The following is a 286,716-nucleotide window of genomic DNA, read 5'->3' as shown; positions in this document are numbered from 1 at the left end:
GCCATGACTCTGCCTTTGGGGTGAAGAGGTGTTTTATATAATTATTGATGCTATTGATTGAGCCCTGCATATATCAGCTTTGAGTTCCTCTGTCTTATCAGTGCTTGCATGAATAACATTTCCCCTAGGAGCAGAGAAAATGTCCGGCATAAAGGGATGAGCTCCTACATGGCGTGAGGGGATCACCCCAATTTGCTGCTGTATCTGTCTACCATGGAGGTTCCCACAAAGCAGTTATTGGTCACAGAGCACACGAGCTAGGACTCTCTACATGAGGACTTGGACTCGTTCTTTGCTACAGCTTTCAGCACCCAAATAAACAAGCAGCACAGATGCCATGTTCCTAATGCCTGAAGACACAAGCACAAGGTCACATTACATTGTCTTGAGATGCTGCTCATCAGCAGCCTGCAGATAATGAGAGGTAATCTAGTTTAGGCTCATCCTCTCCACTCGTGAGCTAAACTGAGACCAGTAATAGTGCTTTTGCCTGGCGATGAGATTACATCCAAGAAATTGCTGTGGCTCAGCTCATTTGCTGTAATCTGCTCACGCAACAAGCACCGACCATTTCCAAGGCTGTGTAACAGCTTGCTCCAAGGACAGCAGTTACAGCCTGGCAGTGAGACCATTTAGCTCTAAAGCAAAGGGTCCTTGAAGAGCACCACTGCCTCTAAGGCTGGAAGCAATAGGCTCTTGACCTCCATTTGGTTCAACAGCTATCCCTGAAAAGAAATAGGACTCTGTAGCAGGGATGTTTACAAAGCAAGGGGTAACACGTGGAAATGTCACCTCTAGTTTAATTCAGACCATAAAACCAGCAGATTCCTACTTGCATTTTCCTGAGCAGGCATTCCTGACTGAAGTGAATTAATGATTTTCATATAGTTCTCCCGCATACTTGATATTCCACTGTCCTAGGGCATTTAAAGGAACTAGGTTGGGTGCTTGGTTTTGTGTAATCCACAATATTTTCTTTATATTTCTTTATCTTAGATTTCACCACAGGTCTCCATTTGTTCAGCCTATTAAATCCACCAAAGGGAGACATTTGAAAGTGCTGTTGTGCCTTGCAGAACTCAGTCGCAATGGATTTCACAGACCACACTGCCCCTATTAAAGAGGAACAGGATTTGGTCTCGCAAGACTTTGCTGAAATACATCTGTTTAATTAGGTAATATTTTGCAAGGTTGGAGGTTGGAAAATAATTATTCTGCATACAAAGTAGAAATGACCAAAACTTGCCTCATTAATGTTGATTCACTGTAGCCAGCACACAGTGAGTAGAGACTGGAACCTCCTAATAAATGGCACTCCCTTCATGCCAACATAGTCTGCATCCATAATGGCTGAACAAAGCTTATTTTATGGGAGCAGTGGTGTGGAGAGGAGGCAGGACCACGGGCACACAACCTGTACATGGACCAACAGCTGTGCAACCCCAGAGGCTGGAGCTTGGGGCATCCCTGAGGGAATGGCACTTCCTACTCACTGCCCCTAAGCCCTTCCTGGAATTTGCTGTGGGAATCAGGCAATAATGGCAAACTAAGGGAAGGGGAAAACTTGGGATTAAGACTGGGAATTGTCTTCAGTGAGCTCTTGGCTGCCCTTTTATTGCCACTGGTCTCAGATAGAGCTTTTCCCTAGATCAGGTGTCTCCCATCACACTGTGAGTCTGGCCTCTGTTTCAGGGATGGCACATGATCCACAGCACCTTTCAGCAGCAGACACAGGGCACACAGGGGAGGGCACAACCCCACCCCACACATGCTTCTCCCAAATGGACAGATCAGTGTGTCCTGGGTACACACCTGCAATGACAGGGAGAACCAACCAGATTCATGGAATCTGAATCCTGAGGAGGATAGGGTTTGCTCTCATCAACTGACTTAGATGCATATGTCAGGACAGCCCAGAATGGGACACCTCTGACAGAGGTGTTCAGCCTGTACTGGACAAATTCCTTCATGGAGCTACTGACTCGTGTACAACAGCTGAGACGGCTAAGCCTGTTGTTTCTGCTCCCCACCAGGTCCCATGGACTCACAAACATCAGTGGACCAGCTGAGTAAATTATTCTCCTTGTATACCACACAGGGGTGTGACACGCAGAGGGAACCAAAACACTGCCCAACACCTCTGGGATTCATTGTTGTGCCAAACTGATTTTTTTTCTACATTCTTAAATACTTGGGAGAAAATCCTCTTGCTGCTTTGGCACATGAGGCTTGGTCAAGTTTTATATATCCTTTATAACTGGCATAGGCAATCCAAGTCAGTGAGGGGTTGACTCATTTTAATTAGAGCCATGATACATCATCTGATTTATCCTACGGCAGGCACCTAAAATGGGTGGGGAAGTTACATCAGCAGTGGCCATTTCTTTTCTGTGACTAAAAATGAGAGCTGAGGATGGGTCAATCAAATGTAGGGGGAATGTTTGCATTTAGATGTGTGAAGGAAAATGAAATTAATCCCACCTAGTGATGGATGTGGCTTGCATATAGTTGCACAAGGATGCAGGGAAAGGAGACTCTTGTATTGTATGTATACATCACAGAAAATGATGGAGATTGTGTCAAGAAAGCAGAGGAAGAAGCAGGAAAGAAAAAAGGAGCAAAGCCCATTCTCTAGGTGACCCAATGAGCCAATGGATCATTTTTGGAGCCCTTTGCCATTCAAATCATTGCATCTGAAATTCAGTCTTAATAACAACCAAGGCACCTTTATGACCCTTAATCAGTGGTTGATCCTTTATTCTGTGAAATAGTGTCACCTTCTGCTGCTGCACAGAAGGAAACATCTCTATTGCAAACTGTTTTGCTGGGTACCATTTTCCTCCCTTCTTTCTCCTGAATTTAATTCAGAAGATACGTCCTGAATAAAGACCTGCACAAGCCTTGAGGACAACTGAAATTAGCAGTGAACTGTATTCTTCTCTCAATTCCAAAGTTCATCATACTCAGAAAAAGCAAAACTGGAGGGTCATTTTTAACCAGGGACTGAGTGTGATCTGAAAGACTGGATCCTTCACAAACCCAAGGGTCAGTAAATGCCAGTCCACTCTAACAAAGAAATATTTAGTAGTAAAATAAATCTTCCCTGAGAAAATGTTCTCTATCCAAGGAAAGAACCACTCATTTTCAGTCTAGTGGTATGGGTTGGGTTTTTGGGGGGGCGGGCATTTTTGGGGAGTTTTTTTGGTTATATGTAATGGCAAAGAAGAGTAAAAATAGGGAGAGTTTGGTGACTGCACTTATAGTGAGAAGTTTCTGATCAGTTCTCTGTCTGATGACCTCTTCAGATGGATATGCCCTTTTGGAAAAAAATACTTTTTCACTTACTCCAAGGAATGAATCAGAACAAAAACTCCACTTTAAATCAAGTTTTTTTCTAACTTCCTTACTCTGGAGAGAAGGAAACCAAATTCTTTGTGTAGGCAGTGATTTATATAGACAGAGACATCCAAAGCAACAAACAATAACCTGAGCATCTTAGTTTTCAGGCTCCACACATCCCAGTCCTGTGTTCAAAGATATCCATAAAAAAGAACAATTTTCCATCTCAGAAAAGAGCTCTCTTTCTGACCTGTTAGGAGTCACGTGGTGCTGGCAGGCCAGCAAGGCCCTTTTCATCTCAAACATCCACGTTTCCATCTCTTTGCACATGTAATTTTGCACCTCATTGCTCCTAATTGAGTGGTTTTGAAAACCCACCCTGTAGAGCTATAATTCTCTGCCATGACCACAGTGTCAGAGAAAATAAGTTCTCAGACACTTCTGTCTATAAATAATTCTGCTGCTGTGAGGTTATCCACGGGGAGTGTTGACAACTATCTCATTACTAGCCTATTTCTCCCTTTTCAATCAAATTGCTTGTTTCTTCCCTCAGGCTCTTCCCAAAAGCAAAGGTGCAGGATTGCAGGGCTTCCTAAACACCATTTTCAGCATCTCATTCCTCCCACGATGGACACCCCAGCTGTCTCGGGAGCTATCATCTCCAGGATGGGACTCAGGAATGAGACTCATATTAACCTGAAATCTTTCACTGCAGTTTTCTGAAGTGAAAGGATATCAGGTTTAGGTCTTGCCACAAAGCCAAACTCCAGCTTGGGTTATTATATCCTGCTAACCCAAAGTCCCTCTTACAGTTTCAGCAGGACATGAGTCTCCTTGCTAATACTCTGCTGTGGTTTATCTCAGAGACAGATGCATTTTGGAAGGGAAGGTGATTTCTGTAGATCTGGCCATCAAAACCAGTTGTGAGTTTTGGAACAAACACCATAATGCCTGTTTTTCTCAGGTGAGCATCATCTGAGGTTTCCAGCAAGGAAGAGTTGTTACTGAAATGGCAGCTTGGAGCAACAAATAATTCAGGTATTCATAGTAACTACTGAAGAGAAGCTGAAAGTGGGTAGATTTGGATTGGATATTAGGAAGAAATTCTTTACTGTGAGGGTAGTGAGGCACTGGCACAGGTTGTCCAGAGGAGTTTGTGGGTGCTCCCTCCCTGGGAGTGCTCAAGGTCCAGTTGGATGGGACCCTAAGGTCTAGTTGGCAGGATGGTGTCCCTGCCCAAGGCAGGGGGTTGAAAATAGACAATATTTAAGGTCCCTTCCAGGCCAAACCACTCGATGAATCTATGATTCTAAGCTTCAAGGTCACAATTATTACTGTCCAACTGAAGCAGCATGCCCCTGGCGCTGCAGGCAAACCTTCACCTCTTGCTGTCACTTCCTCACAAGCCATCACCATGAAGCAAATAGTAGTGCAGCACAGATTTAAAGGTTCTACACTGCTTTTGTGCCAAGTTATCAAGTACTTGCATGCTCTGGTTTCTACCACCTTTATATTTAGTCCATAATTAAACAAGCAAGGGACATAAATAGCTGACAGCTTAAAAGCACCATTTTACACTTTTCCTTGCTTTGTAAACACAGACCTTACTTCTCACATAAACTACAGAGCACAGCTATAACTCACTCTCCCCAGGACTGCTGGTTTTTGCCTGAGTCAAGGGTATATTGTAATCAGCTGAAATGCTTCCATGTTTTTGCCTTGAAATTATTCTTTTTGAGTCAAAGAAAGTGGCTTTGCCCATCCTGAGGATTGCTGGGTACATCTCTGAACTGGAACAGAGTCTCCTCAAAGCACTGTGCTCAGGTCAAGGCAGTACAAGGATTTTTATTCCAATATGATGTGAGCCACAGTTTTTTATGAGTAAGTTAAAGGAAAGAACTAATTGACCTTCCCCAGAACAGATCAGCTCTGATGAAAGAAGTTAATATGTTTGTCTCAGTTTGTATATCCCCCCTGCCAAGGAAAAATTCTCCTTATACAAAAGGCCCTGGAGGATGGAGGGATGGGCAGACTGAGCTGCAAGATGTCAAAGTGAACTTTGAAACTTTGTCTTGGCATTTGGCTCTACAGAAGGTTCAAGGTGCAGTGCCTAGAGTGGGAAATCCCTAACTAGGTGCTTGTGCCAAGGTGCCCCTGCCCTGGGATATAGGGCAGAAAAGCTATATTTAGGGTCTTTGAGCACCATCTGCTGGCACATTCCCCAAGAAGAGCTGGGGCAGGATCGGAGATTCACTGTGGCCAGGTCTGGGAGCAGAAAAAGACTGCTGAAGGAACCCCAACGTCTCCTTTGGGCCTCCATGGGGGAATGGAACAAGGGATTCCAAGATTTAGATATCTAAATTAGGTGTCTTTACGTGCTACGTTTGCCTTTAGGTGCTTCATAGCAGCTCATTCTCCATAGGGCATTCTCAGTTATTACCTCAACCATCTTTTTGCTCCTTTGTTGCCGTTCCATCCATCTTTCACCTGTATCCTATTTTTAAAATCACAACCCCACAGGCCATAGCGGCCTTGAAGAGCAGCTTGGCTCTTAAGTCCTGAAATAGTCTCCTTTGGGGCAGATCAGATAGGAGAGAATTGTATAGGGGATTCTTGGCTGCTGGATCCCATCTTGTCCCCAGTTGTGGATCTCACCTGCTCTACCACACTTCCAGGACAGAGGTCCAGCAACACCTTACAGCTGAGCTGTACAATCAAAATTTGGTTCTCTGTAAAATCACAGAATCATAGACCCATGGAATATCCTGAGTTGAAAGGAAACCACAGGGATTATCAAGTCCAACTCTTGGCCCTATACAGGACAACCCCAAGATCACTGCACATGCCTGAGGGCATTAACCAAGTGTTTCTCAAACTCTGTCAGGCTTGGTGCGGAGACCACTTCCCTGGGGAGCTGTTCCAGTGCCCAAACACCCTCTGGATGAAGAACCTTTTCCTAATATCCAACCTAAGCTTCCCCTGACACGGCTTGATGCCATTCCTTCTGGTCCCATCATTGGTCACCAGAGAGAAGAGGTCTGTGGAACCAGAAAGGATATCTTTGTCCACAGGGACCAGTACTATCTTTTCTTTCATAAATCCTTTCCTTGTACCTATAATTTAGATGGTGTACACAATCTTGGAGCATTTCTCATATTCATGCAGAAAATAAGTGTTTTGCTGGAAGGAGGTAAACTATCTGCATATAATAGCAGAGCAGAAGTGACTGAGATGACAGAGATATGTAAGTGGCATATTGATTTTTATGTGCTGCAAATAGCAAAAGGCAGTTGTCTCTGGATATGCTTGGATTGTCAAAGTGCAGCATTTGGCACTGGAAGTGTTGCTGCCACAAAGCAGAGGATGGGACCATAGTCTCTCAGACTAAGACACAAAGAAGGCTGAAGGAGTTAAATGCCTGCAATCCCATGGAAAGCTGCTGTGAGGCATTCCTCAAATGAGAGTCACCAAATCATCCTCTATTGAGCCTTTCACTGTTTTCAGTAATCTCTGTGCTACCATGAATCTAACACTGTGTCAAGGTTAGGAAGTGGTGCTGGAACTGGGCAAGTCCCAGCTCTTGGGATTGTTCAATACAGGGGATTCTTAGTCTAAAGTTTTAAGCACATTGCTAACTGTCTTAGCTTGGAAAAAGAATTAAGAAATTCAAGAACCTGAAATATCTCTTTCAGAGAAAAGAAAAAGGAGGAAAAGTCTCAAATACTTTATTGGCCCTAAACCAGAAAGGGATAATGAACAGTAGAAGAAACACAGGGTGGAAACCACAGCCTAATCAGAGAATCACAAAATCACCAAAGTGGCTGAGGTTGGAAGGGATGTTTGGAGTCCAGCCTTGCTGCTGAAGCACCCAAGAAAAGAAAGCTCTAGAGATGCAGAAGACATCTCAGGATGTCGAAGATGCCCTGAGATGCAGAAGATGCCAGGATTCAAACCTGATATCTGAGATGAACTGGCCCTACTCTAACATATACATGCTACAGGATACTCCTGCAATATGGATGAGACACTAGGAGTTCCATTGGAACAAAACCTCCATACAATAGGAACCAATTGTCCCAGGTACCAAGCAATAGGACATGAGTAAATGGTCTCAATTTGTGCCAGCAGAGGTTTAGATTTGATATCAGGAATAATTTTTTCAGTGAAAGGATTGTCAAGCATTAGAACAGGCTGCCCTGGGATGTGGTGAAGTTAGCATCCCTGGAGGGATTTAAAAGATGTGTGGATCTGGCACTTGGACACATTGTTTAGTGCTGGCTTAACAGTTGGACTCAATAGAGGTATTTGCCAACCTTAATGATTCTATGGAAATAAGGATTCCCTGTGGCAGCTCCTTGTTAGCAACAGCATGTGCAGCAAAAGGAGGAAATTGCAGGGCATTGTTCTTAATTTTAGACATCCATGTGGCACAGAACAGAAGCTTGTCCAAACCACATTTTCAAGAACTTTATGTAGGAGCTAGCACCCTACAGAAGCACAGAAGCACAAAGACACAGATGAGCAGGTGGAACTGGCAGTGCTGGATTAGCAGCTGGAGTTGATGACCTTAAAGGTCTTTCACAACCTAAATGTTTCTATGATTCTATGATTTGAGACCTCTTTTCAGACAGCTAGCACAGCTTAGAAACTGCTTCAGCCTTGAAGCCAGACCTGTTGAGCACCACTCAGTGCTGCTAAAATGACTGCTATCATAAGACAGGTATGAAATAGGAGGGGGCCAGGTTGGGGTGTGATGCACAATGGTACCACTTTGGTTTGTGCAGCACTGCCTCACCTTTGAAAAAGAAGTAGGTCTCTTCATTTGGGGCTATGAGCTACCTGGTCTAATGGAAGGTGCTCCTGTCCATGGCTATAGGGGTGGAATATGATCTTTAAGGTCAATTCCAACTCAATCCATTCTGCCAGTCTATGATTAAGGAGCACATTATCTTTTTGAAGAGGCCATTGCAAACTGCAAGATAATCTATTTTCTTATGTTCCCAGAACTCCTAGAGAATAAATCTTGCATCCCAGATTGCTGAAACAGGAGGTTTCCTGCCTTCTGGCAGCTATCTCCTTCCTCCCCCCCTCTCATGACCAGTCTCTCTGGGATAATAAGTCAGTCCCACTAAGAAAATCCCTAGACTCTGCTTCCTTGAGTCCTACTTGGTCAGGTAGATGAGTTCTAAGTCTTAACCTCCACCTGCTCAGTTGAGGGCAAATCCTACTGTCCATGAGCTGAGGCAAAAATTAAAACCAGGTTTTACACCACAGTTTCGTCTTTCTACTGCCTCCCTGTACCCGAAGAGCAAGTACTCTGCACTTTCAAATCAGAAGGTATGTCAGGCTTGTGGAACCAAGCCCAAACTTTCTGAGAAAAAACACCAGAGTCAAAGGCATGTTTTGAAAATAAATAGCAAAGCTGACAGGCAAGGGTGATGGAAGACGGAACCAGCATTGTTAGAAGCTGGTAGGAGCAAACTAAGAGGGGCTCTGCATGGCAGTTTCACACAGGACTCAGCTTCCTGCCAACAATATCTGGGGAATATTGCTCAATGACCAAAAGAATGAGCATTGAGTCTTGTGAAGAAATTAGAAGTGTCTGTCCTGGCCACTCCAATAACATGAGGAATAATAATAGAGTGGGAGAAATAAGTGTGGAGTGAGGGTTAAAAAAATACAAGGAGAAACTGGGCAAGAGAAAAGCACATGAGAGTTATAAAAAGAGACAGAGAAGGGAATTTTATTCATGAGCTTTCCAAACACATTTGCCATTATCGCAGGCATGAGAATATTATTCTGCTGCTGTCAGGGGTCATGTGATGGGGCTCCAGCCGTCAGAAAATCACTGCCAGCTGTCAGAGGGCCAAGCCATTAAGGGCCATGGGCCAACACCAATCACACTGTCAAGAAATACACTTGCCTGTCAAGAGATTAGCAGTCTGGCCTCCAAAACCTTCAGAAAGCACATTGCCTTCAAAACTGGAGATGATCATGTGAATAGCACAGTCCCTGACAATCGAAGCAGGGGGTAGAAATGCTCCTTTTAAGTACAGGAGTAAGAAGTACAAGGAGGAAGGTGCTCAGCTGTTTCTGGTTGGCTCTGGTACATAAGGAGCTCTAGATAGTTGAGAGCATCTTTGATTTGAAAGCATTAAAAAAAAAACAAAAAATCAATTAAATTCTTCCAGAAGCACTGCTTAGCCTTTGACCAAAAGGGCTGATGCACAGCAGTGACCTCTGAGTGTCCTGCAGCTTTCTTTGGGAAGACTGGTATGAGAGACCAGCAAATCTGTGCTGGAGTCTCTCTTGATTTTATTCCTCTTTCATTCAAGTATCAGCATTACTCTAACCTATGACAGTTGCACCTCTTTGTGAGCAGGGCACCTGGTTTGGACAGCAAAACTGATGCAGAAAATTCAGTCCCCAACTTTGTTCAGCCACAGTCCCAGAGAAAAGCCAGTCCTAGAAAGAGCAGGGCTTATTCTGTGGGTGCTTTTCTTACTTTACAGGTGATGAGACCAGACTTGGCTTTTGAAGTCTAAAAACTTCAAAGCCTGCAAAAAAAGTCACTGTATCCATTTCTCTGAGACAGTCACACTCAAGGTTCTACCAAAAAGCTACAAAGCTATATTAATATAGATCACAGAAATCACACAATGTTTATGCAGGGTGTCCTACAGTTTGTGTTAAGCATATTGGGTCAAGTTTAAACCATACATAAGCATTGCCTAACATTTAGATCACACCTACTGTGACATTTGAACTTAACCACTGAGTGATTCAGACTGTCCACAGCTGCCATGCTCAGCAGTCAGTGCAAGGAGAAGTTGCCCAAGACAGGAATTCAGTATTATACATAGTGACTTACCATTGTGGTCATCATGCTTTAACACAAGCAGAATTCAGTATATGATTTATGCCCATGATATAAATTCATATGCTATAATCAGGAAATTCATACCACAATGAAATAATTATGTCACGCTTCTGGATGAAACTTTCCAGAAAAGTGTGTCATGATGGACCCGCTCTCACCTGAGGTTTTGATGTGACACACCTATGAATTTCGGTGTGTCATAGAATCAAAAAATCATTTAGGTTGGAAAAGACCTCCAAGATCCTCGAGTCCAACCTTTGACCAAACTTCACCATATCCACTAAACCACAGCACTATGTGCCATATCTTGTGGTTTCTTGAACACTTCCATAGATGGTGACTCAACCACATTACCTGGGCAGCCCATTCCAATGCTTGACCACCCTTTCAGGGAAGAAATTCTTCCTGATGTCCAAAATGAACCTCCTCTGGCACAGCTTAAGGCTATGCCCTCTTGTCCTGTCACTAGTTGCCTGGGAGAAGGGGCTGACCCCCACCTGGCTACAACCTCTTTCAGGTAGTTGTAGAGAGGATAAGGGCTTCCCTGAACCTCCTTTTCTCCACACTCCCAGATCCCTTAGCCACGCCTCACATGACTCACTCTCAAGACCAAAGGTTCATTGTCCTTCCCTGGACACATTCCAGCATCTCAGTGTCTTGTCCTGAGGGCTTCAGGACTGAACACAGGATCTGAGGTGCACACAAGTTCATGGGGACAATCACTGCACTTGTCCTGCCACTGGTCTTCTTGGCCACCCAGGCACATGCTGGCTCATGTTAAGCCAGCTGGTTGTCAAACAGCAGCTGCAAGTCCTTTTTCACTGGGCAGTTTTTCAGCCACTCAACCCCAGCCCGTAGCCCTGCCGGGGGTTGTTGTGATCCAAGGGAGGACTCAGCACTTGGCCTGGACCCATGGATCCAGCTGGTCCAGATCCCTCTTCAGAACCCTCCTGCCTTTCATCAGATCAACACTCCCACTCAGGTTGGTTTCATCTCTGAATTTACTGAAGATGTATCTCCTTGATCCCCTCATCCAGAACATCAATAAAGGTATTAAACAGGACTCTCCCCAGCCCTTTCTCCTGAGTTACTGGGGGTGTCTTCAGCTCCCCATCCCTATCTACCAGGTCAGGGGGCTTGTTGTCCTAAAGATAATTTGCCTTACTGTTAAAGACTGAGGTGAGACCTCAGTCTTATCCTCATTCTTGGTGACAAAGTCCCTCCCTGCCTCTAATAAAGAATGGACATTTTCCTTGGCCCTCCTTTTGTTGTGAATGTGTTTATAAAAACACTTTTTATTATCTTTCACAGCAGTGGCCAGATTGAATTCTAGCTGAGCTTTTGCTTTTCTAATTTTCTTTCTACATGACCTAATGGCATTCTGGTAATCTTCCTGAGTACCCTGCCCCTTCTTCCAAAGGTCATAAACTCTCTTTTCTTCCCAGAGTTCCAGTGAAAGCTTCCTGTTCAGTCAGGCTTGTCTTCTTCCCCAGTTTAGATCAGATATCAGAAAAAATTTTTTCACCAAAACCATTGTCAAGCTTTGGAACACACTTCCCTGTTCCATCACAGGGAAGTGATAGAGTAACCATCCCTGGAAGGATTTAAAAGACATATAGATGTGGCACTTATTGACACAGTTTATTGGTGGGCTTGGAAGTACTGAGTTAGTGGTTGGGCTTGGTGATCTTAACAGGTATCTTTTCTTTCCTAAATCATTCTGGAATAGTATGATTCACTTCTGTGACATCAGCTTCATTTCTTGATAGCTGATGCCGCAATAAAGTAGAGTCCTTGGTAGAAAAGTTCCAGAAAAAGTCCTTCTTTCCCTTTCTAGTAATGAGCTGTCCTACTGAGGCAGCTCATCAACAATTTACTGTGGAAAAGGAGGGACACAAGTCACCCCAGAAGAAAGTGGGAAGTGCAAACGTATTATTGTATTTCTTTGTGTTCCTTTTATCCTCCTTTAGTTCATAGGAGCAGCCTCTTTTATTAATGACTTGGTAAAGAAAAGGGTTTGGCTGAGGTGTAAGTTGATTAGCTCACTGGTAATTAACTGATACCCAGAAAAGTAACAAAGCACTTTGTCAAGTAAATAATGACTTGATCTTTCCTTTCCTCCTCCTTCCTGCAGTAAATGAAAGAAATATAACATTGCATGAGCAGAATGCACTTCATTTCCAGGCTAAATAGAAAAATTTGCATATGCTTGGGGTAAATATGTCATTTTCCTAGAGATCAAGGGAAAGAATAGCAGCTGCCTTCCCCACTGCTGGTGGAGTACAACTGAAGATATTCAAATTTTTAATTTTTTTTTAACATCTGACATTTTAATATATGTGCATCTGCTTACCATCGAGACTTCGTTTGCTCCTAGTGGTTTTCTCCTTTTGTTCTAGGGATTTTTTTTGAGAGTAGCAATATAAGGAAATTGCTTTTGCTGTCCATGAGACCAAGTGACAAGCAGTACACAATTGGGTAGACAGGGTCTATAGAGTATGATAAATCACCTTCCATGTTCAGGCACTAACTAATTCATTATACAAAATAGAGATGATGAATGGTTTATGGGTGCTTTCTTCCTTGAACTGAAAGTTATAAGAGAAGTGGAAACACTGGCAACAGCTAATTATTCCAAATCCATTCCTACGCTGTTTTCAGATTAAAAAAGTTTCAGCCCTTCTCCCTCACACATTAGCCTGTCTTCCAGCCAGTTTCTTGCTTCTTGACAATATTTTTCCTTCAAAATTTGCCTTAAGTAACCCTTATATCATTGGGACTTCCATTCCTGCAGTGGGTGGTCACTGAGCTGTCCTTGACCAATCTCCAATTGATCACAGGACAGCTGGGCAGGGACTTTTTACAGAGGCATGTGGTGATAGGACAATGGGAGATGGTTTCAAACTGGAAGAGGGTAGGCTTAAATGCATAGTAAGAAAAAGTTCTTTAATGTGAGAGTGGTAAGGCACTGAAACAGGTTCCCCAGAGAAGCTGTAGATGCCCCATCCCTGGAAGTGTTCAAAGCCAGTATGGAGGAGGCTTTGAGAAACCTAGTCTAGTAGAAGGTGACCCCGTCTCCCATGGCAGGGATGTTGGAACAAGATGGTAACTTTAAGGTCCTTCCAACCATAACCATTCTATGATTCTGTGATTGTACACTCAATTTGACTGGGAAGGACAGATACATACGAGGAGTTCACACTTGAAATCAGTGATACCAGAAACTTTAGCAGTATGAAAGTAGATGGGAGAAGGCCTCAGCTTGAAGAGCCTTGGTAGGACAGGTTAGCAAACTGAGGCTGACACCCAAAAGCTTGCTGCTGATGGCCACCTGCCTGCACAAGGTAGCCACTATCACCAGGAAATTCCTGCCTAATCCACCCAATGGCTTTGAACACTGTCAAGTCACGTGAAACATGAACATTCCAAAATATTTCCTGCAGGGTTGAAAACATGTTTGTTGGAAAAAAACTCTCTTACCTCTGTGCCACAGCAATATCATGATAGTATGTATTGATTCCTACCTTAACTGCAAGCTGTTGGTGATCTCCCTTCCCTTCCCCTGAAAGGAGCTGATTGCAGAAGAGAACTAATGATGTGTTCTCCTCCACACTCCTTCTTGTCTCCATTCACAGCAAGGGAGCTAGGATAGGAATAAAAAGAGAGGAGTGCTGCTCCTGTTCCTTCCAAAAAGGGCTACTGTCATTTTGTATCCCAAATGGACTCAATGCTGCCTGTTCAAGCACTGTAGAGAGCCCATGTTTCATGGCTCTTGTCCTCCAGGGTATCTCTCCTCCCAGACTTCAAACAGGGAATTTTTAATTTGTTCTGGGGACAGCTGACTCCAATGAATGGTATAATATACCGAAGCAATGGGCTGTCCAGGGAAGTGGTGGAATCACCATCTCTGGAAATGGTCAGAAAACCTGTGGATGTGGCTCTAGGAGACATGGCTTAGTGGTAAGCATGGTAGTGGTCGATGAACAGTTGGACTCAGCAATCTTAGAGGTTTGCTCTAACCTTAATCATTCCATGATTCCATGATTCTAAGTGAGATTGCTTCCCTTAAATGCCTCAGTTCCTGCCAGCTGAGGTCAAAGCAAATCCAAGAGCCAATTAGGTATGCACGTTACATGGATTCTGTGAGTACAGAAAACCTAACAGGAGCTGCATTGATCTCAAACCAAAGCAGTTCTTTTTCAGAAGAGAGTAAGGACCTGAGATTCATTACCTCACCTAACCTCATCCAGCCAAAAAAGCCAGACATGTAAGCTTAATTCAGTTCATAAAATCATAAACATTTAGTGCCCTTGGAGACAAAGAACCTGAACACCATATGGGATATGACACTGGATGTTGAGAAGTTCTAGTGATCCCAGGACATCCTGCTTGGCCTTCAGCTGTTGCTCTGAAAGAATCTCTAATGACAAAAGATGCCAGTATTTACAAAAGGGAACTGAGCCTGCAAAGCAGGATTCAAACTGAAAAAAACACACTTAAATATTGTTACAAACTTTGTGTGAGTCTCTTCATTTTGAGATCTGTATATGTAAATTAGCAGGCAGAAAAAGGCAGCTTGCTATGCTTTTTCCTACAGAGAAAGCTGTTTACAAGTGTAAATAATGAACTGTTATGGCATTTGCTTTTGCTATTTTAAAGCACTAGAAGAATTCCAAAGCACAAAGGCAAACCAATTCCCAGACTCTTTTGAGAATCAATGAGATTGAGGCACATGCCATTTGTGCTCTTGACAGATTTTCATTTGATGTTTCGGTGTAAACCAGTGTACCATAGACATTTTACAGCTGGTAAGGGCTCTGATTCACATACAAGGGTGAATTAAGCTCTGATAAGTGGAGAAGAGCTCTCCTTCCACAATTCTCCCTGTGTCAACTGCTTTTCCCTTGGGAATCAATAGCAGGTTTCTCTCCTCCCTTACCAATTTCAACCCTGAAAATTAGTGCAAAGTGACATGAATTTTACTTCATACTAGTACAATGGGTTGAAAGCTGCAGGTGCTTGGAGACACCTACGCAGGCTGTGTGCTTGCAGAGCAGTAACCACCAGGTGCAGAAAAGCTTCAGCTTAATCCACTGCTACAAGAAATCAAACATCCTCATTTTGGTAAAATAGGGTCTGTTGTGCATGGTATCACCTGCCTCAGCTTTTGGGTTTGGGATATATCTTGATAGACCTCAGCAGACAGGCTTTTGCTGAAAAGGGGGGGAGAGGAGAAAATACCTCCCTAAAATCTGCTTTGAGGATCAGTTCTAGGACTGAACCATCCTCTGCATGAGGGACTGTTCTGTCACTGCCAGTCGCTCCTCCTTCCCTAAATATCTGCACTCAGGAGCCCCTGTTTCCATCAATCCTTTATAACACTCTTGAGATGGCTGTATTAATATCTGAGCCCATCAGTGCTGGGTGCTCACAGCATCCACAGAGCTGCAATCTGTGATCCTGTCATTCACCACCGCAATCAGTTGCCAAAATGCAACAATAGCCTTGAGAATATGACTAAGAACACCATATTACACTGGGGAAATTATGAATATTTATATGGCTCTAGGAAATGAGTCCCCTTGATGATAATTCACAAATGCCTGACTCCATTTAACTGCAGCACAGGCATTTCTGCTTTACCTAGCAATGAGCAGGCAATCAGATCTGTTAAAGTCCATTAGAGTTTCTTGGATCAGATCCTTCTTCATGTCAGGAAACAACTTCTCTTTTTCACTCATTCAGGTGCCAGTAACTTACCATGATATTACTCCAGGTGTAACTATCATCATCTAGGCACCAGTGCTCATAAAGAGCTCTCAAACTTCAGGGTACATTACGAAAAGTCTGATTCAACCTCTTATAATCCTATTTTTAGCACTTTACTCATGATATTTGCATATAAATCAATGGGATAAATTACATGTTACACAGGATTGGGCTTGCAGAATCTAGAGGTGTTGATGCCCTTTTCCTGTAACCAGTATAGACTAGGCAATTCAGAAAGCTGCCAATAATGCAGTATTTAGAAACCAACTTTATCATGGAAAGTAAGACTTTAGAGCTGAGAGTCGTGGGAGGATTCCACACCTAAGATGATGTAAATGCTATGACCTAATTAAAAAAAAGGCCTTAGAAGAGGGACAAGTTCATAAGATGCTTAGAGGGCTGGAGCACCTCTTCTGTGGACACAGGCTGAGAGAGTTGGGATTGTTCAGCTTGGTGAAGGCTCCAGGGAGACTTTATTGCTCCTTCCAGTACCTAGAGGGGCTCCAAGAGAGTTGGAGAGGCATGTCTGACAAGGGCATGGAGTCTTAGGACATAGCGAAATGGTTTTGAACTGACAGAAGGCAGACTCAGATTAGATACTAGGAAGAAATTCTTTTATGTGACGGTGGTGAAGGCACTGGTACAGGTTGTCCAATTAAACTGTGGATGTCTATCCCTGGAACTGTTCGAGGCTTTGAGCAACCTGGTCTTTTAGAAGGTGTCCCTGCATATGGTGGGATAGAAGATATTTAAGATCCCTTCCAGCTCAAACCATTCTGGGATAATGATCTGTGAAATTTGAGCAGGCAGTATGTAGGACAAAATTCAGTTTTATTTTTGTGGCTAATATCTTTATTTTAACATCATGAGAACCAAGCAGTGAAAACATCTTCAATATTTTATATCAATTTTATTTTCCCCTTTGCACACATACACTGATGAGAGGGAATAAGTACAATCTTCCCCAACATATGTCTCCATAATGAGTTCTAAACAATCTGCTTATTAGGTCTCATTTTATGCAGAAATAAAACAACCAGCAGCACAAGCCATGGTAAAGCATTTGCACAGAGCAGAGAGAGATATAAAAGAGTTCCTCAGGTGTCATTCCCTGAATTTACCTGATCTCAAGGAGCTGAACACGTGCCATTCTTGAGCAGCAGTCCTTGCCCATTGCCAAGCAAAATACTATTGCATCCACACACTAAAGTGACATGACGTATCCCTCTAGTGGTGTAAACTGACATGATTCAATTACCCACTGATCAGTTAAGACACAAGGTTTCAGGGCAACATTAAACAGTATGGAAAGAGGATCCTTTGCCACAGGCAACCTGAGGCCACAGGAAACTACTCCATCAGCATATCAAACACATTTTTAGTAATACTGAAAAAAAGCATTTCAGTAGCTCTGTTTGGTTCTTGCTATCTCAGAAACAAGACATTCCCTCCATGGGTTGTACAGATCAGACAAAGAAAACCTAATGCCTGGACAGGAGTAGGTTTGGTCCTTTAATCAGACAAATGACATTTAGATGCAAAGAACTTCAGGCTGTCACATTATATCCAGCGCAGTAATGGACAGAACGAGGCATAGCTCAAGGTTACAGAGGAAAAGTTCTGATTCTAATATGTATTCTTGTAACAGCTGAAGCAGTCAAAGTTGGTTTTGTGGAAGTCAAGTTTACTTCCGCAAAATATTTTCAGGGGGAAAATGCATCTATTATAATAGTTTGGGGTTGCCTCTTCAATACTATCCTTCTGAGAGCAGTGACTGAAATGTTTGTCAGAGTTCAAAAGCAGAGAACCAAGCCACAGAAGTCAGAAGTAAATGCATTTTGCAATGGAGAATACTCCAGAAAAGTGCCAAATAAATAAAACTTCCCTAGTAATTGAAATCAAGGCCTAGCTATGAATTTTCCTTGTGTTTCTGAAGAAATCAGAATGGATGACAACCCACATTATTGATATGTACCACATAAACCCCTTCATTAATTTATCTTGCCCAGTTTTAAAACTAGTTTCATGTCTGACTTCTTTTTCTGGTGTGGTGGCAAATCTTCTCATAGCCAGCATGCATGTGATCAGAAAACAAACAAACCCCAAAATTTTTAATTATTTCTTTAAAGCCAACTGTAATTCAGTGTTATAAAAATTGCCTACATTTTCCCACATTTTTGCCATTATTGCTCCTCGTGAGTAAATATTTATTTTTTAATATTTAACTATTAGTTAATATTTAAAATATTTCATAAATCTCTCAGTTTCTGAGCAACTCCAATTTCAAATTTTTTTACTGTTTTTCTGTCAAGAACTTTTAACTGAATCTTCAAAAGTCTGAAAAGCTAAAGTGTATCAAACAGGTCAGAATCTTCCTTATTGTTTACAGCCAGTTTTATGCATCTTGATCAGTCTGGTACTCTTCCAGACCCCAATCTTGAAAGTCTAAATCTGTGGAAGTAACGTAGATCTGAAAAATATAGGAAGAATAGGTCTGCATATAAAAATCCACAGGGATTTTGACAATTTAGGTGTATTGTCATTGCCATCACTAAAATAAATTTTATTTTAGTGATTTATAGCATGATGAAAAGTAGTGATATATGTTAACTACATCACCTGATGCTGGAAGCAATTATATACAAACTGAACTGTAGAAGGCAAGATGGTCTTCAAGACAGAGTATACATTCTGCCATGTATTTACAGTAGGAAAGGTCTGTGTTTAGACTATTTCTTAGCCTACAGAAGGAAAGGTGAGAAGAAATAAGATCTGGAAAAAGAAGTCTGTGTGTTTACACCCAGGTATAATAAATTCTGCTGGCCTGCAGGGTGTAAGCACTGTGTACAGCCCCCAAGGTCTGCCCAAAGCTTCTCCTCAAGTCTTTGGATCATCTTCTGAAGCAGAAAACACACACAGCATTATCAGACCATTACTGGTACACTTTATTCTTTCCCCTTATGTCTCAAGTCTTTCCATTTTTAGATTGTACTTGCCTCTGGATACCAACTCTGCTTGAGAAGCAGTTTGCATATTATGGGTGTAAGTATAGTATGCGTAGTAAGCACTGAGGAAACTAAATAAGGCATCAGAGGAGAGGAAAACCCCCATTTAGTAGGCAGTGCTATAAAAATACTCCTTCCTTCTCCCAGCCCACGAGTATGAGGAACACTTGCCTCTTCATTGCTTTCAGGAAGAAATTCTTCAATGTAAAAGTGGTGAGACACTGGCACAGGTTGCCTGGTGGATCTTTGCGCGCCCCATCCCTGGGAGTGTTCAAGGCCAGGCTGGATGGGGCTTTGAGCACCCTGGTCTAGTGGAAGGTGACTCTGCCCATGGCAGGGGATTGGAACTGGATGGTCCTTAAGGTCCCCTCCAACCCAAATCATTCTACAATGCTGTGAAGCTGTGTCTCAACATCATGAAGGCAGCACACTGCCCCGCTCGCCTTACAAACCCTCCACGAAATCTATAACGAAAACCGGAGTGGAAAGCTGAGGGAGGAAACCTCTTCACTGCCCTCGGCTTGAAAAGGGGGTGAGGAGAGCGCCGTGATGCTGCACGTCCCGCCTCATCCTCACAGGGGCATCGCGCGGGTTCCCTGAGAGCCAAACACGCCCCGCACCGGTGTTTCCCCACACACCCTCCCCACATCCACGTTTTCCACCACAATGTATTTCTCCGCCCCGGTCTGCCCCGTCCGACAGGCCGCAGCCCGTCCCCATGGCGACCGCGGCTCCGCCCCGCGGGCGGGCCCAGCGCCGGCTCCGCCCGCTCTCCCGCCGCCGCCGCCGCTGCGCTCCGGGCCCGGCGCCCTTCTCCCTACGCTGCCCCGTGCCCTGGCTCCGCTCTAGCCTGGAGCGGGCGCCGCAATGGCTCCGGCCGCCGACCGGGACGGTTACTGGGGTCCGCCGACCTCCACCCTGGAGTGGTGCGAGGAGAACTACGCCGTCTCCCACTACATCGCCGAGTTCTGTGAGTGGCCGCTCCGGCCCCGGGTCCTGCCCCGGCCCCGGGGGCCGCGTCCCACCGCCGCCTCCTTCTCCCTCTCCGTAGCTCTTCGTGCTCTTTCCCCGCGGCGGGGGAATACCTCCTCCTCCTTGGCCCCTCTTTCCTGCGGGGTGACGGTGCCGCTGCCCCTCAGCCAGCCCCGGTGGGTGGAAATGGGTGTTTTTTACCGCCTTCCCGCACAAATCCGTGTCGGAAGCACGGGATGGTGTAGTCCCTCTCTCCCCAGCGTGTCGTTTGGTCTCCCATCCCAAGCGTGTCCTTTCGGCCTGTGTCCATAGGGATGGACAGGCTGTAGCGGGAGTGCCGGGGGCCTGCGGCGGTGGCTGGGATGGGGTGGCCCGTGAGCTGTGTCCTGGGGGTGTCACAGGAGCTGGGCTGGCTGTGCGGCACCGCAGCACGGGTGAAGAGAGGGAAGGACTCTCGCTGGAGTCGTGCTTGGCGTGTCACGCCGCGAAGCCACACGGGTCTGCTGCTCTGCTCCCCTTGAGGTGGAACCATCTACACAGCCTGGACTGTCAAACCAAGTGAAACTGCTCAGGGAGAGAAAAGGTATCGTCCTGTGCAAGATGCGGCTTCATCCAAGGATGACACCTTCCCCCAGGTGGCCTTTGGTGCCTCGTGATGACCGTCGTCAATCAGGTGGCTCCGCTGCAGGTGGTGCGAGTTAAGCGAGGCTTGAAGGGTCGCTCTGTTTCAAGTGATTGTCTTTTAGGATAGCTCAGAGCACTGGCAAGGGAGCAGGCCATTGGTTTGACCTCGAAACTGTTATTCAGAAGCACGCAGGATTTAGCATATTTTAGGGAAAAAAAGAAGGGGCTTCAATTACAGGGCCATTCATCAGGTGCTTGAGAAAGGAGTGTCTTGCCGGTGACAAAAGATCAAGCCCTATGTCACTGAGGTTTTGTTGAAAAACTAAGTATTTTTGTGTCCTGGGCAGCAACTTTAAAGGGTGTAGTAGTTATAATTATGTGCTTCTGCCTGGCACACGCCCTGTGCTGCGAAAAACTTTCACACGCATGAGGTAGGTGGCTGCCTTTGAAGTGTTAGGGCTCTGGGTGCTCAAGTGACCAGGCTCACCTACCCTGAAGTGCTTGAAGTGGGCAATCTGCAGAGGCCTTTCACATAGCTGGGATGCTTCAGCAGTGGCTTGGAAGAGCTTGGCATGCAGAAGATGGAAGGTTCTGGGTTTCCATGCCCAGCCGTGGCTCCTGGTTGCAAGCACTGACATGGGTGCGGATCCAAAGTGAATAATTGTGAAAGAGTGTTCAGAGTGTAGGAATAGGAAGAACAGGATCTGAAATGAACAACAGCAGCATAAGCAGCTTAGAAGCTCAGAGGAAAAAGGAAGTTAGTGTGTAGATTTATGGCTGAGACAGGCTGGCTGAGAAGGAAACAAAATTAAATACTCTTAAAAAGGGACAAACTTAGAAGTCTAAATAGAATGAGACTTTTGCAGAGTATGTATATATGTGTTTTCCTTTTTGCCAAGCATAATTTGTGAGATAATTCTCATAGGGAAGAGGAAGTTCTGTTTCTTCACTAATGTAAAAATGAATTTGACTAGCATGTAAATTTTTAAAATAATTCCTGCATTGTTATACTTGTTAACTGATACTTTTTGTCTACTTTTGGATTATTCAGGAGAAGGAAGATGAGGATGAGAGTAATGGGAGGCAGAAAGGCTTGTGTTCTGAGGAAAAAGACAGTAGCCATACAAGGTCTGATCCCTCCTTATGGTTTTGGTGTTTGGGACCACAGTTTGTTGGTCTGTCAGTTGCACTGAAAAAAACTGTATATAAGGGCTATGCTGTAATGTAAAGCATTTAAATGATCTAAGTTTAAAATGCAAAACAGTAAGTAAGCCTGCTGAGGTGTAGGGTTAGCTTAACAGCAGCTAATTTCAGTCCAGATGCCAAGATGGGTTAGATTTTCTTCAGCAGTGGTTCTCTAACAGTGCTTTCAGGGTCTGAGGCAATAAGTGTTCTGGGGATATTATTTGAAGTTTTACCTTACACAAGAGTCAAAATCCATTTCTGACTTGGTACCACTCAGGTACAGCTGATTGATTGTAAACATTTTTGCATTAAATGTTTGTTATAAGTAGGTTGTTAATAGTTGTTAATAATTTATAAGAAACTTTGGAGGCCCAAAGACTGAAGAATACTGGCAGGTCCAAACCAAATAGGTTGCAGGCTAAAGAACCAAACAGAAAGCTTGTACAAATTACATTTTTGTGCCATTTAGCAATTTGGTTTTGACATGCTACTTTTAGTACAGAATTGCTGCATTGTGTTATAAAAGCCCACATGCAGTTCCTTGCTCTTTACTCCTTATAGAACTAGTGTAAATGGTAGCAGCTTATCAATTGTATGTAGTGAGAGATGTGGCAGTGAGGTAAGGTGGTCGTGTAGTATTTCATACTTGAATTCCCTTGATGTATCCCAAACACAGTGGCATGTATTCAAAAGTTCATTTTTTTAATAATGAGAAATGCTTTTTCTTGCCTTTCTGAATCTGCACCTAGTCAGTTTTTCTCCCCTGTGGAGGTGGATGACTAACTGCTCTACATCCATCTGTAGAATATTAAACCGATTGAAATGGAAAACCAGTTAAAAAGAATTGTTTTGCAAGCTTAACTCTGTTAAGCCTTAAAATGAGTCTTATATCCCCCACTGATCGAACCTATTTTATGGTGTGGTAATTCCTTTTTCAGGGTTTCTCATTGATTGACTCCTGTGTGCTGGAGAGCAAGTAGTAGATGTGGGCTTTTTTTGCCTTCTTTAAACCTTTTGAGGTCTCAGTTCTTAAAAGCTGAATTATCCAAACTTTTGTACATTTGATTAAGAAAAAATAGTAAAGGATAAACCCACCATCCTCCCACACAAGAAAGTAGAAAAAGGGCAAATATAAGTTCTGGGTTTTAGCACTTATCACTCAAATGCTACAGCTTACTCCTTATTTTAGCAGGGTTGATGTTTCAGGCCGGTTTAGCCCACGTAGCATTGAGTTTTGGGGTCTGTTTTGACATGAATGTCTATCACAGGAGCCTTACCCTTCTTGGATTCAGTCATCCCTGTAAGAGCTCCTCTTATAGAATATGGTGAGTGAATATAAGTCTTCACATACTCCTTTTGCTGAGAGCACGTAGAGTAGTACCAATTCAAACAAATATTTTAGATTCAAAGGAAATATTTTAGATTCAAAGGAGCCCTGTGTGGTACATGAGGGCTTAAAATTCTCAGTGAGGAGAATCACGGGGGCGAATTTGTTGTAGTTAACAACAGAATGCTGTGTTCCAGTTTGGATCAAACTTGAGTCATGCTTACAGTTATGTTGCTTTGAGCTATCATTGTCCATGAGTAATATGCATCATCTACAACATGACAGGTTTAGAGATATCCTTATGCTGGCATTTACAGCAGCAAGCATCTAGAACATTGCTTCAGGCTTCTCAAGGAATTAGTGAAATTGTTTCTTTCTTGGCTTCTGGTCTTGTCTATGTTCTGATATCTTTGTATAAGAATTTTTTTTATTATTATTGTTGTTATCATTAGCAGAGTTAAATCCATTAGTTTTTGTTTTCATTAGAGATCTGGTAAGTGACTTCTTGTAACTGGGATTTCCTTATGGGACTCTTATTTAGGAAAAAAACACACCCATGTCATGAGAATCTGCCCATGTTTCTAGCTATTTTTGTTTCACTTCCTTCAAACTTCTGATTTTTGCCTCAGACAAGAGATTGAGACAAGATTATGGTGACTTGTGTTCTTCAGTGTGAGAGATCTCTTTATCTCACATCTTGGATGGTGTAGAGTGCTGTCCCAGCATTCTCGACATTGTGAACAGTGACACAAAAATATTGTTGTTTCCTTTTAGGCATTGCTCAGAGAATACAGCTGCCATAGATGTAGAGATCTCTATTTTCTATGGGGTTCATTACTTTAAAACATAAAAACTTCCAAAATTTACTTAAACGTAGAATAATGTCATTAATGTTGAATTTGTACTGCCACGTATGGATTGTCACTTGTTCCTCGTGGGTGTCCTGTTGCATTTTGCCTTTTTTGCCAGAGGCTTTGGAAAGCAGCCAGAGACTGTTGGGCTAGGTACTCTCCAAGTGAGAGTAAGAAAGCTAAAATAAAGCCAACTGTCTGCCTTCAAGAACCCTTCCTGTTCTCTCAGTGATAAAGTGGCAGATGAAGGAAACACCATCAAGTTTAATTGGGTGTGATGAGCCCAACTGCCTGGCTGAGATGGAGCAATTCAAAGATGACATGACACAGATGAGTTCTAAAGAGTGCTTTAACAGAAGACAGTGTCACAGACCTGTAGACTTTAGGACTGAAAGGGATTTGAGTGTATAAATTTAATGATCTCATTGGAGGAAACCGCATCACAACTTTCCTCTGGAAATTTATTTGGGGAGCTTGGGGGAGCTCCCTGAACTGAGGAGGCACTGCAAGCAAAAAGGTAAAGGAAGCATTAAACTAATTGATGGTGAGTGTAAAGTCAAGTGGAGTGTGCAGAACAGTGCTCAGCTGTGCAGTGAGTTTTTGGATGAACACTTCTAGCTTGATTTTTGTGCTGCAGACAAAAAGAAGTTGAAAGAGGGGTTCCTTTCTCCAAAAAATAATATAGCAGAACCAAAGTCATAAGCCAGATGGTTTCTGCTGTCACTTCTTTGTATTTCTTTCTATTTGGTTTTGAATCAGTAGCAAATACTGTTGTATGAACTTATTTCCTTTCCTAGGCTGTAAAAGTACATTTTTGGCTAAAGCCTAAAGATAGTCTTGTCACAGAGTTTTGATGCATTTTGACATCACTAATGATTTGTATATTATTTTTAATTCTTCCTTGATTTTTATCTTTCTTCATGATGCAACTCTACCTTTGATCTCATGACAGCTTAATTTTCAGTTTTCCCACCAGCCTTCGTTGAAAGATGGGGTCAAAGGCTCTTGGAAAGTTGATTTCCCCAATCATCAGTTCTTATTTATCCATCATGTTATGGATGTGCTTAAAGTCTGTCAGATGCTGTGCTAATGGACCACATGTGTGTTTATCTACTAATGTGTGTAGCTATTAAGCGACAATAAAATTCTTGAATATGGTTTAACAAAGCATTCGATTACTCTATAATTAGTGCTTCATATTCAGTACTTGTACAGCTGGCAGTTGGACATCTGCCACTCCAAATGGTAACACAGCAATGGCATTTTACATTTTAATTTTTCTTATGTGCAAACTGAGGAAGACTGTTTTATGAACTGCACGATACGAATTTGCAGAATATATATTTGTAGCTAGAAATAGGAAGATTAATGTAAAATAAATTGTTGTAAAGGAACATTGCTGATTTTAAAGTTACTTTTTATGAGCTTTTAGTCACAGATCAGAAACTTTTATCATAATTGAAAGAGTCTTCAGTCATAACCTCAGAGTCTTCAGTCTGGGGTTTGCTGTGTCTAGTGTGTGTGAAACTGTTATTTATGTAATGCATTTTCTATATTTGCTGGTGCCTTTCACATATAAGTGGGAAAGATTATTTTTTTTTTCCTTTAAAGAAGAAAGATTTAATTATAGATGCAAAAATCTTCAAAGGAAGTCTGGGAATTGTCTCCAGTCCCAACAGCTCAGCAATATATGGTTGTTTTGTCTTGCAACTTGTGTGAGTGCTCACACATTTGACTTTTTGTCTGACTACCTCAAGAGGATCATGGAAAGGTTTGTCGCTCATGAAAGGTTATAAAATGCGAAAAGTTCTTTTAATTCAAAATGTATGTCTAAACAGGGCATTATAATGCTAGAAGAGAACCCATTTGCAAATGGTTATCAGGGCAAAGCTGCCTACCTTAGATTGCCTTCTCGCTGGGAGGCTCTTTGTACCTGCCTCATTAATTACACTCATTCTTCCGTGCATTAGCAGAGAAGCTGAGCTGCTGCATGAATTAAAGGTGCTTGGTTATTCTGTCTTTGTGGAAGTACTACAAAGAGCAAAAAAATGTGTCAGGAAGAGAGAAATTCTAGAGAACGTTGCAGTAAAAAAAGCCCAGAGCAACACTGCTTTAGTGTCAATCATTTACCATTAATTGATCTGAATATGCTCATATAGGCAAGCTCAGCATAGAGGCTCAGTGGTTTTCCTGGGTACTCTTTAGATTTAAGGTCTCAGGCACAAATCCTTCTTTGTACTTGAAAATGCAATTATAAATTTTTAGAGTTTTTGTGCTAGCTCAAAAAAATGAAGTGTCTAACCATGATATTTTTTTTTCAGTTCCTAAAAATTAATTTCCTTGAAGAAATATGCTGCATGTGCACTGTGACCAGTGACTAAAAAACTGATATTTCTAAACGATTACTGCAGTCAGCATCTCCAGATCATTATCTCCTTTACAGTCAGGTCCGTCATCCTCTGGCAGAGTACGTACTTCAGTGTGTCTGGAGTTCAGGAGGCAGAAGTTGTTCTTTCTGTCAGTCTCGGTGGAGAGATTGCACCCTTTGTGTCCCTTCCTCAGCCTTACAAGATTCCTCTTCAGTTCTTTGCCTCTCCACCAACTGGTGACTCAACCTGCCCTGCACATTGTAACACTTTCCTGAAGGAAATTCCAAACTTTATTTCAAATTTGAGATTAGTGTCCAGCAGCGTGTCTATTTCCCAGCTGTGTCCTGGGGCTTTAGTTTCTTATATTTGGTTTTTCATTGTTCCTTGATTCCTTTGGACATGTTTTCTGAATGCAGCGTCCTTGGAGTGACCCTGAAATGGTATGTGCAGCTTGAGTGTCTCTTCAAGAATCTCTGGCTGGCTTTGTGAACAGGAAGGTATGTTCCCTTTGCCAAGTCTGGTTAATACTGCAATTCTCCTCTATAAACAGAGGAGCTGGAGAAGGGGACAAGAGAGTGGCCTGATTAAGCTGGGCAAGGTTCAGGATGTTAGTTTGAGACTTGACTTTTATATTTGAGACGGCAAGATTTAGACTTCTTCAGGCAGGAAAGCAGACAAGCAGAATTAGGAAAAGATGTGGTGTTAGGGGTGATCTGAACATCTTCATGTTTTGTATGAATTTTGTATGTATTCCAACTAGTAGGATTTCAAGGTATCAACTTAATAGTCATAAGACATGACCCTAGAAGCTCTTGATTTATACAATGCTTTAATGAACTCATTATTTGCAGTAAGCTCATGATGCCACTGCTCTGTAGGCTAGATTTTTAGTTATTGCTAATTCATGTTGGATAAGGATTTTCATTTGAACAAGAATCAGCACCTGGGAAACAGAGTATTAGCTCAAACAAATCCTTTAGAGCACTGAGCATGAAAATTAGTCTGGACACTTTCAGTCTTGGGACAGAGGTATTTCTGTGTTAACCTGATGGACAAATGACATCTCTTTCTTCATCCTGTCTGGTCAACACCATTTGTTTGTTCAATCAAAGACCTGCTTCCTGACTGGAAAGCATGCTATTGTGATCCCTTCTAATGGGTATTTTAAGCTTCATTGAGGAAACCCAGAGAAAACTGAAAAATTACTTGTTTGTCTTTGAGAAAGAGGCTTGAAGATCTGGCTGGCTCTGAAATGAAATGGGTCATCTGCAACAGGAAGCAAAAATGACCAACAGAACTGATGAACTGAATTTGTTGTCACAGAGAGGAGTTTACATTACTTCTAGGTAAAATGGGTGTATTTTTTTTCTACAAGCACTTACCTTTTCTTGCACAGCAAACTTTTTCATGTTTGTGTGAGTCTCATTACAGATTGGATTGTTCTTGGAGGGAGTTTGTAGTGCTGCTCTCCTGCCAGAGACTTCCAGGTCTGGTGCTGACCCCGGATTGCAGCAGCTGAGCTGCTCTGGAGGTTATTGCACACAGGTGCAGGGTGTATTTCTACTGATATTCCTGCATTCCTTATACAGGATGCAGATGTTATTTATTTTTTTAGATTTTCAATCTTATAGACTTAAGAAAAAACTCACAAATATATAAACTCAGAGTTGTTCCAGGTGATATTTTGTTCATGAATGAAAATGGATGTATTTTCTTTTCTTTTTTTCCAAGTCTTTTTCACAGTTTTGAAAACAAGCTGTATAAGCAGAAAGAATAAGCTGTATACGATGTGCTGACCCCAGGGTATGAGTAAACTGCCTGGAAAATCAGAGAAACAAAACTTTTTGCTTTATTTTTTCAATTTAGTAGAAAAAATGTTGGCAATGCACTTCTGTTCATACCAGTTTAATGCTATCTCCCTAAGCTGGTGCTAGCAGTAGCAGTGTGGAAGTTCAGGGCTTTCTTTTGATGTAGCAGAGCAAAAACCAGAGGATCATTGCTGGTTTGTGCTACTGGTGAGCAGTGTCTCTCTAAGAATCAGTTCAATTGATTTGTGTCAGTGCCTTGGAAAGCAGCAGAGAAATGCACTGTGGTAGTGAAATCATACAGCAGATGTTGTTTTCATTCACTTAAACAAACTGCTATGCCTTTGTGATCTGTGATAGCACAGTTGCTTTACACTCAGAGTTTTGGTGGCTGTTAAATCTTTCAAGGCCCAAGTTTTATAATCCTGCAAGGCTTCTCAGATACATTCTTCTGCACAGCGCATAACGTTAGTGCCGTACTGAAATGCTGAAACTGTTGAGTCTATCTCAATTTAATGTTTCATGTCCTTTTGTTCCCCTCTATTCTGGGCTGCAGAGAAATACTGTAAAGCTCTTTCCGTTTCTTAAATGCGTTTCCTTCCAAGCTGTTCCGTGCTGATTTCCACTTGACTTTTGTATTATTTTTTTTTCTACAATTGTCTCAGGCGTTTCCTCTGGAAGATTTCCTATGCCAGCCTTTGGGCCACATTTGTGTTGGGAACACAGTTAATTTGTATATGGTTTTCAACTATTTTGTATCTTATTCAGTAAAACAGATTTCTGCCCAAATTCCTGCCACTCACCTTATGAACTATTATTGTGTAGGTACTATATTAATTTATATTTATAACAAAAAGATAGTGTTTAAAGTTTGAACCTTCAGTGTATTTTATATCTCTTTCTTTATTTGGTTTAGACTGTGAGATACTTAAGATATGGGCTTTGATCTTACTGTCTCTGTGGAAAAGCTTCATTTTCCCTCCAGATGAATAGCTTTTGCCAAGATTTGTGGATGATAGATGATTGCTATTATTTTTCTTTTAATTTTTCAAGCATGAACAAGAATGTTGTCTTGAAATGACAATTGAACAGTGACTAAAGAGTACATTTGGAGTTAGTTGTAGACTAGGAGTGACGACCTTTGATTCTTGCATTATTGAATTAATTGGGTACTGTTGAAAGTTTTTGCTGGAGGTTGTTATATTAACTGGTAAAGGTTATGAAGACTGGAGAAATGAAGTACCTATGTAACAGAGATAAAGTTATATGTTTAGGATTGAAGATGATGGTTCCGGGTCATTTTTGTGATCAGTTGCCTGTCATCACATGTTTCAGTTAGCCTTAGGGTTTTTCATTTGAGGCAGCTCTGCAAAAAAAAAAAAAAAAAAAAAAGAAAAGAAATTATATGGTTATTTGCAGAAGGAATGTTTTGTTACTACTGATGATAAGAGGGTGAATGTCACCAATCAGTATTTGAATGGCTGAATCAGGCTGTGGTTGCTGACCAGTTTCCTTATCCTCATGTGTTCTCCTACAGTTATGTAGTATTATTTTTTTATGTAGTATTGTAGTAACCTTTAATTTCCTGCCATCCAAATAGGGCAAAAGAATGGCATGAGTCATTGGTAGAAGAGGCTTTAATTGTTCTGGAAGCCCAGGGGAAATCTGTATTGATAGTAAGAAAGGGAAGAGAGAGAAGGTGAGAGGATTTGGATTTTGAAGATGGACTACCCAAGCTAAAGCTACAAATACCTGGACAGAAGCACTGGCGCACATTCTCTGCTGCTCAGGGTCCAGTGAGCATGTTGGGCTCCCCTAAGGCTCAGCTCTCCTCTGCCACTGCACAGTGCCTGGGAACAGTCCTGTCAGAGCCTCTAGGCTGATACCCACAGCTTCCGTGCCTTAGTTTTTCCAGTGTAGTGAGGACTGACAGATGCTGGGTTGGAGGTACTTGGTAGCTCAAAGCTGTCAGCTCTGAAATCTGTGCTTTCTCCTCTGGACAGACCCTTAGACTTAAAGGAGTTGGTGCAGACACTGAACAGGAAGCCAGGATGCTGATGCCGCCATAGGAGAAGAATGGCTGGAAGGAGTTAATGATGAAAATTACTTGGATGATGAGTGTAGTATATTGGTCACTGCTTAGTTTTAGCAGGGGCTGAACAGTAATCTCCATGTCTTTTATTTCCTTCCAGTCTGACATCATCAACCTGCCTTAAAATAACATTTAAAATAGGTTTTATTTTGTTTTCCAGTAAAGGATATAAAAGAAGTAAATCTGCCCTTCAGCAACAAGCTTATTGCATGTAATATTCTAACTTTACATCATCTCAGCCTAATCTCTTTAGACTTTGATTGCATTTTCCAGATGTAAGCACTTGCTTTTAGCGAGCTTTCTAGATTGGTATTTCAAATTATCTGCCTATGTCAACTGTTTTTACTTTAAATTTGCTTTCAAAATCCTTCCAGGTGTACTTCAAAGTAATTGGTGTGCTTGCTATCATCTTAGATTCATGTTTATTGGAGAAATTATGCTTTCTTTTCCATGTGGTTTCTCATACCCTAGGAAAGCAATATTAAAATATGACAGGATGGCATAGCAGCTGGCTGTAATGCAAGTTTATTCCTTGCAGTCTGGTTAATTGTGAATTTCCTGGATTAAGAATAAAATGTCCTGTAAAGAAGGTGTGTGCTATCATATTTGTTCAAGCTGCTTCCTGAAGTCTCAAAAAAATGGTCATGAATAGATTCTTGCATCTTTATTATTACATTTCTAAATACTGTTATTTTTCAGGTAATGGTACATTCAAAATGCAAAAACCATTTATTAATGTTCCACAATACCCTGTGCTTGTGACAGGCATTGGTGTGATAAACGCACAACTACAATAAGATAATAGGCTTCAAAAGAGAAGAGACTACTTGGCTTTTTAATTTAGGTGTTGTAGCTATCCTTATTCTGGCCTATCACCTCAGAATATTTTCATTGCAATTGCTTTCATAATTATCTGTTAAACTTCACAGCTGGTCCTCCACATTTTAATCTGCCCTTCTAATGTTCTTCTGGGGAAGAGCAGTTTATGCTGATCTCAGACTTCATTCATGAAAAGTTTTGAGACAGATCCCTCAGAAAAAAATCAGAATCACCCTTCCTCAAAACAAACAAGTTCTGGAGCTTTAGACACTTCTTCACTTGTGATAACCTTTAAAAATTCCAGGAGGAGAAGTTCATTATGCTAAACATGAGAATTGGTAACAAAAACATTGTTTCTGGAAAGTACCCAGCTGTTACTGTGGCTGCATTTTCTACTTTGTAGCTTTACTTACGAGAAGTGGTGTGGTGAACTCATTCATTTTTATTTGGCAGCTAAGGATGGTCAAGTGGCTAGGGGAACACTTTGGTGTTTGAAGGTCTGGACTTCTGTTTTATGCAGGTTTTTTTATGGCTCAGGCGGCTTTATCCAGCCTGTCTTGCAGGGATATTGAGACAGAGGACTGGGGTTGCTTAGACCCTCCAGTAAAAGAGACTAAATAGGTGACCAATGTGTTTTGGATTTGAGGGGAAAGAGCAAAAATTTCTTTGCCCCAACAATGTTTCACTGTCTAAACTTGCACTATAAACACAACTGTTGTATTTCTGGGATTGCAAGGGTATCTTCAAGGGTATTGGTTTCTTATGAGGAAATAAGTGGAGCTTTAAAATATGAATTTAAGTATTAGCTTTCTCTCATTTATTTTTAGTATAACTTACATAAGAAGCAAAGTCAGTGTTAGTATAGTCTTCTGTTAGGTTGTAGTTTTCTAAAGCCTTTACTATACATTAGCAAAGCAGTTTGCAGAGATGAGGGTAAGGAAAGGGATAGCTTAATTGTAACCTAGGGCAATTCAGAAGCAGTTTATAATAAGGGCTTTTGTAGGATGTGCATTCCAAAGAGGCTTGTGCATAAGAAAATACACCCACACTTTACAGGTTTGAACTGAGCTTACTTTGTGTGTGTTTTGTTAGTCAGCAGTGTCGAGAGCTTTCTCTTCCAAAGAGTTTTTGATTGTTTTGAAGAACACAAGTGCAACATGAAATAGTGTAATCAGACTAAACCATCTGAAAATATTTGCTGGACTAGTATGATGAATGTCAAGGGAATGAATTCTGCAGCTGGGATATAAAGTGTGTGAAACCATATATTGGAATGTATCACTTGACACAGCATGTTGGAGCCACTTATAAGTGCGCACTGTAAAGAGAAATCAAATTGTGTTGTTAATAATTAATTTTTTCCCTAAAATTGCCTCTTTACCCCTCCCCAATCCAATCTATCGTTGGAATGGTTTACCTCTTCAGAAGGATATCAACTTGCATATCTGGAGAAATGGAGGCCCAGCAAGGGAGAAAGAGCCTAGAAGGTCTAGAAGTGCTGCCCTGCATTCCGACTTTAAACACTTAAACCTTCCAGCTGGCCACCAGCTCTGCAGCAGCAATGTTGCCTTCAGTTTTTTTGGCCTTGTCCCAGCACTTGGACATACTGGAAGCAGCTCTGCTGCTGCTGGGGCTGAGACACGTGTGACTGGAACGTGGTGTGCTCACTCCACTGCTATGCATTTGAGCTGGTGCTGGCCTTGGGAAGGAGCCTGTGTTCCTACCTTGTTCGCCACCTCTCTTCACCCACAGTGCGCTCTTTCCTCCATGTATCTTGCAGTGTGTTGTCCATTCTGTTTGAAACTCTTCCAGGATTCACGGCTTCTTTTGGGAGATGTTGCTGCTGCCAGATGCTAGATTTCTAGATGTCCTAATTGAAACTTCCCTCTTTTCCTTGTTTCAGCCTGTTAGTGCTCATCAGAATGCTCTTCTTAAGTAATGCAAATAATATTTCTTTTCAATCCTTCCCCCATGTAAACCCTTTGGATTCCACGTTGCTTTCTTGTAGCTTCTGTCAGGCTGAGATTTAGGTAGCTGTTCTTTCCCTTTTCAGGTCTTCCCTAGTTGTAGCTACTCCCTCCCTCTCATTTGTGCCTTACAGTTTTTCTCATAGTAGTATGACAATTTCTATACAGAGCTAGATTAATGCAGCATTCCTTTGTAATGCACTTCATTACATTTTTCTGTGCTGTTTTATCTCTTTTAATTTTATGATTCTTATGATCTATGTGAACTTGCTCCATAGAGTTCTGATATTATTTTAAACGCCATGAAAGATCTAGTAGTCTCAGTAAAGATCCATTGATTGGTGGTGTTATTTATGTGTAGTCATTTTTATAGTTCCTCAGGAAGCTTTCATACACAGCTTATACAGTTCATTAGTTCGTTCAGTATTTGTTTGCTTCAGTATTTTTCCCATTTTGTTTTTAGAAATGTGGTAGCCAGTACAAGTTGCAGCTGAATTGCTGAAGTTGTAACTTCAATTAATGTCCTAGTAAACAAAATCAAGGCTAGTTTAGTATTTGGAAAGGAAAATTATGCAACGTAAGAAATGGATCTTGTAGCTTAAAAACAAATACCCCAAGCTCCCATTTTTTAAAAATTTATTTTATAATTTTTATTTTTAAGTCAGCATTGGTCCTGTGTTCCAGCCTGCAGTAACGCTGTGTTGTATTTCAGTAAGTGACAGGAAGTTTATATTGATCCTTCATGCACATTAGAAAGTAGGCAGTCCAGTAATTACAAATTGGCAAAATTCCTTTTGGGATGACTTGGTTTTCTCCCCTTGAGGTCCTTCTGAAATATCAAATGGAAGCAGGAGTTTTCATTTCCTGACACTCTGAAGTGCAGTTATTGTAGACTTTGAAGTGGAATATATTAAAACTGGCTGTTGGAAGTGAAAATCTAATTGCTGCTCTGCCCTCCTGGTGATAAGCCGTGAGCGAAAAGTTGAAGTTAGTGGCCAAACCAGGTGATTCTGGGTAGTTGGTTCTTCTGAGCAGAGGGCATACCTAATGGTAGATGGTTATGCTCTCAAATGTGCCTGAATTGCATTGCTTTGCAGTTTCTTGAAACTTGGTAAACTCTCTAATAATGAGCTGTAGTTTGCACCAGAAATGAGTGAGGTGATTCCAGAAACAAAACCATGAAATAGAATTCCTTATATCTGAAAGCAGGTAGAAGGATGAATCAAGTTCTACATGATGCATCTGAGAGTCTTTGTTTTTTATAATTATATTTAATTTCTTCCTGTAGTCATGTAAAAAGATAAAGCTACATGATCCAGGAATTGACTCTGCAGAGCACCATCATATCCAAACAATGAAATCGATGTTTTCAGCCGCAAAACTTTGTTTGTTTGCTTGTGTGTTTACTTAAAGGGATTCTTAGACTATTAAAACTTAGGAAAGTGGCTGCTATTTTCTTAAATATATACCTTTCTCCTGTTTCACAGTGGGATGCAAAAACCTTACTATAATGAAAAATCTTACTGTGGTGAATGTTGCATTTGTTAGTCGTGATATTAAATAAGCTCTTTATGCTTTATGTATAGTCAACTTTTTAAACAGCAAATGTTTTCTTCTTTTCTCTCTGAGGGTACCACTTATTTCTCTTGATTTGAGTCTTTTAAAAACCATAAGAGAGTGAAAATCTTAATTTGTTCTTGCTCTCTCTGTCAAACATTTTAAAATCTGAAAAGATCCTTGTGCTTGGTGAATCTTGCTGTCATTCTGTATACAAACGTAGGAGAAAGCATCTCTTAACAGAGGATAAATCACACTGATCACCTTGTCAGTAGTTGAACATGATATTTTTTTCTTCTTTTTTATGATAGCACTTTTCCTTCCTCACCTAAACCAGCATCTTTATTCTAACTCCCAGCATTTTTCCTTATCTTTTTGCATGGTTTATATTACTTTATGACCATGTTCTTTTACAACTTATTTACAGCTTCACATTTTTTTCCTCCAACTTTATTGTAGCACTTACTTTCTAGTGTGGAATTAACTACATATTTGGAAAAATGGAAATTTTATGAAAGATACTTCAAATTTGTGTCTTTGCTAACTGTATTTCCAATGTCTGTGTAACAGTAAGCTGTATATTGTACCTGGGTCTGCCTGTAGAAACTATTTCCCTTTCTAAGTTATTTTTGTTTGTATTTCTGGTTAGTCTTTATACGGATCTTTGAGTGTTAATGATAGCACACATATTTCTTCAGGGCCTGAAGAATGTGAATGTACATGCATTAGAAAAAGACTTACCAGGTTTTGCTGCTGTATTTGTAGAATGGCAAGCAGATGTGGTTTAACACTCATACTGTTCTTCCTACAGACAGAAGCCTGTTGAAAAGATGTTTTGCATAAATTTGATTTTGTTCTGGTACCTTATGGCATTCTCTCAATGAATAAAACATTACTTTGAAACAATGATTTGCATTAAAACAGTCTTGAAAGACTTTTATGGAAATTTGTGCAGTCAGTCACATTATCATGATTAGACCTTAATTTAGCCCTGTGCCTAGTACCATCTATAATCTTTGTGGACATGGTCTGGTTTAGTACTCTGGTAGGGTACTGCATCATGTAATGATTTGGAGCTTCCCGAGCTCCACTCTGAAAGCAGGTTCACTGTGCTGCTCATTTCTATTGGGAGGCAGTTGTAAATATTTCCTCTCTAATGGGAAGCTTTCCTCTTTATTCTAGCCTGCATTTATTTAGGGTTAGTTTATATCTATTTAGTCATTGTCAGTATTATCCTTCAGTTCAAACAGCTCCCTTTTGTCATTGGCGTTGACAAACGATGTCTTTACAGAGCACAGTCTTGTTCCATCCAGCCATTGTTTTGTACAGTGAGCTGAGCAATTCTTGTCCCTTCTGAAATTATAGGCTCCCATTCATCATTCCCATCTGAGTGGAGCTTCTTTGCACCTAAGGAGCTTTCTCTTCTATCAATAACTAGAGAACAGTGTGTTCCACTGTTGACTTGCATGAAGACATAACTATTTTCACTGCCTCTACTGGAAATAAATGTAATAAATAATGTGTTTGTGCATACAGTGATGATTTATGGTCAGTTACCATACTTTTCTGCCTCTTCAAATAGATTAATTCTACATATGGAATAAGGATTCATATGCACATTGAAAGGTGTGTTCATGGCCATCATATTTAATCCTGTTCTTGTCATTTTAGTCTGCAAGTTCATTTATTTCTCTCCCAGATGATGTGCTCTGCCTTTCTTTTGATGGATGTGTTGAAGATAAAATGTTGAAAAGCAGTCTTTGGTCACTAAAGAAAAGTTAGGTCACTCCCTGGACCAGTATTCAAGGAATCCGGTAGTGAAATATAAGAATGCTGTGCAGAGTTAAGCTCAGGTCTATCCATGTGCATTTGTCAAATTTCTGATGTACCCTATTTCATATAGGCACAACCAATAATTTCTTCTTTAGTTATTTTGCATATCTTTTTCCTCATGCCTTAGTTGCAATTTCTCCATTTGCTGGTTTTCCCACAGAGCTCTGCTGCATTATGTTTCCCCTGTTTTAAAAAAAGGAAATTTAGTGAAAAAATATGAATCTTTTTGGCAATTTGAACTGTTTTCCTATTTTCAACCTCCTTGTTTGTTAAATAACTGTTTCACTTCCTTGTTTGTTAAATAACTGTAGAGTTATGGGTCTGCATTGTGTCACTTTTTTCTTCTTTCTTGGTATTCTTTGCTAATCTCTGTGCATATCCCACTGCCATTTTTTGGTGGAATTAGTAAAAATCCCTTTTAATGAATTTATAAGCTATTCTGTGTGAGGATAATCCTGTAAAGACTAGCTAGACTTTTATGAAATATGTATTCCTGGGGATCTGGGTTTGCAAGAGGCCTTAGAGTTTTTGTTCTAGAAAAAAATAATTTTGCTAGCAGCATGCCAGAGGACTTCATTGTTCCCCTGCCCCCATTTCCCCTTTTAAAAAAATGTACACAACTTTCAATAAGTATGTTTGCAGATAGGCTTGCCTAATCCATGCTGCAAATGTTCTGAATAATATGGGCCAAAAAGTGCAGAGAAGGAGTGGCAGGAATGTACAGCTAGATTAGGTCTATGGTATTTCCTCTCTCAGCAAGATGTTCCCAGATTAAATGCTCATAAATTTTCAATAATTTAATGTCATTATAGCTTTACAGGAAGTGTTGAAACCTTCCCTTCCCTTTCCTACACAAGAATCTGTTTTCTGCATTCTTACACCCATCTGAAGTTTGTTATCCTACTGCAACTCTCTTCCACAGTCATGTGCCTTCCCAATTGTGGATAAACATCATGGTATTTCTTTTGTTTGGCATTTTCATATTTGAATTTTTGCCAGGCTTTTGACAGTTTCATAACCAGATGACCTCTGTGAGTGACATTTGTATAATGTCTACTGACTTCTCTTGAAAATGGGCTTAGTTGAGCACTGCTTTAGAAAGCAGAAGTTTCGCTATCCAGACTGTGTAACCTTTATTCCACTTTTCAAGTCTAAATGACATGTTTGCATGATTTACAGGAGGACATGGCAATGGTCAGTGTGTCACACAACAGCATTTTTGAGTGAATTTCTTCCAAACGTGGTCTCTGTTGAAAGTGAATCACTACCCATTGCAACACGTGGGAATGTGGTAAAAAAGTAAAGATTCCACAAAGAATTTAAACACAAAAAAGGCCTTTTATATTGGTATAAACTTGTATATCCTTACAGAAAGTTTTTGTTTTCAGCTGGGCTTCTTTTACATGGAGGAACATAATTCAGAGCTGTCCAGAAGAGTGAGATCTCTGGCACATTTGATTTGACTTGTTATAACTTGGTGAAATTTGTGGTTGGGCAGGATATTATGTTAAATCAGTAAGGAAGTGATTTAAAGAAGTTCTGATAAAAATCAGATGAGATTTTTAACTGGTTGAGAAGGTTGTCTCAAAGTGAGATTTGTATGTACTTTGTGAGAATATGGAAGAGCTACCTTGTTCAAGGGAGCTAGGTACACTTCTGCTACATGTGTTCTGAGATAACCTTTTTTCCATTTGAGTATTTTTTTTTTTTAATTTTGAAGTATGAATTTTTGTTTTTAGAGGTGCTGCTATACCTTAGGGTTATATGAACATATTTTTTATGTTTTCCCTTTCTTTTGGATGGATCTTGGCAGGTAGGACTCCTGAAAAGTAGCTGCTTGAATTAGGGGTGTGATTTAGAAAGGACCTGCTCACTCTTGTTCCTTGTTCTAGAATGTGAAATGCTTTGGGGATTTTCTGCTGAATAAAAAATACAGAAATGGAGGGGGGAGGTCTTCATAACCTCATAAATTGTATATTTCATTGGGATATTGGCAAATTAGATTCCAGTTTTATATATATTTAGCTGATGGTGTGTGAAAATGTGCAGTTATTTTGTATAAGTCTTTTTTTAAATAGATTTGCTCATTTTTCCAAAATGTATGGCATTTAATTCCCATAACATAACCTCTCTTCTCAAAATTATGATTTATGGTTAAGTGGAAAAGCTGAATCTGCATCCCTTCTGTTGAGAGATGCACCATTTCCTTTTGTTTCACTTAAACTTTGCAGGATTTCATTGCACTTTTGCTTAGGTCAGCACCGTTGGGAAAAGAAAAACAAGCCAAATCTAAATCACTGTACAAGAGCTGGGCTCTTGGCTTTTATTGCTTTCTCTGGTCTCTGCAGCACATGTCATTTTTTTGCATTGGGTAGAATGTAGGATAGAGTCCTGAAGGGACCTACAAGACCGTGTAGTTCCAAGCCCCTTGCTGGGGGCAGGGACACCTTCCACTAGACCAGGGATGGAGAGCAGTGGTGTCTTGCTGGGTCACTTTCTGGATGAAAACTGTTGAACCTGTCTCTAATGAGTGAATGTAATTTTGTTAGATTTAGTTAAAGTGCATAGTACCCAATTCTAAATCTCTGCTTTGTGTTTCTGTCCTACAGGGAACACAGTGAGTAACCTGATTTTCATTCTACCTCCAATCTATGGTGCGATTCAGACCTATAAAGATGGCCTTGAAAAACGGTATTTAGCTGCATATTTGTGTCTTACAGGTATGTGTAAAACTTAATTTGCTCTTTGATTATAAAGAGAGCTCAGATATGCAATGGAAAATATATCTATATATTGATAAACCCAGTAGTTAAATCTAAATACTATGTGTGTGAAAAGTAGACCTCAATTTGCTACACTTGTTAATGTTTACAGAAATTTGTATCTGTTAGAGGAAGATGAGATTAGAATTCACTAAATAATTTGAAAAGATTTTAAAGTGATCCCTTTCTGGCTTTGGGTCCTGCTCAGTGCATCTTAGCTCACTCTCTGTACTTTTCTGATGATTTACAGAAGGTGTTTTGTGTATTCTACTTATAAACAGTTTCTCACAATATTAGTATTTTTGTGACATTTGTATGGGAGAGTAATATAAGAAGTGGCCAAGATGTAGAGGGAACTGGAAAGGCATTCTTTCATGACTTCAAATTTGTTTCCAGTTCCTCTTTGGCATTTATCACCCAGCCATTGTGTCTGGGAAGTTTTGCAAGAATGGAAGAACAACATGATATTCACGTTTAGATCAACTCAAGGGAAGTCTGTCCATTCTAAAATAACAAAATTCAGAAAATAACCAACTTCCTTTTAAATGTTAATTGTGTGACTAGAAGTCTTGTTCCTTATGACAAAAGGTCTTTGAAGATGGTTCAGATTTGGCAGTTGGGTCTCAAAACTAGATTTCATAGAATTTCTGTGTTTCACGGGATTTCTGTATTTGCTATAGCTCCTGTCCTTATGGAAATTTTTCCCAATCTTTGGAGTGGTAAGGGATTGATAAAAGTTACTTTTAAAATTGGCCTGTTATGTATTTGGATGGACCTTGTTGAAAAATGCATATCCATGTGCTAAATGTATCCTTCATACCAGTTAAACTATAACATACACAAGGTGCAAATTCACCAGTTTTCAGTTATATTAGCTTTCCTGATCTATGTGAAAAGTAGGCAGCAACAATGCACTGCTTTTCATATTGTCTGAGCACTTTCTAAAAAGCCATTTGTAGGCTTTCTATGGTTTCATGTAATTACTAATTTTTGTCTCAGTATGAAACAGAGAGAATTCTTAAAGGTCAGGGCTTACTTTTAAAAAGAGGTGGTAGAAGTGGTCTGTAAATGTTTGCTGAAGTTGACTTTGGGTGTTCTTGAATCAAAGTGTCCCATACTGCCATTCTATTTAAACTGTGAAAAGGAACTCCTTAAATTAAAATTCAGTTTGAAGCTGTTTTCAGCATGTTTTGTGGCGACCTCTGTCAGTGACAGTTTATGATGGACAGAGTGTGCAGTCACTATCTGACCAGAATGTCAGGCTGTCACAGCAGATGGGCATTTCTCATATCCCATTCAATGTTTAAAATATTTTTTAAAAAACCCAAACAACACAAAAAAAAAACAAGAAAAAAAAAACAACAAAAAACAAACAAACAAAAAGCCAGCAAACCCAACTGTCTTTGATCACAGTAAATACCTTGTATTTCAATTTTTCCTCTCTGTGGTGTTGCTGAAGTGGGAGCTCAGCCTGTATTAAGACAGCAGTGCTGGAAGGCAGTCCTGAGTTCCATCTAGGCTCATCTGTGACTGAGTTGGCTTTGATTCCTGTCTGAAGTGATAAATGGCTTGATTTTTATCTCATGTGTTGGAACCTAACATTAAAGGTCTCTCCCAAAAGTGTTTCCCTTCTGCTTTGTGTCTGCTTCAATATTTGTAACCCTGTTTTACAGCAGTTGAAAGATGTAAAGAGATGTAGAAGACTTTATAGTTTGCAGTGAAAAACAGGAACAAGATGATTTGGAATCACAAACCACTTAACATTTGCTCTACTACAGAATAAAAGCAGTGAATGAAAACATAAAAAGAATTTTAAATATGGTTGAAATATGTCAGGAACATTGCCATTCTCTCTGTGCATGTGACTGAACAAGAGGCATACTGAAGTGGAGATAGAGTAAGTGTACAGCAAATTCTTTTTGTAAGGAGTACCAGTCAGAATTCTTTCCATTGTATGAATTTTATTTATTAACAGGTTTCACTCTATTTATTTAATTTGTAACAAATAAATGTAGACTTAATCTGTGAAAAGATAGCAAATTTAACACACACTTGTGATTTCACTTGAGACAGCATGCTTACCGTGCAGCAGAGCTTCTAAGTGAGCGTTCTTTTGTTAAAGGAGAAATTCTTTAACAGTTCTGCTGTGAAGATGGGGGTGGAAGGGAGGGTACTTTAGTTCGGTTTTAGCAATTTTGAATAGTTACTGAGATTTTACAAGACACTAAAAGACAGCTGTCAAGGCAACGTTAAAATTAAATCTGTTAGCATTTGAGAACATGAGGTGTTGTTTCTAGACATTATTTTGATCCAAATCAGCTGCTTCTTTTGCATGCTTCCAGACATTTAGCTGATTGTCAGTTTCTTAGTGTTTTACCACACTGTGTTCAGTTCTTGCCTTTTATACCCGCAATCTCTTTGGTTGACATTTATTTCCTTTTTGAAGTAAATGCATTTTGCACTATGAAATTTCTGTTTGTTTCATATACATGGTAAGATCTTGGCAGCACAACAAGGGGTATTTCTGAATAATTGTTCAAATAAATTTCTTGTTCATACTGGTGCCAATACTGAGTTACACTTTCCAGCAAGGCCTTTGAGATACAGCACACTGTTCTCAGCCCTTTTTTCTGCTGCCTTTCAATTAACTCAGTAGGACCTGGGTATGATTTTTAAACTCTAGAGAACCATTTAATCAGCATATAAATTATGAAGAATAATCTTAAGCCATTATTTCAGTATGTTGCGCCACCAGAAGTAGGTGGAACAAATCATCAGACCATTCCTACCTCAAGGAATAAGCAGTTGGTTTTGAGTAGTTCCTTATGATTCTGGAGTGTTGTATCAGGTTCTACACTTGCCAGTTCCTCATACATCTTGGGGAACTGTGATTTTGAAGGGTCTCAATTTTTAAAAAACTGTGTGTGTATATAAATACATATATAAAGAAGTGTAACTTGTGGACCTAATGAAATAAGAAAGCACTTGATGAAGTAATGTTTGTTAGATATTTCACTTGAAATTTTGAAGGATTGTTCTCATTTATATTTCTTTGGCCTGTTTAATAAAGGCTGAGTCATTCAAGCAGTGCCAAAGTGGAGGAAAGAAAAAAGGTGTAAAATTTTTTCTATATTAGGAATAGCCATAGGAACTCTTAAACAACTTATTAAATCAAATTTCCAGTGAAACTCTGTGTCTGTGAAAACAGTTGTTAGAACCTCTTCAGTCAGAGTTAATTCGCTTCTTCTTACCTAACACCTGTAGAGAAGCTCCCAGGGCCATGTCAGTGTTGTTAAATCAGCTGTGTTTGGGAACATTCCTGAGTGCTGAGGCCGGGCAGCCTGGACCAGCCCGTGTCTGTTCATCTTAGCCTCCAAAACAGGGTGACCGCGTACAGATCGCTGCTGAGCGCGGGCCCCGGCCTCTGCCGGCTGCTGGACTGTGCCTGGAAGCTGCCTGGGGAAAGTGCTCATTGGAACAGACCACATTCATACCACAGACTGTTCCAACAGCTCACTAGTGCAGACACTTGTACCGCAGTGTCTGGGAATAGTACCAGCCAAGCTGGGGGTTAATTGTAGAGCTGTACCTCTGGAGTAACCAGTGTCTCTCCTGTCTCTTATGCTGTGGAGGGGAAACCATTGCAACACAAAATAATCCATTAAAAGTAGTTAATTTAATTCTACTTTTTCATCTTGTTTCATTCTTTAACTTCTAATAGTGCAGTGTGTTGTTGTTTATCTTTAATTAGGTTCTGTCATTGTAAAAAAATAAAACGGAATTTAGCTGCAAATTTAAACACTTAAATGTATGTGTCTACTTGTTATGTCTGCCAGTGCAGTCAGTAAAGTCAGGAGAATCATTTGACTTGTTATAAAACACCTGTTTGGCCAGCTGCTTTACTCTTAATAATGACATTCTTTTAGTGGAAGCTTTGACAGCTAGTTCATGTGTAGATAGTTAAATAATGGTGTTTGCATCTGGAGCATCCTTCCTTCTGAATATTTTCATATAGTGCCTGTATAGTTACCATTTCTGTGAAATCCTAATAAACTGCTTTTTCTGTAAAGGATTTAGGCTCATAATGAGAATTTTGAGTGCTGGTGGAAAATAGTTACATCAAACTGAAATATCACTGATTATATGGTTCTTGTAATGCTTCCTTGATTGAAAAAATCCCTCTAGGATTCAAATCCTGGAGGTTTATAGGGTTCACATATAGAGCTGGATCTTTTGTATAATATTCAATTATTTCTAGCCATAGGTATTGCCCATAAGGTTTTTGACAGTATTTGTATGAAGTAAAGTTTGTAGGTGCATTGATTTTACATCATCATAGCACCACTACTTTATCTACTGACAGTAACCACACAGGGTGTTTGCTGCAGGACAGAAAAAGACCCTGTTAGTCTGCATAGAGCAGCAGCCCTGACTTTGCATTTCTAGTCTTCTGAAGTGCAATTTTGATCTCATAATATTGTGATTTAATGTGTATTCTGTGCTTAATACATAATTTATATATGTCCCCTGTAACTTGGGAGGTTCATTGATGTAAAAATGCCAAGTGACTTGTAGCATTTATGAAAAATGAGTTACAGTAATTAGAGAGGAAATGGCGCTTACTCCTTCAGATGGTGTTAAAGCTTCCCAACCAATATGCAGCTTTTAGTGAGTTAAGCTCCTTTGCCAAAGGAAACACCTAAAATATGAAAACTGCTTACAAGGTAAGGAGCAAATTTATTGTTCAGTGTTAGTGGCTGTATGCAAGAGTTGCTTCTCTTGAAAACTTGTGTCATTGCAGTGATCATGATCACTCATATTTTGAAAAGTACAAAGCTGGTGAATTAGATATTTCTTAAAAATGTCTCGAGCCTGGAACCATAAGATCTGTCCCTGTAAGCTTTTCTTCTTCCAGGTATCTATTTGATATACATACTATAAATAAAACATTGTTCTATAATGCTTAGTAAATTTCATAATCAGAGAAATTCCAGGTGTGATTATTGCACAGAAGAAAGAGGGGTTCTATGAATTTTAACTGTAAAAACTAACTATAGTCATGGGATTAATGAACTTGAAATACTAATATCTGCAGCATGCTAGATTTCTTTCAAAGACTGAAGAAGAATTAGTCTAGAAATAATTGCTTCTTACTGTATAGGAGGAAGGAGAGTAATTCCTTGATTATTAACACAAATAACATTAACAAAAACGAACAAGAAAACCCCAACCACATATTTCGCTAATTTAAAATCTGTTGAAATTTCTTATGCAATGATTTTGCCCGTACTTGAAAATGACATTTATTATAAATTGTAAGAGTTTGTATTCTGTGACAGACAGGATAATGGATGGCACTATTTTAATGATGATCTTAATGGGTTTTTTCCTCCAGAATGAACAGTTGTTGTCACATAGTCTGTATACATAGAAAAATGGCTATGAGAATTTCTCATCAGAATCTTAATGAAGGTGAAAGCAGTTGTAGCTTGCTGTTTGGAAAGATTTTTCAGAAGCAAACCAATGTAATCAAAATTTACAGAAGTGCGTGTGGTTGTTTGTTTTCTGGTAGGAACTCTGCTTAATTTTCCCAGAGAAATAATGACATTGAAGTGTTTGGTAATACATTTTGAAATGTTGCTGTATTACAGTTTTGTATTTCAGTAAAGCTACATGCTTAGGTATTTAATTTCCTTGAGTAAGTGTAATAATCACAGTTTTAGTTAATAACAGCTAAGGAAGCATCTCCAGACATGTCTCTTGACTGTCTTGGCAATCCTTTACAGAGTGCAGAGAGATAGAATTCTTGTTTATGCATCAGTGAAACTTGACTGGTGTGTGTAGACAAGATGATAGTCTAGCCACAAAATATAGCAGCACTACTCAGTGATCAAGACTTGAGTGCAAATTACTTGGCTTTCTCTAAAACTACAGTCTGAGGTAAAACATCATTTCTTAAAGGAAGACAAGATATCACATTACTGTACTTGTTCTTGCAATATAAAACTGAGCTAGGGTTTAATGAGTGTGCTACTGATAATATTTCAAAGTAATGAATGATGCATTAAATACTGTACCAGCTTTCCTCTAAACAGAGAAATCTAACTTCCAAGAAGCATTATTCATGCCTGACTGAAAAAACTGTATAGGCAAAGTATATGTCTCATAAAGTAATTTCAGAAGTAAATTCAGAATGTGTAAAGAAAGTATTTCAAATAAATAGAAATAATTTCTTAGAAGCTCATCTTTTTATAGAGAAGGCTTGGAAATGGTGTTCTCATATCACAAAACAAATCCACCCTATGTCGGGTTGGTTTGTTTACCTTGAATTTCTAGTTCTGAGTTCTAGTAGCAATTCTCTTCTGCTTTTGAATCACTGAATAGTCTTTATTTGGAAGGGAGCCACAATAATCATTGAGTCTAGCTCTTTAAGGAGCAGCCCCTGTGGGTATCAAACCCCAGACCTTGGTGTTATTAAATCCATGTTTTATGGAGACAACAAAAAGCTTTTGGTAAAATACATGTTTTAAAACTGGACAGTGAGCAGAAATACTGAGAGGCTTTCAGGAGTACTAGTTATTGAATGATGCTTTGCCTTATAGAAGGGTTGGAACAGAGAAATCTTAATTCACTTAAAATTAAAAAAAAAAGGGCAAAAAGATAGATTGATATATAATATTCCATTCATTCTGGATTCCCTCTGCTCCTCTCCTCTTTGAGATTATGCCTAATTCATAGGACACAGTACTGAGAGGAATTAAAGAGGACATTCACACCCAAAGCCCCATAAATTCAGGGATTTCATTGGTGACTAATATATAAAGTAGAAGGCTGTGGAAAAAGGGGGGTTTGTCTCTGCAGTAGAATGCTGATGTTCTAATTTCTTTCTCACTGTTAAGCATGCATTTCATGCATTTAAGTTAATGTACCTGAAAATTTTACATGGATACTATTATGCTGATGATAGTTTTGATTTGTTTTCAGCTGTGGGATTGGGATCTTGGTGCTTTCACATGACCCTGAAGTATGAAATGCAGGTGAGTACTGATAAGTAGCTGTGAATTATTTTCTGTGCATATCTTGCTGTACAGTCATTTTGCCATTTCTTGTCTAGATGAAACTTGCATAAAATGAGTTAATCTACCTTAAGTATCATTGTACATCACTCCTGCTCTCAACAAGGCAGTAATGCAGATCTTGTTTCAGTAAGTATTTTCCACTGATTATATACAGAAATATGTACTTGCATCTAAAATAAGAGCTATCATCAATTGCTTATGGTGGTAAAGGACACTTTATCCTCTGGGAAATCATGTTATCTTTTTACACAAGGTGTTATTTTAAAATTCTCACAGCTTTGGCATAATAGCAAGCAGTATAAACTGGAGTTATTGCTATTTATTGTAACTTTTCTCATCTTTATGTTTCTGTTTATCTAGATGGAGCTGTAGCATTAATACTGAAATCAGTATCTTCTGAGTAGTGGTAATTGAGTCATTTTCCCTCTATTTTCAAGTAGACAGCATTCTGTAACAAGTCACAGGACATAGGGATTGTCCTGGTATTTCCTGTTTTCTAAATGGACACAGGAGGTCTTGTCCTGTTGTCCTCTTTTACGTCTGCAAAGAATAAGGAAATGCATCTTTGAGTTAAAGTCAGGGTGAAGTGGGATGTTGTTCAAGATTAAGAAACCTGCATTTAAAAGTCTGTGCTGGAAGTCTGTGTTCCCACCACAGTCAGTGGAAATACGGTTTAATCAGTGGAGTGGAGAGAGGCAGTTGGCTGGGCTGAATCATTGTCCAGACTCCATTGGCAATCTTTGCTTAAAAAAGATTCATTTGTCTAAACAGAAATGTTTAGTGTTATTTTGACCCTGTGAGTGTTCTCTCAAGCCTCCAGCTTCTCTGTCACAGAGGTGCAGGTTTCTTAGACTCCTGTCACATCTGCCAGTCTTGGATGGGTGTATTGGGAGTGACAGAGCATCTCAGGTGGCATTAGGCAACTATGCTGTGGCAGCTGAATTGAATCCTGCATTTCTGCTGATCACAGTGGGACCTACATATTGCTGATTGTTTGATCTTTGCCTCCATAATGCTTTGGTTTGTATCTCTGGCATGTGGTGGAGACTGTCAGCTTCCACAGAGCATACTGTTGTCACCATGCAAAAATATTTGGTGCTTTTCTTGGCATGAAAATGTGGTTTGTACAGCCATTTCACCACTCTCTCCCAAATCAGGGTGCCATTTACCTGTATTTGGTGGTGAAACTGCCTTGAATTTCCACCTTTTTCATATTACTTCCCTCAGCTGCTTGCTCCTATCATGGCCAGTATTTCAAATCCTCTTTCTCACATTGATGCAGAGGTGAGCAAGGGCACCCTGAAATCAGGATCATTAAAATGATCCAGACTTAAAACCTTTTATGAATGGAGAGATTGTAGGTTTTTGTTTGTTTTGTTTCAGGTGGGGTTTTTGGGGGTGGTTTTTTTTTGTTTGGTTTGGGTTATTTTTCAGTTGTTGTTGGAGACTGTGTGTGTGTAGAGGCTTTATTTTAATCCAAGTCACTTTGCTGCTACTTGCTCAATACTTCTTGTGTTGCATAAGAACAACTAAGGGACCTATGAACTGTGGTGAATAAAGTGGGGCAGAAGCAGATGATGAGGAAACAGGAATGTCTTGCATCATCTTGTCAACGGATGTAAAAGGCTTCGTGTGAGGCAGGGAAAGTACATTTATTTTGGCAGCCAAGTGAAATCCACAAGTGGTCCATAATTATTCCAATTGTTTGCTTACTGATCACCATGGAGGAAACAGTTCAACCAGTAAATAAACCTTCTTCACTCACTTTATCTCTCATTATGTTTAAAAATCAGCATAGTTATTCAAGGAGACTTTTTTTTTTACATTTGTTTTGCAGTCTTAATACTGTAAATGATCGATTCAATTTGCTTAATTAAGAAAAATGTGAACACTTCTGTTCTTGAAAGCAGTTGTTTAGAATACTTCTGAGGAGTTCACCCCTTTTCTGTTTTTTTATGAGGATTTACTTGATTGGATTCTTGAGGAATGCACAAAATACTTATTTAGCCGGTGAAATCAGCTCCCTGAGTTCCCTTCTTTCCATGGTTCTTCATTGTCTGGGCATGCCTTTGACAGTATTCCTAGAAGCATTAATTCCTTTGGATACAGAAGTCATTGTCTTCTGCATGCAAATTTTAGTTAAGATCTTTTGAGAGGCTCTTTGTTGCTACTGTAATATCCCTGAGATGCTGCCAGCATATGAACTTAAGAGTGTAAGCACCTGTCCAAATGTGAAAGATTTTCCTGTATTGTATTTCTCGTTCTTCCCCCACCTTTTTCTTTAATGAGGTGTTAAATGACTCACACTCTTTAATAGCCACATGAATTAATCCTGTAGCTAATGCCTATCAGACTTGGAAAGGCACATCTCTGAATTTATAAAATATATTACTATGAAGCTGAATTCAGCTATTGCTTCTATTTTGTCCCCTCTAAGGCATCACAGCAAAGATAAACTACTGTGATGGCAAGGTGGCACGGAACATGCCTGCTAGCTTCAGCCGCTGCCAGTGTTCCTGATATTTTGTGCTGCCTGTTGTGGTCCCTGACCCTGTAATGCACAGGTCCTGGGATTTTAACCCTGCTCTCTGCAAGGTTGGTTGTGTGCTGGCTCAGCACCTGCAGCTGCTCCCTGTAAGTCAGACCAGTCTGATCCCCCCACTGGAGAGAAGCAGTGGCAGCATGGGGGATGAGGCAGCATCTGCCCTGTCAGTGGCAGCTTGGCAGCAGAGCTGTTTAGCAGTTTTGTGAAACAGTTCCTGAGCTTTATATGACCAAATCACACCAAGCTAATACTTCACACTCAAGGTAATGGATCTCTCTCCTCCTGTAAAGGATTAGATCCACTTTTTTTTTTCTTTTTTTTCTTTCTTTTTTTTCCCCACATTAGGAAATTTCAAAGCTAAGATGAAGTTTTTGACTGTGCAGTTAGAAAATTATCCCAAACCAAGCAGAATCAAGCTGGCTTTATAAAAGAGTTTGAGTAAGCTGCTTACGGCTTTTAACAAGTTTCATTGCTCAGAATAACATGGTTAGGAACTTGTTAAGTACCTTGTAGCAGTGGTAGGAAAACTATTTACAGACACAGCCACCAAGAACTTTGAGTGATGACGGAAAAAGGTCAAAATCTTTTTTGCATCTAGTTCTTGTTTTTCTTAGAAGTCAAGCTCTAAAAGTTCTAAAAGCCCTAACTATTAATGTTTGCTTAACATATTAGAAATCAGAGACTATGGATCTTCATTGATCCATTTCTATCCTTTTTCATTCCCATTTTCATGAAAGAAAGATTTTCAGTCTTTCTTAAGAGGAGGTAAGTTTAATTGTATGTTTATAAGCAGAAATTCCTGAAAGTTCTTTGGTGAGAAATTTTACAAGAAAATGATGCTATGATTCTTTCTTATAATGATAAATGGCAATTTTTAGTTTACCTGCTAATGAGAAATCAACTTTGTTGTGATTACCATTTTAATTCTGTTCATTAAGATGGCAAGTTCCTGGAGAAATAACTGTTTTAGCTGTAACGCATCAGTCTTCTCCCAAAATATAAAAATTATTTAAGATAATAAAACATTGTATGCCATCATAATTTCTGGGAGAAACCCAACAAAACAGCCCAAAAGAACCCCACATCTAACAAACAAAAAGCCCTGTCTCTGAATTAAAGCAATGTAAGAAATTTCTAAAATTAGGAAGTAAACATGTGAGTATATTGCCCATCCTAATAGACTAAAATTGTATTTTATGCTATGGAAATATTACATTACAATTTCTCTGTCAAGTAAGAAGATGCTACTGACGGTAAGGCCATAGATGGGAAGGTCTTCAGCCTGGCTTTACAGAATTAATTCTTACAAGTATTTTAAGAGGTATGAGCAGCAAAAATGTCAAGATTCTTTGAATGTGTGGGCATTTATGAAGCATAATATTCAAAAGATTCAGAGTAATAAGGTTTTAATGCAGCAGCTTCGGTAGCTGAACAGGGTTTGACAGTGCTACGTGTTAGAGTACAACCCAGAAGATTGATATCCAAATGACTTAAAAACTCCTGTTTACTTAAGACTTACTCTCTCCTTAATTAACTTAGACAAGCTTGTGAGTTAAAAGTAGCTTTCATGTTTTGATGTCTTTGCTTTTTATAGCTGTTGGATGAACTGCCTATGATATACAGTTGTTGTGTGTTTGTCTACTGCCTGTAAGTATTTATTAATTTTTTTTCTTGAATATTTATGAAATGTTAACTTTTGAAATGTAGAGTCTCCAAAGCCAAATTTAGCATATATAGAAAGCTTCTACTACTTTCAGTGAGATCTGTTTTTGTACAGCATTATGATATTAGAGAACCAGGCTGGCTTTAGTCCTAGTTTTTGATAATTTAAATATATTTTACCAGTGAGGGTTTTTTTTCAGTCGGGAAAAAAGCCCCACTCATTAAAGAATGTGTTGTGTACAATCAGAACTCATTGCTACTTGTATAAAAACAGCAGATACAATAAAATCAACTTCAGTAATGACTACAAAAGTAGCAACATTATAGTTTATTTGAGCTGGATTTCTATTATGTAGTCTGGCTCGAAATGCAAATTTCAGGTTTCTGGCTAAACCTGCTTTTCCTCCTCTGGAAAATTAAAGGGACAAGATTTTATGAGGAGTTGAATGCATATTTTGGGCAGAGTGTCTTGGAACATGCATGACAGCTTGATACGATGCCAGGATATGTTATCCCATTTAATTTTGGGAGCAATGTAGCATTTGACAACTGTAAAGATACCCTAAGTTGGCTTTTTCTTGCCTGTTGCTGCAAGGTCTGGATTTAATATGATTTGTTCTGTCACTTGGCAAATCCAAATGATAGATCAACTTGTTGCAGACTAAAAGAGAAAAAAATACTTGAGCATATCAAATATTCAGCTGTTGAAAATTGTGATGTCTTGGTGAAGATTACTGGTTGCTTGCAATGGAGATGGGATGCTTTAGGACTAAACCCTTATCTATGGAAGTTGCCCTCAGTTTGTGACTCATACATTAGTATGATTTGTACAAATTCAGGACCAGAATCATAATGCCTCTTTTAGTGGAAATATTTCCATCGTAGCTCCCTATCTCCTTGAAATTGCCTTTGCATTTGTCTGATTTGAATGTGATTGGAAAAAAGCATGAGGAGTGGCTATAAAAATATATCTGAGTTGGTTATTTTTAGTGCAGTAGTTACTTTATTATCTTCAAAAGCACTGAAGTCTGTTACTGCATTTATAACTCCAGTAAGATTCTGTGTATTTATGTCTGGTAGCAATTAAAATGCTCAAAAAAAATGAGCTGATATGTAGTTTAGGAGGCCTTTAATAATTGTTTTGGTTAGCTTGAAGGTAAGTTGCAGGTGGTTGTGCACAGGACATTCCCTTATACATCATTCAGTTCTGCTGATTCTCAAACTGTGTAATTAATTCAGCAAGCCATTTTGCAAAATAGCACATTGTACTGCCTTTAGACTTTTTGTTTCCCATGTGTGTTTTTATTTTATTTCCTTTTATCAATTCACAATGGTGTCTGTTTCTCCAAGTTTATAAAAAAAGGAGCTAGACAGATATAATTTGGAATTATATAGACAGCTTCCTCCAGCTCAGATGATAATGGGCTTCTCAAGTTTCATTTTTGTTGGGGTTTTTTAGACCTTTTTTCTGATGTAGATACAGTCTGGGATGTGTGTGTATTTCCATCACAGCTGAGACTGAGGTGTAGTGTAGAGATTGTGAAGGTAATTTTAATTGTTTGTTTTACATACTGGGAGCAGTCAGGTACTTTTACCTTCCATTTTTACCAGTTCCCAATCTAGCAAATGTACTGCACTGCAACTGTAGTCAAGCCAGAAACAATCTACATTTTTACAAATCTGAGTTCAGTGTTTTGTAAGGCAGTCCTTTTCCTACACTGCTGCTTGCTCAGCAATGTTTTTCACAGCTGTGTTGCATTTTAAACTAATTTCTAATTTGCCATCCATTATCATCCTGTAAGCACCTTCTGAAAACACTTCTGCTTCACAAACTCTTTTCTTAGAGTGGGTTATTTCTTGGCATATGCTTGAGCTTATTGGTGTTAGGGTTTTTTTGCCTTAGATTTTTTTAAAAAACATTTACTGGTAAGAGCATGAATATTTTTCTTACAATAATGTGTCTTTATTTAAGGAGTTAGAATTTCTTGAGGGGCCTAAGACTGATTTGGACCAATTTTCTCACAAAAATTCTAATATTATACCTTGGAAATTGCATCCATTATATGGTAAGTGATGAATGTTGTCTCTATCCTCTCTTCCAGGTATGAATGTTTCAAGTACAAGAATACAGTCAATTATGCACTGCTTTTTTTGTTAATAACATACAGCGTCGTAGTCAGCATAGTAAGTAACTTTTTCTAATATGGTGTTTTCATCCTTGGGTTGGCAGTTTTTCTGGCAGTGGAGAAATGTTATAGAGGCAATACTAAATCTCTGTCACTTCCAGTCAAGAATGACAAATTATTCTTTTGTTGAGAAAATTATGTTGCTGGCCAGAGAAACCTAAAACCTTTCTATCTAAACCACTGTATGGAATAAATAAGGAAGAAAAGCAATAATCCAGTTGCTAGAACAGGAATGTGAGAAAAACAGTTGCCAGTGACTTGGTATGAGACCTTGGATAAGCTATGTTCCTGCTTCTCTCACTTAATTCATCTGTAGAAATAAGAATCATTCTGTTTGCCTGCAAAAAAGTGAACTTTTATATCCAGTCCAGGATGCAGACTGGTGTTCTGAAACCGGCAGAATAAGAGAAGAACTTAGCTGTTAGTTGAAATGCTTCTAATTTTTTTTGTGTCACAGCAAACTTTACTCCCTTTGTCAGTGGAATGTTCTTCCTGTATGAATAAATTCAGTTTCATGCTGATTGTCAACCACAGATGGAATTTCCTACATAATTTTTATTGATAAACATTTCTTTTAAAATTAAAGTATTATTATAAGTCAGCTGCTGAAATACTTGCCTCGTCTCTTCTATTTCTCTTAAAATTTTTTACGCTTGTGGCACATTATGAGGCACATCTAGTGCCCTTCCCTCTTCAAGAACATAAATTAAATTAACTGTATTACAAATAGGAAGAACTACAAGCTTTTTGTAAAATTAATTGAAAATTAAATATTGTCAAAAACAAGAAAAGCAAATTAGAGTTGAGTATGTTTTCTTCTTGCTGTGCATATTGAGAACATCTGGTAACTTCAGCATCTTAATTGGTTTTGGATGTAGTCAACTCTACTAAATTAGAAGCTTTATGTTAGTTGTTAATATTGGTATTTGTGCTTCTTAGTTTAAAATAATTCCACAGTTAAAACCTCAGGTTCTGCCAGAGGAAACTTCAAATATTTGACCAACTTTAATGGTGCATGGACAGGCACTCCTGGCTTGATTCTAACAGAAGACGCCTTGGCAATATTTAGATGAATAATATTATGATGGTTCTGTTGCAAATTATTTCTCTTTTTTAATCTTTCCAGGTTTACCTAGATTTGAAAGAACCTGTATTCCATCAGGTAAATCTTGTTCTGTTGGAGCAGCTAATTTTGGTTTTCAACTTTGCTATATTAGTGGAATATATTACGGTATTTTACTGCTGAAAGAAAGATGGAAGGGAAGCACAATTTGCTGTTTGCTTTTTCTTTAAGCAGTATTGCTGCCTGTCATGTCACCATCCTCTTATTTAGTGACCTGAAAAACTTGAATGCTTCAATGTGTGTTGTGTTTTAGCATGTGACCTAATATTTACCATGGTTTTCATCAGTGCAAATGTAATGAGGTGACCCTAAGGTGTGTGAGAGAGGAACATCTAAATGAGTCTTTCTGCTGTTTTCCATTAGCAGCTGCTTTGAAACTATGACCTCACATCATAAGTTGTCTTGATTGACTTAGCACCACGTTCTCTCAGCTTTAGCACATTCGTTTACTGGGTTTTTTAACTACTCAGTTTTACTTTGTGGAAATTCAATGTGAGCTTAGGCAGAGAATGCCTTCTAGGGTTATGTAGCAGACTGCTTTGTACAGCCTTAATGGAACATTTGATACAGGCTCCTTTTGTAGCAGCCCAGGAGTATTAATATGCATCCCCTGCCTGTGGAGATAGGACTTGCATCGCTTACTTCTTCACAGGAGGTTAGAAATTATGCTCATTTCTGTATGCCATGGGTAGTTTTCCCTCATTTATGATTTTTTGATTAGGGATAACAGCTGAAAAATTGCCAAGCAAAAAGCACAGAGCTCTTTGCAGGACAGAGCTTTAAAGCCTTAATTTTTGAAATTGGTAGTGCCACTGCTTGTCAAAATGTGCCTGCTGCATCAGCAGTTGTAAAAATGATAACTGGCTCCTGTTGGTGGATTAGTGAAGTGCTGATCAAGAGAATAAATCTTCAGCTGCTCCAAATAATCTCCCCTAGAAACATGAATTGTTACCCTACCTGTAGATAAAACAGAAAATTGCAGTGCAGGGTTTTTTGGATGGTATTAATTAAATCCTTTATTTTTTTCCCCTATTTACATTTCCAGCAGAAAGATAATGGCTGGGATGAAGGTGACAATTACTCGTGCTTTTACTGAGCTGGTCATAACCAGTTTTGAATGAGGTGACTTAAAGTAGTTTTGTTAACAACAGTAGCAAAATTTACTATTTATAATGAACTTTTATCTCTTTAATCAATCATTTGCCCAAGGTGCATTTATTGGAATAAATACATCACAGCTTCACTATAGTCCAGTTTGATGCATTGGTATAGGTGTTGCCCCGTGTCACAAAAACTAAAATAACAGATATTACAACTTTTTGGGAAAGGAGGAAATAGAGAAAGTTTAAACTGTTGTCCCAGACCTTTAATTTTCTGCATCTGGTTTCTCTTAGTTTCAGAATATGAATTCCCTGTTTTAATTTATACATGAGGAATCAATGTAGAAAATATTTAGATCCCATAAAATTGTTGGACTTTTTACAACAATTCTTTGCAAATTGATTTTTATGGACAACATAAAGTTATGGCCAAATTCCAAATTTTCAAGTACTCTACCTATTTTTTCACAGTCTTTGTCAAATATGTAGTAAATCCTGAGGAAATAATTTCCCTGACTGCACAGCTAAACAGGGTTATGTTCTTAATACTTGTACATTATTTTAGAGTGCATTAAAAAGAAAAAGCTAAATAATTTCTGTAAGCATTTTCAAACTGCTTTTCAAGTCACTTAGACTTGAAGTAAAATTAAATATGCTCATGCAATCAGTTTAAATCACAATTTTTCTTACTGGGTTAGAAAGTAGCATCAGGAGATAAAGCAGCATTTGGCTCCTCTAGGTGTTTGTCTGTGATCTTTTTGAGTTGTCAGCCTTGCAAAAAGAGAAGAACTACAAGGATAACTTTTTATTGTTCATTGTTTCAGTATGGATTATGGTTTTGGTTTGGTTTTTTTTTCCCTCTGGAAGGAGGCCAGTAAGAATGGAAAAAAGGATCCTATTATATTTAGCAACCAGGATCTGAGCCTTATTTTTCCCCAAATTACTTTCTACTTGTCTTTCCAATTTAGGCTCATAAATTGCCAGCTGCCAGCAGGGCACAAAGGTGATTTCAGTTTGTTATCCACGGCACAGTAGCAATAGAGACCAACTACTTTTTCTGCATCCACATATTAAGGGAGATCTTTAAGGGTTTTAGTGCTTCAACTGTAGGAGGAATGAGATGTGTGTTTTGGGTAGGTGGAGGCAGCACATCATTAGAAGGAAAAAACTAATTCCTGTTTGACAACTGATCTAGTGTTTTTGCCACCTCATCATTTAAATGAAATATATTAATGGCCTTTACAGGCATATATTGTCTTGCTTATGTTCAAATCTCTCAGGCTGGAGCACTGTTAGTCCTAATTTTCAAGGTGTTAAACAACCCTATGTCCCAGCTGCCTGGTTGTTTTTAAGCCAGTATCATTGTCACAGAAAACAGCTGTGCCTCTCCCCTCTTTTCCATCTGGCACACAAATTTATTTTCAGGTCTGAATTTGATTATGGAACTCAACAGGTTGAAACTCTCCTCAGAATTAATTTTAAATCAGATTAGTTTTTCATCCCTGTTTACTACATGTATACAAGGAAAGGGGCAGGGGAAGAATGGCTGCTAGTGTAAAGTGATCCACAGACATACAGAGACAGCTCTGGAAGCAGAAGTAGCTACTCTGGAAGTTAAACTTCCAACTCAAGTCTTACAAGTAGCCTCCTCCTAATGTGATGAGGCCTAGGAAGTTGTTACATACAAAGCAACGTGTTCCATCCTGATTTGTCTGCTTGCAGCATCCATATCTGATCACTTGGAGTGATCAAAAACCTCGTTCAGCTAGTGCAGCAAGTTATAAGAATAGGGACATAGTTCTAAAAACCTGTTTTATTTGTGTAGTCATCTGCTGTGACAGTTTGAGGCAAATTTGAGCAAACAAATAATTAAAAGGTTAACAGAAAATTAGATTAAATAGCTGTTTCTTCTACATTAGGAAATGTGATGTAAAAAAATAGGCATTCTAGAATGTTCTTGTGGTGTCCCATGTGAAACAAAGCCAGCTGGAGGAACAGATGAGTAGGAGAGTTGCAAATAGGGTAAGGTAGTGACTAGTGAAAAATTAGTAAAGGAGATTATGAAAAAGCCTGAATTTTCTTGGAATCAGTAGTGGGACTGATTTGTTTCGTTGGTTTCTTTTTTAACAACCTCTAGCAAGAAAAAGAAGAGTGTACTGCTGGTATTTGTGGTGATACAAAGTTCAGCGTTGTCACTGAGTACTGGGGGTAATGAAGTAACTGGGATAGCTGGAGAATGAGGATGAGGACTGATTCAAAATGGAAGAGATGCACTGATGGACAAATACAAACTATTCTTGTTCTAAACTGTTCACAGATCACCAAAGGAGGGGAGGGAGTGCCTGGATGTGTTCACTGTTTACAGCATAACAACATGACCAGGGATTTTTTTTAACTTTTGATAGAAGTAAAATGCAAGTATTGGATTTACTTCTTCAGGTGACTTTGAGTAAGAGGAAGAAAGTTAGCATGGCAGGAAAAGGCATTTCATTTGCCTTAATAAAAAAATTAATAGATTTTTTTTCTCTAGGCGTATTTTAAATATACAAGTGCAAAGAACAAGGTGAAATCAAGATGAAACATGTAGAAGTATGAAAGTATGTAAGGGAGCCTGAAACTGCATGAAGAATATATTATGTCCAGGCACAACCTGTTCAAAATTGCAGGATTCACCATTTTGGGGAATGTATGTGGACCCACTGGATGTCTTATAGCTCTCCAGAGTCCCTTCTGCTGCTAAGGCAATAATTAATTGTAGGCCTGTGGCTGATACATTGTGCCTTTTGGTGGAATGTGTTCTTACTTTCTGTACATTCAGGTTCCCCAGTAGTCTGTTCAAAATGACCTTTTCAGGTGTGTCTTCAGCACAGAGCTTTTTCTCATCTGTCATTGTCCTGCTGATGAGCATGTATAAAACTAACTTGAGTGACATTTCACTCCTACACAGTTCATTGGGGGATGTCTTCCCAAGCGAGTACAGCTTTCATTCTGGCTGGTGCTTCTACCTGCACAGTATCTTAGGGAATGAGGAAGGATATTCTGACTCTCCTGAGGCTCAGCTCTACAAGTCCTTGGAGGGGAAGCTTGACTTTCTGTGGCAGACAGTGTCCCAGAAGCTCTACAGCGGCAGTGACTTGTGTGTCATTTTGCTATCACATTCATGCATCTAAACAGGACCAACCCCAGGGTGAGTTAGTTCATTCAGAAGCTGTCAAGGCAGCCTGTGGTGCTACACAGCTGTAACTGGGCCGAATTTCTTGGTGTTTCAGTGCCGTCTTGGGGTTGTCCTTCCTTTTTCTCTCAGCTCAGATTTCTTCTCCAGAAATCCAAACCCATGTAGAGCTCAGTTTTCTTTGTTGCAAATTGCAAATATAGCTTCCACATTCAAGTATTGAACTCTCTTTTGATAGCTGGTTGGAGTATTAGATAAGCTAGTTGCCGAGAACCAAAATCTCTCAGTACAGTGCCCAATGTGAATATTAATATTTGAGGCTGATAAATTGACTTTATTAACCAAAGATAGGTAGAAAGCCAGGAGCAGAGGAAACAGAGAAGTGGAAATAGCAGTTTATTGCTGCTTTCTGTACTGGAAGGGTAGATGAAGAACCAGTTTTGTATGCTCTCCCTCTCAACCTTGCCTCTAACTTACATAAGTGAATTTATGTATGATTTGCTTAATTGCCTCCACATTAAAAATGCTTCCAGACATTGAGCCCTTAAGTGCTTACTTCCCATTTGTGAATTAGGAAGTTATTCATATTTCTCCTTCTTATGAGATAATCCACTGTGTCTTCATCAGACTTTGGGTTTTTCCCTCCATTGTAAAGATACCTTCAAAGCTGAAATGTGCAGAGCTTTATTTGCATCTGAAACAGCAAAGAGGGAACTGTCTAGTGGTAACAGAAGATTGAGATTCTGATCTTTCTTTTTGTTTCAATTGCAGTAAAATTATGTTCTTTGGCTTACAGTTTAATGGCAGTGTGAGACAAAATAGCAGAAAACTTGCTTGGGTGTCATCTGTCATTTAAATGATGTCTTAGTTAAAGACAAGAAAGACAAAAGAAGTTAAAGGGATGGAAACATTTGAGCTAATTTGAATAAGGCAGATTTTTCTTTTTTTATATAATATTATACTTTGTCCTTCTCTGGATGGATGGGTAATACCTAACAGAGTTTTACCATGATAAAAATAGTAAAGCCATGGATGGTAAAAGAGATGAAGTAAGCACTGCTGCCTGACATCTGAACTAAGCTGTGCAGTTTGGTGTGTAGCCCTCTGAAGAAACAGCTGGGGGAGGTGAGCAGCTGCAGTCTCTGTATATCACAGCAGCACCTCCTGGGTGCTCACCTTCAGCAGGAGGATTGGAGCATGCAGAGCAGAACCGTTTGTTGTTCCAGTCTTTCACAGGCTTTTAAACACAAAAGTGTTTTACTGCTAACAACCTGTTTGGGTGGGGAAGTGGAAAAGGCAAGAAATTGAAGTGTCAACGATGGGCATATTTTTTTTCAGCCACTGCAAGGTTCTCTTTCTTTTTTTTTTTCCCCCTTCCTTCCTCCATTAATACTGTCCTCTTCTGCAAGCCATTAACTCACTAGGACACATCAAGCCAGAAACTCTGCAAAGAAAGCTTTTCTTAGCTTTTGCTCTTTCCTGCTTTTAGCAACTGCTGAAAAAGGTAACATTTTACCTGGGCTCTGGGCTGCCTGTAAGATCTGTTTCTCTAGGCAGAGTCTGACACTATTGAACTCCCTGTACAAAGAATTCAAAAGCAATTTGGGTACAAGCATAAGGGTGGTCACAACCCCTAATGTGTAAGACAGAAATTGCTCTTAATGGATAGGTTTTTCCCATATCTGTACTGCAAAGGAGTGCTTTAGTGATGGAAATTTTAAGAAGGAGAAAATCAGCAAATCAAACTGTAATTTGGATCCTGGAGGAGCCTCCCTATGAGTATCTTCCTGTGTACCATCCCTCTCTTAGAATAAATTGCTGGATTTGATTAGAAAAAATGAAAAGGGCTGTTTTAAATGAGGCTGATAATATATTTATGTGGTGGGATCTTTTTAGGTAAAATGTTAGTAATGAAGAATTGTACCAGCAGGCAGCACCTAGCACACCTGAGCACTCCTTCCTACCCTTAGCTTGGGACTGATAAGCACTTGATACTCAGGCTGTGTCTAGCAGGTTGTGTTGGTTTTCTTTTTTTCCTGGTTTATGTGCTGTGCTTCAACAAGGGGACTGGAATTAACTAACAGCTCTGTATAAATTACAAGCCAGAACCAATTAGCCTTTCAAATAGTTTTGCTTTGTTTAGCTCTACAGAGCAGAACACACAGTAGTAGTAGTTTATTTACTGAACTTCTTTAATCTTGTTCTGAATGCAAATGAAGAGCTGCTGTGCTGACTGACTTTGAATAGTCAATATTTGGCTTATTTTACCTGTTGTCAAACATAAGGGCTCTGTTGTCTGTCTTGCTCTGTATACATGCACTGATAATACAGTGCACTACTAACCTTATCCTTAAATCTAAAAGGAGTTTGCAGATTTGCCTTTATGGACTTTTGGAAGGAAGGTTTCACTTTGCATTATTACAGTAACCTGTTTTATGTGAGATGACTAGACATGCTTACAGTATAGTAGGATCTGAATGCCCCAGTTACAGCAGATTGAGAGGCAGTCCCTGTCTCAAAGACAGTGGAAAAGAAGAAGGGATATGAGGAGGTCACTAGAACATGGTAAGGACACTGCTTTGTGTGCACACTTTTTCTGTGAGGTTTAGTGGCTTTTAAAAAAAGACAGCAAAGGTTTATAGCTTTTCTATTTCATGTTAAGCAAAGGCAGAATTAGATAGTAGCTAACTAGAAGCAAGATGAGAAAGTTAAGTCAGTGAACAAGGAAGGAAAAATCACTGGAAGGCTTGTGGGCCACTGGAGAGAGGCAAAAAGAGCAAAGCACAGCTGCTTGGAACAAATTCCCTTTTGGCTGAAGGAAACCAGTGTTCAGAATAAAAGATAAAGAAAGTAATTGAATGTCACCAGTGTCTAAAAATCCTCTCTGCTGCAGTGACTTCTGCATCACTCTCAGGCATGACTGGCTACATTTTTTTTCTCTTCTTTAATCTTTATGTCTTGAGGTGCTGTTACATGGATTTTAAGTTTGTGAATTAAAGAGAGTGATTTAAAGATCATGAGGCAAAAAAAAAAATTATTACTTTGACTTTTTATAAGTCAGGTGATTGCATTCAAATTCATCAAACCTACAGTGAGTCAGATTTTGCTCATGGATCTTTTCAGACTGTGCAGCCTTCCCACTATGTAATTAGATTGAATCCAAACAATCTGCAATAGTTGCTTGAAATGCTTCCTGGAAAGTTTTTCCCCATAGTGATGCTCAGTGTGGGAATAGCACATAGTCTATTCAGGTGTTTGCTTTCAGGAAAACATATTAATCAAGTATCAATGAAAGAAGTACAGCTTTCAAAAACAGCTTTAGCTGATGCTTGCACAATCCTGGGCTAAAATGCAGAGAAGAGATAATAGGGGTTGGTTACCAGTTCTGGTTTCATGATGCTTTCTGAGTGCCATCTAGTGTTTGCTTTCTAATTCGGAACAGTGGAACATTGGTTTTACACAACTGACTTTTTCTGTAATTGTATAAAGGACATGCTTTGTAATCACACTTTTATTTGAAACTTTAACAGAAAGCTTTCTGGAGATGAAGTTAGAAGGAATGCTATTTTCCTGAGATGTAAAAATAAAATAACAAACAAACAGAGGCTTCAAAAGTTTTTATTCCTGGAGTATTTTATAAGGTCTCTTGAACCCAACTGCTGAATTTTATCTCTTTTTTTATTTTCAGATCATGTATGGAACACTAGTATCCATCATAGTTCTAAGATCTGTTTATATAGTGTTATGGTAAGTAACCATTTAATTCAGGATTGTAAGTTACAACATGGTATTTGCAGCTTTTTTTTTTTTTTTTTTTTTTTTGTCAGCTTAACACGAGAAATTGGCAATGGGAGAATTTCTTTAACTAGGTACATAATGTTAGCTCCTGGGCTCCCCTGGGTTGAAAGGGTTTGGCTCATCAGTTTGCACTTTTTTGAAGCCACTATGATAACATTAAACTAAACTGAGATTTCTACACTTATGATCAGTGTTTACTGTCAGGTGTTCTGCTGGTGGCTTCAGCTGTTAGACTGGGATTTAAACAGAAATTGAGTTTGTCTTCTTATTGCTGGATAGTGTGAAATCTGTTGCTAATGTCCAAACTCTAATGATCATACTGGGAGAGTGCTAAGACTAAGACTGCAGAGTGGAACCATCACTTAGTAATTTCCTTTCCTCTTCCCTGCTCAAGTATTTAAAAAATAATGACACATGATAGTTTTTCTCACAATTTTTTTTTCTCACAATGGATAAAATCAAGCATAATGCTATGGAAATCAAAATTAAAACTGTAACAAACAAAAGGTATTAAAAGTGCTAGGAGACACTGAGAAGCATTAGAATCATTAGAGCACAGACTCTAAAAATGGTCTGTAAAAGGGAGGTAAATGGAAGGAAAATGGAATTTAGTCAGTATTGAAGTAAACACATACCTTTAGCTCTCAGGGGCTCAGTTGGTTGCCCATTTCTGTCTATCTCCTGTGAATATTTGGTGTTCTCATGCATTTGGGGATTGCTTCTGAAAATTACTTATTTCTGTTGTCATTTTAAATGTGCTTTTTTGTTAAACTTTGTTTCAAGTTCCACATATGTCTGCTCAGGAACACAAGGAAGAATTTAACAAAATGTGAATTTGAAGTATTATAGAATCCTCAAATATTCTGAGTTGGAAGAGACCCACAAGGATCAAGTACATTCATTGAATCACCTTCCAATTGCCATTTCAGTTCATGTGGTTTGGTTTTCCCCAAGAAATTCCTACAGACCAAGTGCAAGTGTTCTCAGACTTTTTTATTAAGCAAGAAGAACTTAAAACTGATAGTGTGTTGCAGCTTCAGAAGCAATCATCAATTTAAAGGCACTTTTTAAACCCATGGACTGGAAATTTTAATCCTCGCCTAGAGATCTTAAGTGACACTATGTTTATTCACCTCCAAGGGGAACTAAATTGAATCAAATTGAAGTAATTTTAATTTTGTCCTTATTCAAGGATTTAACACAGTTCTAGCCTTTTAGATTAAATTTCTTTCTGTCTGTGTAGACAAACTCTCGGGCCTTCTATTTTTCTACATCTGCAAATTCCACACAGTTATGCCTTCTCATTATTTCTGAAACATTTCATGGTCTTCTGTCTTGATCAATAACATCACCACCTTCCCTCTCAAAGTATCACTGATTGTTTTGCTCCAGTCAAGTCTGTGTCTGAAGTCCTACCTACTTTTCACTTCAGTTCTAGGGGCTTGGAGTGTATATTCTTAATTAGCTTGATCACTTCATTGAATCAGCACCCTACGAAGATGTATTTCCCTTGTTGGTTATTATGCAAACTGGGTAGAAAGTTGGGATGGGAAGAGAAGTAGGTTTAAACTACTTCTAAATTTTAACTAAACTACTACTAATTTTAAATTAGTTCTGCTAGAGAAGTTCTGCCAACCTGAAGGTACCCTTTCTTTTCTCTAAAATTCATCCCCAAGCACACTTTTGGATTTACTTTCTCTGCACGGCTAGAACATATTCCTATATTTCCATCAGTAGTGCTAGCACTTGGCAAAGCCTTTTCCAGCTTACATACTGACCCTGATTTCTGCTTGTTTCTTGTATCTTCACTTCCTATCACTCATATTTCTTAGTGTGGGTTTTGAAGTCACTCTGAGATTACAGTAAAAATTCCAAAGAACAGCATGTTATTCCTTCCAGACTGCTATCTCATCCTATCCTCACCAGTTGTTCCTCTTCCTGCCTCTTCCTCCCACACTTTTCATCTCTTTCTTAGGTCTGTTTCCTCCCAAGATTGCAAGTGGGCAAATGTTGTTCTCTGTTCACAAAGCATGTTCCCTGTTAATAAGTGATGCCAGTTGATTCCTTCACAAAACACCACTGTTTATTCCTCAATAATTCCAGCTATAATTACCTAATTGCCAGCATGTCTGATATACTATTTAGGTCTCTGTTGTGTCATGGTCTTGCTTGTCTCTGGAGCTCTGAGGGGGTAATATTACAGTGTAGTCTTGGCCATGTACTGCATGGTGCTCCACACATTTATTAGACTAAACAAATAATAATTTTGCTAGTTTATTTTGGCAGTCAGTTTGTAAATATGTACAGCTTGTGTCTGGTTAGAGCCTCCTCCACAGGGCAAGCTACCTGTTGTGTTTTGCACATTTTGGTTCTCAGTGTTCACGGCTCTGAAATGTGCTATAAGACACACAGTGGAGGAAAAGGCAACTCAAGAATGTGTTTTAACCCAGAATCTCAACTGTGCATTCATAATGCTTAAAAATAACTTGAACAGTATTTCATGGCAGCCTTTCAGGGTTGGATTTGGTTTTGCTTTTGGACTTGTCTTATTAGTGGGAAAGGAGCCTTCCATGTTGGAAGTTTAGAATTTCATGGTCCAACCTGAATGTGGATAGGGAAAGTAAATTTATTAATGATGCACTTTCTTGCATCTGATTCTTCAGTGTGTTTTCCATGTCTTGAAGAGAAATTTTTTCTGCTGAAATTAAATTGACATTTTTCTATTCGCAGTAGCGTTAAACTAAAAGATGAACATAAAAGTACTGAGGTTTAATACCATTAATTTAGTTAGTTGTTGGTCATGGTGGTCTACATTGAAAAAAAGAGGAATTTTGAAAGACCATATATATACAAATTCCCTAGTACAGAGATATCATCTCTTGGCAGAGACCCTTTTCTTTTGGGAAAGAGAGTCCTATTTGGTAAGAGATCTTTTTTTCTTTTTTTTTATTTAATGAAAGAATACACACAGGACTGAAGAATTAGTACCTTTTAGCCAACTTTAGTTTTCCCACTTTTTGGTTTCACTCAGAGAGTGCAGTATATTAGAAAACATAATTACAGAAGTAAAATAACAGTCTCAGAGAATATGAGATCAGGAGAGAGAAGAAGTAAAATACAATATTTAAACAGATGAAATTTGAAGTTGTTATTTTTTTCTTTTGAGGGAAAAACCAAATTGATAAAGAATTTTATTTACATATAATAGCATTTCTGTATTTACACATATTTAGTGTAGTATATATTAATATATTTCTGTATCTTTAACCATTCTGAACTAAACTTTGCATTATTTCTCTCTCTAGGGTATACCCATGGCTTAGAGGTTTAGGATATACATCTTTAACTGTGTTTTTAATGGGATTTTTTCTCTGGAATGTGGACAACATTTTCTGTGGTAAATTGAGGTGAGTTTTTTCACTTGTCTGGATAGCTCTTAATAGCCTTTAAGTACAAAGATTGGATTATTTCTGAGGTGCATATTCAAGTCCATCTCATTGTATGTATGGCATGCTGCCTACAAAACATCCATGAGATTTTATGCAGATTGTTCATTACTAGAGTCAGCACTCAACAGGGGTTTTTAAATTTTTTAACCATTTATAGAATTTTTTGTTTTTAATTTCTCTTTAACTTCAAATTAAACTGAGAGAAATAATGTCACTGAACTAATTTTGGGAGCCTGTGGATGACTAAAGCCTGTTATTCAGACTTGATTTCATCTGAATGGGTTATCCTGCTCATTTGGGTTTTCTTTTCTGCTCTTCCATTTCCTACGAAAATATCAAAGCCAGTAGTTCTGCATGTTAAAGAAGACATGCAGAACTACTTCTGCTGCTACTGCTCAGGAAATGCCTATTTCAATATCCATGTTACCAATAAACAGCACTTAGTTGCAATTCATGTGTTGTTCAGCAAGCTGGAGGAGATGGAAAGGTTAATCCCAGCATCCAGAAAAATACATTTTTGACAATATGAAACACTATTATGCCATGGAATCTGTGTTGTGCAGAATTGTCCTAGTAGGCTGGTTTGGCAGAGCCAAATAACAGTGTGCTGTAAAGAACTCTAAAGTTTTCCATCCCTTCTGGCTCTTCAATCCCTGTGTTGGGTTAAGCCAAATGAAAGTTAATTCCAACAGAGTATTCTTGAAACTTTTTAAAAATTAATATAATACATGATCCTCATCCCTAGAAGCACTTGATACATATGGGATAGAGTAGTTATTTGGCAGCACAAATAACTGTGCTGGATTTGGCCCAATAATTTGGCCTGGGTTTACAGTTACTTTGCAAATATTGGCATGAGGGTTGATTTTTGCAGCTGCCTCACGTCACTGGTGAGATCACAACCCCCAGTTCACCAAACCTGCTGAGCTGCTGTGGGTCCATGGAGGGTTTGAACTGGTTCCTAGGTCCAAAAATGACCCCAGCTGCTGAGGCACTTTCTTCCCTCCTCGTTTCATAAGGGGGAAAAAAGTTAGTATCTTTCCTGTAACACTTGTGTGGTTATGGTGATAGAAAAAAATATGCTTGTTTACTAGCTTTAGTCAGACATCTGCAGAGCCTTGGATTTCTCCAGGAGGTATTATACTCTGAACCTTTGGAGAAAATACATTTAAATCCCTTGAAATTCTTTACTCTCTGGATGTCTAGCTTGTGAATCATCCACCTACCTGCTCTGTTTGGTTTTAAAGTTCAAAACTGGGTTTTGATTCAGGGTTTTTTGTTCCATATTTTAGTAAATCTGCAGCTTATTAAAAAAAAAATCAAAATAGCAAAAAGTCTGTAGCACTCAGTTTCTCTGGTTGGAACCACGCACTTTTGAATTTGAGCTTTGAAATTTCCTGCCATCCAAAGGCTCAAAGGTTGTGCCAGGGTGCATGTTCCACTGTGTCATGGCTGACTCAATTGGAGCTTTGTGCTAGTAATTGTCACTGAGCAGCTTTGGACCAAGCACTGTAATATCAAGCAGTAAGAATGTATTCCAGGAGCTGCAGATTTTTCTTGCTTAACACATGCAATCGTTGTTTTCCACTTTTTACTTTGACAAGTGAAATTAAAGTGGAAAAAAAGACCAGCAGATGTAAACAGTTCCTCCACCATCAACCAAAATAGGCATTATCTGCAGAAGCCTAATGAGCAGGAGAAATAAGAGTAATGTAGTCATTCTCTTTATTTCTTTATCTCCATCCCTTAGCACCTTCTCAAGTAGCTCACACCCCATCACTACAAAATACAAAGCATGTTGGTGGAGTATCTCAGACCCTCTCCTTTAATTGCTTCCTCATTAAACACCCATTTTGTCCCTGTTTTAAGAGTCCAACAGATAAAGGCAAGTTGAGCTTCCATGTACCTGCAGAATAGGTGGTGTGATTGCCCAATTTAAAGTGATGATGTCTAATAAATCTAATTTCTTCTCTTGGACCTTAAACTTAACATTTCATCCTATTAGGTTTTGTGGAGGAGAATGGTAGGATTCATTTGGGACTGTGGGATGCCATAAATATATTCCCTGAAATTTGAGTCCAGGAGTAATTGGTCACTCATCATATGAGGAAATGTCTGTTTTCTTTAAATGTGTAAGAAAGTTGGTTCACTGATATTTCTGTGTACTGGCAGTGTAAACTATAACTGCTGCTCCTCACCTGCTGAAAGCCTGACTCCATAAAGCCTCACCTATCTAGCACATGCCTGAGATATGGAAACAATAATCTGTGATCTGATAATCCAACATTGTGATTTGAGATTGCTTAGCTGGGAAAAACTATTCCATTGCATCGTATTCCTTTCTTTCAGAGCATTACGAGAGAAGATGCCTCCTGTGGTGGGAGCTGTGACACAGTTTCATGCATGGTGGCATATTCTCACAGGCCTGGGTTCTTACCTTCATATCCTTCTAAGGTAGGAAATGTTTTCTAAACTGGAAGTTCACAGAGATCTTACAAGTTTTCTCAGCTTCAGATGGACTTCAGAATGTTGTACCATCCAGAAGAGCAGGAAAATGACTTATTAAACTGGTGTACTGTTTTCTTTCCTCTTTGTAACTGATCTAAAAACTCTCTTAAAACTAATCTATATTTTTCAAAATGTAATCACTAGTCTTTAAATAGTCATGATTCTTCAAGAAAATTTAATTCAGAAATGGGAAGCCTGTGGCAGTTAAACGAAAACTATTTGACAGTATATTAATTTCAGAATGTAAGCCATGCCATTAATACTTGTCTGTTCTTGAGCAGCAATTCTGAAGTACTTAAACATGTTTAAATTTAGGAGCTTAACAAATCTTTTGATAGGCGCTGTCACTCCTGAAAATCAGCAGACATCCTGCTGTAGTGCAGAAGGTGATGGCTAAAGTAGTTTTAGAGGAGCTGTTCTCAAAAGGGCTTAAACAAGAATGTAAGTTAGCAAGTCTGGAAGCAGCAGATTTTTCTCATTTTTGCTCTATACCACCATCTAGTGGAACCAGGGGCAAGAATAGAATGTAAACTGAAATGTGAAGAATTTCTGCTCTTTGTTCATCATCTAATTAAATAAAATTTTACCACTTAACAATAACAAAGAGAATGTCTGTTATATGTTTACATCCTATGTAGTTGAGAACTTGATTATATATCAATTTTTCTACATCTAACATAGAATTCACCTTTTTTGTCAGATGTTAAAATAACCAATAAAAGGAAAATGCAAGGAAAATAAGTACACTTCCATTAGATGACCTGATAGCTCATTGTTACATTTATGTGTATTTATATCTCTATGTATATTTATGTATATATACATAGAGATACTCATAGATATACTGTGTATATATATATAGAGATACTCATAGATATACACATATACTCAGTGTATATATATCTCTATGTATATATACATTTACATATACGTAGGCATATTTGCCTACATATATGTAAATGTATATATACATAGAAATATGTCAAGGTATATGGAAAACAGTTGCTCCGTTTTAGTTTACAGGTTGTCTGCTACTCTAAAGAGCTTGAGGTAATATTTTAGAATATTGCCTCAAAAAAAATTCCTTGCAGGAATCAAGCATAGGCAAGGTTTTTCCAACATGCCACAAAGTGGCATTGCCTTTTAAAAAAATGTGAGGTCATTCACCAGAAAAGATCGACTGAGGGGAGAAAGCATCTAAGAATAAGATGTAGAATCAAGCTATGCTGCTTTTTTCCCCCTTTAACATCTGCTGTATTTTGTGGTACACTGATTTAATTTCATCCTTCTAAAATGACAGACTCCAGTCCCTGGGGGTTTCTTTGTTGTTTTGTAATTTTTTTTTTACCTCTCAGGGTTTCTTTCTTTCTCCGCACATAGGTGATAGGGTAAATTATTTTGTGGATTAGTCTGCTACAGGGCGATTTACTGGAGGTTAACATCTCCTGAATTGACTGAATCTAGGCAGAATGGGTAGCTCTGCAATCACAGAAACAATTCTTTTATAGTTGGAAAATAAAACTGGGATCAGGACATCCTTATTTTATATGCTGTCTTATGCTTGAAATTTTAAGCATGCTTTTTTCCTTCTCCTCAGTTTATATACAAGGACACTTTTCCTGAAACACAGGCCAAAGGTGAAGGTAAGCAAGCTGTATTTTGTATTTATTAGTGTACGTTTGGATATCTTGTGCTTTGAACTGTTGGTGGGGCTCAATAATTACGCCTGTTAGGGTACTGTCTTTGACTTCTGCTTACATCCCAAGAAATGCAGTTGAAATTTTCATAGAATTACAGAATGGTTTGGGGTGGAAGGGACCTCAATGATTATCTAGGTTCAGCCCCCCTGCCATGGGAAGGGACACTTTCCACTAGACCAGGTTACTCAGAGCCCTTAGGGTACTGCAACCTGGCCTTGAACATTTCCAGGGGTGGAACATCCATAGTTTCTATGGGCTGCCCATGCCAGTATTTCACCACCCTCAAAGTAAAGAATTTCTTCTTAATATCCAATCTGAACTTACTCTTTTTCATTTTAAAGCCATTCCCCTTTCATCCTATCATTAGATTATGTTTAATAGTGTTTGGTTTCAGTTCCAAGAAACATAAAGTTCCAAGGACTCTTTCCCCTGTTCCTATTTTTCTTTTGACAGTTTGTTTTTGGAATATGGCCTGTTCTTCTTGTGGAGCCACCCAAGAACCTCTGACTGAGCCCTGGGCAGCCGCACGCGATCACCTGGCCTGGCTGAATAAAGCATTTCAACAGTTGCTCTGGCTGAAGTGTCAAAATTCTGGATCAATCCAAGAACCATTGCTATTAGAGGACTTCTCTGTGCTGCAAGGCCAGTCGGCTGGAACAGAGCAAAGAGCTGGCACACTAGGGAAATAGCACTTAGTGCAGCTTTATTCTAAGTTGTTAAAACAAAGATTAAGACACAAGGGTTTTATGTATATATTGTACAGCTGATGACATTGCGGTAATATTTCGTGCTGGTCACAGAAAACTAACCATTTTTGAAGTGGATTGCATATGTTTTTTCATTCAGTTTTTGTTCTTTCTGTGGTCTGAACTAATATTAGTAACTGAATGACAAAAATGACAAAACTAGGCCATTGATGGCCAAGTTAAGCATCTGTGTGGCCTATAGTGAACTGAATGCTTAACCCAAACTACTTTAACCTTGCACTTTTATACAATTAATGAAGTATGTAATGGTTGATTTAGGCCTTTATTCTATCTTGCTTTTACACAGCCTCCTTTGCAATTTATATTTTAAGCAAAATGGTTTGGATACCTGTGCCATTTAGTTCATTTTCTACCAAGCTTGTTTTCTCTTTAGTCCAACTGAGAGGTTCATCATGGAGGATGTTCCAAAGTGTGACCAGTGGAAGATACTGAAATGGTGAAGCTTTATAGGTGTTCCTGTTTGCATCTGGGAGCTCAGTTCCTAATTTTTTGACCAGTGATTCATTGCAAACATGTGGAGTGACTGTAGAAACATAAGAAACACTCTTTTTTAATTTTTTGTAATTGTTATTTACATACCTAACTTTTCTGTCCCTTTCTTCAACTTCCCATTTCCCATTCATACTACAGATTGACAAACACCTTAAATGTGCTCTAGTTCAGCCTTGAATTCATCATCTTCTTACTTTACAAGTCTTAAATATTGGTGGGACTTTCAGCAGCATCTTATTCAGAAACTTTGAAGGAGGAGTAAAGGACAAGACTGAGGCTGAGGATATCCCCAAATACAAGGGGCAGTGCTTTGCTTGCTTTTAATCTATCACATTCTTAGTCTGTGAGAAAGCTGACCACCTTTTGAAACCAGACTTAGGGGATTAATGAGGGGGACAAACTCTGTTTTCTGCAAATTTTATCTACCCAGCTGATGAAAGTTAGTAAGTAAATGTAAAGAAAACATTAAACTAACACAGTTTTTCAAAATATACCTCATATGAAGGCTGTGATTTTGATGCTCTTAATTTTGGGGCAACAAACAGAGTCTATCTCTGTGCCTACTTGCCGCCATTCTATGCAATTTTTGTCTGCTTTGGATGCTCTGACGGATTTGTCCTTCTTGCCATGAAGAAAAAAAGGGAAACACTCAGACTGATCCAAAATCCCATTTTGTATTGATTTACAATGTGCTCACAGCAGCAAAGCATGGTAATATAGCTGTAAAACTGTTTCCCAGGTCTCAGAGTCTTGACTATTGAACAATCAGTGCTGGCTAAAATGGTCTCTTTTCTCTGTTTGCAGTTTCTCTGCATCTCTCACATCCATCAGTAACTCTTCTACTGATGTGAACCTCCAAATTAAAATGTGGCTTCTGTTATGTGACAACTCTGGACCCTTGAGATCAAATAACCCCAAACTGCATTGGAAAAAGATACTTAACCTTGAGTGAATTCAATGAGGTTTAAGCACATGCTGATAGCAGTGCATTTCAACCTGTGCACCCTCTAAAGACACCTGAAGGGTAATTTCAGAATAGCTTTGATATCAGTAGGCTCCAGTTCCATAGACAAGGTCAGCATCTGTGCTGGGAAATTTGAGTGCTCTTCAGACTGAAAGAAGTTAGCAGAACTAGCACAGAGGTAGGAAAAAGCTGGTATGGATCAGGTGTCTTTATCCAGAAGGTATATTTTTTATAAAGAGATTTGAAAACTGTTTCAAAAATGTAGCTTGAAAATAAGTGCCTGCCTGTTCACCTCCAGGCTTTCTCAAGCATTTTTCCACATACTGTATCGCATTTTCTCATTTAGTATGTTTACATGTGTTCATAAGTTAGGGAAGGAGTCTCGTAAGAGAAGCAGTGCAGCAGCAAGACATATCAACAGTCACTTGTGACATCTGCTTGGTATGATACTATTTTTATCGAAATTGAATAAAGCCTTTATTTTAGTAGCCTTAGTTTTGTTACTGAAGGATCTGGGCGCTCTGTTTAGTTGATTATTTGCAAGAACCAGAGTGTCTTGAAAAGCCACCTTCTTATTGATCAGGCATCTCTGCAATGGTATGGTATATTTATATTTATTGATTCTTCTACACATTTGCAACTAGGAAGTCTGTGAGGGGGGTTCAGATCTTGTTGGATTGAATTGTCAGGATTTTAAAAAAATTGAAAAGTTCATAATTTAATTTTATAGTGCTGTTATTTTTTCATTTATGTATTGTTTTTTGTTGATGTTTTTTTCTTTAAAAAAATGCAAATTGGCTTTCTCCTGCATTCCAAATGAGCAAAAACATTCACACTTCTACCACCTTGCCAGCAGCCTTTCTTTCAGCAGGTTATATTAGACCCTGAGGAATGTAATTTACCTGTGTATCCTTCTTAGCATAAATAATCTAAAATCATGGGTGCTTTGGTTTGACTGCCTTACTGATCTTGTGAGTGATATTGAAAATGACAAGCCAGTTTTAACTGCATGTCATTGAAATTCAGACTGCCTTTTCTAGTGCCTGGAAAGACATACATTCTTACTCCTGTAATGTGTTAAATGTCTGTTAATTGCTTTTTATTTATATTGCTTGTATGACAATGTTGATTTTTTTTTCTACAGACCTTAGAGCAGTATATCACAAACTTTTCCTGCACTACATCTTAGCAAGTCATGTGTGATCCTATTTTTTGAGTAGGATTCAGGCAGCAGCTACTTTAAAGAGAATTATGGAAGTAGCAGGTGTCTGCAGGATGTGTTGTACAGACTTGATAACAATGAACTCTTCTATTCCTTAACATCTATGAAGAACCAGGAAATCTGCCACCGTACGACCATCTATTTGACACAGATGAGCAGTAAACAGCTCTGCAGTCCATGGGCTGAAAAATTCTTTCTTGGAAAGAAGGGGGAAAACTTCAAAATTGCTCACACAGTACAGATCAAACCCATACCTAATTTTGGGAATTTAGATTTTTTTTTAGATACAAGTCAAGATATGCATTCTCCAGTGAGCAGAAATCTCATCCATGTTTCAAAGGCAGTGTTGTTGGCTAGCAGTATTAGTCATCTCCAGACTTCATCTTAATGGTTTTTCTGTTAGCACAGGGCTGCTGTGCTGCCCATGGGTGTTTAAAAACTCCCTCCAGTCAGAGTTGGAATATGCAGTGTTACCACTTGCCAGTCTACCTCTGTCATGTGTTGTACCATACCTGTGCCCTTAATTACATTTGCCTGAATGTGTGCACGTCAGAGCAGCCTGACTTAGCCTGTGCAGCCTCTGGGAGTGGCAGTGGTGTTGTATTGATTCCTGGCTGCCTGTTCACTGCCTGTAAATATCCTCACTTGTTTGGTGTCTGTCACCCACAGCCTGTGCTCAGTCTGCCACTCATCTTTGTGTAAGTCTGGCTGCTTTAGAGAGAGATTCGAGTAGGAGGACTTCAATTCAGGCAGGTGTAGTGAAATTTTCTGGGAGGGATATAGTGGAAAATATTGCTCTTTAATTAGTTTTAGTTCTCTTTTAATCCTGTTCTGTGCTGTCTTGCTTGGCTAAAGCTGAATTGTATGATTTGAAATGCAGTTGATTCTTTTGGTCATCGTGAATTTGCTTCTAGCACCTCATTTCAAGCAGCTGCATGTCTTTCTCATCAAACACTTCCATGTGAATCTCAGCAACAGAAAATCCTCCCGATACTGCCAGTGTTTCTTGCAGTTGTTATCAACTTATTTAATCTGCATTCAAGAATTTTAGTAATACCATTTTTTAAAACCCGTTTCTCTCTGTGGATATATTACAGCATTTTAATAGCAGGTGGTGAAACAATTCAGTACAGAGAAGCTGTAACAGAGCAGCAATGCTGTTTTCTTTAGTAGATGTCAGAATTCAGGAACACACATCCATTTTGGGGGAATGTGTACCCTGTTATTTAGATTAACATATTCAGGTAAAACTTTCAGTTTACTTTAAACCCCATCTGCACTTTATAAGTAGGCAGTGGGAGGCTTTAACTGCAAAGTGCTGTTTGACTGTGAGACTTTACCATGAAGAGGGATAAGTGATGGAGGCTTTATTACACATGAGCAGAGCACAGCCAGAAGGAGATTAAGAAATCTTACATGAAAAGAGAATAACAAAAGATTAAGCACAGAATCCCGTAGTATTACGTCAACCACCCTCCTGGTATCTGCACTTTAGATACTTGAATGTTTTGCTATTTATACATTTAACTTTCCATGTTGACTCTCTTCACCACAGAAGTGATGTAGTTTCTGTTACATTCAGTTCATTGTAGATGACTTAGAGGTGGTTTTATGAAGATGGAACATGGCACATGTTTTGAAATGTTTTGTACATGAATGAATGCATTTCTGACCTATCTGGAATGTCTTCTGCCAGCTTTCTTTGAGAGTCTGAAACTTAAAGACAGAGAACTTTCTATGTAACTATTAAAATTGGGTTTGGGTTTCTTTGTTCAGTTTCTCACGCACAACTGCCTACAGCTGCCAAGTGCCTGATCTCATTGTTACAAGGCTTTTATGAGAGCTGGGGCTGTGTTTCCTCCTGAGGTCTCTAAGACAAAGTCTTTGGTAGGTGGGGGTCAATATTTTTTTTAAGTCCTGCTTCTGCAGGAATCCCAGTGCTATTTTTACTGGCTTTCCTGTTAGTTATCCAATACATGTCTGCCTCTGACTCAAAGTTGAGCCTGGCTACCCACCTTCCTGATGCTGTTGCATCTTTCCAGGCTCTGAAAGCTGGGTGAGGGATTTAGCTGTACAGGAGGTGTTTATTTCGGGTTGCGTAGTTCAGTGACAGGCAGGGTGAGGGCGCAGCAGTCAAGCAAGCACTTTATGTGGAGCTCCCAGCCAGATGCTCTAAACAGGACTGGGGACAGGGGAATTCGTATGTACAGTTTGAGAGGCAGGTATAATGCCTGAACCTCTTGCTTTACTGCAGAATTCTCCCATTTTACTTCTTGAAATTTTTTAGGTTTGACTAAGTATGTAATTGTAGATTTAAGAAGAACTGAGTTCAGAGTTGATGTGAGACCCTAAAACAGTGCCTGCAATTTTGGGGTTTTTTTGCACGTATATCACACAAATTGATAAGAGCAGATTGTTAAGATTTTTAAAAATGCTAAGATAAAGTGTTTTTTGCTTATTTATCCACAGGAATAGCTATAAGCACAATCTTAGATTCCTTCTTCTGTCCCCAAAGCTCTGGAACATATATATGTTTCTCCAAAGACAGTGCTGAATAAAATGGCTCATAGCAAGTTATGTACCAAAATGTTTTCCACATTAAAGGTGTGGAAGAACTTTGTTTGTGTATCCTATTGTTCCCTGGATTTTGGAAGAGGGGGTTTCAAGCAGCATAAGCAGTATTTACTCCTTAGACTGAACAGAAACTAGTTTTTCTCTTGATTTTCCAAACTGATGACTGTGTCATGTTGATTGTTGATCTCAGTGTAATGCATGGATGATGATAGAGTCTGATCAAACACCATCTGTCCACCTGGAGTGGATATGGAATCTCCTGCTCATTACCTGACCAAACTTTCTAACGTTGATGCTATGAGTTCCAACATGTGGGTTTCTCTTCCTGAAATTCAGTACATTGTTGCAGATAGATAATAACACTGTGACAGATGAGTAGCAGTTGACTTGTAGAACACAGCTACACTGAGAAATGCTTATTGACAATTTTGATACACTGAACTGACTCTTCCTACCAAACCAGCTGGTAACCAACATTAGGCTTATATGTATCAGTGTATCTTGTTTTCTAAAGCACAGTAGCTTTGAAATATTTAATGTTTCATTTGTTTTTCATGCTGCAGTCAAGCACTAATTTGTGTCTTTATAGTACAAACTATTAAAGAATTTTGTTTTAAATACAACATTTCACAGGTGGTTCTTGGTGTCTATGTTGCACAGGGCTGGTTGGTTCATCTGTATGCTTTTCAGTAGATGGGTGGTTGTACATCTTGGCCAGTGGTGTGCAAGTACAACAGCAGGGTTTGTGTGTCCTGCATGGATTAAGAAGCTGCCTGCCTGCAGCCAAGAGCCTCCATGGCAGTAGAGTTCCCCAGTCTTTGCCTTGTGCTGGGGCCCTTTGGGCACTGGGCCTTGCTCAGAGTGTAGTGTTGGCTGTAAACACGGCAGCACCATCTTCCCTTCAAAGGCCTTTCCCAGCACACACCAGTTAGAAGGGCCTGCAGGTGGGTGATGTGGGTGGGAGAGGAGAAGGCAGGAGTCAGGTGAACGTGCGGGCAGCCCAGAGTGTGCAATTTGCACAGCCTTTGCTTCAGCCTTTTCACGTTACTTTCAGTGAGAGAGGAGGATAATCACTGCAGGGCAGAACCTTTCCAGGCAGGAATTGTGGACAGCCAGGCACTAATCCATCAAGTCTCGTCACACCCCGGCAGCCAGAGTCTGGTAATGACCATAAGGTTTTTTCTCCTCTTCTGGCTGTTCTCCCAGATGCTCAGAGACCCCTTTTTCTCCTGCTTCTCTCTCTTGAAGCTGTATATCTGCAGGGACAACCTGGAGTAAACTATTCAGGGGCCAAGACCCAGGGCAGCAAACCTCAGAGTCAGTGGTGTAAATGGCTGGGGCAAGCTGTGCCATCTCCCTTCAGTGGTGCTGCTACAGAGGCACATCCAGACTCTGCAGACAAGCATTGCCAGAACTCTGAGGCTGGGTGAAATCCAGCTTTGCATATTGAGCTTGTGGCTGGTCTAGAGCTGAGTAATGCTTTGAAATTTCCCTGGGGATAAAAACACTGTGGTTCTGTCAAAGCCCTCCTCCCAAACAGAAAATTGAATTTTGAGCTTGATGATTCTCTTTCAAGTCTGCCAATTTACTTGCAGCTTTATTAATTTCTCTCCTTCCCCCCTTGGTTTTTGTTTTTTTGGTGCTTGGGGGTTTTTTTCATTGTTGTTGTTGTTTTGGTTTGGTTTTTTTTTTTTTTTTTTAATTCAGCCTGTTCAGAGGCTAAAAGTGAAGGTCTGTACTTGCACCACTGTCATGGTTTGACCCGGAAACAGGATTTCTGGGATGCTGTGTGGATGGGGCCAATGAGCATCCCAGAAATCCAAAACCATGACAACCACTTAAATCCCCGTGGCTCCAATCATAGATTTGGCTGTTCATGGTGCTGTATGGACAGAGTTAGCAGAGGAGCTGACTATCTAGCCTGCATATTTGTTCCTAAATTTGTGGAAATGGACAAGACAATGAAGTCACTAATGAAGCTGTGATGGGCCTGTCTCTTCTGTGGGTCATTTTTGAGGGGTTCTCTGATGGGTCCCTATGGGGACATGGACCATGGTTGTGCTGGCATGAGAGAGGATTAACAGAAGCAGGACAAGGATAAATGTCTTGATGCAAACTTGGTCACCCAAGAGCAGAAAATGTGATGAGCTCAAGAAGAGGTTCCTTGCACCCTCAGCAGGAACAGAGCTGGGATGATGTCCTCATTCACCTTTTGTATGTGAGGGACACATAAAACTCTCTATTTGCCAAGACGGAACTAATGTTGTGTGAAGCACTGTGTGCGATGTATAAAACATCCCAACCTACAAGCAGAAACTTTGTGGATTTACTTTTGACCTATTTTGCAATCACTGTAGTTAATTTAGCATCCTGGCTCGTAAACTCCTTTCCAAGGTAAGTCACCCCCAAGTTGGATATCTCACCTTGCTCACATGCAACACCCAAGGCTCTCAGTGCATGACACTTTCCAGCTGCTACAGCAATACAAATAGCTACTAAAAACATCCAACCTCATTAATCATCTTCACTCAGACTGACTTTATAGTGCATGCAAGAGGCACACACCAACTTAATGAAATTAGCAGTAATTAGTGGCCCTGACACACACGTAGAGCGAACACAGGGACCAGCTGGAGCGTGTGCAGGTCCTGTAGACCACGTGCCCACAGCACAGCACCCAGCAACACCTTGGGACATCGAAGGTGCTGACTCTGATCTCTCATCCTGGAAATCAGGCAGGTGAATGCTAATCAACAGCAGCTCACATGATCCCACAGAAATGGAATTAAGCAAGTTACTCTGCTGATGTAAACTGATGTCAAAGCCCTAGTATTTATAGGCTGGCCGAGTATCAGAGCTGCAGTGATTTATGTGGATGTCTAACCTTAGCACTGCTTTTTCCTCATAGCTGGTGTGTTGACTCAGTGCCGAACAGTGGAACGGAGTACATTTGTTAAAATATTGCAGTATTGTAGAAGCCTGGGGACAAATCCAACTTCTCAGGTAGGAGAAGTGATGAACAGAACAACCAGATCCCCTCTGCAGCCAGGCAAACCTGTCCAGGCACTTGTGAGTCATTGCTTCACAGGGTTTTATTGCTTAACAGGGTTTTGTTCATTTAGAGTCCTCTGAGGGTTCATTTGTTTTGGGGTTTTTTTCTTCTATTTGTTTGGGATTTTTTCTTTAATCATCTCATTTTTAACATCCCACTTCGGCTGAAATGAAAGCAAGATTAAGTGCTAGTTACAAAATGAAAAACAACAATGAACCTGCAAGCCACAGCATGAAAACAGAGCTGCTACAGAAGGGATATTTTTATACAGGTTATCTGCAAAACAAACAAACTCCAGCTGTTTTCTTGTTGCTGACATTAATTAAAGCAGGAGGGCTGATTAACGCTGTGGACTTGTTTCTGCTGGAAATCTTTCTGCCACATCCCCCTGGATTTGACAGTTCACTATCAATTTGCTTTGCAACCGAGGCACTCGTGCACATCCCTCCAGAGTGGTTGTGGCTCTTCAGTAACGCCCAGGACATCTGATACTAAGTGGCTTTGTCCATATGCTCACATATGTTGTGTTCATGTTCAGGGTGGCATAAAAAGCCTTTTTTCCATGCCATGAGCTGTGTTACATCCCAGCAGATCCCCTCCTCTCCAGTAAGCATCACAGGGCACATCAGCAGCCCCTTGTCAGGTTTGTAAAACCATGAGAGCAACAACCCCAGGTCAAACTCGTGATGATCAGGCTTTAGGAGAAATCAGTGTTTAAACATATTAAGGGCAAAATCCTAAATCAGAATAAAAACCTGGCCATTCTTGCCTTAATTACGTTCAACAGTGCTAAACACAGTACTGGAGACAATTACCTCCAGCAAGGGTGGTGATTTGTATCTGGAGTGGAAACATCATCATGTTGGAAGGCTGAAAGTAAAGAACATCTCTTTACAACCTCTGATTTCAAATGAAACCCTGGTGTTATTCTGCCTGAATCCATCCCAGCTTGGCTGTCTCTTCTTAGAGAGCCATACTATAATTGTATATATATATTCTCTGATAATATCAGAGATGGCAGCTTGAAGCTTCAAGCTCCTGAAGCTTGAAGTCAGAAGTCAGCAAATTAGAGAGGGCAGGAGGAGTCTCATTTTATTCATTATGGTGTGACAGTAGTTTTAAGTCTCATACATGGGTCCTGGAAAAGAACATATATCTCTATGAGCTGTGAAGGTATGGTTCATGTCAATATGAAGACTGAAACTCTACTATGGTCTTGCATTAAAGGATTTTTTTTTCCCTTGGCTTGGCTAATGAGAAGTGACTGATGTGATTCGTGCAGTCACTTGCACTCACCCAGACATGAGGCTGTGGGACCTCTCCTGACAGAGACCTCAGGCTGATAACACTGATCTGTGGGTGTGACTGGAGCAATGCCTCTCCAATTAGGGCGCCCTGTGTCCCTGGCTGAAGAGTCTCGCTGATTAACTCATCCCCAGATCAAAACTGGCACCCAGCCCCACTGTGGCAGTGGGAGCTGTGCCAAAAGCACAGGGGTGTTTGTGCCTGGGACTTACCTTGTTTCCCCTTGGGGGAACAAGATGAGCCAGTGAGAGCTGGCACGATGCTCCACCCCTACGGCTGCCATGCCCTGCACTGCTCAGCCTCTTTGGAACCTCTGGGGACAGGGATCCTACAGCATCCCCTGCCTGCCCCCTCCAAAGCTAGACTTGGAAAGTATTCCCCAACAGACCAATTAGATACAAGTCTTGTCCCTCCTTTGCGCTTTTTACCTTGTAAGAAGCTGAATGTGAAGGGGAATTTAATCTTCCTTTTTTCTCTAAATTCTTGATGTCAGTAAACTAGTTGTTTTGTTGGGGCTTTTTTAGATTTCTTTTCCAGTCTTCAGAGTTGAAATAGGAACTTTTGAAACACTTTTTCCTCTGTCTCTTTTTGGCTTAATGCCTTCCTTTTGGCAAAGACATCTAACAATGAAAAGACATTCCACTGGCTGTGTGTATCATCAGCCATTAAAACGCCATATGCAAAGATGAAGTAATCTGGATGCTTTGAGATGGATTTATATTCTTGGGCAGTAAGATTTCCCAGCCTCATACATGGTGATTGGTCTTTCTGTGCTGTATGACTGCTGCTGCGTCCGTTTATTCTCTATTTTTCCCTTTTAAAATACAGAGATGTACGTATGAGACAATGCCGTCCCCCAGTAAATCTTTGAGCAAGATCAGGGGCTCTCAAAGGATGCAACACCCAGGTCAGGCATCCCAAATCCCTCCCACACACCCCACGCAGCAGAAATTATCAACTTCCACAGCCCAGACTACTCGAGGTCCACTGGTGGCAAGTCCTGGGCATTTAGGTGGCAAACACTTGCCCAGGTGAAACAAGAGGCTCCACTGAGAATTAAAGGTAAAGCTAATAATTTTGTCTGCTTTTCCTCACCAAGTGACTCACACAATTCTTTGCTAATTAACACAACTGGAAAGTAAGTAAAATTACCCAAGTTACTGAAAAATAAGGAGGACTTCAGATTCTAAGGAGGACTGCTGGCTGCTGTCTCCCATTGCTGGCCTGTATATTAATTATTTTCCTGCTGATTCAGAGGGAAGATAGCCAAGCTGTGAATCAGCCCTACCTCTTCTTGCAATAGCTATCATTTCCCTAGAACTCCTCTCCAAATCCCAGCCAGGTCAGGCAGTGCTTTGTTAATGAGATCAGTAATTGCAGCACGAGACTGCACAGTTGCAGAGTCAGAAGAGAAATGGAGAAACTCTGCTTCTTCCACATTGCAAGGAAAATGCTAACTGTGAGCTGCATATAATTTTCTCCAGAAGATGGATTAATATTTACTTTTTTGCAGGATCAGAGGGTTCCTGATTTCTTTGCCATTGCATTCTACAGACTGTGCAACACTGACTCATTAAAAAAAAACCACTGAGAATCCAAACCACAAAAAAAGCCCAAATTCTCAGCTCCTGACCACTGTCCAGCAGACAAGACATGCCTCCTTGTGTGAGTGAAAGTAGATATGACACAGAATTAATGAGGCAACTGCTTCTTAACAGCACCACAGCTCTCCTCGCTCTCCTCAGAAACTGTATTGTTATTAATTTACTAGACTAATGCAGTTGTGTTGTGCAAAAAAATGGGAGAAAGCTATTTGGAGGGCCAAGTAAATAAAGTTTGAAAAAGAACCCCCATAGCTAAATCAGCAGGCTTTGCTGAAGTTTAGGCAGGCCTTGGACACATCATAGTTTTGGGGTTGTGGAGAAGCATTTCTGGGAACCCTCTGAAAACTTAGGGGGCTTTGTCACCCTGTCTGCAATGCCTGAGGCTGCAGTGGTGTTACAGAGCATCTAAAATTAGAATAATGGAATGGTTTGGGCGTAAGGGACCTTCAGGATCATCTACTTCCTCATCTATTTCAGTTCCAACCCTGATGCCATGGGCAGGGACACCTCCCACTAGAGCAGGTTTCTCAGAGCCCCATGCAACCTGGCCTTGAACACTTCCAGGAATGGGGCAGTCACAGCTTCTCTGGACAAATATTATTCTCCTCAAGACTGAAACATTCCCATTCTCTAAAACTTTGTAAAAGAGGGAAATGGAGATATATAAGATGCCATTGGTTTCATTAGCATCCAGATTATGGGTGTGCGAGGGGACTGTCTGCTGGTAAGCATCAGTCTCATCAGCTGTGCTGGATAATTGCTGCTTTCCCCAGTGCATTTTAAAAAAGCATATCCGGAGCTTTTAAAATTATGCTTGAGTTCATTTCTCAGACTGGCAGCAATGAAAGACTATTGGTGTCAAAGATCTCTGAAAAAAGTACACTTGGGAACATCTCCTTCTCCTACATAGTCTTTTTGGCTACAGTACAGTATTTTTCCCCTAAAACATAGAGCTTGGAGGGGAGGACATGGCAGAAGTCAATCACCAGACACTGCCAGTAGTGAGGATGATTTCTGAGCAAATGCTGAGTACCCAAGTCAAGGCTCTTGTGAACTCCCAAGCACAGCATCTCGGTTACAGTTCAGAGCTTAGATGAGGATGTTAAGAAGTGCCTTGCTCCTGGAGTTTTCACAAAGAATTACATCACTATTGTTTTTCCCCCACAGCCTACCTCTCCAGCCTGTCTGTACTGCAGCAAATAAATCTTGACTGCACTGATGGTTTTATGCTTGCCTTGTGTTTGAATCTCAGCCCGGATGAAGCTGAGGTGTGGAGGTGACCTCGCCAATTAATACCCAAGCAATTTCCCCTGAGCTCTGTAATCAGAGACACCTGGGAGCAGATTTTGGAGTTGGTTTCCTCACCAAGTGCAGGAGTCAGCACAAGTGCTAGAGTTGGCTGCAAACTGATGTTAGGTCAAGGTTAGGCTGATAAACAATACATAGAAGGAGGACCCTACAAGCCTCCAGGTCATGTCCTACAGATGTTCCTTGCTGAAGAGGAGAAGGTTGTGGAATTAAAATATCTGTCTTGGAAGTGGTGGGGAAATTCACAGGGGTCAAGTTCCCATGGGATGTCAGCGATGAAAACAGGAGGGCATAGCTCCTGGTGCAGGCGGAAAAGGCACTGTTGGGAAACGTGGCCACCATGAGTAAGTACCTCAGCCCCTCCATGACATCCATTTCATTGAAGTGTAGGGGACGTGAGTGGCCAGTCCATAGGTCCTGGAGTTCATTGGAGGTAGCTCAGTAAGAAATATACTGCACAAAATTAATAAATTCCTGGGGAAATTTGTCCTTTTAGACAACTGGCTACTCATCTTACTGTCTTGCCTTGCAGAGAATCATCTGAGTCACATTTGTTTTGTTCTGGGAGCTTTGCTCTACATTAGTGGTAGCAAGGACTTGGTCAAGGTGTTCCCATGAGGTCCAACATTTTCCTGCTCCTCCTCCCCAGGTATGGCCACTCCTAAAGCCAAGGAGGGCAGTCCAAAAGTAACATCTGAGGGTCACTGCCTGGAACAACAAAGTCTTCTGCCACGGGAACCATGCAGTGCTTTGATGTATCTACACCTTATAAATGCGCAATATTGCTAGGCAGCTGGGAAACAAGGAGAAACTCAAAACACAGCAGGGTTTTCCAAAATTTCCTTAGGAAAAGTTAATTCTGCCTTTCTGTGAGTCCTTCAGGAACAAGCCACTGCTTTTGCACAAGAGAGCATGTCTAGTAGGAGAGGGAAGATTTTATCAAGCAAAACTAGGTCTCTGTTATACCAGTGTAAATCCAAAGTAATTCAAGTGATCCCAGGGACGATTTAGGCTTGTCAATCCAAGATCTTATTTGATCTTATATCAAAACAAGCTACTTATCTGCAAGATGATTTTTGTGGAAGAGCCTTGATATGCAGCTCTGCCTTGCCCAGCTCAGGAGCCGCGGGATTAGGAGTTTCCATGTGTCTCTGCTGGAAGCTGAAGGTAGAGATGGTGGCAGAAGTAACTTCCTTTGTTCAGGGAAGAATAGAAAGGGCAGGCAAATTGCCTGAAAAAATGCTTGTCAGGACTGTTTGGAGTCAGCATTTGTTAGGGTGGCTTCTGACCTGTCATAAACAAAGAGCAGTTGAGAGGACAGCGATGCCATTTGCTCCTTTCCTTCCTCTCCACTCTAGGGAATGTAGGATTGCTGGCAACCTGCTTGTTTTCCAAACAGTCTTGCTTCTCACTGTGGAAAATCCTGTGTAAAAATCCTGTGTAAAAATAATTGACTGAACTTCTATAACACTGTCTGCTCTCAGGCAGAGGTGCACTCCTGCCAAAGCAGCCGAGCCCTGGCCCCCTCCAGAAGGGTGGTCATGGCTGAATGTTGACCAAAGCCCTGGAGGGTTTGTGGCCAGGAATTGTAGAATGGTTTGTGTTGGCAGGGAACTAAATGGCCATTTAATTCCAAACCCCCTGCCATCTACAGAACACTTTTCATGAGACCAGGTTGCTCCAGGCCCTCATCCAGCCTGGCCTTGAACATTTCCAGGGATGGAGCAGCCACAGCTTCTCTGGGCAATCTGTGCCAGTGCCTCAACACCCTCACATGACTTAATTTCTTGCTAATATCTAATCTAAACCTTCCCTGTCACTTGGAAGCCATTCTCCCATGTCCTACCACTCCATGCCCTTGTTAAAAGTCCCTCTGCAGCTCTCTTGTAGCCCCTTTAAGCACTAGAATACCCTTTAAGGTCTCCCTGGAGCCTTCTCTTCTCCAGGCTGAACAACACTAACTCTCTCAGCCTGTCTCTGTAACAGAGGTCCTACCCATCCCTGGGTGTGTTCAAGGGCAGGTTGGATGGGGCTTGGAGCAACCTGGTCTAGCAAAAGATGTTCCTGTCCATGGCAGGGGGGCTGCTATTAGGTGATCTTTAATGTCCCTTCCAACCCAAACCATTCTGTGGTTCTGTGAAGCACTCATGTAGGAGACCAGAGCAATGCAGAGTAGGAAAGGTGTTAGAGTAAGTCCAGATTTCTTCTGATCACGCAGTGCTGAGCAAAAGGCTGCTCACATGGCCATGGGACTGGGGACCTCAGCCCCATTTCTCATGCTTGTGTCACCTGGTGTCACCTCCAATGAGAAGAATTCAAGGAGGATTCAGGATAGAGGAGAAGACTAAATGCTTAAGCAGACAGGTGCTGCCAGAACTTGGTTTGTGATACCTGAGTTTCCTTCTTTAGATACAATCCCAGATAACCTTTCCTCTGCTGATTTACCTCACTAGATTTTCAGAAAGGCCAGTCTCAGCATCTCTCAGGGCCACAGCTCCCACCCTCATCTCAGGGGCAGCATCAACCCTCTCCTCCAGCACAAACCCCGATGCCCTGATTTCATTCCTCTGATCAAGGAGCTCCTTGCTGTTTGCCTTCCACGTTGCTTTACTAGCAGGCAGCCCAGAAGAGAGCTGCTTGATTTGTGACTGTGCAGAAGTGAGTGCTGATAAAGACCATTAATTAATGGTATGGATTTCCCAGCAGAGTTCTCAATTAGCGTGAGCTGTTTGCAGCCGGCCGCACTGCAGATCACAGTGCATGTGTGCCCCGAACCACAGCCAGTGTATTCAGTGGGGCAGAGGGTGGCTTTCTTCAGGCCTTATGGTTTCCACCTCACATTGTCCACAGAAACTGGGAAAAAAGGGGTCTTTTCATGATGAACAGTTACAATACACATCTTTGGGTAAAGATGTCATTGCTGCCATTAAATACCTGGCTGTTGTGTTCGTGCTGCTCTCCTGGGCATGGTCATGCAGCAAGCTACAAAGTGAGGATCTTCTGGCCGCCAGGTTATTCCTACCCAGTTTATGAACTGAATTTCCCGCTTAAACTGGTCATACTTGAGTTGGAGGACTTACTTGGGCAAGTCCTCTAAGGTCATTGAGCCTGGCCATTCCTCCACTAAGTCATGTCCCTGGCAGTGCATGGTAGAGGAGAATGGAAAGGCCGGAGAGGCCTGACCCTAGGCAGTCTTAAACAAGGAGGAAAAGGGTGTTACGAGGTCCCATAATAACAAGAAGCTGCTGATGAAGTTCAAATGGGAAATGAAATACAAGTATTAGCAGAATGGATATGCAGCTTCTGAACTGTCTGCCAAGTGAGGTGGCAAAATCTCAGTCAAGGGCCTGTCGGCATGAGCAGCCAAAGATATTCCCAAGTACCTCAGGTGCCTTCTGAAACCTCCCCCTTGCCAAGCACCTCCCCAGCCACTGGCAAAGGGTTTTTGTGGAAGGAGCATTTCTGAGTTCAGCCCCGAGACAGGCTTTGAAAGGGGAAAGTCCCTCACCCATGCTTTGTGGGGCTTGCTGAGCATCACAACATTGCCTTTCAATAGCCTCAACTTCTCCAACATGGTCAAGGGCAGCAATTCAGCTTCTCATCCAAGAGCTTCTTCTGCCAAAAATACAAGGAGTTGCTACAGTTTGCCTTTTTGTTACAACTGCTGGTCCTTTGGTCACGATGACCCCCATAAATAAAAGAGCTAATTAATGCCTATCTCCTCCCACTGGTGATTGACTATGACCTTGAGTGACCTTGCTTAATTTAACTTTCTCAACCAGCTATTTTTGACAGCGAATAATTTAACATCCTTGTGACCCCAGACTTGCGTCTCTCCTGCCAACTGGCTCTGCAGTTTAAATGAACAGCAATAAATAAATACATATCTGCAGAGGGACCTAAATGACTCCCATTACTGGAGCATCTGAAGGCCTGCCTAAATAAATCAAGTGAGTAGGAGATTATGCTGCAATCATGTGGAGAGGGAAAGGAGAGAATACATTACTGGTATTCCAGAGGCTGCAACTCAGGGATGAAAATCTTTGCAGAATTCTGAACAATGAGATTTAATTCAAGTGCAGATGGACAACCAGTGGCTCATTTGGTGATGTCTTCAAAGAGGAGCAGCAGATTGCAACCTGATAGGATCACTCACCAGAGTTAGAACTCTCCCCAGGCAGCTCCTGCCTTGAGGATGGGGCTGTTGGAGGTTGCTCCCTGAATCTCCATGGCATAAAAGTGAGGATACAGGCACCAACTCCCCACCTGCAATTACCTCACTTTTCCCACCCAGACATGCCCTCGGGAGGGGAAAGATGGCCTTGCAGGAGCAGGGATGGCAGGATTGAGCAGCTCTTCAACCCCCACTGCTTTGGGCAGGCAGGTACTCAGTTTGAACCATCCCAGGATTAAATCTCACCTTGGGGGTCCCCAGAATGAGAAGGAACAACAAATATTCCCGGGAGGAAGGAAAACCTCACTAAGTTATCTGCTTTGAAATCCCAGAGTGAATCATGATATTCTATTTGTTGGAGGAATCACTGGCTGCAGCTTTCCTCATCCACTTTGCCTTTTACCTTATTCCTACTTATTTTTGGGGTCTGGTTTCAAAGCATTGTTATTTCTTCCTTTCCCCTGCACAGCCTCCATGCCAGCCCTGTCACTGTGGCTTCATTTGCATGGTGTTCAGGACACGTGAAGTGTCGTTATAAATCCTATTTACATAATTTTCTTTCCCCCACTGAGGCTGAAATCGAAAATGCAACTAAGTTAATCAGGAAGATCTGGGCCTGCCACGAGTGCAGGCTGGGGCTCCACTTCCCTGTGGGGCAAGAGGAATGTCTGGGGACCCACGTGCTGCTTAAATGCGGTGGAAGAGCTTCTCCCTAATGTTTTCCAGCTTTTCCCTAGGGCTTTCCAGCCTGCTAACAAAATAAAAGCCAGGCTCCTGCTGTTGATTTGTCTCAAGGGTGAGGCCTTTTTCTCTTTTCATTTTTCCTCTTTTTAATCCTTTCATCCAGCTCTGCACAGCATCACTCATTACCCCTGTAGGTGACAAACTCCACCCTGTGCCCCTCTGTCCCCATGTCCCCAGCAGTGAGATCCTCCCCTTCAGCAGCTTTGGGGTCAAACTGGTGAAACAGCTCACTAGGAAATTACTTTCTGTTAAAGCAAGCCCACACTGGCTAACTGGTCAAGAGGTATCTGTACTGCTGAGAGGAAGGATGGATGACCACATGAATTAATTTACACTGATGGAGTGTCTTTTAATTAAAACACATCACAAATCAAAAGAGGCTCTATGCTCTCCTTGTCCTCCCAGGGGGCAGCAGCAGCACCTTCCATCCCTGCCCTAGTCTGCCTGGCAGCTGGTTTTAAGACTATAAAGGGGATTCTGGGGTTGGAGACCTGTTGAGGGTCTACTCTTCCCCCTTAAAAATCTTCATAGACTGAGGGTTTGTCTTTTATTTTGTTCTTTGCCTTTTGCTGCTGGAGTTTCCCACCACGGAGGGATGATGGTTCAGCACTGACAGGCTTGAGACCTAAATACAGCAGGGGTTAGGGCAATTTTCATGGGTGATTTTAATGAGGGGACAGAACAGAGGTGTATGAAACACCTGGTTTTGAGCAGCTCTGAGATCTGTGGGGGAGAGGGGAAAACAAGCAAAGAGAAGGAAAATGTTAGAAAACAGCTTTTGCTGCCAAACAGAGCCTTGATGCAACTACAGATTTTTTGCTTTCCTATTCATTTAACTAATAAATGAATTGAAATAATTGTAGCACAAATATTGTAGCACAAATATGAATTGAATAAGTAATGATATTACAAAACTAACAGGAAAATGCCGTAATATGAGAAGTCCAGGAGGGTTTCAGATAATCAGAAACTGGAGGAAATGGCTGGTCCTAGCAGAGGTGAATCACTCATGTGATTCGTGGTGACCACGTACAGCTGCAGGTGACACCTCGAAGGGAACAGAAGCCTGTGCCAGGCCAGTGCTGCTCTGGGCACGGCCTCCTTTCTAATTTTATCACCAAAATTTCACTGCATTACTGCTAATGTGGCAAGCAGATGTCCTCAAGCATTCACGCTGTCACTGGCAGGCAACAGCTAACCCTGGTTTTTTAGCCCTGTGTTTTTTTGTTGTTTAGAAGAGTCTGACCACCCACGATTTTAAATGTGAGAAGTTTATTCTTGTAATTTCCAAATGTTTTCTTTAGTTGTTCTTTCCTTGCCATCTATTTTTGGCTTAAATTATGATCAACCACAAACACTACCAATGAGGCTCGTGTGTCAAGTCAGCACATCAGATCAGAGCTGCCCCTGACAGTGGGTCTGTAAAACCTCACTGGCTCCTTCCCACCAAGGAGGATGCACTTTTGTGCGGCTCTTGTTTGGTTTTCCCCTCTTGAATGTCTGTTTGTGAGCTGGGAAAGCTTTCCACCAGTCTGGACACCTGGCCCATCACCAGCCCCACGATGCCTGTTGCACATGGACCTCCATGGATGTGCAGGTGGGCCAAGTGCATGCTCAGCCTTTGAATCCCCCTCTCCCAGTGCCTCAGCTTCCCTCTTACAAAAAACAAAAGGGGATTAACTTTGGTCTTGGGCTGGAAAACACATCTCCTCGATCTCTGTGACCATGTCCCATGCTATTCGTTACAGGGGATGTGCCCTTTGCACACAAATCCTACAATCTCTGATGACTCTCCCCTGCACCCTCCGTGGGTTGTGTCCCAATCCCTCCCAGTCCCAGCTGGTGTCTCGGTGTCCCAGCTGATGGTGGTGCATGGTGCTCCAGCTTGTCCAGCTCCCAGTGCCAGGGCAAGGTCCCAGGCAGTGCCTTGTCCTACTATCCGGTGCCAGGGCAATACTGGGCCAAGTGCCAGTGCCTGGAAGGTCCCAGTGGCCGTGCCAGTGTCTGGGTATGCAGGTGCTGGTCCCAGTTCCAGCTCCCAGCTGGTGCTGCTGGTGTCAGGGTAGCCCCAGTTCCCTATTCCTGTTCCCTACCCAAACCGGTGCCAGCTCCTGTTCCCAACGACGGGCCCATTTTCTGGATGATGCCAGGTCCTGGTGCCCGGGGAATGTTGGACCTGGATCCCGGTTCACCAGACTGGTCCCCAAGTTCTGGACCAGCGCCAGCTGGCACCGTTCCCATTTCCCCCTACCGGGTGGTGCCAGTCCCCACTCCCAGTAGCGACCACAGTTCCCAGCAGTGGGGAGTGCCGGTTTCCGGCGCCGGTTCCCATTCCTAGTGAGAGTTCCCGGTGCCGGTTCGCTATCCGGTTCCCGGTTCCCATTCCCGATCCGAGCGCCGGTTCCCATTCCCGGTGCCGGTTCCCATTCCCGGTGCCACTCGCAGTGCCGGTGCCGGTTCCGCGGCGTGCCCCGGTGCCGGTGCCGGTTCCGTGGCGCCCGGAGCGCGGGGCGCAGGCGCGGTCCCGGTCCCGGCCCGCCCGTCGGGGCGGTGCTTGCGGGAGGCGAAGCGCTGCGGGCAGCGGCGCGCCCGGAGCGGCGGCACCGGCACGGGCACCGGGCACCGCTCCAGCCCCGGGCAGGTAAGGCACCCCCGGCCCCGGGAGGGGGGCTCGTCCCTGCAGAACCGCCGCTGCTCCCGCCGCGGGGGGACGGCTCCGCGCCCCGCCCGGGGTCCCGCCGCGTCCTCGGGGGATGCTCGGGGGCACCTGTGGCTTTGGGAGCCGCGCAGCAGCTGCACTCCGGGGTGGGGGCATGTGTGTTGCTGTGCGAGCATGTGTGTGCCTAATGCCTAAAGGGATTTTGGGGAAAAAAGCCCGAAGCGGGCACCCCGCGCCTCCCCTGCGCGGAGCACGCTGCTGCCTTTGCCTTCTGCAAGCGCTGGTGTGAGCGCCGGTGTTTGGGGGTGCTGAAGTCGGGGTACTCGGTGTGGTGCATGGGAAAGTTGCATCCCGGATGGTTAAAACCCCACAAGTGCCCCCCAGTTCAGCTTGTAGAGCCGGGCTGGACAGAAACTTTGAGCACCGAGGCCTGGGTGCTGGCTGGAGAGTAGCAGGATTTCTGCGCTGAGAAAAAATCCTGAGGTTTCAGTATTGTTCTTTGTTCCATTTTTCTGGGACAAACGCAGGGCTTTTGGAAAGTCTCCTGGAAAGTTAAGGCGAGAGAGAGCTCCTGCTCTCAAGAAAGGCAAACTCGCTGCTGGGGTGCAGGATACTGATGGCTTTGGGGTTTCCAAAGTGAGATAGGAATCTGGATTTCCCAAATACCAGTCTTTCTTCCTTCCCTGAAACATGTTATTTTGAGCTTGAGACACTAGCTTGGTGCTTTCTACAGAGGGTGTCCCACTGGATGTGGCTCTGGTCTTCTGTCCCTGGCCTCCCACTCTGGTGGCTGCAGGTGAGCGTGGGCTGCACGCCTGGCTCTGCAGATCCAGCCTGAGTCGTGCTTGGATAGATAACCAGTTATTTATCACCAGTTACCGTTTCTGCCTGGATGCTGTGCTAGCTCTGAGCTTGATGGGGAGTGCAGCCATGGCAAATGGAGCTGGAAGCAGAGCAGGGAGCTCAGTGCATGGTGGAGGATGCTCTTAAATCCTCAGCTGCTTGTCTTCTGCATCCAGCAAGGACCATGCTGCAGGCTTTCCCCAGGGCACCTTTTATCTCCATCCCATCTTGTATCTTCATGGATCCTCCTGCCCGGGTCAGCCTGGGTTCCAAGTGAGCTGAACCGCTGTTAAACTGGAGGGAAGGCAACACGGGGTTCCTGGAGCTGCATCTCTCACCCCTTGCTCTGCACATGGAGAGTAGGTAGCCCAAGGTGCAGGGAGCCTGGCTGGCCCTGCTGCTCAGGGTAGCAGTGAGTTGAGGAACGAATTTTGGGATACAGGTGAGAGCAGGAGTCACCTGTTGGCAGCATCCTTGGGGCAGCAAGGACTAGGGCAGGGGAGAAGCAGCAGAGTCAGGCATGGATGGAGGTGCAGAGCCTGATGCAAGTGCTCACCACTCACTCCTGCTCAGTGCAACATATTGCTACAGGCATATCTGTCCTGGTGGATTCTATTTCCACCTGCTCTTCCCAGGAACATCAGCTGCCTCCTGCTTATTTAAGCAACTCTTTCATGTGAATCACCTGGAGCTCAGCTCCAGCCCATGACCCAGGCAGTGGGGTTGTAAAACCCCAGGGGGAGAGAGAGATGCTCTTTCAGAAACCCTTTTTGTACCCTTAGGAGTGGGATGTGAGGTCTGAACCCCTCCTGCATGGGTGCCTGTGTACAGGTGCTGCTGTGTGCATGGGGGCTGGCTCGCTCGGTGGCTGGTGCTTGCCAGCAGCCATGTGCCAGAACTGGTTGGGAAAAACTTTCTTGTTGGCACCAGAATTAAGGATCAAGTCATGAGTGAAAGGAAAAGCAGGTTTTGAGGAAGCCAGCAGGGCTTGCTCTAGCAGGCCCTGCTCAGAGTAGAAATCAAGCCCCTTTGTCATGTTGTAAGGACACCATGATGACACACAGAAGGAATAATGCCATCTGCAAAGCAGTGACACATGAAACAGGGGCAAAGTGACGTGACCAAGGCACTCAGGTTTGCAGCAGACTCAAGTCCAGCCTGCTCCCTGTCATCAGCACCCCAGTCCCTGTATGAAATGAATTAGGTGTGGCTTTGACATGGCCACAATCCCGGGAAAATCCCTGCCCAGCTGCTGTGTCCACCATGGCATTTTCTGTTCAAGTGAGCTTTCAGCTGGTGATTGACAACTGCCATGGGTATTCTCAAGCCTCTGAGGTGGAGGGAGATGGAAACCCACAACTATTACTGAAGGGGACTGGCCTGTAGCTGTGCTCTCATTTTTGGGGAAAGGAGATGCTCCAGGTCTCCTTTACCTGGATGTGCTGGCAGTTTACACGGTGCATATGGGAGTATGTCAGGGGAGAAGATTTCTGCCAGGGCGGGCTGGGGGAGGTGACAAAGGGCACTGCTGGACAGATTAGGCCCACGCAGCAGAGCTTAAATCTGCTTAAAGCCTTTAAGGGAGGATCTGAGCTCATTCTCATTTTTCATGCTGAGATCCGCCTGCAAAACCAAGCTGAGAGGTGGATGGGGTGCTCGGCCAGAGGCAGCAGCTGAGCTCAGGCAATGGGGCTGGCCCCTAAGTTGTACACCAGCCTGTGCACTGGGGCACGCTGTGCTGGTCTTTGTGCTGTGTTTAGGGATTGAATCGTTTTGGGATAGCTGAGACTGGGGGTTCAGGGCTGCTTTGGTCCTGGGTGCCCCTGGGGGTGTTGCAAAAAGGCGAAGGGAGACAGGTAAAGGGTGTTTGTGGGGCATGGGCACGGAAGAGTTAACGTGGAAGGACCAGGCTCTTCGATCTGGTGCTTGAGAGGGATTAACTCAGCCTGGAGCAGGTGCAGGGAAAAGGGCTCTGAAGCTGCTCAGAGGGATGGAGAGCTATTATACGAGGCTATAAAAGCCAAGCCCAGCGAAACAAAGGCTGGATGTGAGGATGTGCTTGCTGACTCCAAATATATCCAAGGGGTGAGCTCCAGGCAGGCAGAAGAGCGATTTAAACTGAGGGCAGTGTTGGTGCTGGGGTGTGAATTCATTCAGTTTAGCTTAGGAGGCTTGTCTAGAGGCTCTGCAACTGTGTCACACCAGAGGAGAGTGGGAGGGTGTGAATTAGAGCACATCACCTCTCTTGCAAGGTGCTTGGCTGTGATACAAGGAGGTCTTAGCATTTGTCAGTGTGGGAGGGCAGGGCTCTGTGGTCCAGACACTCTGTCCCGGTGTCTCCTTTGGGAAGGGCTGTGTTAGCCAAGCGGGTCTCACCGTCTTCCTGATGTGGGACCAGACCAGCCATGAAGCAGATGATGCCCAGCTGAGATATTTTTTGTCTTTGATTATGCCTCAGAAAAATGAATCCATCTCTCCCTTTCCTGGTTGCTGCACAGATTAATAACAAAGCATCCATGCTTTAAAAAAGGCTTTGGCTCTGATCCCAAGAGGAATTTAGGCAGTATTTGTGCTGGGGGATGATGATATGAAGAACGAGTGCATCCTCTAAATCTGTTCACGCTTGTGCATTAATTATTGGATATTTTTGGCTGTCCAGAGATGCCAAGATTCTTCTCCTAATGCTCTCTCCAAGCAGGGCAGCATCAGGTTAATACAGAGAGAAGGAGAAGGATGCAGCTGTGCCTTGAAGGCTGGGATCAGGCACTCTCTCTCTCTTCCTCCTCGCTAATCTCCAGAGTTGTCAAGTCCTTTCTCTGCAGATGTCCAGAGGTGAAATCTTCCACAGAGAAGCCTCCTCAGCCCACCCAGAGGTGTTTGTTGCCCTCTGCTCGTGCCGTGGTGGGGCCGGGCACGCTTGGGCACCATTTACTTCCTTATGTCTTCATGCCTTCACCTTCAGCTGCTCCTCTGAGGGGCTGTGGGGCACAAAGCCTCGGCAGTGGGCTTGTGCTGGCCTGCTGGGGCCAGACGGGGCTCCTGCATCTCCCAGCCCCGGGGGCACTGTCACGGGTGGGGAACAGGGGCGGTGATCACTCGGCTCTGCTCACTTCCAGCTGATTACCCAGGGAGAAAGGGCCAGGCTCTGGGCACTGCAGAAAAGGGACACAGACCCAGTGGCTTCATGGAAGCTACGTTCGTCTGGCTGCATTAACCCTTTACCTGCTCTGAGCTCTCCCTTTCACACCATGGAAAATTTTCATCCATAGCTTATTCCTTCTAAATTTGCTTGCACTGTAGGAGGCACCCCTTTGACATGGGGATGACTTCTTGAGGTCGTGGAAGGAAATAGGAATGGTTGCCATTGAGTTTTTCACCCTCTCTGGGAAAAAATCCTTTCTGCTCCACTCTGGGGCCAAGGAGACTTCACAGTTTTTGCTTTTCTGCGTGATGCATGGGTTTTTCAGCCAATATTGCAGATCCTCATGCTTTGGGGATCTTCCTGGACTGGAGATGTGACAGATGATACCCCTGCAAAGCCGTGCTGGGAGCCCGCGGGGTTTGCAGCATCTAGGTCAGAGCTTGGCTCCTTTGGGCCTGGTCCAGCCCTTCAGAGGGGCTGGACTGAGCTCCTAAGCCCCTGCCTGCAGCTTTTGTGTCCCAGTTCAATAACACTTTGATGCATTTTGCCTTAAAATACTCTTCTGGCAGAGAAAAGCTCTCCCCGCCCCTTGGTTTGCCCTTGTGCAGAAATGATCAGTTTTAGTCATTCCACCATCCATTTGAGCATCAGCTCTGTTCCCTCCTGTCCTGTGACTTCCATCCATTGGGAACCAAGGTTAAAGGGAGAGGGGACTATAAAGTATCCCAACCACCTAAAGTCTGCCCCATGCTGGGAGGCTGGAAGCCCTGATGTGAAGCTCTGAAATGATTTGTGGGAGAGGGCTCCTTCTCCATACCATGCAGGGACTTTCCCAGCTTATCACAGCCCCCAGCAGTAGACAGATGTGTTGGAAAGACACCAGGAGAGGCCATGAGGACAGTCAGAGGGCTGAAGCACCTCCACTATGAAAACAGGCTGAGAGAGTTGGAATTATTCAGCCTGGAGAAGAGAAGGGTTCAAGGAGACCTTTGAGCACGTTCCAGAACATAAAGGGGCTGCAAGAGAGCTGAGACTTTTTACAAGGGCATGGGGAGATAGGACAAGGGGGAATGGCTTCAAACTGGGAGAGAGCAGGTTCAGATTAGATGGTAGGAAGAAATTCTTTCCTGTGAGGATGTTGAGGCACTGGCACAGGTCACCCAGTAAAGCTGAGGATGCCCCATCCTCAGCAGTGTTCAAGGCCAGGTTTGATGGGGCTTTGAGCAACCTGGTCTAGTGAAAGATGCCTCATGGCAGAGGGGTTGAAACTAGATCATCTGTAAGGTCTTTTTCAACCAAAACCATTCTGTAGTTCCATCATTCTATGAAATTTTCTCCTTGCCTGGCTGCAGCTCATCCTTACGTGAGGGAGACTGCAGCCCTGGCTGATTCCTTCAAGGGTTATCCTGTGACCTAGACATAGCTATCAAACAGGGCTGTGGCAGACCAGGAAAGGTACCCAGAATATTGCTTCCAATGTAGCTACAGCACGACAGGCAGCAGCAGGTCTCTCTGAGCTCCTGGTGAAAAGGGCAAAGCTCCAGCTCTGCTCCTGCATTATCTTCCCTTAAGCCATGTTGCCCCATGTTTTTGTGCTTGTTGCTGGAGTTCTTTTGGTTACATCTCCAAATAATCCATACAGGCATTTCTCTGGGTGACAAAAGGCATCCCTCCCTTGCAGCAAGCACCCTCTGTCCCAGTTTTCATAACATTTCCACTGGTTTGATCTCCCCTGACTCCATGGTGCAGGATGCAGGTGGCTTTGGTTGACTCTATCCCTTCACAGCCCCTCCTGGGCTGTTCCACCATTTCCTCCTGTCCTGTATAGAACGAAGGATGCATGTCTGTTTGTCTCTCTGGGTTTGGGCTTCATTTGTTTTATATTTTCTGAGGCACACCCTGATAATCAGAAGCTTCCTATGAAATGTTTGCAGGCTTGTTGCTCCCAAGTCCTTGAAGAGCTGGTCCTACCAGTTGTCTGAGCATGTGTAAATACTGTGAGAATTGCTTAGGGGTGATTAAGGGAGGTGATTTCTCTGCTGAGCAAGGGGAAGCCTTGATTTGATAAAAGCTGCAGCTGCAAACTCTACTTTTTCAGAGCCAGGCTAGCACTGCTGCATGAGTGCAGGATGGGGATGGTGGGTGCTGGCTGCCTGCCCAGCAAGTGTTGCCTTTGGATCCTGGCAGGTCTTCATGCAGGAGCAGGGGAGTGGTGATTTATTGCATCTGACACGGGCTGTGCCAGGGTCCTGCCCCATGCAAGGGAGTGAAACCCCTCCCTGTGTCACAGGCTGCATCTCATCCCTGCTCCCAGACGTCCAGCCGGGAGCTGCTGCAACGTCAGTGTCTCAAGAGATGCAGAGCTTGGGGCAGGGCAGTGTCTGGGAGAGGAGGAGAGGGGGCTTAGTCCTGATCCCAGAGCGCTGTGCTCATCCCACACTCTCTGCTTGCTGCTCAGAAGGGTTAGGAACATGCTCTGAGCCTCCTCCTGAGGGCAAGCCAGGCCGTGCAGGGAATCCAGACAGACCCCAGAGCAGTGGTGGGCATTTTCGGTTGGGTGAGAGCAGGGTGATGGATTGGCTGCCAGCCATGGCAGCAGGAGCAAGCACCAGCCTTGCTGGGCTGCAACAAAGCAATAGGTCTTCATAAGAGGAGGAATCCTCCCTGAAAAGTGAGAGGTGTACCTGTCCATGGCAGAAGGTGTTGGACTTGATGACCTTTAAGATCCCTTCCCACCCAAACCATTCCATTACTCTGTGTCTGGAGCACAGAGTGGATGCAGTGCCCAGCATTGTGGCCTGTATCCATCTCCCTGAAGGAAGGGGAAAGTTTATGCCCAGTCCCTGCCAGAAGAAAGCAGCAGCCTTTCTGCTCGAAGGGTTGTATGGCAAACTCTTACCTCTGTGTTTAGAGAAGAGCAGCACTGCTGAAATGAAGGAATAATGGGGGGAAAAGTTGATTGGAGGTTGGGGGAGTTGCAGCATCCAAGGCAGAAACAGTTTGAAGAGCTCAAATTAAGACAGTGGAAACTTACATTCAGACCTTTCAGCTTGTAAGAGCTGAGTGGATCCAATAACAAGTATTTCTAATAAATCTCACAGATTTGAGGTGGTCCCGTCTGTCTAAGAGAGACCTGTTCAAAACAGCAGCACTATCAGTTGCTGCAAGCCTTCAAATATTACTTTTGTGCTCATGATGATTTAGAATAGTCACAGTAAGAAAAATTCAGTTAAGACAGAGAGGGAAAAGGAGGTAAAATTAAATTTAAAACCAGCAGATTTTGCTGGTCAATCCTGAAAGTTTTACAGACAAGGAGAATGTTTTTATCAGTCAGTACCCAGGTGTGGTCTGATGTTTGCTATTGTGACTTTTGAATTTATAGGATGTGGGTTTTGGGAAGTGACTGGCAAGTGGGTTGAGGGCCTGTCAAAGAGAAAACTGAGGAGGGAGGACCCAAGTCTGAAGTGGACTTTGTGCCTTCTTGGACCTGTTCACAGAGTGCCTTGGTGCTTTTATTCAGGTTTGGGTCAGGCAAAGAGAAAATCCTGAAGTGGTTTATTAGCAAAAGGTGGGAGTCTTGGCAGAGGTTTGAGACCTGATTTGAGGCCAGCAGCTGTAGGACTGGGGTGAAACCTGTGGTGTGGAGCCTATTGTCAGAAGCATTTGGGTTGCCTCCATCTTCTGGAATTGCAGTTCCTATCCTGCTTGAAGTGCAGCAGGTCAAGGGATACATTTCTGGGAATGGCCAGGAGCTCTCGAGAGGAGACCTGAAGGACTTGGTCGTACCTCTGGGCATCTGTGGGGATGGAGTTTTGTGCTCTGCCAGCAGCAAGGGGCAAAGGTGATGGAGACAGAAGAAACCCATCGCCTTGGGAATGGTGTTGTTATGGAGTCACAGAATGGTTTGGGTTGGAAGGGTCCTGAAGACCATCTCATTGCAGTTCTCTGCCATGAGCAGGCACACGTCCCACACGCCCCATCCATCCTCTCCTTGAAGGCTCCAGAGGGAGATGGGGCAGGCTGTGAAGCTGTCAGGGGTGGTCAGGGCTGAAGCTGCAGGAAGGATGCTCTGGGTCAGCCAGAAGGACAAACATCCCAGCTGGCCTGGCAGGGATGATCTTGAGGATCCAGCTGCCTCTCCTCACTCTCCCAGAGTCGCTGCAGCCCCGTTATCTCTTCTGCTCCTCCCCAATTCGTGTTTGAAGTTCAATTGCTTTAATCATCCCAGAGGCTGCGGAAGCGATTGAAGGCAGAGCATTTGCATGGAGACATGCTGCATTTTATCTGCATTAATGATGACTTTTCTGAATGGATTTTCCAGTTCCTCAACCTCTTAAATAAACACCTCTGTCACCCATAATGCCCAAGAAAAAGGCACACATGGCTACATCAAGTAATGCGCTGTTATTCTTCTGTCCTAGTCCTTCCTTCCTTCCATCTCATAAAGGTACAGGCCTGCCTTTAGACCATAATTTTTTTTGCTCAGCTGGCAGGAAAACCAGTGTGAGTGTATTGATGTGGTGCAAGGCTCTCACTGGAGTCAGTGTGACTGGATTTAAAAGGAGCAGGTCTTGCTCTTCAATTAGAAATGCTGAATAAATAATAAAAACACGTTCTCAGTCCAAACCTGCAAAGATAGCATCCTCTCCCCTCCTCTTCTGGTGATCAAAATGGATGCTGAGAAGGGCAGAGCATCTCTGTGTCCTCATGGGGTGTGTGGTTTGTGTTCAACATGATCCTCATGTGGGGTGACAGCCCTCCTGGGCTAGGCAGGAGCCATGAGTCTGGATGACCATGGGTGCAGGTGGCTCGATTCCGTGTGTGTGAGTCTGCTCTTCCTAGGCTGTATTTTTCCAGTGCCTGAAAACCTGCTCTGTATGAGCGGTGTCATGTGCTGGAGAAGGTTCCTGCCTTCTCCTGCACCAAGGTGTTATTTTGGAAGCTGCACTGGCTGCTGAGTGACCTTTGGAGTGCTTTGGTGTTGCTGGCCCTGTGGTGCTCCTTACAATTATTAACCAGGGTCAGGGTGTGCTGAGGCACGAGGGGTTAGTGAAGTCATGTCTGTCTCCAGGGACTTGGCACTGGCAGAGCCTATTAATTCACCTTTTGTTACTTGTCCTGCAGCTCCTGGTGATCTCCAGGGGTTTTTAACCCTTCTGTGACCTGGGAAACAAGCCTAACATCACACAAGCAGTAATGCTGGGTGAGGGACCAAACAGCATGTGGAAGGAAACTCACAACTTAGTTTCTTCGTTCTCCCCAAACCACAAATGGATTGGGCTGAGCTGGGCCCTGAGTGGTGAATATATTCAGCACATCTCTGCTTTCCTTCAGGCTGCCTGGTGCCACGTTACTGCCTTGCTCTTTCCACTGCTTTTGGGTCTGTCTCTCTGCCACCAACTTTTCCTGTTGTTTCATTCTTCTCCCTGCTATTCCTGCATACCTCCAGCCTCCTGCATTTTCTGGTCCTGTGGGAGAGGCTGCCACCAGCTTTGCTTTGAGCTTATTACTCCTTCCTGTGTCAGGACGCTTTCAGACATGTGTCCTAGTCCCATCTGATCCTAGAGCCTGTGCTGAGGGAAGGGCTGGTCTGGCTGGTGCCACAAGCCCCATTTGTGTGCAGAGCTCTGGCCAGGCAGAGCTGGAGCCAGCACAGGGTTATGAGAGTGTTCCCAGTGTGGGGCTGCCTCTTCTCCTGCAGCTCCAACATCTGACTGTTTGCAAACTGGTGACTCATAGCTGCAAGGAAAGAGGAACTCCCCAGTCAAAGGCCTCTGTCCCAGTGTGAGTCATCCAAGCAGAAAGGGAGCTCCTGGTCAGCACACCCGGCTAGCTCCTAAAGGAGATGGGTGTTCAAGGATGCCCAGACCCCCCTGTTAACCCTGGCCTTCCCAGGAACAAAATATCCCAATCCATGCATGCAGACCTGCTGACTGGCTATGTCTCTCCCTGTGCTATCATTTTGCTGTTAAGCAACAAAGGAGTGATGTTCTGGTGGAAAAAAATCCAGAGGAAATACAGCAAGTGTGATAAAGATCCCTGTGCATTGCCGGAAACAGCCTCCAAATGTGACATCTTATCTGCAGCTGATTTTGTGCAGATGCTGACAGCCAGGCATGTTTTGGTGATATGGAGTCACTTGCAGCAGCTTTCTGCCAGGATGTGTGACCCTGCCCTTTCCCTGGCCCGGGTGCAAATGCGCTTTTTAATGAAAGATTGCTCTTGGTTCATACACCTGTAGAATGGTTTGGGTTGGAAGTGCCTTAAAGACCTTCCAGTTCCAACCCTCTGCCATGGGCAGGGACACCCTCCACTAGACCAGGGTGCTCAGAGCTCCATCCAGCCTGGCCTTGAGCACTTCCAGGGATGGGGCAGCCACAGCTTCTCTGTGCAACCTGTGCAAGTGCCTCACCGCCTTCACAGGGAAGAATCTCTTCCTGATGTCAAATCTAAACCTATTCCCTTTCAGTTTAAAGCTATTCCAGATTGTCCTATCACTACATGCCCTTGTCAAAAGGACATTTTTTTTGAGTTTATTTTCTGTAATAGCCAGCTGTTAGACAGCAAATTCCTTTGCAGGTCTTGGAGTGCTTTGCAGAAGGGACCAGGATCTCTGCAGAGTGATGCTTTTTCCTGCTTCATGGAGGAGGAGGATCCATCAGGGAGCATTTGCTCTACTTATATGCTTGCAAAAAGCCAGAGGGTTTACTCACTTAGAACAAACAGCCCTTAGCCCCACCAGGATGTTTTTTTGGAGCTAAATCTACCACTCTGAGTTTCTGAGGGGGAGCAGCTAGTCCCTGTGGTTGCTCATGCAAAATTAACCCTCAGGCTGAAAGGTGCCGTGTTAAGGTGTCCTGATTTGGATGCCATCTGTGCTGTAGCAAATCACTGATTAAAATCAGAGCTTGATATAAACATAATTAAGAGTGAAAATTATTGTTTCACCTTTAGCTCTTAAATGAGAACAGATACATGAACTGATGAAGAAAAGAGATAATGGCCAGAAGGGGATATTCAGTGCTCTGTTCTTCAACAGTTTTGTTTCAGCAAGTAACCACTGTGAGTGTTCAGTAATTTGCATTTTGGCTAAAGCAGCTGCTCTGTAAAGATGTCCAACTGTGCTCAAAAACATCTGGACACGAGCTACCTGTAACTTCCCATGAGAATTATCTTCCCTGGTTAACCACAGTCAATTTGAGAAGAAATGATGTCTTGTTTTCTGATTTCCATCAGTGCGGTTTCAGCTTCCCCTCCCTGTGGGCATTGCTAATGCAGGATGCTGCCCTGTGCTGCTGGCTCTGGGCCATGCCATTTGGGGTCCAAAGCAAACCTAGGTGCATGCACAGCTGGGAGTGGGAAAGGGCTTTGGGAGTGGCACAGGCACTGGCACAGGTTGCCAAGAGGAGCTGTGTGAGGAGGGTTGGAACTAGAGGATCTTGAAGGTCCCTTCCAACCAAAACCATTCTATCATTCTAAGATGACTTGAGGCTTTTTTGTTCGTGGTTGGCATAGAGTTGTTGGCCAAGAGGTGTGGAGTGCTCATGTTCAGTGTAAACAGTGAGTGGCAATTCAACTGCTTCTTCTTGTTCTCTGGACCCTGAAGAAACAGTGTGTAAAGCTCTCCTTGCATTAACAGGGTTTCCTCTGCTGAGCTGGACTTCTGCGTTGGTAGGTGAGAGGATAATCCTGATGTTGCCACATGTCTGTCAACAGAAACACCCAAGGAGGCTGTAAAAAATTATTTAAATAACATATTTATAAAAAGCCTGCCTGCTGCTCTGAACACCCCACTACTGAGCCCCATAACATTTCACCTGGTTGAGGGTTGTGCAACCACATGCCTGGTTCCTGCTTTGTCTTCTCCTTGGCTGATCCTCTGCTTTGCAATGTGATATCAAAGCCCTCTCCTGTTTAGTGGGAGCAGAGCTGAAGGGCAGCAGATCCTGTCCTTTGGAACAAAGTGTTTTGTCTGACCTGGAAGCAGGCAGCTGTAGGATCTGCAAGCAAGGAGGCTTTGCTCCTGGCCAGACTGCAGCCTTGCATAGCACAAGCTTGGTGAGCCCATGCCAGCCACCCAAGGAGCCTCTGAGCTGGAAGGCAAGGAGAGGAAGATGTTTGGAGGGGAGGAGCCTTTCAGCAGGTATTTGGTCCTGGCCAGTGCAAACACTTTCAATCCTTCTCCCTTTTGCAGTTCTTAGAGCCATGGCTGTTAGCAGCTGGCAGGAGCTGGAGCACCTGGGTGATGCTGGAGTGAAAAGGGGAGTCCACAACACCTCTGAGTCATAAGTCTGGCTCAGTCTTCCAACAAAGTGTTTTTTTGTTTAACTCCTTCATGGCAGGACTGAGGTTGGAATCAGACCACTGTTAATAAAAATTCGTGCTGAGTGGTGAGTGCAGATTCCCTTCCCTGCTCACAGGCAAACACATGCATATGCAAGTGTAGAGTTGTTAATTCAAATCAGGCATGAAAACACCCACTTCTTGCGCTCCTGGAGCAGCTGAGCTTGGTCCAAGAAGGCAAAGAGTAATTAGACAGCCTTTGGGCATTTTAACGTGGCAGAGGTGAAGTTCAGCCTGGTAAGCATGAAATGCTGCAAATTAGAGAGAGTAATGAATTTTAACGCTGCCCTAAGAACATTCCCTCTGCCCTTTCCTTTTAATTATTTTGCAAGGTGTTTTATTTATTATTTGTTTGTTTTTCTAAATGATCCTGAACAGTGTCCCTTCCCCTTCTGCTTGGCATTTCCTTTGCAACTCAAATCCATCTAGAGGCTGTCATGTGAGAGTAGCCCTGCAGCGAGGACAGATGGCTGGCAAGGTGACAGTCACTGTAGGGTGGGATAGCAGGGCAAATTTCAGGCAGATCTGGGCATCAGAAATGCTGGAACTCCTTGGCTGAGATGACTGCCACCCTGTTCTCATAGGGATGGACATTGCGCAGGGTGTCTTGTGAAAGTCAGTGTTGCAGCGATCACTGGAAAGCACAGCTCCAAGCTGCAGGGTGTAGCAGTAATTTTATGAATGAGCAGCCAAGTGCCAGCCCTTGGCCATGGTACAGGCTGCAGAGAAGCATCCGGCATCTCCTACATCAAACCTAAAATTCTTGCCTTTAACTTGAGCATGGCTATTAGAAAGGCACCAGACCTCCCTCCTCCCTTCCCTTCCAGGCTCCCTTCCTAATCCCACTGATTCTTTCTGCACAACCTCCCATGGAAATATCCTCTTATGTCTTTCAGCCCAGTTCATGCACCAGTCCAAGCAATTCATCTTGCATGTCAGCTAACAGCACCTTCCTCCTCTCTCAGCCTGTTGTATTCCTGCAGAAGGCAGTTGCCAACCATCCTTTCCCAGCACTGCTACTTTCCCCGTGTCTCTTTAGCACTGAGTGCTATCACTGTGAAGGTCTTGGCCTCACTGTCACTCAAAAGCAGCTTGTTCAGTGCCAGATGTCCCCATGACCTCCCTGGGTAAATCTCTTATTTTTCACCCCTTCCTCTGCTGGAGATCTGAAGGCCAGTGCCTTCCCTGGCCCTCTTAGCAGGGTGGATTGGACTGCTGGGTGCATTCCCTGACTGCCCAATGAGGCTGCCAGCCTTTCCACAAGGAGTAAATTTGGTGTATTATTTGGGGGTTTATGTGACCGTGTTCACAGGGGTCTAAGGATGAGGGAAGAGACAGGGATCTGATTCCTTGTTTCAGAAAGCTTGAGTCATTGTTTTATGATATACACTACATTAAAACTATACTAAAAGAATAGAAGAAAGGATTTCATCAGAAGGCTAGCTAAGAATAGCATAAGAAGGAATGATAACAAAGGCTTGTGTCTCGGACTGAGAGTCCGAGCCAGCTGGCTGTGATTGGCCATTAATTAGAAACAACTGCATGAGACCAATCACAGATGCACCTGTTGCATTCCACAGCAGCAGATAACCATTGTTTACATTTTGTTCCTGAGGCCTCACAGCTTCTCAGGAGAAAAAATCCTAAGGAAAGGATTTTTCAGAAAATATCATGGCTACAGGTTTATATCAGGCCATTTATTTTTAAGGCTTTTCTGAGGGCAGGTGATCCACTTGGGCCTCTTTGTGTCATCTGGGATGCTACAAAGCATCTGGTACTGATGGGAGGGAGAAAATCCCCACGAGCTGCTTTTGCAATTCCTCCTCAATAGCACAGACCTGTGGAGCAGCCAGCAAGGGGATTATTTTGGGTTCACTTAAGCTCTGAGTGATGAGCACTTGTGCTGCTAATCAAGCTGATAAATGTTGTCAATTAAAACCTGTGCTTTGCTCTTCAGCTTTCCATTAGTCAAGTGTTTTTGTCTCTCCCAGAGGAGAGAAGGCTGGCTGGGTGGGCAATGCTCCTGGATCATCAGAATGGGCATTAGTTAGCTCTCAGACACCTACTTTCCTTCTGCTAATCCTAGTGGCTCATTAACATGGGATGTCACACTGCTGCTTAAATTGGTGCCAGCCATCAGTGGTCAAATAATCCTTGGGATTTTGGGTGCTTACAAATTAGCTGCTTCTGATTAGCCATTATCACAACTTCATTATCCCACCGCGTATTGTGATACCACAGCAAGCATATGGTTTCTATATGTCTCACCAGGAGGGATGAGAGGTCAGCCCGCTGGGTGCATCCACCCACTGGATGGAGCACCCTTAGTTTTACCATGTTGGAGACTAAAGCTGGGATTATGTCACTTAGGAGCGTGCTTTAGCAGTGGGCTTGGCACTGCTGGGTTGGTGCATAGGTGACCTTAGAGGTCCTTTCTGACCTGAATGATTCCATGCTTCCATGGTTTTGTAGCACAAACATTCCCATTTCTTTAGGAAACCACACTAGATATTTCCAGACTGAGGTCACTAATGGCCAGCTTTTGAAAAAGGACATCCCATTTTGGGGAGAGATAAGGAGTGTACATAGCTGTTAAAAATAAATACAGAGAAACTTTACGGAAGGAGTTCTGGAAGAAGTCTGTGATTAGGTAGTGGGGAGCTATGCAGAGCACTCCTTTTCCTTATGCCTGAGCAAAGGGGTTGGTACCAGTGACCGAAAGGCAGGGGTGGTGGAGAAGTGCTGAGCTCTCTCTGGGGGGCATTTGAGCAATGGTTTCCTGCTGTTGTCTGGGTTGCTAAATGCACATCTCTGCCCTGGAAGCAAGACGCTTGTCAGGAAAGAATAATTAATCCAGAAACACGCAGTGCTCTGCCAGGAGACCTTTTTTTTAATTAAAAACCAATCTGATAAAGTCTGCTGAGAAATTGGTGCCTCTGACAAAATCATGAAACGCACAGTTTTGCGAGTTGAGGCTCTGTGGTGGGGGTGCTCTGGGTAGGGCTCAGCCCCCACAGCTGTGCACACCCATCTTGCAGGGGGTGTCCCTTCCTCCTTTGCCTCTGAGGGCTGTGTTTTTCCCAAATTAGTTAGAAATTTGTTGGGAAGCAGGGCACCAGTTATTATCTACTGCTATGCCTGGTTTGGTGTCGTTTTGCCAGCTTGGGGGATAAATGGGAGTCCCCAACCCAGACGGATCAACAAGGTACTCTTGGGCTCAGAGCTGGTTGTCTTCAGCCACCATATCTTGGTGCTACCCCTCAAGAGTGGCAGAGGAGGGTTGAGTGTCCCTGGGCAGCCCGTGCCCCATCTCATTGCTGCTCTGCCTGTCCTCCAGAGCCGGTGGGGAAGGATGTTTTCCTCAGTGAAGCCCTACGAGAACCAGCGCTACGCCTCGCTGAAGAAGGAGTGCCAGCGGCGGAAGCAGCTCTTCGAGGACCCGCTCTTCCCCGCCAACGACGACTCCCTCTTCTACAAGTCAAGGATTCAGGGCATCCAGTGGAAGCGACCCAAAGTAAGTGCCCCATCTCCTTGCCCCTCAGCACTGCTTCCTACCATCTCTGCTCTCAGGTGTCCCTAAAAACGCACAGTGCGCCCTTTACCAAGGCTGTCAAGCCCCAGTCAACATCTCCTCTCCCCAGCAACATTTAATATTTACCCAGACCTGATATTGTGAGCCTCTAGGGTGCCAGGCAGACCTGCTGCACTCAGGTCCAAGCTTCTCTGCATCCAGTGAGGTCTAAGAGCAAAGGAGGCTTTTCTGTGACTCATTTCCCCCATGCATAAACCAGAGAGATGGTTTGCAGCTGGGTTGGTGTTGTGTACTCCTGTAAGGCTGGTGGGTCCAGCAAGGCAGAGTGTTATCTCTGAATCACAGAATGGTTTGAGCTGGAAGAGACCTTAAAGAATTAGTTCCAACCCTCCTGCCAAGGACAGGGACACGTTCCACTGGAATACTCTTGGTGGTCCATTTGGAAGGGGAAAAGAAGATAAGCTTTGGGTAGGTGAGATGGTTTTGGGATCTTTGGGGGAGAGGGTGGTTATACCCATCCTTCCTCTTCTGTGCAAAAACCTCTGTGCTGCTGTGTCTGTCATGAAGGTAGGCTGCAGGAGGCTGGGGATGACATTGCCTGTCCCCAGCATTGCCAGTCCCTCTTCTGCTGTCCTCAGTGCCAGCCCAAAGGATACACATCAGGACCTGCGGGCAGTAGGGGGAATTTGTATGTCTTATGGCTGTCTGCTTGGAGTTGCCCATGAGTGCAGTGCTCTTGACTGCCACGAAGCATAAGGAGTCCCAGGGAGCTGTGATAATTGTGGCTGGGGAGTGGCAGTATCCCAGCATCTCACACACCAGGGTTTTCTTCCCTCCCTGTGGGGAGCAGCAGCCCTCTCTGCCCAGCCTGTCCTTTTCCACACGTGACTTGGTGGCATTTGAGTGTTGTGGGGGTGCCTGAGCTGCCGTCATTGTCTTTGCCCCCGCTGACAGCCCAGAAAATCAGCTGGCATTGCCCAAAACAGTGCTGTGTCTGTCTGGGCGAGGGCCGTCTGGAGGGGGTGCACAAAAGGCTTTGTGTGCAGGGAGAGAAGGAGCTGAACTGACTCTTGTTGTGTGGCCAGAGGGGCTGAGCCCTCCAGCATCCCAGTGGGCTCCTTGTGGGAGGATACCTCACTTCCCTCTGCTCTGCCTTTGTGTCTTCCACTCCAGCTCTGCCTGGACGCTGGATTTGTGCAAAGCCCTGTGTGTCTTTTAGTTTGTTCCCCTTGTCTGCTGGAAGGAAAAGAGGCTTTGTGCACAGCTGCCTTCTGAACACAGGGCTGACATGGTTTGGTCTCACTGTGGGGGCCAGCATGAATACACTGTGCACATCCCATTTGTACAGCAGGCAGGTGATAGCTGAGACTTTCTAAACAACTTTCTCTGGGATTAAAAGGTGGGGATCTATTTGATACTCCCTTGCTGATTTGCAGTCAGGTTACACACATTACTTCAGCTCCATGTCTAGAGACAGAGGGTGGGATCCCTTTGCAGAGGGACAAAGATTCCTTGTGTTCTGCTGAGCATCTCAGAGCTTTTCTCCATCTGCTTTTCTGCCTTTCATCTCACTTGCAGCCCTTGGTGTTCAGGCAGGTATTATCCTTTTGCTGCCTTGCTCTGCAGAGCATGAGTTCGTGAAAGCTAAGAAAGCTTTCTGAACCTCATCTGCAAGGTGTCATACTCACCTAGTTCAGACCCATCCCTGCTGAAACAGAGAGTGAACTCAGACTTTTTCCAGTCATCCTGCAGTTTCATAGGATCATAGAACTGTTTGGGTAGGAGAGGATCATTGAAGCAATTTGCATAGAATGTTGGACCAGGGCTCTTTCTGGCATGGGCTGTCAGTGGGAATGGAAGCTGGAAGTGGGTCCCATGTGCCAGCAAGGTCCTGTGGCTTAGCAAGGCACAGAGGTGGTCCTTGTTTTGCTGCCTGTGCGCCAGATAAAGGGAATTTTGCCAGCAGTTTGTGTGCCAGAAGGAATGCATGCTCAGCAGTGGCAGACTCATGATGCCTCTGTCTGGTTGGATTGTTTGATCCAACCCGCTCAGCTGCCTTGACCACAGAATCACCATTAAAAAAAGAATATGAGCTCACACCTGCCCTGTTTGCTGCTGAAGTTTCGAGAAACCTCTTTCTCAAAGGCCTTTCTCTATGTTCTTTCTCTCAATTGTTCATTTCAGCAAAAGTAACTCAATTTCACAGGGAGAATTGCTTTGTGCCAGCAGAAAATGCAAAATGACATTTTTAGTTGCTGGACCTGATTCTGCCTGAATTCACACTGGCTTTCCAAGGGAGGGAGTCCAGGAAAAATCCCAGCATCTTCTGCAAGAAAGCAATCACTATCAGCTTTTCCAAGTTAATGCAGGATTCAGTAGAGTCCGAAATGTCCATGAAGCTTAAATCAACTGTTCTGCTTGTGTGCTATTGAATGGCATGGTGCAGTTATTAAACCACAGAAACATCTTGTTTCTATTACAACCAGCAAATCTTATCTTAGGCAATCACAGTTAAATCTCTTTCAGAACAAAACAAGTAGTGATACTCCCAGCTTTTGGCAGATGCTGTTTTGGGGATTGCCTTACCAAGAAATGGAATCCCCAGTCCCAGGAATACTGTTTACAGGGAAGGGATGTTGTGCACACACTTTTATCTCTCAGGGCCATGGCCATGGGTTGTTCTGGAGTGTTTGAGGTAAAACTGTGATAAAACATAAGAGCTCATAGTGTCTCTGGCTTTGCTGTGAGAACAGAGTGGGTGGAGAATGGAAATAAATGCTGTCCACTATTAAAAACAACCACTTGCTTTCTCAGAAAAGTTGTCATCTGTGATCTAGGGAAAGAAATCAGACTTAGGAGATAAACTGTACCCTGAGAAGCTGTAGCTGCTGTATTCCTGGAAGTGTTCAAGGCTGGGTGGATGGGCTTTGAGCAATGTGGTCTAATGGAAGGTGTTCCTGGCCACAGCAGGGCAGTCAGAACTATGTGATCTTGAAGGTCCTTCTGAATGAAAACCATTCTGTGATTTTTCAGATAAAGCACTTGCATGTGAAAAGCAACCACAGTGAACTCGCTGGGGTGCTGGGAATGTGCTTTGGCAGAGGCAGGATCTCATTTCCTCATACTTCCGTGGTGCTAGTACGGATCTAAACAGTTCGTCCTCCATGTGTGCATCTCTGCCTCCCCAGCTGTGCTTCCAGCATCCTCCCTGTTCCTCCATGCACTCCCAAAGCTTGAGGCTGCTTTGGCAAAAAAACCCCAGCAAAACAACAAAACCCCCAATCTCTGCAGTGCTTTCCCTTTTGTTTGTGGTTTTTCTGGGCAGAGAGGAAAGGGAGAGGATGAGGAACAGTTCTGGTCCCTTCCCTGGTCAGGCTGTTTTGCTTCAACTTCCTCCTGCATCCGGCACTGCAGCCTTTCCTGGAACGGGCTCAGCCTTATTATTTCCAGCAGGGTGTCCTCCCTCCCTCCCTGCTTTCCTTGGCCTCCAGCCCTGCTCTGGATGCCAGATCTTTGCAGAGGGAGCAGCTGTTTGAGCCCTCTAATCGTGTTTTGGCTCCGGTGGTTGTTTGCTGGACGCCTTCGTGATGCGGCCCGGCGAGGCCAGGAAGCCAATTACTGGAGTGCTTCGGAGGGAGGGAAACCACAGCATCAGCCTGGGCAGGGAAGGGGGTCCTGGAGAGCCCTGTCCAGTGAATCCACTTAAAAACAAAGCTGGCTGCTTGTTGCCTTGCCAAAGCAGAGTTTGGAGATCACTCAGGCAGCATCAGCAGCTCCTTTTGGCAGCAGCGCTCGGCTGCTGCATTAGAAGTGAAGCAGAACTTTTGAGCTTAGCTCAAATCCCAACACCTTGCTTGAAACTTCTTTCCCTTGTGCTCTGTATGCTGCCGTGCAAAGGAGAGGGAAATCTGTATCCAGCAAGTAGTACCACCGCCAGTGGAAATCTCAGCCTGGTCCTCAAGCTGAGTTTTGCCCTCTCCTTTTGGGACAGGAGTGCTGGCAGCACACCTTGGAAGTGAGAGGTTTGGTCTGTGCTTTGGGTGAGCTGGTCTGGATGGCTGGGAGGTGGGTAAATAAGAAGGGGTGGCACAAAGATGAGTAGAAGGGGGTGCAGGATGGATGGCAAAAATAAGGGGAGATTTGGGGCATCTGCTGTGTCTGTTGATTCCCTGTGGAAAAAATGATGATGATGTAAGGTAGAAGAGACTCATCTACCCTGTGGGGAAAGAGTTAATCTCTTCTAATCATCACTGTCCCAAGTTCTTTCCTTGGGTACAGAGGGCTTCCATGATGCCATGGGATTGCTGCAGGCTTTGGTTAGGGTCTGTCTTTAACACCTCTGGGCCTTACCCAGGGCTTGTTTTCTCTCTGCAGCAAGAGGGACACTGGGTTCAGGTTCAGCCTGCCAAGCTATGACCTGCTGCTGGGATGGGTCACTAGCCAGGACAAATTTGGGCATCACTGCACCTGTGGGAAGCAAATGAAGCCTGGTGGATGTGGCATCCACAGCTTCTCAGGACAACCTGGTCCAGTGTCTCACCACTCTCACAAGGAAGAATTTCTTCTTAATACCTAATCTAAATCTACCCTGTTTCACCTTAAAGCCATTCTCCTTTGTCCTGTCATGCAGGATACAGTACATCCATTGTCTCCTGGACTGGATGCTGTTGTCTTTGGAGGAGGTGCTGCAGGATGGGAGAGCATCTCTTAGCTTACATCATGCACAGGTGTGATGTTGAACTGCAGGAGCTGCATGCTCTGGTCCTTCAGCTCTTCCCAGGCAGCAAGGCTGAGCATGGAGATGGTGTTTTCCTCCCTGTTCTGGGAGGCAGGTGGGCTGCTGTGTGCTGAGTGTATTCCTGTCCAAGCAGTGTCACAGTGACTGTGTGGCTTAAGGTCACCTGTGGTCATTGTTGAGCCTGAGCTGCATCCCTGCACTGTGAGCTCAAGCCTGGATGGTTGCAACCACCAGAGAAACTCTCTTGGATGAAGTGTACACCCTCCCAATCTTCAGGGGAAGAGTTTTTTCCTCCATACCTGCTTCTCAGTATTTTTATCTCTCTCCAGTATTTAGTTGCAAGCGCTGAATTAGCTCTGCAGGAATTAATTGTCAGGGGAGATTGTCGCTGATTAAAGAGCATAAAGGTAGATTCTTGCAAAATGGTAATGCTATTATGCCTGGATGAGGGCAATGTCATTTGGAGGGGAAAGCCTGAGAGATTAGTTGTGGGGGAGAAAGACAGGCCAGGTGTTTTGGGAAAAATTATGGAAGCAGGAGATCTTAGGGCACTAGGACCATGGCATTTTCACCCCTAGTATGGCACTGGAGAGACATGCTCTCAGTCACAGCCCTGAGATTTTTTCCCAGACAGACAAGTGTTGCGGTGTGTTGTAATGTCCTGTTTTAGACTTCCGAGTCCCTTCCCAGGTGTGCCCATACCTCTCTCCCTTCCCCCTTGCCCCCTTGCTGAGTGAGTCCTGTCAATCAGGCTTAACGTTCCAGGAAAGTCGTCGTGTGGTTGGTCAAGTTCAAAAGATGCCCCTATGCCCAGAGGTCATTGGCCTGTCTAGGTGTCATCCTCCCCTGAGACCCTGCCCCTTCCCTCCCCCTCCCCCGGGAGCTTAAAAAGGTAACAAGACCATGTGCTCGCGATTCTGTTGGAGCTGTTGCCAAGATTCAGACCTCTGTGACCATGGAATAAAGCTCTGGATATTAACCCTCCAGCAGAATCCATCTCCTTTTCCTCCTCACCATCGCCTGAAGCCTTCCCTCCTAAGGTAAACGGAGTTCCTAACAAGCCTGGACTTGTTCGGCTGCCCAGCTACGATCACCAGCAAGCTAAAGGTGTCTCTGGGGTGATACACCACAGTTGCTGCCTTTGGCCTAGCAGCAAGGGTCAGACTGGCCCAGGCACAATCTACCTTGGGATTCGTATTCCAATAGACAAGAGAAATCTTGTTTTAGAAACCAAGACAATAGGATTTTTCAATAGCCATTCCCTGCCTTCCTGGTATATGCCTACTGTGACTTCTGTATCCATTCACAGAACCATAGAATGGTTTGAGTTGGAAGGGATCCTAAAGATCTTCTAGTTCCTTGGGCAGGGACACCTTCCACTAGACCAGAGTGCTCAGAGCCCCATCCAGCCTGGCCTTCAACACTTGCAGAGATGGGGCATCCACAACTTCTGAGGACAGCCTGCTCCAGTGTCTCACCATCCTAACAGGGAAGAGTTACTTCCTAATACCTAATCTAAATCTGCCCTATTTCACCTTAAAGCCATTCTCCCTTGTCCTGTTATGCAGGGTACATTGTGTCCATTGTCTCCTGGACTGGATGCTGCTGTCTTTGGCAGAGGTGCTGCAGGATGGGAGAGCATCTCTTACCTCCACTCTTCTTTACATTATTAAGCACTTAGCTCTTTTCTCTTGCTGTATGAGGGTTATACAGTCAATCCCCTTGGGGGTTTCCTGGAAGGGGAAAGGAGTCAATGAACTAATTCACTAAAAGCAGGACCAGCACTTCCCTGCCCACAAGTTTCTGCACTAAAAGGTCATTTCCCCAGTGTGTAGTGCAGGCTGGGAAGCTGGCAGAAACACAAGAGTGAAGATAATGGGGAGGACAGAGGTTAGGTTCTTGCAGTTCTTTGCTCTCTGAAGTTCACAAGATTTAGCAGAGAGGCACTTACACTGGCAATGGGGTGCAAAAACCTTCTGGTGTCCCACTTGGAGGTGTTTCTTCCAGAAATACTAAAATACTAACTGCTGTGCTCCAGAGGTGTCTTTACTGAGCTTTCTGCAGTGTCTTGGCCTGTCTCTCTCAGTTTTGGTCTCTTCCAAAGAATGCTTGGGGTTAGTGTTGACACTGGGGCCCCTCTGTGCTGCTGGATTGACTGAGAGATCATCTCCTCTGAACAGAGTCAACAGACTATGCCTGGGGTCCATCACAGGGGTTAAAATCCTTCCAGACCTTTGCATTTCTTGTCTTAAGAATTTATGAGCCGCTTGCCTGTTAATTTATCTGCTGTTTTCAGTAAAACTGCAGATGATTGCCAGTCTGGATGTTCCTTGCCAGGAAAAGATTTGATCATCATTTTATGCAATCTCTGAATTGACCTTGTTTTTACATTTTTTAAGCCATTCATAGGCTACTCCATCCCTCAAGGATGGACAAGAGATTCATTGTTCTTATTTGCACTTCTTTTAAAAGGTCTCTGCTCCCATTAGATGTGATGCTGACCCTGGCTGTGTTCCAGCAGGTCTCGCCAGATCCTCCCAGGGCCACGGCCTCATGGTGCCAGGCAAGCACACTCTCCCCCTTAGCCCTGGAGGGAACTGGAGTTGATAAGCTGCTTGGCACTAGTGCAGCCTTGGATAAGAAATTTCCAGCCAGTCTGCTCTGTCCTCAGCATCAGAAGGACACGGCCTTAAAAGCAAAAGTGATGGTAAAATCCCTGGATTAGATTCATGGCGTGCTTCTAAGTGCAGCTGCGTGTTGGGGACAAGAAATTACTGTATTGGTAATGAGGAAGAGCAGAATAGCAGAGGGTGTCACAGAAAGGAGTCCTGGCCATTCACTGCCTCTGAGCTCCATGGCAGGGAATGTGCAAATCCTCCCTCCCAGACTGGGCTCTGGGGTCGTGGAGGGGCGCATTTGTCCTGTGGAGCAATTGCAGAGCTGCTTGTCACAGAACCACAGAGTGGTTTGGTTTCAAGACCACCTAGTTCCATCCTCCCTGCCATGGGAGAGATATCTTCCACTGGATGCACCTGGTTGCTCAGTGTTCAGGGAACTTCCCTGTGCAGCCATCCAGGGGCCACTCTGGCAGTCACACTCCCCCCACCCGCGCTGGGACCAAGCCCCCTTTGTAGGGTGAGACAGTGGGTGCCCCACTTGGCTCCCTGCACTCATGGTGAGAGCAGGTTTCCTTACTGTGACCCCAGCTTTCCCAGAACAGAGTTTCAGAGATCTGGATCATTAAAACTATTTCATCTTGGTGCAGTGATAGAAAAATAGCCTGAGCTGGTGCCTCTGAGGAAGGACCCTGAACAAAGGAAAACCTTATGTTTTTATCCTCTCGCAGTCCAAGCATGGGAATGCCTGTAGGGTCTCCTAGTGTCTCCTAGGTCACGAGGGTGGGACACAGGTGCCCTTTGTTCCTTGGTCAGCAGTTCACAGCCTCTTGTTTCAGGCTTGGGCTCCCTCTCCCCAGAGCTCACACTGCAGCTGCTCACCAAGATACCTGCACTGAATGTGTTCCTCACCACTCAAAGCCCTATCCAACCTTTCCCAGGGATGGGGCATCCACAGCTTGTCTGGGAAACCTGTGCCAGTGCCTCACCATCCTCACAGGAAAGAATTTCTTTCTATTTTCTAACTTAAGCTTGATTTTATTCAGTTTAAAGCCATTCAAGCCATTCCTCCTTGTCCTGTTACTTCATGCACGCTGTCCAGCTCTCTTGGAGCTTTTTTAGGCACTGGTGGGAGCTCTAAGGTCTCCTTGGGTCCTTCTTGTCCACAGACTGCACAACTCCAACTCTCTCAGCCTATCTTCATAGCAGAGCTGCTTCAGCATTCCAAGCATCCTCTGGACTTGTTCCAGCAAGCAAGATCCATGTCCTCCATCCCAGAGCTGGATGCAAGCTCTGAATCAGCCAAGGCTTTTAATCTTGGTGCAGGCTGGGAGTTTCTGCACTGCCCGTGAGCTCTAATCTATGAGCCCTCAGAGAGGATGGGATTTTGGGAGAGAGGATGGGATTTTGGGGTGATTTGCCGATGTTAAGGGCAGGTGTTCTTGCTGGAGCAAGTGCCTTTCACTGAAGCTCTTGAAAAGATTTGATCAGGCATGGTGCTGCCTCTTGCAGAAGGAAAATAAAATACAGAGAGTGTAAGTGTGTGTGTGAGTGTGCAATGCGTGCGTTTGGGAGTGAGTGAGTGGGTGAGTGTGTGTGAGTGGAAATATAAAACAATGCTTCTTTGGTATTTCTGGATCTTTGTGAAGAAACCACTGCTCAGTGATGCATTTCTCCCAGTCCCCACCCAAGAAGGAAAAGGATGAACAAACTATCTTAATGGAGAGTGGTCATGGGTGGTTAAATTTTGACTGTGGTTTGAAGCAAATGCCACTGACAGAGTTACATAAGAATTAATGTCCCTTCTCCCAGTTAGCAGAAGCTCATGACTCCACATCTCTAGAGGGTGGTTTTCTCATAAAACAGGATTCTGTTTGTAAAGCTACACCCAGTGTATGAATAACCAGAATAGGCGTGGGCTGGAAGTAGTTTCTTTAAATGGCTTAAACTCATGATAACCTCATTTTTCATAATCTTTGCATACTCAGGGATTAATTTAGATTGTAGTGAGGTCAAGTCCTGTTTTTGAATGGAGGTGCTATGAATGGGACACAATCACAAACCAAAGGGTATTTCCTTGCCCTGGGAGAAGGAAATGGAGAGAGTATGGCTCAAGGGGTGTGGGAGGTGTCCCCACAGAAAAGCAGTTTGGAGATTTTGATCTGAGATATGCACAATGGAGTGTGGAGGTAGTTTTCCTTTGCAGCTTCCAGTTCTTTTCCCATCAATAACTTGGCTCTTTGGTTAATTAAAAACAAACAAACAAAACCAACAGAAAACCCCTGCACAATTTAGATTTCTAAATCCTGTTTTAGAAGACTGGTTTTCACTAGGACACAGGATTTGGGGTTCAGGCAGAGCAGCTGCTGAATTATGTTTCTTGGAGGCAGAAACAGTGCAGCTGAGCTCGTGGCCACATCAGCTTGCTCAGGATTTCACTGGCTGGGTTTGGACCATTCCTCCTGAGATACTGAAGTGTTTCACAGCAGGACTTGCTTGGATAGGCTCCTCCCTTTCCTCCAGCATGGCCCCACCTCTGCATCCTTCAGGGTGGGGACTGATGGCTCAAAAGTGGTGCAAGATGGGGAGCATCCTCAGGGCTCCTGCCTGTGGTGGGTGGTCCCTCACTTGTACCTGCATGACCGTGATCCTCCAGGTCTGGGGCTTCATGCTCACAGTTTCAAGCCAAGCAGTTCCTCTATTGGAGGTTAAACCTCGCAACTGAAAGTGTTGGAGCAACTGAGAGCATGGTGTGCCATGTGGGAGGGCAAACTTTGGGTGTGGGTGTACTTTAAATTCTCAATACTGCCAAACCAGGGTTGCAAGTTGGTTGCCAAAGGTTGCCAAACCAAGGCTGCAAGTCCTTCCCAGGGGAAGGGGGTCAAGGGAGATCTGTAGGAGAGCTCGACTGGGATGTGATGGAGGGTGGGGGAACTTGGGTGAAGGTGGCCAGCAGCACTGTGCTGAGTCAGAGAGGTCTATCTGTCAGAGGAGTTAAACAGCCTTGGGAGCTTACTTCCTTCCTCTTCCTCACATGTCCTCTCACTGCTCTGAGCATCCCATCCACAGTTTGTCAGTGAGCCATGTGAAGACTTTCCTGCTTTGGCAGTGACTTCTGCAGCCCTCGGGGCTCTTGGTGTCCAGGGAGCTTTTTTTTCCTTAGTGGTGGCTCTGCCACCCGATGAAAGCACTTGCTGTGGGAGAGGTGGACTGGGGAGGGCTGTGTCTGGATGAGTGGTGATGCTAAAAGCCAGGCTGTGCCAGCCTCTGCATCAGTCTTGGCTGGGTAGAGACTGAAGAAGTCCTGGATGGAGTAATGGTGAGACTTCCCAAGAGTGCTTCCCTGGAAAGGGCATGTGGGAGGAATGACAGGTCTGGAGTCTCCTTCCAATCCCTCTCCATCTACTCCTGGGGAAGTGCAGTGCTCTCATAGCCTCTTGTCTCTCCACCTCTCATTGATTTATCCTTTTTTGGCTGCCTTTGTACTTTGGATACCCGGAAGATAAAACTGCAGAGGGACCTGATAAGGTCCTGCAAACTGACCTTTAGATCTTGTTTGCCTCTGTCCCCGCTCTTCCTGGTGCCAAAACAAACACTGCCCCCAGTCTTCCTGGTGCCGGAACAAATGCCATTGCATGATGCTGTGATTCACAAACTGAGTCAAGGAGTTTGTGGGGGGCGTGTGTTTTTGGATGCCTCCCTTCACAAGCAAGTCCTGTTTGCTGTGGGTGGAGTGTCCAGTGCTCTGTGCTGGTGCTGAGATGGTGTGGGAGCTGATAACAATACAAATGTGTACACACTGAGGTACTGTGAGTGGATGAGCATTAGGGATGCCTGACTGAGGCAATACAAACCCCCACAAACAGTTCTGTAGGGTGTAGATATTCCCAGCTAAGCCTACGCTCCTTCCATGTGCGTGAAGCTGATCTGCCAAGTATATTTTTTTTAGTAGAGCCTGTAGTGACAGGACAAAGGGATAATGGCTTTAAACCGAAAAAGGATGGATCAAAAGTAGATATTACAATACAATTTTTTTATTGTGAGGGTGATGAGGCACTGTCACAGGTTGCCCAGAGAAGCTGTGGCTTCCACATCCCTGAAAGTGTTCAAGGCCAGGTTGGATGAGATTTGAGCAACCTGCTCTAGTGGAAGGTGTCCTTGCCTATGGCAGGGCGTTGGAGAGAAATGATCTTTAAGGTCCCTTCCAACCCAAACCACTCCCTGATTCTATAATCCTATATTAATCCATCTGAAAGCATAGACACCTGGTATTCTAAGTTCACCCTGTTTCCCTTTCCTTTGTCACCCTGGTGCAAATTTTATTAATTCCCCTTTTTTGCAAAATCACATCCCAGTTGCAGATACCTGCAGCAGGGCAACACAGGGACCTTTGTGTCTGCTGTGTCACCACTGCTTACCATGCCTGGGGGCCTCTTGCTCTCTTGTCTGTGTGAGTGACATTTAAGACAGGATCCTTTCGGTTCCCAGTTGCTCAGAAGGGAGGGAGGGAATGCAGCCGTTCTAACAGATTATTTTGCTGATTTTGCAAGTCTGAGTGAAGGCATTGTTCTGAAACAGCCAGGCTCTGCAATGAAATTAGACTAGTCTGTTCCTTACAAAATCTTGTTAGCAAAAAATGGTCCTGGCATGCAGCAGATGTTGCATCTCCCGTGGTTATTCCTCCTCCTGCCATAGCTTTTCCCTCCCCACATCTGGCTGGATGTGATCCAGATCCCCAGTCAATCTGAATCTCAGAAACCTGCACCAGGAAACATTTATGGTAAAACAGTCACCAATTATAAAGCAAATTAGAAAGTGATTTTCTCCTTACAGCCCTGTGTGGAACTGGAGTGGCTGGAGAAGGTGAGGAAGATATTTTCTGCTTTAAATGTATTTGAAAGAAAATTTTGTGCATTTTGGGGAAGTATCCGAAAAGGGAGAGCAGAGGGAAAGACCATGTGCTTTTGGGTGGGAAGCAAAAAGTACAAGATAATTGCTCTGATTGGGTATTTTTTTTTTTCCCTTAATGAACTTCAAAAACCGAAAGCCAGAGGGAGCAAACTGTTCCAATCTGGGCTCACATAAGCCAGACCTCTGCAATCAGCCCCTTATCGACAGGGACCTGCTCTGGCTCTGATTTCCACCTCTGTCCCACATCCATTGGAGGAGGGAGGATATGAATCATCAGAACTTTGAATCACTATTTTGGCCCTCTCCGTGTTATCAATCTGAATCATTCCATAGAACCATCCACACAGGCTTTCTCTAAATTGTGTTTTGTTGCCTGGAGCTCAGCAGGCATTTCAGCAGACAATTTTGGGGAGGGCAGATCCTCTCTGATGATGCTTGGGTTCCTTGCAATAACCATCTCCAGAAGTGTTCAAAGAACATGTAGGTGTGGCACTTGGCAACATAATCTAGTGGTGAACATGGAAATGTTGGATTAATGGTTGGCTTTGGTGATCTTAAGGGCTTTTCCAGCCTCAGTGATTCTTGGGATTTACTCCAAGACAGGTTCTCCTTAGGGGTAAAGAGACATGGATGGCTCCCTTGGCCAAGGTAGAGTTAAGAGCCACACATTAAAACCATTGCTTCCCTGCAGCCATGGCTTTTGGCTTCCCTTCCCTGTTCTGTCCTGCTCTCCATCTGTGTCCAGACCAGGAGCAACCAGGATCAGGCTGTGATAAATGAAGGACAGGATGGAGTTCCGGCCTGCTGGAGCCTCAAGTGGCAAGAGGCAGTTTGAGCTGGTTCTGCAGTGGCTGAAGCCTGAACCCAGGAGGCCCCAGGGTGTGTGTGGGTGTAGATGTTGGTGTGCTGCCCTCCCCTCTCTGGGTCATGGTGCTGGGAGGGTGACGTGCTGTTTGCTGCCTGGATAAATGTTATTGCTCACCTGGATTCTGTCTGCTGTGTGGCAGGGAGGGCAGGAAACCAAGGTTTTGACCTTCTCTGGTCTGGGAATCTCTGCTTCTCTCTTCTGTTTGCACATGCAAATCCCAGGCCCTGTAATTCCATCTGGCTGCAGAACAAGCTCCTTATCACTTTCAGCACTTTTCACAGGAAAAGGAGCACTAAATGTTCCAAAGCTTTTCTTGGCTTTTTGACCTAGTTCCCACTGGTATCTTGTCCATCAGCCACTTCTGTACGTAGGCATGGTGCTCCATGGCTCCGACTGTGCTCTGCATCACACACCAGGGCCCCACCGTGCTCCATGCAGTCCTGGGGCATTGCAGCCTGGCTTAAACAGTGCCTTGGTCCTTGGCTCCCACCTCAATACAGCCCGAAAGAATACAGGGAATGTCATCCCAGTGGATTGAGGCCACACAGTCTACACCAGGTATAAAATGTATGAGTGGAAACTCAGCATCTTCCATAGGGAAGAATCCAAGTAATTTAATATTGGTAAGCTCCAGTCTAAGGAATATGGCAGGGGGATTTCTGCTGGGGAGGCTGACCCATGGATGAGACTCATCCTGATAGAATCAGTTCCACAGCATTAGAACAAGAAGGCAATGCTGCCTTCCCCTTTGGAAGGATTGGATATTAGAAAACATTTCATCACTGAAAGGGTGTTCAAGAATTGGAACAGGGAAGCAGTGGAATCACCATCTCTAGAAATATTCAAGAAAAGTACAGATGTGGTGCTGAGAGACATGGTTTAGTGGTGGGCTTGGCAGTGCTGGGTGAATGGCTGGATTCCATGATCTTAGAGTCTTCTTAATGGTTCTGTGATTTTTCACTCTGGAGAAGGCTCAGGGGAATCTTAACAATGTCCATAAATACTGGAGAGCTGGGAATGAAGGAGACAGAGGCAGACTTCTCCGTGGTGCCCAGTGACAGCACAGGAGACAGTGTGTGCAAACTGAAAATCAGGAAATTCCATTTAAGTATGAGAAAAGACTGGATACTGTGAGGGTGGTCCAAAAACTGGCACAGGTTTCCCAGAGAGGTTGCAAAGTCTCCATTCCTGGAGATACTCAAAACCTGACTGAACACAGTCCTGAGCAACCTGCTGTAGCTGACCCTGCTTTGATTAGGGGTTGTGGAGTGGATGATATCCAGAAATTCCTTATAACCACATTGATTTGGTGTTTCTGTGCTTAGGATCACTGGGACTGGGCTCAGTCCCAGGGCTTGAGCGTGGTGTGTGGGCCTTCTGCAGGGGAGCATGGTAGCCCAGCTCTGCACTCCAGGGCAGACCTCACTGCAGCTTCTCAGTACTCGAGAGTGGCTTGTAAGAAAGGTGGGGACAAACCTTTTAGCAGGGCCTGTTGAGACGGGACAAGGAGTAGTGGTTTCAAACTGAAGGACAGTTGATTTAGGCTACCTATGAGGAAGAAGTTTTTTACAAAGAGGGTGGTCAGACACCGGCTCCGCTTGCCCAGAGAGGTGAGCGATGTACCAGCCCCAGGAAACACTCAAGGTCAGCTTGGACTGAGCTCTGAATAACCTGATCCAGTTGATGATGTCCTCACTTATTGGAGTAGATAGGCTTTAAGAGATTCCTTCCAACCCAGACCATTTTGTGTCTCTGTGTCTCCCCTGTGTAATACCAAGCAACTCCTTTACTGTAATCCTCATATCCCCCCAAGGGCAGAAGGGGCAGCTGTGGCCCTCAGATGGGATAGATAAAAAGCAGGATCACAAGGAGCAGATCTCACAGAGACCCCCAGCAGCGGACACATCCCCAGTGCTGGGAGCTTTCCAGTGCAGGGAAGCAGGAGCTGAGCCCGCTCCTCTCCCATCCCTGTGTGCACTCAGCGATGCCGAGAGGCGCCGGTGGCTCCTGCCCTCGCTGCTGTCAGCTTGCCTCCCTCTAGCGCTCATCCCAGCATTCTGCACCGCCAGCTTCAGGGATTAGTCCTTTTCCTTGGGTCTCATCCTGGCCGGTTTGTGTCAGGTTAACTTGGAGGTATTTGGTGCTGGCTGGGCTGAGTGGGAATAGCAGGAGGTGCCTATGGTTTCTATCCCTGTGGTGGGGCCTTAGACAACATAATCTAGTGAGTGGGGTCTCTGCATGGAGTGCAGGGTTTGGAACATGATGATCTTTAGAGTCCCTTCCAACCCAAGCCCTTCCATAAATCTATGGACAAGTCCTCATATGCAAAGTCAGGGGGACGGGGGGGCAATTTATTCTGGGTACAACCAGCCTGAAAAATTGGAAGGTGTGGGGGAAGAATAATAATCTGCTTTTCCTTTATCCTCTTCAGCTTAAATGTAATAGCAAAGGGGAAAAGGTTCTTTCAGCTCTTTGTCTGTCCCATCTTCTCCCAGCCTCCAGCTGTATGTGAATTTAGAAACAGGATTGAGCAGGAAAAAAATAATTTTTTAAAAAGCAGTGTGTCACCTGAAGCTTGCTCAACACCCTCTGTTATTTAAGTGCTTTCTTGGCCAGGCTCTAAGTGGGAGTGGGAAGCAGGGAGGGCAGCCTGACAGGAGCCAGGCAGAGAAAATCTGATGGTCTTGGTGCATGGTTGGAGGGATGAGCTTACCTCCCTGCTGGCTCCTACCCAAGTTTCTCCATCCGTGGTTCTGTGCACAATCCACCATCCTGGTTTTGGTGGCAGAATGAGTATTTAATCCTTCTGGCTCAGCTACAAAGCTTTTGGCTCACCAATTTTTTTTTACCTGCTGTGCTAGGATCTGGAAGAGCAGATCCTTCACTCTTTGTAAAGCAGTCACAGAAAGTGTCCACTGAAAGAGGAGGCTTAGAAGGGCAGTAATATATATATTACTATAAACTATAAAACGATACCATTATCAACAGGGATAATTATGACAAAGCTGCCCTGGTGCTGGGACAGAATGGGGAGTAGGTCTTGTGATGCTGCCCATGTCCTGGTGGGAGGAGCAGGCAGGGCAGGGTCCTTCTGCCACCAGCCTGATGAGCGAGGCCAGCAGAGAGCTGCAGGTCAGGTTTGCATGGAGTCTGAAGAAGAGAGGAAGTGACTTTCCTTTGCCAAGAATCCCCACTCCTGATTTCCCTGTATTTCCCTGTCTGTTCACTGAGACAGTTTTTCTCCTGTCCCACAGGAAATCTGCAATGATCCACGTCTCTTTGTGGATGGGATCAGCTCCCATGACTTGCACCAGGGCCAGGTTGGGAACTGCTGGTTCGTGGCTGCCTGCTCCTCCCTGGCGTCCCGGGAGTCTCTGTGGCAGAAGGTGAGTGATTCCCCATGCCAGGGGAGAGCCTGTCACCACCTTGGCTTCGAATTGTGTTTGTCCAGGTCAAAAACTGGTTCTCAGAGATGCCTCATGTCCTGAAAAGCTGATAATGTGCAAAAATCTCCCTTAAAAGACTGTCTTGCAAAGGACATTGGTCATCATGACTGCAGTCACCACACTCCAAACAAAGCCTTGGCCAGTTTCTCCTTAACCAAGTGGATCAAATCCCATTCTGTTTTTCAGATCCCAAATTTGACCCTTTGAATACCAAAATAATCCAAAAATTAACAAGAACAAAATTCAGGATGATTGAATTGCTCAGCTGCAGCATTAGGCCCTGTTTCCCTTGTTCCCATGGTGTCCCCTCTCTTTGGCTGTTTACTGTGTCCCACCTTGGCAGTGAGACACCTCATACTGGGGCAGGAAGGTTGATTTCAGGCTGTTAGCATCTCTCCCAAGTCACTGCTTGCCAAAGCACCCATCCCTGGCCTGTCCCATGGCTGCATGTCACCATGAGGTAGTGTTCCTTCAAGTGTGGGGGGCAAGGGAAATGTCCTGTGTGCCAGAAAGCCACCAAGGAGCTGCAGCAGGGCAAGGGGCTGCAGGCCTGGGGAGCAAGTAGAGAGGTACAGGGGGAGGGAGGTGCTCAGTGCCACATCCTTGGACAGTCTGTGCCCATCTCCACCATGGCCTCAGCTGTGCGAGATGTCAGCCCTGTGAAAGCCAAGGCAGGGGGACTTCAGCCTCTGGCGCAGGTGTGTGTCATCACAGGGCAAGAGACCAGCAAGTTGCAAGCAGCTTTTCTCAGATTTTACTGTAAAAGGCAGCCAGTGTGTGCAGGTTTCACCACCTCCTTCACCCACAGCTCCTACAGCCTCCCTCCACCCCACACCTTTACATCTGCCCTGGGTATTGTGGTTCTTCCAGTTTCTGCTTCCTGTGGTGAGCATGAACACCAGGCTCAGGGATTTCTTGCAGCATCCCCATTTTTTGTTAAAATCGAGGGTTTTATTTATATGTGAGCAGGATGGCTGTTGTTGCCTTCTAGATAAGCAGTATGATTTCCTGCCGTGGTGGCTGTGGTGTCTGCTGTGGCTCTTATCACAAGGGTGATGCACAGGGTTGTTTAGCTTGTTCTTCACCATCAACACCCCCAAGGGTGAGTGGCAAGTTGTCATCCTTCCTCACCATTCACTTCCAGCTCTGCCCTGGGAAAAGCCAACCAAACAGAGGCTGGGTTCCTTTGGACACTTCATTATTTCAGTTTGCCGGGCCCTGCTTTTCCTCCCTTGGCAATTTGGCTGTGGGTGTTTGCGACTTCTCATTTTCCATTACTTTAACTCTCAGAGGCTTTTTTTGCCTGCCTTCTCTTTCAGAAAGGTTTGATTTATAGAATTATAAAGGTTGGAAGGGACCCTAATGATCATTCAATTCCAGCTCCCCTGCCACTGGCAGGGACACTTTTCACTAGACTAGGTTGCTCAAAGCCCCATCCAACCTGACCTTGAACACTTCCAGGGATGGGGCATCCACAAATTCTGTGAGCCACTTGTGTCAGTGTCTCACCATGCTCACAGTAAATAATTTCTTATTTGCTGAAGATCTCAGAGACAGAAATAATGGGCCCCTTAGTCCTAAGTGTGATTACACATGCAATGTTATCACATGTTGTGATAACATTGCTGGACACCAAAATGTCTCTATTTGGGGTCTGGCAAGAGCTGAGAGATGCTGATGCAGGCTTTAGTATCTCTGAAATATCAGCCCAGGAATTTTGGCCCAGATCACCCATGGCTACTAGAAAATGTGTTCCTGGTGTACACCAGGATGTAACATAGGCTCTGCATGTCCCTTGCTCTATTCCACTCAGTGAAACTATCTCTCTTAGGTATGGAGAGGGGTAATACCTTCAAGAAAATAAGGCAGGCCAGCACATCCCTGTGGATCCTAGGGGATTATTTTATTCAAATGTTTTCTTCCACCTTGCTTTCTCCATGCCCCTGCTTCCCATTATGCCTGCATGGTGTGAATCACTGAGTGGGAATGGAATTTAGGTGCTGGAATTTAGTTGAGAGCTGTTTTCTAACTTTCTGAGTCTTGGATGATCCTACATGGCTCTAGGTGTGATCTGGCTCTGTAACACCCTTTCTATGACCCTTCAGATGTGTCTAGCTTTTATGAAAAGAAATGGAGACATTAAAATGAGGGGCAAAACCATGCCAGTATGCTGGTGCTGATTTGCTGATGCAGGAGCAGTGTGGTGTCTGGTTCCTGCCAGCTGTGCCATGTAGAAAAGGGCATGATGGTCATGTTAGTTTGGGGTTCATTGACTTATAGTCAATTTGTCCCTTGGGACCCTCGTGTCTTTTTCTGGATGGCACAGCCTGATGGAGGCCACCAAAATGGTCAGGAGGAAAGTGGGTTTGTACATCCAGGAGGAGAGAAGGTAAAAGGGTAGCTTTTTGCTGTGTGTAGCTACTTGATTCTAGAATCACAGAATGGTTTGCCTTGGAAGGAACCTTTAAAGGTCATCTAGCTCCATCCCTCCTGCTGTGGGCAGAAACACCTTACACTGGACCTTGTTGCTCAGAGCTTCATCCTGCCTGGATAGGGGAGTGTGGACAAGATGGAGCCAGGATCTTGTGGGGATGCACAGCCAGAGGACAAAGGACAGCAGCACAAGCTGCAGCTTATCTACTGCATGAGCTCAGTCAGACCCTGGAAGGGGGCCCACAGAGGCTGTGGGACCTCTCTCCATGGAGATACTCAAAGATGGACTGGATGAAGCTCGGAGAAACACGACTGATTTAACTGTGAAGTAAGTCCTGCTTTGAGCAGTAACTTGGACCAGACTCCTCCAGAGTCTCATTCCAGCCTGAGTTAGCCCTGAACGTACATTCAGAGAAAACCACTACCACTCATCCCTCCCAAGGTGGCATCCCTGGCTTTGTTTTGGGCTAATGAGCCATGGTTGTCAGGGAGGTTACCGGGGAGGCTGACATGAGACATCCCTTCCCTGTAGATTATCGTGCACAGCAGCACCAACAGCTCTGGATCTGCAGATGAGTCGGGAGGCGCTCAGGGGAAGCCCCAGGGGTGTTTTGCGTCACTGGGCCAGGTTGCCTAGCACTGCTGTGACTGTGGAGAAGGGACACCAGCTCCAGGGGCCTGTCTGATCCTTCCCCGTGCGTGTCCCGTTTGAGAGCCACGCGCTGCTGAGGACGGAGCAGAGGAGCAGCCAGGGTGATGGCGGCTGGGGCAGAGACGCTGGAGCTGCCCTTCACCTGCGACGAGCAGCTGACGCGGCGCATGCGGCTGCGGTTCCAGAGCCTGCAGCAAAGGAACATGAGGGCCCAGGACGGGGAGAGGCTGCTGCACCCCAATGAGCACATCTTCCGAGTGGATTTCATCCAGCAGCACCAGCTGCGCTTCCTCCGCTGGGACATGCAGCTGGAGAGACCCGGCAAGGTCACGGTGACGGGCACCTCCCAGCTCTGGACTCCTGACCTCACCCACCTGATGAACCGGCAGCTGCTGGAGCCAGTGGGAATCTTCTGGAAGAAGCCGGGGACCGAGGAGGTGGAATGCAATGAGGCAGATGCCCAGGAGTTTGGGGAGAGGATAGCAGAGCTAGCCCAGATCCGCAAGGTTATGTATTTTCTCCTCACTTTCACTGGCGGCCTCGAACCAGCTCAGCTGAAAGGCTCCATTGTTTTTAAAGCCTGATCCCCTCTTGCTCAGCTTTTCTCCTTCCAGCTTTGTTTCTTTCAGTTCAGTTCTTTGTTCCATTTTTGCATCTGTTTTTTTTTATTTTTTTCTTTTTAATGAGAGCCAGCACTGTGGTAAAGCAGAGAACAGCTCAGTGCTGCTGGATCCCCTCAGCCCTGTGAAATATTCCCCAAATGTGCTGCCCTCTGTCTAAATGATGGGGAGAAGGGGACCATGAGCTTGCTGCTGCATTTGCCTGGAGTATAAGACTATGTGCTTGTGAATTCATCAGGGATTCATACAGGATCTTACTGGCTTGGAAATACAAGGCTGCCCTAAATCCTCTCACTGTAGCAACTGCACACCAAAAATCCACTGGAAAAATGAGTAATTGCCATACCAGAAACCATCAGGGACCCCTGGAGAGAGCCCTGCTTTCCAGTTTCCATCCTAGCCATTGTTTGTGATGGAGTTCCTCTCCTTGCAAGGAGCTGAGTGCTTGCAGGCTCTGATGACTTGTGCTGCTGCTGTGGCTGCTTGGAGTCTCTGAAGACCAGTCCCATGGAGAATCCACCTTGCTGTGAAGCTGAAGTACATACACCTGGACTCACTCAATGTGTTCTGCAGATTGTAAACCCACTGGACTAATGGGGAGGTTGGACCAGCCTTTTCTGACCACTGCCACCATTTCTTGCGGGGGGAGGGTGGAATTTGTTGGTCCAAGATGGATGGAGCAGATGTGTGTGTGTGGGGGCTGAGCCAGCAGCTCAGAGCGGCCTAGGCCAGCAATGAGTCCTCTGCAGCACAGCTAATTTGTGCTTTGTTCTGTCCTTAAAGCATCCATGAAAATATTTACTCTGAAGTGTCTACAGAGAGCCGTGAGGCTGCAGAGCACTTTGCAAGCCACAGAGCAGGAACCTGCTGCTTCTGTCCCTGAAAACACAGGGAAGGGTGACCAGGGGAGCAGAGGGGAGTGATACATTTATAAGTATTGGAACAAGAGAGTGTTTTTGCCCAGTTTGCCCATGACTGCAAGTAAACTACTAAGTTTGGATGTTTCCTTTTCTTCCACCAAAAAATGGAGAGTACTTCAATGAAGCTTCTTGAGACACACAGATTTAAAAGTCCCTTGAAAGAACTAAGTTATCACAGTTGGTCCTCTGCTCAGATTGCACTCCAGCATGTGTGAGTACTCCTCAGGGGGTGACCTGACATCCTCCAAAAATGAGTAAGGAGAGAGCAGTGGTGGGAAAGCCAGGGCAAGGTGACTTTGTACCTGTGGCCTGCAGACTTATGCAGACCAGCCCCAAAAAGAGTCCAACCTCTTCTCCAAACCTCATGAGATGCAGACCCTACGCCTTCCCCAGCCCAACAACTGTGTATAAAATGGCATGCACAAGTTATGCCAGGCAGAGAGGAGAAAGACAGCAGATCAGCTGCTGGCTGGAGAGATGATGGGAGCTCTGAGTCTTGCCCAAAACCAAGGCCCAGCAACCACCAAATCCTACAGCCATGCCATGGCCATTGCCAGACAAGTTTATATCTTTGTTTAGACCCCAAGAAATGCTGGGCTCGGTGAGTAAAGTGGATGCATCCCTGCTTGGCCAAACACCCTCTAGGGTCCTAGCAGACTTTGCCATAGAAAACCTCTCCTTGTTCATCCCAGAGCAAAGTTCCTGACTACAAACCACTGTAGACCAAATAACAGGAGCCACTGGCAACGCCCAAAGGGGTTATTGCATGCTAAGTCTCACAATATGCCATTGCTACGTTGCTAGGGTAGAGTTCTCGGTGCAGATATTTCACTGGGTATTGGTGTGCCACAGTAAATAAAAGCCTGGACAATGGGTTCCCCTTAAGGACTGAGGCTGTTTGTGTCTTCTTCATGCTCCTTTTGGCAGCTGCCCTAATCCTGCACACAATAAAGCACCAAATTTCAGCTCAATATTAGTATTCTTGAGCCCCTTTTAACTTCCTGTAAGATGTAAGATGAACATTTACTTTCTTCTCTGAAAGGCTTCATGGAGTATTGAGCAGATATTTTGTGGTCAAGAGGGAGTTGAAGCTGGGCATAAAAGGGGAAATGATTCTCAAGTGGATCCTTGTTTCCTTCAGAACTGGGGAGAGAGTGAGGGGACCAGTGTGATCTCTCTCTGCTGCAGGGAAGATGAGCCTCTTTTTACCCGTCACTGAAACTATCCCTACACAGTTTCAGCATCCCATAAAGACTTTGAGATACATCACCCTGTCCCATCTCCCAGGGCAATTTCATCCCACTTTGTACCACAGCCCAGCAGAGTGGTACAGCTGTGTGCCTCTCTCCTTATTCTGAACTGGCAAGTTCCCAGCACAAAGCGTGGAGAACTTGGCTTGTACCAATTTCTCCTTCTAGTCAGGGAGGTTTTTTTCCAGGGTCACAGATTCCCTTTCTTTTAATTAGCCACTCTCACCTTTCTTAAGAAAATTGAAAAAAGCCCTAAATCAGCTTAGGGAGGTGAACCTGGCATTTTTGAGCTCCCAGTTTACCCATCCTGAACCCTTTCACTGTAAATTTGTTGCACTAAATGGTGTTGCAGCTCCCGAATTTGTGAACCCCTAAGGAAAAGGCAGCACAGCTGGGTGAAGGAGAAGAATGTGGTTTGCACTACCCCAGTGTAGCACAACCAAGCTGAGTGCAGGACTTCTTGGGATCCTGGGATGGGTGGTCCATGGCCACACTCTCCAGCAGGGAACACCTGTGGAGATCAGACTCCTCTCATTTCCTCCTGGGTCAGTGTAGAAAAACAACCAGTCCTTGCTCCTGGACCCTGCTCTGGATGAAGGCTGACCATTTTTGCTGCCTTCAGTGTTGGAGGGTGCTCCCAGAGCTGTTCCCAAGGGAAGAAATGAATGGGATGGTGGGGACCTGTGTGTCCTGCCACCAGTGACAGTAGGAGCAAGCCTCAGACCCAGCCAGCTGGAAGCTGTCACTCCCAGCTCTGGCACACAAGCTGCCTCTGATCAATGCTGGGATCATTTCTAAGCCCGCATTAATAGCGAGTTGATTATCACAACTACTCCCTATGACAATTCATTAGGATGAGCTCCAGTCAGGAGGGAATCCGTGGGCGCTGATGGAGGGCTGGCTGACCTCTCCTGGCAGTCTCCAGAGAGGACTCTGGGACACAGTTGTTAGCACTCCTATAAAGCACCAAACCCTCCAAATGTGGCTCTGTTTCATGGCTTTGTCTGTTCTGCTTCTATTGATCCATATGACTAAAGAGTGGCTGTGAGCTTGCAGGGCTGATGGCATCATTAATATTTCAGTGTGGGAGCAATAAGAGCCCTGGACTAGATCATTGCTGGTAGCTAAGGAGTCAGGGGGCTCTTCAGAGGGAATTCTCTGCACAATTCCTGCTTTGTGACAGCAGACAAAAAAAACAGAAAAAAGACCCCAACCAAACAAAAACCAAACAAACAACAACAAAAACAAAGCAGCTCTGTCAGCTGGACAAGGGTAGACAGTAAAGGTGGTTTCACCACCTTTGTGACTTCTTGTGAGGCTCTTTTCATGCAATGTAGCTGTGTCCTCTCCTATCCCATCCCCTCAGCTCTCCACAGAAAAGGGATTATTTGGTGTATTGGAACACAATAACATGATGCATGCTTGCATGGACACTTTGGGATTTTTTGTCACTGAGCTCGTGTTCCTTTGGGAGCAGGTAAGTGGAGTAGCAGGGCTGTGGACAGTCAGTCAGCTCACTGCTGCTGTGTAAGTCAGTCCTTGTCAGCCATCAGCTGCAGTAACCACAGTGGCCTCACAGCCCGCCCTGGCCATGCAGTAAAACCACATTACCTCCAGCCTCAGCAAAAGCTAAACTGTGGTGTGGTGTTGCCTTGCCTTGTGCCTCTGTGTCCTGGTTCCAAACTAGATGCAGATCCCCCTGCATGTACCCTCTGTGCCTGGCTGTTGGGTGTGTTCTGTCCCAGCTGTTGGGCGAATTTTCCATCCAAAGCAGAGCTGGTGGTGCCTGCAGCCATGATGGGCTGTGGACTTTGGCAGTTCCCCTTTGCTTGTGCCTGTCCTGCTGGCAGTGACACCAAATCTGTGCCTCCTCTGACCCTTCTAGGGCTTCTTTCAACTCAGGCCTTCTTTTCTATCTTTCATCAAATCACCTTCCTGTGCTTGCCTGGGTGAGTTTGGTAGGTCTTGACAGGAAAGAATGGAGACCTTGAGGGAATGGGGATCCTGCTTTTCCCACTTTTACTTAACTGAGCAGGCTGATGCAGAGTATCTGCTGCATGTATCTTTGTTGGCTCTAGGTAGATGAATACTACACTTGTTCTTGGGCCAGTCAAGTCACACCAGAATCAAGCAGGAGAATCAAAGAAGGTGCCCTTTGTTAGTGGTACCCTACTGACACTCAAAAAACCAAAAGACATGGTCATAAAAATAACCATCCCTGGTTAGGCAGAGAACTCATCTGCTCTAGTAGCCTGTCTACAGAAATAGATGGCAGCAGATTCCCGGATAGGGTTATAAGAAAGAGGACAAAGGTCTTTAACTCCACCTTCCAAGGGACAGTGAAGTCTAAGCTATTCCAGTACATGTTAATCTAGTCTGCATTGGCAGAACCAGGTCCAAAATCTGGCCCCAGCAGACTGTAAGCAAGTCCATCCCCCTCATATTCTTCCTTGTCTTTGATATTGTCTGCATTAGTGCCAGGATGAGAGTCAATCCCAGCAAAAAAAAGGAATAATTTGAGTATGTGTGCCTCTTCTTTTGCAGGTCATCCCAGACTGGAAGGAGCAGGAGTGGAACCCTGAGAAGCCCGAGAGCTACGTGGGGATCTTCCACTTCCAGTTCTGGCGTTTTGGTCAGTGGCTGGATGTGGTGATCGATGACCGCCTGCCCACACTCCACAATCAGCTCATCTACTGCCACTCCAACTCCAGGAATGAGTTCTGGTGTGCCTTGGTGGAGAAAGCTTATGCCAAGTAGGTACCCAGGCAGTTGTAGGATAAAGTGGGACCTGGGCACTCTGATTTTCCTCTCTGTTCATTCACCAGCTAGTTTGCAGCAGTGGAAACAACATCTTTGCTGTGGAGAAGTAGTACATGACTCAAACAGACAAACACCGAGGAAAAAGACCCTTCTCTAGCCCTAATTTGCCCTCAAAGCAAAACACCCTTCAATGTTTCTTTAAGTAATACCTATTCTAGAGATTAGAAGTTCCTTTTACATTGGTCCTATGATAGCAAGAGTCCAGCAAGGAATGTGGGTCCTATTTTTTCACCCTAATTTTCTGTCCTCTCCTGCTTGAAGTTCAACTGCAAATCTCCATTCTTGAGGTTGCCCAAGAATTGTTTCCGACCCCTTAAAATGTCAGGCCAGTGTTGTGCCATCCCTGCCACCCTCTTTCAGGTTGTCAGGCTGTTACGAGGCACTGGATGGAGGCAACACAGCTGATGCCCTGGTGGATTTCACTGGTGGGGTCTCTGAGCCTATTGACCTGACCGAAGGGGACTACATCGCTGATGAAGCCAAGCGCAACCTCCTCTTTGAGCGCGTGTTGAAGGTGCACAACAGGGGAGGCCTCATCAGCTGCTCCATCAAAGTAAGCAACATTGCCAGTATGGCCACAGTGCTGTGGGAATAGGTGTTTTAGGATGCAGTTGTTTTACACAGCTAGAAACTTCTAAATTAGATCAGATAAATTGTGGCCAAGGGTTCCCGCTTCTGGGAGCTGGCAGAAAGGAATCCTGAATGTCAACCCTCTTTATTCTTTGTTGCTATGTCCAAGAGCCCAGATTCATCCTAGCACTCTTTAAAGGCTAGGAGGGGATCCACTCCAGGGAAAGGCATTTTGGTGTCTGCATCTGGGCATCTTTACAAATGCTGGTTTCCAAACCTCCCAGTATAAGCAGTATATGAGCTTTATCAGTTGCCAGTGTGGGAGCTCAGAGACCTCATGACGCAAATGAAGAAAAGGGGGAATGCAGCACATAAAATGGCATCTGAGATGTGCCAGCTGACTTTCTCCCTGACTGTTGATGCTCTTCTTTTTGGCTTAAAGAAATGTGCAAGGAAATCTGAGTTGCTTTCTTTCCCAGCCCCCGCAGAGGTGGTCATGTCCCCCTGGTCTGAGCACTGTCTGTGTCCCCCTGCCAGGCCACATCAGCAGCTGACATGGAGGCTCGCCTGGCCTGCGGACTGGTGAAGGGCCACGCGTACGCGGTGACGGACGTGCGGAAGGTCCGTCTGGGCCACGGCCTTCTGTCCTTCTTCAAGTCGGAGAAGCTGGACATGATCCGCATGCGCAACCCGTGGGGCGAGCGGGAATGGAACGGCCCTTGGAGTGACACGTGAGTTGGGATGGACAGCTGGTTTCAGTGGGAAATTCTTCCCTCTGAGGGTGGTGAGGAACTGGCACAGTTCCTCAGACAAGCTGTGGATGCTCCATCCCTGAAAGTGTTCAAGGCGAAGTTGGATGGGGCTTTGAGTGATTTGGTCTAGTGGTAGGTTCCCCTACTCATAACAGGGCAGTTAGAATGAGATCATATTTAAGGTCATTTCCAACTGAAACCATTCTGTGATTCTATGATTCCATGATCATTCATACTAGTGAAGGATGTGCATAGGTCAGCTTTGTGCTCCCAGTCTTACTCCAGCAAAACAAGCACCCAACAGAATCAGCCTCTGTCACCACTGACTGTTGTGATGGCTGGGGATGAGATGAGGAACCAAGGGCTGGTGCAGCCAGAGCCTTTGGCCACAGTCAAATTTGTTATCTTTATGGATAGGGCTGTGATGGTACTGGCCAAATAAAACCCTGCCAGACTGGATTCAACTCCACTGGTCAGGAAGGAAGTTGGAGTTCCAAGCCATGCTGCACTTCCCATGTGTTTGGCAGATGACCTAACCAGAGCAGCAGGGGACTGGCTTTATACAGTCCTTGTGCCTCAAATTCTTGCGTGTCCCTTACCTCTGAGTAATGATCCTGGTCTCTTCCCACAGCTCTGAGGAGTGGCAGAAAGTGAGTAAAAGTGAGAGGGAGAAGATGGGAATGACAGTGGAAGATGATGGAGAGTTCTGGTGAGTCCCTCCTGGGTTTGTCACTACGAGCCATGCTCACAGCATCCTCCCACCTCATGGAGCATGTACATCTTTTCCTTGCATACAGCTAGCTAGAGAAAACAGGCTTCCAAGGCATAGGATCTCTAGTGAAGCTCCCTCCTTGAGCCCATGGGTGTTAGCTTTTGATGGCCATGGCCCTGGAATTGCAAAGTGCTCTTCCAGGGCACCACTCAGGGGCCAAACCATTTCACCAGTGTACTGAGAACCTGTCCTAAATGTGCTGAACTTTACAGCCTCGCCAGGAATAATTCAGTACTACATTTACTCTTGTGGCAAAAGGGCAACTGTGCTACTTCTCCCACTCCAAAACACAGAGATCTGTTGTATGAACTCAAGAAGTATTGACTGCAGGCATAGAGAAAGATATCTCCATCTTTTCTGGAAATATCTGATGAATACCTTTGTTACTCATCAGCCATCAGAGACAACCCACACTCTCTAACAGGTGATCAAGAAAATCCCTGCAGTGTACCTTTCCAGGGAATGAAGCAGCATAACCCAGTTCTGCCCTTTCCTGACTCAGGATGACCTTTGAAGATTTCTGCAAATACTTCACGGATATCATCAAGTGCCGTCTGATCAACACCTCCTACCTGAGCATCCACAAGACCTGGGAGGAGGCAGTGCTGCACGGGGCATGGACCAGAAGCAGTGACCCCTTGAAAAACCGCTCCGGAGGCTGCATCAACCACAAGGACACTTTTCTGCAGAACCCCCAAGTGAGTAATGGGGCAGAGGGCCTTCTGGAGCCTTCACATGTGCTTCCAAGTGTTTAACTCTCCTGCAGGGACCTAGAAGGCCAAAACATTACCAGACCTGTAATATATTATTTGTGCTTATGGCAATTCTCTGGCACAGCATGACCAGCATGGAGGCCAACTCTATTAACATTATCCCTCTTATCAAGGAGACAGCATCCAAGTGCTTACGGTAGAGCATCTTGGCACAAGGGAACAACAAACTGTGCCACAGGGTGGCAATGTTGGCTGGTTCTAGTCAAACAGGGCCAGGAGTAATTTCCAACAATCTGGATGTCCCAATTTCCAGTTTTTGTGCCCAAACTTTGATGCTGTTAAATTTACCAGGACAGGTGTAGCCCATAGAGCCATTTCCTTCTAGCTTGTAGTTCATCTCCTGGAACAGAGTTTTCTGGGGAAAAGGAGGCTCAAGGGGACCTTATGGCTCTCTACAACTTCCTGGAAGTCGTAAGAAAAGGTAGGACGAGAGAAAATGGCCTCAAGTTGTGCCAGGGGAGGTTTAGATTGAATATTAAGGAAAAATTCTTTACTGGAAGGGTGAAGACATTAGGAAATTCTGCCCAGGGCAGTGGTACAGTCACCATTTCTGGAAGCATTCAGGAGGCATGTGAATGTGGCACTTGGGGATATAGTTTAGCGGTGGCACTTGGAGACATGGTTTAGGGGTGGACTTGGCAGGTTAAGGGTTGGACTGGGTGATCTTAGAGGTCTTCTCCAACATAAATGATTGTACAATTGTCTTGTCCTCTCTGAACTGGGATTCTCACAATCACGAGCCAGGTCCTTTTGAGTCCTTCATCTAACAGGCAGTTGAAGGATGGTGAGTTCTGTTGTAGGTATTCTCATCAAGGATGTGGGAGAGTTGTTTCCATCTTCCAGCTTTGTAGCCTTTTGAAGCCATGCAGGGAGGTGGATTGGGAAAAGCTGATGTTGGATCTGTTAAATCCACCCCCACCCATGTCCAGGGATCCTGTATTAATAAATATTTCCCTTACCTTCCTCTCTTTGCTTCTAGTATGTGTTTGATGTGAAGAAGGCAGAAGACGAAGTGCTGATCTCCATCCAGCAGAAGCCCAAAAGGACCAGTCACAAAGAGGGCAAAGGAGAGAATTTGGCCATAGGCTTTGATATCCATAAGGTAGGCTGGTGTTCTGCTTGTTGGCCTGAATGCCACTGTAAATTTGCTGGTTGTGGGGTGGTGCACCAGCCCTGCATGACCAGATTGTTCATTTAAGTATTATCAGGGTGCTTCTGGGGTGCCATCAGCACAGCCTGCCCTCCTCTGAGGAAGAGGGATATCAAAGGGGACAGCATGGACAGCAGGTTGCCCAGAAAAACTGTGGATGTCTCATCCTTGGAAATGTTCAAGGGCAGGCTGGATGTGGCTTTGAGTAACCTGTTCTAGTGTGAGGTGTCCCTGACCATGACAGGGGATTGAAACCACATGATCTTGAAGGTCCCTTCCAACCAGAACCATTCTGTGATTCTGTGCAGTTCTTGCTAAAAGCAATGATGAGTCTTTTCTCTCCAAATGTGGAAATCTGTCAGACTAATCCTTTTTTGTTGTTTGCTGGGTCCGCAGTGTTAAGCTGGGATGCAGGAGATGAGTCCCTGAGTCAAAAGAATTTGGAAAGTCACATCCACACTTGTTTTCCACCCAGCACAATTGGGACCCTTTTTCCTGGTTCTCCTAAATCCAGATCTCCTGGCACTGTGGGCTCAATCCTTGCAATTTTCTCCCCCCATGGTGGATACCAGTACATTTTCAGCCAGTGACAATCCGCTGTGTCTCTGCCCAGGTGGAGCTGAATAGGAACTACCGGATGCACACGCTGCAGCAGAAGGTGGCCAGCTCCATCTACATCAACTCCCGCAGTGTCTTCCTGAGGACAGACCTGAAGGAAGGCCGCTACGTCATCATCCCCACCACTTTTGACCCCGGTCACGAAGGCGAGTTCCTTCTCAGGATTTTCACAGACGTGCCTTCAGATTGCCGGTAAGGAGCACGAGCAGGGATGGGGAGGAGTTGGCTCTTTGGAGGCAGCCCTGTGCTTTTGATTTGTGCTTTTCCTGAATGGAATTGGCTCTTTGGAGGCAGCCCTGTGCTTTTGATTTGTGCTTTTTCCTGAATGGTCATAGCCTTGCCCGCAGCTGCTCTTGGCTTTCTGTTAAGGGTGGTCAAGAGACAGGACATCTTTGCAGGTATCTCCACAGGCATGCAGAGAAGCTCCCACTCTACTTCTAAGCATGATATGGGAGAGCATCCCTAACCCAGGCTGAGGAGACTGGAGTGGGGAACAGAGTCTGACAGTGTGTAGTCACAAAATCACAGAATATTCTGAGTTGGAAGAGACCCACAAGGATCAGCCAAAGGTCATTGAGTCTAACACTTAAATGAATGGCCTGTACAGTCCTTCATTATGCCAGACCAAATTCTTTGGGATAAGACTGGGCACCTCTCAAAGACCATGTGTTTTTCCTTGCAGAGAGCTGACCCTGGATGAGCCACCACACACCTGCTGGAGTGGGATGTGTGGCTACCCACAAGTGGTATCCCAGATCCATGTCCTTGCTGCAGCTGGGCTCAAGAATCAGGACTCCCAAGGAGGTACTGGTCTTTCCCTGCCTGTTGTCTGGCCCTGGAGGAGTTGGGAAGTGGTTAACGAAGTGGGACATTGCTGGAATTTATATCCTCAGATTTTTTTTTTTTCTGTGAACGTGCTTGATTCATATGCCAGAGGAGGAGAAAGTCCGTGGAGAGCTGAACTCACTTCTTGCAGTGGACGTGATCTGGGAGCTGTTATATTTAGGCTGTTACCTGGGGCCTTCCCAAAACTTCCCCAAAATCCTTACCAGAGATCCTGTAACAACCCAAGCCTTCCTCCCAGGTATGAGCAGCTGTAAAAATCAGGAATTGTATTTAAAGGCTTCTTAGGAAAGTCAGAGAACGAGCCTGATGTGTGGTATTCATTACTGGGGGGCTGGATAAATGTCTTATCAGCAGAGGGTATGCCAAATTTAGCTCACTTTGGGATGGTGTGGATCTAGATCAGTTCTGACATCCATCACTTTTCCTGCATGGAAGACGGCAGCAGGATCATACCTCCCCATGTCCTGCAGCCACACAGAGGCTCATGGCAAGAGCCCCATGCTCTGTCTGCCTCTGGACAAGGAAACCCAGTGGTAGTGGTGGCTTGTACTAGAAGATTGCTAGGGGATAAAAGGTCTAGAGGCAACAATTAGAGAAGCAAATACCTTTCCACCATGGAAATAGATCAGATCCTAGCCTTTCTCCCCCATTTCCTGAGCCAAGGATATGTGGTAATTGTGGCAAGATTTAGCCAAACACTTTCAAGCTGAATTTAAAATATAAAAATTGAAAAATTAAAAAAAAATCTAATGAAACCCAATTAAAATTATACTTTTTTTTCCACCCAATAATTACTATCAAGGCTGCCTATCACTATATCCCTGAATTTAACGAGTAGGATCTTTTCTAAGCAAGGACTAATTAAGTGTGCTTATTTATCACATGCCATAAAAGGAGTCCTTATACCCTATCTGGTGTTTGGGGAGAGAATTTAACCCTAGGCAGGTGTTTTTTTCTTGTGTTATTCACAACAGGTCAGTGCATCTGTAGCAATGCAGGGAAATCTGTAGCCAGAGGTCTCTGAAGTGTTCACAGAAACAAGGAGGTTTATCTTTCCTTCTTGTGGATTCTGGAGTCATGAAACATCTTTCCCTCAAAAACCCCTTGTGAATTGCTTTCTTCCAGCTGTTTTCCAGCTGTTCAGCTCCCACCACCAACAGTGTGTTTGGTGTTTTCCAGTGCAATGTTATCTCTCACATCTCAGGCCAGGCCTTATGTACTACTTTGGAAATAGTAACTTACAGATAGGAATTTGGCCCTGGCTGATGGAATCTGAGTATTTAATGGGACATCCCAAAAGACAAGATAATTTGGAAAAACAGCTGTGAAATCCAGAGCTGTGTCTCACCAGGGGAGCCAGGTCCTTGCAAACAGAAAGTTAGCAAAGAGGTGGTCTGGCAATCAAAATTCCTGGCCCTCTGAAGGGTCTTGTTTGTTCCTCCTCATTTCCACATTTCCCTTGGACAAGAAAGCTCATCCAACTGGTCTGTGTTTCCATCATAGCCACTAAAGTTCATGGTAAGAAAATCCATTCTGGCAGTTAAATTTCCATAGCAATAGCTCTCTCTCTCTACTGAAATTCCCAAAACAAGCACTTGTTTGGCAAGGTGAAAGTATTCACTAATAAGAGACTCTTTCCCTCTCCTGGAAGCTCAGGTCCCCTCCAGCTGTGGGCTGGTAGTATGAGAACTTGGTCCTCCAACTTCATCCTCCATCTGGTTTTTTCTTGTGTGAGCCTCTTTCTCCTCTCTATGGTTTTATTTCTGTCTGCCTCTAGGAGAGCAAATGCTGAAAGGAGACTTGAGTAGGATCATGTCCTCCATGGAACATTTACTGCAATGGTCAGAAGAGTTTGGGGTGATGAAGGAGTGTTCCTATAGAATATGGAGACAAGAGAGGCAGCCCTTTCATAAAATCATAGAATTGTTTCTGTTGGAAAAGCCTTCTAAGATCGAGTCCAACCTTAGCTCAGCCCTGCAAGTCCATCACTAAATCATGTTCCCAAGTGCCACGTCTACAGATCTTTTCATTTCCTCCAGGGATGGTGACTGTACCACTGCTCTGGGCAGCCTGTTCCAGTGCTTGATAACCCTTTTGATGACTTAGTTTTTCCTCATATCCAGTCTAAACCTCCCACAGTGCAATTTGAGGCCCTTTATTCTCATCCTGTTGCTTGTTTCCTGGGAGAAGAGACTAACCCCCCCTCACTACAACCTCCATTCAGGCAGTTGTAGACAGTGATAAGGTCCCCCCAGGCCTCCTTTTCTCCAGGCTGAGCCCCCCTAGCTTCTTCAGCTGCTCCTTATCAGACTTGTGCCCCATCCAGACCCTTCCCCAGCTTCATGGCAGTCCATCAGCACCTGCTGCCTAGAAACAATGTCACCTAATAGAATTAAATTGAGCCAAACAGCTGAGCTCCATGGACATCATCTGGGGTATGACAAACCCTTTGGCAGATATCCATCTTCTCTGGTGGGATATGGAGACAAAGTACTGCATAACACCCCTGCAAAAGGACTCTATGGAATTACAGAAGCTACAACAAAGAAAAAATTCTCTTTTCTCTCCTCAGGAGCTGATCCTTATGTGATCATCAAGTGTGAAGGGCAGAAGGTTCGCTCTCCAGTGCAGAAGAACACGGTATCACCAGAGTTCGATGTGAAGGGGCTCTTCTACCGCAAGAAGCCAGGACAACCCATCATTGTTCAGGTACCTGGCAGGCAAGCAGTGGGCTGAGGGATGGAGACCCTCTCTCACGTGGACCCCTTGCCCTCTCCTCACACTGTCCACAGCAGATCTGTTCCCCAGCTCAGCCTCTCACCACTACGGTGACATCTGGGAAAGGCATGTCCTTCATCCCTGTCACTACCAGAGTGACACCCACACACCTCACCACCTCCCTGGCTTCAGCTCAGGGCATGTCCCCTGTAACCCCTTCTCTCCAGTTCATGAAGGTTGGCTGCATCCCTGAAGGAGCTGCCCTCATCCATCCCTGTTTTGTTTCCGCAGATCTGGAACCACAACTTGATAAGCGACGAGTTCTTGGGCCAAGTGGTGCTCACGGGGGATCCCAGCGACCGGCAGTCGGTGCACACGCTGCACCTGCAGGACAGGGGGAACAGGAGGTCCAACGACCTCCCTGGAACCATTGCTGTGATGCTGCTCAGCAGTAACGTCCTCACTAATGTCTGAGTACTCAAGGGTGACTCTTCTGGTGCCACATATGTGAATATAAACATGCACACGTACATATACATATATATAGAGAGAGAACACACAGAGCCTACCTACCATCTGCAAAGTGTATATGAACCATGCATGCATTCCACTCCAAGGAGCCAATCTTGTGTTTTCAATGTTAAAAAAATGGTGCCTTTTTTTTGGGGAACCGCAATGATCCTTCTGCTGGTGTCCTCTGCAGCCCCCCGGCTGCCACGTGCGCTGTGGGACCGCTGTGAGCACGCTGTGTGTCCTGACAGCCAGAGCACCATGCCCTGGGGCTGTTTGTTTACACAGGCTGGCACACACACACGTGCCACCACGCACACCTGTGGCCACCACGGTCCCACCAGCTGCTTCAGTGCATCTTCAGTGTGTGCTTGCGTTAGGAGTAGTGTGCATGGAGCTGTCTCCCTTGAAATTGCCATGTAATCGCTTATCTGTGGAGGCACCACAGCAAAGGAGAAGTGGACAAACAGATCGGGGCCTGTTGGGTGATTTTTGGGTATGCCTACTGCAGCTGCAAGGAAAATGCACCAAGGCAGCCCAAATCCACAGGGGCAGCAAGACCAAAGGCTCCATCATTTTGGGGACAAGCTGTCTCCACCCAAGTCTTGTTCAGCCCCACACAACTCTGAAGTATAGAAATATCTCAACAGCCATGGTGGGATAACAGTTCTCTGGGTCGGGTTTCTGAATCAGTCTGGACCCAGCTCCTGTGGGTGCCTCCTGAACTCCCATGGTGCCTGCTGTCTCCGTGTCTCCATGCCCTCCCCATCCCAAGAGCTCACCCCAGGAGCTGGGGTGAGTTGTCTGCTGGGGCAGTTCAGTGTTTAGGCAAAAGAAGATTCATTCCTCTGAAGGCCAAAGTGTCAAGTTCAAGGGATGGGGAGCTTCGCTCCATGAGCTCCATCTGTACTGCTGCCTACAGTGCATCATTTCTCAGTGCCTCGCTTTCTCAAATTCTTTTTAAAAATAGTGGGATTTTAGCTTGTACTAGAGGAGCACTGCTCCCAGTGCAGCCTGGAAATGCTGGGAATATTTAATTCATACCAGTGTCCATCTCTCACCTTTAATTTCCAGTCTCCTGTTGTGGAGGATGTCTTGCACAGTCCTAGAGCCAGTCCCACGAGCACAACCCAAATGCATCCCTGGGGATGTGTCTGTGGCTACAGTCTGCTCCTGATTTCCATGAAAACTGGGTTAATCTTCCTTGTTCCACTGGGTGGCAGAGTCTGGCTTCTTATAAACCATCCCAGATAAACCAAACAACAACCCATTGTCTGACCTTTCAGCAGCTGACTAGGACAAGTTTCAAACCTTTTTTTTTTCCCTGCTGTTTGGGGGTTTTATTCATGTGCCTTTAAAGTGGTGCAGGTTAATAGATTTTTCAGTCAGATTTTCTAAGCAAATATTTTGCAGTCACCTGCATGCAAGTGGAAACTAATACATGTGATAAAATCTTTCAGTCTTCCTAAATTTTGACCTGGGCAGAGTCCTTTTCCTGCAACAACAGTGAAGAGGAAAGCCTTCTTTTGCTATAGCAAAGGGTTTCTGCTTGTCCTACTAAATATTCATGTTTGTCCTGCAAGTCTGTTTGGGGTTTTTTTAAAGTCCCTAAAGGTCTGCTAAGTCTGAAACATGGTGAAGTGTTCTCCAAAGTACCTGCTAGCTCAGTTCTTGGTGCAACCAGAAGTAGATGGTGCAACTGCACTGATTTTTATGGGCTGTTTTTCCCTTTGCCTCATCTTCACAGTCCTGCAGCTAAGAGTTTGCTTTTTTACCAAATTTGCTTATGTTCTTAGGTCTTGTTTTTCAGGACTTAAAGGCAAGCAGTGGTACCCATGATGCCCTTTCCAAATCTCAATTACTCCTGGCTTGCACTGAGCACCCTCCAAGTCCAGGTGCCACCACTGGGACCAAGTTTGGTTCAGTGTCTTGCAGAATTTGCTTAAGTGCTCCTAGTTAGGTAAAGCAACTTTTTGATCCCACGGTCACAGCAAATCTTTGAATTTAAGAAGACCAATTCAGAGATATTTTGATTTTATCTTGGTTTTGTTTATGAGACTCATCACTGAAAATAAATGGAAGCAGGATTGTGGAGCTAGAAGGTATGATTTGGGTCTTAGGAGAAGATCTCACAGGCTTATGTTCAGAGTGATATGTGAGAGGGATGCCCAAAGATACCTCACCTGGCAGGGGGATGAGCTATTTGGCATTGACAGGAGCTTTGCACCATCATCAGCAGATGGAGGTGTGTAGCCTACCTGCATTAGCCTTGTTTTCTTGGGAAATCAGGCTATGGATAGCTTCAGCAAAGGAGAGCTGTTTGTCCAGGAGTGCCCTGCCATGTGCCAAATGGCACCGAGATCCCCAAGGAGCAGTGCCAAAGCTCACCAAGGAGTTGTGGTGCCCTGGTACCCATGGGCAACCTCCTTCCTCCCTACAGAGAATCAAGCCATAAAGAAAGGAAAGGCAGCTTTTTAATAGCTTCTAAAAAAATCACTCTATATCAGGACCAAATTGTCTTAATATCAGTAATATTTGTCTTTTTTTTTTTTTAAGAAAAAAAAAGTTTTGGAAAAGCTAGAGCAGAAGCCTTCTTCCCCTACATTTCCAATGGAAGAACAAAAATTACCTTTCTTACTCTTCTTTTTCTCTTATTTGTAGGGCAGATGAGGGAGGGGAAATATTGAAATGCCATTCCTATCGTTGATGCATTTTCTCTTTGAATGAAGTAAACAGAAATATTCAGGGGGTTTTGGGTTGTTTTTTTTTTTTGAGAGGAGGGCATGTCTGAAAAGCACTTTCCAGTCCCTCATGAATGGGGTAGGACTCATGTCTGATTGATTTCACATTTCTTTTGTTAATCATTTCAATGGTTGCAAGCAGCCTGGCATTACACTCTGTGGAATCCATTTCTTTTTGACATCTGCCTGTTAAAACAGGCTGTGACTTGTCTTCATCTCCAAAGGCACTGATGTATCGTGCTGCACAAGCTCAGAGTGGTCCAAACAGAAAGCCAACATTGTACAGCTGTAAACCTCCTATAAATAAATAAATAAATTGTGTATATTTTATTCAGACTCCTTGCTTTTGAACTGCTGTGTTCTTCCAGAATGCTTTTGGTGGGCACAAGGTGGCTCTGCAGAGCCTTTTAAATTTGCTTGATTCACCAAACTCCATTCGAATAATTTTCTCTGTAGACTTTGAGACTGAGGCAAGGTGATCTGCATGAGTCTTTCACACAAGGTTACACTCACATTTGCTGAGAAAATCCATGGTAGGAATGGGTAACCTCCTCTGTGCATCCTATGCCCCAGACTCACCACAGTGCAGGGAACTTGGTCTTTTGAGTCTCACCTGACTTGGAGAAAAGCTTTGTAGATTGCTGAAAAATAAAAATGGGGGGATAGAGTTTTTGGGCAAAGTAGGAGGAAGTGGATTTTGGATGGCTTTCCCTCGGAAAACAAACCTGCACAATGCGCATGGGGAGCATTTGAAAAGCCTGGCCCTGCCCATGGGAGTCTCCAGTCTTGCTGCTGTACCACACAGAACCAAAGCTTGAGGGACCTTGCTTCCATCTCAGCTTCCCTCCACCAGCTGCCTGTGCTCAAAGTCTTTGCAGCACGAAGGAGCTGTGTGCCTCTGCAGCCCACCCTTCAGAGCCTGGAGCAGACATCTGGAAACAGCCCTTTTATTGTGGCCTGCAGGAGTCTTCCCACACTCTTCAGCTTCTGGGATCATCCTCTGGGACAAAATGTGTCAGCAAATAATGCACAGAGAATGAGCATCCTACTCCTCTGCCTCCACCACTGAAACATCCTGCAAGGACCTTTCTTAGGGGCAATGCCTTACAAACACCTCAGTCCCCCAGACATCCCGATACTCTCCTGGAGGATGTCCTGAGCAGTAGACCTGGCTGGGCACCTATGGAGCTGTGATGTTTGATGCTGCACATAGCTCAGGAGCTCTGGTGTCAACCACAAGGCTTTACTGAGTCTGGCTTTGTGCACATTCTAAAAGAAGTCTGTGCAAGCCTGGGTAAGCCACAGACCATCATGTAGGCATGGAGGCTGTGCTTTCCCACCGACGTCCACACCTCAGTTTTGCTGGTACTGGGACAGTGGGATTAAAAGTGTAGGTTGCTTTGCAGCCCTGCCTGTGTCAGCTGGTGGTGCACACCAGCATGGAGATAGGGCTTCTGCAATTGCTGTGAGACCTCAGCACGTCAGTGGGGAGATGTGCTGGATGTTTGGAAATGAGCAGCAAGTTATAGAGTAGTGCACAGCTCCAATCACAATCCAGCCCAGACTCACCAAGGATCCTTCAGGATCTCGTCATCCCTCCAGCACGGTCATTTGCCAGGGATTTCTGCTCACAACATTAGTTTCATATAGTTCCATAATAGTTTTCATAGGGGACTTTTTAAAGGGCTTTTTGTAAGGACATGTTTTGATGGAACAAATGGGGAATGGCTTTAAAGGGAAAGAGGGTGAGGTTAGATCAGATATCTGGAAGAAATTCTTTACTGTGAGCTTGGGGAGGCACTGGCACAGATTGCCCAGAGAAGCTGTGAATGTGATGTAATGCTGGAAGTATCCAAGGAGAAGTTGGATGGGGCTTTGATCAGCCTGGTCTAGTGGAAGGTGTCCCTGGCCATGGCAGGGGGCTGGAACTGCATGATCCTTAAGGTCCCTTCCAACCTAAATAATTCTGTGATTCTATGATTCTATGGTTTTATGATTCTATAATAAATTGGAAGTCCAGGGTTTTTCCTTTGACCTGAAAGAGCATCTTCATGGAGGAACAGACATCCATCCTATGCTTGAAAGTTGGTGCTGAAGTATTTCTTCTTGTACCTGGATCCCCTGTAGCCGGGATCTTCTCACCTTAAGCCTGTATGCATTCCCTGCCATATGAGCCTCCTGCCACTCAAAAGGCTGAGGGATTTCCAGCAGGAAGGGCTGCAGAGATGGAAGGGCCTTCAGCAGTGGGATGTGTTCATTGCCTATGCCTCAGAACTGCTCAGGTGCTGCCACATCCTTGGCCAATAGCCCAGGTTAATATCCAGGGATCAGCCACTGGAGTCTGTTCTGTGCAGCTGTCCAAAGGCTCCCCGCACTCTCCAAATCCCACTTCCAAGCCCGGGTTGCAGTCAGGAAGCAAGTCCAGCCCTGGGTTCCTGGCAGAGCCTCCCTCACTGCCTTTCCACACATGCATGGGTCCTGTTGGACACAAGGCAAGGCTGCCCAAGCCATTCCAAGCCCACTGGATGCAGTCCAGAGCAAAGCCCAGATGCAGCCAGAGCCTGCCCTCACACCCACACCAGCTGTACTGACACAGTGAGGAGGGCTTGAGTAACATGGGCATGGCCCCAGGTGGTCACAAATCGTCTGTCCTGAGCTTAAGGTCAGCTGAGTCTGTTCACAGCTGAGGGCAGGGCATCAGCAGGGCATTTCTAAGGGCTGGGGAAGGAACCCTGTGACTGTGCCGTGACTTCTACATTTTGAGCAGAGTTCCCAGTTAGCTTTGAAGCAAGGAGACTCCCTTTTATTGCTCCTTATTTCTGCAGTATCACCAAAAAAACACATTCAGTCGGGTCCCCAAGAGGATTTCCAGCACCCTCATTCCAAAGTGGAGCTTAGAAACAACTTTTATGATAACATTGCAAATATAAAGGTGTATTTTGCACCTTCCACTAGCTAAAATGACAAGCTTTTTACCTAAGTAAGAAACTTCAGTAGTGTTTTGTAGAACAATTAAAATTCAACTCCACTTTTCTCAGCAGGAAGGAAAGAAGACACTAGTTGAGATTTGGGCAGGGAGTCACCAGGTCAGAGTTAAGCTTCTAGGTGAAACCTCAGCTCTGAGTTTCCTGATCCTCAAGTGTTTTCCTGTCCCAGTTTTCACATTTACAAGTGCACAAGGCTGGTGCATTCAAACAAGGATGCCTGTCAGCTCCTGGCCTCACCCCACAGGACCTCAGTACTGTCTCTGCACAGCCCAGAGACGTCTTTGCACAGGGCAGGAGGACCTTTCCAGCCACACTTTTTCCTAGGGATCCATCAGGACTCTGCACAACGAGGACTTGAAACTGCAGCTAAACTCGTAGCATGGGTGCCATGAAAACATTTTACATGAGCAGATAGTGATAGGAAAAGGGGGTATGGTTTTAAACTTAAAGAAGGGAGATTTAGATTTGATACTAGGAGTAAATTTTTTACTGTGAGCGTGGTGAGGCACTGGAACAGGTCGTTAGCCCAGAGAAGCTGTGGTTGTCCCATTCCTGGCAGTGCTCAAGGCCAGGCTGGACGGGGCTCAGAGCAACCTGGTCTAGAGGAAGGTGTCCCTGACCATGGCAGGGGGGGTGAACCTCGGTGATCTTTCAGGTCCCTTCCAGCCCAGGCCATTCTATGATTTTATGGTACCACAAACCGAGGCAGACTCCAGGGCTGCAAGAGGACGCATCTTTGGAGAGCGGGGATGCAGCGGGAGCGCGGCGCGGGCGGTTCCCGGGCTGGAGGTACCACACTCACACACTCACACCCGCACCACACCCACACCACAGCAGGGGCTGGCTGCAGCCCGGCTCCTCCCCCGCTAAGAGGCTCAGCCCGGGCCGGCGCTGCCCTCGCTCGGTGCTGGCGGCAGCGCGGGTCCGTGCGGGCAGCAGCCCCGTCCCCGTGCCCGTCCCGCCGTGCCCGGCCATGCCCCGCTGAGGTAAGGCGGAGCGGGGGCAGGCGGCCCCGGGGAGCGGGGAGCAGCCGTGGGTGCTGTGGGGTGCGGGGGGCGCGGTGGGTGCCGTGGGTGCGGTGGGTGCGATATGTGCCGTGGGTGCGGTGCCCCCGGCGGGGCTGCGGGCAGCCAGGCGGACCGAACCTGGGCAGGAGGCTGGGCTCGATGGGAGGGGGAGAGACACGGCGTAGACCTGCCGGCAGTGCCCAGCCCCGAGCCAGCTCGGCTCCTGCAGCATGGATTAGCGGCTCGGTAATTTCTAGCTGCTGCTTAATTTGGCTGGGGTCACCTAGCAGGGAGCTGGAGGGAAGGGTGGAGGGCATTGCCCTCCTGTGCTGTGCAGCCCTTCACCCCTTCGCTCCGCAGCCCTGTCACATCCAGGGATACCTCTGGATGTGCTTAAACGTGGGGAGGGGCTCTGGGGGATGTCCCTGCTACACGGATCCAGTGGCAGTGCCACAAGACCCCGGGTGTCCTCCCAGCCCACTTCACCCCCTGCTTGCTTTCACACTGCTCCAGACACAGCATTTAGGGGGAAAAAGCACAGCCTGTGCTCAGGCAGGTGCTGCTCTTCAGGCAGCAGCACAAGTTCCCCTGGCTGCAGCACAGCACAGGCTGGTTTTTGGGGGTGTCTCTGGGGTCACGTCTGTGCTGGTAAGCAGCACCCAGGACCTTCCAGGCCATTTAAATTATTAGGAGTCTCCCTGGGAAGGGACTGAGGCTTGATGTGGGATAGGCAATTCCCACAAAGCAGTTTGCATTTGTCTGCCTGGTTTGGGTTAAGAAGATATTTAATACTCTGCTATTTGATTTGTCATATATTGGTGATTTGTTAATAATGTACAGATGTAAGGTTGTGTTGTAGAGGGAGGACCCTGGTTGCTCATTCTAGCATTAATTCTCCTATTTAAATATAAGTTAGGCTGTTTTGTACATGGGCTGTGCTGGGCCAGCTGAGCACAATACCAAAGAAAAATCCCAGGATTTCCTAGGGTATTTACAATTACGTTATCCTAAAGAAAGTGGAACAGTGGACTTGGCATATCTTGGTGTCTCTGGGTAGACTGGGTGTATGGTAGAGGACCTGCCATGCAGGCAAAATGGAGGGGGAGTTTGAAAGGCAGCACACCAGTGGGTCTAAGATTGCCTGGTTGCCCCTTGCTGTTAAGTCTCCCCTGCAGAAGGAGGTGGCAGAAGCTAGAGAGGGTTTTCTCACAGCCCTAGGCTGTGGTGTTGGTGTGAGTGCTTCTCTCCATAGTCTGGGCAAAAGGATGTCCAAGAACCAGTCCTATGGGGTTATCCTATGCCTTACATAAAGAAGGAAAGGACATGGTGGTTGCAAGCTGACTCCTCACCATCCTCCACTGTATGATGCTATGGGTCTTACTCTTCCCATGAGGTGAGGGACTGCAAGCTTCCAGCACTGGTAGTGTGAATCTAAATTGTGTTTAATTTTGTGGTGATGGCCTGGTGACAAACTGTCCTTCTTCTCTCCCCAACCTGTTTGAAAGCTGTTGATCTTCTGTAAAACCAAGATGTAGGGCCAAAGTCTCTTCTTGGGCTTTTGGGGTGAGACTGGAGTAACTTCATGGAGCTACAGAATCCCCCCAAGGGCAGTGGCATTTATGGGATCTGAATCCTGGCCAGGGATGACCCTCTTTTCAAGGCAATATTATTTCTGTGTCATTTCCCCTCCCCAGAGCAGCCGATTCCTCTCGCTAGCTATGAAGTTTCCCTGGGCCAAGTGCTGCTGTGCAGCCTTTCTGTCTCGCGCTTGCTAACTTGTGACTTCGCAATCCTTGGGTTGCCATGGAAAGGATTATGCTGTGATTAATGAAGGCATTGTCAGCTAATAGTTTTTTTTCAAAGCCTTTCCTGGAGCTGCAGAGGGCAGCTTCCAAGCCTGGCAGAAAGGGGCTGACAGGATAGGTGGCTGTAGGCACTCAGTGCTGGGCACATTTTTGGCTGTCTGCATCAGGACCACGCTGGCTCCAGTCACAGTCATAGTGGTTCTGCAAGTCCCTTTTGAGGGTGAGAGGAAAACCAGGAGAGGTTATTGTCCTCTTGGAGCAGAGCCAGTGTTTTTTTCTCTCAAAGCAGAGTGGGACAAGTGTCACTGTACCAAGGGTTTGGCAGGATGTGGAGACAGCACGTAAGACTGTGAGAGCTTTGCACTGTGAAACCCTTCTCTCTGCCAGGCAGTGTCCTAGAGGAAAACTGGTATGGGATGACCCTGTGTGTTGTGACTTTTTGGTCCCCCAGTCATGTGCTAGGTAGTGCCAGAAAGCTTATCAGGACAGCCCTGCCCCAGCAGTGTTCATGGTTATGCTGTACCAACCCCAGGAAAACCCTCCCAATCCCTGCTGTGCCTGGAGCTGTGCACAGAGCCCCTGCTCTGACCTGTAGAAGCACAATGGTTGGAAAAGCCCTCTGAGATCATAAAGTCCAACCCTCAACCCAGCACTGCCAAGTCCACCACTAAACTGTGTCCCCAAGTGCCACATTGACACATCTTTAAATATCTCTAGGGATGATGACTCCACTACTTCCCTGAGCAGCCTATTCCAGTGCTTGGCCACCCTTTCTGCAAAGAAATTTGTCCTGGTATCCAATATAAAGCTCTCATAGTCAGACACTTGTAGAGAGCAGAGTGCAATTGTGCCCAACTGCACAATGGGAGTGCAAAATGTGAAAATCCAATGAAAAGCAGGCACTTGAAGTAGACTGAGTACCAAATGAAAATAGAAAAGTTAGAAATCCATAGCCATAAGTCTCTGGGGACCCCTTCATATCTTGGCATTGTTAGATGAGTCCCCCCCTACCCCAGACCTGCCCAGCCTGAGCAGCTAGGTAGCAGCTTCTACCTCAGCCCAGCTGGAATCTAAAAACTGAGTGCTTGGTCAGCCTCAGAGCAGTCACAGAAAATCATTGAGCTCTTCTTAGGCTGCAGACCCAGCAAATGCCTTTCCCAGGATGTTGGTTCAGCTGCTGCCATCCCCTTTTCACATCCTGGTGTCATGGCACAGCATTTACCTGAGGTGCAGATGACCTGAACACAGTTTCACATGCATGAAAGGGGTTAAAACTAGCATTGTGAGGTTGGCTGTGCACTGACAGGTGCCTTGGGGGAGGTTTGCCCTGCTGTTGTTGCTGCACAGCTAGCCTGGTCTCCACCTTTATGAGTGTGGAGGAAGGAAGATTTGCAAGAGGCTGTGCCTGATGTTACGTGGAGTGATGGGAGAATGGAGGCTCTGTGAATCCTGGTTTTGTCTCCTCTCTCCATCTGACACTGGCTTGTACAGTGGGAGCTGTGCTTGGAAGGGGCTTTGCCCCATCAGACAAAGACACTTTCTTCAGCTGTTCCTGACTTTGGAAAGGGGAAGATAAATCTGGGATCATGGTAGCTGTCAATATCTCCATGTAAATGTAAGACTTTTACAGGGATACCTTCTCCTACACCAGGTTGCTCAAAATCCCATCCAGCCTGGCCTTGATCACTGAGATTTAGTCTCTTAAGGCTTGCAGGTTGCAGCTGGGAAACACCTTCCACCTGAGCAGGACTCACCTGCCCAAAACACCAGGGCACAGGGAAAAGGTTCTTTGAGCTGTGCTAGGCTGGGACCAGGACCCAAATATTCCAATATTCCAGGGACCAAGCCCTTCTGTGTTCCTCCTGATATCTGCTGTTGTCCAGAGAGCACATTCCACTCCTCTGGTGATTTATCTCATTTCAAGTCACCTAAAACAAAGATTATTCCACTGGGGAGAATTCTGAGAAAGGAAAGATGGTCAGAGGTCTGGGACATCTTTGACAGGAGGAATGATTGTTTAGACAAAGGCTCCAAGCTGAGAAGAGATGGGAAGAAGGCATGTTATAGATCCTGGAAGATCATGTTTGCATGGTAAATGCAAAAGAAAGATTTTTCCTCTGAAATACAAAAATTAGGGAACATCAAAGTTTACAGAGACCAGGCTCAAAGATAAAAAGAGTTTGCACAATCTGGCATCTATGGTGTTCCTTATGGCAGAACGTCATAGATTCTCAAAGTATTGGGTTAAAAAAGCACTTGGATAAGTTTCATTTACAAAAAGCCTCTAAAAACTATAAAGTGTGTATGTGAAAGGAAAAAGAAAACTACCCCCTTTTGGCCCTAGAGGTTCTTGAGCTGCAAATTACTGTTTCTGGGGGAACATTGCAGAGTAATGCCACTACATCTGCTTTTATACTGCTCCTTAGGCATCCTCTGTCAGAGAAATATAGGGAGTGGGGAGCCCACAGGCTGGATCCAGTGTGGGCTATTTACTCACCAAAAAGTTGTTCATGCCTAGAGATCCTCCTTAAAGAATTCTTCTGAGATATCAGCCTCACTGCACTTCTTAGTTATCTTGGAGAAGATAAAGTGTCAGCACATCATTTTAGTACAACTCCCATGTGTCATGTGGGCCAAGGGAAATACAACAAAACCTGTTCTCTTCTTTTTTCATTGAAAACATTTTTGTTCCAGCAGATACAGAGAGGAGCTTAATGGGATTTCTTGCAGGTTCTATATCAGATTTCCTGAAAGCCATTAGGGAATTGCCACAAAGATATTGATCAGCTGGATCTCTGCTAGAAAAGCTGGGGTTTGTGTGTGGGTTCCTGTGATTTCCAGAGCTGACCCATGCCTTTGTTGGGGTGAGGCTTGCATTGTAAGTCAGTTTTCCATGTGCCTGCTTTGTGTTAGTGTACAGGAGTTTGAATTCATGTCAGCAGGAGAGGCTGGTAGAAGAAAATGCTTTGCCTCTTGGTGGCATCGAGTTCCCAGCCCAGGCAGAGCTCCCATCGAGCTCAGTGGGCTCAAACAGCCTCACAAGAACTGGGGCAGGAAGAGCACCCACAAACACAGCACCTCCCATCACCAGAGGGGAGGTGGGGATGGGGCTGGGGCACAGGCAGACCTCCTGCACTGGCACAGAGGAGTCCAGCACCTGTGTGCTGAGGTGAGGTGGTGGAAGGAGCCCTGCGAGCCCAGCTGGAGCACATCAGAGTGCTGCCTCCCACGTCTGAGCCTCTGGGTGTTTTCCAGCATCAGTGGAGGTTGCTGTTACGTTGTGATACCCCAGCTATTTCTGTCCTGCGTCCTCTCATCCCTCAGCTTTGCTGGATCAGTGCCATCAAGGCCAGCAGATTTACCCTGGGCTGAGATGAGCTCCAGAAACCACACACACACACACACACATACTGGGTTTGTCTCATACACCCCACACAAGCTTTTGGTCTGGAGAAACAAAGGAGTGGTCATTTCATCTGTAGTTTCTGTGTAAGAGTCTTCCTCAAGTCAAGTCTACTGAAAGTCCGCGTGAGTTCTCCATGGCTGGAAAAAGACTTGTAAGCTCTTGGCCAAATGATGAAGTAAATCAGGACTGCAGTTGATTCAGCTTAATTGTACCAATACATATTAGAGTGGTGGGTAACAGAGGGTAAAAGCTCTTAGGGCAGCCTTATTCCTCTTAGAAAAAACCCTCTAGATCTCCCCCAATGCCCTGTTAGATCTGTTTTTCTCCAGGGCAGACTACTCTTCAGAGTAGCAAACCAGGTCCTGTCCTCCCAGCCCTGAGTTCAGCAGTCAGGGAAGATATTAAGTAAACAGGAACAAAATTCAGGCTTTTCAGGTGGAGCTGTGATGTTGACCTCAGCCAGGGAAATGAGACCTGTCTCCAGAAACCACCAATTTCTTGAGTGTAGCTAGGAGCAAATGACAACTATCAACAGCCATCCCTTCCTTTGTGTGGGTATCTCAAAGTGCTGCAAAGAAGGGTAGGAACAGAGCAGTTTGTTAATGCTGGAATCATTTAAGGACCTGATTAAAGCTAGCTTTCTCATCTAGGCTGATTTCCATAGGAAACAAGGCTTGTGTGGCCACTCTGCCTGTCCCTTTAGATGTGTCACCTAATCACAGCAGTTTGATGATCAAGTTCACTTCAAATTTCAGCTGTAACAAGGAAACAAAGTTTCTAGACACTTCCTGAAATGACACAGGTGAGCATGGGAGAAATCTGGTGCCCTGCAGCATGATGCCACTGCCTGTTGGCCATCTCGGGTGGGGTGAGAAAGCTATTAGGGATGCCCCACCTGCAGGAAAGGCTTCTTAGGAGGGGCTATGCCCTACTGACCATCTAGAAATCTTATTATTTGGAATTTTGTCATTCTAAGTGAGGCTTTTGTTAGCACTGCTCCTCACAGATGAAATTCTGTCTGTTTCTGGCTCTGCTGTTTGCTAAGTGGGAACTTGGCATGGAGCAAAGCTGCTGTATTTCCTGGAGACTCCAGTCCTTTTGTCCATCCAGGCTGTTTCAGGATGCAATGACTTCTACTTTATGCCTGTGCAACACCTGACATATAAAATCATAGAATGATTTGGGTTGAAAGAGACATTTTAGATTATCTCATTCCAACCCCCTGCCATGGGCAGGGACATCATCCACTCGATCAGGTCGTTCAAAGCCCCATCCAACCTGACCTTGAACACTTCCAGGGATGGGACATCCACAGCTTCTCTGTGCAACCTGTGACAGTGTCTCACCACCCTCACAGTAACATGTTTCCTCCTAATATCTAATCTAAATCTACCTTTTTATGTGCCCTTTAGTCTAACTCTCTGACCTATACGAGTGACTTCAGCTCAGCCAGATGATGCCCTTTAGAGCAGAGCATCCCATGCACTGCATAGCACCCAGCAGGAGAGCCATAGATCAGCAGCAAGCAGCCCCTGTGACTCAGAATCCCCAGCTGAAAAATTAATATGACTTTTTGCATGTGCAGCCAATGAGTCAGGGAGTGTCAGTCCCCCTCTCATCCTGACTATTACAGGGCTGATGTCTCCCAGCACTGCCTGATGCTGCCCTGAGGGGTGTGATGCTGATTGCACCAAAGGCATCCTGAAAGGGCAGAGCAGAGTCTCCACTTAATTTTACAGTCCCTGTTCAAGCAAAACAACCTCAGGAGTCAGCAGAAGTCCCAGCATAAAAAGCAGGGTTGGTATCTTATGATTTGAACCCACTTAATCCTAGCAACCCTTGCATTTGGAGGCTGACCCGAGTCTCTTGAAGGGCCACCCTGAATTTCTCCAGGCCATGAAAAATAAGAGGATAGTGTTATGGCAGGCAAAAGGAGGATTTCACTAAAAATCCCAGCAAAGGGGTTCCTGCTGAGACAAAAGCCCTCACAGGATTACAACAGCTTGCAGAAGTCCTGCTCCAGCCAGCATTAGTAGCACCAAAAGGAGAGTGCCAAGGCCAGATTATTAGGGACCTACAAGAGCAGAGGTGAGACAGCTGCCTATTATGCCAATTTAAGGATAGAGAAGAGTAGAAGAGCTGCCTTTAATAAAGATATTCTGATCTGGAGTCATAGGCACAGACTTGGGTGCCCTGGTTCCTACTGCATGACCTTGGGGAAAGTGACATCCTAACTCTATGCCTTAGTTTCTCTCTGTGTGAAATGAGGACAGCATTAGCCCCTCCTCCATAAATAGGTTGGGATTCAAGAAGGAATAACACAGGATAATATGTTTATAGAGTTGGTAAAACAGTGGCTGCAGTAAAGACTCCCTTTAGAGAACATTTCTATAGGTAAAAAAACAGAAGTGGGTTAGTAATTAATTTACTGAGCTGAGCTAAGTTCAGTAAATTACCTTTGCCATATATTGTCTGGGTGGTGGAGGGTCATCTAGAGACTGTTGTAAAATGAAGCACCTTTCCTTAGATTTCTGGTTTCCAAGCCTTTGCAACAGGCTGCCAAGCACAGATAAGCTGTGGATGCCCTATCCCTGTTGGATGGCTCTATTTGAGCAACCTGATCTAGTGGAAATGCTCCCTGCCCATAGCACAGGGGTTGGAACAAGATAATGTTTAAGGTCCCTGACAATCCAAATCTTTCTAGGATTCTATGACATTTACAGAGTTGTTTTCAGATAACAGAGTCTTTGTAGGTGCCGGAGCAATACAGCCAAAGGGTTACACCTGCATCTAAGCCAAGGGCTGATGTCTGTGGTTCAGCTGCAGGGCTGACACTGCCTGGGGGGCTCAGAAGGTTGTAGCCTCCTGAACCTGACCCTGAACAGGATGTACCATGCATGAATCTCCTCCCAAATCCAAGCATTCAGCATAAGGCACATCAGGCTCAAGTCAGCCACCCCATCTGTGTGTATCATTTGCTCTATAAACAGCAGGGATTTACCAGCCCATGAAGGAGCAGGTCCATGGTGACCCCACTGGCACTTGCTGGTCTGCACAGTCCAGGCTAATTGGGCTTCTCTGAATCACAGCTAGGCAGGTTCTGAGCTCTGATCTTGGCACAGTGCTGTCCAGACGTTTCAATTTGCTCAGGACAAGCAAGAGAGTTTCCAGTACAGCCCAGCCCTGTGCTGCTCCAAGGAGGAGAGTCTTGAGAGAAGGTCACTCGTACAGGTCAGAGATTTAGACTAAAGGGCACGTAAAAAGGTAGATTTGGATTAGATATTAGGAGGAAATATGTTACTATGAGGGTGGTGCGACACTGTCACAGGTTGCACAGAGAAGCTGTGAATGCCCCATCCCTGGAAGCGTTCTAGGCCAGGTTGAATGGGGCTTTGAACGACCTGGTCGAGTGCACGATGTCCCTGCCCATGGCAGGGGGTTGGAATGAGATAATCTAAAGAGTTCGTGTCTCAAATCACCCCCAGTTTCAAACAAAGGCTTTATTTCTAATTTTTTCTTGTCATGTGCTGGGCCCTGTTTGTAGGGGCAAGACTTGGGAGTTCATGTACAGGTAAAGAGGAGATGAAAACAGTTGCAAACACCATTCAGCCAGCCTGCAAGTGCAGCATTTTCCCTAGATCAGCTCAGCCTGCTGCGTCTGGATTATGCTGAAATTACACCTGACCTCCTTGCAAAAGGATACTTTATTTGATTAATTATTGTGGCAGTTGAAAACTGCTCAGTGGGCGGCGGGGGCTGGTGCACAAAAGGAAATTGCTCTCCTTGGAGGCTGTGCTGAGTGCTCTGCGCAGAGTCGGGATCGGATGCCACCGTGGTCCTTTGTTCTGCTCGGGCTGTGTGAAAGCTCAGCAAGGGAGAAAAGGTCAGGTCTTTTGTTCAGCTCCTCTACCTGCTGGACTTTTCAAGGAGATTGAATGCAGGGCAAATCTATTGAACTTCCTGCTGAAGGCTTAAAAAATTGATGCCCGTTTCCTGGCCACTCTCAGATGAGCAGAGGCTGCTACGTATCCATTCTCTGACTTTCCAGAGGGGGGAGTTTTCTGAGATTTCTTGCTTTAATGTAACATTTTGGCTGGGACTCGTTCAGTTGAGGTGTCTCTTTCCATGGCACTGCTACCAAAACCCTCCAAATAGATGTTTGGAGATCAAACCCTCAGAGTCAGCTAAGTGGTCTTTTTTCATATTCACAGCTGCTCAGGGATGGGACAAAGGAGGGGACACAAAAATGAAACTAGTCACCTCAGGCATATGTAGTCTGTGGAGATAAATAATCCTGATAGATGGAATGAATTGGGCCTTGGAAGTACTAGTGTGTTCCCATAGTCACAGAGGTGATCTTAGAGAATCATAGAAGCATTCAGGTTGGAAAAGGTCTCTAAGATCATCACTTCCAACCATTAACCCAGCACAGCCACGTTCGCCATTAAGCCATGTCCCTAAATGCTCTATCCACATGCCTTTTGTACACTTGCAGGGATGGTAATTCTACCACTGCCCTGGGTTTTCACTGAAAACCCTTTCAATGATTTTTTTTTTCCCTAATATTCAATTTAAACTTCCCCTGGTACAACTTGAGGCCATTTCCTCTTGTGCTGTTGCTTGCGACTAGGAAAAAGTGACCAACCTGCACCTGGCTACAATGTCCTTTGAGGGAGCTACAAAGAGAGATAAGGTCACCCCTGAGCCTCCTTTCCTCCAGGCTAAACATCACCAGTTGCCTTGGCTGCTCCTTATCAGACTTGTGCTCCAGACACTTCATCCTTTCAATCCTTGTTGACTTGCTCAAACCCAGTGTCTGCATATAAACAGCTCAATCCCACTTGGGGTGTCAGATGGGACTTGGAGCATAAAAAGAAAAGGTTGAGAGCCACAAAAGCACCTAAAGACAGCACTGTCACGGGAGAGGGAAGGGTGGGTGCTGATGTGAGGCATAAAGCCACAACAGAGAGATTTGCTAATGGGCTCCCATTCTAGGATTTGCATTCTTCTTTCTTCCTCCATGGTCCCTAGGCTTGCGTGGATAAACACAGTGACAAGTATTTGCTCCCAGCTCTCCTCTGATCTGTGGCATGGCCAGGAGGAGGCAAGGAATTGTTCAGGCATTGCTTTCCCCCAACCCTAGTTAGTGAGTCCATCACAAAGCAGGCTCTTGGCTTTGTGGAAATTTGCTTCTGTCTTGAGTTCTGCTTAAAATCACATCCGGAGGTCCACAGTGTTTTGGGGTTAGTTTTTTGTGTTAGCGAATTTATCACCTTTTGAGACATGCTGTCAACTCAGAGAGTTGCCCTTTTGCACAGAATAACAGAATCAATTTGGTTGGAAAAACCTCTGAGATCAAGTCCAGGCTGTGACTGACCACCATCATGTCAATAGACCATGGCACTGTGTGCCATATCCAGTCCTTCCTTAAACACCTCCGGGGATGGTGATTCCACCACCTCCTTGGGCAGCCCGTTCCAATGTCTAATCACTTTTCTGTGAAGAAATTCTTCCTGATATCCAAGCTGAACCCTTCCTGGCACAGTTTAAGACTATGTCCCCTTGTCCTGTCGCTGTTTGCCTGGGAGGAGAAGCTGCCAGCCCACCTGGCTACATCTGAGGTAGTCATAGAGAAGAGCTCAGAATGCACCCCCAACATAGCTAAACACACAGGGGGTGACAGCATCTGTGGGGAACTGTCTGTATTGTCCTCACCTGAAATATGGAAGAGTTTGGGTAACTCTGTTAGGAGATTGGTAGTGACAAAGCAGAGGATCAAATGGACCACAGAGGTCCATGAAGACACTCAGAGGACTGGAGCACCTTTCCTATGACAGAGTCAGAGGAGAAATTTGGGTTTGTCCAGTTTGGAGAAGAGAAGGTTCTTGGGAGATGTTACAGCCCTTTCCAGTAATGAAAGGGGCTACAAGAGTGCTGGAGAGTGACTTTGGACAAGGGAATGTAGTGATAGCAGAAGGGGAAATGGCTTTAAGCTGAAGGAGAGTTTATTTAGACTAGATAAGAGAGAAATTTCTTACAATGAGGATGGTAAGGCACAGGAACAGGCTGCCCAGAGAAGTGATCAGTACCCCATTGCTGGAAGTAGTGCATGTCAAGTTGGATGGAGCTTTTAGCAACCTGGTCTAGAGGAAAGTGTCTCTGCCTGTGGCAAGGGATTTGGACCAGATGACCTTTAAAGGTCCCTTCCATCTCAAACTGTTTTGTGTTTCTAAAAAAGCTCTGAGACCCTGCAGCTGGAGAATGAGCCTCCATGGTCCTTTCACTGACCAGTGCAGTGCTTTGCGAAAGCAAACTGTATGCCACAGCCTGGAGCTGTCATCACAGCCTCTGATTAGTGCTGCAGCTCTTGGTGGAGGTACACACAGAGAATCACATGGCTTTCCTTTGCTTCTTTTCAAACCCTTCACAGTCTCAGCAGAGATCACCACCTCAGCATTTCATGGTGCCACATTTCCCAGCTTGTGGAAATCAGCAGTTTCAACCCAAGTCGTTTTATCTCAATCATTTGATACTGCTGGGAATCTGGTTGTTGAGATTTTTAGCTGGGTCAAAAGAAACAACATTGTTTGCATTTTTAGCTGATCTGTAGTCAGCCTGACCAATGAGGAGAGCTCAGCACATGGTTTATAAATGCTTGGTTTTCAGAGAGAAGCCATATTTTTCATATTTTTAATCTCTACCCAGGGTCTGTTGAAAATCATACCCTATTTCTGGATACTGAAATCTTTGGCTGGAAGCAGTACCTACTGCACAGCCCCTGCCGCTCATCTGTCACTCATGTTGTGTAGATGACACCCTGTTTATTGGAGGTTTCAGTTACGAGCATCATTTCCGGGGGTTTCAGTTGCACTTGCAGAATGACAGACTGCCGTGTACATTAGCACTGCACTTTCTTCCTGGAGCTGTTTGCACGGAAGAAAAAAAGCTCTAATGTACAGAAATGCAAAGTATCTGCATATGTAATGCAGCAAGGCTTCTCCTGTGCTGGGCTGTTTTACTACAGAAAGCTACTTTGGTACCTGTGGTCTTTTCATCCTGTAGTTATTTGGCTAATTGATTAGCAGGTTTTCTGTGTTCTTTTGTGTAGGAAAGGTTGTTTTTACTCCAGGTAGCTAGGATTTTATGGGTTTTGAGATTCCAGATCTGTAGGATGTCTGGAACATCCCTTTTTTGTAAAACACAAAACAAACAAACTAGCCAAACAAAGCCCCACCACAATTAAAGACTACCAGGTCTTCCCTGTGAACAGCATCCGCCCACGAGAAGGAGAAGCCTGACAGGGAGTACCCTCAAATCTAATTAGCACTAATCCTGTGCCTTTCATCATTGTACAGCTGAGTGTTGCAGGAATAGCTGGAGAAAAAGCTACACATCTCCTAAAAGAGCCCTTGAAGGCCATTGTTTAGTTGCACAGTACTGCACATCAAGGAACCCTTTTGAGGATCCAGGGCTTCCCAGGGGCTCTTTACCCACCCTGCTATCAGGTTTGCCTTTACATGTCAGCTTGCAGCTCTGCTTGAATCTGTCTTTTTCCCTCAGCTGTCCATGAAGATGGATTTGCAGCTGACAGGCAGGTAATTCTTGACACTAAAACATACCTCTTGTTTAAGCAGCTATTCCTCTCCTGAGACCAGCATTCACTGGAAATCTGGTAATCACTCAAGTTCTGATGCAAAAGCTGTAGGGAAGGCTTTTCTTGACCTTCACTGAATTTGGGTCAGAGCTTTTCCAGGAGAACAGGCTCTGTGCTGCTCATGGTGCAGGCAGAGCCCACAGGCAGGCTGTGTCATGGATGCACCGCTCACATGAGCAATGGTAATGCCAATGTTTTCTGCAGCTTCTTGCTATTGTGACCCGCCTTGCTGAGGTGAGAGCTTCCTGGCATTCCTCACGCCGTTTGTCAGCATGACCCCAAGCTGATCCGTCTGTGCGGAGGCGGCAATTAAGGCATAAATAAGGGAACTTTCTCAGCACCGTGGCAGGGAACCTGTGGCCAGGTGCTGCTTGCTGTGTCCCCACATCCCCACCACGAGATCTTGTACTGTTTGCTCACTAGCAAAAGCTCAAGGTGTGCTGTCCTGTGTGTAAAAAAACCAAAAACAGTGAATGCTCTGGGTGAATTCTCATTGCTTTTTATTGCCCTCCAGGCAATATCATTGCTTTCCATGGGAATGCACCTTTTCTCCACATTAAAGGAGACAATGGGTAGCAAAACCAGAAGGCTGGATTTTGTTTTTCTGGAGGAGTTAGAAATGACAATTTCTTCTGGCAAGGATGAAGATACTTGTGCTACAGGAAGGGAAGGTGCAAGTGAATGGCCATTGCTGTAACACGTAGTCCAAAGCTCAGGTTGGATAAATGGGGAACATCATAGTGTCATGGATTGGGTTGGGTTGAAAAGGACCTTAAAGATCATCTAGTTTCAATCCTTTTGCCATGGGCAGGGACACCTTCCACTAGACCAGACAAAACCCTCCATGTAGGCCCATGTATGTGGTCAGTTGTAGTTGGTAAGCTGTGACTGCCTCAGGGGAGAAGCTGAAGGCAGATAGAGAGGATGAGACTCTAGAACAAATTACTTAAATAATTTTTAACACTAAGACTAGTTTGAGCTGTAGCTAATTACCTAGAGAAGCAGTGGGTTGTCTCTGTTGAGAGCTTGCTCGTTGATCAAGCTAGCAGGGAAGATGAATGGCTGCCATTTCAGACTGAGGCCTTCTGCCCTGAGAGCCCTGCTGCCCATTCAGGGCTCCAGGAATAGTGCAAAAATACAAACTGTCATAGCTTCCCAACCATGCCAGCTTCCAGATGGACAAAGACTAGGAGGAGTAGTATGTAGGGACATTGCTTTCCTCCTTTCTGCTCGCTGTCACCCACAGTTAGAGATCCCAAAGACTGGCGGGGTTTGTCAGCTTAACCGTGATCAAGAGCCATTGTTTTCCTTCCTGATTGTAATCCTGGTTTTGGTAAGGACAAAGGTGCTTGTCTCTGAGGCTGTAGGTCTGACCTTTTTATTCACCATTCCTCAGATGAACAGTAAAATATGCTGAAAAATCCTTAATCCTTCTCAGATCCCTTGCAGGAGGGCAGGAGGTGAAAGCAGTAGCGTGCAGAGAGCACTGACGTGTTAAATCTCTTTGTGCAGCTAAGGTGACACACGTTTCTGCCAGTCAAGTGAAGTGGACACAAGCTGAATGAAATTCTAGGTTTTTTACAATTTAAAGTGCACAAGGTGTTCTCCAAAATACAGGCTCTATACCAAGATGGGTACAGTTGGGGATAGGCATTGAATTTGAATGTTTACACCCCATAAATTAATTATTCTTTTTTTTCACTGTACTTCCATTTAGGAAAATCATTTAGGGTGCAGAACTTCAGGAGAAAGGAATCGATTTTACATTTAGAGTGAAATGCCTGAATTTCTTCTGACCAATGCTTAACAAGCATATGCTCTGGAGGATTAGCACAGTGGAGTGATCCCCCAGGAAGTATGGCCAGTCATGTGGTTGGACTCCAGTGCTGAAGTGCCAACAAGGGGCACACAAGTGCCAGTTAAAGAGATTAGAGTAGCAACCCCCTTCTTTGCAATTGCAGCATAATGGCTTTGTCCAGGTTCCTCAGGCTTCCTCCCTCCAGAGTCAAACTCTGTCGGGTTCCTTTTGTATTGAGGATGTCCTCAGAAGCAGGAAAGCCACAGTGGAGATCACTGTGGTGCAGAGCTCATACTGAAACGCTCCTTGGCTTCTGTTGACCACAGCCTGCAAGCAAGAGGCATGTGTAGTTCTGTGTCAAACATCACTCTGCATCCAGGTGTATTTTAAAGCCCTTTCAGCCTCCCCCCGCTGCCTCCCTCAGATGCTCAGTTCAGATGATGCTTGACCAGTGATGGCCAGAAAGCTGCAATATGAACCATTTTTACAAAAAATACACATTCCAGAGGGTTGTCTCTGTGCCCTTGTGCTACATCTGAGTGATTTGGGAGAGGTGCTGGGTATGTTTTGTTTAGCCCAGCTCATTTCTCAGACCATCTGTAGAGCTTCTCCCTACACTCACCTGCCAGCGAGGGTCAGAGGGTCCAGATGGCTGTTTTGTTCCACCAGGGCCCTCCTGAATTAGTAGGCAGCTGATCTCTCTGGTGCTCAGACAAGCCCAATCCTTCTTATTGATCCCTGTGGGAAGAACAGGCAGGGGAGTCTGCCCCTTCCCCTTTGGGGTGTTCCCTGCTGAGCAAGCCATAGGGAAAGCTGGCTGTCTCTTGTCTGCAACCTCTCTTGCAAAGGCATCATGAAGGGACAGGATGCACTGAACAAGATTAAGCTGATGCTACACCTTCAGAAAATAAAAATAACCCACAAAAGATTCAGGGCACCAAAGTCCTGTTTAAAATCAGAGTGGATTTGGTATGTAAATACTCTTCCAAACCTGGCACAAGTTTTTGAAGATTATTCAGCATCACCACAGGCCAGGCTAAGCAGGATACCAACACGCCAGGTTGTTTTAATGCTGGGAACCCAGATAACCATGGAAAAGTACTTTGCTTCAGCAGCAGCAGGGCAGAAACTGAAGGAGCATTTCTGAGGTGTGGACTTGTGGCTTTAGCCCAGCCTGTGGCGTTGGCTAAACAGATGTCCCATGCATGGTTTTTGCAATGTGGACACCCAGTGGGGCCAGCTCACCTAGGTCACTTGTCTGATTAGCATAAAGTTTATGTCTGGGGTATTTAGGAGCTCCCTTGTTGGGCAAGATCTCTGTTTTTCAGAGAGAAAAAGGGAGGAAAGAAACTACTAGATGACTTGTCCATAGCAGATGTCCTTCAGCCAGGGAACTCCAACTGCTATCCAGCTGCCTGCTCCAGAGTTCAACGCTGACCCATGATCATCATGGACAGACCTCTGAAGAGCCTCCCACAGTGCCTGCTCTGAGCCTGACTAAGATTTCACTGACTATTCCCAGTGGAACAGACTCTTCAGCATCCCTAGGCAGTCTGCCTCAGGGCTCACTGCTTGGCAGGGTTAGAAAGTTATTTTCAATCCATGTGAATTAAAGAGAAGAGTAATAATTTAAAGTGCTACAGAGAAGGTTCAATCTTAGAATTAGGAAAAGTGCCTGGCAGCCTTTCAGTTATTAAAGTGTGCACGTGATTTTCCACCATTCATCTACCTTCTAGGAAAGGCAAAATTAATTCATTAAATATGGCCTGTGGCCAAAGTTTGCCTAGTGAGTATTTCCTAAAGAAGAGTGATGCCTTGGCTGCTCTTAGGACACCAGCTCCTTTTCTAGGCAATGCAGAGTGTTTGTGGATCATGTAGATGGTTTTAGCAGATGGATGTTTTCATTAAGGTGGTTGAAGGCACTTGGATGGCAAAAGCCTACAAATTTCAGTGGGGTAGTTATCTACTTCGTATGTGTGGTCTGTGAAAATGTAGAGGTGGTGCAGGCAGCCTGGTGAGGAAAAGGGAATAACTGGAAATTCTGTTGGGCCTTTACAGTCTCTGCAGGAGCTAATGGAGATAAATCCTGCCTTTCTAGCTAGGATGGGAACACCTGTTTCCCACTGCACCTGAGAGGCTAGAGAAAATTCAGCCAGCAGGATCAGCACAAAAGGCCAAGTCTGTACCTTGCTGAAAGGGATGCAAGCAGTTGCTGCTGGTGGGGAAGAGACATCACTTTCCTTGCCATGAGGAAAGTGTGTAGAGACACTGGCATGGGACATTATTGTACCTTTTTTTTGGTGAGACTGTCTCTTTGGGACATCCCACCTGGAGATGATTGTGGGGAGGGTAGAAAGACTTCTCCCTCCCATCCCCCTGAGAAATGTTTGCTTTTTAGTGGGGAGAGCAAAAAAATCAAAGTTATGGCTAAAACTTGAAACACAGTACTTAAGTTTTTATGATGAGTCCAGAGTGTTTTGCCTCTGTGAATGGAAATATCTAGTGTCCTGCAAGATTATCCTTCATCAGCATTCAGTGTCCAGTGTCCTGTGGGAATTGTGTCTCTGAGATCGAGTGCCTGTCCCCCTGCTTTTAAGGCATGAGTATTTTTGCTGGAAAACATTCCACACCAAAAATACAACTATTATTCATTGCCATGTAGCAAGGATGACTCACAGATTAAAAGCTGCAGAAATTCAATTATTTGAAAGCATTTTTCATTCACACAATCTCAACACCCCAACACACTTAATTTTGGGAGCCATGAAATGGCACTTGAGCAGCAAGCTCAGACTCAGGAGCAGCATGGGACTTTCCCATGTAAATCCCACAAATACACAATTTGCACAACAGCTGGAGCAGAGAGGGGAAATACTCAGTCCACTCCAGGTCTTAGTTTCAGGCTGTGCTAGGGGACTTGATATTTTCTTTCCTCTCTTGAAAGCAGTTTGGAGGAAAAGATGCAAACCCATCCAGCCATGTCACATGTTAAGGACAGTACTTCCCACCTCCACGTGCTTTAGTTCATACCCCAGGATCCAAAGACACATGTAATAAATCAGTATCAGAGTGTTTGCTGGGTTAATCCTTGGATAACTTTCTAGGACTCAGTTTACAAAATATTACTTGCATAAGCGACCTGCAGTCCCAGTCTCATTCGCCACAGTGCCAGCATTAATCTGGATGTATTTAGAGGATTGTCTCTCACTGTCTGGAATTAATATTACGAAAGCATTGGGAGTCTCAGTGCTACCAGCTCTCTTCCACACCTAGGGCTGTGGAAGTGCTGTAGGATTGGGACAGTCCCCAAGCTGAGTCTCTTCAGTCGTGGGAGAGTCATTAATTGCTGACTTCTTTTGATTTAGGTCCATTCCTGGTGATTGCTGATGTGTTTATACAGGAACCATGGTGATTCTACGACAGGTAAGTGAATCATTCCTGTCTTCAGCTTCTCTAGTTTTACTCCATCGCCACAGGCACTAATAAAAATATATTTTTGGAGGGAACGGGTCAAGTCAGGTTATTTTTGTCCTTTCTTGTTTCCCTAAATGGACTGTTACAAGATGCAGAGATACTCATTAGCCTTAATCCTTGATTGGCTTAGAGGAAATCATTACTCTGTGTGTGTAGTCCAGATTAACCTTGTACAATGTTCCACTTCTATTTTCTCATCTGGGATGGCCCAAAAGCAGCATGTGAACCCTAGACATGCAGGAGAATAAAACAACTTGCTTAAAATAGGATCTAGTCAAAAATTGATTTTGAATTTCCAGGAACAATTCTGCTTTGGTTGTTTAGAAATAGTCTTTTTGTACATTTAAAAGAAATTGAAGGATGGAGCACCTCTGATATGAAGACAGTCTGAGAGAGTTAGGGTTGAGAAGGAGAAGGCTTTAGAAAGACCTTATATCACCTTGCAGTACCTAAAGGGAGCTTGTAATAAAGGAGAGCAACTTTTATATTGGCCAGCAGTGATGGGACCAGGGAAGTCCTTTTATACTAAGAGAAGACAGGCTTAGATGAAATATTACAAAGAAATTATTTTCTGTGAGAGTGGAGAGGCACTGTCACAGACTGCCCAGAGAAGCTGTCCTATCCCTGGGAGTGTTCAAAGGAAGGTTGGATGGGGCTTTGAGCAGTCTGGTCTAGTGCAAGGTGTCCCTGCCCATGGCAGGGGGCTTGGAACAACAAGATCCTGGAAGTCCCTTCAGACCCAAACCATTCTGTGATTCTGTCAATTGAAGAATGAAGTTGTGTAGCAGGTCTCATGTAGATTCTGCAATAATTTAGGGCTTCATATTGTAGTGTTTTCCCTTTGTCTGGGGTTAACGTGTCTCACTCTCAGCTTCTCCTTTGCATATCTCGCCTGAGGAGGACTGACAGTCCCACCACGTATCCTGGGTTGGGGCTGCAGAGACTCGAGTGCATTTGTCAACACAGTCAAACATTGATTCAATACAGCAAATTTACCCAAGAATTTCAATTGAATTCTTTGTCTTGCTTGGTAAATCTGCTTTTGTCCAGCAGAAAGCACTGGACCTTTGAAGGAACTCACATAGCTTCAGTTTACAGCAGTGACACAAAGAGCTGAGGATAGCTTTGAGTGGAAGGAATGCCAGAGATCTTGTGGAGCGACTGAAGTGCTTTTTATAGCATTTCCCCAGCCTGCTGGAGCCTGAGCCCAACAAAAACAGGCCGTACTTTGGTAGGGGTATGTAGAAGCTTGGTTGTCCTTCCAAAGGCTCCAAGGCATTGGCCTCGTGCACAAACTGGCTGATGCAGTTAGTGGTGCCAAGGAAAATGGGTGTGGAAATTAAAACAAATCAGGCAAAAAGGTCAGCATAGCACCCTGTTACAACTCTGTCTAGGATGGTATCACTCCAGGCTGCCTGTCATGTCTCTCTCTGGGTGTTACCCTCTGTGGGTAAGCTGCTGGATCACAGTCTTCTGTACCAGTCTGAATTCACCCTTTGCGGAGCTTTAATCAAAATTGAGCACCTTGCTCATTATCTGAAAACAAAGTGTCTTGTCTAGGCAAGGCTGCAGCATACTTCTGTATAATTCTGGACACTCTCCCTGTGTGTTCAGATGCCAGGCAGTTGCTCAGAAATATCAGAGAAATAGGTTTGGGTTGAATTTATTGTTTACTGCAAACATCTCTGCAGCGTGGATACGGTGAGCAAGGACCCCTCTGTAATTAAGTAAGGTTACCCAGTTGTTAGCAGGTACAGGCCCTTTGTGAAATCACACCATCAGAAGGTCGTTTCTGAGTCACACAGGAAACACTTTGCTCTCTATTGCCCTAAATACTGCTCTTTATGTGATGCTTAATTACAAATAGCAATATTTGTATTTTGCCTCCTTCAGTTTTGCTATAAGATTTTGGAAACACATCTATGTGGTTCATGACATGTATTACTTTCCAAGGAGCTTTCTCTTTGTCTTTTTTTTTTCTCATTCTTGAATGTGCACAGCATGCTTACAGTCCTGCCATCCTACCCTTTTTTCCCCTGAGAACTTTCTCCAGCAAGGTCAAACAAAACCCCAAATCATCACCTGGGATAGATGAGCACTGAGCATTTGGCCCTTGCTGCTTGGTTTCCACCCAGCTATAAATCCAGGAGTTTTGAAGATGAGCCTGTGACACTGTTTCTCTTCCATTCTCCCATCAGAACAATCCATTCCAAGGAACTCCCTTAGGGAGAACTGAGCAGTGAGGGCAGCACACAGCTCCAGCGAGGAGGAGAAAGCACACAGAGCTTTCTGCCTGCCCTGCGTCTTCCACCCAGTAATCCAAAAGAAAAGCCAATATTGTTCCCCAGCAGGGGCTTGCAGGGAGCCAAACTTATCAGCTTTAGTTACTAGCAAATTACTAGTGGCAAGTCCATTTCCATGCACAAAGAAAGGGAAGATGGAAAAGGAGGGCTGCCTGAATTCCTGCCTTGGCAGCCTGACAAGTTAGTTTGGCTCCACAGCCCAGCAGCAGCTCATTCATGCACGTTCCCTCTGTTACTTAACTTAGAGATGTTTTTGGAGCTGGGCTGGAGACAGAGAGAGTGTGCTGGTCCTGCCCACAGCCTGGCCTGGAAAAGGGCTCTCCTGGTGGCAAATGGCAGCAGGCTGCTGCTTGCTGCATGGCTCTTGCTGCCAGATCCTTCTTCTTGCTCTTGTAGGCAACCCTCCCATAGCCCACTCTCAAATCCAAGGTGCTGCAGATTTGCTGTTGCTGGGTCAGCCCAACAGAAATCAAACCCACTTATCTGCTGGGGAATAAAACATGCTGCAAAATGTAAGTATTTTGTGGAGGACCGAGTTCTGCATCAGGAGTTGGACTGGATGATCCTTATGCAGGATATTCTGTGATCCTGCTAATCTCATCCATTTAAGCTAGACTTTTCAGATTACTGTATCTGTGTTACTGTAGGCACCTGACTGTGTCCAGACCATATGAAGAGCACTGCTGCTGTTGCAGGTTTCTCCCTTTCTTAGTGTCCCCCTAACCTGCTCCTGCAATTAGAGGGAGAAGAGTGGAAATAAGAGCTAGGAGAAACAGTGGAGGCCTAATCCAAGCAGATAAAGGAAACCAAAGTTCAGCCAGATATTAAGGTCCTGAGGGATCAAGCACAGCAGATGCCTCACACTATAAAGTTCTTTTTGGTTCAACTGCAAAACAAGGAAGTTGTTCCAATTATTTTGAAACATTGCAAGAGCCAAGGCTTGGTCAGAGACTTCAGCTCTGCTCTCCTGGTTTGTCAGAGCTGCTGGGGAGGTGACTCTTGGGGGCAATGCCAAAGTCTAACAGTTTCCTTGCTCCTACCCATTCTGCAATTCCTGTGATACCTCTGGCATTTCTTTGGATATAAAGTCTGCAGTACAGCTTCAGCTTTAAACTCCACAAGGCCTACATGAACAAGATGGTCCTTAATATTTTCATGTTTCTGGTTTTTGAGGATATTTGTGGCATCCTGCTCTTGTGTCAGGATTGGCCTTTGGATGAAATTGTCCTTTCTCCTTCTTGCCAATTCTCATTGTTTGTATAAAGTTACTGTTTATTTTTGTACCCTTGGAATTGACCAAAATCCTACAAAATCATTTTCCCTCAGCCTTTTAAAAAAAACTTTGTAGTCTGCTTATGATGGCAGCAGCCCTATCTTCACTGTTCCAGCTTAATTTCTTCTTGTTAAGACCAGAATTGCCCACTGCAATGCAGGTGAAGGGGATTTGTGCAGTTTGTAAATGAGCAGAAATAGATGTGACTGCCCAATGCTCCAGGAGATGTTTTCCTGTGCTGGGGGTAAGAATAGCAGAGACCAGGTTTTGAAATCTTTCACAGACATCTTCCACTTGGGCTGTGTGAGCACTGGCTTTACCTGGAGCTGACATACATTGTTTTGAGCACACATTCAGCTTTGCCAAGTGATTTATTGTGCTGTGTATTTTGCTAGCAAGGAGGAAGGGGTGGGAGAGAAAAACAATGATTTTTTAGGTCTGCTTAGGGCTCATCTGTAATCATGTTATTATAAAAAGCAAAGTGTAGCTCTGCTGTTTGGATTCTCTTTCTCATAAACACTGAATAATTTAAGTCTTCTCCCATTTATGCCTTGTATTTGTCTGATCTATGAGTGTGAGGCTTCCCTGGATAGCTGTAACACAGCAGTGAAAAGTCCAGCACAAGCCAACCAAAGGGCACATTTGCATATAGATTGAAACATGAATCGTTGGGAGCCATTCATTAGTTGCAGTGCTCAAGATATTTGGCATTTTAACAGCTCTTTGCATCAAATCCTTTCCATCACGTTTATGGGACAATTAAAGTGCTGGGGTTGCTGTGTGCTGAAAATGAAGCTGCAGGCTGGGGAGATGTTCTTGCAGCGCTGTGGCTGTGGAATATAAATTGTGTGATGTCAAATAAAGGTAGAGCAAGCAATCTCAGCCCTGGCATGGAGACACCTTCTGAGAGAGCCTGTCTGAAATGCACTCATTCCTGCTTCTTGATACCTCAGGCAAACCCCCAGGATCCATCTTCCCTGAAGTGTATGCACTGAAACCTTCATCTATTTGAATTCAAGGCTGAGAAGGCTTGGAGTGAGAGTTGTTGTATGTGCAGCTGAGTTTAGCATTGCTTTTTTTAAGAGGCAGTAACAAAATACCCAGCCAATGGGACATTCATTTGAGGGTATAGGAAACTTCAAAGGACTCAATAATAAATTTTACCTTGACTCAGTCTTGGGGCCACATGTTTCCCCAGGGAGAGCTCTTGCAGAATAACTCATATATCATCTTGTCTTACTTGATGGCAACTTCTCCATGACTGTCAAAGCTCTTAAAGATGCATTTAACTTGCTGAGACCTGTCATCTGGAGCAAGAAGGGAGGAATTCAGCTCCTCAAACTGTCCCTTTCTCTTAAACCCTCCAACACATCATAGCCTCAAGTTGTGCCAGGGGAGTTGAGATTGAATATTAGGAAGAAATTCCTTCACCATAAGTACTGGAATAGGCTGCCCAGGGCAGTGGTGGAGTCATCATCCCTGGAGATATTTAAAAGATGTGGCACTTGGGAACATGGTTTAGAGTGTAAGGTTAACGATTGGAGCTGATGATCTTAAGGGTTCTGTCCAACCTAAATGTTTCTATAACCTGACCCTGAAGAATTCTCACCGTATTTACATGTTTTCTGTAAAAAAAAAAAAAAAAAAAAATCCTGTTGTGAATCTTGGACCTCACCTGGCCACACTGCACCAGCTGGGGGCTGCCAGCACATCTATCAATCCCTTTTTCAGGAGTGAGGTTTGGGGAGGGAGATTAGAAATCCTTCCCTCTCATCCAGTCTACATCTTATCCTGCTGCTAAGGTTCAACACAAGTGTTGATTTCCCTTGGTCATCCGGCTGTGGAGCCTCTGATTACTGCTCTTAATGGGAGGAAGCACCTTCATCCCAGCTGTGAAAGCAGCAGAGCAAAAGACCTCATGTCCCATCCCATCCTATCCCATCCCCCTGCCCTCATACCCACCTGCCTCTGTCTGCCCTCCACTGTGTGAGGCAGCTGTTATCTGGACAACCTTGTCCATAATTTCACAAAAATCATATCATTCACGTGTACTTTTAAATATCTTTTCTGTAAGTTATGACTTTTTTTTTTCCTTTTCTTTTTACTCAGGTTGGTTCTCAGGTGGGATATATAGGGACTGACAGGTGGAGGGATTTGAGTAAAAGGTAGACATTTAAGGAAACATGTCTGCTGTAAGGAGTGTTTGTGATGTGACATCCTCAGTGGGACCATGCTTGCTGTCCTCTCCTGTACAAAAGGCTGTGTAGCAGGCTGTGTCTCTCCCTGTTCGAGGCAACCTTCCTCTTCATCAAATTCCTCTTGCAAGATTGGAAAACATTTGACAGCCAGGAATTAAAAAGGGAACCCTCACTATTTCATGGATTTGGGGTTACAGACACTTCTGTGAAATGACTCTGATGTGCACCACCGAAAGATTTGGCTCTTATGGTGTAAAATTCATTCCCTTTTCAAGACACAGCATCCTTTGCTAGCACAGAGTAGACTTGACAGCAATTTTCCTAAAGAAACATATTGAGCTCTGGCTTTTGCAGTCAGGTTCAAGAGGCCGAGCACATCTCCTGGGGCCCAGGGGAGAAAAAGCAATAACAGGCCTTTTCAAAGAGCACAAATCGAAATATGGCATTTCTTTCTTGGGAGAAATTGAGATGGGGGTATAGAGAATATCTGTCTGGATGTCATTTCCTGGTCAATAAATAAAATAGTTCCATTGAAATTAAAAGCTGAATTTGGAGACAGAATTCCAATAAGAACATCAAAATTATACTCTCCATGTCAGACTTGAGTGAAATGCAAGTGTTTTCCCTAAAGGCTTTGTTTTTCCTGTTGCATTACAGGTTTTGGTGAACTTGTAATCTCTAAGGAAAATTTATAGTGAGAATTTTTGAAGAGTAAATCTATTTTGAGCTGGTTCATAAATGTAACCAAAATAGTAAGATAATTTAGATGTTTGCTTGAATTCATCTAAGGAGACTTTTGAAAAAGGACTCAAAATATATTGAAAAACAAAGAAAATTCAGTAGTGGGAGGGAAATAACCTGAGATAGGCCAGTGAGCCAGCTGCTGCTTTAGATACTTCTGCTGGAGCTTTCGACAGTGGAGGAATGAGATGAGTAAGTGGGGACTGGGATTTAGGAATTTGTGTTCTCATATTTTAGCATTTCCATTTTGCTACTCCTGGATGTATTTACAGATATTGCTCTGGTGGTCAGCAGTACTGCCCAGCTTGTGCAGGGGTTGTGCATCTGTGTTGTAATGTGAGGGAATTGTCCTTTACCTGTTGGCCATACCCACATGGATAAGTTCTACAAACATAGGAAGGTGTTGTGATGGTGGATCAGTCCTTTTCTCCTCTGCTTCACAAATCAGCCCTGTCTGGGAGGTGGCACAAGGGAGGTGACTTTGGCAAAGGAAACCAACTGCTTTCTTGCACTGGGCAAAGGTCAGTCTTAAAAGTTTACAAGGATTTCATCCTCCTTAAGGCAATTATTGTGAAAGGCGAAAACTTCACCAGTTCTAAATTATAAGAACTTCTGTTCCTGAACAGAAACAATTATAAAATTCTTAAGAGAATTATAGTGGGCTGAAGTTGGGAACATATATCAGATGTTCAGATTTGTTCAGACCCAGATCTGTCCCACTTGGCATTCTGTATCCAAAATGACTGTAGCTGAGCACCAAGGCGCTAGTAAGTATACACTGTTATTTTCCCAAAATATTTTCCTAGCCTTCAACTAATTTCCTGGCCTTCACCTCTGGCTTTCAGCTTGGTCATTTCCCAAGCCTGATGTGACTTATTTAGTTAGCAGTCCCTAGTGCATCTCCCTTCCAAGCACTTGTACAATGTCCTTACTTCTCATCCACCTCCATGGCCATTTTCTGAACCTTCCCACCATTGAGTTTGATATCCCTTTTATTTTGGACGGGAAGGGTATTTTAAAGAAGTATCTCATCCAATCTGTCCCGCTCTGCCCTACGCAACCTCATGGGCCACTGGAGAAAGCAAGATGGTTCCTACCATAGATGGTCCTTTGGTGTGCCTTAACCTGGCACACCCATTTGCATGTCCTGCCTGAAGCAATGCCACTTGCATCCTGGTGGTATTGCTCCCTCCCAGCCTTTCTACCAAAAAGCAGATGTCCTCCATCCTTTCCTCAGAGCCACTTTAGCAGAGCCCAGGAGAAGAAGAGGTGGGCTTATCTTGCGTGCTGAGGAAAGAACCAAATGATGCTTGGTTTTAAGGTTAGGAAAAACACCTGTGTGGGTCGATGATTTGCCCACCGTGACTCAGGGGCCTTTTGTGCAGCTCGTGCAAATGCAATGTGAGCAATTTATGTGCATCCCCTACCACCCAGCCAGGCGTTTTATTGTCAGCACCATCACTGGCAAATGACTCTTAAGGTCACACACTGCATTTTCATGATCTACAAATCACTTTGTGAGGGCATTTTACTGCCTCTTTACCCCATAAAATTGCTAGATTAGGTGTGAGACAAACAGGAAGTCTTTCCAATAACAAAGGTGCTGGAAATGAAACAACATTTGCCTCCAGCAAAATGCAGTGTGGGAGCATTAACCATATTTCCATGCTGATATTGTCAGCTAATTCCTGAAACATAGCTTTTATTAATATATCTATATGATAATACTCTTGGCAGTCTCAAAATTAAAGCCGTATTGCAATTACTGAGTTTCTCAAAGCAAGTATAAAATTGATGAGTATTACTCACATGAATTAATTCCCCTTCATGTGATTTGGGTATGCACATGAGCACCCATTAGCTGCCATTTTCTGAACAAGCCTCTTTGCCTTGCTGGGCTCCCTGAAAACCCCCCAACCAAACCAAAATTTTGGTTCCAGGAGTAACATTTAACAAAACTTATTTGTAATACAACCTTTCTCAAAAGGGGTTTTGGAGGCCATATCCCCTTGTGCAGCATATACGGTATGGACTGTCCATGTAATAAAAGATCCATGAGGAATAGAAGAAGTACCAAAACTACAGGAATTATTTTCTGAGCCAAAATGCCGAGCTTATTTCTTTTGTGTTTTCAATCTTAACTAGAGTTCACGATATCCATATGAAAGTCTTATCCAACTGGCAATCTTACCAGCCAACATTCCTTAAAATCTTCATGTAAGACATAGGTCCAACTTCCTTTTCTAAGCTGTAACTATTGCTTTTTGCAGTGGCTGGGATTATTTGGCTGGACTTGGATTTTGAAACAGGTTTCTGGATTCATGTGTGTAAAAAGGACTGATGTCTGGTAGATGGTCACTTTCTGAAGGCCAGGTCTCTTCAGTGTGTGCCCAACAAGCTCTAAACCATCAGCTGTAGAACTGTTCCAAGCTCACAGTTTGAAGGCATCCACAGTGCACATCTGTGTGTGTCCTGATCCAACAAGTCATCTATCTCAGCTGGGTCTGGCAACTGCAGGTGTGATGTGACCAGTGATGGTTGTCTCAATATCTATCATCTTGTGCTGGCCTAAAAATCTCCACACCACCTCTGTTTGCAGCCTCTAGGGTTTGTCTAGCTGAACTTGCCAACTGGTCCTTTCAGACCCTTAATGAGCCAGGTTGTCCTCTGTGGTCTCTCCATTATTCGAGAGCCTTCTGGAATTTCATATACTATTAGCATCAAAGTTTAATTAAAACCCATGGGGAAATCATCAGAAACAAGTCTCCGGGTGCATTTGGTAATTCCAAGGAGTTACAGCAGATGGGGCTGGTATTGTTCTGTGCAGTTCTGCAGCTGGTCCACCTCCTCCTTCAGAGGGGCCCACCACCAGCACTTTGGTTCGTTTTTCCGATATTGTAAGCAGAGGGATTGAAGAATCCAGGCAAGTGGTTGCAATTAGCAAATCGCTCTGAGTTTCCTTTTCAATGTGATCTTCTATGAGGCAACTCTGGAGTCTTCAGAACCATACAGCAAGCAATGAAATACAGATTTTTCTGGGTTCTGGTAGGTACTCACAGGATTCTTTTGTTTTCTATTTCTTTATGGAAAAAGAACCGTGTGCTTCATGTTCTCAAGACTTTTTTCATAGAATCATAGTATCATAGAATGGTTTGGCTTGGAAGGAACCCCAAAGATCTTCTCATTACAATCCCCTGCAATGGACAGGGACACCTTCCACAGGATCAGGTTGCTCAAAGCCCCACACAACCTGACCTTCAACACTTCTGGGTTTGGGACTGCCACACCTTCACTGGGCAACCTCTTCCAGTGCCTCACCACCCTCACTGTCAAGAATTTTTTCCTGATGCCTAATTTAAACCCAGGTTTTTTACATCTTGGAGCGTCTTTTCTCATTTTGAAAGGATGCTACTTGTATTGCAGCACCTCTCCTCTTTTGTTGCTGGCACCTAAGGAGCAAAGAGCAATACTGAGATGTTTTGAATTGTGTCACAAGCATGTCAAGCAGGGTTTGTTTGTTTTCAGTTATGCTTTCTCCTGACCTCCATTCTTCTCAGGGATGGCTTTTCAAAACCATCCCTGGAGTAGTCAGCTTCTCCTTTCTGCAGTCACATCAAAAACTCCCTCAGGATGCTCCTCTCTGAGCTGCAAACTAACCTCCCTCCAGAAGCCCTCAGTCTCCTCAGTAATCCTCACAGCCCTCAGTGGGTAAGCATAGATGGTGTGCAAAAAGGACAGATCTGCTCACATCTGGTGTGGCAATGAAGGAATATTTCCTAATATTAGATATTATATTTAAGTAGTAGGGTGTGTCTAGACAGATCAGTGTGACTTTGGCTAATTCAGACCCTTAGCACAGACACATTTCTGCTAGGAAAATTGCATTTACGTAAGTATGGACTACTACTATATAGGAAAGGAAAATAATATATTTGCAGTATGATTAAGCACTTATTTGTACAAAGTCTGCATCTTTGTTCAAGCAGGAATTGCTGTGCAGTTTACAGTCCCACATCTATTCAGTACACAAGAACTAATTGCAGACTAAGTCTCAGTGCGGTGGTGAAAATGCAGGGAGGGGCAAAGCAGAGCCTGAAGTAAATTAAGCAGAAAGCATCTTCCCCTAGCATGGAAGATAAAGCTAAAACTCTGAAACACAATTTGACAGGTTGCGTGTTAAAAGTAAAATATATTTTCATTGCAGATGGTGGAAAAATATTCTTTGTTTCCAAAGGAATAAAATCAGCCAAAACAATTAAATTCATGTGGTTGTTTTTACCTTCTTCTTTGAACAGTCTGCAAGAGCCAGGATTAGAAGCATCCTTTCCAATTTACACTTATGTGTATCATCTTCTTTTTATTATTTTCCCTCTTAATCAGTACTGTACAATGTAATTCAAACTGTCCTTTCTGTGAATCATTGTGATCTTGAAAAGGCTGTATGCCTCAGAGGCAGAAAAATGTTTTGTAGACACACCTATTTACCTCCATCTGTTACATAGTTCTGCAGCTCTCATGCTCATCAGCGGGGATTCTGCTTTCATGAATCAAATCAAACAGTTCTGTGCCTTCATCCAGGGAATAAAGCTCGTCCCTGAGTGTGGCAGAGCATCCCTCAGCTCTGCTCAGTGCTGCCACAGCAGGTACCTCACAGGCAGCAGCTCCACTCCCCTGCCATGCTGCCAGCTCTGTGCTCTTGCTGCTCTCCCTGCGCCTGCACAGGGGCTTTGTTGTTTGCCTGGGGAGTTAGTCCAGGGACTAAACCAGCAAAACACTTTGCAGAAACACGTGAAACTGTTGATGCTGGGTTAATGCCCAGAGCTGGTCCACTGGGTATCAAATCAAAGAAAAAAATCACAGATTCTTTAAGGCTGATCTAGTCCAGAGCCCCTGCAACAAGCACAGACATCTTCAACTGGATCAAATGGCACAAAGTGCTGTCCAACCTGATCTTGAAAACTTCTAGGGGTGGAGCATCCACCACCTTTCTGGGCAATCTATACCAGTGTTTCACCACCCTCAACGTAAATTAACTTCTTCCTAACATCTAATCTAAATCTCTCTTCTTTTAGTTTAAAACCATTACCCCCTTTTCCTGCTAAAAAGTTTGTCCCCAGCTTTCCTGTTGCCTGAATTCAACCCTACTTCAACTTGAAGCCATTCCCCCTTGTCATATCACCACATGCCCTTGTCAAAAGTCCCTTTCCAGCTTCCTCTTGGATCTTCTTTAGGTGCTGTAGAGGCTCTAAGGTCTTCCTGGAACCTTCTCTTCTGCAGACTGAACATCCCGACTCTCTCAGTTTGTCTCCCTAGCAGAGGTTTTCCACCCTTCTGAGCATTGTCAGACCTCCTCTGTTCCTACTCCAACAGATCCCTGTCCTCATTACATTGGGGGCCCCAGAGCAGGTGGGGTTTTACCAGGATGGAGGTGAGGGGAAAGAACCCCCTTCCTTGGCCTGCGGGCCACACTGCTGGGGATGCAGCCCACGATGCAGTTGGAATTCTGGGCTGCCAGTGCACATTGCTGGGTCATGTCCAGTTTCTCATCCATCCTGTCCTTCTCAGTGTTGCTCTCAATCCCTTTATCCCCTGGCCTGGGTGCAGGAGCTTGCTCTCGGCCTTGTTGACCCTGACGAGGTTCCCATGGGTGCACTCCTCGATGGCATCTCATCCTTAAGGTGTGTTTACTGCGCTGCAGGGCTTGGTACCATCACACGGATGGTACCAAGATAGCTGAGTGGTATCATCCAACCTTAGGGACCTGTTGGAACCCCTCCCAAACTCTGCTTAGAGGAGATGGCATTTCCTTAGTACCATCTTCCTAAAACTTGACATATAGAACAACATTCATTTATAGAAAAATATCCAAAGTATTTCATTCTGGATGGGTAAGGACAAGGAGTTTCCATCACGCCAGCTATTGCAAACTAAAGAGAGATTCAACTGCACCCCTGGTTCTCTGGGGGTATGGAGTTGACTGTTCGTTGCAGGTTTAAGGTGGATCTGAAAGTTCCCAGAGTGGTACCCGGCAACCTCTTACTCCTTGGACCTGAAGGAATATGTCATGGTCAAACAGTACTGAATTATGTGCTCCCATCCTAAAGTGCTACCCTTCTGATTCCTCCTGTTCTTATTTTCCCTCAATCTGGTTTTCCAGATTTGGACTTCTTATGATTGCTCTGTTGTTTTCATTTGGATTTTGTCCATTTGCATTTAGGACAGGACCCAGCCATGCGGTTAAAGGCTCAGTCTTCATTTCCTGTTCCACTTCTGCATCTTAGCAGATTTTTCAATCACATCCCAAGCAGCATCCATCAGCTTTTTGCATGAGACCTGATAGGCAGGGCTCTGGCACAGCTTTTGGGTGGGTGACACCCGAGGACAGCCTAATCTGCTTGTAGCATCAACGGATTGCCGGATTCTCCACTTCACCCGTAGCTGTAATGCCGTAAGAGTCGAGGATTAAATCTTCTATCTCCATGTTTGTCTGCATACTTAAACTCCTCTCCTGAGCCAAGAGGTCCCAAACAGTCAACAACAAGCTCCTTGCCAAAAGCCAGGGAAGAGGTCAGGCATCACTGGGAGCTGAGCCTCATTACGCCACACTAGGTTGCACCCTGGTAAATCCAACTAAATCTATAATTTTTTCTCCCAGAGCCTTTGACTATCCCTCAACACCAAATGGGGAAATGTTGGTATGAGTGTCACATTTGTGGGAGGTTTTTTTCACTCCTGTCAGTATTGGAGTTACAGGGTGAGTAAGCAGTGCATCAATTATTGAATTATTTAACAACTCCTCTTGTATCTCTCCCCTTGCTTCAGGAAGCCTTTGTGTGTAGCTCATTACCTTGGCTGACAGCTGGTGCCTGATGTGCTACAAGAAATTGTGAACAGAATCTTCTTTGAAACAGGAATATTATTAGTGTTACCGGCTACCAGCATGTGTGCTTCTCCTCTACACTCTCATTTGTTATCAAACAGAAATGCAAGCTTTTTCTCCCTCTTCTACCTCTTCCTGATGATAGTGGCAAATGCACAACTAAAGATGAGTGCAGAGAATAGCGATGAGCAGTCCTGGTTCTCCCTTGGGTCACACAGCTGTGAATCCAGGAGGAGCTCCATTAAACTGAGCAGGGTACACCTGTGTAATTGAGAGCTGAACTCAATCAGACAGGTGATATCTAGAGGTGATGATGGGTGATTTTAGTAGAGCACAGACATTCTACTGCCCGAAGGCTTCAGGTGGCTGCTGCACGTCCTAACTGGCATAATCAGCTGCAGTGCACCAGTACATTTGGATTTCAGTCTGCTCTTTAAATCACACTGAAATTTGGAGCTGGGGGAACACTATGTGTTTGCCCTGGTGTCATGTGCACTAAGGATATTTTTCTTCAAAGATGAGCAGGGAGGGAGTAAAGGACTCAGCTCTGGAAACCTGGATATGTGATTGTGTCTGTTTCCATAAGAAAAAGAAACAACTGCACAAATGCACAAACAGGTTGGTTTATGTCAGTAGTCAGAGGTATGGCCCACAGATAACATTTGGCCCACACAGTGCATCAACAGTCATTCTGCAGGGTATCATCTTTCTTATTTTAGAAAAGCAAGTTTTAGAGCTGCAGGGAGTAAGTGCTGGCCTGAGTCCAGACAGCCTCTGCTAATCACTGATTTTTCCATATCCACCTTAGCTAGCCTTGGACACATGTACTGTGGTTTTGTAGCTCCAAACTGTCCTCTTCACATGCTCCTTTAGGTCAGCATCATCTGACCAAGTTGAATTACCTGCTTTAGTGACCATAGAAGTGCCTCTATTTTTCCCCATTGAATGTAGAATAAGCTAGGCTAGGCTAGGATATTTTGTTTGAAATGGATGATCATCTAGCAATGATCTGGATGTCTTGCTGAGAGGTGAACGCTGGGTTAGTTGAGTTGTGCCTGACCTTTGTCACTGAATAACTTAGCTTTTCAGTGCTAGCTGCAAAATAATTGATTCAAGAACACTTCTTCCACCCTGTTAGTGAGTGATGCATTTTCTTTGGGGCTGAAAAATAGTCTGGGACAAAGAAACCCAAGCTTTTATTAAATTAGGTGTTTCACTTGCTGTGAGGGTGCTTCCTGCAGCTGAAATTTCTCTTCTTTCTCCAGCAGTAAGGTCCATGCTACTGCAGTAGCACTTAATGGGAGCTCAGGCTTCAGCAGCAACATGAACTTATTGCCTGTGTCACATCAATTCTTTAGGATAAACATTTACCCCTTACTTTGAATATGCACAAAGTGTGTCACAGCAGGACCTTGATCTCAGCTGTGCCTGCTGCTGCAGAGGTGGAGTAAATCATCAGAGCAGGGTCCAGCGTGACTCTTCTGGCTCATTCTTCTGTCTCTGCAGGGAAGGGTCTAATGTTACCCTGGGGAGCTGTAATCTAAACCGGATGGCATTGCTGACAGGCTGCCAGCCAGCTAAAGGTTTATTTTCCTCCAGCATGGCCCTTCCTGTATTGTACTAAGTGCGTTTATTTGTTTCCCACATTAGGCATAGCACATCCCCTCAGAGAAAGCAGGCTGGTAGGAGGCTTAGTGCTGTTGCTCTGCCTCTTGATGCATGGAGAAGGGAAGCTGGTTTCCCAGCTGGGTCATCCCTTCCAAGGAATGGGGTTTCCCATTTCCAGGAGGCAGCATGCTTGGGTCATTCAGGCGGACCTCACTGCAAGTGCCGGGTGTCTCTGCCTGACATGTGTGACTCTGCCTAAGTGTCCCCAGAAAATCTGCTGCTAGGAGAGAGGAGCAGTGCAAAAAATATAGTGGTGATGTGTGAAATTACAGATCTTCAGCAACCCCAGTGCCAGGAGAAAAATAAGCATATAATAGGACTGCAGAGGCAGGATTCAGCCCTCTAGGGTCCCATCTGTCCTTTGGATCCCATTCCAAGGATAACCGAGGGCAAATCATTGCAGTCCTCTGCTCCTTAGCTTGCTCTTTGTCAGTACACTGAGATACACAGCCTCAGAAATATGGTACAGGGTATGAGCAATGATGGTATTGTCTGCTCCAGTGCAAGGTGAGATAAATACTCCAGCTGCTGTCCTGGATTTGCTGCTCCCACACTGCTCCAGTTTCTGTGGCACAGCAGTGAGGAGAGGTATTCTGGTGAATAAAGAGACACTGTAGGACTCCACTCAAATCCAAAGATCCTGTCCTATGGATCCCTTTATACACATTTAATCTCTCTTTTCTTCCACATGGAACCTCTCATTGTTTTTCAGCTTTAAATTGACATCTATCTTCCGCTTTCTGGGGGAGCATAGCTGCAGTCATTTACAGCACTGTGTGTTCAGGTCATGCTGGAGGTAGACATCTCCCCTGGGATTGCTGCATTCACTCTGTCCCTTTCTCCCTGCATTACTATCATGCCTCATGTACATTTTTACTTGCTTCTTTGGTGGACATCCATCTAATTAATCTTCACCTGGCTTCTTATCTGTGAGACATGATATCTTCCTTAATTTCCCAGCACAGCTGCAAGAATTACAAACCTTATTGTTTCAGGGCTTTGTAATACAGCTTAAACCTTCAGGGTTGCCTTGCTGTTGTCACTGCTGCTCATGGCTGAGCAGAGCTAGCTCATTCTGAGTGTAATGTACCCATCACCTGCTGTTGTCCTTGGAGACTGTGTCCCACGAAGGGTACCTGTGAAGCCTTCCTTTGTCTAGAAAGCTTACCTTCAAGCATATAAAATTACAGAATCATAAAGGTTGGAAAAGACCTCTAAGATCATCGAATCCAACCATTAACCTTACGCTGCCAGTCCTACCAATAAACCATATCCCCATGCCCTGTTCTTCCTGGACAAATGGATTCAAAACCCCATGGAATCAAGGCAATAGCAGAGCTTTGCATTAAAACAGTGATAAATGAGAATGTCTTGGCAGCTGCGCTGTTTTATCTAGTTGCTCTGGTCTCTATAAATGGCACTGCTTTAGACACCAAATTGTAATGGATGAAACTTGGGCCAAGCTATAGTGGTCTGAAATTCTCAAAATGACCAGAAAAGCCTTTCTTAGATGAAAATGAGAAATTTCTAGTGTATCTAATACAGAACAATAAAAAAGGAAATCTAAGGTGACTAAAATGCCTTGTGCTCTTCTGGTTTGGCCAGTGGTCCTGATTAGTCCTTACTCCAACAGTCCTCATTATAGAGAAGGAGTGGTTGCAGAAATGGGTCTGTGGAGCTGGCAGGTATAGTGTCTGTGCAACCTCATTATCTCCATGCTCCTTGTATTGAGCCCATTTTCATCCACAGCACAGGCTCTCCTCTCACCTATAGGCACGGAGGCCGTGCTGCGCTGAACACCTTCCACTCAATTATTTAAAATTCAGTTGCTATGGATCTACTCAAGGCGATCAGTTTAAAGAAAATGCAGATGACCTCTGGTTTTGAGTTCCCTCTGCGCTTTGGTTAATTTGGTATGTAAAGGTATTAGGTTAATTAAATGCCATGTGTTGCATGGGGACTGACTGCATTTGTGGATTAATAAGTATCCCAGAGTGTTCTGTGCTGAAAGTCCTCAAGCTGGCAGACAGTTATTTCCCTAAGAAAGGAAGGTAACGGAGAGGAGTCCTGGGGAAATGAAGAAGTTTCCTGTTAATCCTGCAGTTGTTTTTCCTGAACGGGTAGTTGCAGTGTCCTTCAGGTTCTTGACCGAGTATCAGCCCTTGCTGGAGAGACTGGAAGAATTTAAGTGAAGAGAAGCAGAGTTCTGCAGTTTGCTTTGAGATTCCCACAGGGCTGGTCAATACAGTGAGCGTGTCAGCTGGCCAGGGGAGGACCATGGCTGGTGCGTGGAAATTTTCCTGCTAGGAGAAGATCTTTACCAAGAGCCATATTGTGAATCAGGTCAGAGGGTGTCCTGTGAGCAGCAGGCATGGTCGCGCCGCAGGGCTAGCGCAAACCGGCCACTGCGTTCGGGCATTCATGGTGGAGTACACGTAGAAAGCAGGGAGAGGGACAAATACCACCACCAAGTTTTGGAGATGATGAAGAAGAAGAAAGTCGTTTTCGTGCAGCCATGCCCTGAGGTGGTGGAAGATCAGGAGAGAGACCAGGGCAGATGGACACTGCTTCGCAATGTCAACCAGGTCCTGAAGCCCACGACCATGTTAGCGGTAAGAGAGGGGGTCCCAAGCCCTGAGCATGGCTGGAAGCTTTCAGGCTGCTTTGGAATCTGTCTTGCTCTTGATGGGATCCTTGTGCTGCTTACGCCAGCTTCTCTCACCTTCCTCCTTTGTCCCCCCCACTAAGCACTGTAGCTCCCCTGCAGTGCAACCTTCTTGCTGTTCACGTTTGGAAGCTCCTCCTAAAGATCTTCTCTGTGAATTGTGTGGATCCCTGTGTGGTGTTTCGTCTTCTTGCAACGCTATTTGGTTGTCGCTGCCCCGAGTTTGTGAGGTCCTGAGGGTCTGCCCCGGAGCAATTTGGAAATTTTTCTAGTTTGGACGGGTATTAAAACCCACTGGCTGCATTGAGGAGGAAGAGGCAGACCATGTTGATACTGTAAAGGGTGGCATTCTCACTTTTCCAGTACTCTGTCATGTATTTTGGGAAATAAACTGCACCAGTGTAGGCATGAGGCAGGTTATGCAACTTACCAGCCACAGCTGCTAAATGCATGAATCACCCTGAATTGCCCTGAAATCCCCAATATATCTGCTGGGTTTGGGGCTGATCCGAGGGTGATTGCTTCAGCAGAAGGAATGTAACTGACTTCCATGGGGTTTATGTGAAATTGATTGAAGTCAGAAAAGGAAATGGGTCGACACTCTTAATAAGTGATGTTATTTTATAACTCCCTCGACCTTCCTGAGCTTACCAGCTTAGCCCATCCCATAAGACTTTTTTCACCAGTATTAGGAACTGCACTTTAATGGGTTTTAAAAGAGCAGTTTGAGGGGATGAGCATTCTGTGCATTAGGCAGACAAAGCACAGAAGTTGTCTTAGTGTTAGCAGAGTATCAATTTACCTTTGGGAGAGCCTGCCTTTTATCTCAGCTGTGTGGTAAGCAGCCTGCTTTTACAACTATTCAATATTAGAGATTTTTTTTTAAAAAACAGCATTACAATTCTTGGATTTTTGATCAAGAGCAATTTTTACAGAGCTGCTGAGGTGTTGGAAAGGCTTTCTGCTGAGCAGGAACTGAGCAGCCAGGCTGTCTCTTGCTGACACCTTGATCAGGTTACCCACCGTGTGCATGAATTTGCCCAGTGATGCAGAGAGGATAACAGTACTGAACATTCTGAAATGCTTTGAGAGTCTTGGATCAAAGCAGCTAAAAAATAAATATTAATATAAATGGATTTATAATGTATCTGTTCCTGACGCTGCCTTCATTAGTTGTGATTTTTTTGCCTTTTTAACTAAGTTATGACACGTAAAGATAAGACGGTTAATGAGAAAAATGTGTTAATACCATATTTTTATGTGGTGGATAAATAGACTTAGAGCTGTAGCACAACCCTCTGAGGAAATGAAAACCCAAGCTGAGGACTGGATCCTGAGCTCCATGAAAGCAGGTTGACTTTGTTGATATCCTAGTGGAAACCTTGCCAGCAGCTGCCAAGGATAGAGTCTGCCACAGAATGGTTGGGAATTCCTGGTGTGTAGTTTCTCCATGTGTGGATCCCTGAGTGTAACCTTACATCCTGGTGGTACTCACAGGTTTGTGTCTATTGGAAGTCTTAATGGATGACTTGGATGGTGACACCTCCAGTTGCCACTGCCCAGCACAGAGATGAAAATTGTTTAGCAGCTATCTATTGGGCCAAACCAAATCTATAAATATGCTCTGTCCACAGAAATGCTTGATAGTGGATACTCAGGAAGGGGGTTATATCCGAGCACATGCAAAGTGATACATCCTGGTTTTCCCTTCTCCCTCTCCCAGCAGTTTTTCAGGACTTCAAAAGGTAGATACCACGTTTGCATCATGCTTAATAGGTGCAAGTGGAGCTGGTCCCCAAGAATGTGGTGTTAGGTGGGGCTTCAAGTCCACAGCATTAATCTCAGGTGCATGAATGAAAACTCACCTGACTACTAAATTGCTCCTCATTTTAATACCCTTTCACCTTGCAAATAGGAGTGGGAAATAATTCTGCTTTGTTCCAGCATGGGTCCTGCTTGAAGCTTTACTTTGGAGTTTTTTTGGTGTTTGCTTTTGTATTGAGGAAAACAGCTTCTTTAAAAGCTTTTTTGCATTTGAGTAATTTAATATCCACAGAGCTGATAAGCAGATAGTCCCTGCCCAGCAGGACTGACAGGGGTGTATAGGATCAGTAGTGACATGAAGTGACTGGATAGGGGTCAACTGCATGCTGTGTCTATCAAAATGAAAACACAGAGGTATGAAATGAAAGAGGTAAAACATATGAAACATGTAAAAGGACACAGCCTTTTGGGATTACGGATGCTAAAACTTTGCAAAGCTTCAGGACTCAAGTGAAAGTGCTCACAGGAGATAAAATCCACTGAGAAGTATTAAATACAAACAGCCCACCTACACATTGCTGTAGCTGGAAGAACTCCCGAAGAAGGGCAAATATTTGCCTCTCTATGTTCTTAACTCATCTTTAGTCATTCCCTTTTCAGCAGTCTCCAAGGAATATTTGATAGTGGTTCTCTGCAAGGGAGAAAGGTGCCACAACCCTCCAGACAAGGCTTAGCAGAGAACCATCTCCTAAATGTAACTTCCTAAGTTTGTACATTACACAAAATGAGGAATGAGGAAAACCTCTACCTGGGCAGTTTTTTTCTGCCTGTATCACTGTTCTATAACCATTCTGTGACCAACAACCACCCATGAGCTTGAGAAGCAGAGAGTTAAGGCAGTGGGACAGCACAGAGTTAGGTCCATACACTGTGTGGACCATGCTCTGCTGCTGGCACCTTGCAGGGGATTTCACAGATTCATGGAATCATTAAGGTTGGAAAAGACTTCTAAGATCTTTGAATCCAACCATTAACCCAGCAGCAGTGTGTTCACCACTAAACCACATCCCCAAGTGCCACATGCAAAGCATCTGCTGTCCTGAGCCTCTGTGGAAAAGGCTGGTTTGTGGTTTGCCAGGGAAGTAATTTGACTTGTGCTAATGACTTGGCTACAACATCCACTGCTTGTATCCCAAGGGATGCTGAACTCCCTGCAGCACTGAGTGTAACTGCTGTCTTTATTCCAGGGGGATTATGTGTGGATGGACCTCAAAACCGGACGGGAATTCGATGTTCCCATTGGAGCGGTGGTTAAACTGTGTGACTCTGGACAGATCCAGGTCGTGGATGATGAAGACAATGTACGTACAAAGGCTTGTGATGTCCCTTATTCAGCTCTATGACCTTGCTAGGCCGGGGGTCCCAGGGCCATGATAATCAACTTTGTTATGGACTTCCTGTATGTCCTTGGGAATCAACTGTGCCGTAGTTTTGTATTTGTAAAGACAAGACAATGTTGTGTCCCTGTTTTCTTGGCTGTACTGGGAGTGCAAAATTGAGAACCTTCTTGAGAGCACTGATAGCAGAAGCCCCCAAAATACACTTAGGTAGTTTTTTTGAGCAAACCCACCTACACCTGAGGTTCCTCTGTTGTTATCCAGTCCTTCCTGACCTCCTACCAATACCTGATGTGCCAAAACACTGGTTCTCCTTCAATTTCCTGCCTCTGTTTTTGTGCAGTGGTGGCTATTTTAGAGTAAGGTCTGTATCAAGGTGGTTCTCTGTGCTTCTTTTTTTTTCTTGCTGAGGTAATTCTAAATGCTCTCACTCCCTTCAGGGGTAATAGAGATTTGGTTTGGTAAGGTCCTTGTGGGCAGTTTGCAGTGGCTTTTGAAGCCCTTAGAAGTGCTGAGTCCAATTAACACTGCCAATAAAAGTATGACTTTGCCAGCCCTGTCCATCCCCTTCTCCTTTTCTAAATCATCTTCTTTCTGCTCAACAGTATTTTGTGGGAGAGGGTTAACCAGTGACGTGAAAATGCAGTTATGAAGTAGAAGACAAATGTGCTATTTGTTATAAGCTCCCCTGATGTGCTGGATGACCACGCTGCCCTGGAGAAGGCTCCTGCCAGGATGGCTTGTGTCTCCTGTCTCTTGTTGCTCCAATAAAACTCCAACAAAAAGATGTTTTCCTCCTTCTGTTACAAATCCTTCAAATTCATCACTGCCTTGTCCCAGGAATAGAAGCTGTGACACATGTGCCGATGATGTCTTGTGTGTGTCCTTCCGTCTGATCCTTCTCTTTGGGGTGGGCTGTTTGTGTCTTTGATCCAAGTGGTCTCTCATTTGACTTACCTTTCTGTGGCCTTGCTCTTTTCCCAGGAGCACTGGATTTCCCCACAGAATGCCAGCCACATCAAACCCATGCACCCCACCTCCATCCATGGAGTGGAGGACATGATCCGCCTGGGGGACCTGAACGAGGCAGGAATTCTCAGGAACCTGCTGATTCGCTATCGGGAGCACCTCATCTATGTGAGTGTACACCTCACCTCACCTCTGGTTCTGCACTCCACCCCCTGCTCTCCTTAGCTCTGGAGAACACATGTGGGGGGAGCCCTGACTGAACTGAGCATCTGGGTTTCTACCTTCCCCTTTTCCCCGGTAGTGAAGGGCTTCTGACTTTGGAGGACATTGCAGAGCTTCTAGATGCCCCAATGAAAGACCCTATGAGTTAGGTGATGGGCAAAGTCCACACCACCTTGCTGTCCTGCCCCTGTAGAAGTTTTGGGCATGTTCATTAGCTTTCTGCACACAGAGTAACCAGTTCAACCCAGGCCATGAGCATGCTGTAGTCATTCTAAAACAAAAACTTCTGTAGAGGTGTAAACTACTTGCTGAATGTGACCCTTCTGCCCTTTTGCCCTGGACTATTGATTTATTTAACCCAAGGGGCTGAAGACAACCATTGCTGGAGGTGTAAGGGGTGGAGAAAGGATGATGAGAGGCATACATGAAATAACTGGGAACAAAGAAATAAGCAACTCCCAGAACAGCATTAAAAAACCTTTCTAGTCTGTGCTCATGGCTTATTAGCCCTGGGCTGCCTGGGATGCTGGCACTTGATCTCTGAGGACAGCAGTGTCCTTCCTTAGGTCAGCTCAGTCATGTCATGCCCAGTGGACCCAGTGCAGCCTTGCCAGTCCAAACAGACATTCACAGATTGAGGGGTTTACAGGGCACCAGTCAGGGCTGCATCTCTCTTCTGTGTGACAGCATCGCAAAGCCACCTCCCCAGCAGGACAGGAGTCAGCATTCAAGTCTCTGTGCTAACTTTATCAGTGTTCTCTATGCTGTGTAGTTTTCTGCAAACTGTTCAGACAGAAATTCAGAGTGCACATGTGTTTGCTGCTAGATAATATACTCAAACAGCCTCTGCAAATATGGAAAATTTGGTATTACTCTTAAATCCTACAGTTTTCAGAGGTTCAGGTAAGTACTTGCTGTGCCTTTGAAGGCCTTTTCAAAGCCTCCTGGTAATTTGATTTTTTAAAGGCTCTAGAGACTACTAGATTTTCGGGCTGGAGGGAATTGCAAGACAGTCAGACTTCACAGATAAAATAAGCTCACAGAGCATGAGTGAGATTTTATCTATCTATTTTGTTTGTTCATCACTGCTTGATGTCCAGTGCTTTTTGATCAGATGATTTTGGATTAGGGCTGGGCAGTGATGGAGGCAGACAGCACTCTGCTGCACAGGCTGTTAATATGATTGATAGCTCCTTGCCCCTCTCTGGGAGAGATCCATCTCTTCTTTCAGAGATGGAGTACAATCCTGGAGGAAGGGGACATGGTGCTGAAAAGGCACCCATAAGTCCCCAAAACTTGGGGGAGAACAGAGACCTCCAAATGCATCTCTCCCTCAGACACTTCATTTGTTGTGCATGATGCCTAAGGCCCTATAGTCAGTTTAGGCAAAAATAATATAATCAGAAAATTATTCTCACATTAGATGAGCTAGGTTTCTTCCTTTGTAATCAAATTTTCCTGCCATTTATAATGATAAACTAGCAAGTTAATAGCCCAAATTCATACTTGAGGTGTTGTCTCCATGGGCGTCCTTGGCAGTCACCAGAGGTGTCAGTAGAGCCAGCAGAGACAAGACTGCCTTTCAGTCATGCGAACAGAAATGCCTCTCAGATGCTTTAGAGCTCACTGGAGTTTGGATATCATAGAGGAGTTTATGTTGGAAGAAAATTTTAGGCTGGAGGTCTACAGTCCAACCTCCCCCAGCTTGCTGCACATCTGTCTTCAAGATTAGGTGCAGCACTCATTTGGATAACTGAATTCAAGCAACCTGAATGCCACCCAAGAAGTACAGATGGCCAATAATTTGTAGCTGATTGGCTCTTTCAAGGAACTTGAATTTACCCATTGAACATTGCCCCTTTTCCCCCTGCTTGTGGGCACCCTGCAGTGGCACAAAGTGGATTCCTGCCACTCTCTCTGAGAAAGTTTGGATCGTGTTGGATATTTTTTCAGTGGTGTCCGTGTGTCTCTTTTGGGGTGTCTATTATCCAGCAAGTGCCTGTTGCCTCTCCAAGTGACCTGAGGTCCTCAGATACAATTCTGTGTGTCCAGTATCATCAGATTGCCTGGGAATACACCAAGCTCCTTCGAAAAAGCTCTGTCTCTGAGCTCCCTTGCCAAGCTATGCACAGGCATCCAGGAAGATTAGGAACACAAACAAGCACTGTCCAAAGTGTTGTTTGGCAACATCATCCTAAGGGCTGATGCAAAGGGCAGCTTTTAGCCTGGAGGTGAGTGTGGGTGGTGATTTGGGCCGAGGTGACAAAATAGCCACATCAGTTTCTCTACAAGTTCTTCTGGTCTGATGGTGACAGTGCAGTGCAGTGTGTCCTACAGAGTTCCTGCCTAAGGGATGGCCACATCCCACAAGGACATTTGCATCACAGAGGTTCCAGGTTACTGTGTCTTGATTGCTCCACACCACTAATGGCTTTGGAGTGCCAGCCCAGGAACTGGGCACAGCACAGCAATTAGAGCAATCTCAAAATCAGAATTACACTCTCAAAATGACAGAGAGTGTATAACTTGATAGAGAGGTATGCACACCACTTCTGTCCACAGGTGTGTAGTTGGAGGCTCAGGAGCCCAACCTTAGATCTCAGCTATTAGGAGTGATGGCACTAGGAGGAGTAGATTTGTGTCGGATGTGGTAAATATTGATGATAGTTTTGCAAAGCCAACGTACCACCATATGGATGCCATGTGTGCAGAGGACACCCAGCCCACTGAGGTTTTTTTTTTCTGTGGTATAATTAGCACTGTCTTAAAGACAGAGGTGGGGGTTTTTTCTGTGGTGTAATTATCACTGTCTTAAAGACAGTGAAGTTTCACTGCTTGAAAGGATTTCTGAGCCTGCTGAGTAAATGATTACTTTTCCAATGGGACTTGAGTTCTTCTTGTTTCCTTGTGTCCTTAGCTTTGTGGAGGATATAGTTCTGCTTTAATAAAATGTAATTTCCCTTTTTCTTCTCCCTCACATTTTATTCATAAGACAAACTGCGGCGGGAGGGTAAGTATGACTCTTGGCAAAGTCATTTGCAATTGCTGTCATGCCTTCCACAGGATCACCTTTTTCTGTTCACCATTGTGGCCTTCTCATTTACTTTGCACCACCATTGCTGCTGCTTCATAAATGCATGGAGAGCATCCATCTGCTTTGGTGCAGAGCTTGACCCACATGGTGAAGTTGTGACACATTCCCAGAGATGGAAAGTCTCCCACCTGTGAATGTGGTTAAAGCTTTAAGTTCTTCTCAGTAATAACCTTAACTTGAAGGGAATAAATGTCTGCAGCAAAATATGAAAAACTTCAACAAGGACTTCTTGCCCTTGGTTTGGCTTGCACACAGCAAGAGAAACTACACTGAATAGCAAGAGAGTCTGGTAGGGAGTTTGGACTTGTGAATAAGGTTAAATCTCTTTATCTAGAGATGAAACCAGCGCCTGCTGCTGCTCTCTAAGGGCTGCCAAAATGCAGTAGTGTTTGGTAGAGCTTTAACCCTATAACAATCCAGATGAAGTCAGCCATGGTGTTCTGGGTAGTGAGGGAAGCAGGCTCAGAAAGGATTTGTTTGGGGCTAATTAAAATGTAGGTCATGCAGGCAGTAATGAATTTGCTGTGAGATGCGGTTCCTGTGGTCAGCTACAGCAGAGTCCCTGCTCTCAGTAAAGCTTTATTTTTCCAATAGAAAAGGGCTTTGACATCACCCAGCAATAGAAACCATTAAGCTGCTATTTCCTTGGAAGTGCCCTTTGGCCCTTGATCAACAGAGTGAACAAAGTTTTGCCTTCTGTCAGCTGTGAGAATTGGGCAAATTGTGATTATTTATCAACTAGGAATGAGCTACAAAAACAAGCAATAGTGCAAGAGTTCATGCTGACAAAGGGTTTTGTGGATCACAAGGGAAGGGTCAGTGGGAGCATCCAGAAAGAATACCTAATGGTTAACACCTTTAAAAGCCTCTCTGTTTACATTTGTGGCAGGGCAGACCAGTGTGATTGAAATGCAGGGATTTCAGAGACCTCTGCAAGGAGTTAGATTTTTTTTTTTTTTTAAGCTCAAGGAAGATTAAAAATGTCCCTAAAATTAATGTCCCTAAAAATGTCCCCTGGTGATAAATTGTAAAAAGGAAATTAATGAAATAAGGAAGACTCAAAGGAGTCTTCATTAGGGATCTTGCTGTCGTAATGCCATTCAGAAATTGAGCTCCCTCCTCCTCTGAGCACTGAGGTTACCTATTCTGTCCCCTTTGAAGGCTTCTCTGAAGGGATGTCTCTGCTCCCTTTTTGCAATGCCTTCTTTTTCTAAAATCCAGTCTACATGATTTCACAGCCAATTTCTACCCTTTGGAGTTGTGACAACATTGTTCTGGAGCTCAAAGAGCTTTTCTCCCCTACTGGCACATAATCCCCAGTTACAGAGAAGAGTATTGTGTCCTTTCTCAGTTAGCACTGTAAAGTCAAACCTCATATGGGACTGAACTGAAAGTTGCTCTCTTGTGTTGGCCATGAGAGTAGAAGGTGAGGAGCCCTTAATGGCTTTCATCCTCCCTACTGTGGGACACAATTGCCACCTACTGGCTGCCTTCAGGAAGCCTGAACTGGTGGCAGGTTTTGGACAGATGGTGGCAAATTATTTCTTCTCCCTCACAAGCATCCTTGGCTGTGCCACTTTGCTGCTTTGTGCCGAAGCCTTACTGGGTTTAGGCCATGCAGATGAAAATCCATCAGGATTATATGAATGTTGAAATTGCTTATTTTGTTTCCTGAAAAAATATATGCAGTAGTATGCGTGCTTTCGCATCTGGTTCCAGCAGGAAAGAAAGTTAAGATTAATCTTGTAACTTCAGTTGCTAAAAATTAACCTAGAGAAAGTGACTTGAATTCTTTGAAGTCACAGAGTGAAAGTAGCCTTCATCTCATGCCCCTGGGCTAACCCAAGGTGGAGGCCCATTGACTCACCTGCTCTAGACACTGACTTTCAGACAGATGAAACAGGGGAAGGAGGTCCTTATTCTCTGCCTTGAGGTTGGGATGTGGCCAAACCTCCTAACCTCAGCACTACATCTGAGCAAGATAACAAAGTTCATGAGTCCTTTGATGAGAGGCTTGAGAGAAACAGCTTCTGGAAGGGCAGAAATGAAAGACCAAGATACTACAGAAGGGTTTGCTACCCAAGGCCCAGGACAGCTGGACCAAAGGCCATTTACAAAATGGATGAGAAGGGATATGTCAGGACTTTGTGGAAAATAGCCATCTGCACAGGATAAGGTTTAAACTGAAGTATGGAGATATTTGTTTAGGCAGAGATGGAAGCGAAGAATGCATTGCAGAGGGAAGTTTAGCAGCTGCTGTGGATTGATAAAAACAGATTAGATAGTCATCTGTCAGGATGGTTTAGATCCAGCTGGTCCTGCCTTGGCATATGGGAATGGTTGTCAGGTATCTTCACCTATGGTTTCTTATTGTATGTACAATGCAGCAGATATGTATGGATATATGCTGGTTCTGGTGATATTTTTGCAAATATGAGCTTCTCTAAGACTCTGAATCTTAACTGAGAGCATACAAAATATGAATTAAGGCTTGAAACCATGCTGTGCATGAGCAAGGCTAAATATGAGCCGATTTAGGTACTTTGGGACTTCTGTTCCCATTTTAACCCTGTCTCCCCCTGCAAGCATCTCTGACTTGAGCATCATCTTTCATCCAGCTTTTAAAAAGCCTTGATTTTTCTAGCCTCCATCCACATCCCATCCAAGCTGCTAAAGTCTCTCGGCTACACCTCACTGTCCCCATAAACCTTTATGTGCTTCTCCTCCAGACATACACTGGTTCGATACTGGTGGCAGTAAACCCCTACCAGCTCCTACCCATCTACTCACCCGAGCAGATACGCCTCTACACCAACAAAAAGATTGGTGAGATGCCACCACACATCTTTGCAATTGCTGACAACTGCTACTTCAACATGCAGCGCAACAACAAGGACCAGTGCTGCATCATAAGGTGAGTTGCTGAGTTTCCAAATGGGCCATGGCCTGAAAGCAGATGCTGAGCAGATGCTTGATTTGGAACAGCTTATCAGATAGAATCAGACATTGAGTGACTGATTAGATCTTCCATCCACATATTCCCAGTGCAGAGGAGGTCTCTGTTTGCAGTCACTCTGTTTCTTGTAGAGGTGCTTTATCAATACTTTGGCATTTTACCCTTGCAACTCAATAGATCTCATATTCATTTTTAACCTCCACTTTTAAGTTTAAACTCAACACTCCTACAGATGTCAAAAATGCAAACATCGATACTTGCTGCTGGGAAAGAGAGGGTCAGGGACAAGCTTGGTCACTGGACCTGTGGTCATTTACACTCCTGAACAGTGTCTCCAAGCATGGCTCTGCTCTGGACCGATCAACCTTAGGCACCAAGGAGTGCCTGATCACAGCTATAGGTAGATTTCCCTCCAGTATCTGTCCCAAATGGTGATATGACCCAGATTTGATGTCCTCAGCCCTCCAACACAATCCTATAAATTCTGAATCCATAGAATCCACAGTCTTTTTCATTTGAAGCACCCTTTTCCCCAGGGCATGCCTACCCTAAGTTTCATTGAATGAAAAGCCATAACTCTGGAACATCCCGTGTGCAGTATTTCAGATACATGAGTCTGAAAAGGCCATTCAGTAAGTCTTATTTTGCTGGTCTAAAAAAGCATCATTTGGGGCCCATAGGAGAGTCAATGCAGTGTGCCAGTGGCCTGAAAGGTGAAATGATTTGCCCATGAGGCCAAGGCTAGGTACTCAATGTCAGGAAGGTCTGTTTCAGTTGCTTATTTTGGCTAGTCCATGTATCAAACACACCATAGACTGACCCGAATATTTCTGCCCAGCCCTTTCACAAGATAACTGAGGTTATCTTTCAGTGCAGAGAAAAGTTTAAGGAATAACTCTGGCTTCCTGCCCCATAAGCTTCTCCTCTCTCCCCTGCTCCTTGTTAGAACAAGCCTAGGAGACCTGTGGAAGTCTCTGCTGGTAAAAGGCTGCATTTCACAGTGTGCCTTATCACAGCTCCAGACTGGTGGTGATGTCCCATGGGAACAGCTAGATCCTGTACCACAGGGTCATGGTCTGGTGATCATACCTGGAAAAGCACTAACTGAAAGTACCTCACAATCTTCTTAGTGCTGGTTGAATGATGGCATTTGCTGGGGATACCCAAATTCAAGCAACAGCTTGGGCCAAGTGTAACACAGAGAAAATCTAGATCTTTAGCTGGAAGCTATCTGATACCATGTCCTATCATTTGTCCCACAACCAGGTTTGATCATCCTTGGGATGCTGGAAACCCATCCTTAGTGGTGTCATCCCGCCTACGCTAACAGAAGAGATGCAAGAGACAGAAGTTCCTTTGGAGATGGAGGGAGGGACATTGGCAGGGATGCAGCATGGCACTCACTGACCTCCACTCCTTTGTCTTTGCAGTGGAGAATCTGGAGCAGGGAAGACAGAAAGCACAAAACTGATTCTGCAATTCCTGGCAGCAATCAGTGGTCAGCACTCCTGGATTGAGCAGCAGGTCCTGGAGGCAAATCCCATCTTGGAAGGTGAGGCCTCAGATAATAAAGAATTCTTTTGCTGGAAAAAATAAGAAACAGATTCAGGAACCATAAAATATAACCAAATGTAAAACACTTATGTCACACTTTGAGTTTCCAAAAAAGTGACAAAACTTTTTTTTGAGGTACACTTTTGCTAAATAACGCATTCAGATTCTTTCCATCTGAATTTATTTTTCACAAGACTAATATTCTCTAAGCTCTCAATGTTTCTTTTAATATTTTTGACAACTATTGTTGAAAGCAAAGCATTTCAGCTAACCTGTATTATTTCTTCAACTATTTTGTTACTTTAAAAATCAGGGGGGGGAAGTGGTTTTCCACATAAAACAGTACTTTTTTCCCCCAGAAAACACATACAAAACCCTGAATTTTACCTAATTCTGTGTGTAGTATGTAAAAGTGCTGATCAATACTTTTTTGCTCTTTTGAAAAATCTCACCACCTCCTCCAGTGCTGGACTGCATGCAGAGCTTCAGTATCCCATCAGTGCTGCATTCAGCAAACTAATTATTTGCTTTTTTTTTGGCCATAGTTGCAAAAATCCTATTCCTATTCTTAGGAATGGTTCTAAGGAATAGGAATCCTATTCCCATTCTTAGATGGCTCCATAAAACATCAGTTTAATAGGACCTGAGCTTCACAGCACCTTGTGCTGGCTGTATGCAATAGCAGACGCCACCTTTTCCTTCCAAGACCAGTGAATGGCAGCAGAATGCAGAAGAAGAAATAGAGGAGTCCAAGAAAGAACCAGATAATGAGAATCAGCTTGTGGCCTTAATAGGTTCATTGGCAGGCTGTTACTGTGATCAACCCCGCTGTTTTAATTGGATATCTGTAAATTAAATAGGTTATCTAACCCTCTTGACCCAAAATGATGCCACATGTACCTTTTATGCTTATGCAGAATAACTGCTTTTTCTTTGAAGAATAACATTAGGGTTGTCCTTTAAAAATAGAGGCTTGATCAGCCTGATCTAGTGGGAAGTGCCCCTGCCCTTGGCAGAGAGATTGGAGCTAGATGATCTTGAAGGTCCCTTCCAACCCAAACCATTCTATGATTTTTACCTCCTCTGCTTGGTGAATAACCCTTTAGGAACCAACAGAAGTGTGACAAGCACACAGGGCATAATTGAATATGCACTTGGTCGCTGCTGAGATTCAGGAAAGAGAGGCTCTGTAATTCAAGTGCATGTCCATCACCTGCCAGAAATCCTGGAGCAGAAATTGCAGGGTATGCTGACTTAGGGCACTCATCCACACCCAACAGAGGATGGACATAGATACCTTTCTCTGCACAGTCTGCTTGCAGGGAGAAGTCTCCTGCTGGAGGTTGGCTTCGTTGTCTGTATTTCCCTTTTGGAAGCATTTTCCCTTTTCTTTTCCTCTCAGTGATTAAATCACTCACCAGCATCTCTGTCATTTCTGCACAGCGTCACCTTTCACACTGCAGCCACTCTTGCTCAACTCTCCTCTCATTTCATCAGCTGCCGCCAAAATCCTACTGTCCTAGACCTGCTTCCTGGATTAGATCACCCCATTCCCAAGCTTCCTCCTCTGTGCTCCTCTCTGTATTTCCAAGGAAAGTCATCTGATACACATATTGTTTCCTCACATTGAGATGAAATTGATCCAGCCAAACTTAAGGGAAGGCTTTGGGGCTGCTTTTAACCCTCTCAGCCTCACTCTTTTGACTTTTCCCCCCTCATTGAGACCAGATCCATCATCCTCCCTGCATCAGGCCCTCTCTAACGCACCATAATTCTTGCAGCTTTCGGGAACGCAAAGACCATCCGTAATGACAATTCCAGCCGGTTTGGGAAGTACATCGACATCCACTTCAACAAAAGGGGAGCCATAGAGGGGGCAAAGATTGAGCAGTACCTGCTGGAGAAGTCCCGGGTGTGCAGGCAGGTAAGGTGATACACCTGCGAGGGGTGGCCAGCTGACCTTTGCCATGCTGTTCTCCTCACACAGCTGGCACTTGCTCTTCTCCTGCAGGCCCAGGATGAGAGGAATTACCACGTGTTCTACTGCATGCTGAGAGGAATGACCGTGGAGCAGAAGAAGAAGCTGGGTCTTGGGAAAGCCACAGACTACAACTACCTTGCAATGGTGAGAGAGCAGTGAAACAGAGGTCTGGTGGGGTGATGTGGTGAAAGGTCCTTAGCGAGGGAAAAGGAAAAGAGAGGTGCTTCTGCAGCCAAGATCTGCTTTGCTGGTTATGACCTTCCTGAGCCTTAGCCACAGGGTTTGACAGATCTCTTTGTCTCACCACCACAAGGCTCATGGTCTTAGTGGAAATCCTTAATCCCTGTGTCTAGACCAGGCTATTTGCACACTTTCTGTGAAGTAGAGCACAAGCTTGGATGGGATGGTGTATGGTGCCCATGCCACATGTTTGGAAGTAGCCAGGGTGTTAGATAAGACCTGCTGCTCTTGAGGCAGTGATGGGTGTAGAGCAGTGCTTGTCTGGATAGCATGTTCTCAGCAGAATATGGGGCTGAGCTGTGTGTGCTCCAAGTGTCTGACCGAGCCACCAATCTCCAACCCCATTCCCTATATACCAGTGTTGATAACCAGAGGAGCTGATAGAAATAGGTGTAATTAAGGCTGATGCATCATCAGCAAGGCTGAGACCCAGCTTTCTAACTGGGTCAGTGGGAGCCTCCAGCTCTCTATGCCCACCTCAGAGAGCTTTTTCTCTTCTGCTGATGGCAGTCAGACACAGGGTACCTGGGGACAACAGGGTAAGTGTAGGTCACAAGGCTCAGCACTGAGTCATAGAATATGACAAAGGGCAGAGCCAGATCCACAAGTTCAGCATCATCCCTTAAACAAAACCTTGCTGGTTTTGAGGGAAGCCCTGAGAGCTTAGGGTGATACCCTGGTGCTCCGTGGCTTTGCCTCATGCAGTGTGTGCCCCGTTTGCCCCCCCAGGGTAACTGCACAACCTGTGATGGCAGAGACGATAGCAAGGAGTACGCCAATATCCGCTCCGCTATGAAGGTCCTCATGTTCACTGACACTGAGAACTGGGAGATCTCCAAGCTGCTGGCTGCCATCCTGCACATGGGCAACCTGCAGTATGAAGGTAAAGGACAAAATACACGGTCCAGTGCACTGCTGTTCTTTATTTTGCCTGCTGACAGGGAGCCAAACTTAGGGATGGAGAGCTGTATCCAGAACACCTGTCATAGTGCCATACCAGGGACTCAGTGTTTATTATGGCATTGTAAGGACAAGGAATAAGGAATAATTCCACCTGCCCACAGGAGTGCTGCCAGGTTGCAGTGTGCTCAATGACATCTACATTTCTGAGTGTTGTGACGTCGAATATGGACAGAGGTGATTCAGTAGACTCAGGTTTTACAAAGAGAGACTAATGGAGTGTTTGACAGGTGCCTGTGTCATTGGATATACCTTTGTAAATGTACTAAACAGCTCTGCTGTCAGAAATGACACAGTGATTTTAAAAGCCTCTTCAGAAGGCAGAAGCCTAAAGCACTTAGATGCTAAAACATTTCTACATTCTTTACTTTCTGTCTGGCAGAGCAAAGTACAGGTCCTTTACAGTCATCAGCAGGACTCCAGCAGATGTGTGAACTTTTCTCTCCCTTCTGATGGCCAGATTTTGCCGGGACATCACACAGAGGCAGTGGAGAATGACCCTTTTCCTCACCCCATCCACTTTCTGCAGAGACACGTCCCTTGCTGATGGCTTTCCCTCTGCCTTTCTTTCCCAGCTCGGACCTATGACAACCTGGATGCCTGCGAGGTTGTTCAGTCAGCATCACTCATCACTGCGGCAACGTTGCTGGAGGTCAGTGGCCCTGCAGTGCTGCTGGTCCCCTTCTGATTCCATCCCAGCTTTTTAGTATTGTGGCAAAGCTTTGTCCAAGCCAGCCTCCCCTTGCACCACCAGCTCTGGGAGGCTGAGGAGCCCTGGATAAGCTGCATTGTGTCCTGCATTGGCAGCATGAAGGTGAATGTCTCCATCTGGGCTGAGTAGCCAGAGGAGGCTGCAAAGATACCCAGAGGGCTGGAGCACCTCTTCTGTGGAGACAGGCTGAGAGATCTGGAGTATTTCAGTCTGGAGAAGAGAAGGCCCTGGGGACAGCTTAGAGCCCCTTTCAGTATCCAGAGGGGCTCCAAGAGAGCTGGAGAAGGGACTTTTGACAAGGACATGGAATGATAGGACAAGGCGGAATGGCTTCAAACTGAAAGAGGACAGATTTAAATTAGATATTAAGAAATTCTTCACTGAGGGTGGTGAGGCAGTGGAACGGATTGCCCAGCAATTTTGTGGCTACTCCACTTGTGGGCATGTTCAAAGCCTGGTGTGATGGGACTTTGAGCAACGTGGTCTAGCAGAAACTGTTCCTGTTGGGGGGTTGGAACTAGATGATCTTTAAAGGTCCCTTCCAACCCAAAATATCCTATGATTTCATGATCTGATTATCTGAGCTCCCCTTCATACCAGCAGATAGGAACACACTCTCTGGTGGGTCTAGCACATTGTACTAGAAAGGGCATCCAGAATACCTCAGTCCCTAAAGCAGGATGTTTCCCTCACTGATATAAAGAAAGTTCATAATGATACTTGAGACAGATGTCATATATATTCTGTGTGTCTGAAGAGTGAGGTGAGTTGACCCTCACTGAAATCGTCCTTGCAGTGACTGGGGCATTCTTCAGTGGCCTTCTCAAGAGCTAACAGGGACATCACCTCATCTCCTTAGGCACTGTTGGTCCCATAGTGTGATCCACAGTTCTCTGTCCTCTTAGAGAGAGGACATTTCCCTGATGAAGTACAAAAAACAGGTCAAAGTGATGCAAAGCTTTAACCCATGCTGATAGCATACAGCTTTGCAGGCTTTGCTCTGTCTTCTCATCCTGTGTTCTCCCACCTCATTAACATCTCATGCTAAGTCACAAGGACACCTTCCAGATTAAAATACAGTATAAAAAATGTTATTTTTTTTCTCTGAAAATGCCTGTGTCTTCATTTGAGGTACCTCTCCTGTACAGCAGCTGTGTTTGGTGTTGTGTCTGTCAGGTTGAGCCTCAGGACGTGATGAACTGCCTTACCAGCCGGACCATAATCACCAGGGGTGAAACTGTCTCCACCCCTCTCAGCATGGAACAAGCGCTGGATGTGAGGGACGCTTTTGTAAAGGTAAGTCTCAGGGCATTTCCTTGTGCCTTCTCTTGATAAGCCGAAGAAATCTGCCCCTTCTGAGACTGGAGCATCCACTGCACAGGAAAAGGGTCGCACTTGGTGCCTGTGTGAGCTCAGATTGGCAAATGTGCTTGAAATAATGTTCTAATTGGGATGTACAAAGAGTTGAGATGGAAGGAATGTATGTAACGTGCTCTGCAAGGGATTTGGCATCTGGGTTGGAGATTGTCTGTACTCAAAGGGGACCTGCTGAAGGACCCAGCATTCTGAAATTACTTTACCTCAGCTTCTAGAAAGATCCTCAGCTAGTGTAAATCAGAGCAACTCTACCAACACCTCCAGTGCACACACCCAAATTTCAGGATTTGGGAACGTAAGCAGCGATAAATACAGCTGAACAACACAAGGCCAGGGATAGAGCAGTCCAGAAGCCATCAGAGCACTTAGAACATCTTGAGGCTTTGGAGTGAAGAAGGTTGATGGGATATGTGTGGATCACTGCTGTGCTGTTTGCAGCCCCATGTAAAATTACAAGACAAGCATTATTGGCATGCCTTGACCAACTTGGGTCCTCATTTTATCTGTGGGGAGTTGGTCAATCAAGCTGGTTTGAAAGCTAACTAGCCTGCAGGGTCTTCTCTAGTGGTGACAGGCCTTTGAATTAGTCTCCCCTCTTGGTCACACTGGTGTAGCTTATAAAATAAAAATTAACAACAGCTTAAAACATGAAGTTCTGGAATTACTGAAGCAGCAATATCTGTGTCATTAGATCATCAGTCTGTTCAGCCAGTGCTGCACTGTTTCAGTGAGCGCCTTGTTCAAGTGAGCAAGATGTTCTTGCAGCACAACATGGCTCTGCTCTGCTGATCTGTGGAGAGAAACATGTGGAAACCAAGGACAGGACTGTCTGGCTTCACAGCAAGCCCAAAGATCCAAAATGTAGCACTATCCAAATTTAGAGGTTTGCGCTCCAATATCTTTTAGCAAGGCTTTCAGGCTTTCAGGTCTGTTTTCCTTGATCTACATAATGGTTCTCGAAGCTTTAAGCCATGCCAAGAGTCTGGCACAAACGTTGGTGAGCACATCCTCAGGGACTGTCTGGTTGTTGGCCATGCTTTAGGAGAACCTGTGCCATCAAGGGTGAAGTGGTGACACAGACTAGCAGGACAAAGTGCTGAACTGTGTCAGTGAGCTCCATCTTTGGGATGTTGCAGGGAATTTATGGGCGACTTTTTGTGTGGATCGTGGAGAAGATCAATGCTGCAATTTACAGACCTCCTTCCCAGGAACTCAAAAGTATCAGGAGATCCATTGGCCTTCTTGATATCTTTGGCTTTGAGAACTTCACAGTGAACAGGTATGGAGCCTGCAAAAGGAGAACCAGGTCTTAATCCTCCTTCACAAGCCCAAGCTGAAGGTCTTGCAGTCCTTTCACCTCTCCTGAAGTGAGCTGGACTGGGTTGGACCAAGCCTATTTCTATATGAAATTATCAGAGCTAATCAATCAGTTTCTGAACTGATTTAGACCATACACATAGCATTGTTTTTGGAAAAAAACTGATTGTATGAACCAATGAGGAAACTCTAGGCCAACAGCAGCTTTACTGAGTGGTTGGCAAGGTCTGAGAGCATTGCTTAAAGCATGAAGAGAGATGTAGAAAGAATTAACGAGGGTGTATATAAAAAGGCCTTTTCTTGACCTTCCCTCCACAGTTTTGAGCAGCTTTGCATTAACTTTGCAAATGAAAACCTGCAGCAGTTCTTTGTGCGCCACGTGTTCAAGCTAGAGCAGGAGGAGTACAACCTGGAGAACATCAACTGGCAGCACATCGAGTTCACGGATAACCAGGATGCCTTGGACATGATTGCCATCAAGCCTATGAACATCATCTCCCTCATTGACGAGGAGAGCAAGTTCCCCAAGGTGTGTTTTTTCTACTCAACCTTGCTACCCGCGGCTCTCCTAATTTTATCCCCTTTGCACTTGCATGCTGGTAACCCGTGAGAGATCTGCTCAGCCCCAAACACGCATTCACCAGTGGCCTACCTATTTATAGTTTTTATTGCTTTCTTAAATGTTCTTCTGTCAGTGTCACAGAAACAAGTGTTTCTGATGGGAAAATATGCCTGCAAGAGGCTCAAAAACATCTATTGGCAAAGTTTAAGAGAAAATAATGTTAAATATACTCCTTTTGGAGCATTATTTTGAATACAGAACTACATACCAGTGATATTTAATTATTTTCTGTAATTTTTGCACTTGACATATCTTCTCCAACATATCACTTCTCAACATAAATGCACATTGTCACCAAGTCAAGAAAGAAATGTGTTATTGACTGGAAAATTATTTCAATGGGAATAGCCTTGGTTAAATGTCAGATCTTTTTGTGCATGTACAGGGTACAGATGCCACCATGTTGCACAAGCTGAACTCCCAGCACAAGCTTAACACCAATTATATTCCTCCGAAGAATAACTACGAAACCCAGTTTGGCATTAACCATTTTGCTGGAATTGTTTACTATGAAACAAAAGGTATGGAGCAGCTCCTAGGGCACTGCAGGGGGTGAGGGGATGTTCATGGGCAGACAAGCCACTGCTGTGTTGGAGCAGGGCAGCGTGGTAGTCCTCGGTCATGTCAATGTTTTCCTTTTCTGGCTGCAATTTGCCCCCCCAGCTGTGCCCATGAGCTGCAGAGTTTGGTGCTGTTTCATTCATGTGTGCCTGTGACAGAATGGCAGTGCTTTGCGCCACTGCATCCTCAGTCCAGTCTGAAGATGCACTTCTGTCTTCCTTCCCATGGTCTCTCTCTCTCTGCCCACTCATTACTCCCATTACCTCACCAAGAACGTCCAGTAATCCAACAACCCAGAAGCTGCTTGCAGCTCACGTGCTGACCATGTTGCACTGTGTCATCTATGTGTTGTCCCATTATTTCTCTAGGTTTCTTGGAGAAAAACAGGGACACGCTGCATGGAGACATCATTCAGCTGGTGCATTCCTCAAAAAACAAATTCATCAAGCAGATCTTCCAAGCAGATGTGGCAATGGTAATGCACGCGGGAGAAGATGTTTATTCAGGAGGAGGGGTGTTCCTGGAAGGGGTGGAAGATTTGCAGAGTCATGTTGCTCCAATGCTCCTTGGGGTGTTCCAAACCTGCTAGTGAGAGTCAGCTCTCAGGAAGTGTTAATGCAGTGTCATGGGTGCATCCACATTCATGCCCTGGTTCACTGCATTTGGTTCATCAAATATTATTTTTTTGCTATCATGGCCCTCAGACTTGTGTAGGGATTGGAATCAGGTTTGTGATTGTAGAAATCTGAGAGAAAAGTAACTGTGCCTTCCAGTTAGGTCATCCAGATGTGTGTACAATAGAATGAGAAGTAAACTAACAGAGAGTAGGTTTAGATTAGGTGTTAGGAAGTTCTTACCTGTGAGGGTGGTGAGATACTGATGTAGATTGCCCAGAGAAGCTGTGGATGCCCCATCCCTCAAAGTGTTCAGGTGTTCAAGCAATCTGGCCTACTGGAAGGTGTCCCTGCCTGTGGCAGGAGGGTTGGAACTAGGTGACTTTCAAGGTCCCTTTAAATCCAAACCTTTCTATGAGTCCAGGTAAAAGCCAAATGCTTGTCAACCAGAGTAGAACAAAAGGACAATCTTGCTGGTCCTTAAGCACCACAAGAAGACTTGAAGGGAACAGTTGTATTTTACTGTTACAACAGCAGAGTGAGGGAACACCAGTTTGAAAGCTGAACTTCAAAGCTCCTCTTTCCACATGCCAGTTCTCCAGGAGGTTGTGTCTACTCCACACTTAGTGTGAGAGAAGACTGTGTGCCCTGAAGTTTCAGAGAAAGGCAGTTACTGCTTTAACCCTTTCTACCCCATTTGAACATTTATTACTGGGATACCAGCTTAAATGCCGAGATTAGTGACCATTTCACTTTAGTAACACAAATGTGCAACATTTTCTTCAAGAAGTTGAACATCTAAATCTCTCTACTCATCCCTGCTCCCAGGATTAAAGTAGAAAGTGTTTTAAGATGTCAGTCTTGCAGAATCTGAAAGCCTATACAGATCAGTCACTATGGCCAAATCCCCCAGTCTTTCCCAAGGCAAAAGTCATGGGACTGCAGAGGGTGTGGGAATAACATTTTTCAAAGCAAACACATTTTTTGACAGTCGGAGTCCCATTTCCAAATGCCAACCAATGCCACTGATGGACCAAGGGATTTAGGGACTTTCAGGAGTGCCAATTTGTAAGTGCTGTATTCCTTTATTTGCCAAGGGAAAGAAATATTTACATTCCCAAGACATTTCTTTGAGTATGCTACATGCTGTTTTGCAAGCCTTGTTCATAGACTTCAGCCATTCAGTTTTACTCCTGATGAAATTAATGATCATTATCCTTTTGACTTCATTTGGAATAAACAAACATTTATCAATTACATTATAATATTACATAATATTAATTAAGCTACCAATTGGCATGACACTCCTGTTGGGTTCAGAGCTATCCTCAGAAGTGGATACTCCTGTTGAAGTAGACACTAACTCCCTTAGCATCAGTGCTGCTGCTTACTTTGCTTTTGATTGCTTATTCCTTGCTGCTTTTTATTTTTGGTGTAAGCTTTGCAGTTGACCTTGGAAGTGATTTCTTTCTTCTTTGGGCACAGCAGAGATGCACTGTGGGGAATCAATGAAAGGGTTTACACAGTCACACAAGCTTTCTCACAGGGACCCCTACCAAAGCATCTTTAAAATATGCTGGAAGTATATAATAGCAAAGTTGAGATGTCTGCCTGGATGTTGTCTACGATCTGAGAACTGAAACCTCTGAAAACGTTGGATCCCCTTTTTTTTTAGCATAAACTGTTTGAGGTTTTTTTATAGTTTCACTAGACATCTTCAGAATCTGTCCCAAGTGGTGGTCCCTGTGCTTTGATACGTTAATGATGCCTGAGTTTCTTTTTGGAATGAGAGATTTCAGCCTAATGTCATGGAACTGGAAGAGCCAACATCGTGTGCAAGCTCCTCTAGTCGTGCACAGTGTCGCTGTGAACCTGGAGAGCACTAATTTCCTGAACACCACCACACAAAAATTCTCAGACAAGCAGGATCCAACAGGGGGCTGCGATGTTTTTGCCATTGCTTTCCACCAACGTTTATTAATGTCTGCAGCCCCTTTATTAGGACACGTGCCCCAAAAGAAGGAGCAAGTGAGCCTGGGTCACAGAAATTGACTGCATGTAGCAAAGCTCTATGGTGAAGTGTCCTTGGAATGCCTTGGAGCTGTGCATGCCTTCCCCCAGACTCAGTGAGGCACTGTGTGTAGGAAATTTCCAGAGACACTCAGGCTTGGTCAATCAAATGTAACATCTATTAAAGAGAGACAAGTGGCTGTTCTGCTAAGGCCTGAATCAAATCCTGAGGCCTTTTGCTCAACACCTTCCAAACTTTGGTCCTCAGGAGCTTATTGATGAGTTTGTAGGATTTTGTGAGTCAAGTACAAGTAAGTCCACATCTACTTTACATTCAGTCTTTCACATGGTGCCCTTATATTCCAGAAACTTGAGAAAGCCACAGATCAGAGAAATTTGATAACTGGTTGAGATTGTATATTTGAATGTTGTAGTAACTGTTTGGTCCCTGAAAGACCTAATATCTGTACACAATGAAACCTGTGGGGTGAACTGGGCATTTCTGGAGCACATGGGGCTGTAAAGTCTCATTTATTCATGGTCATCACAGAGAGGGTTTATCTGCGTGTGTTTGCTGAACAGGAGCATTGCTTTGAGTGGTGCCAGGTGAAATTATGGATTAAGTGGGAGTTGTACATTGTCTCTCTGAGGAATCAGCTGGTATGGTCTGGCAGCACTGCTTGTTCAAGGAACAGGTAGAAGGAGCAGTGGAGGATGGAACCCTGTAAAGTGAAAAACAAATGGGAAACTGGGGGGGCAGGGTGTCTTTCCCCTTGGCAAAAGTTGAAATTCTATCAAAAATACCTGATTTGGGGATTAAAATTAGGGAGGAAGGGCGCGATTTCTTTACAGTTTTTGTGGTTTGTTCCTGGCACCTTGCTGGCCACTGTATATTGAGAGCAGAGATGTGTGAGGTAGAAGAGTGGGAATGGCTGAAATTGGATAGATAGTGAGGTTAAAAAATGTATAAAGTTTGTTTCCAAGAATCAAGAGCTAACACTGGCAGTTACCTCAGAGAAGTGAACATCAAGACGAAGGAAAAAATCTAGGAGAGGGTCATACAAAAATCTAAGAATTAATGCATTTTGTTCATGAGATATATAACAACTGGACTTCCAAGACTAAAAATGTCAGGCTCCCATTTCAGTTATTCCTTCTTTTCACTATTTGCTCTTCTCTGTCTCTGTTTTGTGTTTTGTTTTGTTTTTTTTACCTGTGCTTCGTGTAGTTTCTCTGTGGCTATGCATCCAGCACATTTGGCCAGTCGCCCACACCCACACCAAAGGTAAACTGAATACATGAGTTCCTCTTTTGTATACTCACCTCTCCTTGGCAAGGATTGTGCTTTACTCCTGTTGGTTTATTCCTCTTCCTGCACTATCTATAGAGGATCCATTTCAAGTGACCAATGTGTTGGAGAGCATTTTTACAGCTTGTTGAATAGGTACAGGGGTATTACTTAATTCTAGGACGCAACTCAGAAGAACTTTGTAGTGATGGGAATTTGGTTTGGATAAAATCAGAACCAGGCTCAGCCAAGGTTTTGAGGATTTTTTCCTGATATTTGAATCATTCTAAATAACTTCAGATGGATCGTCTGGGATTTGGCTGTTGTTTACTGTGGTGCCACCATTGGCTTCAGTGGGACATTATTCCTCCAAACAACTCAAATGTCACCCTGTGTTACACTTTTTGAGGCAAGACAGCTCACATGCAGAGACCCCTGGATTGCATTTCTGGGTTGTTAGGAAATTATTGTGCTATTAATTTTGGAGGTGGAAGGTTAGTTCTTTTTCAGGGGGACCTCAGATCCAAGCCTTCAAAGACAAGATAATATGAAATTTTGTTGTGATCATCAAAACAGGCTTTTGGCACCTCTTTTACATCTTTTCTGTTGCATCCCATCTGCTGACTGGTTCTGATAACTTCCAAACCTTGCTTGCTAGTTATTTGGCCATAAGGTAATATTGTGTGCTAAAACATTTATGACATAAACTTTTTGACTGCTCACATTTTCACAGCCTCTTGATAACCAGAGGATTAGCCTACTTTTCAAAATTCAGCTCTTTGCATGGGGCTGAATTTCATCCCTTTTTACTTCTGCAGTATCTTGGATGTTTGGATTTGGAATTCCAATGAGGAGGATCTGACCCAAAATGACTGAAAGACATTAATTCCAGAGGTGGACTCCTTCCCCTCTGTATCATGGTGAAAATTGTTTCAATTGGAACATATCACCGGGCCTTGCTCTACAGTTGTACCAAAAATAATAGTCTTTCCTGAGTTAGGATACAAGAGAGCTGGAGAGGGCCTTGAGTGATTGGACAAGGAGAATGGCTTTAAAGTGAAAAAGAAAATGTTTAGTTGAGGTATTAGGAAGAATTTCTTTCCTGTGAGGGTGGCAAGGCACTGGCACAGGTTGCCCAGAGAAGCTGTGGATGCTCCATCTGTGGAAGTGTTCAAAGCCAGGTTGGATGGGGCTTTGAGCAGTCTGGTCTAATGGAAGGTGTCCCTGCCCACTAGGGTCGGAACTAAATGAACTTTAAGATCCCTTCCCACCCAAACAATTAATGATTCTGTGATTCTATGGTGGGATTAAATCCAGGAGACAGATGTGCAAAATCTGTCAGAAATGTTTAGACCAGTTTTTTCCTCTGAAGATGTCAACAGGTGATACAGGGAAATGGGAATTTTGTTGTTGTCATAGTTGATCTTATAACTAAACGTTGTGGTTTGTAGTTTTTCTAATGAATAATAATAGTTCATATTTGTTAGACGCTGAAGTAAAGGTGGAACAGCCAAGATAAAAATTAGTTTTCATATATATATATGTAAATATATATATACACATATATGTGTATATATATATATATATATATATGCATCTCAATAAGCTTGTAGTTCAAAACAGTGATACTTGGCACTGTTATGTAGCCCAAGTCACCATTGCATTGGAAGGCACTTTCCAGACTGCACAGCCTTTAGGAGAAAGACTCTCTTCACTATATGATGCTGCAGAATGAGGTGGCGTCAGCTTTCAGTGGTCACCTGAAGGTCACTCCAGTGACATTTCATATAAAAATATTACAAAGAAAAGCATCATTTTGCCCAGAGATTGCATGTCACATTGGCATGGCTCAATTTAGTGACCATACAATCCTAAAGAGATGGGAGGATGGTCCTTTGTCCAGAACCTTTCCCCAGAATATTGCTGGTGGCACATGCTTCACCCTCCTTCCCTAGCTCTCCCCAAGTATTTCATCTTTCTGCATTTCCACTGAGGCAGGCTGCCATCTCCTGATGTGTTTCTGCTGTACCAGCAGCCTTGTCATTCAAGGAGGAGAAGGTGCAAAGAGACAGAAAGAATAACCTCTACCATTTCTGGCTCAGTGACATTTCTCCTTGTAGTTGCCATTCTCCTTGCCTTTTGTCTTGGTGTTACTGCAAACAGCCATGTATGTGTTTGCACTTCCAAAGTTCAGACTGGCTTGAGATGGCAGAAAGAAGCAGAATTGAAGCATGTCTGGATGTCATGCTGGTCTGCACATCATTCTAAACTCTCTTCTGCATGCTCCTTTTCTGTAAATCATCTATTTCTCTTCTTTTTCTTGTTTTGCTCTTCTGTTTTTGAGTGTTTTCCTCCTTTGATATTAAGTACAGGCTGAGTGCTGCAGTCTAGGGTACAGCACCTGTGAATCCTGCTCATCTTTCCCCATTTTACACAGGTCTCATCCTCCCTTCTACTGGGCTTTGTATGAACACAAGAGAAGAGAGTCTGAGTCCCAAAGATGTTACAGTCTCAGAGTTTGGAAGCTAGGAAGTGTCTGGCTGGGCAAAAGCAGAATGTATCAGCCCTTTCTCCATCAGGCTATGGGGACTGGGTCTGGCTTTAGCTTAAAAAATGCTTCTCCTCTGCAGTAAATCCTGTCTTTTCAGTGTCTTGCTAGGCTGTGTTGAGAGACTGCTCCACTCCTTTTTTTTAAAGTAATTTTTGTTGAAGGGTCATTTTGTTGAAGTAAGGGAAGAGGTATGATTCTCTCCAAGATGCTGTTGAGGTGAGGCAGAAGGAACCACAATTGACACCACAATTGAGTGGTGTCACCCATCCCTAAAGGATGAAGCTGATGCAAAACACTTGTCAGGTTATTTATTGTACGTCTGAGAGCCTGAAAAGTTCCCATGGAGCGGTGCCCACCATTGAGAGGGGTCTGTGCACAATTGTCAGGCCCTGAAATGTCATCCCTCAATGGGATGATGTGGTCTTGGCAGGGGGAGCCCAGACTGCTCTGACTATTTGGACAGGAAGACAAGCTGCTCTCTGGTCACTGTCCCTTCCTTCCAACCCCTCCCAGCAAAAAGCCCTCAGATGTAAGGATGGAGATGGCACCACTGCTTTTTGCCAGATCTGGATGCATGCAGGAAAGAAATGCAAGGCACCAGCAAGCTGGAGAGGCATTTCTTGCTGTCTGGGAGCAAACCACTCGTGCCTTCCCTTGTAGACCCTTGTACAAAGTTTTGCTCCCTTCCTAACACCATGGCTTAAAAATGATTTCTCCCAGCCAAGCCCAAACTGACTAAAATTTGGCTGACATGCAATTATTTTGGACTGCCAGCCCTGCTCCTGCATCTGTTGCTGCTTCCAACCCCTGTGGCTATCCTTCCCCACCTCACAGAGGTGACCTCGTGTGCATAATTAGCAATGTGATGAGAAAACATTCATCAAAGCCTTTCAAACCAGGACTGAAACAGCCTTTTCCTCAGAAAATCTGCAACAAAATATGAGCATCAGACTCTCCAGTGCTCTGCAGGTAGCAGCTGTATCCATTAATTACCCCAGATTTGTTAACAGTTTGTCGTTCTGGGGAGGATTTTGCTGGGAGAGATCACTGGTAGCCCCCCATGCTGTTCTTGGCAAGCAGGCCAGGTTTTTGTGGTGTTTGCATGAACTGGGTTTTCTCTTGTTGGAATTCCATGACGACTTTGTGCTTGTCTTGATTGGGTTTGTCTCAACATCACATCCAACCTGAGCTGTGTAAACTCTCTGTTCGTGGCAAAGAGGTTGGACTAGAGGGAATGTGTAATCCCTTCTGATCCAAACTATTCTGTGATTCTATGGAATTCCTCAGTTTTGGGGGGCGGGAATGTTAAAGGTTATTAGCGATATGTGGTGAAGCACATGTAAAAATTTTAGCAAAAGTAGAAATAAACACGGTAACAGAAATGTGCAGATAAACACTGCAAAACATGGCAGCAAGGCCAGTGCAGATGAGGATTTTGTGACTCCACACATGGCTTGACCGCCTGCAAATAAGAGGATATTTGAAAGAAAAATGTGTTAAAAGCCTGCTGGAATTCTCCCTTTGGGAATTCTCTAGCCATCAGGTCATGTCACAGGTCATGTTACATGCTCAGCCTGTCTTTAGTTAAGAGGGAGTTACCTCCTGGTGCCCAACTCTTCTTCCAGCCCTCCAGCGTTACCTGCTGCCTCACAAAGGCTCCCTGAGCACCAGATCCCACTAGACACACAGCACCGCTGTGACTGATGTGTAATGAGCTCAGGTAATAGAGTCTGGCACATGAAATGGGCTAGGGACTTGATTTGGAGGTGGTTTAACAAGGTTTTCCCAGAGCAGGGAGAAGGCACTATTAAGGGAAACATACACATTCTCATTTAGAAGCACTTGCCCCAAAATAGAGATTGGATTATTAATTTGACCAGGGAAGCTGAACCAAGAAAAATACTCCAAATCTTCCTGATCTCCCTAAATGCTCACTTCATTTAGTCTAGTTAATATTCTTCTCCAAAAGCAACTCAAATCTGTGGTAGTACAGGCTGAGGAATCTCAGCAGAAGTTTCTGGAACTGTTGCAGAGTCACCCTGCAACAAGCATTCTCCTGGGTTATTTTTTACCCTAAATGAGTCTCTGGTTCTTGTTCCAGGGAGCAGGAGGAGCCCTGCCTGACACGAGGAACCATGACAGAGGATTTGGCATGCCCATGCTGCAATGCATGGGGACAGGGAAGCCCACACTGCTCCTGAGAGCATCCCTGGGCAGGTGCACTGCCCCAGGCTGTAATACAGAGAATTTTGATGGCCCAGAAGAGCCTATTTGCTCCTCTAGACAGATCTGCCTTGTGGCGCTGCACAGGGAAGATGGGTTTTCCAGTCACACAGGGAGGTTCAAGCAGGAGAAATTAAACCACGGCACTTCTCCTGCCTGCATAGAGCCATATGGAGCAGGCTGCCAGAGCCCAGCCATTGCAAGTTCACAGGCTCTGCCCTTTCCCTCTCCTGCCACAACTTTCAGCCACCTCTGGCCCCGCTCCCCCTCCAACCCTGGCTGTTGCAGGAGGTTCCAGGGGACGTGGCCAGAGGGGAAAGCCAGTGTTATCCTTTCATTTCCTGAGTGCGCTGCTGCGCTGCGGTTTTGCAGGGAGCGGAGACGAGGAAGCGCTCGCCGACGCTCAGCAGCCAGTTCAAGCGCTCCCTGGAGCTGTTGATGAGGACTCTCAGCGTGTGCCAGCCCTTTTTTGTCCGCTGCATCAAGCCCAATGAGTACAAGAAGCCCATGGTAAGTCCTACTTTTCTCTTTTGGTTGCTTTTTGTATGGGACTGCCCGTGGGGTCATTCTGCCCTGCAGTTACCGGCAAAACTCCTTTGGGCATCAGTGGAGTCAGGATTGAGCCTCGTGCTTGGAAAAGCAACCCAAAGCCTGCTGTGCAAGCAACAGAGTCACTAAAGGGTTGGAAAAATCAGGCACTTGCTTTGCAGTCCAACAGCACCCCAAAACTTTTTGCAGGGCATAAAGACTGACCCTGCCTTGCTTCTCAAGGACAATCTCAAGGAATTCACCCTGCAGGCCCTTATCCTATAGGAAATTCCTCTCTATTTCCATAGAGGGTAGGCTCCTTCCTGCCAGAGACTTCAGCTGAGCCATGGGTTTAGTTCTGTGGCAGAGTTCAGTGCTTTCTCAAAATCATCTTCCCATAGGTGTTTTCCTAAAAATCTTTGCTCACAATGGATCTCCCTTATTTTAAATCCTGTTTGGTCATTCCTCACTGCCTATTTTTTTTTTTCTTCACCGATTACAAAAGCATGGTTCTAAAAGCAGAGGAAAAAGGGCAAAATAGCAGAGAGGAAACATGAGAGGAGTTATCTTGCTCCAGTTCACAGTGATTTGCTTCAAAAGCAATGAACATTTTGGGGGCAAACTTTTGGGAGCAAATAAGAAGGAAGGAGAGGGCTCTCAATCCCCCTGACCACAAACTGCTCAAGGAAGGGCTCTCCGAGTTTTGCAGCAGAAGGCAGGTGATAAGGTGGGTGCTGCACACCCTGATCCCACTCCCCACACCTTGCAGGATCAGACACTGGTGCTGTAAGCAATCACTGTTTCCTGCCCGCCAAACTTAATTGTGGTACTGCTTGGAAAGGAAGAACTTTATTTGATAAATAATCTAGCCAGGGCTGGAGCTTCATCTAAAGTCCATGTCTGTTAGCAAAGCTCAGCTGAGTGCAAAAAAGCATAAAATCCTGAATTTCAGGGCTGTTATCTACAAGCAGTGTTTGTTTGAAACTTATTTTTGCTGTTCAGAGAACCTAATAGGATGTAGAGCAAAAGTTCTGGTGGGTGTCTCAGACCATTTTACTGTGCTCTTATCCTGGTTTTGGTGAGAGTAAAAACCAGTTAATGGAATATTTTGGGTAAATATTTACCAATATGTCTGATGTGTGATTATCATCTGAGCAGAGATTAGAACAAGACCTTCTTTTTGGACATAGGCAATGATGAGAAATAGGTGTACACCCTGAACTGATGTTAGCAAATCATTCTATGTGCCCTGATTATGAACTGTTTTTACACCTGGGTGTTTGGAATTCAGTCTGGTATTTTGACTTCTGCATAGGAAGTCTGTATTTCATCAGGTCTTACAAGTACTAAGCCAGAAGTCTCTGTTCAAACTATTTGTCTACAAAACTTTCAGTGAGACAGGAGAACAGTTTGAAGTTTGAAAGAATCAGACAAAGAGAAATTAATCTCCCCGTGAAACAAATAAGTGGGTGAGCTAACACTAAACCAGAGACTGCAGTGTGACATGAAATGTGATTTCTTGCTAAATTTAATTTTGGCCTTGGCTTAATAATCCAAAGGAAAAGCAATCCCAGATAAAGGCACACAGAGCTGTGTGGGGTGACTGCAAAAGAGAATATTGTCTGAGAGATCATTTTCTGTCCCTGCCTTTGAAGGAAAACATACTGATAGTGATAGGAAATGGCATGGCGGAAGTGAAAGGTCAGTGGAAAGTCCTGGCTGTTTGTTACTTTATGTTATTCTAAAACTTTTACTTCCTTCTGAAATGTGTTTTAGGGGGGGAAGAAATTGTTTGTATCGAGGTGCTGTCGGAGGTTCTCTGGGTCCATATATCATACCATGCTGCTGCTTCTGAGTATTGTTCTGGTTAGTCCAAGAAAAAGGCGTGGGATGAACTAGATAACAAAGCCATGCAAAGAAAATAAAAAATGTCTCCAGCAGCCTGTGCCTCATCAGGCCCGTGTGGAGGACAGCATGGTTGCCCATAAGTGCAGTGAGCTAGCCCTGAAAGATTTACACTCAGACCCCTGGTGATTTGATTTGGTGTCCTGTAACCCCCCCAGCTGTTTGACCGGGAGCTGTGCGTCCGTCAGCTGCGGTACTCAGGGATGATGGAGACCATCCGCATCCGCCGGGCGGGGTACCCCATCCGCTACACCTTCGTGGAGTTCGTGGACCGCTACCGGGTGCTCATGCCGGGGGTGAAGCCAGCCTACAAGCAGGTGAGAGTCCTCCTTCACAGGCACTGAATGCTCTCTGCTGGGCGGTCTCCAGAGATATTTATGGGGTGTGCCTCCTCTCCAAAATCAACTATGCAACATATGATCCCCCAGTGTCACAGTGGTGCTCTGGGCTTTCCAAGTGAAGAAAAATGGTTACAGCGCTGGCAGGGACAGGTACCGTATTCAGGTTGTCTGTCTCACTCATCTTAAACAAAGTGACAGTAAAGCCATGAGAACCTCATTAGCAGAAAACTGCAGGATTTGGGACCAGAAAAGGTTTACACTGGGCCTGGGAGGAGCAGTGGATGAGTCTGGTCCTGGTGATTCCCAACTCCTTTTCTGTCAGGGTGACCTGCGTGGGACCTGCCAGCGCATTGCTGAAGCAGTGCTGGGGAAGCATGATGACTGGCAGATTGGCAAGACAAAGATATTTCTAAAGGTGGGTGGTTCTCCACATTCCCTCTTGGGATCCATCTTGGATCCTTGCCTCTGGAGGTGTCTCCTACCATTTCCTTTCCATCACAAGACATACCCCTTTTCCATGGTCTCTGGGCTGGCATGTCAGTGGGTAGACCTTGGCTTAAGGCAGAACATTTGGGGCCAGTTTAGGAGCTGCAGGTAGGAGGAAGTGCTGACATGATGCCAGCTCTGATGCATTCACAAATCCATACCGACACAAAAGTGGTCACATCCAGTGCACAGCCTTTTCCCTCCTGGGCTGTGGTTCAGCTTCCTCTCCTGCCTTCACCCAAAAGGCACAGCAGCAGGAGGATGCCCATGCAGAGCCCTGCAGAGAGAGGGACATGAGAACAACAGGCTCATTTTCCTTTCTGCACATCCTTCTGCAGCCCAAGATGTGCCTACAGTCTCCTTTTCTGCATCAGTCCAACTGATACAGAACAGTCCAACACTGCAGGTCCCCTGCAGCCCCTTACACACTCATCTTTCCTTACAAACCCATTCTTGTGCTGTTCTGAGGACGTGAGGCTTCTCTTGAGCAAAAATCACAGTGATAAACCGTGATTGCTTACACCTAAATTCATCCCCAAATCCCACTGCCAGCACAAACACCCCCATCTCTTCCCCAGAACTTGTTGGCACTAGTTGCTCTTTCCAGAGCCTGTTATCAAGATTTCACAGCTGTCAGGGCAGGAAACAGAGAAATTGGGAGGCCCTGAGGGGCCACGGGAGGTCGAGCAGAGCAGGAAACATGTGGAGCTGCCTCTGCTGCACGCAGTGTGGCATGGCTCAGCTTGCCATGCCCGGGGAAGAAAGCTGCGTCACACACAACATGGGAGGAATCAGAATAAAGCTTGGATTGGTGTATCTGAAAGCCTCAGGGCAAAGGAAATTCAGTGTTTTGAAGAGCTTTTTTTTCCTTAGGTTAGGGAAGCATTGCAGTCTTGGCTGGAAGAAGTGATGGGACCCAGGTAGCCTGGAGTTTGTTTGCAAACCTCTCCAGTGCTCCTAGGAGCTGCTCCCATGGCTGAGAGCACTAGGAGGGAGCTCTGCAGGGAGGGGCAGTGTAATTTGGCTGTTTTCAGACTGTGAAGTATTGCATTTGCAGCTTCTGGATGACCTGGTTCATTTGGGAATGAAGACTGTAAATTGCTATTGTTTATGTTAGGATTTCCCCAGTGAGCAGGTGGGGTAATACTTGGGGTGTAAAATGACCCCAGAGTTTATTTTGGACAGCTGTCCTGGGGAAGGGTCTTGTACCACCCACTCTGACCACATATCAGGCAGAGGAAGAGCCTGAGACATTGGTGTTTTGTTGCTTCCTCCCACAGGACCACCATGACATGCTGCTGGAGATTGAGAGAGACAAGGCCATCACAGACAAAGTCATCCTCATCCAGAAGGTGGTCCGTGGGTATAAAGACAGGTAGGTATGAACCAATGGGAGGTGGGCTGTGCAGGATGCTTCATCCAACAAGTGGATCCTGGAGGCTGCATCACTTCTTTGGTGCCTAGATGACCAGAGGGGACCCCTGATGTGCTGACACTCAGTTGCAGCAAGTACTAGAGGAAAACAGTAGAGGAAACAAGAGGATAACTGTGTTATCTGCCTCAAACCTGCGCAGATTAGGATGTTCTGTCCCTGTTCAGTGCCATCTTCAGGGGATGTGGTGTTTGCTATGGCAGGGCAGCAGAGGGCTCTGAGCCACCTGAAGGCCATGCTGAGGCCATGATCTCCAGTCTGTGGAGATCCCCACGAGACTGCCGAGGGAACGCTGGGTCACCACTGCTACTAAAGTTGCTCTCCCCAAAGCCCAAGGGGTTCAGAACTATTCCCTTTGCAACCCAGTTTCGAGACATAGGAAGAGGACAGGTAGCTCATGGCACTATTGTGGATGAAGAGGGGGAGCCACAGCGAAGGACAAGCTTCACCTATGAAGGAGGGACATTTTTTGGGATTTTATGTTCTTTGATTGTTCAAGCCACAGCTGTGACTCAGGTTGTGCTTTGCAGAAAGGACATATACTAAATAACTCATCAATCTTTCACACACTGATCATAGTGAGACGAGACCCCCCAAGGCCTCCCAACACAATTGTCTCCATGTTGTCTGGAGGTAGGATCAGATCAGGCTGAGGACTGGAGGAGCAGATAGGGATAGCAGAGTGTTGTTGGTGAGGATCATTTGAATTCAATCCATTTTTAGGTGCTAGAATAAAATGGGAAGGACACATAGAGAAGAGATTTTAGGTGTGAGAAGATGATGCTAGGCTGGGATTCCCATCATCTCCTGTTCTTCCTATTTCCATAATGTGGCATAATCTTCTGCAGAGACCTCTCAGAGAGAGTGCCCACAGATGTTTTTATGAAAGTAAGGAAAGCTAGGGAAGGAGACATTTTCAAGCCAAAAATGTGGTGGTTATTCCACCTGGACCCTCAGATTCAAATCTTCAAGAAATAAGGCTCAGGAGATGATGATAACTTGTCAAACCACAGAGGCAAATAATTGAAATGCTTTTGCAGGTCCAACTTCCTGAAAGTGAGAAATTCAGTCCTGATGATTCAGAGATACTGGCGTGGACATAACTGCAGGAAGAACTATGGTGCTGTAAGTACAGGGGTGCTTCCTCACACCTCTGCCTTCCTGCCTCTCTGACCTGGGACATACATAAGGGTTTCCTGGTTCAAAATGTCCCATTGAATGTCGGAAGTAGTGAGGTTGGCTTTTATCAGTTGGAGTGATGAATGGAAGTTTGCTCTTCTGCTTTGTCATCTCATTGAAGAGATCACATTCTAGGTGTCCTCTCCCCTGTGACTTATATGTCCATTGCACCAACTGGTCATTTGGGGTTTTATAAGTCTTCCCCTAGTTTCCAGATGACTGAAAACTCAAGACCAGCTTCCTCTAAAAAATGTACTCCATCTCCATGTGGAACCATATTTGAACTTCTCACCCTCCTAATCCATAGTCCTGTTCTCTCCCTGTTCCAACTGGTTTTGATCCAACAGCAGAGTCTTTTGGGAAGTGTGTTAAAGTCTAAAGTATCTCAATATAACCTTTCAAGCTTTCAACTTGATAGAAATAGCCACTTTCAGGCTGGCTAGGATGCTGCCTCTTGCCATCAAACAGCACCTTCACTGTCAGGCAGGGGTTTTGCAGATGCTGGACCTCCATAGGAGTAACCTTTATGGCTCGTGGCTACCTTGGGATGGCCAGCCAGACATCCTGAGGCCTCTCAAAGGCTCAGTGGGGAACAAACTGTGTTTGTCTTTCCTGGGCTTTGAATCAATGCAGCAGCCAGACAGCTTCATTTCTTCACCCTCTTGGAGAACCTCCCTCCAGAAGGTGTGCTGTCGTGGGGACTGATTTCAGTGGCCCTTATTTACAGCCATGCAAGCAGGAGATTAGCAGTGGAAATCTGCTTAGGGTGGGCGAGCCCCGGGCTGGCAGGGCGGTCTCATCCTGCTCCCTCTTGCAGATGCGGATTGGCTTCCTGAGGCTGCAGGCCCTGTACCGATCCCGCAAGCTCCACAAGCAGTACCACATGGCTCGCCGGCGCATCATCGAGTTCCAGGCGCGGTGCCGGGGCTACCTGGTCCGCAGGGCCTTCCGGCACCGCCTCTGGGCCGTGCTCACCGTGCAGGCCTACGCCCGCGGCATGATCGCCCGAAGGCTCTACAGGCGCCTCCGGGGCGAGGTGAGTGCCATGGAGGAGGAACAGAGATAGGGAGTGCCATGGAGGAGGAACAGAGATGGGGAGAGGGGAGAAACACGTGCTTCTGTGTCGTGTGCTCTTGGGATGCAATTTTAAAGGGGAAAAAATAATTCCAAAAATAATTAGATGCCTATTCAGAAAGGCTCTTCTGTTTATTCCCACAGTATTATCGACGCCTGGAAGCAGAGAAACTTCGGCTGGCAGAAGAGGAACGACTTCGAAAGGAGATGAGTGCCAAGAAAGCCAAAGAAGAAGCAGAAAAGAAACACCAAGTACATGGGGACTGATCTCTTTGTGGGGTTCTGTCTGTTCTCCAGGAACTAGTTTTGCTTCTTTGAGACACAATGACAAAAATATCTAAGGGATTTCTGCCCTGCTTGAGTGATTTGTATTTAATTCACCAAAGTACTCTGTGCTCTATTAGTTTGAGTCTGCTCCAGAATTTCTGATTTGCTGCACAGGAATGCCAGAGATTATAGTTATTATTCACTTTTGCTATTGTATAAAGGGGGAACTGGGACACTGTGTGTGTGTGGACATGCAGGGCTGTTGTATAAAAGAAAAAAATTAGGTCAGTGAGAGTTGCTGTGCATGGGCCAACACCCCTAAGCAGGCACTAAGGAATGGGGAAAATGCATTGCTTTGTCCTTCTGCAGCTGGGGAACTGAGACATGGACATGTCACTGATTTGCTCCAAGTCATGATACAGATAGAGTGCCCCAAGCACCAGGCAGCCTGCCTTCCTAATGCCGGGCTCTTTGGAATTTACTGCCAGCTCTTTGGAAGTAGTAGTTCGGTCATTGCACTTCTCCTTTTGCAGGTACGCCTGGCCCAGCTGGCACGGGAAGATGCAGAGAGAGAAGTAAAGGAGAAAGAGGAAGCACGTCGGAAGAAAGAGCTCTTAGAAAAAATGGAGAGAGCTCGCAATGAGCCAGTGAATGACTCAGAAATGGTGGACAAAATGTTTGGATTCCTGGGGACAACCTCCTCCCTTCCTGGCCAGGAGGGACAGGCGCCCAATGGCTTTGAGGTACTGGAGATGTACAGGAGCCTAGCTGTCACATGACAGGCATTAGCAAAACATTAATAGATCAAGAAAGAGTACAGTAATAAGAAAGTGGGTCTCTGAAGGCTTCCTTCAAGGTCAGGCTCTCCTGCGTGACCCCAGAGGGTATTGTGCTGTGGCTAGAGATGGGCAGGCATCCTGGCATCTTTCCCTGAGACTACCAAATGGAGGAGAGTGCTGTCACTATAGGGTCACCAAGGACTTGTGGCCTTTGAGATCTTTCCTTTTAGGTTTATCACTCATGGCATTTAGCTCTTAGACATCCTTTCCTCATGCTATGCATAGGGCATCTTGTTGTATCTTCTACTGCTCTGGGGATATTCCTGGGCACAGGCATGTCCTTCAAAGCTTGGGCTTTGCATGGGCTCTAGAGCTATGTTCCATGTTTTTTCTCCAGCTGACTTTTTGTTTTGGGATGGAAATCAGACTGGCAGAAAAGTCAGGCCTAAAGGGAAATGGTAGTTTGATATCCAAAGCCATGCTGAGTGTCTGACATTTCCTTCCACAACAGGATCTTGAGCAAGTCCAGAAGGAGCTGGAGGAAGAGGACCTGGATGCAGCATTGCCTCTCCCTGAGGAGGAGGAAGAAGACCTATCAGAATACAAATTTGCCAAGTTTGCTGCCACGTATTTCCAGGGCACAACAACACACACGTACATCCGCCGGCCCCTCAAGCAGCCTCTCTTGTACCACGAAGATGAAGGAGACCAGTTGGTGAGGCAGGAGATGAAAAACCTTGTGCAGGGCTGGGTGGGTTGGAGCAAACCTGGGGAACCCTCCAGCCAGATGGAGTTTCCCTTTTGGGATACACTCATTTGCTACATATGTGTCCATGGCCACTGTCCCACCAGTATGCTTTGAGTGCTGGTAAAACAGGGAATATCAGAGGGATGGAGCATTAGAGAGGAGGGTCCCTCTCTGTACCTTGGTGTTAAGACAATGAGGTGCTCAGGGCATGGGCAATGGAAATTGTTGCTTCAGCACAACTTGTAAAGATTCTAGGAAGTTGGAAAAGTTGCTTCTTACCCTGTCATAATCACCAGTGCGGAGCTAGAAGAGAAGAACTGTTTGTCCCATAGCAGCAGTACAGGAGCAGAAATGGATTGAACCTGCATGCCTATAATGCATATTACATTACCCATGAGCTTGCCTTCACTGTGGTTCTTCTTCCCCTGTGGGTCAGGAGACGCCAGTCCCTGCCTCTTGGTAAGGTTGGCAAGCAGCAAACCCCTTGTGGGGTTCACAGACACATTGATGGTGACACAAACACAGAGCCACACAGAATGTGTGGTCCCAGCCAGCAGCCTGCCCAGCATTCAGAGAGGACATGTGCTGCAAGCAGAACTGTTATGTGTGGCACAAGGAAGTATTTTATCTCCTGCAGATGTACAGAGAGACCACAGTGGGGATCCTGATGGATTCAGCATGGCTGGACCACCCCCTCCACTGCCCTGGTGTGAGCTAACAGGCTGTGACTTTCCTCTCAAATAGGCGGCACTTGCTGTATGGATCACAATCCTGCGTTTCATGGGAGACCTTCCTGAGCCGAAATACCACACAGCCATGAGTGATGGTGGTGAAAAGATACCAGTAATGACAAAAATCTATGAGACTCTTGGGAAGAAGACCTATAAGAAAGAGCTGCAGGCTCTGCAGGGAGAAGGAGAGGTAACTGTTGTGGCTGTAAAAGAGATGTTGTTATTCTTAGGTTTTGGTGAAATGTGTTGGAAAGAAACAACTTGTGGGGTTTGCTGCAGGCAATCAGTTTGTTGATTTTATTTGCACTTATGCTATGAATTGCCTGTGATCCTGTCCCTTCCTCACAGGGAGAGCTGAATGTCTGCCAGCTGAATGTTCCCCAGTGAAGGAAGTGCCCTGATATCTCTCATGGGACTTTGATCTCTCTCCTCCACCCTGCAGGGCTAAAGTACAGGGGGGAATGCAATGTCCTATGTTTCTTACTTGGAGATTTCCTTTTGATCTGCCCTGAGTCGGAAGAGACTAAATTAAAAATGTGCCCTTAATCTTGGAGCAGGAAGTAATTAGTTACCAGGAGATTAGGCTGTGGAAATAAATTTTTTTTAAAAAACCAAATCCCTATTGCATCCTGAGTGCCTTCTGGATGTCACTGGAGGACTTCATCTTAGTATCCTTCCCAGACAAAACATTATTCTGGAGAAATCAATGTCCACAGTGCTGATACATTTTCATCTTTGGCAATTGCTTTATTCAACGGGATGAGATATAATCCGCTATTGGCATCTTCTGGAATGCCACTGTTCAATTTTCAAGAAGTTTTCTTGACAATCTCTGTAGTATTTGTAGAGGTAAATTAACAAATCTCTTGTTCTTAAAATGACGATACCATTCAGCACTTCCAGTGAATTACCTGATGAGAGTAGCCTTAGGATCATAATTCTGTAAAAATATATACCAGGAATCACCTTTCATTCCTTCTGCCCATAACTTCTTTCTTGTTTATTACAAAAAGTTGTATTTTGGCCAACTGAGATATCAGGTAGAACAGAAGAGAAGGAAATTTAAGCTGTCCTTTTTGACTGTGGTTAAATCATCTCGTCACAGTACAAAAAGATACCTGAGCAAAATGATATGCAAATCCAGGTTTACAGCACCAGCTCATGTTTATAATGGATATAAACCATCACAGTCATTTAGGTGTGAAATTGTGGTCTTTTCAAAGCTGTTTAAATGGGTAGAGGTTAACTGGGCCCAAATTTTGCTATAAAAGCAGAAAGCCAGCAAATAATATGATGACATATAGTCAGTGTCTGGAACTGTCCCACATCAAAGGTGTCCTTCTGGGAAACCTGACAGAGCACAGGACTGGTTAAAAATTATGAAACCACAGGGGATGGACTACCTGTTCTTGAATCCCTGGCTAGATGACTTCCAGCTAAAAACCTGCTGTGCAAATGACTTGTCTCAGAGAGTGGTCTTGCTCATCTCATTTCCACTGTCATACAGCAGAACGGGGTGGACCTGGGCTCAGCACAAATCAGCCATGTATTCAACATAACTTTTTTCATATGTTCCCAATATATAATTTTGATCTGAGGGACACTTACTGATTAGAGAGTATTTACAAAATTCAGAGCCAGCCCTGGGTTATCCAGAGGCTCAGGAATATGGGTCCAGACTTCTGGTTCCCAGTAGCCTCTGACACATCTCAGTCTCTGCTCAGGATTAATGGTCTTTTGCAGGAGCCCAGGGAGGCAGAGAGAGCACTTGTGCAGCACTTGCATCTCACCACTTTGCATCCCCTCCTCTCGCTTTTCAGAGTACTCATGTTGATGGGCACAAGAAGAACAGTGTGCGGCACAAACTGGTCTCCTTAACGCTCAAGAAGAAATCCAAACTGACGGAGGAGGTGAGGGGAGACGCTTGGCCGCCTGGCAGCACAAGTGCCGTTGGATTGTCTGCAGCCCTCTCTGACTCTCTTCTGCTTTTCCCTAGACAACATAGAACCAGCCCTCCTCTGGGTTTGGCGCTACCTGTCTCTCTGCCTGAAAGATTTAAGGAGTGTTTAAGGGGAAAGGTTGGCTTCCCGTGTCTCCTTGAGTCATTCTGCACCTCGCGCCGGCCTCCCCTCGGCTCCTGTTCTCCATCCATCCAGCACCTTCCCTCCCCTCTTTCACAGCCCTCCATCCAGCTGCTGATACCTCTCACCACTCTGTGATGGTCTGATTGCTATCCCTGCTGTTAGTTTCCTGCCCGTAGATAGCAGAGATGGGGTCTCCAACAGCACTCTGCTCCACTCCTGTGCCAGGGACAGAATTCCCCATGGGAGCAGTTACCCCAGGCTGAGAGCTTTTGAGAAGTGCTATCTCAAAAGAGTCAGGAATGATAAATCTTTCAGGAGGGGGTGATGGAGACAATTGATAGACTGCCCATTTCCAGAGCAGGCACCATCTTACCTGGCTACAGCTGCTTGAGAGCATGAAGATTGCTCTGTGAGATATTTCCTTAGGGGTCAGTGGGGAGAAACAGGGCCCAATCCAGCTCACCCTAATTGGCTCTGAAGATGCTCTAGGAATGTCCATCTCTCTAAATGGAGATGGGATTGACTAGCTGAGACAGTGAGCTTCTAGGCAGACAAAGTGCCATCCTTGTTTTCACAAACAGCACCCTGCTTATGCAGTTTCAGCTGCACCATTAGCATGGGGAATTTTGCCTGTGAAAACACTGATGATTATTTTAATATGATTAGATTAAAGGGACAAGTCCTCCTTGGCAATTAGATGGTTTATTCCAAAGAACTTTGGTGTCCCTCTTCCAGAAGCAGGACCAGCTCAGAGCTGGGATACAAGGGGGTGCCATTGTAGAAACCCTGGGAAAGGACCAAGCAGGTAGAAGTGTAACTAGACAGGACCCTTTTTAATTTCACCCACACATGATTAAAGCCAACGCAGTCAAACCCTCCCATTCCCTTTAAAATCCTAGATCAAAGAACTGAGAGCCCTCCTGGCTGGTGGAGGAGTCCTTCTGGGGAGCACCACACACTTGGGATGGGGGTGGGGGGGCCCACAGTGACTGGCTGTCCTGAAAGAGACCAATATGTTTGGTTGGCAGGTGACAAAGAGACTTCATGATGGTGAGTCTACGCTGCAGGGTAATAGCATGCTCGAAGACCGACCCACTTCCAACCTGGAGAAGCTCCATTTCATTATTGGTAATGGCATCCTCAGGCCAGCCTTAAGGTTAGACATCAAAACAAAGGCATGAACATGCCATTCTTTCCATTCCTTTTTCCTTGAGCTTTTCTTGAGCTATTCAAACAAGTTTGATATTATCTGCAGCTTTACAAAGCTCTCGTTTCATTATTTTCATGGTTAAGTTGTATAATGCAGACTAGGCTGGATCACGTTCCTTACTGCCCATATCAGACGCAGTGGAAAGACCATGCGGATTCAAATATTTCTGGAAGTCCTAAAGACACTGGATTGGTCTGTTAAATGCCCACTCTTGTTCCTCACTTCTCTGTTTTCCATTTGACTATTGTATCTCTTTTTTTGTATGAATATTTTTAATGGTCTGCTAATGAAAAACTCAAACTCATTTCAGCTGCTAAATGAAGCATTCAAAAATTGAAAAGTGTCAAATGAAGGGCACTTGCTCATCTCTGGTTTAGCCAATTTATGTGTTTATGTTTATTAAGAGAAGTTAGTGTTAAATAATTCCTCTTTTTTATTGTTTAACTTTTAATTATTTTTAATTCCTATTGTAGGGATGAAATCTACTGTCAAATCTGCAAGCAGCTGACTCAGAACCCATCCAAAAGCAGCCATGCTAGGGGTTGGATACTGATGTCCCTTTGTGTGGGATGTTTTGCTCCTTCTGAGAAGTTTGTGAAGGTACCTTGTAGATTACATTTGTCTAATGAATTATCTACCAATACATTTTCTTTTCTGCTCATGAGACCAGCTTTTCTCTTGGGTTTCACAGTAGTAGAATCCTAGTCTTTGCCAGAAATGAAGATGAGAGAGTTCCTAAGGAAATTGTTCATGATCCAAGGTTCAATGATTAATGTCAATCAGATGAGTCACTCCTGAGAAGTGACTGTCTCTTTCCTGTGACTCTAAAGGTAATGTAGACAACCAAATTACATGATGTCTCCTGCATGTAGATGTGTGAAGATGAGATTAAGTGACTTCTGGTAGGAAATTTGTTTGTGGGAGCCTGCAAGTGGAATTCACGCAACCAGAATAGCCCACATTTCTCGTCTGTTTCTTGAAGGCAGAGGCCTGTGCATTCAGCATTTACTGGCTTTGACAGTATGACCTCAGGCATCTACTCTACCATAACTGGCAAGGTAGAGCACAGCCAATTACAAATATAAATTTATACTAAAAAAATGCACTTAGAAAGGGAAGGATTTAGTTTACATGGAAGTACATTTGGAAAGGTGCTCTCTGAATGATGTTATGTTCCCCATCATGTGTCATATTGAGAACATCCAATTCCAAACAGCCACATGAGATAACATGTAACCCATCTTCAATAGCACTGTGGATCAGCAGGACTGAAGTCAGTAGGAGATGCCAAGTGGCTGGCACTTTAGAAAATCAGGTTGTTCTTAAGCATTTTCTCTTTTCTGGGCAAAGTTCTGTTGCCTAGATTTGAACAGTGTGGTTTCCAAATTACTTAGAGAGTCATGGAATTTTTTGGGTTGGAAAGGACGTCTAAGATCAAGTCCAACCACTGCCAAGCCTACCACTAAAGCATGTCCACAGGTGCCATATCTGCTTTTTTTTATTTTATACTTCCAGGGATGATGATTCCACCACTTCCCTGGACAATTTGTTCCAGTGCCTGACTGGAAATAAAGATGTTCCATTAATTTCCATAGATATCAGATTAGATACTGGGTGTTCAGCACTGAAAGAGCTGAAGCCAAGAATAGAAATGCCTCCTTCATCCCCAGGCCTTGTCAGTGTGAAATCTAATAAAGATAAATCACTGGCAAAGTCACAGGAAATTAAATTAAGTGTGGAAATGAGATCTGAGAAGTATGGTGCAGGAAGTTGTGTTGGTTTAAATCTTTAATAATAGAAGGTTTCTTTAGGATAGTGAAGCACTTGTCAGAAATAATGTATAAGTAGTTCTGGAGGCTCAGACATGGAATCATACAACCACGGGATCATAGAATCACAGAAGCATAGAATGGTTTGGGCTGGAAGGGATCTTTATAAGTCATCCAGCTAAACCCTGCTGCCAAGAGGGCGTTCCTTCCACTAGACCAGATTGCTCAGAGTTCCATGCACCCTGGCCAGGGATGAGGCAGACACAATTTTTCTGGACAACCTGTTCCAGTGCCTTACCCCACCCTCATAGCAAATAATTTCTTCCTTATGCCCAATCTAAACCTTCCCTCTTTTGGTTTAAAGTAACTTCCCCTTGTCCTGTCCTTCCATGCCTTTATCAAAAGTCCCTCTCCAGCTCTCTTGTAGCCCCTCTAAGTTCTGGAAGGTGCTCTAAAGTCTCCCTGGAGCTTTCTCTTCTCCAGCTGAGCAACCTCAACTCTCTCCACCTGTCTCTATAGCAGAGGTGCTACAGCGCTGTGAGCATCTTAGTGGCCTCCTCCAGACTTGCTCCAACAGCTCAACATCTTTCTTGTGTTGGGGGCCCCAGAGCTGGATGCAGCATTCCAGCTGGGATCTGGTTAGGGCAGAGCAGGGGGCAGAATTTTGCCCTGCTGCCCACACTGCTGGTGATGCAGCCCAGAACACGTTTGGCTTTCTGAGCTGTGACTGCTCACTGATGGGTCATGTTGAACTTCTTGTCCATGAATACCCTCAAGTCCTTCTCCCCAGGATTAGTCTCAATCCATTCTCTGCCCAGCCCGCGTTTGTGTTTGGGATTGCCCTAGCCCAGGCACAGGAAATTGCTTTTGTCCTTGTTGAAGTTCATGTGGTTCACGCAGGCCCAACTCTTAGGCATGTCCAGGTCCCTCTGCATGGCATCCATTTCCTTCTATGATTCTGTCATTCAAAAGTATCAATTAGAACTGAACATTTTGAGAAGGATTTCATTGATAATGAGACAGGTCTTCAATATCTATTCCAGCTCCCAGATATTCAAGTTATGCTTTGGATCCCAGCTTTATCGCATCATGTGTTAAATATGGGCCAAGGCATATTAGCACTCCTGTTCTTTGCACCTTTCTTTCAACTAACAGTAGGTCTAGGTGGGAAGGTTCAGGCACAAGGAAGTAGGAATGTGAAAAAATATGTAATTGCATAGTTCATTATTAGCAATAGCACGATTAAACCTACACTTTGACATTGCATCAACCATTTACAATCATTTGCAGCAGATCTCTGCGGGGTGCGGAGGTTCAGGAACATCACACCATAACCAATATGATCCAGTGAAGTCAAATTAATTATACCTAAAAAGACTATATTTTTAATAAATCTCTACTGTCCATGCATCTCTAGCTAATACATGATTGGTTAATCCTCGCTGTTCACGCGTCTAAAATAGAATACTGATTGGATCACCCAATTTTTCACGCGTCTTGCTGTGGTCATCTGGCCCACCCATGACTCACTTTTTTCTTACTTTCCCAAGCTTGCTGACAAATTGCTGAGTCCTGATGACTCTTCTTCTTGTATCTTCTTCAAGGATATACCGACCCCATTTCTGAATATGTCCATTATTCATTGTTTGTGAACGTGTCCATTGTCCATTATTACAAGCAGGCTGGATTGCACATCGGCTGAATATGGCCATTGTCTAGCAAGAACTCCTCAATCTGCGTCCCTATAACCTATAACCTCTCATCCCTATAACCTACCTGTGTTACATTGGTACTCCATACTGTCTCTGTAAGTTAGGATTGACAGAGATACCTGTCTCTCTGGCGTGTTATTTATGGCTGACAGTGTTACAAAGCAGTCTGTGTTTCTGAAGGAATAGCTATGTGTTATCATTCAGAGAACTCTATCTTTCTATAAAGTCTCTCAGAAAAAATTGGTTTACAGATTTATTAGTCTTTGCTAACATTTTGGCCAAAGTGTTTGTGTAAAATTTTTGAGTGTGTTATCTTTCATATTGTGGAAATCAGAATAATGTCGTTATGTTTTTAACATACACTGAAGTGCTTCAAATTCTATTTTAGGTCAAAATGCTATTTGAAATCTGACTAGGGAGATATCTATTAATGTCACTGTGAAAGATCTTTTGTGCTTTCAGTTAAATGTTCTGAGTAGCACTCATTTACAATCCTCTGGAATCATTACTTATACATGTTTTTCATTTGCTCCCATCTTTTTGGCCGACATTCAATAACATTTTATAACACATCTTTAAAATACAAAGATAGAAATCACTGGCAGCAATAGCAGGAACAGAAGAGCTTCTGCTCTGGCTTCAATCAAAGGTCTATCTGGTCTGGTATCTTATATCCTCTGAGGCCAGAAATGCACAGTAGAAGAACAAGGCAGGGGTGCAGACTGTGTACTGTCTCTCAGCTTCCAGTGATGTGATGCAGTAACATCCAAGCCTGAGTGGTATCACTGTCATTAGTCACAGAGGGCTTTTCTCCAATAAAACATTACTTTTTGCAAATGCTTGGCCTCTGTTTAGACCTTCGGCTTAAATGTGTTCCCTGCTGCCAACAGTATTTAAGGAACTTTATCAACGGAGGCCCCCCGGGTTACGCTCCCTATTGTGAAGAGAGACTGAGGCGGACGTTTGCCAACGGGACAAGGACACAGCCACCCAGCTGGCTGGAGCTGCAGGTATGAGCCCCTCCATGTCCTCCCCAGGGTACTGGGGCTTAGGGTTTAAGTCTTCCACTGTCACAAGAACCACATCTCTGTCAGGACAGAATGTGGGACAGCAGAATGCCTATTTCTGTCAACAGTTTTCATGAAATTCCAACATATTGCGTTCCCTGTACATCCTGGATGTGCTCCAGAGTATGTTGAAGATCAATCCTTTTGGCTGCATCAGTATTTGTAAATTAAAAATGTGCTGTTGGCATTGAGTCCAGCTGGCACAGAGCAAGCTCCTGTGTGTTCAAAAAACCATCTTCCAGATGAAAGTGGCTGCAGGCCAACTGCCTCCCATGAGTGGTCCCTGGGGCTTGTTTGGGGATAATTATGGCTGGAACAGGCAATTTGTGCAAATTTGCTCATTTTCTAAACTGGTCTGCAAGCATATACAGCTGTGTTCCAATGTCTATGAGCATTCCCAAGCATGTTTTTATTTTCTGGATTAGGCACCTTGATGACTGAATGTAGTAAATAAAATATCTGTGACTTCTAAGTGCTTCCAGTGGCTGGCTGTACATTATCCTGTTGATAAATATGGTGAGGTAGCACTGAAAAGCAGCCAGTCAGTGGGATCAGGAATTAGTAAGTGATTACCAGAGTGGGGTGGAGGAGTATGCAGGCCAATAGTATTGAAATGCACATAACATTATAAAGTTTGACTTTAATCCTTCAGGCGACCAAGTCCAAGAAACCAATCATGCTGCCTGTCACGTTTATGGATGGCACGACAAAGACACTGTTGACAGACTCTGCAACAACTGCTAAAGAGCTCTGTAATTCTTTGGCTGACAAAATCAGCCTGAAGGACCGATTTGGCTTTTCGCTCTACATTGCACTTTTTGACAAGGTACATCTTAACTTCTGTTCCTGAATAGTTCTGGAAAAGAAGGGGGAGGTTCTCCTTGCTGTCACATAACTTCCAGAAGGCAGAGGGATTATTTCTACAGTGCAAATGTCAGCATGATTTTCACAAAAAGAGTAGTCAAACTATGCAGCTGGGTTGTAGGAAAATCTCTCTCCTCTGAATATCCTTGGAGATATTCAGAGTTTAACAGGAAAATGCACAGAGAAACCCATTCAAAGATGCACCTGTTCTGACTAGTCTGGTGGACCAGAAACCTTCAGAAATTCCTTTCCTCCTAGAAGCTTATGTGATGCTATTCTCTTACTCTCAGTTAAGCTTATTAGAGATGAATTTCCAGTAAAACATCCTACCTGGATTTTTATGCAAGGGAGCCAATTAGATTTAATTGGAAAGCTAACAGTTGAAATTAAGCATCTGAAATGAGATAAAATCCAAACTGCCATGCCTGCATTGGCATTTAACCTACTTTATTTGACCTAAAAATATATATTTCTCAGAAATTCTATTAAAATAAAGGTGAGCATAAATGAGAGGGGCAAAGCTTCATCAGGTGAGACAACAGCTGCAAGTCAATGAAACTCAAGTATACCAAGAGCTGCTGTATAAGAGGATGAAGTATATTCTCACCTACAGATGTGGCCACCTCTGCCTCTAGGTGGGGAAGAAAATGGTTTACACTCTGTGTTCTTCATCTTTTTTGAGGAGACATTCAGCAAAGGTTGCTAAGTCTGAGGAGATGTACTGCTTTGGGGGCTTCATGGCAGACCCCAGTGAGGAGACATGTAAATTTCTGTAACGGGACAGGCTCTTTTATTCTGGGTTTTTCTGATGCTTAGCTAGGTTGGATTCAAGTCCATGACTTTGAAACAGCACATTTCAAAGCACAGTATGAATCAACAATAGTTTAAAATGGGACCATTGACTTTGCTGAATCATGTTGATGGTCTTCTTTCAGTCTGGATGGGAAGCTGGAGCTCAAAATGTAATGGCTCACCCAGCCATGCTGCAGGACTCAGCTGGCTAGATGACATAGACCATTGATTATTTTTGTTATTCTGATTATAAAGGTAGTCTGAGTTACTAAAAAATAGATCTCTCTACCTAAAATGGTCTGCATTTGTTCAGGTGAATGGCACATTTCTCTCTGCTCTGCCTAGGTGTCCTCACTGGGGAGTGGCAATGACCACGTGATGGATGCTGTGTCCCAGTGCGAGCAGTATGCCAAGGAGCAGGGAGCACAGGAGCGCAATGCACCATGGCGGCTCTTCTTCAGGAAGGAGATCTTCACCCCCTGGCACAACCCTAGCGAGGACAATGTGGCCACCAATCTCATCTACCAACAGATTGTGCGGGGAGTGAAGTTTGGGGAGTACCGGTGTGACAAGGTGTGTGACCTCAGCAGCTCCCAGTCTGGTCCAACAAGTATCTTTGAGATGGTGAAATAGGTTACAATGAAGGGGATGATAAATATTCCTCCCTGGAAACCCATTAGCTTGGGCATTATGGTACTCACTTGGAAAACAGGAGCTACAGCAATCAGATTCTCTTGACTGGGCTTGGAAACTTCCATGTGCTGCATGAGCATTCTTAACAATGAACATGGTAAGGCTTAATCATAGCTTTCAGTGGTCAATGCCCTGAACTTTAGATGTGCAAAAAGGTGCAAAAGGTGAAGTTCTGCCAAAAAGAAGCATCCCCACACAATTATGTAGTACACCCAGCCTCCACAACATGCTTCTTGAGTAGTGGAGGATGGATGTTGTGATGACTTGGTGACAGCATTAACTTGATTTGTTTGGCTCCCACAGGAGGAAGATCTGGCAGAACTGGCTTCCCAGCAGTACTATGTGGACTACGGGTCAGAAATGGTACTGGAAAGGCTGCTAAATCTAATTCCATCCTACATTCCAGACAGAGAGATCACAGCTTCAAAAACAGTGGAAAAATGGGCTCAGCTCATTATAGCTGCACATAAAAAGGTGGGGACAATAGATCATCTGTCAAGGACCATGTCATGTTTCAATAGCTTCATTTGCCTTTTAAACATGTGTCAGACATCATAGCTCAGCTCTTAGCCTGGCCTAAAGCTAAAACTGTGAGAAAGGGTAGGGCTAGTACTCACCATATTCAGCTTTACCATTGGTTTTTATGCAAGATCTGGCAAAAGACATCCTGCAAATATTTACTGTGAGATGCAAAACACCGTCTCAGGGATGGCATTCCTGTTACACGAGATTGTGGTGTTACCGGTTGTATTACAGAGAAGGTTCATGTCTCTGGGTAATGTCAGGGCTTTATTGTGCCAAGCACTGTATAAAACCTCCCTGGCCTCAATTAGAACATTTGTGACACTTTCACACGACAACACTTCCCAGTACTCATTACCCAGTACTCCTGACCACTCATGAGGGGTGATGTTCCTGGCATGAGCATGGGCATTCATTTAACATCAGGAGCCATCTTCAGATCAGGATCCCTACTATGTAAACATCTCCATGTGCATGGAGAATCCCACCTGAACTTAACTGTCAGTGGAGACACAGGGATTCACTTGGATCTTGCACATCCCCCATCAGCCTGTCGGCTTTGTACAGAAGCGTCACGTGTCTAAGGATGCCCTAAATAAGGGGCTTAAGGGATGAGTGTCTGCTTCCAGCTAAAGGAATGTCAAGCTGAAAAGCAAACACTTACTTTAGGGAAACCCACAGTCTAGTGAGACAAACCTCCCTGAGACTGGTCACTCCAAATGCTTGCCCAGCCTTCTCCAAGTCAAATTATTCCATAAAGTGGGAACTGAAGGCCAGGACTTTGACCAAACTGTCACTTGTTCCCGTAGTAGTTTGGCCCTTAGCCCCACTGAGACCTCAATTAATATTTGGTCCAAGATCTTCAGGTTACATGGATTGATTTTCCTTGCTCCCTTCCTGGATATAACTGTGTTTTGCTTCATGTTGGTTGTGGTTTGCTTTTTTCTGTAGGGAATTTATACTCAGAAGAGGACAGACCCAAAAAAGGTCAAGGAAGAAGTAGTGGATTTTGCACGTTTCAAGTGGCCTTTGCTGTTTTCTCGATTTTATGAAGCCTTCAAATTCTCAGGTGAGTCAGTAGAGCACATCCCTAGAGCACAAGCTGCTCTAAAGCAAAAGGAAGGAGAGGTGGGGATTCCAGAGACAAGAAGGGGGCCTTCTAGATGGTCTTTTTTGGACACATTATTTTTTGTTGCATTCTGATTAGCAATGGCTCAGGCTTTGGGTCTGCCACTATTTCTCTCCCTTAAAAAACCACAGAGCTTTTTGATAATTGCATCCTCCTTTAAAACATTTTCCATATCCTAAGACCTTTCATGAGCTGATTGAATGTCTTGTCTTAACCCCAGGGCCAAGCCTGCCTAAAAATGATGTGATTGTAGCTGTCAACTGGACAGGGGTGTACTTTGTGGATGAACAGGAGCAGGTTCTCTTAGAGCTTTCTTTCCCAGAGATCACAGCTGTGTCAAGCAGCAGGTAAGGAGGAATAGACTGGGCTGGCAATCTCACCATAGATCTGTCTTCTTCCAGGCTTTGCCTGTGGATGTCATTATGTTTCATGTTTATGTCTCCTATAAAAATATATCCCAGAGGAGGAAAGCTGCAAGGGCAGAGTTTCACCCTGGCCACCATTAAAGGTGATGAATACACTTTCACCTCCAACAATGCAGAGGACATCCGGGACCTCGTGGTGACCTTCCTTGAAGGACTAAGGAAACGATCCAAGTATGTGGTCACTCTCCAAGACAACCCAAATCCAGGCAAGTAAATAGCCCAACTCAGTGGTAAATGTAGAGATAGATTTAATATTCCTGAGGAATTTGGAAAAAAAAACACTGCTAACTAATGGTTGGGGTTTTTTTTGCAGTGGGAGAAGAATCTGGGTTCCTCAGCTTCCTTAAAGGAGACTTGATAGTTCTGGACCAGGACACAGGAGAACAAGTGATGAACTCGGGGTGGGCTAATGGGTTCAATGAGCGGACCAAGCAGAGAGGGGATTTCCCAACTGATTCCGTCTATGTCTTGCCTACCGTCACCATGCCTCCATTGGAGATTGTGGTAAGCAGTCTTATGGAGCTACACAACTTGGTACAATGTCCTGGGAGGTCAAAGCCTTCACGGAGTGCTTAGATCTGGCCAAGTCTCCCTGAACGTAAGGCAGAAACCAAAGAGGATAAGAGAGGTGACAAGCTGTCAAGGCAAAAATGATCTCAGCCTTTCTTCTGATCTTGGCACTCAGGACACCACAAACTTGTGACTTGGAATGTCCATGAATTGTGCTAAATCCTTCCAGCTGGCCTGATTGCTTAAAGATGTGTTTGTGGTTGGAGGGAACTGCTACATTCACATGTGAAGCTGTAGGTTCCAGAGCACAGTATCTTCCTTAGGAAGTGATCAACACTATGGAAATACTTGTTATTCCTTGCATCAGTGATTGAGAATGGCAGAGAGAAATGACAACTGCACAGTTCTAACCAACTGTTAACAGGAATTGATGGATTATTCTCACTTTCACTGTTCTTGTTTTATATCTGCTTCCTCTGAATACATCAGATACCAGGTAACAGAGAGCTTTTCATCCCACAGGCCCTGGTCACAATGACCCCTGACCAACGACAAGATGTTATCAGAACCTCGCAGATGGCAGTTTCAGACAGTGAAGAAAGAGTAAAGCCATACACCTTGGAGGAATTTTCCTATGATTATTTTAGGTGATTTTTTTTAACCATTCTCAAAAATTATAGGAGTCCATCTGCAGGTAGCTTGGGAATCAGGAAATTTTTGCTACTGGGAAAGACTCTGAATACCCCATTGTGTGACTTTGTACAACTGCAACTTTTGGTTTAGGTGATGGCATTTGAGCTGCAGGTTTTCCACAGATAAGGTTTTGTAAAGTATTTCTTCTCAGCAGAGGTGTAGCAATTTGAAATTTAATATTATGTGGGAGGATGTTCTTAAGGCTATATAGGAATTTTCATCTCAGTTCCAAAAATTTAAATGCGCACCGCTGCTGAATGCAGCTGACCAAAGCTTCCACTTCTGTTTGGATGGGCTGGCAATCCAAACAGGGAGATCAGATCCTCTGAGATGTCTTCCCCTTGTCAGGCTAATACTGCTAAGTGATATTCTTTCAGTGTGGCTGTTCCAACCAGCCCGTTCATTGCCATCATCCTTCCTGTGGCTAGAAGCTTTTTGGGATAGGGTGGGTGATTGTGGTGTCATTAGTGAGGTAGAGTCTATAAGAGACTCTTCTGAACCATAGGAGAGTACAAGTGGTTCTCTCTGAGCAGAGCTGGAGCTGGATACTTGTTAAATGGTGATGTCCCTTTTGATGTAAGAGTTCGTTAGCCAGGTGCTATAAGCAACTGCCCTAGGTGAAACATTGGCCATAAGCTGTTCCTATTTTCCCTGTAATCTCTCCACCTCTTGCTTTGTGTTTGCCACCAGACCACCTCCAAAGCACACCCTCAGCCGGGTCATGATCACCAAGAGCCGTGGAAAGGACAAGCTGTGGTGTTACACCCGAGAGCCCATCAAACAGCCACTGCTGAAGAAGATCCTGGGCAGTGAGGAACTGTCCCAAGAAGCCTGTATGGCCTTTATTGATATCCTTCCTCTGCTTGGGAGTCCCCTTGGGAAACAGGTCTGACAGGCAAAGAGCTGAACTGGCTCTTTAGGGCTCCGAGCAAAGCCCAAAGAAAGGTTTGAGGTCTCTTTTAAAGGCTGTGGGACCATGCCACAGGCTTGGAAATGGGTCTGCACCACAAATGTTACCTTAAGCATCCTTGAAATCTGAGGTGTGTCTACTTCTTAATCAGTGAGGATTCAGGGACCAGTTGTTGGGTCCTGCTGGTCCACACACACTGACACTGTTCTGTCTTGATTCAGCTGACTCTCTTCCAAATGTACCTGCTGTGGATGGCCACAGCCCTAGTTAGTCCACATGGCCTTGGAGACAGAGTTTGATGCCAGAATATCCCTTTGCAGCCACTTCTGTAGTCATGTGTAGGATGTCTTTAGCAACATCATCAGCAGAGGGCCTTCACCAAATATCCCAGTTAGCTCATCCTTGACTCCCGCCTCCCACCTGTGCTGAAATATATGGGTGACTACCCATCCAAAAGGACCCGCTCAGTCAATGAGCTGACAGACCAAATATTTGAAGGTGCCTTGAAAGCCGAACCCCTAAAGGATGAAATCTACTGCCAGACCCTCAAGCAGCTCACAGACAACCACATCAAGTAAGAGCTCTTTGTTCCCCTTGGCCCAAATGCAGTAGAATGTGTTGGGCAAAGCAGTGTCTGAAGTGTCCGTGCCACGAGTGATTTTCTTTTCCTCCTGGGTCTCTTCTTGTGCAGATACAGTGAAGAGAAAGGCTGGGAGCTGTTGTGGCTGTGTACAGGCCTTTTCCCTCCAAGTAACATCCTCCTGCCCCACGTCCAGAGGTTCCTGCAATCCCGGAAACATCACCCCTTGGCAGCAGACTGCATCCAGAGACTCCAGAAAGCCTTGAGGTATGGCACTGAAAGACTCCTAGTCCTGACTGTACCACAACTTCCAAATATGTGTGAAAAAATACAGCTGGGAGGTATTTTGGTGTCTGGGGGCACAGTGAAAGCTCACAGCCTCTCTCTGTTCCACCAAACCGATTGAAAGGGACATTGGGTTTCTGATAAGCAGTGCAGAAAAATAGAAATTAATCAACTTCATCCAGGTCCATTTCAGTAATTTTCTTCTTTTTTGGAAGAAAAATAATATTAAGAAAATAGCTGAAGTTACTCAAAAGGATATGCATTAAAAGGAGAAGATTTAAAAAAAGGATTCTTGCTATGATGATGCTGTGACACTTGCCATCTCCTGTTTTGCAGGAATGGATCCAGAAAATACCCACCCCATCTGGTAGAAGTGGAAGCCATTCAACACAAAACAACCCAAATTTTCCACAAGGTTTACTTCCCTGATGACACTGATGAGGTAAATGTGGGAGAAGGAAATTCTTTTCTGTCAGGATGGTTGTCAATTTTCTTACTCTCAAAAATCTCAGAAGAGGCTAATATTGGTTCTGATTCAGAAAAGCTCGGGCTTTCCAGAAGCCTCTGGGCCAAGGCATAACAAGGAAAATCCATCCTTGTCTACTCAGATTTGTTGCAAATTGTGTTTTTCAATATATGGGTGCTTTGCTGGTGTTCACTGGAGGCTTTAGAGTATGACTGCAGACAGAGGGAAACTGGATGGGCTAATCTATTCACTCACAGTAGCTCTCAGGCCTTGGCTCTCAGTTATTTGGAGTATAACCAGCAGATATTGTCCCCCAATGATACTCAAAGGGGTACCATGATGGTCCCCCCAGGAAATGGGCAGACTATTGCAGCACTGGCAATTAGGTGACTGAAATTTCCCCCTCTGACCTGAGATGACACAGAAATGATACCTGCACTCAGGAAGCTCTCACTAAGCATCTTACATGCTGGAAAGGCAGCTAATCATACTGATGCCAGAGGAGATAGGCATGTCCTTGCACATACTGCTGTCTCACTACTGATTGGTCTTTCTATGAGGCTCACATTTCTCTCTTTCCTCATACCCCTGGGTACAACTAAATTTCTGTATTTCTAAGTGTGTTTATTTATAAAACAGTCCCCATCCATGGAAGGAAAAGTAAGATTCCTCTGCAGCAGCTAGGAGTGCCCTTGTTTATCTGTAATGGAGAGTTGAGAGAACTCTTGGGGTTTCTCATCACTTCGAGTATTTTTTCCTACATGACAATGGAATGAGCATGACACTACTTCATACACATGCCTCTGTGTGAGAGCCAGTAGAAATAGGCAGGAGGGACTTCTACACGTGGACAGGTGTGCTGTGATCCATTTGGCCATGGAAGCCACCAGGTGGAGAGAGTGGCATCATTCCAGTACCACATGCATCTGCACTGATGTGGTGCTGAGCACTAGCAGCACTGAACCCCAAATCAGACTCTTGTGGTATGTGGAACTTGGGTCCTGGTAGTTTGGAGGTTCAGTTGTGCATGTGGTGGTCAGAAGTTTAAGTTTCTTAAACTGCTATGAGCTGAATCGCATTAAGTGGGCAGAGCTGAACTGAGGCAATGTAAATGCTGAGCACAGCTCAAAAGGCAAAACCAGAATTGGGATGGCATACGAATGGGACAGACCTTTAAACATCCTATGCTTTAGATATCCATAAAACAGGAAGCATTTTCCCTCTATTCAGCTATCTAGAAACCAAGCATCTGGCTTAGACCTAGTCTAAGCCAGGCATCTGACTTCCTCACCATCACTGGACAGACAGTTAGGACAAATCAGCCTGGAGATCTCTCACTCTGTCTTTCCCACCCCTCTTTCCTCAAACAAGTAGTTCTAACACTTTGCTGATGGATCAGAAAAATCTCTTGCATTGCCTGGACAGCTCTGGATAAGCCAGTACAGAATATAGATACAGCATCACAAAGCACAGTGGTACAGCAGTAGCATGACAGAGCTTTTGCAGACATCCCTTCAATGCCCAGAGCCCCAGTCCACAGTGTCACTGATTTCACTGGTGTTGGGCATTTAAACCCCTTTGTGCATGTGCACCTGGAGGTCCTCAAAGAGAGCAAAAGTGGAAATTAACCCTTAGATGGCAATGGTGATCTTCCTCTCTTTGTAGGCATTTGAGGTGGAATCCAGCACGAAAGCCAAGGACTTCTGCCAGAACATCTCCAACAGGCTGCTCCTGAAGTCCTCTGAGGGCTTCAGCCTCTTTGTCAAAATCTCCGACAAGGTGAGTGACCCACCCAGGGGCTGAGGTAGCCCTGAGGTACCCAGGATAACCCACTTGGCAGTAGGTACACACTGGTGGAGCCAGAGCCATGTGGTGAGAAGCATTTCTCTACAAGCTGTGTGGCATTCCTAGGTCAGATCTGACCTGATGCAGGTGAGGTTTGCAGTCCCACAGCCCTGACTTGCAGCAGTCACCCCTAAGCACTTAAAGCACAGACAGGCAAAGCTCTCCTAGCCTGTTGCTGAGTTGGGTTTATAAGAAAGGACTAAGTAAGAAAAATGTGCAGCTTAGAGCTGCCTCTGGCAACTGGGAGAAATCTCTGGAGATAGTCATCAGGAAGGGAAAGGAAGGGTTGTGGTGAAACAAGTTGCAATAAGGAGTAATGCGTGAAATTAGAGACAGAGCCTGAAGCAAGGTGCTGGTATTGGCTTTCTCACATCAGCAGTTCATAACACATCAGTGTAAGAAGTACAAAGCAGTGAGCACAACCACAGGAGATGGGCTGGGCAATGGCCAACCCTGCCTGTGGAGTCTTGCCACCTGTTTGGGGCACCTCAATCTAAGCAGGAAATAAAGGTGTTAGAGAGGGCTACTACAGTGGTGCAGGTCCTTGAGGGGAAGGCATGTGAGGAGCAGCTGAGGTCACTTGCCTTGTTCAGCCTGGAGAAGAGGAGACTGAGAGGAGACCTCATTGCAGTCTGCAACTTCCTCATGAGGGGAAGAGAAGGGGAAGACACTAATCTCTTCTCTGGGGTGATCAGTGATAGGACTCAAAGGAATGGCATGAAGCTGTGCCAGGGAACATTTCGGTTGGATACTAGGAAAAAGTTCTTCACACAAAGGGTGGTTTGGCACTGGAGCAGGCTCCCCACGGAGGTGGTCATGGCAGCAAGCCTGACAGAGTTCAAGGAGTATTTGTACAATGCTCTCAGGCACATGGTGTGATTCTTAAAGATATCCTGTGCAGGGCCAGAAGATGGACTTTGATGATCTTTCTGGGTCTCTTCCAACTCAGGATATTCTGTGATCCTATTGTATGACTTGCTCAGCCTTCATGACTCTGTGCTGTGTCCCTCTCAGGTCATCAGTGTGCCGGAGGGAGATTTCTTCTTTGACTTTGTGAGACACCTGACAGACTGGATAAAGAAAGCAAGACCAGCAAAAGATGGTAATGATTATTTTTTTTCCAGTATGAGTTCACAAACAGCCTTCCTACTGCCCTCCATCCCTTTCAAACAAGATTGACCACATAGTCTGCCACAAGCATTGGAACAGGCTGTTCACGGAAATGGTGGAATCACTGTCCTCTAGTATTCAAAAAAATGTAGGTGTGGTGCTTAGGGATATGGCTTTGTGGTGCTCCTGGCAGTTTTAGGTTAATGGTTGGGCTTAATCTTATAGGTCTTTTCCAACCTCAGTGATTCTGTGATCCTGTGATCTGTTGGGCCACACTGATGGGAGTGGTGCTCTCTGCACCATCCCTGGGGACATCACCTGGGAGGTGATCCATCCAGGAGCAGCAAAACCTCTGCTCCAAGGCTCTTCCTGGCCCCTGTGAGAAGCACCTGCTGGAGGCCATCTCTCCTGGAAGTGCCTGCAGGAAGGTTTCAGAGGTGGGGTCCATCTCACCTCACTGACCACATCCAAAGTGGAACTGGCTGCAGCTCTGCTGAATTTACCGGTGGCTGTAAGACACAGGTGCCTCCAGGGTACAACTCCTCTGTCCTGTGTTAGCCGTGGGGACTGTCAATGAAGTACAGTTGTGCAAGTGAACCCAGACACTTTTCCTACCTTATTAAAGCCTTGCATGGCAGTGACGTGGTTTGTTGTGCAAAGTCAGAGCCCAGTTGGCCTTGTGAATGCCCCTGTCCCTGCAGGCTGTGGTGGCACACGGGCACTGCTGGATGCAGACACTGATTGCCAGCTGATACGCACACCAGCTGTTATGTTTGCTTCACTTGCACAGGTATAGTGCCTTCCCTCACCTACCAAGTGTTCTTCATGAAAAAACTGTGGACCAACACAACGCCTGGAAAGGACTCAATGGCGGACTCAATCTTCCACTATTACCAGGTGTGCCGGGACTCTGCAGTAGCAGTGGAGACTTGGGAGGGATCAGGAGTGGGTTGCAAAGGCTTGTCCACCTGCAGATGTTCCCAGGGAACAGCCTCTTAACCAGGGGCTGGATACCTCCACAAACTCCATTTAGCATGTAAGAGCGAAGGTGCACAGACATGGTCTCTATCTTTCTGCTGCTCTTTCCTCCGTGCAGGAGTTACCAAAGTACCTGCGTGGCTACCACAAGTGCTCACGGGAAGAGGTCCTGCAGCTGGCAGCTCTCATCTACCGGGTCAAGTTTGAGGATGACAAGTCCTATTTCCCCAGCATCCCCAAACTCCTGAAGGAGTTGGTGCCTCAGGACCTCATCCGCCAGCTCTCTCCGGATGACTGGAAAAGGGTAAAACAGCAGCTTGATTCCTAGACCAGGCCTGGCTGGGAGATGCCCAGTCTCTCAGGTGACTTGTCTGACATTCAGTGTTGAAGTTGGACTGCCAAAATCAGTGACACCTGGTCCTTCTGGAGCCTTACCAGAGCTTCAGCTTCCCTGGCACCACTAAGAGGAGAGATTGTACTTGCATGTTCACATACACATGCCTTGCCCCAGATTTTCTTGGCCTGAGACTGCGGCTGTACTGGTGGATGCAAAGCCAGATGGAAACATGCTAAGAGATGTTCTTATGAAGAGGTGGTCTTTCATTTAATGCAGACTACTGCTTTACACAGGGAGAGCTGTGGCACAGGCGCAAACAGGTCTAGCCTTAAAATATTAGAGGTATCTCACTGCCAAGAAATAGTCCAATAAGTGCTTTCTGTTTCCTGTCTGATATCAGGATCTCTGGGCTGAAGGTCTCTCAGCCTCCTCTGCTGCATAAATTGGATAATCACAATTTATAATCTCTTTAATGGAATCACCAGCTCAGCTTATTTAAAAAGGACCCGCCTTGGTTCCAGGCCCTGCTCCGGTGACCAGCCAGCACATTTTTGAAGTGTTATTGGAACAGAGGCTAGAACCAAACGTCAAGGTCGGGTTGGGCAGAACCCAGAGCAAGCTGCTCTAGTGGAAGGCAGCCCCATCCACTGCAGGAGAGCTGGGCTAGATGACCTTTCAAGGTCCCTTGCAACCCAAACTCCTCTATGAGTCTGTCATTGTGGAACTGATGCTCCTTTCCTGCAAACATCCCTGGTGCCAGGTTCTGCAAACCCTCCATCTCTGTTGTGTTCTCTGTTGCAGTCCGTTGTGGCATACTACAACAAACATGCAGGCAAAACAAGAGAAGAAGCCAAGCTTGCCTTTCTAAAGATTATCTTCAAGTGGCCTACATTTGGATCAGCATTCTTTGAAGTGAAGGTACCTGCCCTGGGGTTCTCTGGCAGCTTTTATCCACGATCAGGAGCCCTGTACCACAGAGGGGTTTCAGATCTGAACTAGACTGGGACAATCCTGATGAAACAGGGGAAAATGTAATACGCTTAATTGGAGACCTGCAAACACATTTGGTCATTGCTGCTCTGCCTCTTAACCCAGACAGAAGTATTGTAGAGCTTCAGCATATCTTAGTCATTGGGGCTGTTCTTACGGCTGTGCTGCTGAACACACAAGAGCTCTTCTCTGTTTTGCCAAGGCAAAGGGGAACCTGTTTTTTTTTCCAAGGGATGTGTCTGTACCCACCACAAACCAAATCCAGACCATCCACCATGGCACTACAGTTCCATCAAGGACAGTAGAAGCCAGTGCTGTCAGAAGAAGACAGGGAGAGAGGAAATAGGAAGGGGTCTGATTTTGCTTGACATGTCCCCTAACCAGATCATCACTTTTCCAACAGCAAACTACAGAGCCAAATTATCCAGAAATCCTCCTAATTGCCATCAATAAGCATGGAGTCAGCCTCATTGATCCGAAAACCAAGGTAAGCAAAACTTGGGTATTCACCAGATGCTCCTGAGCCCAGTCCCCAGGCCTTATGGAAGACATCCCAAGGAGCATGTTGTTCAGTACTTAGAGAGTTCTCTTTAAGCCAGGTTAGAAAGGCTGGATAGACAGAAAATTTTCTGGAGACAGAAATTCACTGTTGCACTGAGGCAGCCCAGACTTTTTCAACAAAATACAGATTGAGAGCATCAACTATTAGGGCCCTGTACCTGGAGGATGCACACACTCCTTCCTTAATCCTTTCACAGGCAATAGGAGAGGAGTTGGAGTAAATGAGATCCTACTAGTTACTTCCACCACCTGCATTACCATTCTATAGTGTAGCAGTCCTCCACAAGCTCTGGAGGATCTGGTCTTGATCTCACTGCCATTCCCACAAGTCTCATCACAGTAGACATCCTTGGCCTGCTGTGATGGAAAGTGAACAGGGACAATGAGAAGTGTCCACAGCCCCTCATGGAAGTTGAGGCTCTCTTGCATGTTGAGTGTCAGTTTTGTGTTCCCACCAGGATATTCTCATCACTCACCCCTTCACCAAGATCTCCAACTGGAGCAGTGGCAACACGTATTTCCACATAACCATTGGCAACTTGGTGAGAGGAAGCAAGCTGCTCTGTGAAACCTCCCTGGTAAGAAGCATTTAAGATTGGACCGAATCATGACTTTGTATTTGGCAGCAAATTGTGTCTCAGGAATTCTCTGGGCTGAAAGTGGTCTCTCAGAAGAGCCACTGATACAATTTTTTTCTTCTAAATTTCCCATGGCTCTGCTCAATGAATCAGGGCTCTCACTTGGTCCACCATCCAACTAACAAGCAAGCCTAAGGTGCTTGGGATGTTGCTGTGTCAAGAGCATGAGTGACTGCTCCCTATAACTGGACTGAAAAACACACTAAAGCTGATATGGGCTCAAGGGGTACTCCTGAGCCCTTTAACCAATACCATTTACCCAGCTTGTCCCTAGTAACAATCACAGCAATAAACTTTCTCCTAGACTAACTTAAACCCAAAGCACAAAGGATAAAAATTCCTTTTGGAGTGTTACTAATCTGAGGCATTCAGTATTTTGTTGGCCATTTGAAAATTTATGTCCTGTCCAAAGCTCCCCTTGTCCTCAGCCTCAGCAGCATCCTGGGACAGGGAACTCCTTCATCTCAAAGTTGCAAATTATGTTTGGACAGTGTTCTTTGTGGTGGTGACATTTCACCCAAGGAAAATGGTGGAATAGGTCAAAATGTACCTGAAAATTTGCAAAGCAAGAACTGGTAGCCAGTGTGTTCAGGAGGCTCAAGCCAGACACTGTAAGCTGTGCTCTGGAGGCTGGTAACATCTTCCCTCTCCTCCTCAGGGGTACAAGATGGATGATCTTTTGACCTCGTACATCAGCCAGATGCTAACAGCCATGAGCAAACAGAGGAGTGCAAAGGGTAGCAAGTGAACTGCAAGAAGCCACTGGCACATGGTCATGGGGCTAATTCACCAGCTGAGGGCTGTGGGATACCCGTGCAGCTGGGCAAGAAACTTTGCCTCCCAGATGTGGAAGATGAGCCGAACACCATCAGGGAGTTCATTGGACTCTGACCTTGAGGGCTCCAATCCCACCTCCCCTTCCAGCGAAGATGACTATCTCTGACCTCCTACTCACATTCCTCACCCTGCATCCCAACTCAATCCTACACCTCAAAGATTTCCAGGGGACACCACTGCTCTCGGAGAGTGACCAAGGCAAAGACACTCCAGCAGGAGGTCACAAAGGCTCTTGGATGAGGATTTGTGTGTGTGTGTGTGTCTGTGTGTGTGTGGCTTGCTTTGTTTTCATTTGTTGTTTTTTTCTTAAATATGAGAGCTGTTAGGATGCTAACATGTTTTTGGTGAAGTTCTGGGAATTTCAGGTTTGAAGAGGAATAAGAGAGCCCTGACCCATGCTAGAAAGATGTCCAGTGAACACCGCAGGGCTTGTTTTTTAGTCATTACAAAAGAATACACTGTGTTCTTAAGATGTACAGAAAGAAAAAGCAGGGAGGGAGGAGCACATTTTAACTAGGAATCAGAATAAACAAACTACTGATTGAACAGGCTAGTGTACTAAAGTCCTATCCGTGCAATGCTGGAAATATTTAAAGAACAAATTTTGAAGGTTTGTTTCTTCTTCTATTTATTTTTTAAAATATTAAAAAGGAAAAAAAGAAATCCTGTATTTTGTGCCGGTATCTGGATGCTGACCTGCAGAACAATCCCTTGCCCAGAGACTCCCCAAAAGCCATGACTGCCAGAGGCTGAGTAAGACAAATCTTTCTCAACCTAAGGGTTCAGCTGGAAGCGAAGCTTGGAAAATTAATTATCTCCTTTTGCTCCCTGTTTCCAGAAAAATTAACCTTGACTTTTGCTGCAAACCTCAATATGGTTTTGAACACCCCATGCTTGGAAGACTGAAGCCAAGCCTATGTTGGGCTGTAATTCAAACATTAGCTTGGCCATCGGGTTTGTACCAGCTGATGATTTTATTGTGGTTTTTGTGTGTGTTTCTGTGTAAAGCAGCTCTTCATGAGTCCTAGCTGGACCTGAACCACTCACAGAAGGGCAGACCCTTGATTTTGGTGGTCTTTTCTCCATCTTTGATTGGCTGTACTCATCTGCTGGCTGTTTGTCTCATCTGCCACCCAATGCCACACAGTGCGGACCAGCCCACTTTGGAGCAGAGACAGGACCTGCTGGCAGAGAGGAGGCTGAAACCACGTTGTGTCTGGGAGGATGCAGGAGAGAAGCCTGGGGGGTGCCTTTCCAAAATCCAGGCTTCAAAGACATGGCTGGATGTGGGGTATCAAGAGAAGGGACAATTGTCCACCAAGATCTGGTGGTGTTGTAACCCACACTGAGTGGATCTCAGTAGATGTTGAGGCCTCTCTTGTTCCTGTGCATTGGGCTGGGTTTGACTGCTTTGTACAAGTCCATATTGTGGGGCGTCACGTGCTACTCTGTTAAGCTCAGCTGAGCTCAGGTCTGCAGCACCATGGTGTGCCAGGCAGAATTGGTAGTGCTGCCTAGCAGACCTTGAGGACTGTGACATTCAAGTGGGATGCAGCAGTGACTTACAACTTTGGTTGCTCCAACAAAGAGAATGAGAGGCTGAATGGAGACATCCACCAGCCAGACAGGGCTGCTAGGAGATCCCCTTCCTCCATTATCCCCTACCCAAAGCACTCTGGTGATGGGAGCACGGTTACACCAAGGCTACATTGGGAGCCCAGCTGCCTTCTCACCATCCATCTCTGACATTTCTCTCCCTTCCCCAACTGCCATGATCCAGCTGTCCCAGGGATCCCACTTGTCCTTAGACACATGCCTATCATCACCACATCATCACTGCTTTTTCTGAGTCTCCAGCCATCCCTGCCACCCATTGCACACTCAGCAGACGATGCAGCACAGCAGTGTTTTCCAGAGCTGTCCTGGGTCATCTTTCCCCTGCCACCACCCTCCTCCACTTACAGTTCTGTTGGCATCCCATGCACCCCATAAGTTTGGGCAGGGCTGGGATTCTGTGTGTGTACCTGTGTGTCTTATGTATTAGCATCTGCTGGCCTCTTTGTATTCACACCAAGCGATGTAACATGAAAAAACATGTGTCCAAGTGAAATACTCCAATTAAAAAGCATCAAGTGGCTTGTGGGAGGCTGTTCTGCACTGTGCAGTCATGGTGACATCTCCAGGGGAGGGGTGGGATCAGGGCTCCCGAGTTGTTCTTGTGGACAAGACTTCTTGCACTGTGCAATTCCTGATGAGAGCAATTCCTGATTGTTCCATCAAGGGGGAACAAACCATCAGTGTACCTAGACTGGAAATTAATTGAAATCTTTTCTTTTGGGGTAAAAAAAACCACTGAAGTCCATTTCTTGTCCTCTTTGACAAGGGCTGAATCTTCCAGTCAAGTTCTGAGCCTAATCAATGCATGTAGGAAGTGTTGGGTGAAAAGTCTGTGTGTGGCAGTCAGACCACCTGTCATGTGCTTAACAAGGTGCCAGACCTTGCTAGCTGCGAAGCAACAAAAATAGTAGCTGAGATGTGACAGAGTGTAAAACATTAAAGGAAACCACAGGTCTAACTGGCCAGGCTCTGCCTAGGCAAGGGTTCTGAGGATGAGGAGGGTGAGTACAGGGAGTTACCAGTGCATACTGGCCAAGCAGCAGCTAGATAACATGAATCAAAGAGCATTGAGGTGGCTTTTCCCAATGTACATTACAGGCAGTGGTTGGGGAACCACAGCCAAGTCCCTCACTTGGACACCAGGCACAGGCTGAGGAGCCCATGGTGCACACCACACTTAACCCACACACACTCCCCACCTCCTACTTTTGCCACTCACATTCCCTATGTGAGTGGTACCCACAAAACGTTATGAACCACCTATGTATGCAGGGCACGGGGAGGGGGCTATAACACCATCCACTCCCCATATTTCATAGATCTGGAGCTGCTCTACAACAATTCATCAGCCCTTTAGCCTTTTTCCAACGGAGGATCTTAATTTTTCACATTTCTAGCCTCCAAAATACTCCAAAATTACAACTTGGAAATGTTTGGGTGCTTCTCAGCACAGATAACTCTGAAACTTAATGCTGCCCTCTCATTTGTGATCACTTCATTTAACAAAAGACTCACATATAAGAAATATCTGTAGTCTACATTAGGTAAATACTGTATTCTTTCCCCTTCCCAGTTTGCTGAAATAAGAACAATTCAGGATAGGAGAGATAAAATGTATTTAAAACATCACTTGCAATTTACAAAAAACATATTCTTATTTTCTCTTCAAGTAGAAAGATATGGCTTAAACCTGAGAGATGTTTACATCTCCCTTACAGAGCAGCCACTGTGTGCCAGCAGCCACTGGGAGAAATGAAAATTGGAATAAATTGCAGGCTGTAGTACAGGTGTACAGACCTTCCCAAGGGAAAAGCAAACACTTGGTGGAACCAATTCACACACAGCTCCATCCTTCTGAAGAAAAGTGGTTCTTACAGTCATAGTCCCAGTAGCTACATGGCCAAGACACCGAAAAGTCCTTCAGCCCCCACATGTCCTTGCCCATAGACAAGGGGAGGAGATTGTCCTGTTAGGCTCTGTGGCAGGGCAAGAGTGGGAAAAGGAAAACCAGAGTTGCCCCTGCCTCTGTTACAGAAAGATGCCGATTGTAACGAGCCAGCCAGCAGCACCTGACCATCGTGGTGGGGACAGTGTGCTCTTGGGGATGGAGGACACCTGCAAGGGGGGAGGATGGGAGGTAGTGTGTGGAGAAGAGGCTGGTCTGATATGAAAAATCTGGGCACCTGAGAACGAGGAGGTCTGGAGGATGCTCAGATCTTTGCAGCATGTGTGGAAACAGGGCTTACGCACAGCAGGAATGATTGCCCTGTGGGATGCCAGTGGTCTCGGGTAAATGGTGCCTCCCCTGTGGTTGCTGCATCTCACCATAACGCACAGTTTCTTCATGGCTGCAACTCCATCTGTGCTCTCCTGCCCCCAAGGATACCTGACAGGCATGGGAATGTGAGAAAAGCTGTAGGAGAGGAAGGTTGGTGCTCATCTCCAGCAGGGCCATGAAGGCAAATGGCTCCTCCTCACCAGGTAGATCTGAGCCCCCACCAGCTGGTCTCCCCAGCCTCCTGGAGATGGCAGGTCCGTGTCCCCTCTCTGCCCACGTCAGGCCAGGATGGGAGGCATGTTGCTGAGCTCTGGAAAAGGAGACACACAGTGAGCTACTAAACATCTGCATCTGTTCTGACAGCCACGGTGAGCAAACAGAACCTGTTTGAAAATGCATGCAGCCCAGGCTGGGTCACTTTGTCTGGATATTAGCTGATAGCTCCATGGGTGCAGAAATGTGGTGTGTGGGAGGGTCCTCAGCTAATCCCACCCTGCCTGGCAGAACCAAGAGTTCTCAGTGCCTCCAGAGTCTCTTTTCACAGCATTGCAAAGTAATGAGTATTGGAGGGGACATCTGGAGGTGTCTGCTCCAGCCTCTGCTTGAAGCAGGGCCAATTGGATTGAGCTGCTACGGGGTCTGGGGCTGAGATAACCCAGACTGCGTCCTTCCTCATAACCTTCCTTACTTAAGAATGGACACTTCCATACTTAAAGTATGGACACCCACCACCAACCCACCCATCAGGATCTCAGTACTCCCACAGAGACTGCCCTGAGCAGGATGCAGCTGCTCTCCTTGCCCCACTTACCTGTCTTGAATTTGTTGTAGGAGCCGCCATTCTCTATCATCGAGTTACTGTCCTCGGCAGGACAGCAGGAGAAATTCTTCCCTCGCCACCTGCATGGGGCAAAGCACCTGGGTCAGGCCACTGCCTGCTGTGGTGTTCCTCACAGCCCCCTGCTGCCTTGGACAGCTTTTTCCTACTTTGTGAGGGCAGGTATTTTGGGATTTTCTCAGGTTCTTACTGAGAAAGGACTCAAGTGCATGACTGGTGTCTAAGCACCCACACTTCATGTGTACAGCAGCATTTTGAAGGCAACTTTCTGATTAAGCCCTGTTTTCTAAGCAAGATTTAAGAGCTCCAAAACCCCCAAAATGTTTACAAACACTGGTTCTAAAGCAGACAGAGAAATTTTAAAACTGTGATTTTGGTGTGTTCGTAAACCTGACAAGACCACACAAAGCACTGAATCCCTGCTAATGGCCCTTTGGTCTCAGGAGGGCTGGGAATGCACAAAACATGAACATGATCCTGGAGAAGTTGGACATGGGAAGGTCTGATGGTGGTGGTGATGCTTTACAGGGGTGATTGTGTACCACCCCGAAACCTGTAGCCTTGAAAACAAAGGGAAAGCAAGACCTGAGGAGAGCAGAGCAGGGTAAGAGAGGAAGGAAAGGAAGGAACCACCTTGCCTTGGGAAAAACCTGGATGCCCAGCAAAAAATGCCCATACAGCTGCTAGTTCATCACTACCAAACTGCTATTAATTAATTTTTTCACCATCTCAGAGCAATACTAGCACTCCAACCTTTTCCTATGCCACAGCAAGTCACAGTTAACAGCAGCCCAGAGTGCTCGTTCAGGGGCTTCCCAAACTTCTGCTTGTTGCCACCAACAGCATCACTGTACTGCCAGCACCCTGCAAAAAGCTCCCCTGGGCTGGCTGCTCTGATCCTCCCACCCACCCATCTGCAGCCAGCCGGCTGAAGAGCTGAGCCCAGCACATCCTGCTTTCCTTGGGCACCACTGGGATGAGAGCACAGGCACATTCCTCATACAACTGTGGCAGAGCAGAACATCCAGCAACCAAACATGACCAGCTGGGGTAAGCCCACTCCATGAGCTCCAGATTTCCCAATAATCTTTGACAGAGTGGAAGGAAACAAAATGTGGCTTCTGTGAGAGAGTCAGACATTTTTCTGTGGGAGGATGGATTTCCTGTGGCCTCTGGCATGTGCAGAAAGACATGGGATGCCTCAAATTTTAACATTGAGAGCTGTCCCAACAAATCAGTCCAATGAAACACTGTCAAATACTAATATGAGAAAAATCAGTTCCTTTCTCAGCCCAGCAGCTTTGATCATTGGTTTATGTTGCTACTATAAATCTACCAGTTCTCCACTGAATCCTGAGGGCAAACTGTCTAAGTTGCCAAAATGGAAAGAGAAAATGAGAGCAAGCAGGAGAAACAGAGAAGTTTTGGGGGACTTTTTGGTCTTTCTTCCCTTTCCATATAGGGAAGGGAAAGGGAAAGGGAAAGGGAAAGGGAAAGGGAAAGGGAAAGGGAAAGGGAAAGGGAAAGGGAAAGGGAAAGGGAAAGGGAAAGGGAAAGGGAAAGGGAAAGGGAAAGGGAAAGGGAAAGGGAAGGAAAGGAAAGGAAAGGAAAGGAAAGGAAAGGAAAGGAAAGGAAAGGAAAGGAAAGGAAAGGAAAGGAAAGGAAAGGAAAGGAAAGGAAAGGAAAGGAAAGGAAGTGTTTTCAAGTGTAGTTTTAACCTTTCAGGTCACCTGAAAGCATTCCTCCTTCCCTCCACCTGGAGCAAAAGATCAGGTTAGGATCTTTTAACAGGCCATTAACAACTTGGTAGTTACCACTGCAGGAAAAAGATGAGTGTGATGAGAAATGCAGAGATCGTATCTGTCAGGATCCACATGATGCTGTACTGCTGTGGAGTCTGGAAGAAAACAACAGAGGTTGTGTCCACCACTAAGGACCACGAGGTGTGCAAAAAACATTACTCAAGCTCTTTCTTCCTGATTGAATATGGCTGTTCAGCTGCCTGGTTTGCATCTGCTGTAACATCCCTTGGGTGTTTAAAGTGCTTGGTGGCCGCTCAGCAGTGGATGTTGGTGCCAAATCATTCTCCTTCATACAAGCAGGTCTGTTGTGTAGCCAAGAAGATTTGTGAATGCCACAGAGACCTCTTGTTGGAAGGCAGGTCTTGCACTTCTCAGCTTCACCCCAAATATAACATCAACTGGTGGCATCTCATTTTCTCTGGCAAAATTGCCCTTTACTGAACACCACAGAGAGCCTGGGGTGGCTCCCTCTTTAAGTGCATCTGAAGATTCATTCTTACACTGGACCTCCACCCAAACTTAGAACGGACTGAAACACTGCACTTCTCTGGAGGGGAGCATTGTAAAATCTAATTCAAGACTGTGAAACTGACTATTTAAAGCCCTTAGAGACTTAAAGGCTTCTTGGCCTTACAGGTTGCCCAAGGCAGAACAACAAATAGAGAAATTATGTGAAAATTCCTCCCAGAAGGAAGGCTTATTTCTGTGCTGTTTCTCTTGGACTTGCAGAAGAAGACCAAGTTTGACAAGGGCAGTGGGATGCTCTGTAAAAAGAGTAACTTCTGGCATCAGTAAGGTGCTTCAAAAGCTCAGAAATGGAAATCCTCATGCATTAGCTTGCGCCCCAAAGGCCCTTCCTTTCTTCCTGCACAAGTCTCAATATGACTTTTTTTCCCCTTATCTCAAGGCCTAAGGTGATAACCCAGACAAGTAGGGTGCTTCATCCTGAGCCAGGAGAAGAGAAGGGTGTGGTAATACCTGCAGTGGCTTTGAGGTTCCAGGTAAGCCAGGTTTCAACTCAGGTCCTTCTTATGCAAAGGACCCTTAAAGGATGCTTTATCCATGTGTGAACTGGCCCATCGTCTCCAAAGGTAATCATGAACATGCCAACCCTATTTCCCACCCCTTAGACAGAGAAAACTTCCCCTTACCATGAGGAAGAGTGGCTGGCTGAGATCCTTCAGCAAGTGGACGGCATTGGTGGTCACAGAGTGTGCCCCAGAGCACCATGCCAGGGAATAGAGCCATGGCTCGTTGACCACATAGAAGTTGGTGGTGATGTTTGCCGCGGCATATTTCCTTTAAAAGACCAAAAGGCAACAACCTTCATTGAGCAAGGAGATTAGCACTTCCTTCAGGCTTACTCAAGGAGATTCGGGAAGATCATGGGAAATGGTTGTAATCTTCTGTAGGGAGTGCTTACTTTAGGACCTACATAAGGAACATAAAGGAAAGCCAACCAGCCAATAATTAATCATTAACAATTGGTCAATACAGAATAGCTGAACAGCTGGAAACAAATTCAGATAAAATGCCCAAAAGGTCAAAACCTTTCTAATCCTTCTGGCACATGAGTCAATGTAACAATGCTTTTGTAAAGGAGGCTGTGGCTAGGTGGGGGCCAGTCTCTTCCTTCAAAAGGCAACCAAAATATTCTGTTCTACCATTCTTTCTTCATGGAAGATCTTCAAGCAATAGAACAAGAAGAAATGGACCCAGACTTCACCAGGGAAGTTGTAGATTGGATATTAGGAAAAAAAAATTCTTCATGACAAGGGTTATCAAGCTTTGAAATCAGCTGTCCAGGGAAGTGCTGAAATCATCATCTCTGCACTTAAAACATGTGGTTGTGGCACTTGGGGACATAGGTTACTGGTGGGATAATAGTTGGCCTTGATGGTCTTAGAGATCTTTTAAATCTAAACCATTAATGTAATTCCATAATCTTCCCACAGTGTGCTCCAAACCACCACAGAATCGCCAGACTTGGAAGGGACACAGAAGGCCACAGAGTCCAACTCTTCAGTTAATGGCTCAGGCAGGGATTGAACCCACAATGTTGGTGTTGGTTAGAGCACCTGAGTTGGTTAGAGCAGCTGAGCTAATCTTCGAAGCTGGCCACCCAAGTTTGTTATGATTGCTCCATCAACACATCATTTCTCAAGTTATTATAAGCTATTGAAACTTAATATGAAGTAAGTTCATTCATTATACAAGTCTTTCCTTGTATAAAGGTAAAATAATGTATCATCAATATCAGCATTTATAAATCTACCTAGGAGCTATCCAAGGTTTACCCAAATGAATCTGCTTATGATTTTTTATAGCCTTTCAGCCTGGAGGAAAGAAGGCTCTGAGGAGACCTTAGAGCACCTTCCAGTACTGAGATGGCTTACAAAAGAGCTGGAGAGGGACATTTTAGAAGGACACTGAGTGACAGGACAAGGGGGCATGGCCTTAAATTGAAGGGAGGAAGGTTTAGATCAGATGTTAGGAAAAAATTCTTAACTGTGAGGGTGGTTGAGACACTGGTACAGACTGCCCAGAGAGGTTGTGGATTCCCAATCTCTGGAGGTTTCAAGGCCAGGCTATGGGGCTCTGAGAAACCAGGTCAAGTGGGAGCTTTCCTGCCCATGGCAGGGAGGTTGGAACTAGCTAGTGGTGAAAGCTGATGACCAGTAACTAGCTGGTCCCTTACAATCCAAACTGTTCTGGGATTCTATGATTTTACATCTTGTGACAATTATAATTGAGAAAACATTACTCTTGCCCAAAGGACTAAAGTTTTTAATTTCTTTTTCATTTCAACTAGACTTCAATGGTTTTGTGCATTGGAAAGGGCAAAAAATCATATTTACAAAAGGAGAGCTGGACAGATAAAGCTGGGGTTTTGTTGGTGGTTTGTTGGGTTATTTTGCCATGTGAGAGTAGCATTTTGAGAACTCCTGCAATTAATGTGGAGCCTTTAATCATAGAAATGGCATTTTCAGTGTGTCACATGCAACAGAGTACTGATAGTAACAGACAAGAAATGATGTCTCCAAAACACCAGCTACCAGAGGGTGACAGTCTCTCACCATAGCATTATACCCTCCCACTGGTGTATGTGGAAGAGCCATGGGAGGTTAAATAATTGTCCATTCTCCTTGATTCAGTGTTGGTGAGACTGGAGATGGCACAAATAAAAAGACAAGAAATTGGGATACAGTTGTGTTGTTCTTGGCAGAAGATCCTCAGATCCTGGTCGGTATGGAATTGAGGACAGCCGGATTTAATTACATGTGCCACCTCTTAATCAACAGTAGGAGTGAACTGCAGCCTGTCACCCCTAAAGTTCATCAGGGATGGCTACTTGACCTGAATGACCTATTCCCAAAATATTATAGTATCTGGAACTGGTCACTGGAGGGAGACATTGCCCCATGAGTGAGGCAAACATAGTCCAGATGCACCCCAAAGATTGTACTTGGGGCTGAAACCTACCGGATATCTTCAGTGGACATGTCAGTGTAGACCAGATTGAGTTTGACAATATTGTGCTTTAATAGGTCTTCTATTGGTGCCTTTCTCCCCATCGTGTGCTGAAACCCTGGAGCAACAGATTGAACAAAGGACCTCACGCTGTTATGCAGCCACAGGACCTGCAGGCAGCAAGAGGAACCAGTGAATTCTCAGCAGAAGAATTTGTGCCCCTCATATGCCCTGCTGTTCACACAAGCCCAGTAAAGATAACATCTTGAGGGACTTAACCCAGCCTGTCAAATTTTCTCCCAATGTTTCTCCCAATGATCAAATAATATTCAGATGTAGGGTTAGAACTTGCAAGTCACTTTTATCATGAAATAAGTATCCACTGTTCCTTGCTTATCCACTGGAAATCAGTGAGCACGTTTCACACAGCCAAACAAAAGATGCAGTGTTGAAAATGAATGAAAATACAGCTTTGGTTTATGGAAAAGGCAACTGAAAATATTCTGTTCTACCATTCTTCCAGCATGGAAGAAAAGATTTTCAGCAGATACAGATCAGCATAACTCCCCAGACATCAATGGGTACATAACCTGATTCCCATGACTTTAGCATTCATCCACTGCCAGGGGGAGGAAGGCAATAAAGACTCGCAATTTATTTTAATTTAAGCCAGAATTTTTAATGCAATATATAAAACAAGCATGGGTAGCAGGGAATAGACTGACAATTATTTATGAAGGGGTGCTGTTTAGGGGCAAAGGCATCAGCTTTCTTCCTGTGCTGCTAAAGGATTACAATGCTGTGAACCTTCTGAGGAGCTAATATTAGGAATATAATACATCCAAATGATGGCTTTTAAATCAAGCGAAATGCAACAGGCCAATTTTATGCAGGTGAAATCATGCAGAGTATGCCCCAAAGTCCCAATGAGGAGAGCAAGAAAAAGGGATATGGAGTGAGGCCACCCTACCAGATGGCGTTTAATCTTCGCCTCTTTGAGGATGACGTCCAGGACTTTGCGGAGCCACAAGTTCCTGTAAGGATGTTTCTCTGGAGGGCGGTAGAGATCAAATATCACAAGTTTATTGTGACTGTCTGCGAGGCGCAAAAAACTACTTAGCGTGTAAATGGACTGATTCTTTGCCTGCTTTTGATCTGCCTTTGACAGGGAGCCCATCCCTACAAATGGTTTGTTCTAGAAATAAACAGATATAAAAAAAAAAAAAAGGAAATCAATCAGGTAGTTTGCTCTGGGAGTCAGCTGTATCTCTAGGAGGGAAAAAGTTTTATGTGAGTCCTCAACAGGTGGGGATATTTTATTATGCTTATTTCTTCTACATAAAAAGTGGGGGAAGCTAACCCAGGCTTAGCTTCCCTTAGTGAGGATATAGCTTTTGGGACCTAAATTGCATAGTTCAAAGCTAGCTCTGCTGTGCTTCTCTGTCCCACCTTGTTAGCTCTGAATATTATAAACAGCACATTGTACAAGTAGCTCTTTCCTTCTTCCCCCAGCCCATGAGCTCTGCTAGTGCCTTGATAAGGTGACACAAGAACACCCACCAGCCAATTGTTACAGGTCTCCTTAGCCTGAAGGCAAAATGGACAAAGCAAAGAGACCCAAATTGACAGATTTACACTGACTTATTTGAGTTTTAACTCAACTAGCAGTTCCTCTTCTAACACTGATGCTGTTAAATAATAGACAGCTGGTGTCTCTTTTACATCCAGTTGGCGATAGTCATGAAATCATAGAAAAGTTTGCATTGGAAGACACCCTTAAAGCTCATCTAGTCCAAGCCCCCTGGAATAAACAGGGATGTGTCCAACTGATTCAAGTTGCCTCGAGTCCAATCCAATTGACCTTGAATGCTTCTAGCCCTTTATGATTCCTACCTTAAGGAACCACATTCCAGCGTTCAGTTTCTGCAGGGCATCCCAGGAGAAGAACGAAGCAGCTTTACCAGTGTCATTAGGGTAGACCTCTGCGACGTTAGTAGTCCTTTTCAAGGTGTCATCATGCATGAGGAAAGGAACCCCATCATAGCTGCCAGAGAGCAAGAGTTCAGGTCATCTGGGGAGCAGGTTCATTCACAGCATGAGCAGACTCAGGTCAGAAGAACAGGTGGGCCACTGTGAATGCCACAGTACAAGCAGTGTGGGCCACTGTGATGTAGCAGAGAACAGCAGATCTTTGCAGAATGTGCCATATGGAGGAATGCTGAGGCTCACAACACCAGGTTATTTCCAGCTTAAATGCTTCTAGGAGGCCTCACAGAAGTCATGCTTGTCTGTGTCTCAGTTTACCTAGGGGCAATGTGAAGGGGGTGACCTTTTTGCCTGCTGACTCCCTCAAAAATGGTTTTTAACTTAAGGTTGAAATCTCTTTTTGCTGACATCAAAGTGTTTCTCTGGTTTTCAGAGGACTGAATTCTGAATGGATAGTGATGGAAACACAAAATTTTCTTTTATAGAAAGGTCTAGTTCAGTAGAATGTCCAAATGTTAGTGTTTTTCTCATTCAGTGCCTGTGAACAGCTCATTCTGCACAGAATGTTAGCATTTCATGGTGACGGGTTCACCAAAGGCAATTAAAGATCTGTTGGTTTGTAGACCTGATATAACCCTCACTTGTGACCTGGAAGTCAGGCTAGATTAGGGGCTTGTTTTTATACTCTGCCAAGCATTTAAAACACACTGTAGAAATAACAATTGTTAAATCAATAAGCTGCAGCTTATTGACTTCTTGAGAACAACCATGCCCTACAGCCCCTGTCATCGCATGACAGCTGAGGGACCCTGTCCCAGCCATCAGTAAAGCCCAACTGCCTGGAGCTGCATGTCTCCAGCTCTTTGAAGAACCACCATATATTCTGTGGGATGTGACGTTTTGCCCTCACCTTATGGCAACATCTGTCTCAAGCCCATCCCCACCATGCTCAATCGTCTTCAGAAATGACATCTCAGTGTTTTCTGGTGCCAGCTGAAAAAAAAGGCACATGAGCATATAATTTTCAAGCACACTCTGGAGGACTCTGCAAATACTTTCTGCCTCTTTTTAACATCTCTGCTTTTTATTAAGGGAGCATCATTATGTTGCTAAAGTCTACTCTTTGTTTTCTTTCAATTTAGCCAAACCCATTGTGTAGAAGAATAACAGAATCATCGAATGGTTTGGGTTGGAAGGGGCCTTGAAGATCACCTTATTCCAATTCCCCTGTCAGGACAGAGACACCTTCCACTAGTCCAGGTTTCTCAGGGCCCCCTCCAAAATGGTCTTGTCCCTCAGAAGCATTGTTTTGCTTGTAAGCCAGCCCATGCAGTGATGCCTTTGGCATGCAGTCCCAATGACCAGAAATGTTTCCAACCTTCCACAGATTTCATGGGGAAAAAAAAAAAAAACAAACAACAAAAAGATGATGAAGAAAGTAGCAAGACACAGGATGAAGAAACAACATAACTTCTTTAGACTTACCATTGGTGCTCCACGGTGTCCAATGAGGGCTGGCTTTGGTCCAAGTGTTCCCATCTCTCTGATGCAGGGAGAGTACATCCCCAGAGGTATCAAGAAAAGAAAGAGAAGGATAGCCAGGTATGGACCAACAATTATCATCTGAGTAACTGGAAGAATTTGAAGGAGGAAGGCTAGAGTTAATCCACATCGTAACATATGAGTCTGCCTTGCCACTTAAGTTTTAATCCAATCCTTCATCTAAGTAGCTTTGGGTTTTGTCCCATCCCTTTTTTCCTTTCCTTCCCCTAATTTTCACTTTCTCTCCAAACAATGCAACCCAGGAAAAAAAAAATTGGTCAAAGCAAGGACGCACACTGTCTAAGTCAGGACTGCAGGTTTTAAGCTTTAATTACATCTCACTATGCCTGACAGCAAGATATGGCTTTATTTCTTTTTTTCTTTAAACATGATGCAACAAAATCTCCTCCATATGTAGAAAAACAATCCTCAGCAGAAGGATGCTAATTTTTTCTTACTCAGATGAGAACAAGCACCATTTTCAAGTTTCATTCCCGATGAAGAGAGTGGCTACCTCTCTTTCAACTATGTTGCATCTCCTTACTTTGAATACTTCCCTGGTTCATTCAGATGGTTGGTAGTGACCTTCTGTGTGTGACCTAGATAATCCTACAGACCCTGAGAGCATGGATATTGCACCTCAGAAACTTGCTAACTCATTATCCATGGTCTTCTCCCGAATCTGTTGACACATTGCCCAAGAGCCCCAGGAGTCCTTCTCCTCAGGGACTAAAACAGTTCTTCTGAGTAATGAGCACCTATGCACCAACACCTCTTTCTTTATTGGGTACCACCATCCTCTGTGCCAGTGGCTCTGAAGGAATTTGGGCTTACACTAAGATGATGATGTACTAAGCTAGGAGTAGCTCAGGCATGGTGGTATGTAATGTCTAGGGTCCCTGTGTATCTTCCCCAACTTCTCTAGCTGCAGTTCAACAGGAAAATCTCAGACCAGAAAAAAAAACTGTTTTCACCAGCCCATTCTATCTGTGATTGTTATAGCAAACCAGTATCTGAAGATGGGTGTCAGGTAGATAATTTTGGCTATATTGAGAAACAATAAGAGAAAAACAGACACTCCCAGTCAGGTTTTTCTGCAGTTTTTCCTGGCATCTGGCTTCATCCTTACAACATTTGGTCATTCTTCCTAGACGTGGGCAGGAACTTCCCATGAGATAACACCAGGAACTGAGCAAAAAGATCTTTTCCCTATCTCAGCTGGCCTCTCCTGAGATACACTAGTCTGAAGGGGTTTGTCTGACTGGACTGGAGATCCCTTCTGTACACAGCAAGCAAAAATCAGCCAAGGGAGCTGCCACTGCCTGCTTTCTCCTGCAGAGGGCCAAACAAATTTTCACTCATGACTCAGAACATGGGTGCTTCTGCTAGTCTCCTCTGTCTCAACACAGATCACTGCCTCGGTAAAGGGCAAAACACTGCAAGGTAACATGCAAACCAGAAACACACTGGGACAGCAGCAGGGCAGTGCATAGCCCAAGCCCCAGCCCTACTAATTTCTCTGAGAGATGCAGAATTTGAAAGTCTCCTCCAGCTGGAGTGCAAGTGTGGGAGGAAAGAGCTCCTGCATGGCTCTTTTCCCCATGCTTGTATATGTCTTCTATCACACTGGAAGCAGGACCCAGAGCTGCCATACCTTTCTTATCTGCTCTGATGGCATGAAAAGACACAGGCCAGGCAAGAAGGACCATGATGGCAATTGCCCCTATGTGGAGGTAAGGAGCTGTGACCTGGCAAGGAAAAAAAAAGGATTTTAGTCAAAGGATGAACTGTGGAGACAGATGGAAACAATACCCATCAGAGCTACAGTCCCACACCTGGATGGGCTCCTGATGCAGATACCAGCAGTTAACCACTCTCCCTCATCTGTGCTGGATTCACCAAACACCTCAGGAGTCAGAGAAGAGCCATGTGCCCCTGCCCAGGCCAGGAAGGAGTGTGCCCAGCCTAAGGACTGCTCCTCACTTCTTTACTTTCTCCTAAATCAGCTGAAGGGGACACAACTATCCTCCTCCATGAGAACATGACTGCCACTACTGATATGCCATAATCTGTGAGCATCTTCCAGTTTAACCCAATATAAACAACTCCAATCCAATCCCATCCTGGCAATAGCTATCTCCACACCTCACCATGCTGCAGTTAAATCATTAAACTGAGGTCAACAAACCTGAGTGATAAAATGTGGTATTTACTAGCTGTGGTATGAAACTAACTACTGTGGTATAATAGAAGGAGATAGATAATATTGCTGGACAGATATAGTTATTAAATGTGATTTCTTTAATCCTAAAGATTAAATAAGAAGATCATAAAACAAGAATCACTCCAATGCTTAGCATGAATGCATGAAAAGAGTTGTAAACCAAGCAGAAATACAGAATCTAAATAGTTGTTGGTATAACATTTTTCCTAAAACTAGGAAAATTTGAACTAGGAACCAGTCCATTGTTTTCTTATGCTCATCAGCACCGTGTGGCAAATATTCCACCTAGAACTGACAGTTATTAAGGTATGTGCTGGGAAAAAACCCAACTCTCCAGATGCAAACCTTTCCTATTTCTTAGTCCTGATGCTCGATTCTCTAAGCTGGAAGAGTTGAGGAAAGCAGCAGTCGCTGGGACACGTTACTGCATGTGACACTGTCTGCCCTGGACACCCAATACCAACTTCTCCTGACCAGAAGCAGGATCAGTTGTGCAAGCAGAGGTGCCATCTGAGATGTCCAGAATACCTGAGATGGATTTGCTGGGCTAATGGACATTGCACAGTATCTACAAGAGGTTTGTGTCCTTTGGGAACAGCAATGGGAGACCATCTCAAAGAGCATGGACACCTGAAATAAACAGCATCTTTGGGGAACTCAAAGGCTTTTGTGTCTCCTTTTCCTCATCCACATCCCCTGGTGTCAGTCAGGGGGAGGAGAAGCTGATGGTTTCTCATTGCCTTTGCCAGTGCACAACCCAGTGGTTAGTGAACTGTAGAACAGGAATGTGCAATTAACCACTCCCTACAAGCACCATATCTTCCATTCCTCTGCCAGTCCTCTTGCATTGCTCTCCCAGCCTTCACAGGCACTAAGACACATAGGGGAGAGGTAACAGACCCAAATAGCATAAAATCATAGAACTGTGGAGTGGTTTGGATCCTGCAAAGCAGCTGTGTAGTCAAAGGCTACATGCTTCCTCCTTCCCAATACAAGTGGGGACCTGGATGCTCAGACACTGAACAGCACTGGACAGCTCTTGCCTCCACCTTCCGATCTGGTGAGAGTTGAGGAGACCAGCAACTATGAACTCTGATCTCCTGCATCCAGCATTTTGTCCCACCTGACACCAGTGTTCTCCACCTGCTCCCCCAGAACCCAGTGTGCTCATGCCCTCAGGAGATTAAGCTCTTCTGAGTCACAGAAGTCTGAAAATGTGCTGTACCAGCAGATTGGGATGAGGGATGAGGGAGAAAGCTCTTGTTCCAGCAAACCTAGCAGCCTAAGGGGTCTGATTTACCTGCCCTGGACAGCTGAAATTTAACAGTACACCTACAATTTTGGGGAGAGGAAAAAAAAAGGGGCTGTTACTTTCTATATCTTTCCAAACAGAGACATGTTAAATCACATAGCTTGAAACTCAGCCTTGGGCCTCAGCTTCCTTTCCCCCAACAGGAAATGTAAAGTCATTATAAAAGTTTTCTCAGAATGTACTTTGCTAACAAAAACCATATGAAAAACATCCATCATACAGAACATCTTTGCCAATTGCCACAAAATACTCCTATAAACAAGCTGCTCTTCCAAACAGACCTCCTCACCCTCCTTACCTGGAATGACAGACGGACAGTTTTCCGGTGGTCTCGCCAGAGTATGGATAGTGCAAACAGGCATGCAATAGAGAAGCCCAGGACGAGAAAAGTACCAATCTGGGGGTACATAAAGAAGACATAAATCAGCTTCAGCATTTCTGCATAGGGTATGCCATCCATCCTAGTCATGGCTAATTTAAGCAGATGGAAAAATTGTTTTGTATGCATAAGATTGACTGTGCCAGTTCAGAGACAGAGAGATCCAACGGGTCTAAAACCAAATCCACAATGCTATCAGTATGGAAGGACTGATTCCAGGAGTTGGGTACTCAACTAAGTCAGCTCTCAGGATTCTCTCTGTAATCAGTGGAGAAAGAGGAACTTCAGAGGTGACCCATTCCTGCTTGCATTGTGATGGAATATGCCTCTCTCTCTATTGATATAAATGGAGCCTAGGTGATCAGCTTACATTAAATCCCTAATCTGCAGATGGAATTCATCACTTCTAAACTCAGAAGTGACAAATTCCACCCAAAAGGAACAATAACACAACTTCCTTGTTCTATGAGCTGCCTTGTAACAGGCTTCAGCAATAACAAACCCTCCCATAATTAGGAGATGAGGGTTCACTTTTTAACCAAAAAGGTGAGGCAGTGTTTTAGTCAATTCTTCAGCTTCTTATTCAGTTTGGTACCAGCACTGTGGTAATGGCAGATCTTTCTTGGTATATCATCTTTCTGCTGACAACTAAAGGTAACTGCACCAAGGCCCTAACCATTCTTCAGGGCATCTTCTATGGATCAATACTTTAAAATTCTATCCCTAATCCCTTTGCACCCAAGAAATCCTAGTTTTTATTATTATTCTTTTTTAAATATTTTTGTTTGGTTGTTTTTTACAAACTGTTCTACAACTTTCTGGTTCTTCTGGAATCCATTTTTCAATAGTAAAGCTCGCACAGTTTCCATTTCTTAAATGAAGAAGCACAGGATCAAGCATCCACATGTTCAGTTATTTCTTCCTCCTGCAGCCTTTGCAATCACATTGCATCCTACCCTAAACTGCATGGACAGAGAAGCATTTTTAAACGCCCCACATAGCCTGAAAAATTACTTAAAGAAGATTATTCTAACCCATAATTTTACAGCAACAAGTCCCTGTTAATTTGTTACTGTGTCTTCAAAACTCCCAAAGGCATTTCCCAAACCCTAGAATAGAATTAAGAATTACAGGAAAATTTGATGTGGAAGAGACTTTAAAGATCATCTAGTTCCAGCCCTCCTGCCATGGACCCTAGATCAGATTTCTCAGGGCCGCATCCAGCCTGGTCTTTAACACTCCCAGGGAACCATCCAAAAACAAAAAGACATTAAGTACCAACATGCCTTGGAAAAGCCACCTTTCTCTCCTGTGGAGAGAGCAGACACTTTTTTCACTGTTTCACTGGGGTCTGATCCAGAAAATCATGCAGTGCTTCTCATGAAAACTTTGCTTTTGACTTCATGTTACCATACGTAAATGAGTCAAATATAGACATCTTCACCTGAATGAGTCACTGCAGGCACCTTTTAGAGTCAGTGGGGGGAAAAAAGGTTTTTTGAGTGTGATTCATCTCATCTTAATTTAGAGGCCTATGACCAGCTGGATGAATTGCATCCTCAGAGGATTCATTTCCCTTCACTGACTGCAAAAGGAGTTTGAGCGACCAGCTCATGTGGAGATATCAATTTCATGGGTATCTCAATCTCGTAAGATTAACCTCTTCCCTCTCTTCCTTCTCTCCCATAGTCCAAGAGGTTTGTCATGCAAAGAAACACCACAGACTCAATTAAAAGCATAGATTAGAGTTACCAGAAAGCCCTAACTCTCCCCACCTTGTGAGTCCAGTGCAGGTACAGCCGCTGACCTTCTGCAAGCAAACACATCGCGAGGACCTGGGAAATCAAGAAGAGATTGTATGCATCCTGGTGGGAGGTGGTGATCTGTGCCCATGAGGCACTTCTGGAATTATTTTCGCATTGGGAAGTTACTTTACACAAGGTCCTCCTGCACAATGTCAGTGTGTGCAGGATTGGTGTATGGAGAGAACAGTTTGGTGCTACAGTAAAAATGCTTCTGAAATGCACATATCAAGCACATATCAAGACTGCCCTTCAGGATCAAAGACATTTTCCCAGGTAACAGATAATTGGGCACTTTGGGGTACTTGCTTACAATGACTTTTTGTGAGGACAGACTCTAAAAGAGGAATGATGGCCAAGGTCAATTATTATTGTATAAACCAATACAGCACTAATCTTCACTATTTTCTGTGCATTTATTGAGATTAGAGGAATATAGACCACGGGAGAGAAGTCAGGGAATAAAAAATGCCTCAGAGCAGCACAAAAGTACAGAGCAGAGAGCAAAAAAGGCAATTCTTCCACATTTACCACAAGGACAGGCACATCTCAGACCTGTCTCAAAGGAAAGTGTCTTGGGGATCAGATGACTCTAGTTTTTGGTGGTTGGCATGTCCCTTCCACCTGATGGCAAGTTGGAGCCCTTGGAGAGGGTTCTTGTGAAGCAAGCTGCAAACCCCAGCCAGGACAGAGGACCCAAGATGCCTTGAACACCAACAAGCCAAGAATGAGGCAAGTCAGTCCACAGTTCTCATGCAGAGCTTCTTCACATAGCTCCATACCTAAGTAACCAGTGAGTTTGGAGATTGACTTCACCCCAAAAAACACTTTCAGCAGCAAATTTTCACTTTGCTGCTATGAAAATGCACAGGTCTATGCTCAGGAGTCTAAATGCCAGGGGAAACTTCCCAACCACTGAAAAGGATCATTTTGGGACCAGAATCACCAGGTATCAGGGCTTAGAGAAGAGTGTCTGTTAGTAGACATCATTGCTCCACTGAGGAGGATCATTTATGATGCAAGTCCCTCCAGACTGTAGGATAGTGGGATTGTAGGAAAACAAGATAAACAGATTTGGGGGAAGAGGGTCTTCTCTCCTGAAACTCAACTGCAAATTGTTTCCTATCCATTTACAAACACACTCTCATTCCAGGATCATGCTGATTTGAAGCAAGATACAAAGCCAGGTTGGATGGGGCTTTGAGCAACATGGTCCAGGGGTAGACATTCCTGTCCATGACAGTGGGGCAGGAATTAGATAACCTTGGAAGGTCCCTTCCAACACAAATCATTTTATGATTCTATGATAAACTCAGCAGTGAACATAAGTGCTTCTTGACATGTTGGTTTCCTGTAATGGAATAAATGCAGCCAGTACATGGTGAGTAATCTGGGAGCGGCTGAGAGAAAACTGAAATACTTCTAAAGATCTTAAATCAGCCTCACTGAAATCTATTTCAGGGTGAAAAATGAGAGCAAAAAGACCAAACATCACTTGCTCCTTTGCTGCAAGTGATGTTACACAAAGACCTGGTCCTTGAGTACAGTAAAGCCAAACATTTTTAGAACTTTCTGAGCCAGAAGGGACCCACAAGGATCATCAAAGTCCATCTTCTGGCCCTGCACAAAATCACAACAAGAATCAAACCACGATTCTTGAATCAACTTGTGAACTAACATGAGTCAGGTACTAACATGAGTCTGGTACTCCTGTTCCTGAGAGCATAGTTCAAATACTTGAACTCAGGGCACTCAGACATGACTATTTTTCTGGGGAGCCTGTTCACATGCCCAACAATCCTCTGGGTGAAAAACCTTCCCCTAATTTTTAACCTAAATCTCCACTGATACAGTTTTGCAATACTCCGTCGTGTCTTCTCACTAGTCTGTCTACTCCAAATTGCTTCCACACACTTTCTGGGATTATCTAATATAAGTAGAGAAGAGGGCTTAGGTGATCAGTGGGTTTCTGACTAATACTGCCAAGGTTAGAGTCAAGGTCCCTCTTGCCAATCCCATCATGTCCCAGAATCTTACAGCCTCAAACTCTTGCATTCTTCTCTTCTTCAAAATGAGGTGTGGAAGTGTCTCCCCTCCACCATCTACCTGCAAAGTGGTGATTAAGGGATGCTTCCTAATGGCAAGAGAAATGGATTCACTGCAATGAGAATTTCATTTCTGTCTCCCTCTTTCTGAGTGGCTGCATTGACCACAAGGTTTTTCTGCAAAACGTGGACAGCAGATGCTTAAATCTACTCCACTTCAGCATGGGAACTACCCTGTAATCATCTCGACACTTCTGGTGAGGTGTGGGCAGGCTCTGAACCTACACTACAAGGACAGGCAAGCAGGCACTTAGACACTTGGCTCACCTGAAACATCTGCTCACTTAGATGGTCACAGCAGCTGGATTCAGGTCCTTCTATTCATTCACTTTATGGCAAAAAACTCAGAACTTGTCTGGTACCCCAGTCTCTTAGGGATGGAGTTTTGAGGTCACATTTTGGATTTCAGTGTCAATGTACTATTTTAGGTCCTCTCCATCTATGAATGAAGAGGCCACAACACATCTGAACCTCTTTACTTTGTACAGTCACGAGTCACCTCCTCACAACCCTTAGAAAAAAGCATGGCTGAACTGCTGAGAGGCAAATGTTATCTGTTGGGGTTTGAAAGACTAAACAAGAAAAGATTTTTCTTCTCCACAGAGCATAAACAGTTCTGTAATTAGACCCCTCAGTTTAACCTTTTAGCCCTAATGGGGATGAGAAAATTGTCTTGAGCGGTTGAAAATTGAATTAATTGAAATTGATTGTGTGAGCAAATGACAATGATGCATGTGGATGGAGAGCATCTTTGTCTAGACAGTTAGTCCTTTCTTGTGCAGCATTTTCTTCAGCCACTTGAGGCAGTTGGCCAGAAGTCTGTATGCTCCAGTGGGTCACAATAGGGTCATGGAAGCAGGCTCACAGGTTCCAGCTGGGTGCCATCAATAAGAAAGAGGGTATGGTGTTCACAAGCAAAACCATCTAAGGATTGATATTAAATCTTTCTGCTCCAGCAAGGGCATCAGGGTGTTCAGTGTTCTGATGTGGTGGGCTGTTCATGCAAAACACCACCAGAAAACATCACCTAGGTACTCACCATCCAACACTGTTCAACCAAAACTTGGGATGTAATTCATCATGGCAGAAGCCTATTTGGCCATCAGTTGTTTGAAATGTATTAGAACATCCCACCTATCATATGGTTCCCACAGTGAATGACTTATTTAGGTGTGGAAGGGCTGAGTTACTCTTACCAGCCCGTGAGGCTCCCGTGTTTTGCTGGGTGGTCCATCAAAGCCCTCAGTGAAAGGGAAGCTCTGCAAACATTGGTGGAGGGATGGGTTCCTGGCAGAGTCCTCATCTGAAAGAGCCCTGCTAGGATGAGCTTTGCCCAGCCACAGCTGCTACAATATCCTTCGAGTTTTCAGATGGCAGCAGTGTAAGCCGTGGCAGTGGTAACTTTCCTTGCCCCCCTTTCCCTCATGACCTAATGACAATTAAGTAGCAGCCTCATGCCCCCAGCACCCACTGCCCAGCATAGATGCATGCAGCAGTCTTGCTACAAAGGACATGGTGGCATGGTGATGCTGTCAAGCAGAACAAGTGCCCTCAGAAATACCCAACAGCTTTGGTTGGGTCACCTCACAGCTTCATAAACGCAAGAAGGAAATGGACTTTCCCTGCAGGGCCGTTGCCAGAGCAGAGGAACCTCTGAAGTTTCTCCTGCTGTCAGATACCATCCAGACTACTTGCATTCTATCAGGTTTATCCATGCTCACCCGTCTGAGGAAGGCAAATGTTGCTAGCCTCGTTAGACAGAACTGAGAGGCTTGAGAGGAAGAGGATGATGCAGCTACATAATAAAAAGTAAGACCAGGACTGAGCTAAACCCTGTAGGACACCAATTTCACCTCATATCCTTCATCTTCCTTTCTGGTTTACTTTGCTCATCACCTGCTCTGACAGCTTGCAGACATCATATTCATGGTGACAAAAACGGGAAAATGCTCAAAGAAAGTGCACTGCTTGGACGCTGGCTGACATTTGGATCCAGACAGAGCATGACCAAGCTGTCACATCAGCCCCGGGGGTCTTCAGGCTCCTTAAGCCCAGGAAATCCTGTAAAGCCAGTTTCTAGCATGGACTATGGTGAGTTAGTCTGATCCTGAGGCTGACTCCAGATCCACAGCCTGCTGAGGCACCATCTCAGATGTATCCATGTCAAATGGGCATCTCTGGCAAAGCTCTGAGTTGCCCCAGGTAGTACTGTAACCACCGAACTACCCACACCACTCCATGGCCCCTGGGGACGCCAGGGGGCTCTGCTGAATGATAGTCCATGAGCCACCGTGGTGTTACCAAATCCTTGTAATTAATTATTGTTGTTAGTCCCTTTCAGAGCTCAGTCAATCCACATCTCTTTCAATGCTCTTGATCGCTGTGGGCATGAAAAAGCACCTGTCCTATTTATCACTTGGGGGTTTTTATTGCTAGCACTAGAATAAAAGTTCTATTTATTTTACTTCATCAGGAAAAAAGGACCCCAGAAACCAATTGTGTTAGGTCTGCATGGACAAAGCCAAAAGAAGTTCCCTGTCATGAGCAATTCACAGACTGAGTGTATGATGACACATCAGGGAATGGGTGAGAACAGCAGGAATGGATGATAAAAGCTGGTTGTCTTGGTCACAGAGGTGAGACAAAGCCATAACCTCACCCTCAGCACTTGGCATTTCCAAATGAAAGTCAGAGCAGGCATGGTACTGATGTGAACTCCAGTGCCTGAAGTCAAAGTGAATTCTTGGCCTATAGCTCTGGATGAAGAAGATGAAAGAACAGGTACAAATCTGTCTTTATTTGAGAGCTTTCTTATGAAGGAAAGAACATAGAAAAAGGATGATTAAGTGGAAATTTTAGGAAAATTTTGGGGTTGGTATGTTTCCTAACTAAAGCAGACATCATATCAGAAAATTTCACAGAATTTGGAAAAGTGAAGATTTCAGGAACCTCCTTCAGCATAAACTTCAGCAGTGTTTTCTGACCACATCTATAGCTTCTACATGAAGAAAATCCTCCAGCAAAGCAGAGTCAGTCAAGTGAAAAAGTTCTGTTCTCCTTCCTCTAGTAGACCTTTTTATCCAGGATTAGAAGAATAACTCATCTGTGATGACGTATCACCACCGCTACATGACTCAGAGCTCATATTTCCCTGCTGCCAAAACAACGATTTTTCATTTCCCCTAAATCTAAATCCAGACACTACTGGGTCAGCTTTCCTTGGGTCCAAGGAAGAATTGTATACATTTATCAAAGGGATATCATAGAAAGAAATCATAGAAACGACATCTGGCTCAGAGACTCCTGAGCTGAAACTGGTCCTTTGCAGGTAGCTACGGGGAGCTGTAAACACTCATTGTGCTCCAGATCATCTCCTGACTTTCACTGTCCAAGGATCATATTGAGGATAGTATGAGCTTTGGTCTGACACATTAAAGCCACCCCTGTGTTCACCTTTCAGGACTACAAATCAAGGCCAGCTCACAAGGAGCATTACTTACGAGTAACAGTGAGACGTATGCGAACAAGATTGCAGCTACAATCAGGATAACAAGAGACCAGAGAAACCAGTAGCCCATGTTCCCATAGTTATACCTAAAAATAAACCAATAAAATACTGTAAGAATGTTTTTTGTTAGCACCTGGAGTAGAGAGGACCAACAGCCCTTTTCCTTGAAATTCTGCAATTTTCTAAGCAATAAACAAAGAAGGGCGAAGGAATAGCCTACGCTGTAACATGAAAAAGTGATTAAGAGCCTCCTGCCCAAAATCCCTGATTGCATTAACCATCAGACTAAAACACCTTATTATACCTTTCCTTCCCATAATATTTGAGCAGCTTTAATTTCATTTTAGGGGCCAGATTTGCATAACTGTTGCCTACATAGTACAGAAAGAAAAGATGTGCATAAATCCTGGATGATTATTTCTTACTTTTGAATTTGAGAATATAGAATTCTCTTTCAGTGAGATGGCTGGTGCAATGCCTCTGATTCCAGCCACTATATTTCTTCACATGGAATGGGGGAGGAAAGGGAAGGAGGAAAAGAAAGACTCAGAGAAGGAAAGAGTTATTTAGTCCTTCCATTCACAATTTTTGTGACGATGATTCTCCCCTTTCTCCTAAATTCACACTTACACCTAAAAATTGTACCTAAGCAAAGACCAAGTCTCAGCACCTCCACAGTCACTGGACATTCAGTTTGGATGCTGTGAGCAAGAGTTTAAGGTGCCAAATCTTTGCTTCATTACTAAAGCCCCCTGTTGCACCACAGCTGCTGCAGAGGGTGCTTATCCCTTCCCAGTCATCCTAGTGACCAGCTGAAGGGGTGGGAGAGGAGGAAAAGATTTTACTTACCAGTCAAAGCTGTTGTAGTCATTTTTACCTTCACCCCACGTGTACAGAAAGACCAGAGAAAAGCAGAAAGCTGCAATGAGCAATGGGAAAAACATGCATTCCCGCTGGAGAGGGAGAGGAAGGACAAGCAGTCAGAGCTATGGCCAGCCAGAGCAATCAAAGCAAATGGCAGGTACTTTCAGGCTGCTCCTAAACATATGTAGCAAGGTGTTGGAATTCTAACTGAAGTAAATATGGAGGGGAATTCCCATCCTGTCCCTTGTAACCAGGAAAATGTCCTCAAAAGTATACTCTGCACTACCTGTTCTCAGGGAAAACTCATTACTTCCCAAATGAACAGGATTTTAACCGCCTCACATGAGAGGAAATTGCACTGTAGAGCAACCTTTTTTGCAATTCTTACTACCCACCCAACCTTAATGTTACTTCTTTCATTTGATTCTATGGCTTTGAGATGTTTCATTGGCTGGGAGAGGTTGGTGCAAACTCCATGTTTATTATCAGACAAATAGAGCCTGCCACAGAAGCAGCAATTCATCAAGCCTTTAGAGCAAAACCTAACAGCCCAACAGATCCCAGCAGAATCCAAATAATATTGGGCTGGGATTCCATGCCATCAACCCCTTGTCTGCTTAGACTTGCCTGCCCCAGTACAGAAACCCAAGTGTGTGCTGACTTTGAGCTGGCTTACCAGGCTGCAGCAGCATTTCCCAGGCTCGATCCTCTCGCGCTGGTAGCGCTTCCAGCGGCAGCTGTAGAAGCCAGCCAGGCAGGAGACGAAGGGCTGCTGCTCGTACTGCTGCAGCAGGCGCCGACGGACCACCTTCAGCTTGCCAAACTTCATCCTCTTGATGGAGGTGGTGGAACGGGTCTCCATCTGAGTGCCTTTATCTCATCTTCCTCCTGAAACAGCAACACGAGTTTTATGGGGAGACTGTTGGGTAAGCTTTCCATATTTGAGAGAGGAGAGAAAGCTTTGCCAAGAAGATGCTGAGACCAACAGGAAATGATGCTGAGGACATCCCACCTAATTTTATATATTAAAGTGAGATGGCCAGCTGAGAAGGACGGTCACTGCAAATCCTTAGCACTTAGCAGTCAGTGCTGCCTCTGGTTGTTACTCAGGTGCTCTGAGTCACCTTTGATGGTCTACCTCTGCCTCCTTTTGGCTATACAGGAGGTTCTGGGAAATGAATTCATTAACTTGAGCACATTTCAAATTATGTCATATGAACCTGAATCTAGGATTAGCTATGGGAATTATTCAGCATCACTGTGACTTGTTTGAAACATGCTATCAGTTTAACTAGCTCATGTAGAAAAGGCACTAAACACCCCCAGGTACACAGCTCTCTTATCCTGGCAAAACTGCAGCACTGCAGAGACTGATCCCTTAAGAAATAGTTATTACCTGGCTGAAACAACTTTACTTGGAACAGATTTTCAAGTGTAGAAAGACCAGCTGCAAATATGTACATGTGGGAGAGCTATTCATAATCATGATTAAAAACAAAGAACTTGGTGGTAAATTGTAACCAGGGTAGTGGCAGTGAAGCAACTAGCACGGGGACTAGTGCTAGGTGAAGAGTGGTTCACCCAGCAGGGCACTACTGGGACTTCAAGGAAAGATTTAGGAAAACAGTTTTGTGTGAGCATGTAAAGAAGCCCCATTATACAGCTCTTCTTTGGAGCTGAGTTAGTTAGAGATGTTTTTCTGAGGCATTAAAAGTGCCATCACATCCTTGAGTCCACATAACCATGTTCAAATCCTGGAATACCTAACAACAATCATTTAAGAGGAAGAATAAACAGTTTGCTGCACTATACGCATGGATGAAACAGACATATAAAGGGTTTGGAAATAACTCAGATCCCCATGTGACTTTGGAGAAATCAGTGCATAAACCCTTGCAGACTGGCATCTCCAAATAACTGACCAGTTTGCAGTAAGCATAAACAAATCAGAGACAGCAAACACAAGTTAAAACAGAAAAGACATTCCCCTTGTACCCTTTCCAAATGACCAGCCTATTGGCAGCTGGAGTACACGGGAAGAGGATGAAAAGGAAACAAAAAGGGGGTTCAGTTTGGACCAGTACTTATTATGCAGCACTAAGAATGCCATGCCCTGAGTGCCTTCCTGAGATAGATGTGTCTGTCCATCCAGGACTGTCATAGGGAACCGCACACTTGGATGCATGGATGTAGTGGGGTCAAGCCATCCCTAGAAGCTCAGCAGTGCCAGATCCTGGCACCAGCAAGTCACCCTTAGTAAAAAATTGATGCCAGTCTCATGTGGCAAGATGGTGATCCTGCTCTAGAATTCCCAGAGCACAGCTGGGGGAATGTGGCGCAGATGACATCTGATCCAGCTGGTTTCATCAGCTGGCCTAAAGTACACCTGGCATAAACCCAGCAATTCCCAAGTAACAGCCACAGCTTTTGAATATATATTTAATAGATGAGCCTTCAGAGCTCTTACCAGAAGGTTGTCGCATGCCATGGGACTGCAATATTCGTTACCTCCTAAAAGGATCCCCAAAATATGAGTTCCTGTATCACCAAAGCACAGCATCTATTCTTGCTCAGCCCTTCTCCTTCAGCAATAGGAATTCAGGACACTGTACCAAACCCATCAGTTTCACTTTAAAAGGGCCATGAGGTTTGTTACTCACATTCTCAGGTGTGGGTACAAGGCTCACACATTTGACTATGAGCACACAGGATTTGACAGGAAAACAGATTATGGAGATCCTGAAACCTTGCCCACATCATCTGTCTGGCTACAGCAGCATGCCAGGTGTTAAACCTAGGTGTTAGCTTACCCCTCATGAAATTGCCAGTGATGGAGATCCCACCATCTCTCAAGACAGGCTGAACAAGTCCTAAATCTCTTTATAATTAAAAGCTGGCAGATTATTTTCCCAATGTCTTTTCCCTTGTATTACAGTTAAGGACATTACTTCATGCCTTGTTTGTCATAGATACAGTGAACAGCTTAAACTCTTCCTCCATTTACTCACATATGGATGTCTCCTCTTAAACCTTCTCTGGCCTCAATGATGCCAGCCTTTTCTAGTCTTTCCTTGTAGTTCATGTTTCCTCCTCCTGAGACTATCCTTGTATGGAGCGGACAGTCACCTGCTATTTGAGATTTCTGTGGCAATTCCCATCGGTTTTGGCACACAGTAGCCACAGTCTGTCCAGGTTACACCTGTTCACCCATAGCACAGGCTACCTGATACCAGTAGCATCCAATTTCTCTCATGTATCAAACATCAGCTGGCCTTGAGCTTCTGAATGTTTAAATAATTCACCCCGGACTCACCCCCAGCAGAAAGGGAAAGGTGTTTTCAGCTTCATCACACAGTGACAGAATTGTTTGGATTGGGAGGAACCTTAAAGATCATTCCACTAGACCAGGCTGCTCAGAGTCCCATCCACTCTGGCCTTGATCTGGCATCCAGGGATGTGGTATGCAAAACTTCTCTGGGCAGTATTAGAGCTTCATCTCAGAGTACTTGTGACACCAGTATAATTAAGAATTTCTTTACCTCCTGCCTTAATCTTACCAATGAAGTCACCTCTCCAAGCCCATGTGTTATTGGAAAAGCGACACCTCATTGCACCACAGCCTGGGGAACGAGGGAGAGACAAACACAGCCTGCTGCCCACAACCCCCTCCACCAGCCTTCGGTCCTCCCAAGAACATCAAGCTGGCCAAAAGAGAGCAAAAAAAGATGCCTTTCTCTCTGGCATCCCCTGAATCCCCATTGACCTTGCTGTCCAAGCAGTATAACTATGCCATAACACATTTCAGTATCAAGAGACTGAAAAAACACAACTTGTCCACTGCTTTCAGCTCTAGCTTCTGCTGGCATCCATCTGCCCCTCTGTCTCTATCCTTTCCCTTTTTTCTTTCCAGAGACCTTTTCCCTCCTCTCCCAGCCTCCAACAGACAGAGTGATCTGACTCAGCTGCTCCTTTGAAGGCTGCAAAGGGCCCAAGAATTCTACAAAGACAATAACCTCAGACTGAAATTTTATCTTGTCTAGTAGAGAGGACAGATGTCCTCTAGCACATCTCCACTCAAGTAAATGGAGATATAAATGGAGACCCTGTAGCACTTTCCGGTACCTAAAGGGGTTACTATTGATCCAGAGAGGGACTTTTGACAAGGGCAGGGAGCAACAGGACAAGAGGGAATGGCTTCAGACTGAAAGGAGGTAGGTTGAGATTAGATCTTAGGAAGAAATATTGGTGAGTTCTTGTCCAAAGCAGAAACCATCCTGTCAAATTCCCAGACCACATTTGATCCAAGGCTTCTGCTCCCTCTGGGCATACAGGGCTCACCCAGCAAATGGGAGCCTTTGAGCAGCTCTGCCCACAGCTTCTGGGACTGCTGGCTCTCTGCTGAGGAGAGCAGAACAAGGCATGCGTGAGGCACTAGAAAAAAGGTGATGCTTGCATGGAGATGCAAAGGAAAGAATTGACAGGGAGAGAGAAGACCAAGGACAACTCACCAAATTTGAGGCTGCTTCACTCTTAAAGCAGTGACTCCTAAGAGGAGCCCATCTCCCTCTACAGCTCTGCAAGATTCATGTGTTGCAATGCATTTACACTGTGCTGTTGCTGGTATCAGCAAACAGCCCAGTGGAAACTCCTAGGACACGTCCAGGAGAAATCCCTCTTAGATGTGCCAGGTCCCACATGAGAATGAAGAAAACAAAGACAGACACAAGGACAGTCAGAAGGGTGCTTCTCAATTAAAATGTATTCATATCTCCAGGCACTCCATTGTCCTCTTTATATGTGTCCTTCCAAACAGGCATCACTGCTCCCCTTTTACTTCTGCATATTTTCCCTGGTCTCTGCCCTCAGGTTCATCTCCATCTTCTCAAGTAATTGTGTTCCATTTAACACAAGCTCCCTCCTTACCACTCAGCCACCTCCAGCTTCTCCATGACCCTCTGTCCCATGGTTGCATCCTTCATGGTTTCATCCAAGGTAAATTGCTGGTCTGCTGCCACAGCTGGGGCAAGGCAATTAGAAGCCATAAAAACTTCATAACTCCCAAAGTCTGGCTGAATCTGCAGCGCCTCAGACCACATCAAACACTGATACATTGAAATTCACAAGCATCCGATCCCAAGAAAGATGATATCCCAGTAACTGGGCCCAACAGCCACCTAAGAGGCAAACAACACCGAAACAGATGACAGATGCAGAAGCCAAAAACACAGTTCAGTCCTTGGTGGGACTTAGCAAGAGGCCTCACAGTCCTTGCATCTAGATTTGAAGCACAGTTCTCTTAAAATTCAGAGATTGTCTGCAATTCCTGCCCATCTTTACCAGGCAAAGTTAAATGGGTAGAGAAGGGAAACAGCAAACTTGCATCCATTCACTGGAAAAGCCATGGGAGCAAAGAGCAAGAAGGTAAACACGCATCAGGAGGATGGCAAAGTTTAGGACTCCTTAACAAGTGAGGCATGAAAGCAGTAACATATGTTTTTCTGCTCCATAAACCCCAGGGACTCCAGGTTTTTCCGTGGCAAACAGAGACTTCGCTCACAGATAAGAGCCCCCATAATCACAGGCAGTCAGACAGGGCTGCTGCTCTCCCACTGCTTGGCAGAGAGTGAGGAAAAGCATGGGAAATAGCCTGGAGGGATGAGAGGGGAAAGAGAAGGAAAGAAAAATCAGGAAACATGTTCAGCCACACAGCCTGAATGCTGAAAGCACTGAAAAGCGGAACCTGCTTGAGAGGCCAGTGCTTAAGCAAGGATTAAAATCTTCTGTCTTTTTGGGTACTGGGGCTGGAACATTCATCTTCCAAGGGGCAACGGTACGGCAGCCAAATCTGGCATTGCCCTGTAGCTTTTTCCCTTGGGGCCTCTTGAGCATTCCTTTCCTTTCCCTTGCACCGAGGTGTCCCTGCACCATACCTAACAACAGATGGGGGGCTGTGAGGCACGGGGTGTCCCCACACCATACCTAACAACGCGAGGGCTGTGCAGGTGCCCACAAAGTGGGGCTAGCCCCTCACACCATACCTAACAACAGATGGGGGGCTGTGAGGCACGGGGTGCCCCCACACCATATCTAACACCACACGGGGGCTGTGAGGCACGGGGTGTCCCCGCACCATACCTAACAACACACGGGGGCTGTGAGGCACGGGGTGCCCCCACACCATACCTAACAACAGATGGGGGGCTGTGAGGCACGGGTTGTCCCCACACCATACCTAACAACGCGAGGGCCGTGAGGCACAGTCGGCGAGGCGACGGCAGCGGCTGCCGCGGTACGGCCCGGGAGGGAAGGCCACCTCAGCCTGTCCAAGGGGGAAGAGCTCGCTCCAAGCCGAGCAACAGCAGCGGGAGCACCGCAGCGCCGGGAAGCTCACGGGGCCGGGAGCGCCGCGGCGGTTTGCAACCGGCCCGGGCAGCGCGAGCGGCGGGGCCGGGGAAAACGCCGCGGGGCTGGCGCGGGGCTGGCGCGGGACTGGCTCGGGGCTGGCGCGGGACTGGCGCGGGACTGGCGCGGGGCTGGCGCGGGGCGTCTCTCGCGGGCAGCGGCTATCCCAGCGGTTATCCCAGCGGTTATCCCAGCGGTTGTCGCAATGGTTCTCTCAGCAGCTGTCCCAGCAGCTGTCCCAGCGGTTGGCGCAGCTCCAGCACCGGCAGCAGAGTCCGTTTCCACAGATGCCTCGAGCCGAGACGACCATGAGGGGATCTCACCCCTAAGTGTCTGCGGGGACGGTGACAAGAGGATGGAGCCAGGCTCCTCTCGAGAAACTGAAGCACAGGTGTCAGAACCCAGGAAATTCTTCTGGCTGCCCTGGAGGACTCGACCCCTGCCCAGGGAGCTCAGAGACCTTGGTACAGAGGCCAAGACCCCTGTGCCTTTGATTTAGCCCTTGGAAAAAATCAATTACCAACTATATATGAAGAATTACAAGCCACAAAAGTTTAAATAGAATGATACTGAATTTATCACAGGGTGAAAAATAGATTTTTTGGGGTTTTTAGAATGGGGGTTCAGGAGACAAGATGGAGGGATCTGGTCGTGTCCAGCCTTTCTCCTTCTTCTTCTTGGCCTCCATCTTCTGCTGTGATGTTGGCACTTTTCGATTGGTTTAGAGTAGAAGCTCGCAGTCTAACATAGGTGATAGGCATTGGAAAGTAATTGTAAACATTGTACACATGGTTTTTAGTATAAAAAGACAACGCCGCCTCTGAGGTGGGCAGTGTGCCTCAACCCGACCTGCTAGACAGACCTTGACGGGTCAGAGAAAGAATTTTATAGATAAGATATAATAAACAACCTTGAGAACGGGAATAGAAGAGTTCTGAGTCCTTCTTCGACTACCAGGCTGGGGAAAGAGACTTTCTAATGCATCCTGGGGTCACTCTGACCAGCCAAAGTCCCAAGACACAGGAAGCTCCACCTGAGCAGGGGAATTACTTCTTTACTGTGCAGGAACAGGTTGCCCAGAGAGGTTGAGGAGTCTCCCAGTGGAGATACTCAAGAGCCACCTGGTGCAATGTGCTCCAGGGTGACACTACTTGAGCCGTGAGGTTGGACCAATGACCCACTGAGGTCCCTTCCATCCTGGCGCGTCTTGGTTCCATGATTCCATGGTTGCAGGCTCTTTCCAGATCTTACAAATACATTTCACTGCAAGAAGAGAGTTGGGCGAAAAGAATTACATGGGCAACAGGAGTCACAGGAGGGACACAGAGATGCTCATTTCTCAGCCCCTGAGCATGGCCAGCTTCTCCTAAGAAAGTAGCGATGCCCACTCTGCCCATTCCACTGTTTCCAAGGGCTTTGGAGAGAAAGTGAGCCCCATGCCAGGACTGGGAGATTCCTTGAACCTGAGCTGAGCCTCTCCAGTACCTGCAGCTCCTTAGCCTGGAAATTCCTGCCACTACTCTTTAGGGCATCACTTCCTGGCCTTTCCTCTGGGATTCTTTCACAGCATCACACCAACAGGAGCAAAGGAGTAAAACCTCCTGGCAAGCTGCTGGTTGATCACTGTCACCATGAGCTGCACACAGATCTTGCCACTAGCCAGAGAGGCCAACAAACAGCATCCCTGAAACCTATTTCTACCCTGCACTCTGCCCAGGCTCTGGATCACAGTCTAGGATCCCTTTTATTTGACTATCATCTGCCTTCAGTTCTTTTTCAGGAAATTAATTAATTTTCATTTCCTGAAACCCAGGAAATGAAACAAAAGATCAAATAAAATAAAGATAGTTGTAACCTCCCTATGATAAAGAATATAATCTATATCCTCTCCCTTGCAGATGATAATTATAATTAATCAGTACAACCTTCTGCAGTTTCTTGATAAGCCCTGCCTGGGATCCCAGGGAGGGTACAGCCTGGGACAAACACGTGCAAGGCATGTCTCGTGCATTGCTTATCTCTTGGCTCCTGAGGTGGAAGAGCACAGCCATCAGCAGAAAGAAACCAGGGGGCTTCACATGGGAAACAACCAACACATGTGCGTGTAGAAGGGGTTAACAAGGAATTACAGCTCTGCGACTGCGGGGACAATGCTTTTCCATTCCATTTGTTGTAGCACACCTCTAACAGGCTGTGGCTGTGGCTTCCAAAGACATGGAGAGGTTTCCACCAAGGTTCATGCCCTACCTTTTGCAACATCACACCACATTATGAACAGATAGAAATAAACCATCCCATTTCAAATAAATACTGCCGATATCCTGTATCTATTACACAGGAGGACATCCCTCATCACAGAGGACATCCAGCAGGAGCTGTGCTGGGAATGCGTGGGATGTGGAATGGGTGGTGTGCCCTGCTCAGCCACAAGTGCCTCAGCTGTGGGTCCATGCTTTATGGAAAGATCTTCTCAGGCAACCAGTCGATATTCTGAGGTCAATTTGAGAAGCTCTTGAGGAGCTCCCATGGCTAAGAATGAGTGATGGCTAAGAATGGGTTTGGAAACACTGCTGCAGCCCCAGATTTCTAAACATACTCCTACATGGTGAAGTAAGCCCCACTTCAAGGTGAGATCTATTCACCTTGAAACAAAACCCAACATAAGCCATGAGAATTTAGCATACAAAAGGCATCTTAATCCCTGGTTTTATTCCAGAGTGATCACCATAGAAAATAAAGCCGTAAAGTTGAAACACATTTTTGCACAAGGCACATTTTTCCTCTCCCAAATCCCTTCCCCAGGACTGTTTAGAGTCTATTTCTTCAAGATACCTCTCTCATGGTTCTCACATGATCAGAGGACAGCAGCACATCTCCTGTGAAGACAAACTAAGAGGGTTGGGGCAGTTATTGACTTTAAATTGAAAGAGGGTGGGTTTACATTAGATATTAGGAAGAAATTCTTCACTGTGAGGGCGGTGAGGCACTGGTACATGTTTCTTAGAGAAGCTGCAGCTGCCCCATCCCTGGAAGTGTCCAGTGCCAGTCTGGATGGGGCCCTGAGCAACCTGATGTAGAGGAAGGTGTCCCTGCCCATGGCAGGGGGTTTGGAACAAGATCTCCTTAAGTTTCCTTTCAACCCAAACCATTTTATGATTCTATGTTTGAAGCATGTTTGTCCTCAATATGCAGACCCCAGAGATGGCTCATTATTCACAAGCACTTGCAGAATCCTTGTTTAATCATACTTATCATCATTAGAAATCACAGCTGCTTTTCTTCGTTTTCAAAGCACTTTGCAGGCTACATTAACAAATGTGTGCCCAGGAAATTACTGGCCAAGTTTCAGACCATTTACAATGGGTTTTATACAAATGCTTTCAGCTTCACATGGAAACAGGCAAGGGGAAATCATCATGTTTGTAAAAGGGTCTCAAAGAGCTACAATAGATTTTCCCTCTTGCCTGCTAGGAGCAAAATGAGTGTTTTGAATAAAGCTGAATAGTTGCTTAAAAAAAAAAAAAGAAAAAGAAAAGAAAAGAAAGAAAGAAAAAGAAGAGGTGGAGAAAAGTTTTTTACAAATGCCATGTCTTTGGCTGGACTCAGGCATAATCTGATCCAAGTGTTCTTGGGTACATGGGCACTTTTTCAGCATTGCAGAAATGAGCATGACAGACAGGTATCTTTGGCTCTGTGGGTGCCAGACCCCTCAGCAGAGCCTTTCCTCTGTTTTTGACCCTAATCAGCCTTCGTATACCTCATACATAACCCATTATCTTGGGTTATACAGCACTTCTTACCTCAGTCTTGGGCTCCCACCCCAAAAGGACAGAGCCCTTTGGGGAAGCCAGCACTCTGCCCATTGGCAATCCAGGTAAGCAGAGGCAAAAAGTCTGGCCCCAAAAGGGATCAGGAACAGCTACCTTCCATCTGTGATCACACAGAGACCTTCCAACCCCAGCTCCAGATGGCAGCAGCGAGATGTCCACATCTGGGTGTCACTTTGCTCACCCAAAGAGCGAGTCAGAAGCATTGCTGAGGTTACACCTCCCCAGGTCAAGCCTGAAAACAGAGACTCACCATGACCAGTCTGGGGTGAGATGCTGCCCCCCACACTTCAGCGTGGTCAGCAGGAGAAGGGAGGAGTTTTGTTGTCACTATGCCTGTGGTCAGGCAGTGTCACCAGCAGCAATGTGTGCAGTGGTTCCCAGCCAGCCCCGTGCAGCACGTGGGCACAGCCCCTGGGTGGCCCACAGCTTTCCAAGAAGTCGCTCTCCCACCATTGAAAAGCCACTGTGGGGAGGCAAAAAGAAAAGTGCTTCCACGCCTCAAAGCCTGCCTGGGCGGGAGGAGGAGGAGGAATAAATCCCTCGGAAAAAAAATTAAAAAGAGCTCAGAAAGGAGGGAAATATTTCTTTGAAGATATAAATCCTACTTTGTGCATTTCAGCATGCCCTGGCTCGGGTCCCTCTCTGCTCCTGGGAATGCCTAAGTGGCTCTTTGTGCCTTACTGTAAAGGGGAGATGAGGAGATTGGGACACAGAGTGGGGGACCATCTCCAGCCCCACAGCCCCACCGAGGGCTGTGCATCACCCCAAGCTTCATCTCCAGAGGAAGACTTCATCCCTGAGTCAAGAGGGGAGAAGAAAAGAGGTTTCCAGATTGTGTACCTCTGCTCATCAGCTCTGCAGAGCACTCTTCAGCTTGGACAAAGCATGGGGAACCTGGACAGACACTGTGCTGAAGACCCCAGTGCTGGCCCTCCACCAGAGTGTGGGTGTTGAAGTTCCAGCCTTGGAGCAAAACATCCCGCAAGGAGAGGAGGAAAGGATGCTTTCCATGCCACCAGACAGAAGCTTATCCACTTAGTCATTGACAGTATCCCAGTGCATGAGGGCTAGCCAGCTTTTGCACCATAAGAATGTGGTGCTGCTGTTCTCAGAGAAAAATCCTTTTCAGCTAATTAAACACTGCCACAATTCTGCATAAGCCAACTCAGAAAATTCTGAGCTCATTTCAGAGCAACCAGATATTCTGACACACAAATCCCCTGACCTAACCTCTGACTATGGATGCAGCAGAGCCATCACACAGAGCCTCAGTTTCCCAGTTCAGGGTTGTGCCAACAGTGCCACAAGTTCAGCAGGTGAGGATTGTATGGCTCATTTAATTTTCATCCATCTGCTGGTGTGAGACATGGAGTTTGCTTAGCAAAACAAGAAGATTAGCACAGACAACCCATGGGCAGAGCCTTGATGGAACTCGTCGGGACCAAGGACACGCAGAACAGTCAGATCTGTTGGATCAGCACTGAGCAGCACTCACATTCCAGCATTCTGAAGGAAAAAAGGGATTTCTTTAGCTGAGAGCTTGGGGCGGGTGTTTTCATTCTTCCCGTGGCCTTCCTGGAGGACTGGTTAGCATCATGGAAACATTAGGATTGAAAAGTCCTCTAACATCAAGTCCAACCATTAACCCAACACTGTCAAGCCTACCAACTAAATCATGTTCCCAGATGCCACATATACACTTTTTTTTCCAGGTGACTCCATCACATTCCTGGCCAATCTGTTCCAATGCTTGAGCACCCTTTCAGTGAAGAAATTTTTCCTTAAATCGAATCTAAACCTCCCATGGTGCAACTTGAGGCCATTTTCTCTCATCTTGGTACCTAGGAGAAGAGACAGACGCCCACCTGGCCACAGCCTCCTTTCAGGTGGTTGTAGACAGTATTAAGGTGCCCCTTCAGTCTCCTTTTCTCGGGGCTGAACATTCCCAGCTCCCTCAGCTGCTCCTCATCAGACTCGTGCTCCATCTCCTCTGTGTTTGAGTGGTCACCCTGATCGCCCAGAACAGCCAGCAAAAAGAAATGGGCACAACCCAGCTCATGCAAGGGCAGATGTCCAAACAGGCCAGATGAATGGTCTCACATACATCCAGAGTGCCAGGGCATGAGCCCGGCCCAAAACGAGAGGGCATTCATTGCTTAAACCCAGCAAGCCCTGCCAATTCACCTTCAAGGAGCTGCTGCATCCTGGCCTGGAGAGCACAAGGCCACAGCTGCCAGGGGGGTGTCATCCCATTGCCATACAAAAGGACAGCCACAGAAATTCTGTATGTGGCGTGACATGAAGCAGTCACAGGGCCCACATGTAAGGCACCAACAGGCTGATTGAGGGCACTAGTACTTAACCCTACAGTGCCTCATTTTCACAGAGGGGCCAAAAACTCACTCCCCCATCCCCCCAAACAGCATTCACCATGAATTGCAAAGGAATATAGAACAGGCCCAGCCTGTTGGTAACAGGTTGCCAACTGGCAGCAGGGAGGGAAGGAAGAGGTCACAGCAGCAAAGCACTGAGAAGAAGGCTGGAAAATCTGAGGGATGGAGAAGATAAAAGGGTTGGCGTCATTCACCTGCATTTCTTGCAAGGATTGGGTTGTGCTCAAGGAAAAACTTCTTAAAAGCTTTGCAGGGAAAGAGAGCACTTAGGACAGAGGCACCATGACCCCACAGAACCTTTCTGACGGCTTTGAGGCATGAATCAATTAAAGCAATCACAGAGCAAAGGTTAATCAGTAGCAAGTACATCTTAAGAAGTAAGTAGTCTTTTAAAAAGCAACTGCTTTTGCCAATTCCCCGCTCCCCGTTTTCTAAAGTGTCTTTTATTTCTCCAGCTCTGGAGACCTTCCAAAGTAAGGTCAGTGGTTAAGAGCAGCTGCCGAAAGGACCAGACGGAGTTGGTGGCGGCAGCCAGGGCAGGGAGGACTGGGCCTGTGGTTGTCACAGAGGCTCAGTGCTGCACAAGTGTCTCAGGGGCTGAAAACCTTCCAGGGCCTTCCAGCCTAACTGGAGCAGATGGAAGCTGGAGAAACTGCTGACAGTTCCATTGGAGAACAGAGGAAAAGAAGCAGGAGCATAAGGCAGGGACTGACTCTAAAGCCCTTCTGCACAAGCAGTGAGACTCCAGTCTGAGACTCCAGCAGGCCTACAGCAATACTTTGAGCTGCTCCTGGGCCCTACCCTGCTTGCAGACATGTGCTTCTTTCTTCTTGCACCCAAAACTGGAGCTGACGTCAAAGCAGCCCCCCCAGGCAGCAGCACAGCCTCATTCACACATGTGCTCATTCCCCAGCCCTGCCCTCTTTCCCTGCCTGCTGCTATTCTCGTGCTCCCTGCTGCTATTATAGCACACCACCACCACTAAGGCTGACCTCTCACCCTGCCACCTTTCCTTGCTAGTGTCCATGAAGGAAAAGAGCTGGCACACTGTGGTGGCCCCAAGAGCTTCCCTTGGCACCAGACCAGCAAGGAGGAGTCCCAGGACAGGTTTCTCATCTCTCTCTTGCTGCAGCACCATGTGCACTCACATAGGCTACAACTGCTCAGCCATCAAAAGGACCTGGGCCATGAGCATGGAGAGTCATCCTGACCCTGACTGCAGGTTTTCATTGTGCTTAACACAACATCTTCCCTGGAGACACCAGAAGACTGGCAAACCAAACAGTGACAGGAGAAAATGATCAATATGAGACCACGACACAGGCATGTTCATAAAATCAATGGATCACAGAATGGCTTGGGTTGAAAGGGACCTTCAAGATCAGCTGGTTCCAACCCTCTGCCATGGGCAGGGACATCTCACTGTTCAAGCCTCTGAAATGTCACTGTTTCTACTTTCCTCCTCTTTTTCTAGAGAGAGCAAGAAATACAGCAAATGCCAGTGTCCTGCTGGTGGGGAGAATAACAGGGAACATGACCTCTGTTTACTGGGATTTTATAAAATGCCAAGCCCTCAGCCACCAAAAAGCAGCCAGCTGTGAGTCCTGCCTGAATGCTGCTGGGAGAGCAGTGCCCAGCCCATGAAGGACAGGATGAGGACAGGATGCTGAGGAGAGGAGCACCTGCAGGCTGGCTGCTCAGCTCCCTCACACCCCGTGTCTGAGCTGGAGCAGAGGCTGCAGTGTGGAGCCCAGCCTGTGCCCCCTCAGGACTCATCCTGCCATGGAGGCACGGCCCAGGGTGCATCACAGGTCTGTCTCCAAGCTGCTCTACCCACACCGGCTCCTTTCTTTCCCTTCAGTGAGATCTGTAACACAAAGGATCTTCTCCCACCTTTTATGCTCTCTGCTCCCCTAAAACACAGCCCAAGACCCTTGTTTGCTGCACACCACAGAGGGCTCTGGGGCAGTTCTACAGGCCAGCATACAGCAGGTCACTCCAGGATGGGGCACAGACCTCCTCCTACGAGATATCCTGGGACATGGAGTCAGGTCTGGAGAAAAGCCAGGCTGTTGCTGCACATGTGCATGGTGTTCAGGGAATGACCACTGCAGAGCTCCCTGCAGCCTGTCCCCCGTGGAAAGCCACCAGGCTGGGGCTTTGCCAATGGGCAGGATCTGCTCCACAATGGAGCACGTGGGTCTCAGCTGGAAAGAGTCGCTTCTCAAAGTGTCTGCACACAACCAGAAAGGTTTGCCTGAAGGAGGGCCTCTGGGTTTGCAATGAAAAGAAGGTCATACTGTCAAAGGGCCACAAACTTCTGGGGAAAAAACAAACAAAAACCCAACTTTCTCTTTTATTTTAGCTGATACTTTATGACACTAAGCAGAACTGCTTGGTAACAACTTGCACAGAGGTACATTGTGAGCTGCAGGCATTCCCACAAAAAAGCTGACACAACTAAACTTAAAGAACTGTGCTTCCATCACCAGAAATGATACATCAAGACACCGTTTGCTCACCTCCTTGGTCCAACGTCATGGCGTAAGGAAGTCCCAGGACTGGTCATGACAACAAGCTTTGTGTTTGTATTCTCTGCAAGGATTTCAAATTGCCCTGAAAATCTTGCACAACTTTTAGACATTTCAGTAGTAAAGTTATAAAGGAAGTGGCAGCTTTGTCTCCCTTCACATTGAGAACAATTTTTAATTAAAATCCAGCTGGTCTCATGGTATATTATGCCTGTCCCTCCTGTTAAATGCAGCTTAAAATCTTTAAGGAAAAATCTGTAGGAAATTACTTCTGTTCTCTTTTGTCCTTCCATCTGGTATCATCTCTCAGAACTTATCAGGAGAGATGCTGCATTATCAGGTCAGGATTCCCAGAGAAAGTGTGGAAGTGAAGAGATGGTGATGTACACCATGGGCTGGACCTCCAGCTAATCGAAGTTTGCACTTTGCAACTGAAAGTTGTCCCAGTGCCAGTCCCCAGGTTCACACCTGCTCAGCGCCAGATGCTGAATTAAAATTCCCTCTTTCTTAGGAGTGAGAATTCCTCTGTTTCACTGCTAATTTTGGTTATGCCTACAAATAATGTGGCAGCGTTCAGACAACAGCAGCAGCCTAAAGACAGGGTCAAATCGTGTTTCAGCTGCAAGCCGAGCTGCTCTCCAGTGGCCCATCAGAGCTCCCGGGGTGACTGCAGCATCAGGGCAGATGGCAGACCGCAGCGCTGCTTCCAGCCTTTCTAACCAAGTCGTGATTATTTACAGCTGTTCCCAGATGTTCCCCTTTCACGGGTTATTTGTTCCTGAGTCAAGCTCCCCGTTCACACGCTAGGCAAGCTCAGGGGAAGAAAGAGAGAGGCTCCTTTCTCCCTTTTACTATGGAAACAGCCCTTTATCCCAAGGATTGCCAACGCTCAGCCGCGGTTTCCCTCCCACACTGCCCCGGCCACAGCGACCCCAGGAGCCGCTCCCGCCTCATCCCGGCTCCCGCTCATCCGCTCAACAGGTCACAGCCCGCTCATCCCGCTCCGCTCATCCCGGGAGAAGCGGGACTGCTGGGCACCTTCCCCTCCTCCCCAGCGAGCCCCCAGCTCACAGATCGCCCCCTTGCCTCCCCTTTGCTCTACTTTCTCCCTGTCCCCCGGCTCTCCGGGCTCCGTTTCTCTCCCCAGCCCGGGCGGGAGCCGGGTCAGTCTCCCGCTGTCGCATCCCAACCAACGCACTCAAACATCCACAGGCAACAAAGGAAAAGTGACAAAAGCCTAGCCAGCTCGGTGCTAGCTCTCAGGGCAAGCGGGGGAGAGGGGGCAGGGGTGCAGTTCGGCATCAGGAGCATCCCGGGAGCCGGAGGGAGGGAGGCGGTGACTCACCGCGCCGGGAGCGCACGGACGGCGATTGCTGCTCGGGGGCTGCCGCGTCCCCTGCCCGTGACACGCCGGGACGCCAATGGTGGCACCGCTCTGTGACACCCGCTATTAGAGAGGCTGCTGGAGCCGTCCCTCCCACGGGAGGAGGGGCCATGGGAGGCTCAATAAATTCAGTCCCCACGGCTAGAGAAATTAAAATCTCGCCCTGGGACGCAGACAGCTGCTAGTGGCACGGCTCTGGGAGACACCCGGGACTTGGGGACAAACCTGGGATTGATTCATTTACCCCTTGCCCACCCAGAATAGGAGAGGTTGGTGTTCACATCACACCTTGGCAGAATTGAGTGTCAAAAGGATGGGGTTTGAGGAAATATCCCAGAGGAGATCTGGGAAAGATGTGTCAACGTTGACACTCAGAATTAAAACTCCTGAACTTCCTCCATGAAAATATTTTCCACAACTGTAAGCCCCAGGCAGGAATCCACTGCACCAGATTTCTGAGCAACCCTGAGTGAAAAACTGCTTATTTTACTTGGGGTTTTGCGTGGTTTTGGGCTTTAATATCTAAATCCTATTAGAGTTATAACTTCCTTTGAAGGGGGAGGAGAGGGGACAGCAGGTACAACAAAAGCAGGTTGGATTTTGTAGCCTCCAATGCACCCTGGGCTTTCAGAGAGGCAAAATCCCATCATAAAGTTTCTCAGGATAGGAAGCTGCACAACCTCATGCAGCTCCTCCTGCTCCATAGAAGCTCTTCACTGCAATAGAAACTAAACAAACATCCCTTCCAGCCCTGGAGAGCTCTCTGAAACACCA

The 286,716-nt window shown here is 44.8% G+C and overlaps 5 protein-coding genes across 15 annotated transcripts; 4 read left to right on the top strand and 1 right to left on the bottom strand.

Annotated features, from left to right (window-relative positions):
* Window positions 1-19,751: 19,751 nt before the first annotated feature.
* On the top strand, window positions 19,752-76,122 carry ACER3 (alkaline ceramidase 3). 5 transcript variants are annotated; one of them, XM_064720545.1, is made up of 12 exons: window positions 19,932-19,963; window positions 21,641-21,717; window positions 39,004-39,114; window positions 46,141-46,193; window positions 50,375-50,427; window positions 52,545-52,626; window positions 53,755-53,790; window positions 61,712-61,770; window positions 65,127-65,228; window positions 67,620-67,724; window positions 69,376-69,421; window positions 69,932-76,122. In XM_064720545.1, exons 2-12 carry the CDS (start codon window positions 21,651-21,653, stop codon window positions 69,983-69,985), a joined length of 768 nt encoding a protein of 255 aa, XP_064576615.1. In that variant the 5' UTR covers window positions 19,932-19,963; window positions 21,641-21,650; the 3' UTR covers window positions 69,986-76,122. The 5 variants fall into 5 exon arrangements, with proteins under 5 accessions (XP_064576603.1, XP_064576615.1, XP_064576605.1 ...); XM_064720535.1 differs by lacking the exons at window positions 19,932-19,963; window positions 21,641-21,717 and adding exons at window positions 20,754-21,020; window positions 22,967-23,099; XM_064720534.1 differs by lacking the exon at window positions 19,932-19,963 and adding an exon at window positions 20,754-21,020.
* A 14,086-nt stretch (window positions 76,123-90,208) lies between these two features.
* On the top strand, window positions 90,209-143,218 carry CAPN5 (calpain 5). Its single transcript, XM_064720509.1, has 13 exons — window positions 90,209-90,325; window positions 106,009-106,185; window positions 122,590-122,721; window positions 131,201-131,409; window positions 131,837-132,029; window positions 132,584-132,777; window positions 133,430-133,507; window positions 134,073-134,268; window positions 135,323-135,445; window positions 136,107-136,303; window positions 136,794-136,915; window positions 139,530-139,666; window positions 139,967-143,218. Exons 2-13 carry the CDS (start codon window positions 106,024-106,026, stop codon window positions 140,147-140,149), a joined length of 1,926 nt encoding a protein of 641 aa, XP_064576579.1. The 5' UTR covers window positions 90,209-90,325; window positions 106,009-106,023; the 3' UTR covers window positions 140,150-143,218.
* Window positions 125,772-126,450, top strand: OMP (olfactory marker protein). Its single transcript, XM_064720521.1, has one exon. It carries the CDS (start codon window positions 125,971-125,973, stop codon window positions 126,448-126,450), a length of 480 nt encoding a protein of 159 aa, XP_064576591.1. The 5' UTR covers window positions 125,772-125,970.
* A 3,575-nt stretch (window positions 143,219-146,793) lies between the features above and the next one.
* MYO7A (myosin VIIA) lies at window positions 146,794-245,805 on the top strand. 6 transcript variants are annotated; one of them, XM_064720476.1, is made up of 51 exons: window positions 146,794-146,899; window positions 164,949-165,006; window positions 185,797-185,910; window positions 186,931-187,083; window positions 190,130-190,147; window positions 192,961-193,145; window positions 194,618-194,739; window positions 196,523-196,665; window positions 196,753-196,866; window positions 197,692-197,845; window positions 198,498-198,574; window positions 199,811-199,930; window positions 201,148-201,290; window positions 201,647-201,857; window positions 202,336-202,471; window positions 202,880-202,986; window positions 206,364-206,420; window positions 211,570-211,707; window positions 213,789-213,947; window positions 214,294-214,386; window positions 215,738-215,832; window positions 216,930-217,014; window positions 217,886-218,104; window positions 218,287-218,394; window positions 218,943-219,152; window positions 219,700-219,903; window positions 220,681-220,857; window positions 222,488-222,577; window positions 223,780-223,907; window positions 224,435-224,561; window positions 228,333-228,452; window positions 229,162-229,335; window positions 230,511-230,738; window positions 231,162-231,332; window positions 232,332-232,449; window positions 232,730-232,856; window positions 232,971-233,140; window positions 233,248-233,438; window positions 233,967-234,091; window positions 234,828-234,985; window positions 235,468-235,621; window positions 235,739-235,894; window positions 236,249-236,354; window positions 238,044-238,157; window positions 239,238-239,325; window positions 240,124-240,230; window positions 240,430-240,615; window positions 241,450-241,566; window positions 242,042-242,125; window positions 242,658-242,777; window positions 243,496-245,805. In XM_064720476.1, exons 2-51 carry the CDS (start codon window positions 164,989-164,991, stop codon window positions 243,583-243,585), a joined length of 6,609 nt encoding a protein of 2,202 aa, XP_064576546.1. In that variant the 5' UTR covers window positions 146,794-146,899; window positions 164,949-164,988; the 3' UTR covers window positions 243,586-245,805. The 6 variants fall into 6 exon arrangements, with proteins under 6 accessions (XP_064576546.1, XP_064576522.1, XP_064576530.1 ...); XM_064720452.1 differs by having other exon boundaries at window positions 222,488-222,745; XM_064720460.1 differs by lacking the exon at window positions 190,130-190,147 and having other exon boundaries at window positions 222,488-222,745.
* A 1,239-nt stretch (window positions 245,806-247,044) lies between these two features.
* Window positions 247,045-285,972, bottom strand: GDPD4 (glycerophosphodiester phosphodiesterase domain containing 4). Of its 2 annotated transcripts, XM_064702216.1 has the most exons (16): window positions 285,904-285,972; window positions 270,079-270,290; window positions 269,388-269,491; window positions 268,531-268,624; window positions 262,899-262,958; window positions 261,043-261,141; window positions 258,863-258,956; window positions 257,152-257,297; window positions 256,577-256,659; window positions 255,574-255,724; window positions 254,651-254,875; window positions 253,693-253,850; window positions 251,361-251,508; window positions 250,222-250,304; window positions 248,381-248,469; window positions 247,045-247,879 (listed from the first exon to the last, which is right to left on the bottom strand). In XM_064702216.1, exons 2-16 carry the CDS (start codon window positions 270,262-270,264, stop codon window positions 247,848-247,850), a joined length of 1,752 nt encoding a protein of 583 aa, XP_064558286.1. In that variant the 5' UTR covers window positions 270,265-270,290; window positions 285,904-285,972; the 3' UTR covers window positions 247,045-247,847. The 2 variants fall into 2 exon arrangements, with proteins under 2 accessions (XP_064558286.1, XP_064558293.1); XM_064702223.1 differs by lacking the exons at window positions 247,045-247,879; window positions 248,381-248,469; window positions 250,222-250,304; window positions 251,361-251,508 and adding an exon at window positions 251,566-251,640.
* Window positions 285,973-286,716: the final 744 nt, after the last annotated feature.

This window comes from Zonotrichia leucophrys, chromosome 1 (assembly GCF_028769735.1).
Source record: "Zonotrichia leucophrys gambelii isolate GWCS_2022_RI chromosome 1, RI_Zleu_2.0, whole genome shotgun sequence".
Classification (NCBI taxonomy): Eukaryota; Metazoa; Chordata; class Aves; order Passeriformes; family Passerellidae; genus Zonotrichia; species Zonotrichia leucophrys.
This window is presented reverse-complemented; position numbering and strand designations above follow the sequence as displayed.

What these genes read in the sequence shown, in the direction of transcription:
- OMP (XM_064720521.1), top strand. Translation starts at nt 125,971, where the DNA reads ATGGCGGCTGGGGCAGAGACGCTGGAGCTGCCCTTCACCTGCGACGAG.
- MYO7A (XM_064720452.1), top strand. An exon ending in AAGCAGAAAAGAAACACCAA is followed by an intron (nt 218,395 to 218,942) that starts GTACATGGGGAC and finishes CTCCTTTTGCAG; the next exon opens with GTACGCCTGGCCCAGCTGGC. An exon ending in AGCCTGTATGGCCTTTATTG is followed by an intron (nt 234,986 to 235,467) that starts ATATCCTTCCTC and finishes CCCGCCTCCCAC; the next exon opens with CTGTGCTGAAATATATGGGT.
- ACER3 (XM_064720533.1), top strand. Translation starts at nt 19,861, where the DNA reads ATGGCTCCGGCCGCCGACCGGGACGGTTACTGGGGTCCGCCGACCTCC. An exon ending in AAGAACCTGTATTCCATCAG is followed by an intron (nt 53,791 to 61,711) that starts GTAAATCTTGTT and finishes TTTTATTTTCAG; the next exon opens with ATCATGTATGGAACACTAGT. An exon ending in TACCTTCATATCCTTCTAAG is followed by an intron (nt 67,725 to 69,375) that starts GTAGGAAATGTT and finishes CCTTCTCCTCAG; the next exon opens with TTTATATACAAGGACACTTT.
- GDPD4 (XM_064702216.1), bottom strand. Translation starts at nt 270,264, where the DNA reads ATGGAGACCCGTTCCACCACCTCCATCAAGAGGATGAAGTTTGGCAAG. An exon ending in GGAAATGCTGCTGCAGCCTG is followed by an intron (nt 269,492 to 270,078) that starts GTAAGCCAGCTC and finishes CTCCCTCTCCAG; the next exon opens with CGGGAATGCATGTTTTTCCC. An exon ending in CATACGTCTCACTGTTACTC is followed by an intron (nt 262,959 to 268,530) that starts GTAAGTAATGCT and finishes TTGATTTCCCAG; the next exon opens with GTCCTCGCGATGTGTTTGCT.
- CAPN5 (XM_064720509.1), top strand. Translation starts at nt 106,024, where the DNA reads ATGTTTTCCTCAGTGAAGCCCTACGAGAACCAGCGCTACGCCTCGCTG. An exon ending in TCCAGTGGAAGCGACCCAAA is followed by an intron (nt 106,186 to 122,589) that starts GTAAGTGCCCCA and finishes CCTGTCCCACAG; the next exon opens with GAAATCTGCAATGATCCACG. An exon ending in TAGGCTTTGATATCCATAAG is followed by an intron (nt 135,446 to 136,106) that starts GTAGGCTGGTGT and finishes GTCTCTGCCCAG; the next exon opens with GTGGAGCTGAATAGGAACTA.